This window comes from Podarcis erhardii (assembly GCF_964252035.2).
Source record: "Podarcis erhardii genome assembly, chromosome: 15".
Taxonomy (NCBI): domain Eukaryota; kingdom Metazoa; phylum Chordata; class Lepidosauria; order Squamata; family Lacertidae; genus Podarcis; species Podarcis erhardii.
In genome coordinates this window covers 11,652,585-11,931,776 of record NC_138505.1, presented here as the reverse complement: position 1 = coordinate 11,931,776, position 279,192 = coordinate 11,652,585, and the positions used below count along the sequence as shown (strand labels likewise).

The following is a 279,192-nucleotide window of genomic DNA, read 5'->3' as shown; positions in this document are numbered from 1 at the left end:
TCAACAACAACAACAATAATAATAATAATTTATTTATACCCCGCCGATCTGGCTGGGTTTCCCCAGCCACTCTGAGCGGCTTCCAACAAAAGATTAAAAATATATTAAAATATCAATAATTAAAAACCCCTAAACAGGGCTGCCTTCAGATGTCTTCTAAACAACAGATAGTTGTTAATTTCTTTGACATCTGATGGGAGGGTGTTGCACAGGATGAGTGCCACTACCGAGAAGGGACTAGACTAGTGTGTCGGACTAGGACCTTGGAGACCGGAGTTTGAATCTGCACTCAGCCCTCACTGAGGTGACCTTGGGTACCAAAAGAACACAGCCTGGTGTCAATAGGCAGGGAGTTCCAAAGCATAGCTGCTAAAAGATCAATTTCTTCCAAGTGTGGAAAACATATACGTGGCACCTTTACAGTGCCAGTTCCGCAGATCAAACAGTTGAGCGTGCATATATGAAGTAAGGTGATCCTGCTACTTAACTGGTCCCAAGCTGCTAGTAGTATTATATACTGATAGTAACACCTTGAACTTGGTCCTTAGCAGATGAGGAATCTGTGCAAATCTCTGAGCAGAGATATTATATGCAGGCAGGGTCCCACTCCTATCTGCAACCTCTGCAGCATGCTGCACTAACTGCAGCTTCTGGATGTATCGCAGAGGAAGCCTCGCATACGGTACATTACAGTAACTAACATTGAAGTCGCCAGTGCCTGAATTACAATGGTCATGCTCTCCTAGTCCAGGAATGGCTGTAATTGTCACACCAGTAGCAACTGGTAAAAGGTGCTTCTGGCCCTGAGGTTATCTGGGCCTCTAGTGACAATGCTAGATCCAGAGGCACACTCAGATTGCATACCCACGCTTTCAGGGGGAGTGCAACTCCGTCCAGGGAAGGCAATTGACCAGTTTCTCTGGCATGGCAACCACTCATCTAAGGTGTGTTTGCCTTCGCAGGATTCAAGCTCATCACATTCTTACTCGGGCATCTACCGTCAAAGGGGAGAGAGCTGTATCATTTTTTATGATGATGATGTTTTATTAGATTTGTAACCCACCTTTCGATTCAAAAATTCCCAGGACAGTAAACTACAGTCCATTAAAATACATCAATATATAAAAATCACAAAACCAAGAACATTATAAAACAGAAATTCCAACAGCAGAAAACATCAGTCATCCCCATAGCTTGAAGAAAAAGATACATCTTAACTTTACATCTATAAGCATTTAGTGTGCAGTGCAGACATCCAGGCGGTGCCACGGGAGAGAGAAACCTGCTTCACATTGTCTTACTGTAGGAAGAAGCCTTATACTGAATTAGGTCATTAGTCCATCTAGCTCAGTATTGCATACACTGACTGACAGTGGCTCTCCAGGGGTTTAGGTGGAGGGTATTCCCAGCCCTACCTGGAGATACCAGGAATTGAATATGGGACCTTCTGCATACAAAGCAGATGTTCCAGCAATGAGCTATGGCCTTTCCTCCAGACTACAGCTGCTGTTATTTCAGCAGCTTCCATTCCCACTTGCTTCTGGTGCCCACAGCACATCACTTGCTAGATGGCAGTGTGGGTGAAGCATATTTAAGGTAGTTGTGTCAGCAAGTTTAAGCATACCATGTGGACCTGGAGCTCTGCTAGAGCTATTTACCCTACTCTGGCACCCAGCTGAGCCCCTTAAGTTGCAGCAGATGCAACCTGGGAGTAGTGACACTTGGCATACTATAGATGTATATCCCTACTTGTTGGCTTATACCAATGGTCACTCTGGTCACTTCTCTCTATCCCACCCAAGACAGATCGTGCGCAGAGACAGTCTTTGCTTTGCTGAGGGATCTGGGGGAAAGCTGGATCCAGTAGTATTCATCTGAGTTTTGGAAAGCACGTAGAGCTGAAAGAGGAAGCAGGAAAGAGCATCATTCTTCCAACTTCCTCCTTCAGCTCTTTGTACATTTCAAAGGAGAAAAAGATAACCACCCTCTTGACAAGGGGGGCAAAGAGACTGAGTGTGGGCTCAGAGGCTTTGTGAGCTCGGAGGAAGATATGAAAATGCATCATTGCACCCATATGTACCATGCTGGAGACTCTTGGTTGATACTTTGGTTCCTTCGATGTTCCCTTTAGCATATACGAATATAGATATATATTAAGATCTGCTTCCGTTGTTTGACGTAACTTTGACACTGCGAAGCAGAAATGAACACTGAAGTAAAGTTTGTCAAGAAACTACCTCCGACGTGCTAATGGCAGAACTGGAGTGTGTGTTTGTGCGTATATCAGTCTGTGCGCCCTTTCCCTCACACCCTCAAGTCCCAACAGTTGCTAGGCATCATACTCCACCGTGGAGCGAGCCCATCCACGTTCCTGTTGCCTAGCCATCCGGCCTGGGCACACTGCGCCACAAAGTGGCCAAGAAAGGTGGGCAACGCAAGGCCCCACAGGCATCGTCTTCCGGACAGACAGCCTTGACGCACATCTTGGCCTCCTGGCCTCCCTCGGCACTGAGGAAGGGCTCGGTCACGTCGAAGCGGACACCACAGGCTTCCCTGCTCAACAGTGCACGTCGGTTCCCTTGGCGGGCTCGCAGGTACTGGCGTAGGGAGGGAGGGGTGGTGAGGAGGAGCCTGTAGGGAAGTGGCTGGCCTCCTCCTGGGGGCTGCTCCAGGTTCAGGAGGACAAAGGCTTTGGTGAGTCTCTCTCCCTTCTGGCAGCGGAGATGCAGCATCCAGCAAAATTCGTAGTCCTCACCTGTTAAAGAGAACAAAGGGGGGCCATTGTTAGCATCCCTCCAGAAAAATAGGCCTCAGCATCCTTTACCAGTTGAAGGAGGGTGTCAGTGACCATGAGGTGTTTCTGGGAACAACATTTACCCAGGTCTTTCAACCCGCCCTGTGCCTGTGATTGTAATTCGTGTGGTTGTACTTTGTTTTAAACGGTTTTGAATATTGAATTTTCAGTTTCGGTAACCTTCCCTGGTGTCTTCAGGTGAAGGGGTGGATATGAAATCAAATAAATGAACAGCAGCAGAGCCCTACTACATAGAACCATGTGGGTCATCTAGTCCAACCCCTTGCAATGCAGGAATCTTTTGCCCAATGTGGGACTTGAACCCATGACCCTGGATCAGACCAAAGTTTCATTGAGTCCAGCATCCTTTTCTCACAGTGGCCAACTGGATGCCCCAGTGGGAAGCAGGACTTGGGTGCAACAATGCTCTCGCTGCTAGCAAGTCCCAGCAGCTGGTATTCAGGGTCCTGCCGGATTAGGCCCCAATCTCACAGGTACGTTTGGGAAGCCCACTAGCAGGGCTTGAGTGCAATAATGTTTTCCCTGCTAGTGATTCCCATCAACTGGTAATCACGGGCAAATTGCCTGAAATCAGATTGCCAACACTTCTGTCCTCCCAGGCCTGAGTCCATCAGGGCAGTAGCTGTCAGTCAGAGGAGCAAACTAGCAAAGCCTCTTTAAGACAGGCCTGCAAACATATATTTTTAAAATAACCCACAAACCCTGCACAGTTCAATGGCTATATACAGTAGTTTGGACTTCCAGGTCCTTCATCTTAACAGTTGCTCTGTTTTTTTTGCAAAACAAGAAGGCAGCAAAAGTGGTAGAGCATCTGCTTTGCATGCAGAAGGTCCCAGGTTCAACCTGTATCACCTCCGGATAGTGCTGAGAGAGAACCCTGCCTAAAACTCTGGAGGTACTGCAGCCAGTCTGTGTAGACCGTACTGAGAAAGGCAGGCCAATGGTCTGATTCAGTATAAAGCATCTTCCTGTGTATTCTTGCTTTCAAAACAGTCCCCATGCACTACCTTGGCTATCCTTACAACAACCCTGTAAAGTAGGCCCATATTAGCTCCATATTGCATGTAGTGGGAAGGGTAAAGCCTACCTATGCCCCCCATCAGCACTTGCACCTGGACAGCAGATGGAGGAGGTACACAGACTGATCTCCATCTTCCTCTCTATGGCTGTGAACACACCATACATTTAAGGTACATTTAAAGCATTTGACATTCCCCCCCCCCAAGAATCCTGGGAACTGTAGTTTACACAATTCCTAGCACCCTTAACAAACTACTACTGTTCCCAGGGGAAGAGGAACCATGGTATTTAAATTACTGTACACGCAACTCCCCATTTACACAGGGGGTTACGTACCAAGGCACCGCACAATTAAGTGAAATTGCGTGTGTTGGGAACACCCTTGAAAGCCTGAAAACACCCTCAAAACCTTGCTCAAACACCAACTCTCCACAGGCCTCAACGGTCGGTGCAAAGGCTTCTGGGATTGCACTTGCAAAGGCTTATGGGATTGCTAGGCGCTGTTTTCATGCCATTTTCGTGCTCTTTCAGCAGCCATTCCCCCCCCCCCCTTTTGCATGCCACTTCCAGGTTATTGGCAATGTGCATGTGTGCGGTCGTGCACATATTGAACACACGCAAAATGGTTGTTGCCAGTGCTATTTTTCTAGAAAAAGAGGTGCTGGAACTCACCACAAACACCTCCCTCATTCTCTTAGAATGGCAATGGCGCCAACCGAGTTCTGGCAAGTTCCTACTAGGAAAAAAGCCCTGGTTGTCTCCTATAATTATTTACACCTTTGCATTTCAACATATAAATCAACACACACAAATATTATGGAAATCAGCAACCTTTTCCCCGCAATATATTTTTTCGGGGGGTGGGATGCAAAAGTAACCCCCCTGCCTCTTCCCCCGCCCTCCCTAAAGCACTCGGAGGCCTTGCAGCTCCTGTGACGCCCAGCAGCTGCAAGCGGAGCAGGGAAGCCACCCTGGGGTGGAGCCTGTGGAGCCCTCCCTGCTGCCGCTCGATTGGCTATGCAGCTGGGATTCCAAGGCAGGCATGGCAGCTTCGCTTTGGGTGGCCGTCCACCTCCCTTACCTTCCCTGCCTTCGTTGAGCTTCAAGGAGACGGAGCTCTTGGCGCCAACCATCCCAAGCATCGCCTGCGCAGCGCACTGCAGCATGCATGTGCTGAACCTGGGCGCCACGTGCGGCTCTCCCGACGGTGCTTCCGGGTTGTCTTCCTGAGGGCAGGGTGCGTCCGGGACCTCTGACTCAGGCACGTTGCCTGCCGTGCGGTTGGGAGCAGTTGCGGCAGCCAGTATCAGAGCCAAAGCCAGCCATTGATGACCCATCGCACGCTTCAGGGGGGCCGAGGCCTGCTGTGGGTCGGTGCCAGGACCAAGGTTCCCGCTGCCGAGAGACAGAGAGGAAGGGGGCAGGCTAACGAGGGGCTGGATCCGGCGGCATGCCTGGACTTGCTGCCGGAGGCTGTGTGGATTCCTTCGCCCCTGCGAAGCTGCTGGGTGGGTGCCCAGAATAACAACTGCCAAGGGACGCTTTTAGAAGAGGCCTTGGAATGCCAGAGGCCGGGGCGAGGTCTGGATTTGCCGCCGAAGCCTGAGCGGCTTCCTTTGCCCTGCTGATCTCTGGGACGGTGCCCAGAACAACAACTCGGGAGGCATGTTTCTTGATGAAGGCCTTGAGGAGCCAGACACGGTGATAAAGAATCGACCTTGCATGCAAAGAGGCAGAGGCGTCTGCCTGCAGCGCAGACTTAAACTGTGTGACTCATTCCTGATGGACACCAAATTCATTGAGAAGAGGGGGCTATCAGTATCTACCAGCCACAATGGTTGTGCTTTGCCCCACAGTAATACAGTAATACTTCTGAAAAACAGTTGCTGGGAACCACAGGAAGGGAAGAGCGCTCTTTCTTGTGCTTGGGTTTCCCACAGGCATAAGGTCAGTCGCTGTGAGAACGGGATGCTGGACTAGATGGGTCCTAGGCCTGATCCAGCAGGCTTTCCTCATGTTCTTAAGGGCTGGAAATGTCCCATGTGAAACCAAGCAGATTTCTGGCATGCATGTCAATCCCTGGCACATCCAGGTAGCGCTGTGAAATATTTCATGTCTGAAACTCAGGAGAGCTGCTGCCAGTCAGTGTAGTAAAACCAGAATAATTTCTGATCACTGAAGAATTGATTCTTTTGAATTCTGGTGCTGGAGGAGACTCTTGAGAGTCCCATGGACAAGAAGATCAAACCTCTCCATTCTGAAGGAAATCAGCCCTGAGTGCTTACTGGAAGGACAGATCCTGAAGCTGAGACTCCAATACTTTGGCCACCTCATGAGAAGAGAAGACTCCCTGGAAAAGACCCTGATGTTGGGAAAGATGGAGGGCACAAGGAGAAGGGGACAACAGAGGACAAGATGGTTGGACAGTGTTCTTGAAGCTACCAGCATGAGTTTGACCAAACTGCGGGAGGCAGTGGAAGACAGGAGCGTCTGGAGTGCTCTGGTCCATGGGGTCACGAAGAGTCAGATACTGTACGACTAAACAACAAAGCCGAAGCAGGGATGTCTGGCAAATGATTCTCACCACATCCCATTGCTACATACAGTGGTACCTCGGGTTTCAAACAATTTGGGTTACAGACTCCACTAGCCCAGTACCTCAGGTTAAGAACTTTACCTCAGGATGAGAACAGAAATCGCGTGGTTGTGGCGCGGGGCCCCAATAGCTAAAGTGGTACCTCAGGTTAAGAACAGTTTCAGGTTAAGAACGGACCTCCGGAACGAATTAAGTTCGTAACCAGAAGTACCACTGTAATTTGCAAGTCACAGCATCTGGCACCCAAAGCCAGCCAAGTGATTTTGTGAAAACCCCACAAAAACTCTCCCTTGCTCTGTCAGTAATAATACAATTAGCAACAAACAGTATATGATTTTTGTTGTTGTTGCTGCTGCCTTTTCACCCCAAATCTGCTGCAAGCCTTGCTGTTCATCCGCATGACTCAGTGGCAAAAAGGCAGAATAAACATCTTTCATGCGGTCCTTTTCAGCACAGAAAGGAGATAGGGAACCTCAACCCAGACGCAGACATGACGCCTTGGGACTCATTATCAGGTCTTATCCCTCCCCCAGTGGTACACGCTCTTCTCAAGCCACAACCCTCCCTGGCCCTGCTTCCCACCTTCCTGTTTTTGTTGGGCTGCAACGTGACCTCGAACTCTGATCATGCTTTCGCTTGGCTAGAAGGATAGTGTGTGTAGAAAGCTTATTTTGCAGACGTAAATTGCCAGAGACGGGCTGGACGCCAGGCGTGCCAACTCAAGGGGGCTGAGGTGTCTTCAGCCCCCTCAGTATTTGTTGGAAGGGGGCCAGGCCCCTCAGTGTTGAGGGAGCCAGTGTGGTAGTTTCAGCGGCTGGCTCCTCCAGAGTGCTCACACATACACCAGCCCCCCTTCAATCTTGGGAGGCAACTTGGCACTTCCGTTGGATGCAAAGGACTGGGGAACCCCTAAAGGAAGGCTCAGTGGCCAGAGGAAGAAGACTGAGAAGTGGTGTCAGGAGGCAATAGGGCTTAGTGAGCTGGGAGTCTGTGGCAGAAAGAAATCCAAGGGCAGAAGCTGAAGCAGGGGAGGGAGACCAAAAAGCAGAGATGAGTGTGGCCTGATACTGTCAATGACTCCATGAAATCAACTTGACATTTGTTGATACCCACTGGGCTGTGACAGCCACCAGAAAGAGCCTTCTAGCTAAGTAACTTCAGCAACTCAAAGGCTTATGTATCACCCAGCTACCAAATGCATCGTACAACACTGAGGCTAGAAGAAAAATTTCTCAAGGTCCATATAGTCCCTCGGGAAGGCCTCTTATTGGTTGAGAGAAGCAGAGGCCAACCAGAGTATTGAATATGGAAGCAAGGCAGCTGGTAAGCCTGATCTTTATGAATAGGATGTAGTACTTTTTTAAAAAACACCTTTTGATCCACAGGCAGTTTCACTGCAGTCCTCCCAACAAGAGCATGCCATATATCAGAAATAAGTCATAGAAAGGATGTGCACCAGTTTTACAGGGAAGTTTCACAGTAGCACCTTAGAGACCAACTAAGTTTGTTCTAGGTATAAGCTTTCGTGTACATCCACACTTCAGATACACTGAAATGGAAGTGATGCAGGCATGAATGATTTTCTGTCTCCCCAAAATGCCTTCCTGCCAGTTCATTTTTTGCTTACATCCTGATCTCAACAACATGCTAACAATTACTTGCTGTCCTTTGCAGGAACAGGTAGTGGGGAACATTCTTAGAAATGTCTCAAGAGGCTAAGGCTTGTCAACAAATATGGGTGTATGGAAACACAACTTGACAACTTATGAGCTCTCATCATCCACTGAATTGAGTGGCTTGACATTGTGAATTGGTGTTATTATTTATAGACGCAGTAGATGGCACTGTGTAGCTGTCCAGAGTTCCCTTGGCTTGTAGAAGGAAAAGAAACCTTTTACCAGATGTAACTGTATACCTAAGTATCAATTATCATACCCAGCTCTCCCTCCATCACGTTTGCAAAAGTGCCAATTTCAGAAAAATACATATGAAGAAACAAGGCAAGTTCTGCCATTTGCAGGTTACTGGAAGGGATACTGAAGAGTCCCATATATTGTGGTGTAAAGAAATATCCACTCAACTTTGCTACATACAACCCTTTACCCACGACTCAGGAAAAAAAACCACAAAAAGCAATGTGTCACACATATGTAATTTATTCAGTACTGCCCACAGCCACCATAAAGCAATAAGCTACATATGTTTTTCAGGAAACTGTCATTTTGCAGCTGTGTGATGTGTTCACATTGTATTGTAATGGCCATTGGCTACAAACAATAACATTGGATCGATTGCTTTAGCACTTGGGGTGGGGGGAATCAATCGAGAGCACCGGCAGCTTGTTGATCATCTTGAGAACAGTCTCCAGCAATTGTGCATGCCTGTGTATGAGAGGGAGCGGGGCAGGAGGGAGAAAGAAAACAAAGATAGCAAAGATGAGTTACTATAGGTGACAAAATCAAAACCATACACAACCACTGTGCTTGTCCTCCCACAAATCCCATCAGACAGCTCCTTCTGGAGTAGCGTTTCCTCTTCTCCGCTCTGCCAGCTCCAGTGGGTTCAACCTTTGCAGGTTCTGGAGCCAAGACAGATGGTAAGACATGTTGCCTTATCTCCTCATTGGGACTCCTCCCCATACCACTATACCAAAAGCTCATGTTCTGGGACTATGTAATACTCCAATCCTTCCCCTAACCCCCAGGAGTTGGAGAACCTGTAGCCTGTTCAAATGTTGCTCAACTGTAGCTCCCATCAACCCTGGTTCTCCCCCCACTTGCCTTACAGCAGCCAGTTTTTAAAACTCACCTGTTGGATGCAGAAGGCTGGGTGATGTGGTCTGGAAGGAATCAATGCTGCAGCGATATCACAACTAAGGAAGCTACCAGTTACTGGAGAGACCAGTAGGAGCCCCAATCTGAGTTCTTCTATTAAAAGGAAAAAACAGAGATGTTAAGTATAATGAAGTCAAAGAGCAACTGTCATCTCCCATCTCTTACACAAATGTCGCTGCCATGCTCCTAGGCTCAGAAGGAACCACTCAGTCACAGAAATCAGACTGGGGCGGTAACAATCTCATCACTGGAGCCAACTTGGGAAGAGGAGGGAGTGCCCCCCTCTCTCACCCCCCCAAAACTGTGGAGGGCAAGCACTTACCCTCTTTGCATCTGCTGCCAGTTCATGCAGACAATGCAGATGGATGGACCAGTGGTCTGGCAGCTAGCTTAGGAATGTAGTTGGCTTCAGGGAGTCATCTACAAGGAGAGGGGGAAACACACACAATCAGACCCAAGGCCCAAAAATCCTTAGTTTACCTAATTTGTTTCTTGGCAGTTTTTCAGCTGTTCAAACATTTTCATGGTTTTATAGATTATCAAAGTGAGCTAGTGAAACTCATCATTAAAACTGCAGGCAACTAACTGCTCAATCTTGCCTAACTTTTATGGGAGTCCTCTTTTTTATGCATACTGGAAAGTTACAGAGTGCAGGGCTTCTGGAATCCCCCAGAAAGCTGTAATCTGGACAGCCAGATATTCGAAGTCAATCCTATATAATTACATGGCTGTAAGCCCCACTGAACTTCCAAGCAGATATGAATAAAATTGTATTTTAAGCTTTTCACATATGCTACCATTTTACCTATCAGATAAACTTTACCTGCTAAATCTCCACCAGGAAGGGAGGGAGGACCCCCAATTCAGGTTCACCATTCTGCAAGAAAGACGGTTTTGCCATTTAGGGGAAAAAATCCAGAAGAAACAAATTGTCAAGCATGACCTCTAGTCCACAAGAAGGAATATTCAAATTTAAAGAAATCCCATCAGCTTAAAAACTGGAGCAAAACTGTAAGGGCTGGGACATTACTTAGCCAGGCAGTGAGGTGCAAGTTTTGATACAGCAACTACCACCGCCTCCAGCTTAGACACTCTCCCAACTGATGCTCAGATTCCGCTTCTCAACAGCAAAATTCAGCCGAACGAGATTCCAAGTGAGATCATCATGTCAGTGGGAACTGGGGGAGGGTGGGTGAATTGACTATTAGCAGATAAGATAAAAGAAAAATTAGCGCAATATGCAAACTCACTTTTCTTCCTTTGGAGACAGGAGGACAAGCAGTCCAGTCCACAAAGGCTGGCTCTCTGGAGTATGTCCTGCATTCTGAAGGAAAGAAAAGTAATCTATGTACATAAATACATACATATAAAAATGAACTTGATCTACAGCCCTTCCTCATCAGACCTAAGTCCCATCAGACAGTTCCTTCTGGAGCAGAGTTTCATCTTTCCCCTCTGCTGGCCCCAGTGGGTTCAACCTTTGCAGGTTCTGGCGCCAAAACAGAAGATAAGACGCAATAGGATTTCTTCATTGGGACCAGAGTGATGCTTTAGGTTTGAGATTCCTAGATCTTATTTTTGCTAGCATGTGGCTGTTCGATTTTGAGGGGAAAAACATACCTGTTGGAAGCACCGTCTTTTAAATTAAATGCTCCGTTCTGCTGTTAGAAAGAAACAGCAGATCCTGGAAAGCAAGAGAAAATGATTATTATTAAGTCCTGATTTGCAGCTATGACCATACAACCTCACACAAGTCCTGCTGAGCTCTTAAGCCTCAGAAAGGACCACTCAGTCACAAGAAATCAGACTGGGGCGGTAAAAGTCTCATCACTGGGGAGACAGCAGGTGCGAGTTGGGTGGCGATACAGAAGCAAGAGCAAAAATACACTAACCCAGAGGTTAGGAACATGTCAGGTCCTCCAGATGTGGCTCAACTACAACTCCCAAAATCCCTGCTAATGCTGGCCAGGGCTGATGGAAGCTGAGACTCTAACAACATCCCCACCCCTATATTAAACAGTGCATAAATTTAAAAATGAGCTGTAGCTCCAATACTCACTTTTTTTGGCCAGGGCCCTTGTACCTGTGTAGGACATAAGAACTTGTTCAGTAAAAGGAAGCTCAAGACAGAATGCATTTGCTATGCGGAGGAGCAGCAGTTTGATCAGGGCTTTGGTAACTCTATTGCCATGAGACTAAATGTCGTCCATCAACGTAGGTCATCATTTCAAACCAAACAGTCAAGCGCAAACAATTGAAACACACCCAGCGCACAAAGGTCTCACCTCCCCATCATTCAGATGCACTGGTCCTCAAACATACCTCTTAAGGGATTTCCACACAGCTGCTCCTCGTTCAGGAATATACACCCTGTAATTAAGGAAATCGGAAGCATTTTTTATTTTATTTTGTATACCCATTCATTCCTCCCTCAGCAAGCTGGAAGGTCTTGTGTTCTCAGACAGGAAGCTGACATCACTAGACATCAGATATATGCTTGTCAATTTTAACATCACTGAACACAGTAAGGCAGCAAAAAGGAGCTCAAAACAGCTGGTAGGGTGTGCTGGAAGCTTTCTATTTTTGAAGTACACCCAGAGGATTTGTCCAGAGAAATTCTGCCCCCTCCCACTAGAAATCTGCTACACTGGCTGCAACAAGACTACTTTGCTTCTCCTCAAATGGACTAGTTCCCCTTGCTCAGGATCTGAGAGCAAATCACCAAAAATTAGTGACTAGATAAACAGAAATATCTCAAGTTTAAGGAAAATGTTTTGGCTTCTACATTATCCAGCTGGTCATGTTATTCAATGAGCACTGTAGCCAAAGCGGCAGTTACAGAAGTGGTGGTGAATGGAGTGCTTTGTTTTTAATTACAGCTCCTTGATGTCCTCAATGCACTTTAAAAAATGGGGTTGGCAGACTTTATAAATATAAATAAAATACTTACATGTGGTACAGACACATAGCTGATGACTCTTGCAGCTGTAGAATGGGGGAATATGAAAATATATATATATCAAAAAATAAAATAAAAACCACACTGCCTTCAATCACTAATGCTGCTATACCAAAGGTGCGTATGAGGGCGAGATTCTACACAACTTGACCACATGGTCTTTGTGTCTTGGACACAGAACAATTTTGTCAGGGCACTTTGGCAAAATCTACTTCCATCTCCCACACCGATGCTCAGGGCTAGTGCTACTCAGAATCTGGTAAAGGTTTTCTCCACTGAAGCCTCAGAAAGAGAGAGTTCGTGGATTTCATCTCTGTAGCACTTGATGCCCTTGTAACAATGGCTAGAAAGGGCACCCAGGGAAGTTCTCTTTTTAACAGATTGAGCTATGCGGTACAGTTTAAAATATGATACCAAGTACAGCATTCTAAGGTCTTCAGAAAGAGCAAGTGGGCTTCATGGATCTGTTGGAACACATACACAGCCACCCAGCAAGAAATGAAGGATCATTGCAGAGTTTTATCCCAATCCTACTCTGCAACATGCTAGATCATGGTTAGAACTAGCTTCTAAAACATGGCATTCAAATAGAGTACACCTCATAGTACATTTTCAAGTTTTATGTTTGGACATCAATGTAAATACACAACATATTATATTTTAAAAACCTCCCATGTACCAAACGTCAATTGCCCAACAACTGCTCATCTTTCCAAGTATGTACAAAGAACAGCTTAAACACATTTGATTTCCACCTCACCTGGAAAGCACAGTTGCACATGATCTTGCAAATTCAGGTCTGGAGGGAGAAAAAGCCAACAGCTGATTATAAGCTAGACATTAAAAAGTGATATAATCTTAGAAAGTAGTAACTGACTATGGCAACCAGGAGTCCATTCTCAGAAACAGAAGGATGTCCTCACAGAACTTTTCAGTACAGGTCTGTGTAGTTTCATCAGAGAAAGACATTAAGTATACAGAGGGAGGGCTAGCCCCAGACATATCCCCCTTATGGCTGGGGAATTTATACCAAAACCATACTTGATCTCAAAAGCTTTTAAGCAAAGGCAGAGTGTGAGGGAATGCGCTCACTATGGATTTGATGTGGTGGGTTGGAGCAGATGGCTTACAATAATGCCAATTCTAGGGCCCCACCAATGCTATGCATCCTACCACTTTAAACAGTCATGGTTTTCCCCAGAGAATCCTGGGAACTGTAGTTTGTTAAGGGTGCTAAGAGTTGTTAGGTGACCCCTATTCCTCCTACAGAGCTACAATTCCTGAAGTGGTTTATCAATTAATCCCCAGAGTACTCAGTGAAGGGTAGCTCTGTGAGGGTGATTTGGGTTTCGATTTCCAGTGACCAACTTTAATCAGAAAGATCTACAGCAGACCCTTAAAAGTTATGGAGAAATGAAGCCCTAACCTATGCATTGTATCTCAAAAGCATATTGCACCAAGCTCAGATTTCTTTAACACAGCACAGAGCTACACCATGAAAAATCATTGGATTCCTAACAATTATTATTTTCTGAATAATAGATAATAAAATAACAGCACAGAAAGTAATAATAATAATAATCATCATCATCTTTATTACACAAGCTGGATCAGATCCATAATAAGAAGTTAGGCTTCTGTAAGCCTTCATCATATTTATGCTTCATGGCCTGTGTTGCATAAATCTGTAAAAATTAGTTTATAAACACTGTAGCCTGGGAGCCTTGTGGTCGATGAATGGAATATAAAACTTTTTTAAAAAAAATTATGGATAATGCAGCAATGCTTGATGGGCACACAGGCCCTTATTCACATTTTCTGATAGGCATCCAAGTCGGTAGCGTTTTTAAGCGTCCACAGGCACGTACAAAAGTCTACCTATTCCAGGTATCAGGAATCGCTGCGAGATATTTTATGAAAAGCAATTAAAAAATGAAATCAAATCAAGTATTGATTACACCCAGCCGTTAACTGGCAAATAAAGTAACCTTCATTTGTATTTCAGCCACCTCTTATATAGAACTGGCCGAATGCTTACTCAGAAGTCCCACAAGAGATCCAAGGGCCTTGCGCCCAATTAAGCGTTGCACGAGCTTGCAGGATCATACGCGGCCCGTCGACCACATCCTTTCTCAACAAAAACGCTCAAGGGGTACTCAATCTTCACACCTAAAGATGAGGGAAAGAGTGCAGAAGCCCTTTAGTGGGATTTTTAGGCCCGTAACCCTCCACAAATCGCGGATGGCACCGGATTAAAAAGCAATAACTCTCCCTCCTACGCCCTTTACCTACCTTGCCGCAGGACTGCCATAGATAGAGAAACAGTGCCCGCCCGCTGAAGACTTAAATACTCAGTAGCCGCAGAGCATGCCGGGAACTCTTCCCCGCCTTCCCTTTCTGCCCAATGGCCATCGCTTTTTACAAATTCGCCCGTTTAGCGCGTGCATCGAGACGGTTAGAACGCATGCGCCGTCTTTTACAACTGCTTGAAGACGACCGTGACCATAGAGATAGAAAGAGAGAGCTCTATGGCCTTCTTTCTATCCCTACGATAGCCAGTACTAGTTTCGAGAGATAATAGTATTACAGATTTTTCATACTCTGTCCCTGTCTGCACGACACAACTTCTGGAGCGGAGAATTAAGGGGCTTTTACCATGGAGATATGAAGGTATAGAACCGTGTTACTGCCCCTCCTCTTTAAAATGGTCAATGGCGGCCATCTTCATCTCCTTTTCAATTGATACCGGAAGTATAGCCTTTGTGTGTCGCTCTAATTTTTCAGATGACCTTATTGTCTCTAGGACATTTTACGAAAGGGCAGGGCGGGAAGAGGACTGCGCAAGCGCAATAGAAAAGCATCAAGCACGTGTAAAAGAAAGGACGCAGGGATTCCGTAGGCGCACTGGCCTCGATCAGCGGGGGGGGGGGGGGGGGCGAATGGAATGGAGCTGCACGTGTAGTACTAGTGATAACGAGAACGGCCCCGAGCATGCGCAGCATTCTAATTCTTCCCTTGCCCGGAGTACGTATACAAAGGATTTCCGAGCAAGTTTGCGATTCCTCCTCTTTTTGGTGTGCTGTTTCGCCCCAAACTCATCATCTGAAAACATTTTGCTTCCCCTGCAAAAATTATTGGGAAGCAAGTCAAAGCTTGCAGCAAGTTTCATACGACAAAGTAGAAATGTTTATGCAAATATGTTGCTAATGGCTGCCAGTCCAATCAGGTAAACTATCAAGAAATTGACCAAGTCAGGACAATTCAGAGTTTTTGAGATTAAACTGCTTATCACACAGCTGATGGGACAGTGGAAATAGAATCACCATCACAGTTTACTTGCGCAATTACAAATGGAACTGAATTAGATGCAGCCCTGACCCCCCCCCCCCAAAGGATCTGGCATTCTACCACTGAAAATCACTAGGAAATGAGTTTGGTCATAAAGGTGGTGACTTCCACAACTAGAACCTGACATGCTACATAAGTAAGTGTATTGGCTGGCAGTGGGCCAGTGGTGCAAAAGGCCCCAAATGGCCACCACCCAAGGCTCAGTGGGTTCACCGGAACTGCAGTTCTTAATTTGCAGATTGAACAGTTTGCATAAGGACTTTCAGACAGGACCTCTGTGCTGCTCTTTGACTCTTGCTCCAGGGGAGGAAAGCCGTTTCTACTGAAACAATTGTTAAAATGGAAGGGTCCCTATTTTAGCAGTTTTGTTGCCAACCCCTTCCCCCTCCCACACCAAGGTGGGAGCATGCCTCAGTGCAGCAAAGGAACCACCAGAGCACACCTTGATTTCCCAATTGTTTCCTTGAAGCTACATATGACATCAGGTAACAGGGACACAGGTGGCGCTGTGGGTTAAACCACACAGCCTAGGACTTGCAGCTCTGAAGATCGACGGTTCGAATCCCCGCGATGGGGTGAGCTCCCGTTGCTTGGTCCCTGCTCCTGCCAACCTAGCAGTTTGAAAGCACCTCAAAGTGCAAGTGGATAAATAGGTACTGCTCCGGCGGGAAGGTAAACGGCGTTTCCGTGTGCTGCTCTGGTTTGCCAGAAGCAGCTTAGTCATGCTGGCCACATGACCCGGAAGCTGTACGCCGGCTCCCTTGGCCAATAAAGCGAGATGAGCGCCGCAACCCCAGAGTCAGCTACGACTGGACCTAATGGTCAGGGGTCCCTTCACCTTTTATGACATCAGGTATGGGGTGGGTGGCCATGACTTGGGGAAAACAGCCTTGTGGGCCACTAGGGGATGTCTGCTGGGCTAAATTTGGTCTGCAGGCTAGCAGTTCCCCACCCTTGGCTACCAGGCTGTACAGACACAAACGAAGACACAGAGGTTAAATCTGTGCTCCTTGTCTTGTGACTTTGAGGCAGGATAAGAATAAATGAAACAAAGAATGAGAGACGTGGGAAAGGGTTTTGGCCATGTTTTCATATTCACATTGGCAGTAAGAAAAATATGCAAAAATAAATAAACACAAATCTGTAACTTTTCACAAATACGTAGCTTGATGCCCTCTCTCGGGGGACTCAGGCCTTGGTAACCAGGTGCTGCTCCACCATTTGGGGCAAAAAACCTTGCAGGAAGTGGAAGAACTCCTGGAAGACGGACGCTTGCTCAGGGTCTGTCGAGAATCTCAGGCTGATGCGTGTGTCTTGCTCGCGGGAAGTGCCACCCCTGCTGACCTGGGCACAAACTGTGAACTGGAAGAGAGGGTCTGTGGGCTTTGCTTCGCACTCCTGCTGGGAAATGGCCTCAGACACTTTTGCTTCCAGCTCCAAGGAGCTGGCCTTTTGGTGCTGGGTTTCGGGCGATGGCCCCTGGAGCTGCCGCCGGATGCGGCGACGGCCCAGCCACATGCGATGCCAGACGGCGCAGTTCCAGGTCATGCTCTCCTCACCAGGGAGCAAATCATCAACTCGCAGCCTTTTAGCGGGTAGAGAGACATTGCTCTCCCCCTTGTCTAGAGGACGCTTGGAGCCTACCGACAGCTGCTGAGTCTTTGCTTCTAACTCCTCCTCTTCCTGTTTCACCTCAGAGACTTCCTGCTCCTCCCCAAGCCCCTGGCCCACCTCCACACAGCTACATTTGAGCACGTCCCTTAAGACAAAGGCTACGCTAGCACAGACCTTCTGGAACCAAAGTAGGTGGAAGTCCCCGGCCTGGCCCAGAAGCTCATGGGCTTGAGTGGGCGGCACCGCCATTGTTAGGGGAAGGCCAATGACAAGGCTCTCAGCAACTGGAGCCTCGGTGGCGCCCGGCTGAAACAGGCGGACGAGCCCCCAGATCTTGCCCTTGCTGGACTTGCGCTGGTACTGCAGGCTGCGGCAGTACTTGGATGCGTTGCAACAGCAGCGCTGGAAGCGCAGCGCCGTCTTCTCGTTGACATTGGCGGCGACGTTGTGGCTCTGCTCAAAGGGGTCCTGGAGGTTGAAGGGCCCCAACTTGAGCTTGCTGCCCGCTTCAGAGGAGGACAGGAAGCTGGGCAGAGGCAGCGGACGGCCCTCCCACAGCGAGATCACGCAGCCAGTGAAGTCGTAATCCTCGAAGACGCGGAAGAACTCGGACAGGAGAGAGCCTGGAAAGTAAGAGGCCGGCAGCCAGTGAGCCACGGAGATGCGAGGGAGGTTTTGCACAAAGTACTACCAACAGCAATTCAGTGCTTCCATCACATAGGAAGCTCCCTTATACTAAGTCAAACCACTGGTCCCTCATGCACCAGTCTTGTCTACACTGACAGGCAGCAGTCAGTTTCAAAGCAGGGAATCTTATCCCAGCTCTACCAGGAATCTTTCTCCAGTCCTACCTGGAGATGCCTGGGATTCAACCTGGAACCTTCTGCAGTCAAAGCAGGTGCTTCACCACCAAGCTGCTCCCCTTCCCCTAAAAATGTTTCCAAATAAGTGTTTCCCAAACTTGGGTCTCCAGCTGCTTTTGGACTACAACTCCCATCATCCCTCACCACTGGTCTTGCTATCTAGGGATGATGGGAGTTGTAGTCCAAAAACAGCCGGAGACCTGAGTTTGGGAACCGCTGTTCTACATAAAGTGAAGATTTAAAAAGGGAGCTGCCTTATGCAGAGGCAGACCACCCGTTTAACTCAGTCCTGTCCACACGGACTGGCAGCAGGACTTTAGGGCACAAGACATTCCCAGCCCAACCTGGAGATTGAAGGGGGGGGGGGCTTCTTCTGCATGTAAAGCAGATACTGTCCCACTGAGCTATGGCCAATGTCCTAGACTCCCATCTGCACATTTAAAGGAGAATAACAGGAAAGTTTGCACTTTAATCTGGGTTTTAACCTCCTGAGAGCAACTCACAAAGATCTTCCTTGTTCCCGCTGGGCTCCAGCCGCGCAGAATCCTTGGGGAAGCTGCAGTCCCAGCCATCCACCACAGTGTGTTCCTCTTCCACTAGGGAGCAGAGGAGAGTGAGAACGCTCTTTCCAGAAGCATTGCCAGGAATATCACATTTGTGTGTGTGTGTATTCATTAATCTTTAGGTTTATTAATCTTTTACATTTCAAAAGACGAACAACAAAATGAACCCTGAACCCTCCCCTCCCCAGGTAAGTGTATTTCAGCATCGAATGAATCGCTGTCCTCATTTCAGGTGATTTCACCAGAACAGACAGGTCCAAAGACGTCTGTGTGTAGCCAGTGGCTGCAGGGACTGGGAATACCATTCAATATTTGCACCTTGCTTTTCCTCCCACAAGGAAGCCCAAAGTGGGTGTTAACAATTTGTACAACATAAATAACAACAAGGAGGGCAAAACCAGGATCTAGCTAAGTGATGAATAAAGCTGTACAGAACCCCAGCTTGCTTTCTTGGGGTGGGAGGGTAGGTACCTGAGAGTTCTTTCAAGTGAGCGACCGTAGGTAGGATGGGTGGGGTGCGTGTCTGCAGGAAGAAAAGCACCAGCAGGGTTAGGGCATAGTTATTGAGGAGGGGGCCTCCGCCAAATGGGTTCCCTGTCAGAAAGGAAAGGAGGCAGCTGTTAAGTGGAAATAAAGCTCTGGCTTCCCACTGCCACCAGACCCCTCCCTCCCTGGGCCACAGCCTGCAGAATCCGAAGCTTTATCGCAGGGATCACCAACGTGGCGCCCTTGGTTGCCAGAAACCCTCATGGTACCTATGAAAGGTCTCGGTAAATATACCTCTAAAAACCCAAAGTGCACAGTAGACATTTGCTCTTGTGGTTCAGTTCCTGTTTCCACTGGCTCAGCCAATCAACAGTGAACACGCCCCCTTAAACATACCTACATTTGATTGGCTCCTACCCCTCCCCTCCATTCTGAACAGGGGACAGATGCAGCAAGGGAGTGACTGGCACAGGCTCCCTTTCCTCACTGATGGGGTGGCTGGTTGTGGGGAGGCAGGGAATGCCCACATTATTTTGTACGCCTTCATCTCTCAGTCTGCTCTTTTAGATGTGGTGGCCATTCCATTCCATGGCAGCCATTTTGTAGCCGACACCCATGGCACATTTTTGTAGCTCCAAATGACGGCGATGATTAAATTTATTACCTGCCCTTCGCTAGCAGGTTACAACAATTTAAAATTCAGTATTTCAACAAACTACAGTCAAAGGAATAAAAGGGGTCCTAAAAACATACATCTCAGGTGTTTACACTGATGGGCGACAACCCTCCAGGGACCCAAGCAAGGAGTCTCTCCAAGCCCAAGCTAAAGATGCTGAAGATTGAACCAGAGACCTTCTGCATGCAAAGCAGATGCTCTACCACTGAGTTGCTATGGGCTGTCATCTCCATTCACAAGTTCTGTTGAGTCCCCTCCCCCCCTTGTTTCTCCACTTTACCTGCCAGCGCCTGCTGCTTTGCCCAATAGCGCACTACATAGACCAAAGGCCGCACTCGCTCGTCCATCTCGGTGCAAAGCTGCAGGAAGCGCGTGTTGCAGATGGCCAGCCTATCATGGAGAGAGAATCCAGATAAGAGGACAGTAAGTCAGGACCCTGACACAAGGCAGCTACCCTGCACCCCCTGAGCATACAGCTAAAATGGAAGTGGGAAAAGTGTCTCATTTGTAACATCAGACTCATTTTGAAAATATCAAGCACCAAAATGAGAGAGGAAATCAATGCCTAAGAAACAATTCCCTGAGACCTCGTGTACTTAAATGGTCGTGTTCGTAGTGCCACCACTGGGGGCTGCCTGACTGGCACTGATCTGTGACATGACCTTTTCAGTGGTGGCTCCCTGACTGTGCAATGTCCTCTCCAGCATTGTGTGCCTGTCTCCATCATTCTTAACTTTTATGAGGAATCTGAAAATGTTCCTGTTTATCAAGGCATTTGGTGGCTGAAGAATACTGTTCCTGGAAACCTTGAGATCATTGGAAGAAAGTCTATGTTTTACATTGTAATTGTGTTTTAGAACGTTTTATCTGTAACTAGTTTCAGTATGTTTTAATGTATTGTAGAATGCATTTGCTTTATTTTTGGTTTTTAAATCGTGTAACTTTTTGCCATCCTGGGCTCCTTAGGAGGAAAGGCAGGCTATAAATTCAATAAATTAATAAAATGGAAAGAACCTTTGGCCCTCCAGATGTTGCAAAACAAAGACGCCCCTTAGCCCTAGCAAGCATGGGCAACAGCCAGGGGTGATGGGAGCTGTGATTCAGCAACATCCAGGAGGGCCGAAGGTGTAATGCAACAATGCGAAATTTAATAAAGGGATTCACACACACAAACACACACACACAGCCCCCGTACTTGTTGTTTATGGAGATGTCACCACGCAGGCCCGATTCCTTGTGCCAAAACTTGACAACCGGCCGACGGGCAGTCAGCACGGCCTGGACATTGTGGACTCCCGGAACGCACTTCCGCATCATGGCGGCAACCAACTCCAGCACTTCAGGCACTGTGGCGGAAGCCAAGTCAATATCGCTCAGGATCGAGTCCTCCGAGCTCGAGTCCAGCTCCACGCTGGCTCCGTCCTCAGCCTGGAGGAGAAGGTGCATTTGGAACAAGCTGTTTTTATCCTGAATCAGAGTGTTTCTCTGTCTGGCCCAGTGCTGACTACTTTGACTGGCAGCATCTCTCCTGGGTTTCAGATCTCTCCCAGCACTTCATGTAGATTCTAGTGCGTTGCAGACCTCTTTTCAGTGTAGGAATCTGCCTTATACCAGGTTGGAGCAATGGAACGCCTAACTGCACTGTCCAAGTAGCAGTAGGTTTCAGACAGGCCATCTTTCCCAGCCTTGCCTGGAAATGCTGGGGATTAAACCTGGCACATGCACGCTACAATTCCCAGAGTTCCCCGATTGTTAAACCGCTCTAGAAACTGTAGCTCTGTGGGGGTAGAATGAGTATGTGTCTCCTAACCACTCTCAGCACCCTAAACAAACTACACTTCCCAGGATTCTTTGGGGGGAAGCCGTGACTGTTTAAAAGTAGGAGGCTACTGCTTTAAATGTATAGCAGACATGAGTGGAGAGAATGGAGACCTCTAGGCATTGCTAACTGGCCACTCCACCTTCTCCAGCCCTGCTCCACACCCTCCTCGAGTGCTTTTCCTTGGCTGGAATCTGTCAGTGAACAGTAAGCATGTGTCTAGGTTACCAGGATGGGGGGTGGAGAGAATTTTGTGCATGTAGCAACCTCTGACTTGTGAGTGCCTGCTGTACAAAGGCAAGAGAGTCACATCCATTAGTCCACCCACTTTTGCATGTGGCTCCTTGGAAGCTGTGAGAGCTAGTGCTCATTAGGACCGGCGGGGTGGGAAGAGAGGAAAACCAGCAGTAGGGGGAACCACAGCCAAGGATAGATGGAACCAAGAAGATCTGCTCTTGTCTCCATCCTCCTCCCTACAGCATTCTACAAAGGCAACACTTAGACTACGTGCCACCTCCTAGACTGGTTGGAAGTAAGGAAGTGGGTTGCGGCAAGAGTATTATTAGCCCAGAAATGGAAACAAGAAGAAATTCCGACGAAAGAAGAATGGCAGACGAAATTAATGGACTATGCAGAATGACAGGAAGGATTCGAAACCTGCGGGACCAGAGATTTACAGACGATTGGAAGAAGTAGATGAATTATTTGAAGAGCAACTGTAATCAACAAATTACACTAGTAGGACTACAAGAAGTTTTGTAAGGAGAAATATACAAAATGTTACAAAGTATAAAAGATAGAGATATTGGTTATGAGTTTGAAATGTAATAGGGAAGATAAGAAATGCATACTGAGAGATCAGATTGGAAAATTTTCAGACGGGATTGATGGAAGTCAAACATTTGAATAAGATGTAAAAGTATGTTTAATTACTGTTGAAAATGATATGTTAAAAAAACTAATAAAAAATTATATATATATATTTTTTAAAAAAGGAAGTAAGGAAGTGGGTAAGCAGGGGCCAGCTGAGGACAGGCCCTTATGGACTCCACTGATTCAGCTTAAAGCAACTTCCTATGCCATTGACCTCTGGAATTCTGAAATACACCGTCTCTGGACAGGGATCTTCCATTTGACATCATGGTGGTGAACAGTCAACTAACCTCAACTCCATCCGTTTGACAAGGTAGCAGCCATCACCCTCGGCTCATGGCAGCCGGATCCATGCAAGAATAACAGTAGCTACAACTAGGGCTGCTGATTAATGGAGGACGGCATCCCTACCACACCAGGAGCAGGAAATCTTTTTCAGTCTCAGGGCCAGATTCCTTTTTGGGCAGGCTTCCAAGGCCCACATGCCATGACCCACTGCCTGAAAGGTTGCCTAGCAGGAAAGGGGGCTGTCAGACTGAAAGGGTTTCCCACTCCTAGTCCAAGACAGACTGAAGGAGACATTTGTAACTCCATCTGCTGTTAATGTCCTCTGCTCTGGGTCTCACCTGTGGCCCGCTAGGTTGCTTGGCAGAGGCCTGGAAGTTTTTTGTCTTCTCGAGGTCCAGGAACAAATCCAGGTCGCAGCCAGAGACATCGAAGCCATTCACCGAGGAACCAAAGGGGAGAACAGCAGAACCTGGGCATGGAGAGGGGGTGAAAGGTCAAATGAAGATCCAAGGTTGGACCATCAGCAGAGGTCCAGGGCAGCAGCTTACCGGGGAAAAACTCCAGGAACACCTCCTGGAAGAGAGTGACCAGCAAGTCCCGCAAGCGTCGTTCGCTCTCGGAGAACTCAAAGAGCTGCACCATCAAAGACATCTGGGCATCCACCTAGAAACATAGGAACAAAGGAAGCTGCCTTATACCCAAGTCAGACTATTGGGGTCGTCTAGGCCTGTAGTGTCTACACTGACTGGCAGCAGCTGTTCAGGATTTCAGACAGGAGTCTGATTGCAGATGCCTGGGCTTGAACCTGGAAGTTCCTGCATGCAGATACTCCACCACAGAGCTATGGTTTCTGCCCTAAAAACAAAGGGATATTCCAGTCCCCATGATCCTAACTGAACAGCTGGTTTAAAACAGAGCACAGGAAATTGCCTCATACAGAATCAGACTATTACATCCATCTAGCTCTCTACTGTCTGCACTGGCCGGCAGCTCTGCAGGGTTTCAGACATGGAATCTTTCCCATGTCAGGGATTGAACCTGGGACCTTCTGCACACAAAGCAAATACTCTGCTGATGAGCTAAAGCCCTTTGCCCACCTGCAGGCGGGAGACCAATAGCAAGCCTTTGGGTTTAATACTTTTAAAGCTGTCGCTAGTCCTATCAAGCAACCACATCCGTTCAGTCTCCTCCAGCACTTGGGATCAGGAATAAGTTACAGACAGGGCAAGAAAAAGAAACCAGGGTTCACTCACGTTGTCAGCTTGGCACAACTTTTGTGCCAGCTTCTCGGGGCTCAGCTGTCCTTGTCTGGCTGACCCCTGCTTCCTGGGGGGCGTGTATTTGAAGTCCTTCTTCTCTCGAGGCTTGACACGCAGCTTCTGACCCCCCAGGCTGTGCTGGGGCTGTGCCAATACTTTCTCCAGCACTGTCTCATTCTGTAGCTCCACAATCGCATAGACTCCCTAGCAGCGCGTGAGGCAAGAGAAAAGAAAAGAATGTCAGTTTCTGGGTCATCTCACAATCCTCCTGCCCTGTCTAGAAAAAAGAAGCTATAATGCATGCTCAGCTTTAATAGATTAATGTCTTTAAAACAGAATGAACAGATCAAGAGAAACAACACCCTTTATTAGGATGAACAAGCACTTGAAATGCATGATGAAGGCTTTCTGACTTAACAAATACCGTATTTTCCCCTCTATAGGACGCACTTTTCCCCCTCCAAAAATGAAGGGGAAATGTGTGTGCATCCTATGGAGCGAATGCAGGCTTTGGGCAAATATCCGCAAGCCTGGGGAGCCCGGCGGGAGTTCCCGCTGGGCTCCCCAGGCTTGCGGATAGCAGCCTCCAAACCCGACCTGGTGTGGAGGCTGGCGGTGGGGAAAGCAGCGCTTCTCCCCACCACCAGCCCCACAAGCTCGGGGGACAGCGGGGAGGCAGAGCGCCGCCTTCCCGCTGTTCCCCGACCTGGTCTTTGGGGCTGGCGGTGGGGGAAAGCAGCCCCCCCCCGCCAGCCCCAAAGAGCAGGGCGAAAGGAACCCAAAGCCTCCAGAGCCCAGTGGGAACTCCCGCTGGGCTCCAGAGGCTTCGGGTGAACGCACCTTGAACGCACAGAATGCACCTTGACTTAGAGGGGGAGAACAAGAATTTTTTCCCCCTCCTGTTCTCCCCCTCCTATGGTCCGGTGCGTCCAATAGAGCGAAAAATACAGTAATTCTTCCTCCAGCTAGGTGGTCCAGAGGGCAGGAAATATTTCTGTGTATTGTCCTCCGACAAAAATGTCAGGGCAGTGTACAGCAATATAAAAACATTTCTAAAAGACCATTACAAGCAGAATAGAAGGATCATTAAAATGATTGTGAGCAACTCCCTAGGCCTGCTGCAGTTGGATTTTCCCCAATGGAATGTTATTTTGAAAACATGCAACCCACTCCTACGCGTGTTTACTCAGAAGTCCCACTGTGCTCAATGGAATTTACTGCCAATAAAGCTGCATGTGAAAAGCTTTTGAAGGTTAAGCCTCTCTAAGTCTTGGGAACAAAGGAGCTGGGAAATATTCAGGAAAGGGCAACCAAAATGGTCAAGAGGAGAGAGCAACTACCCTGTGATGAAAGGTTCCAGCATTTGGGGTTTTGTAGTTTCCAGAAAAAAGCAGGCAAGAGGTGAGGTGACAGAGGTGGAAAAAATTAGGCATGGCATGGAGAAAGCGGACAGAGAAAGGTTGTTCTCCCTCTCTCTTGGGAACATCCAATTAAGCTGAATATTAGAACATTCAGGACAGATAAAAGAAAGTTCTTCTTCACACAGTGCATTGTTCAGCTATGGAACTTGCTCCCAAAGAAGGCAGGGATGGTCACCAACTTGGATAGCTTTGAAAGAGGAGGAGACAAATTCATGGAGATAAAGGCTACCAATGGTTATTAGCCAGGATGGCTACACTCTGTGTCTCCACTGTCAGAGGAAGCAGGCTTCTGAATATCAGCTGCTGGGCTGATAGACAGGTTAATACAGTGGTACCTCGGGTTACATACGCTTCAGGTTACATACACTTCAGGTTACAGACTCCGCTAACCCAGAAATTGTGCTTCAGGTTAAGAACTTGCTTCAGGATGAGAACAGAAATCATGCCCCGGCGGTGCAGCAGCTGCAGGAGGCCCCATTAGCTAAAGTGGTGCTTCAGGTTAAGAACAGTTTCAGGTTAAGAACAGACCTCCGGAACGAATTAAGTACTTAACCCGAGGTACCACTGTACATTAGCAGGATTTTAGAAATACAGTGGTACCTCTGGATGCGAACGGGATCCGTTCCGGAGCCCCGTTCGCATCCTGAAGTGAACGCAACCCACAACTGTGCGGGTCTCGATTTGCCGCTTCCGCGCATGACATCATTTTGCGTATCTGCGCATGCGGCGAAACCCAGAAGTAATGCGCTCCTTTACTTCCAGGTCGCCGCAGAGCGCAACCCGAAAACGCTCAACCTGAAGCTACTTCAACCCGAGGTATAACTGTACTTGTAATGACATTATGAATAGACAATAAGTAATTTCAATGATTTTTCAATATAAAATGGAGATGTGGTATGATGCTAAACAATAGAACCAGGGAAGGGGCTAAGGGAAAGTCAACTTTTTTCTTTTTATGTTTGATTATGAAGATGTATTGTTGTTGTTTTTTATCTCTGTTATTTTTGGAAAATTAATAAAATATTTAAAAAATGATTATCAGCTGCTGGAAAGCACAGGAGGGCTCTTATGCTCAGGCCTTGCTTGCATGCTACCCAGAGGCATCTGGTGGGCCACTGTGTGAACAGGATGCTGAACTAGAGAGGCCACTGGCCTGATCCAGCAGGCTCTCCTTATGTTCTTAAGGTAAAGGTAAAGGGACCCCTGACCATTAGGTCCAGTCATGGCCGACTCTGGGGTCGCGGCGCTCATCTCGCTTTACTGGCCGAGGGAGCCGGCATACAGCTTCCAGGTCACGTGGCCAGCATGACTAAGCCGCTTCTGGCGAACCAGAGCAGCGCACGGAAACGCCATTTACCTTCCCGCCGGAGTGGTACCTATTTATCTACTTGCACTTTGATGTGCTTTTGAACTGCTAGGTTGGCAGGAGCAGGGACCGAGCAATGGGAGCTCACCCCTTCGCAGGGATTCAAACCGCCGACCTTCTGATCGGCAAGTCCTAGGCTCTGTGGTTTAACCCACAGCACCACCCGCGTCCCCCTTATGTTCTTATCTGTCTCATAAAGTTTATTTTCCTGCTCCCCTGCAAAGCTTATTCAACGGAGTGTGTTAAATATTGAAAGTGGTAGGAACCCAAAAGTAAAGTTAATACACTCTTGGATGGTATCATTCTCTGTGAAATGAACTGAAGGGAGAACTGAAACCATTTTAATATAGTGCTTTATGTCTCTTGCTGTATGTGCTCTTTCTTTTGCTCAGTGGCAAAGTATCTGCTTGGCATGCAAAGACCCCGGTTCAATCCCCAGCATCTCCAGGTAGGAATGAGAAATAACCCCCCTGAAGCCCTGGAGAGCTGCTGCCCATCAGAGTAAACAATACTGAGCTAGATGGACCCGCTGGTTCAGTTTAAGGCAGCTTCCTATCTTCCCAAGAAGCAGCTATCGAGGTTTTACTAATTTGATGCCAAAGGCTATACCTTATCCTTGTCCATTACCACATTGGCCACCTCCCCATAGGCCTGGAAATAATCACTCAGCTCAGAGGCTGGTGTCCCCTTCCGAAAACCACTGACAAACACACTGCGAAGCTCTTGGGCCTGCCGGACAGTGCGGAGGTTTTCCAAGCGCTGGTGTTTCTTCCCACGAAGGTGGTCATCCAGGCTGGGCTCTGCAGCAGAAAAACCAAGGCTTTTGTTTGCTTATTTTAATCAGCTTTTAATACTGCCCTTTTGACATGATGACCCCAGAGCAGTTTACATCAATAAACATTTAAAAGCAATACGATGCAAACCAAGTATAATAAAAACAGTTCCAGAACTCCAACACACTTACTCCAACACAGAACTCCAAAGATTCATTATATTGGTTTTAGAATGATTTTTGTAGTGATATGTTTGCCACCCTGGGCTCCTTTGGGAGGAAGGGCTGGATACAAGTTGAATAAATAAATGGTAATAATATAAAAGTATTTACATTCCGCCATCTGATGTAAACTATCAAGGCAGTCTACTATGATATATACAATACAAATACAGCAAAACATAAAATGCCATTAACACGCAAAATCATTGTTAAAATGCCTGTCTACTCTTAAAACTGAATAGGCTTATCAACATAAAACTACGTCTTCAAGAGGTGTTTGAAAGTCAAAAGTGAGCATGCCTGCCTAATCTCTGCCGGAGTTTTCCATCACATGGGACCAGCAACACTAAATGGCTGGTTTTTAGCTGAGGTGAGTCAGGCCTCTGTTACACAGGGCACCATTACAATGCTCCTGTGGATTATCTCAATGATCGAGCTGAGATATAAGACTCAGGGGGCCATTAAAGTAACTTGCCACTTAAAGTAACCTGAAACCTTCACTTTCAAATGAATCTGTTAACAAAACACGCACACACAAATAAAAATAGTTAACATCCATATGAAGCTGGGTGAAATCAGGGGATTTGGAGTTGGATAGCACCAATATGCAGATGTCACCCAAAACATCAAAATGACACACCTGACATAAAAATCACATAAAAGCCATTTTGAACCAGTGTCTGGTCACTGTAGTGGGCTGCACAAGGGCATTTCCCCAAAAACTACAGCCCACCTACCCTACTTCTGATGTCTTATGTGGCATCAGGTGTGAGGGAGGCAAAGGGGTGGTCTTCCATCACTTTGAAATCTGTTTGTAAGCTGTTTACATTGCAAAAATAAGGATTTATTTATATAAGGCACACTTGGTGCCTTCATTACATATTTTTAGGTGCCAGGTGAAAACATTCCTCTTCAACCAGGCCTCTGAGTGATACAACAATATATGACATTTAAATGTGCATGGGTGTCGTTGTTCTGCTATTATATTACTATGTTTTTATGTTGTAAACTGCCAGGTGATCTTCAGATGAAAGACAGTATATAAATTTAATAAATAAGAACATATCAATAGTCTTCCCCATCACTCAAAATTGGTATGGATAATGCTTTTCAATAACTGATTAAGGCCAAATTTGGAACGCCATGAGCGCTTTTGCCTCCCTGTTTTCTAGATGTCAACAGCTTGGAAAGTGTATACAGAGGAATATGAAACTGATTTTAACTGCATGGGGCCCTTTCGCAAAACCACTGTTCCATGGGCCTACTAAAGGGGGAAAGGTCAACTCAGCTGCTCTTGCAGAAGAAAAAATATACATATATATTCATTGCTTAAGAACACAAGGAAAGCAGTTTCTTTCCATGGTTTAGGACTCTTGTACGTTAGCTGCTGTTCGTAAGTAAGGCAAGATTGCCTCAAGTGTGTAACTTTACTTCTCAGGAGGCTCCAAAAATCCTGCAACAGGCGAAGTTTTCCTTCATCACAACTTCCTCATATCACCAAAACCTTCACTTCAGCTGAAAAGTTTTGAAATATACAGGAATTTCGCAAGGTGTGGGGAGAAGAGTAACCCGGCAGCAGGGGCTGAGCAACTGCAGCCCTTCAGACGTTGCTGGGCTCTTAATTCCCATCAGCGCTGGCCAAGATCTGGGAGCCTGAAGGGCCATCGATTCCCCATCTCTGCCCTCCTGCGCTTCCGAGACAGAACACTTAACTCGAGTCCAAGTTCAGCCTTGGAAGCATTTGAGCAAGAGAGAAGAGAGTGCCTCTGGCCACGTGCAGAGTTCCAGACCCAGTTCTCTCGTTTGGTGCGTGTGCATAGGGCAATATAAAACCTTTGTACACCCGCAGCACAGGCCCCCACCTCCCGACCTTCGGCCCCACTCACTATTGGCCACCGCCACATGGCAGAGGCGACACCGAAAGCCCCCGCGGGGCAGAGACTCCACATCTCCCAGCCCCGAATCCGCCATTCCGGCGCTCGCCACTCCCACCGCCAGCGGCCGGTTCTTCCAATAAATAGGTCCCCGGCGGTTCCCATGCTTGGCTCCGCAACTTCCGCCGGAAGAGCTCGGGTGTTACACGCTACTTCCCCAGCTCTGTGGTTCCGCCGGTCTAGGCGCAATTCTCTCTTCCTCCACGCGCCGTCGTTGCTCCTAGGGGTGCAGGGCAATTCGCTTGGAGAATCAACTTCCGGTGGCGATTCGGCGGTCGCCATATGCGTGGTAGAAGCCGCATGTGGCGTTACCGAGTTTATTCCTGCCAAAGGGATAGGGAGGAGTCCCCCCACCGATACGACTGTGGTTCTTCCCTCTCGCCCAAAAAAGGATGGAAGGAGGGTCCGCCTCGCCTACAGCTGAGATGGTGGAGGCGAACTTCTTCCATCGAGCTCTTCCATTTCTGCACTTACATAGCCCCCACAAAACTACCTCATATTAGATTCCTTACACATGTTATTCCCCTTCACATATTTGTGTATATATTGCTAAGTTTTGGCGGGGTAAATTGTATGCCTGAGCGCCATTCTAACTTCTGGATCCCGCAGGGCTTCAATTCCAGGAATAGCCAGGCTAGCTTCCAGGTGAGGTAATAGCCTTCTAAGTGTGGGCCATTAAGGTAACAAAGGAAGTAGCTCTGTGCCAGACACAAATGGGTGGGACCTCCCATTCCAACATCTCTCTGTCCTGGTAAGCAAGCATTTTCACAGTGCAATGACATCCCAAGCAAGCAAAAACGCCCAAGGAGGGTGCAGAGCAGGAGCTACTGAGGCTGGGGAAGGTTTGTGACTCAGGGATAGATAGGTAGCCGTGTTGGTCTGCCATGGTCAAAACAAAATAAAAAAATTCCTTCCAGTAGCACCTTAAAGACCAACTGAGTTAGTTCTAGGTATGAGCTATCTGAAGAAGTGTGCATGCACACGAAAGCTCATACCTAGAACTAACTCAGTTGGTCTTTAAGGTGCTACTGGAAGGAATTTTTTTATTTTGTTTTGACTGTGACTCAGGGAGACATCCCAAGGTGTACCTAGAGAAGTCCTTGGGTTCCCCCATCCTGGGTTACAAAGTAGCCGTAGTGCAGAAGGACAGTTAAAATAGGTATTGCCAGTTGGTCAGCAAAGGGTGATATGAAAGGTACCAACAGTGTGTTGTGAGGAATTGCCCAGTTTAAAAATGTTTTGAATAGTTGGCTGTTACCTGCTACCTGTGGGAACGCGGGTGGCACTGTGGTCTAAACCACAGAGCCTAGGGCTTGCCAATCAGAAGGTTGGCAGTTCAAATCCCCGCGACGGGGTGAGCTCCTGTTGCTCGGTCCCAGCTCCTGCTCACCTAGCAGTTCGAAAGCACGTCCAAGTGCAAGTAGATAAATAGATACCACTCCGGCAGGAAGGTAAACAGTTTTCCGTGCACTGCTCTGGTTCACCAGAAGCAGCTGTCATGCTGGCCACATGACCCAGAAGCTGTCTGCAGACAAACGCTGGCTCCCTCGGCCTATAGAGCGAGATGAGCGCACAACCCCAGAGTCGTTCGCGACTGGACCCAACGGTCAGAGGCACCTTTACCTTTTTACCTGCTACCTGCAGGCCTCTGGCATTGCTTGCTCATGGGTAATAGTTGGTGGTTCCTTTTACAGAAGTTGCAGAGGCCCGGATTTCATAGTGGGGCAGCTCTTTTGGGAAAGGGGCCATACCCTTTATAAGTTCCCGGCATTTAAAACGACTTGGAGCACAATGGCAGTTTCAAGCTGCACACCCACACCATTAAGGTAGCTTAGCCTCAGGCATGTGAGGGGTTCTCTGTCCTGGGCAAGTTAAGACAGAATTCTTGGTACTAGTGCCGCCGGGTCGCAAACAGGAAATTCAAGCCCTGGGAAGGCTGCAGAGGCCTTTACTCCCATTATTGCCTATACAAAGGTACCATTAACCTCCATTGCTCTGCTCACTTTTGCCTCTGCTGCTGCCCACCTTTGGTATATTCCTGCCACACCAGAAGGGAATCTGGCCCTTGCTGTGAATAAACCCACTGCCATCATAGATAACTGCAGGCAGTGTCCTGAATGCCAGTTACAGTGGTACCTCGGGTTAAGTACTTAATTCGTTCCGGAGGTCTGTACTTAACCTGAAACTGTTCTTAACCTAGAATCATAGAATCAGAGTTGGAAGAGACGACAAGGGCCATCGAGTCCAACCCCCTGCCAAGCAGGAAACACCATCAGAGCACTCCTGACATATGGTTGTCAAGCCTCTGCTTAAAGACCTCCAAAGAAGGAGACTCCACCACACTCCTTGGCAGCAAATTCCACTGTCAAACAGCTCTTACTGTCAGGAAGTTCTTCCTAATGTTTAGGTGGAATCTTCTTTCTTGTAGTTTGGAACCATTGCTCCGTGTCCGCTTCTCTGGAGCAGCAGAAAACAACCTTTCTCCCTGAAGCACCACTTTAGCTAATGGGGCCTCCCGCTGCTGCCGCGCCGCCGGAGCACGATTTCTAATAATAATAATAATAATAATAATAATAATAATAATAATAATAATAATAATAATTTTTATTTGTACCCCGCCCATCTGGCTGGGTTTCCCCAGCCACTCTGGGCGGCTTCCATAGAAACCAAAAATACACTAAAATATCACAGATTAAAAACTTCCCTGAACAGGGCTGCCTTAAGATGTCTTCTGAATGTCAGGTAGTTGTTTATCTCTTTGACATCTGCTAGAAGGGCGTTCCACAGGGCGGGCACCACTACCGAGAAGGCCCTTTGCCTGGTTCCCTGTAGCTTTGCTTCTCGCAATGAGGGAACCGCCAGAAGGCCCTTGGCGCTGGACCTCAGCGTCCGGGCAGAACGATGGGGGTGGAGACGCTCCTTCAGGTATACTGGGCCGAGGCCGTTTAGGGCTTTAAAGGTCAGCACCATCACTTTGAATTGTGCTCGGAAACGTACTGGGAGCCAATGTAGGTCTTTCAAGACCGGTGTTATGTGGTCTCGGCGGCCGAGAACTTCTGTTCTCAACCTGAAGTTCTTAACCTGAAGCACTATTTCTGGGTTAGCGGAGTCTGTAACCTGAAGCGTATGTAACCCAAGGTACCACTGTATTGGAAACTGCAGAACTCTTGCACTCGGGTCCCACTTGTGGGCTTCCCTTCGAGGCATTTGGTTGGCCACTGTGAGAACAGGATGCTGGACTAGATGGGCCATTTTGACTGATCCAGCAGTGCTCTTCTGATATTCTTACTGGCACCTACTTTTGTTTTAGCAACCTTCAATCCTCTCAGCTTTAATCCTCAAAGCTCCCATTGCCCTACAAGGTTGGTTCAGTGTGAGAGAAGAGAGAAAGTATGCAAAAGCTCATATTTCATTTTACTGTACTATAGTATGGAATACTGTATTTTATCGTATAAGAAATAAAATCAATAAAAATACAAAATAAAACTCCTAAGGCAGCTAGCACAGCACGTTACAGTTGCTACAAAAGGCGCAACAGTAACATTAGGTGGTCCACAGAGACCCTCAGCAATTTTCAAGTGGTTCGTGGGGGAAATAAGTTTAGAAATCCCTGCTCCAGATGATGTAGGCCCCTGAAAAGGAAAGGGGCCTCAGGGTCCCAGAATGTGGTTTAGTACAAAGCCCAAACGTGTAGGTTGCCAAACTTGTGACGATTCATGAGGGATTTGGGTTACTGTGTGACCAATCACAGCCAACTCCCCCTTCATTCTGAAACTTTCAAATCCTCACTCCAGAGACCAGTACAGTTATGAGTAGGAAACACGTGGGTTATGCTGGGTAAGAAAGCGGGGGCGGGAGATGGCGCAACCCCCTGGCTCTGCATGGCTTCCTCTTCCTCCAACACCGGCCCCATGCTGTGTCTCTTGATTTCCTCAAGATCTCACTCCCCCCCCCCTTCCATCGCTACAGCCTGTCTTCAGGAGGAAAGGTTCCCAATGTTCCTGAAAAGCCGCTGTGCATTTTATGCCTTTCGCAACCAGAACGGACTTAGTCTACGGGCATTTCTATAATCTGAATAGTTTAATCCCAGATGAGGACTGAGATGGGAGATTAGCAGAGAGCTGTAGGGCCTGTCAGAGAAGGGATTTGCCTTAGAAGACTGTCTGGGCTAAGAGCGGAAAGGCAGTGCCGTTTCCACCATCCTCTTGCATGAGATAACTGATTTTTTTTAGGGTCCACAACTACATGGCAGGGATGAAACTGGTAAAAGTGAGGACTTATTTCCATTGAAATGAAAAGTTAAACTGAGCCTCCAAGTGTTTTTGCAGTGTAGAAACCGGAGTCGTTACACTGGGAGGACAAGTCTCTGAAAAGCACAGGTGCTTTTTAACTGTGAACATACTGAGTCTATGAGAGCCTCCCTGATACTTTCTATCCTGTCCTCAGCAAGTACCGGTGGATAATTCAAGGACAAAAAGCTAATTCTCTCACTTTATCTGTGTGTCTTATCTAAGAAGTGAGTGATGTTCTCTTCCCTGCATCTGCAAAATTTAGAGGGGCCATTCCAGGTTTTCCTGCCTACCAGTTCCAGAAGGGAAAAAGGAGGGGGAGGGGCATAACCTATGTAGGTCCAGGCTATCCACTCTTAACACAAGGCAATAAAGTGAAACCCTTCGTCCCTGTAAGGAGCAACACACATGCACCAAGTTTTCCCCAAACAAGCTCCCTCACACGCAAAAGGGAAAAAAAGAGAGGAGAGGAAGGTGTGAAGAAAACAGCATTTATTTATTTTGTTGCTATAAGAACCAGTAAGAGGTTGACTTAAAAAAACCTGACTTTTTTTCCTCTCCAAACCATGTACAAAAAATGGGCTTGTCAAAGGCTTGAGGGGAGGGGCAAGAGTAGCCATGTTTACAGACAGCTGGGGCTGCCCCTCTTTTCCCAGATACATGGGTATTTGGGACCAGAGGGCATTTAAAAAAAAAAAAGGGGGGGGGAGACATAGAGACAAAAAAGAAGAAGGAAAAACAGCTGCAGGGGTGGAATGGAAGTCACTCTGAAAGGGGTTCTGTATTTCCCCAAGTCCATGCCATCCCTACAGTCTTCTCCACCCTGACCCCCAAACACACACACACAGAAGAGGGCACAACTTGCATTTACAGTGCTGCCATGGGGAGGGGAGGGAAGTGGTCAGCTTTGTGCGCAAGTCTGAATTGTTAGGGGAGGGTAAAAAAAGGAAGGGAAAACGTGGAAATTAAAAAATACATATATATATAAAAAGGGGGGAAATGAAGGGTGTCCAGTATCCAACTTTGCGGGGGGGGGGGGAGGGAAAGAGATGCCCCCCTCCCGCCTGCCCAATCCCAGCAAACGCTTGGCAACTGGAGCTCTGAAGTTCTCTCTGCCAGACAGGCCTTGGAGGCGGGAAAGGGGTGTTGGTGTCGGGTGAGATGGCTACAAGGATCCTAGAGGGGGCGCCAGAGAAGCGACAGCACTCAGTCTTCCAGGATGATGGGTTCGCTGGTGCTGGCAGGATGGGCTGGGGGTACGGGTACCAGAGGAGCTGCCACAGGCCGGAGGGGCAGCACCGACTTCACCTTGAGCGGCAGGTTGGGCCGGCGGGCAGCACGGCGCATCTCCAAGTGGCTCAGGGCCTTGCGGAGCGCCCTGGGGGAAGGAAAGCAGAAGGGGCGCAGGGCGTCAGGGGCACAAACACTGCAGAGCCTAACCAAAGAGGACAGGCCATATGTGGTCATGCAGCGCCTCAGAAGATGATGGAAGACGCAGTGAGCAGCCTGGCAGGGCAGCGCCAGAATCAACCCCTACACCTGGCCGGCCCAGTTTTTGTGGGGCCCATAAACAATATTTTGTTTCAACCCATCCCAGCACCTACTGCCGCTTGTATTTTTTAAACTCCCTTTCCCTCCAACTGCAGCTCTGGCCTGAGATTGGGATTGTCTCTAAACAGCATCAGACAGGGTTTATAAAACCTTGTTGCCAGTGCCAAAGCTACACAACTTGTAGCATCTGACATTTCTGGAAACAAAACCTTTTTTTTAAAAAAAAGGAAAAGATTGTGCCTTGGGCACAAACAATTATGAGGCATAGGTTGTTGCTTCTGTGACAGAAGCTGTGTATGATGGCTAGGAGGAACATACTTCCACATGCCTGGGTTTCTGAACTTCTTTGCATCCATTTTAAAATGTAGAAGGGCCATTTTCTAGACCTTGTTGGTGCAATGGGGAACAGCAGAAGCACACACTGGGGCCTCGTGCATAGTTCCTTCTGAGCTTTTGGCACCTGACACTCTTATCTAAAATCTCCAGAATTTAATGAAAACCCAAAAATATTGAACAAACAAATCAAGTAAAATCTACATTTCTTTGCACATTAATCACACCCTGTTTGTGGCAGAAAGGTGGAGGAGAGAGAGAATCTACTATTGTGCAACAACCTGACTAAAATTTCCCAGGTGAATTACAGGCTGGGTTGCTACCTCTTGCCCTAGGGCCCTTGACCGTCTGGAAGAGTGGAGCATCTCTCTGCGCCCAGAGTTCTTGCAGAAAAGAGGGGTGGTTAAGTGGGTAAATGTCCCAAGGACATTATGTAGCACACAGCAATAGCTGTCAGGACTTGCGGGGAGGGAAGGGAATTCCATTTTTTATTTGTTTGCTCCTGGTAAGAAAACTGGCACAAAACTCCATATCTGAGGCAGGGGCCCTGAACAGAAGAGGCCAGTACCAACCCTGTGCCAGAGAAGGGATAAGCTAAACACCCTGCCCACTGCGCCACCCTTTCCATCGCCTTCCTGCTCACCCCAACTGCGGTTTTTTTTTGGTTTTAAATCCCTTCCCCAGTACCTGGTGTCCTTGGTAGCCACAAAAACGACTGGGTTGGGGGCGTCGGCCGGGTTCAGCTTCTGACGCTTGATGGCAGGCTGAGTGCTCGACCTCATTCCGGAAGTCATGGGCCGCCCGTTGGCCGAGAAGGGGAGCCCGCCCCCTGCCACCTGCACCCAGTCGCACATAGAGCTATCAGCGAGAGGAAACCCCAAAGGCAGTGTCCACCTCTTGCTGGCTCCCGCCCTCCTCCTCCATCCTGAGTCAGTCTCACCCTGCCCCGAAATGGGAGGGGGAGTCTTATGCTGCCTGGCTGGGGGAAACTGGCTACCCATCCTCCCCACCAACTGCAGAGAGGAACTTAGAGAGAGAGAGAGAGAGAGAGAGAGAGAGAGAGAGAGAGAGATGTAGGCCCAGAAAGAACAAAGACCCCCCAGAAACAACATATCCCTTCTCTCCCAAAGAGAAAAAGAAAAAGGAGTTATGGGAAGTTTAAGTAGCATCAGCCACAGTGAACAATAACCATTTTGCAGTTTGTTTTTTAAAAATATTATTTACCTTTTCTGCCCCTTTTAGGGTTTCAAATGTGTGGGTCTCCCCCTCCCACAAGCACACAAAATAAACTTTCAGAACTGTAAGGTGGTACCCACCCAAGCTCCACTTAGAGAAGGCTCACTGATTTCAATGGAACCAATTTGGTTGTGTTCATTCATTTAAACAAGTGCACTCTGAGTGGGGTTAACATCGGATACAATCCTTTGACACTCTCTACTATGCCTGCTGCTATTACACCCCTTCTCCCTGCCCAAGGTCTCCATAACATCGCACTCAATCACACCCAAATGCTACCGCCGCCCTTCGATGCCCACCTTCCAGAGCCCAGCGGCACTCACACTCTCGTACGCCCGCTTGCCCACGATGCCAGCCAAGCCTCGGTTCGGGGTCAGCTGGTTTCTGTTGATGGGCGTCTTGGTGCCTCGGGGGGTTTTTGGTTTCAGGGGAGCCTGTGCAGCTGGAAGAACAAGAGCATTGTCTTAGGTGGGCAACTGCTGAAGAGAAACACAGGCTTTCCCCTAGTAGTCTTGCTTCCCATTTTTTGGAAGTATTTTTTTTATAAACATCTGTTGTTTTTGGAAGGAGAAACTAGCTTGTTTGGGCCAAAGCTTCCTCTCTCCCCTATTCCAAGACACCAGACCGACATAATAAGAACCTAAGAGCCTGGTTGCTGGATCAGGCCAATGGCCCATTTAGTCCAGCATCCTGCTTTCACAGTGGGCAACCAAATGCCCATAAGGAAGCCCACAAGCGGAAGCTGAGTGCAATAGCAACTCTCCCCACTTGCAATTCCCAGCAGCCAATATTCAGGGTTGTGGACTGGTCGGTGGGGGTGTAAGCAATTCCTTAAGCAATTCCCATGATTTGGAATTCACAGCAAGTCAGGATTGTCTGCAAATCATGGTTTGGAGGAAATCCCAGTTAATCCCAGTCATATTTTTGCTTGATTTGAACATCACAGCAAAACCATAGAAGGGAGAGGGGAATTCATACGTGAGAAAGGAGTGCACAAACCTGTGGCAATAACTGCGATTTGGAGATCAGGCCAACGTCAAGAGATATGAGACATAAGCCCGCCCCCTGTCTCCTTACCTAGCTCTTTGACAATGGTAGCCAGCGGAAGCCGCACCAGAGGGTGAATTTTGAGGGGCGTCTTTGCGGCCTTGGGAAGCCGGATAGAGCCTGGAGGGGAGAGCAAACAACAGGAATGAGATCTGCCAGCTCCTCTGTTGTTCCAAGCAGCCCTTCTCCACCACACACACAAAACATACACTCTGCCTTGATGGCATTGGCGTTGATGGGTGCGTATGGACGACGGGCAGCCCGACGCGGCTGCAGGATGTCCCGGCACATGCGGCGTGCAATGCGGGTCAGCTTGGTGGTCTGCAGCAGGAAGGTCTGCCGGTTCTTGGCTAGAAGCTTGGCCCGGTTGGCGCTGGTCGTGTAGGGAGAGAGGCTCTGGGCTTCTGGCCGAGACATGTGGCCCCGGGAGTGTGGCTCCTGGAAAACGGGAGAAGGGGGCAATATGGTGAGGTCCCCGCTCAGCTTGCAAAGTGGATGCCCCCGCCCCCAAAAGTAAAGGGAATAGGAAAGAACCAGCATGTGGCAAGATGCCAGCTACGTCAATGACAACATAACAAAAAGAGGCCAGCACTGTACCACCTGCCAATGTGGTATCAAAATCTAAAAAGCCAACCATTTGTTCCTGGGCAAAGCTGCTTTCATGAAGCGATAAGAACGATGTGGCCAGGAAATCCTATAAGCAAGGTCCCCTTCACTGTTAAATTTACTGCTGCTAGTAGCCATTACAGGTAGAACCCAGAAGAATATAGCAATTTTAGAGGCTTCGGTGAAGACAGCAAATGTTATACTTCAGGTTCAAATCAGGGACTAGCGATACTAGAGCAGGCTTTACCGTGACACTGCGGGCTGCTCCCTCGAGCTGTGTCGGGGTCTTCAGGCCCCCGTATTTCTTCCAGTAGATCCAACAGGAGGCACACAGGCGGCACTGCATGTTGGGGGGACCCCAAGCATACCACTGTGCTGACTGGGTGGCTGTGGGGCAAAAGGGAGGCAGAGCGGTCATGGACTCAGACAGGTGAAACCCTAGATCAGGGGTCTGCAACCCGCGGCTCTGGAGCTGCATGTGGCTCTTTTACACCTTTGCCATGGCTCCGGGGCGGATACTAGCGAGGGGAGGAGGCGCATTGTGCGCCCCGACACTCCCCACTGTGGCGGGCGCTGTACTGGCTGTGACGTCGCATGGGGCGGTGCGTGTGTTAGTCACGCACCATCCCGACATCACCTTCCCGCCCGCCTGCCCGCCCCATTGTAAGGGACATGTACGCTGGTCACTGCATTGAAAGGGGGCATGTACGCTGGTCACTGTTTTGAAGGGGAGTGAAGAACACACACACACACACACACACACACACACACACAAAAAGGTAACTTGTTAATTTAATGTTTATTTCTATGACGAGGAGTAATTCTGAGGGGTCAAACAAAGAAATAATTAAAAAAAGTGACAAAAAAGTTATTTTTCTAATGATGAGTTTTGCGGCTCCCTTTTTTTTTTCTTCGGAAACGGGTCCAAGTGGCTCTTTTTGTCTTAAAGGTTGCAGACCCCTGCCCTAGATCCTCTCTCTCTCCCCCCACCCCAGGTTCGGAGGCAAATAACTCAGGTGGGTGAGCCAACACAGAGCCCACCCACACTGGGTGAAACACTGCAACGCTGTTGTCAGAGTTACCACTGATGAACAGAAACCAATTTGCACTGTGCTTGTGCCATTTCCCTGTCCTCAGATATACAATGTGCCCCCCCCCCCGCAGGTACTCACTGTGACAGCTCTCGCAGGTCAGCCCCTTCTGGAAGCCAGCCCCGTTCATGCCAGGCTTGGAGCCCACAGAGATGATTTGGTTTGGATTGGGTTTTGTGCTGGGTGGTGTGGAAGGGATGGGGGAAGAAGACAAATGCTGTTAAAGAGGCCAGGCTGAACTCTGGACGCATCTGTCCCTGCTGGTCCCTGAGGTGGGTGGGGAATACTCACTAGGTGGGGATGTACACCTGCTTCAGCTTGCTGTCAGCTTCTGCTGCTTTCAACCTTTTCTGTAAGGAAAAGAAGAAAGTGGGAAGGTCAAGAAGTGCTGCCTTTCGCAGGGTCTCTGCCTGAGTCCCACGTTATCAAGGCCACTTGGTTGGGGGGGTGGTCCACAGGCAGGTGCAGCCTCTGGGCAAGGAACAGGACTCTCCCACCCTGGCCACGGTCCCTTCCCCCCTTGCTGCCAAACCCCAAAAGCTCTGCAGAAATCAGTTCACCCACTTGCTGGATGTATCGGTCCGTGGTTTTCCACATGTAGTAGAACTGCACAATGCTGGCAAGGGACTTCCACGGGAGCTGCAAGAAAGACAAGACTTCAAGGGAACGCACAGTTACTGGCCCAACCCACCAGTTTGGGGTGGGGGGTGGGGAGCCGGCATTTGACCCTGGGCAGCCCTCCAGTTGGTGGGGATGAATTACAGTTAGGGAAGCAGTTGGAATCTGGAAGAGAAGGAACTCTGCACACCAAGTTTTCTACCTTTCGGAGTCCACAGCTCCCTTGACCAACTACATTCTTTCTGCGGCTCCCCTTCAGCCTGCCTGTGGGCAGTCCAAGGTGGAGGCGAGGCTTGGGAACTACATTTCCTGTGAGGTGCGCTTCGTAGGTATTGCTATCCTTGCTTCTGCCACGCGTGGCCATTTCTATCAATCTTATACACACAATCTAATCTATCTATTAAAAGGAGGTAGGAAAGGAGAAGGGAGGGACAGAGGCTGGCACTGCCCATGGCTTCCCAAACCATCATCCAAGGCGTCTCAGGGTGCCACGGCACATCAGTACACAATACCAGTTTTACAAGCATCCCAAAGACTGAGTTCTGGGGCAAATTAGAAACTGGGTCTGTCTGCTTATCAGGAGAAATTGATTATGTCCCTTTTCCAAGAGTGGGGGAGAAGACACCCTTCCCAGTTTTGGGGGAAACGGAAAGGGAGGGGGTAAAAAGTAGAGCCACCGGAGACTCTGACAATTATTTTCCATCATAACCCCAACTCACAAAGTCCTGCCGGATGTCATTGAAATCTTTGCCATATTTCTCCAGGGCCTCCTCAAAGAGCATGGCTTCGGAAGCCGACCACTCCTCCATCTCGTCCCTGCACAGCACAGGACCTCCTTGGGGCACCAGTGTTGACATAGCCTTGGCCAGGTCGTAGCCATTCCGCTGCAATGTATCCATTGCATGGAACTGCCAAGACAGAAGGGGACAGAAGAGATAGAGAACAGGAGGCAGTTGTGCGACTTGGGATTGTGCAGTCTGCTGAATGTAGTATGGGGTCAGAACTTAGGTTTCCTCAGAATCTCAGACCCTCACATCAGCTCAAGGAAACTTAGCTGTAATAGTTAGACGCAAAGTTTGAATTGAGAAACCATGATTTGCAATCGGCTAGCAAACCAGACCATGGTTTGTTAAGCAGATTGTGCTATAGTTTGGTGCCATGTCTGAATCAACAAATCTGAATTGTAGCCACTGCTCTGCCTCTGGAGGCCTCTGCAGATTGCTGAGCAGATTGGGGCCGGGGCCAGGGAGCAGGCAAGCAGCCTTACAACCATGGCTTGCTCCTTCTAAGTAAGGAAGCTCAAAGATCAGTTGATTCCAGTGGTAAACTATGGTTAACATATGCTTTTGTGTGGTGTTTGAATTGAGCTCCTAGTCCTTATGGTTGCAAACACAAGCTTGAAAACAATGCTAGAGGGGTGTTTGAATATGGATCCAAATGTCAGTAGAAGACTTCCTTGTCTCTCACCTGTCTTAACTGAATAAATTATACCAAGCTGTTTTGTTTTTTGTTTAAACAGACAGTTTTGTGAAAATAAGTGAATTGGCATGGTTTTAAATTAGCATTTTGCAAATCTGTTGTATCCAACAGAGCAGACCTACTGTAATTGATGGATCCAAGTTAGTAATGCCTAGTAACTTCCATGGATCGGAGTAGAACTGACAATGGATTCAACCCTTGGCTCTTCCCGACCTAGGGCTTGGGTGCTGTTTTTTTACCTATACATAATATACAGCACTGCCCCACCCGTCATGCCCCACCCACAGCTATTGCCCTCCTCTCCCTCCTCGCCCCCTTACCAGCGTGATGTCACGGGAGGCGGCAGCTGCGCTCATGTGAAGGCTGGGCTGCCGGATGGAACTGCTGCAGTCAAGGGCGCGAGCGAAGGTGCCAACAGCCCTGGCATTGAAGGAAGAAAAAGGAGGGTTAATGACCCGCAGGAGCTGGAGCTAGACTGGCAAGAGGAGCCACAACACCCCCCAGCCGGATCTCACCGAGCCACCACAAGGAACTGGTCAATCTGCCGGTCAGTAAGAGGGTTGTCAGGGTCCCACACCTTCATTTCCATCTTCTGCTGGTTTCGATTGTCTGATTCTCCTGAGGGAGAATGAGAAAGGGGTTTGTCAATGCACAGACCACCATGATCCCACCAACTGAGGGAAGTATTTTTCTTTCTTTCTTTTTGCTCAGTGATCAAGGTGTGTGTGTGTGTGTGTGTGTTTTCCTTGCTCACCTTCCGCCAGCCGCTCTGGGATCTCTGCCTGATACTTGCAGCCAACCCGGATTTCACCCTGGTCAGCAAGAAGAGTCTTCTGAACTGGGTCGAAGACCAGCGAATAGAAAAAACAATCCTGGGAGGGACAAGGGACATGGCAAGTTAAAAGGAGGTACCCTTAAAACCCTCAGTCTCTTCAGTTTCTGGCGGTAGGAGGATGTCTTCACTCCTTCTGCAAAGCCTAAAGAGAACAGAAGTGGGGGGCTGCCTTCCCTACTGTTCTGTTTGATGGAGCTGAGGGATGATACTCTCTTATCCCAAGTCCAGAACGCTGGGACTCTGCAAGAAGCCACCTTTTTACAAGAAGATTCCTTTTTACGCAACCCGCCTTACCTCTTTATCCAGGTACTGGCTGAGGATGTCTGTCTCGTTGAGCAGCGTAACACTGCATTTCCCGCTGCAAAGAAAAACAGAACCTGCGTCTAGTCTAGCAGCTCTCTCAACTGTGTGTGTATGGTTGTTTGATTTTTTTATTAATAGTGTTATACAAATATAGTGATATATAACAATTGTCTCCAGCCCCTCCTCACCGTATGTGGGTAGCGGGCAGAGACTCAAACTGGCGTGAAAGGAAGAGTTCCCGGTGTTTTAGCTGGTGCCGCTGCTGTTCCGACACTGAAGGCTGTTTGGACTCTTCTTCAAATTCTCCTGTTTTGGGGTGAAAGAGGCAGAAGGTAACGGTGTTCACTTCCAGGAATTCCATCTCCCCCAGAAACTGCAAAATGTGGCTCCTTTGACTTAGCCAGCAATTATCCCAAATCAATATGGAGACTACTCAAAAGGTTAAAATCAAGTTTTTCAAAATACATAAAAACCGGATTGCTGGATCAAATCAAGGGCCCATCCAACCCAACACTCCGCTTCCAATGGCAACCAGTTAGACATATATGGAAACTCACATGCAGTGCAGAAATGCAATGGCCCCTCTCCTGTTTCTCTCTAATGTCTGAGAGCCAGGGTGTCAATAGTTAAGACACAGGACTTGGAGAGTGTGGGTTTTAATATTTGCTTGTCACAATGTTCATTGGGTGGCCTCTCGTTCCATCACACATTCACACCCAAAGCCTAAAATCACAGCACTGTTGTGAGTTTAAAATGGGGTTTGCATCCCTGAACTCCCTGGAGGAAGGCTTGGATCCAATGGTGATAAATTAAATTCAAACAGGTATACTGCCTTTGAACATGGAGGTTCTATTCTTAGTATCATCCTCCCTCTATGAGCACACCAGGCTGTAGAACAAAGAGAGAAAAGAGAAGCACTTCTGCCAAGAGACCAGCTGCCTTTAGCTCTCCCACAAAGTCACCTAGCAAGGGTGATGCCATCAGGCTACCCTACATTGTTTCCATCCCAGCTGGTTGTTTTAAGTACTACAGCTTTAAGAACTGGTCCTGAGCTTTCTTTCCACCCCTTGTTAGTCCCCATCCCTTGTTCCTTGTGTCTCATATCTTGCAGATAGTTACCCTGGAGGCAGAGATTGTCTTACTGACAACTGAACATCATCACAGGGCAGCTCACAACATAAAAATACAAAATGAGAACACAAAATACATAATAAAACAAAACAAAACTCCCTTCCGACAAACAATAATAAGCTATTCTAGGAACCTTTTCTGGTTGAAGAGCAAGGTAAAAAAAAAAAGAAAAAGTTTGTCTAATCCTCTTTTAAAAGCCACATTGGTTGTAGTCCACCACCACATCCTATGGCAGCGGCTTCCATCGTTTAATTAATTACACATTGCGTGAAAAGCCTTCTGTCTGCCCTGAATCGACTACCTCACTTTCATTGGGTGTTCCTGAGTTCTAATACTATGAGAAAGAGATAAATATTTTCCCTCCTCCACCTATAATGACCCCCGACCCAATTGATTCCCCCCCCTCCAAAAAACCCCAACTATTAAAGCACCTCAGATACTCCAACCTTTTGATCATTTCCCAGCATAGATCTAGCCATGTTTACTCAGGAGTCTATTGACTCCAATTGGGCTTACTCCCAAATTAAGCAGAATTAGGATAGCAACCCAAATTTTCCCTTTTTATTAAAAAAAAAGAAAAAAGAGCAGTGCCCTACTCGCTGCTGTCAGAGGGTCGTCATTTCCGCTCCCCTCTCCAGCAACACAGCATGTGCCTGCATGCCAGTTTCTCTCTCTGTCTACACACACACACACTCACTCAGCCACCCTCCTGGAAGCAGCCAAGAAGCAGCGTCCACCAAGAGGCGCATTGTTCTCCCAACCCCCTTCTGCTTCTCAGAACTTGGCAGAGTCCCAGGGAGGGACTTGAAGGATGCTTACTCCACCCTCCCCTCCCGCCCCTGCTTTTTGACTCAGGAAACCCTCTGCAAAGGAAAGGTGGGCCTGTGGATTAGAGGCAGCCTTGAACCAGCCCTCCTCCTCCTCCTCCTCCTCTGGCCTGATTGGACAGAGTCAAGGTCACAGCCCCTGCTCCAAGAGGCCAGGAAGCCCTAAGCAGTCATGCAAGCTCCTCCCACCCCATCCTACTTCTGTTAACCCTTCAGCAGCTGGCGACTGTGCCAGGATTCAGAGAAGGCTAGGCTTTACAAGGGCCAGAGGCAGATGTCACCTCCTGGCCTTCACCACCAGGATTCAGTTCCGCAAAGACCCTAAAGGCCCCTCTCCAACGGCAGAAAAGCATAAAGGTTCCAAACCTACATGCACCTTATTCTCCTATCGGACCCCTGCCAAAGTTTTTAAAAGAGTCAATGTGTTATGCAAACAGCCAGCAACTAACTGCTGCTCTGTATTTTGGATCTGTGAGCAAGCAGGTGGAGAGAAATAAAGACACCCTCCCCCAGGTCAATCTGCTTAAGTCTCCACTTCTGCCAGAATAGAAAGAAGCTTCCTAGGGCTCTCAGATACAACTGCTCTGGGAAAGAGGGTAGGGCAGCCTTTCACACACTCCTTTCTTGTTTTCTCTTTCTAGGCGGATTCCCTCCTCCTCTTGCTCCAGCCTGAGGGCAACAGCTCCCTATCCACCTCTGTGCCTCTCCTCTCCCCCACAACCTCCTCCAGCACAGCCGGTGTCACCAGAGAGTCTGCCAAAGGCCCATTCCCAGACACACAGCCCACGCGCTACCCAGCCCAACAGACCCGGTGCAACATCTCGCCCCCCCAACCCAAATATACTCTGCAGCTACTGGCTCTAAAGAATACGCAAAGCACACCAGGGACCCCACTACTCACGGGCATTGCTGTCGGCTAGGCTGTTGAGGCTACTGGATATATCACGCCGTCGAAACAGGCAGACCACTTTGGCCTCCACATTGCCATTGGCCGTCTGGGAGTAGAAGCAGAGGGGCAACGCTGTTTATTAGTGGGCAGGCAAAAGTGGCCTCAAGATCTTGTTCTTATTTATGTAAGGCATTTCTATACCACTTAATCATTAGCCAGTCTAAGTACATAAAAGTAAACACAGAGAATGAAAACTCGTCATAAACCTGAACATCAACACTACCTTAAAAATGCCCATTGGAATAAGGAAGTATTTGCCATGCACCTGAAGGGTGCCTATGTAACCTCAAGAGGAAGAAAGCTCCAGAGGCCCGAGACCACAAAACTTATGGCTTCTGAGTCATGGGGACTACCAGGATCCTTTTCAAGTGCCTCACCACACCCAGCAGCTTCCTACTTCACCCCCCATGTTCCCCCGGCTCCCAAATATCCTGGCTTCCTTGGCTACAATAGGTCCAGCACCCCCAAGGCATGCAGCCCAGCACCCCCCTACCCCATCTCTCTGCCTCCCACAACCAGTGCTGTCATTACCTTGTTGAGCTCCTCAATGCGGCGGACGAGGTAGGGGTTACTAGAGGAATTCTCAAAGTAGACATAATCTGTAAGAGGGGCAAAACAAAAGGCAATGAGGGAGTGGAAGCAGCAGCAGCTGGAAAGCAGGAACATATTCTCAGGAGACACTGGCTCCTGAAACAACAATGTAAGTGGATGTTTAAGGTTTTTTCCTCCTAGGGTGCTCTGTGGTCTTCCAGATGTTGCTGGATTCCACCTTTCATCAACACTAGCCAGCATGGCCTATGGTCAGGGATCGGAGGAACTGTAGTCTGGAGGGCCACAGATTCCCCAACCCTGCTTTAAATGCTTCATGGATATTATTTAAGCCAAGGCAGGTACACTTCAGGACTGTGGCTGTGTACACACCATACCTTTAAAGCACATTCTGATAACTGCAATTTATTCTGGGTGCTGGGAACTGTAGCTCTGTAATGGATAAACTACAGCTCACAGGATTATTATTTTGGGGGGGAGGTATGTGCTTTGAATGTGCATCAAAAGTAAGTTGTGCAAGCAACCTGTGCTGTTTTTTATTTACACGAGACCTTCAAAGTCCACCAATTAGAAACAGGTGCAAAGCACTGCCAGTGGAGGAGGCATTGGTAATGCTCATTCCTGGAAGTTGTAAGAAATGACCTCCTACAAGTCCTTTCACATGAAAATTTGCTCCTGGTTTCTCCCCAGGCTTTACTCATTTCAGAAGCCTATTTGAGGGAAGGTGGGGAGCTTTTTTTGTTGCTGGTTTTGTTAAATAATGAAGTGTCAAAGACCCTTGCTGAGCTACTGCAAATCATCCAGAAATCCATCAGGAGGTCTCAATCACCTTCTGTCTGTCCCTGATTGGACAGATCCTGATAGCCCCTCTGTAAAATAGGCCAGAAGGACTATTATCCCTGTTATGCTGTACAGATAAGGGTCTGAGGCTGGGGAGATTGTTTAATACTACCTGGCAAGTTCATGGCTGAGCTGAGATTTGAACTAAAGACTTCCCCATTTACAGCCCATGCTCTTGACACCTCCAGGAGTTGTCATAGATACACCTCAAGAATATATGAAAAGCCTGGCTGGATTACTTCAAAGGCCATTTGCGTAAAGTATCCCATTTCCCACAGCAGTCTACAAGAATGCTTCTAAGAAGTCTTCAAGCATGTCACAAAGGCAACCACCTTCCCTTGCAGACTGCCTTTGAACATGGGAGGTTCTGTTCATTCACCATAGCTAGTAGCCATTGCTCAAGCACATACAGTGGTACCTCGGGTTAAGTACTTAATTCATTCCGGAGGTCCGTTCTTAACCTGAAACTGTTCTTAACCTGAAGCACCACTTTAGCTAATGGGGCCTCCTGCTGCTGTCACGCTGCCGGAACACGATTTCTGTTCTCATCCTGAAGCAAAGTTCTTAACCCGAGGTACTATTTCTGGGTTAGTGGAGTCTGTAACCTGAAGTGTATGTAACCTGAAGCGTATGTAACCTGAGGTACCACTGTACTGCGTATAGGAATACTATATCCATCAAACCCATCAAAGTGCCTTAGGAAAAATATGAAGATTTATCTAATCTAGGTCAGCCCATCCCATTTTATCCAGGACAAAGACTATTCAGTACTTCTCCCCTCTGGCCCAGCCTCAAGACTTGCCACCCTGCAGCTCAGCCTCACCCTCCACAGCACCCTCTGTCCATTCCACCAGAAGTCCCACACTCAGAGCTGTGAACCTCCCACTTCTCTGCAGTTATGCTCTGTGTACCCCCATGGAATTTGACAGCAAGATGAAGAGTTCAACATAAGCATCTTTCATTTCCCAATTTATAAAGCAAGCAGAATTTGAACCTTTAAAAAGGTGAGCCTGAAAGCGCTGGGTGGGGGGAAAAGCCTACTGAAGCTGCAGAAACCAGAATTTTCTAATGGAGGTGTGGTGAAACTTTGGACTTCATATGTTGCAGAACTACAGCTCCTATCATTTCTGGCCATTGGTCATGCATGCTGGGGCTCATAGGCATTGTAATACAGCAACATCAGGAGGACTAAAGGTTCCTCACATCTATTCTAATAGTTAGGGAGGGACTGGGAACCTTTGGCTCTCCAATGATGCTGTTGGTCATTGAGAATTACAGTGGTACCTTGGAACTCGAATGGCTCCATTCTCAGATGTTTTGGCTCCTTGGAACTCAAACGTTTCAAAAGTCGAACAGTCTTCTGGAACGGATTACATCTGAGTTCCTTGGTACCACTGTATTGGATTTTGTAATCCAGCAGTTTTTGGAGGGACACTGGTTCACCAACCCTCATGAGGGAATGAGGCTTCAGTGCCCTGCTTCTCCCCATCATTAACAGAAGCACTACATGCAAATTTCCCTGATCTGCATACTTCTTACATGCTACAAAAGGCAGGCTGCCTCCACACAGAGTTATAGGGTGTTTGTTTTTTGTTAGGTGCAAATCATACCTATCAGTGGCTAAAGCCAGGGAAAGGCTAGAAACCATTCTGTCTAAAGTGTTTCACAACTATATTTGAATCTTTATGACAATCACATAAAAGCAAGCCAATATCACCACTATGGGAATGCTGAAGGTGAAAGCCATCGTGCAGAAGGCCGGCCAGCCACACAATATAAATATATATCATCTCTGATCTCCAGAGTAGCCAAGCCCCAAGCCCCAACCCAGGTGTGGTTGCCAGTCATTTGTCTGACATGTAAGAAAAGGTTTGGTTTTGCCTGCTGCGCTTCCGCAAGGCCTATTTCCACCACTACCAATAAGTTCTTTGTTTTCCTACCAGTACTAGCCACTATAAGCAATACAGTATATGAGTGACTCAGATTCAGCCCACATTAAACAGGAGGTGGTGGAGAAATTAAGAAAGGGGGGGGAGTCAGGCTTGGAGAGAGAGTCAGGTAACAATGGGAGGGCAAGCAAAGGGTGGATGGCAGCCAACCATTTGGCTGAAGTAGTTAAGTCTTCAGAGAAGGGGCCTAGAAGAGAGGGGAATTGTCACCAGGGAGAGGGAGGATATTCCAGGCCAAGGGAGCCGCAGGGTGGTTAAAGAGATAGATAAGAGTGGGAAGAGGTGACTAAGGGGCCCAACAGCTTGTGAACAGGAGAGTAGGAGGGAATGAGGGCAGCAGGTTTTAAATGCAAGAATGAGAAGCTTGAAGGTGAAAGGAAAAGAAAGGGAGACAGTTAAACATATGCCCATCCAGCCCCTTATTATCTAATCAGACTGCAAGTAGCATGTTTCTCTCTCTCTCCTGTGTGTGTACATGCACATGAGTGTGTATATGCCATGCTATTTTTCTAGAAAAAATAGGTGCTGGAGCTGACTATGAACTTCTCCCTTGTTCTCTTAGAATGGCAATGGCACCCACCTGAGACGTGCCAGAGCTGAGCTCCAGCTGAAAAAAAGCCCTGTGGGTATGTGTCTTTCCTAGCCTTGCTACCGGAGCTTTTTGAACCTGGGTCCTTCTGCAAGCAAGCTGTGCCCTCTATCATTGACCTATGGCCCTGTGAGGCTGGGAATTCTGGAGGCACTGATCATGGCAAGGGGAAGAGTGTTCTAAACTGACCAAAGATGAAAAACACTGGGTTGTTTCCAGCTAAGTTGTACTCAATGAAATAAATGAACCTTTGCTAGTCACTATGAAATTAAATAGGTCTACTCTGAGTAGGAATAACATTGGCTACAACCCTAGTTCAGCACCACAAACCCCAAGGAGATGCCTCCCGGAAGTCTGTAAGCAAGGCACCATAGAAATGGCTCTCTCCAGTTCTTTCCCCCCATCATCTATATTGCTTCTGACTATGGAGGTTCCAGCACCTCACAGACTCTTAAAACCAACTCTCTAGCATCCTGTTCTTAACTCCGCACACAAACCACTCTCCTTGCCTCCCCTGCCCCCCAGTCTGACAGGCCCAGACTTCTAACTAACCCCAGCTGAAATCCAACAAGACCCTTTGCTCAACTTCTAAGTTGTGCGGCCCCTAAGTGTATTATGCCCTTCCCCATCTGTTTCTTCACTCCCACTCTCTCCCAGAACCAACCACATCCTCCTCACACCTCCCTGTACAACTAACCAGATCTTGACATTTCTACCAATACTTAACACCCCCCCCCAATTTCCCACCAGTCTGGTCTTGTTTCACCCACCCACCCCAATCTTTTGGACCTCACTTCTCTACCACCACATCTGAGACTGAAAACAGCTCACCCTCTTCTCACTTGCTGCAGCCAACTGTTTAGCAGGGGAGAGAGGAAATTATCATGTTTCCCACCATACTTTAATTTTAGTGTCCCCCTCGCAAATTCTTTCACCCAAATTCCAAACTCAAACAAGGGTTGGCCAGACTCTTAAACCACCACCTCTCCTCAAGTTAAACCTTTTCCCAAAGGCTTTGAATTCTTAAGCCTACCCCATCCACCACATAAGTAGGAGAGTCCTCCAACGAACTCCTTCATGCCCCCAACTCCCCTGCCCAGCCCCATATCTTATCCCCAGTACCCCAACCTATTCTTTCACACTGACCTCCAATATGCACACATCCATGTGCATTCACACAAACAAACCCCTTGGGTTTCCAATCTTTGTGCTACTACTTCAAACTAGACCTCTTAACACCTTCCTCCCTATACCTCTTTAATATTCCCCAACCTTCATATTTCTATTTTTCGCCACCCTGCCCCACATGCACTTTTAAGTCCCACCACTACCACTATGCCTGCTACTTCTTAATTTTACCACTTCCAGTATTAGCCACCCCCCCCAAAAAAAAATCCTCCCTCCACTCAATTACCTTAAAACAAACTATTTCCAAATGCTATCCCACTATTTGGAACAAACCCTCTTGGTGCCCCCAGTATCCCAAACCTGTTCAGACCCAAGCGCCTCCATGTATTCCTCACCAACCTCAAACTACCCCAAACTATTTTATTCAACAACTCCCCTCCCTGCCCCTTAGGAAAACCCTTTGCCCCACAGCACCCCAATTTAAAGTCAGCCCACCCCCCAACCTCCTTCACTAACCCCTTTTCACTTTACCAAAACCACCTCCCTTCAAGTCTCCATCCCACTGCTTGGAACTACCCCCCCATTCATTTCACACACACCCAAACACCCCACATTTCTTTTGCATCCCCCTTATTTCTTCAAACCCTTTTACCCCCAAAACAAGGTAGTTCGGCCAGCCTCCTTGCGCCTCTCAGCAACCCCCCAGATCCACAACCCAGCCCCCACAACTAACTTTATAAACACACACACACAAAACTCCACCATACTCCCCATGGTGGTTTTTTTTTAACCCCCTCCTTCTCACATTACTGTACAAATAAACTTAGTCCCACTTCCTGGGTCCAGCCCCCCTCCCTTTAGCCCCCCTGCCCCCCTCAGTGAGACAAGGTCCCCTCCCCCAACTCCTCAATGCACCCCCGACACCCCCTCCCCCACCAGCCCTCTCTCTATCTTTAACCCCTGGTGCTGAACCCCTTTAGCCCCCCTCACCTATTAATTTCCCCTTCGTTCCCTGCCTCTCCCCCACATTCCCCCCTCCAGCCAGCAACCCCTCCTCCCCTCGTGTCTCGCCCCTCCCCCATTTTCCCCCCACAGGCAAAAAAAAAAAAAAGCCTCTCCCCCCGCCCCCCTCTCCTTCCTTACCGCCCACCCGGTACATATTGGCCGCCATGACGCCTGTGGGGCGCTTCGACTCCTCCCGGCCCGGCCCGCCGCGGCCCCCTCAGGAACTCCGGGCCCGGCCGCTCTTCATCGCCTCCCGCCGCCGTTGTCGTCTCCCTCTCACGCAGCGAGCGCCGGCGCCGGCCAAGCCTCAAGTCCTTCGGGAACCTCCGGAAAGCCCCCTCGGGAATCTTCGGAAACCCTCGGCTTTTTCCGGTTCTCGCTCGTCGAAAGAACACGCCTTTCCTTACAGCATCTCGGGCTTTTACGGAAAAGAGGTCGGAAAGAGACGGGGATTTCCCCGGCCAGTTTTCCCCCTCCCCCAATACTACCAACGGATGAATGAGGGCGACGTCTGCTGACCATACCCGGAAATGGACGAGGGCCACTCGTGTTTTCCCGGATAGCTTCGGGTCGTTCCGTAAAACAAACCTTTTCCCCCTTTAAGCGGGAGGGAGGACGGGTCTGGACTGCTTTTTAGTGGCAAGAGTTCAGAACGCTCCTTGGCGTCTTTACGTCACTTCGCAAATTAGGCGCAAGGCCGCGCCGCTCGGCTGTCTTCATTTTCGGTGTCAAGAGATTAACCCTTTCCTCGAAGCCCCTGCTCCTCCTCGAATGTGCTGGCGCTTCTTGCTACGCAGAACGCAAGAAACCTATTGGGTGGATGCCGAAGTGTTCTGACTAACTCGAAAGTGTGCCTACGTCCACGTCAGTTTGTCCATTTTATTTATTGCCCCTAGTATATGCAATATAAGGGATGCAGGTGGCGCTGTGGATTAAACCACAGAGCCTGTTGTTGTCGTTTAGTCGTTTAGTCATGTCCGCCTCTTCGTGACCCCCTGGACCAGAGCACGCCAGGCACTTCTGTCTTCTACTGCCTCCCGCAGTTTGGTCAGACTCATGCTGGTAGCTTCGAGAACACTGTCCAACCATCTCGTCCTCTGTCGTCCCCTTCTCCTTGTGCCCTCCATCTTTCCCAATATCAGGGTCTTTTCCAGGGAGTCTTCTCTTCTCATGAGGTGGCCAAAGTATTGGAGCCTCAGCTTCAGGATCTGTCCTTCCAGTGAGCACTCAGGGCTGATTTCCTTCAGAATGGAGAGGTTTGATCTTCTTGCAGTCCATGGGACTCTCAAGAGTCTCCTCCAGCACCATAATTCAAAAGCATCAATTCTTCGGCGATCAGCCTTCTTTATGGTCCAGCTCTCACTTCCATACATTACTACTGGGAAAACCATGGCTTTAACTATACGGACCTTTGTTGGCAAGGGGATGTCTCTGCTTTTTAATATGCTGTCTAGGTTTGCTATCGCCTTTCTCCCAAGGAGCAGGCGTCTTTTAATTTTGTGACTGCTGTCACCATCTGCAGTGATCATGGAGCCCAAGAAAGTAAAATCTCTTACTGCCTCCATTTCTTCCCCTTCTATTTGCCAGGAGGAGATGGGCCCAGTGGTGATGATCTTCGTTTTTTTGATGTTGAGCTTCAAACCATATTTTGCACTCTCCTCTTTCACCTTCAATAAAAGGTTCTTTAATTCCTCCTCACTTTCTGCCATCAAGGTTGTGTCATCTGCATATCTGAGGTTGTTGATATTTCTTCCAGCGATCTTAATTCCAGCTAGGGATTCAACCAGCCCAGCCTTTCACATGATGAATTCTGCATATAAGTTAAATAAGCAGGGAGACAATAGACAGCCTTGTCATACTCCTTTCCCAATTTTGAACCAATCAGTTGTTCCATATCCAGTTCTAACTGTAGCTTCTTGTCCCACATAGAGATTTCTCAGGAGACAGATGAGGTGATCAGGCACTCCCATTTCTTTAAGAACTTGCCATAGTTTGCTGTGGTCGACACAGTCAAAGGCTTTTGCATAGTCAATGAAGCAGAAGTAGATGTCTTTCTGGAACTCTCTAGCTTTCTCCATAATCCAGCGCATGTTTGAAATTTGGTCTCTGGTTCCTCTGCCTCTTCTAAATCCAGCTTGCACTTCTGGGAGTTCTTGGTCCACATACTGCTTAATCCTGCCTTGTAGAATTTTAAGCATAACCTTGCTAGCGTGTGAAATGAGTGCAATTGTGCGGTAGTTGGAGCATTCTTTGGCACTGCCTTTCTTTGGGATTGGGATGTAGACTGATCTTCTCCAATCCTCTGGCCACTGCTGAGGATTCCAAACTTGCTGGCATGTTGAGTGTAGCACCTTAACAGCATCATCTTTTAACATTTTAAATAGTTCAGCTGGAATACCATCACTTCCACTGGCCTTGTTATTTGCAGTGCTTTCTAAGGCCCATTTGACTTCACTCTCCAGGATGTCTGGCTCAAGGTCAGCAGCCACACTACCTGGGGTGTACGAGACATCCATATCTTTCTGGTATAATTCCTCTGTGTATTCTTGCCACCTCTTCTTGATGTCTTCTGCTTCTGTTAGGTCCTTACCACTTTTGTCCTTATGGTAATGGTAATCTTTGTACGAAATGTTCCTTTCATATTTCCAATTTTCTTGAACAGATCTCTGGTTCTTCCCATTTTGTTGTTTTCCTCTATTTCTTTGCATTGCTCATTTAAGAAGGCCTTCTTGTCTCTCCTTGCTATTCTTTGGAAATCTGCATTCAATTTCCTGTATCTTTCACTATCTCCCTCGCATTTTGCTTGCCTTCTCTCCCCCGCTATTTATAAGGCCTCGTTGGACAGCCACTTTGCTTTCTTGCATTTCTTTTTCATTGGGATGGTTTTAGTTGCTGCCTCCTGTATAATGTTGCGAGCCTCCACCCATAGTTCTTCAGGCACTCTGTCCAGCAAATCTAAATCCTTAAACCTGTTCCTCACTTCCACTGTGTATTCATAAGGGATTTGGTTTAGATTGTATCTTACCGGCCCAGTGGTTTTTCTTACTTTCTTCAGTTTAAGCTTGAATTTTGCTATAAGAAGCTGATGATCTGAGCCACAGTCAGCTCCAGGTCTTGTTTTTGCTGACTGTATAGAGCTTCTCCATCTTTGGCTGCAGAGAATATAATCAATCTGATTTCGATGTTGCCCATCTGGTGATGTCGATGTGTAGAGTCGTCTCTTGAGTTGTTGGAAAAGCGTGTTTGTGATGACCAGCTTGTTCTCTTCACAGAACTCTATTAGCCTTTGCCCTGCTTCGTTTTGATCTCCAAGGCCAAACTTGCCAGTTGTTCCTTTTATCTCTTGACTCCCTACTTTAGCATTCCAGTCCCCTATAATGAGAAGAACATCCTTCTTTGAGAGCCTAGGACTTGCCAATCAGAAGATCGGTGGTTTGAATCCCCACAACGGGGTGAGCTCCCGTTGCTCAGTCCCAGCTCCTGCCAACCTAGCAGTTCGAAAGCACATCAAAGTGCAAGTAGATAAATAGGTACCGCTCTGGCGGGAAGGTAAACGGCGTTTCCGTGCACTGCTCTGGTTTGCCAGAAGCGGCTTAGTCATGCTGGCCACATGGCCCGGAAGCTGTACGCCGGCTCCCTCGGCCAATAAAGCAAGATGAGCGCCACGACTGGACCTAATGGTCAGGGTCCCTTTACCTTTACCTTTATATGCAATATAATAATTCCACAACCAACCGTGGGCTACATACACACCATGTATTTGAGGCAGAGTTCTCTCCCCTCCACAAAAAAACCGTAGGAACTGTCATTTAGTAAGGCTGCTGGGACTCGCAGCTCTGTTAGGAATAAACTACAGTCCTCAGGTTTCTTTAGGAGGGGGCCGGATGTGTTTTAAATGTATGTTGTGCACAGTCCTATCTGCTCCCTCTTTATTTGTTGCTGCAGACTTATAAGCCCACCATGCCCTTAGTGATTTTCTATTCTCACAACAACCCTGTGAGGTACGACCGACTATTTTACAAATGTGAAGTACAGTAAGCCCTAGACTTAACACAGGGGTTACATTCCGGGGATCACGCCTAAAGCCAAAAATGCATATAGTCAAAACACATTGAGTGCAGTGGTGGGTGGCATTGCCAAAGTCTTTTTTCCTGGACCCCTTTCCACCCCCTTTCATTTATTTATTCTTAATTTCCAAGTGTATGAAGCTAAATGTACACAAGTTACATGCACACAAATTGCAGGCTTATTGCATATTCATATGCCACCAGTTATACAAAAGAACTTAGGGCTGCTAAAGATGTGCTAGGAGATAAAAGGTACCCCTGCCCGTATGGGCCAGACATGACCGACTCTGGGATTGCGTGCTCATCTCGCTTAAGAGGCCGGGAGCCAGAGCTGTCCGAAGACACTTCCGGGTCACGTGGCCAGCGTGACGAAGCTGCTCTGGTGAGCCAGCACCAGCGCAGCGCATGGAAATGTTGTTTACCCAGTGGCGTAGCGTGGGGGGTGCAGGGGGGGCCGGCCGTACCGGGCGCAACATCGGGGGGTTAGGGTTAGGGGTAGGGTTAGGGGGCGCAAATCCACGGGTTAGGGGGCGCAAATTACTTGCCTTGCCCCGGGTGCTGACAACCCACGCTACACCACTGCGTTTACCTTCCCGCTATAAAGCGGTACCTATTTATCTACTTGCACTTAGGGGTGCTTTCGAACTGCTAGGTGGGCAGGAGCTGGGACCGAACAATGGGAGCTCACCCCGCCGCGGGGATTCGAACCGCTGACCATACGATCGGCAAGTCCTAGGCACTGAAGTTTTACCCACAGCGCCACCTGCGTCCCCTGTGCTAGGAGATACTTGCTCCATTTACCTCTTAGATTTCAAAACAAAACAAAACAAGTAATCAAGGAGACTACAAAGGACCAGAGGAACTTGGTATGAGATGGCAAATCTCAACTCAGGGTTAATTAAAATATAAAGCCAGATCTTAGGTTAGAGAGGTTGGAGTGAGGAGTGATGTAATCGAGAAGAAAGTAGCAGGCAGAGCACGATGGCTGATGGCTGTTTGAATCCAGGGCTGTAGCTATGGGAGAAGCAAGACCCTATTGTGAACCCCTCCATTGTATATATGTGTAAATAAATCATCTGTCATTAAAACACCACAGTCTCCACTGTGCCTCATTTCCAAAAGGAAACATGGACCCTGGTTAAAGCGTACTTGGAAACCCTGGAATCTCGCACCGCTCAGAGACTGGGAAAGTGCAACAATAATAAGCAATACTGGTATCTTCCCCGTCTGTTTCAGAAACAACCCAACCATGTGCACACACAGAAACACACTTTTTTCAGCAAAGGAAACATTTCCTGCCCCTCTCTATTTCACAAACATTGAATTTGGCCCAGGCTTCTGTTACAGTTGCCACTTATGGGGCATATGGTCATTGTTCAACTACATGTAGATTTCAAAACTCAGCACTGAAGCTGCACTTAAAAAAAAAAAGTTATCTTTTCCCCTCACTCCCCTCTCCTATAAAAATATGTCCCAACACACAACTGGTGTCACTGGGAGTTGAAATATTATGCTGCAGGTTATCCTGTGTTGTTGGGTAACCATGGTTACCAGCTAGGCCGCAAATTCCTGCTGCAGTCCTTGTCCTTGCGCCCCCCTTCACCAAGTCCAGGGTGGAAAAAAAGACACGGAACAGCAGAACTCTGGATGCAAAGGTTTATTTCTCTGCGTTTCTCACAGTGTTAAGGCCCTTCGTTGCGCTTGCTATTTACACATCAGATCCAGCCCCTGCCAGAATCACTAGGAATGTAAACGAAGTACGGAAGGATGGCAGTAAGGGGAGGGGTGTGTGGATAGAGACATTTACCCATCTTCTCTGGACTTAACAGAATCCAGCGTCTTTCAGGCTTGAAAGGGGAACATCACTGAGGTTCAAAGGGAACATTCTCCAGAGAGTTCCCCAAATCTACACCCCTGTCCCCTCGCCACTCACAAGTAGTCCTTCTCTCCAAAAACTCCTGTCTGAGAGACAAGGAACAGATCTCTCTGCCTTCTCACACACAACAGGCTAGACATTTTCCTTCACGGTGCCAGTTCTCCTGAGCCTAGGACTGCTAGGTATCCTGGCTGATCCCACCCTTATGTTAATAAAGCAAATCACATTGTTAGCCAAAGGAAATTTAAGTTGGCAGGGAGAAGAGACTCCCGCCTTCCCACGGATCCATCAACCTGAGCACTCAGTCCACAAGAACGAGTCATGGGGATGGGAGGTCAGCCCCATCATCCTCTCTTGCAAGGCTTAGTCACCATACTGGGGTATGAGATTTTGCTTCTTCCCCTCCCGCTGGCTTCAGGTACTGACCCCAGCATCCTGGGAGGAGACCGAGGCAGAAGAGAGGGATTGGCTGCGGGCAAGGCTGCCACCCACCACTCGCCACTGGAAGATGCTAGTGTCTTTGCCCCCCATGGAGATAAGGTGGCCATCGTTGTGCGTGAAACGCACATTGGTGACGTGGCTCCCATGGCCGCCATAGACGTGACTTGGTGCCTGTGGAAAAGAAGAAAAGGTGGGTAAACGTTTTGAAAAGGTGGCATCGTCAAGGGGATGTTTAAGCACAGGAAAGCCAATGTGGTGCCCTCCAGATTTTGTTGTTGGACTGTGACTCCCATCAGCCCTAGCCAGCATGGGCAATGGTAAGGGATGATGGGAGTTGTAGTCCAACAACAGCTAGCATCTTTTGGCCGAGAAATACCCTTAAAGGTTAGCTGAGTGGCACAGATGCAGGAATGTGGCGAAAGCAGCCTTGCCTATGATCCATAAGAGACTGGATTAGGTTGGGAGAGCCTAGAGTCACCAGGATCCAGCCTACAGTGTGGGATAAGTTTGAAAGTACAGGTACCCTCTGAAGTCAAGGAAATCAACCCAAGCCTAGAATGGTGATCAGAAGACAGAACTCATGCCCTTATCCCCAGCCTAGCCCAGTTCAGAGCTGAATTAATCCTTGCCTATGAGCAACCTCTTCTCCCACCCCACCTCAAGTCAACTCCATTCTACCTTGGGCTTGGCGCAAGGGTACTGGAAGAGGTGCACCTTGCAGAAATCATCTGCAACAGCCACCACCCGCTCGTTGTGGGAGCGGCAAAGTGCGTTGATGTCGGTGCCATCCGATCCGTCAGGCCACACACCTGTGAGCAGATGGAAAGAGAGAGGGGGAAGTGAGATGTGATGAGTACTATGGAGAAGAAGATGAAATCAAGGCCAGAATCTTACAGGGAGGGGATGCAACTCTGTGGCAGAGAGCATGCAGATGGTCCCAGGATAAATCACCAGGTACAGTTGGGGAAGTTCCCTGCCTAAAACCCAGGACAGCTGCTGCCAGTCAGAGTACACAGTAATGAGCTAGATGGGCCAATGGCCTGACTATGTTTTCTACACACACACACACACACACACACACACCCCGCCGCCATGTGCTAGGTTAGCACATAGAACCCAGCAGGTTAGCTTCTCAACAAAACCAGTGGAGTAGGCTTGTTTTTCTTATCTCGCCTCCAAACTCACCAAAAACATGAAAGCCCAGCACGCAGGTATATGAGGCCCATTCACGGTCCTTGTTCTCAAAACGGTTCCTCAGCAGCTTGCAACCTCCAGCCACATCCCCTGAGAACCAGACATGCAAAAGTAAGGGTTAATTTTGCAGAGGATACCAGGCTGTTGCACTCCTAGGATCTTGATATATTCCGGTACGATTCAGTCACAGGCCGAGAGGGGGTTATTGTCTTCTGGGCAGCCCAGGACCTCCATAGACACTGCCTAGACTTGCACCCTGGGGAGGTCACTCCAGTGCTGCTAACGTAGCAGTCGTATGACTTCACCCTCAGAAGCGCACTCCTGAGACAGACAGATGGCAACAACAATTCAGGCACATACTGGCGTTTTCAGGTTGCACAGTTAAAGTCAAATGATAGACCTGTGCACCAAACCTGCCTGCTCCCACCTGCCCCAAAGAAAGCCAGACTTTTGCTATAAGGGATGAGGAAATGCACTAGAAAATGTGGAATAACACTTTTGGCAGCTCAACACTACACACTGAAAGTACACGCAATGCACATTTAAAGCACATTGTTGTTGTTTAGTCATTAACTAAATGACTCCAACTCTTGGAGTCTCCAACTCTTCATGACCCCATGGACCAGAGCATGCCAGGCACTCCTGTCTTCCACTGCCTCCTGCAGTGGACATGAGCTACTACTCATGTTAGTAGCTTCGAGAACACTGTCCAACTATCTTGTCCCCTTCTCCTTGTGCCCTCAATCTTTCCCAACATCAGAGTCTTTTCCAGGGAGTCTTCTCTTCTCATGAGGTGGCCAAAGTATTGGAGGCTCAGCTTCAGGATCTGTCCTTCCAGTGAGCACTCAGGGCTGATTTCCTTCAGAATGGATAGGTTTGATCTTCTTGCAGTCCATGGGACTCCTCTCAAGCACCAGAATTCAAAAGCATCAATTCTTCGGTGACCAGCCTTCTTCCTCTAAATAATCCTGGGAACTAAAGTTTTCCTCTTCACAGAACTACAATTCCCAGAACTCTTAATGAGCAACAGTTCCCAGAATTCTTGACTGGGGTGAGGTGGGGTGGGGTGACTCATGTACTTTAAATGTATGTTGGATATCCTTTAAATATATGGTGTCATCTAAGCTCCACACAAACTAATCACAGTGAATGCTCAATATACAGGTGGTCTGGAAGTGAACAGAGACCAGATCACCACATGAGAACAACTATCAGGTCTCAGAATTAACCAAAGGCTCAGGACCTTCCATTTCTCTGCCAGTTCAGGGACTTCTCACAAATTTCTCTTTCTCTAACCAATGGGCCTTACTGCAGAAATAAAACAGCAGCTCCACACCTTGGTAGCTAAAGGAATTACCACACAATGCACTGCAATGGCAGAAGATTTTTTTTTAAAGAGGTTTGTGATTTGCAAGTTGTCATCTCAGGGTTTTCACCTTGAGCAAACATGTAGCTTCCTTCCCCCTCCTGCTCAGACATGGAACTTACAGTACAGGATTTCATAGTCCCCGGAATTGGACATGATGAATTTCCCATCCTTGGACCAGTCCAAATGTGTGATGAAACTGGAGTGTCCCTGGGGTGTAGGGAGAGAAAATGTGCAGGTTAGGAAACATCTGGTCTGGTTTTGCTTACCAACGAACCAATCAATAATATGCTCACCGTGCAGCGGCCAAAACGGGTGTATTTATGCCCACTGTCCTCTACGCTGTAGATATAAATGAAATTGTCGTGGGAGCCAATGGCCAAGAACTCCCCATCTGCCAAAGAAGGTAAAAGCAAAGTTAGAGGCGGGGGGAGGACAGAGAAACAAATTTCCCAACAGGAAGGGCTGGGGTGGGGGCGAAGGCTCTGTGGCAGAGCATCTGCTTTGCATGCAGAAGGGTCCCAGATTCAATCCCTGGCATCTCCAACAACGGCTGGGAAAGGTCCCGTCTGAAACCCTGAAGAGCTGCTGCTAGTCAGTACAGTGGTACCTTGGGTTAAGTACTTAATTCGTTCCAGAGGTCTATTCTTAACCTGAAACTGTTCTTAACCTGAAGCACCACTTTAGCTAATGGGGCTTCCTGCTGCCGCCGTGCCGCCAGAGCACAATTTCTGTTCTCATCCTAAAGCAAAGTTCTTAACCTGAAGCGCTATTTCTGAGTTAGCAGAGTCTGTAACCTGAAGCGTCTGTAACTTGAAGCGTATGTAACCCGAGGTACCACTGTATATACAATACAAAGCTAGATGGACCCAGCAATCTGACTTGAGATGAGACAGCTTCCTATGTTCTTATTTAAATCAGCTGTCCAGCTAGAACCATGAGGACTGGCATCTGCCTTCATTTTTAGGGGAGGAATCTTTGCTCAGTGGTATGGCATCTGCCTTACATATAGAAGGTCCCAGATTGAATCCCTGGCATCTCCAGGTAGAGGAGATGATGATGATGATGATGATGATGATGATGATAATAATAATAATAATAATAATAATAATGTTATTTCTTATACCCCACCCATCTGACTGGGTTACCCCAGCCACCCTGAGTGGCTTCCAATAAAAGGTAAAGGAACAAAACCTCAAACATTAAATCTTCCGAAAACAAGGCTGCCTTCAGATGTCTGAAACCCTGGAGAGCTACTGCCAGTCCGTGCAAATGCATCTGAGCTAGATGGACCAATGGTATGGCTCAGTACAAGGCAGTTTCCTATGTGGAAACTTAGGAACCGGTGAAAAAGGAAGCAATGGCCTAACCTGGCGAATAGCGCACCACTGAGAGCTGCTCGTTCCCATCTATGTAGCTCGACAACACTTGTTGCGTCTCCGTGTCCAGCACCACCCATCTGTTGGAGGGAGAAAACAAGAGATTCTCTCAGCAGCCAGTGACCACACCAAAGGGCGCACTTCTTTTCTGGTGTGCAGGTGCACAGAAAGCTGAAATTTAACAGGACAAAGCTCCCCCACTAAGTGCATTCTGGCCAGAGGGAAGAAGTTTAACTTGTTGATTTTCTGCTTTTCACACAAGTGTTCTCAAGGCCAGAAAAGAAATTGGCAACCTTTACTAACGAAGCAGGGTTGCCCTTCCCAAGTGTGCAAAAGTTGAGGCGAGGGTGGGGTGGAACAAGTAGTTACCGTCCAGAGCTGAACCCGACTGTGACCACTTTCCCACTGGGATGGAAGTCAGCACAGAGCCCTGTCTCCTAGAGAAGAGAGAAAGAGGAACGACATGAGATTTATTGTAACTACTATCATGACATAGGGTGGCTAACTAGATACGGAGCTATTCATTCAGTGTGTTCAAAGCACAGAACTGCCCCAGTCAAGTGGAAAGAGGCTATGAAAGAGGATTAGACAAACTCCTGGAGGATAAGGCTATAAGTGGATATTAGCCATGTCAACTAAATTTCCCCTCTGCTGTCAGCGACATTATGCCTCTGAAGACCAATGTCTGGGAACCACAAGTGGAGGGAGAATGCTGTTGCACTAACATCCTGTTCATGGGCTTCCCCAGAGGCATTTCGTCAGCCACTGGAAGAACAGGATACTGGAGTAGATAGGCCGTTGGCCTGAACCAGCACGTTCATCTTACCGTATTTACTCAAGTCTACTCCTGCCATAAAGAAGGCTGATTGCCAAAGAATTGATGCTTTTGAATTCTGGTGCTGGAGGAGACTCTTGAAAGTCCCATGAACTGGAAGAAGATCAAACCTATCCATTCTTAAGGAAATCAGCCCTGAGTGCTCACTGGAAGGACAGATCCTAAAAGCTGAGACTCCAATACTTTGGCCACCTCATGAGAAGAGAAGACTCCCTGGAAAAGACCCTGATGTTGGGAAAGATGGAGGGCACAAGGAGAAGGGAACGACAGAGGACGAGACGCTTGGATAGTGTTCTCGAAGCTACCAGCATGAGTTTGACCAAACTGCGGGAGGCAGTGGAAGACAGGAGTGCTTGGCGTGCTCTGGTCCATGGGGTCACGAAGAGTCGGACACAACTAAATGACTAAACAACAACAACAATCGTGCCAACCTAGCAGTTCGAAAGCACGTAAAAGTGCAAGTAGATAAATAGGTACCACTCCGGCAGGAAGGTAAATGGCGTTTCTGTGCGCTGCTCTGGTTTGCCAGAAGCGGCTTAGTCATGCTGGCCACATGACCCGGAAGCTGTATGCCGGCTCCCTCGGCCAATAAAGCGAGATGAGCACCACAACCCCAGAGTTGTCCGCGACTGGACCTAACGGTCAGGGGTCCCTTTACCTTTAATGAGCCATCAAATCTAACATGCACCTCAGTTTTCAGAACCTTGAAACCAAAAAACCATATTTGCCAGCAAATGTAAATGTGCCATTGAATCTAATGTGTACCTTATTTTTTGCAATGTAATTTGGCCAAAAAAGGTGAACGTTAGATTCGAGTAAATACATTAAGTTCTTATGTGCGATTTTCATTGTATTTTTTTATTATTTCCGTTTCTAACCCTTACAATCCCAAAGCATGTTAGCCGATGGCTACTGAAATCTTAGAAGCCAGAGAGGGTTTTTTTGCTGAATGAAATTTCCAACAGGACAAGAATTTGCTTCTTTCATGTGTTTCGTGTCCGCTTTCTGTAGGATGATCATGCAGAAACAACACTTCTCGCCTACCCAGATGCCTGCAAGCTGGACGCGAGCACGACAGCACTCTGCCCACCTGTGATTCCCAGGAACTGGCATAATGCCTCTGACAGGGAAAATATAGACAACATGGCTAAACTGCTGTTGATAGCCTTGCCCTCCATGAATTTGTCTAATCCTCTTTTTAAAGCCATCCAAATTGATTCTCTGTGTCCACTGGCCCATTCCATGGAATGGTACCACATCAATGGCATTGCCGCCACCCCTGGGCCATGCCACACATTCCTCCTCTCCCGGGTCCAGTTACCTCCAGCGTGGTGCTCCAAGCCAGCGTGTGCTCCCCACTATCCCACATGCAGAGCTGCCTGTCATGGGCGCAAGTGACAAAAAGGTCCCGCGAAGGGTGAGTGCCCAGCCCCCACAGTTCGTCCGTGTGCCCCTGCAAAGGAAGAGCGTTGAGAAGCAGCTGGAGAAGGAAGGAGCAGCTGAGGAGGAGGAGGCCCTGCGACCAGACCAGACCCACCCCTTTACCTGGATTATGGGCCGGAAGCCCTCCACCAAGCTCCCCCGCAGCAGCGCATTGCGTGTGGTCCCTACCAGCAGCTCCCCTCCATCACCCTCGGCGATGGTGCGGACGGCACCAAACTGTTCCGGAATCTGATTGCCAAAGAAGCAGCAGGCATTATAAAGCTGGTCTGTGTGTAAAGTTTGATGGATTCACCCAAGGATGGATTAAAACCCTTTTTCAGTCTGAGGGCCGCATTTGCTTCTGGGCAAACTTCCGAGGGCCACATGCCCACTTGGAAATAATAATAATAATAATTTATTATTTGTACCCCGCCCATCTGGCTGGGTTTCCCTAGCCACTCTGGGCGGCTTCCATAGAAACCCAAAATACACTAAAATATCACAGATTAAAAACTTCCCTGAACAGGGCTGCCTTAAGATGTCTTCTGAATGTCAGGTAGTTATTTATCCCAAATTCAATGCTTCAAGTTACTTTGCCTTATTTCCTTTTGTTATTTTTAAAGATTAATAGCAGGCTTCCTCAGCCTCGGCTCTCCAGATGTTTTTGGCCTACAGCTCCCATGATCCCTAGCTAGCAGGACCAGTGGTCAGGAATGATGGGAATGATGGGCCCAAAACATCTGGAGGGCTGAGGTTGAGGGAGCCTGATTTATAGCAACTCACTTTTCTCCATCAGGGATGGGCTCGAAGCGGGTCAAACAAAACCAGAGGGAACCATCTGATGAAATTTTTAAAATTCATATGATTAAATTGGCAAATGTTTCTTTAATTGAGCAACAAGCCTTAACCATAAGGTGTATCCTCCCTTCCGGGTGCAAACCTACAGTGAGGGGCAAAAGCAGTTAAGAGGCTAACCCCAGATCCCCAAACACATTTTAGTAAAAGAAAAACCCACCCCAAAGACCCTACTGTTTCTGGTGGCTGGGGCAAAAAGGTGGGAGAATGTTTGAAGTACAGTGGTACCTCGGGTTACATACGCTTCAGGTTACAAACGCTTCAGGTTACAGACTCCGCTAACCCAGAAATAGTGCTTCAGGTTAAGAACTTTGCTTCAGGATGAGAACAGAAATCGGGCTCCGGTGGCATGGCGGCAGCGGGAGGCCCCATTAGCTAAAGTGGTGCTTCAGGTTAAGAACAGTTTCAGGTTAAGTACAGACCTCCAGAACGAATTAAGTACCGTATTTTTCGCTCTATAAGACGCACCAGACCACAAGACGCACCTGGTTTTGGGAGGCGGAAAACAAGGAAAAAAATATTCTGAATCTCAGAAGCCAGAACAGCAAGAGGGATCGCTGCGCAGTGAAAGCAGCAATCCCTCTTGCTGTTCTGGCTTCTGGGATAGCTGCGCAGCCTGCATTCGCTCCAAAAGACGCACACACGTTTCCCCTTACTTTTTAGGAGGGAAAAAGTGAGTCTTATAGAGCAAAAAATACGGTACTTAACCCGAGGTACCACTGTAGACTCAGGGCCGGGGTGAACAGAGCTCATTGCTTTGATGGGGATGCAAACGGCTTCTTCTTTAATCATCCGATGTGTCAGAAAGGATACTTTGTGTGGGTGGGTGTACCTTAGGCTGCAAGTGAAAATGTGTGAGGTGGCCATGCCCACTTTTAGCCACCCCTGGCACGCAGCCCCCAAAGAGTAGGCCAAGGGTGAATGTGGCCTCCTGGCCACATGAGGTTAGCCACCCCAAAGCTAAAGGATATGGTGGTTATTAACATACGCCAAGCAATCTCCAGGAGCTGCTGTGCAGATCCAGTCACCTCCCTTACCTCCACCTCCTGCAGCAGGGAGAGGCTGGGGCTCCACTGGACCAGGCGCCGGTCCTTGCCACCCCCACTGAGCACTGAGCCATCGCGGCACAGGCAGAGAGAGAAGATGCTGCCTTCGTGGGCTCGCGTTTGCTTGCTGATCTGGTACGTCTCTGTCAAGAGAGGTAAAAACACACCTGTGTCAAACCCTGGTTCAGTTTTGTATTCCCTTTCGGTGACATGACACGGGGATTAGTGTCATTTTCTCTGTTTGGATGCCTCTCCACAGGAACATAGGAAGGTGCCCTATTGTACAGTCAGACCACTGGTCCATCTTGTTCGCTGTATATCTATTTATATTATAGTACAGGCGACTCCCCACTTACACTGGGGTTACGTTCTGGTGCCCTGCACAAGTAAGTGAAAACTGCGTAATTGGGGAGCATGCTCCAAACACCTTTTAAATGCCTGCTCGGCCATTCCAGATTTAAAAATGCTGTACAGTGGTACCTCGGTTTTCGAGCGTCTCGGAAGCCAAACATTTCAGTTTTTGAAAGCCAAAAACCCAGAAGTAAATGCTTCCCTTTTCGAACGCTTTTTGGAAGTTGAACGGCTTCCGCTGCGTCCCCCCCCCCCCAATTTTCTCCATTGACTTTGCAGACCACCTTTTGCGCCTCGATTGTCAAACGTTTCGGATGTCGAACGGTCTTCTGGAACGGATTGCGTTTGACAACCAAAGTACCACTGTACCAAAAATATCCACAACTGGAATTGAAGCTCTGGACTGGCTGGAGACTGGAGGACACATGGAAAAGATGTTGCTCCTGCTGCGCTACCTCACGCATCAGCTGTTAGGCGGGGAAGGTGAGCAGCCTAAACAAAGCCCCACTGAGCCTCCAGTCTCTGCTCCACCTAACTGAAATCCTCTTCGGGCTCCAGGAAGCGTCTCTTTGCAAGTTACGAGGACTCTCCAGCTCTCTCCCTCCATTATTTCCCAGTACCACGCGTATACACACAAGTCGATAGCACACAAGTGGGAAGTCCCCTTATTCGTTTCTAAATCTGTGTCTGTCCACATCCCATAGCATTTGCAAATGTATGCAAATCAGCATATGATCAAGGAACCACCCTAGGAGACCATGGTCTGCTATTACCATTCACCTTTGCATACCTTTCGCCCCCTTTCCCAGCGTACGGATGTCAGCAGGCACCCTGGCCCAAGTCAGGATGTTGCCCTCCGAGTCTCCGGTCAGCACATCACTGTTGGTGTCGAACACAAAGCACTGGATGAACTTGGGTTTCTTGTATTTCTGGAAAGATCAGGAAGGGGAGATGCTGATACAACGATGGCTGAGAAGAGCCGGGCAAGGTTCATTCCTGTATCTCAAAGTTCCAGCAGGATGTTTATCAAAAAATATCTAAAATAATTAAATTGCCTCTTCAGGCTTCTCTATTAATGGTCATTACTGAATATATGGAATGACAGTATGAAAGCTTGTTTGCTCTGAATAACTTTCAAAACACATGTAAGCTGCAGCCAGGATTTCAATACCCAGTACAGTAATGGAAAATTTTGGGGGGAGGGGGGAATCTACATTTGTCTTTGTAGTACAAGAACTGACGGAGTTTGGCTATTGTGGGGGAAAAATAAACACATAAATTTTGTATCTTCAAAGGGATGGCGGATCCAGAATGCTTCTACACCATCTGGTGGGATTTTATTTATTATGCTTTGGACTTAGATGCCAAACATTCACTGTCTGCAGTACTGGATTTAGGGCAGTGTGTGCTGTCCCCCGCCCCCCCCACGGGGCGCCGAGCTGAGGGGGCACAAAATAATAATAAATAACTGGCGGAAATGACTGGCAGAATCCGAGACCAGGGAGAAGAGTCGGTGGAGGAAGATTGGAAGAAATTTAAAGACTATCTACAGAAACATTGTAAAATTAATGAATGTTAGAAGGATGCTGGAATGAAGTTATGTGGTTTTAGCAGAAATGTTATAAGGGTTTAGGAAAAAATAGACTGTTAATTGGTGAAAGGAGGGAAAGTAAAGTTACATTATATTATGATAAATTACAGAACAAAAAGTGGAAAAGATGGAAAGGATTTGCTGAAATAGTTAACTGAACTAGAATACAAAAAAGGGAGGTGTGAGGAGGTCAAAGAAACAAGCAAATGAAAGACAAGTTATGGGAAGATTAGCTGTGTTTTTTTTGTTTTTTTGTTTTTGTTTTTTCCCCTTCTTCTTCTTCTTCCTTATTGTGATGCGTTGTTTTGTTCTTGTTTGATATGGTGTTTTTACTCTTTCTTTTTGTAACCTTTAAAATTTTAATAAATATTATTTATAAAAAAAACCAAAATAATAATAAACAAAAAGGGTATTATTGTGAAAATAAGAAATATTTAGGTAGTGGGCAGTGCCAAATTTTGTCCTCGCTCAGGGCACTCTATTACCAAAGTCTGCTCCCGCCGTCCATGCCAGTTTGGGAAATATGTAGGCTTTGGTTTATACTGGTGTGTTACCATTTCTTTCTTTTTTTCCTTCTATCTGTATATGTTAACAATGTAATGCACTGCTACTGTGATTTTGGGTTGTTGAAAGAAAAAGAAGAGGAGGAAGAAGAAGAAGCTGTTCAAGCAGGAACTTGCACTTGCAATTCTGCCCAGGGTAAAACACTGAAGTTAGCAAATGATAGCATAGTGATCTGGGAATCTGTGCGAGGAGTTGCATGGGGAGAAGAAAAGAGAAAGATTAACTTGGACAAACAACTAACGCCAGGCAAGGCAGGGAAACAATGAGAGACTTTTGAGTAGCAAACATTGACTGGGACAGAATGAAATGTCAGCAGAGACATTGGTCTTGTAGCAGGAACCCCACCCCACCCCAATCATTCTGTTTGTATAAACTTCACACACACACACGCCACATTTCTGTTATAAATTCATAGAAAATCAACCATACATCGGATTTGCACTGTTCCATTTTTATTTTACTCCATATGACAAGAACTAACAAAGGGGGGTGACTTAGTCCTGGTCAGCCATAATCCCTTCACTGTCTCAGCACATCCACAGGAGCCCTGCCCATGCCAACCCTGATGATCCCAGACAGAAGACAATCAAGATCACAAAGAACTTGCATATGGGAGTGGATTCAACAAAGGACACTGATCAGATCTTCCCTCAGGGGGCAGGAAACTGCCAAGTCCCCTTTGTCTCCTGGAAGTGACTCAGGGGAAGGGGGGAAGGGAGGAACCAGCCAGGTGACAAGACACTCAGGTTACCACCAACTCCTCCCTCAGCCCCTCCTTTCTGTAATATATGCATGATGTTTCTGGGGGTGGGCTTGATCTAGAGGAGGGGAATTTCAAAAGTTTTTATAAGACCTTGCACACTATTCTTGGGGGTCTTTCCTCTCTCCTGCACGTGAGGGGAATACCCTGTTGCAACAGTTCAATAAAGGCCAAGCCTACAGGCTGCTGTTTTGCTCCAAGTTATCCTGGTTGGTGTCTTTGTTTTGTCCAAGGGAGCCCTCGGATTTTTCCTGTAACAGTCTCACACCACAGCCTGCCCCCCCCCCCGCCAAGAATCCCGGGAACTGTAGTTTGCCCCTCACAGAGCTGCAATTCCCAGCACCCTTAACCAATGACAGATCCCAGGATTTTTTGAGGGAAGCCATGTGATTTAAAAGTGAATTAAACATATAGTGTAGATATGACCATTAAGTTATCAAGACAGGGCTTAAGGCAGTTGAGGAAAACTCTGGTTGAAAAACGTAGCTAGTTAAAAAGGGTGTATCTGAGCATGTACTGGGTGTTTTCTGTCACTACGTTTAGCACTCGTCTTTTCACCAAGGAAGGAATTGGGGTAGACCATATAAGGCCTTGCATTCGGAAGCCTTCCCTCCCCACTTCTCCCTCCCCCAACTTTACCAACGACCCCTCGACACACACACACACACACACACACACAGAGAGAGAGAGAGAGAGCGAGAGAGAGCGAGAGAGAGAGATTGCCTCACCCCAAAGATTCCCTGCTTCTTTGTTAGGCTGTTTCCACTCCAGGTCCAGAAATAGACATGAGATTTCCCAGTGGTGATTATATTGCTGCTGTCTTGCGGGTTGAACTCCACCGTCAGGACAGATTCATTGGTACTCTGCGAGGTGCAATGGGGTGGATGGGTGGAGAGTGGAAGGAAGAAGGTATCAGGGTGATGTGGCCTCTCAGCACCACCAAAGATGCCCACAAGGATTATTCAAAGTGTTTTAAGTCTCCCAAAGTGCCTTAGTTGTGTGTGTAGGGAAGACCAACCCTCCAGGCAAGCAGATCACCACCTTATTGCTGCACCCCTGAAATGTTCTGAAGGAAAGGCACTTTTTTTACACTGTTATTTTAATGGGATTGTTTCATTGTGTACTTTGAATTATGGATGCTTATATTTTTATAAGTGGCTTTTAAGCTTTGGAAATCACTTCGAAGCTTATTTTGGCATTAAGCAGTAAATAAATAAATAATAATAATAATAATAATAATAATAATAATAATAATAATGGTGGTGGTGATGATTATGATGATGGAGATGATGTTATGAGGAGCCACCACCCAAAATATTAGTATTATTATCATTTTATTTTATTTTTTCTTTAGGTTGATACGGAAGGAGGGGGGGGGGGTACCTTTCCTCTCCACCTCCTCCTCCTCTGGAAAGCGGGCCCGAGGCGATGACCTCGACGGTGCCCAGTTCCTGAAACCCCCACACTGTCGCACAAGCACCACACTATACCCCTGCACCACACTCTACCCCTTGACCTTATGAAACAATATTCTTCCTCTTCCCGAGGATGGAACCCCACACCATGACTGCGCGACCATAGTTCGCCAAGCCGAGAAACCCAGAGAAGACCTAGATCACCTACCCTTAGAGAACCCAGACTTAATACTCTATACAGACGGTAGTTCAAAAGTTGTAGAAGGGGAAAGGAAAACAGGGTACGCTGTAGTCACGGACTTTGAAGTGGTAGAATCTAATCCGATAAACCCGCAATACAGTGCCCAAGCTGCAGAGTTAATAGCACTCATACGTGCCTGTGAAATCAGTGAAGGCAAGCGAACTACAATCTACACCGACAGTAAATACTGTTTCGGACTAGTCCATACAACTGGGCAGATATGGTTACAAAGAGGCTTCCTAACCGCTGCGGGTTCTAAAATTTCACACTCCGCCTTGGTAGAGAGACTACTGACTGCTATCCACCTACCTACCGCAATCGCAGTGGTCCATTGTAAGGCTCACACCCGTGGTAAAGACCCTATCTCGAGGGGTAACAGGCGAGCTGATAGAGCAGCCCAATCAGCCGCACTCCGCCCCCCTAACAACGAGTCAGAATTCCAAGCCTTACAAATCCCGCTCAACATAGATCCCACACAAATTTACAAAGAAGCCCCCGAAGAAGAAAAGACTCTCTGGCGCTCTGTGGGCGCAATCGAACAAAATGACGTTTGGGTTCTCCCTGATGGCAGAACTGTCCTTCCAAAGGCCTGGGTTCCAAAATTAGTGAGGGTCCTCCATCAACGTACACACTGGGGAAAAGGGAGACTGATAGAACATGTTAAAAGGTCCTGGACGTTCCCGGGGCCCCTTCAGGTCTGTCTAAGGGGTTTGAGCCTTCTAGGGTGGCATTTTATATTTCTCTGGTTAAAGAATTGATGTTTTCTGAGATGGCGTTCTGTATCTCTCTTGCTCGTGCTAAGGGGCTAGTGTTTTCTGCGGTAGCACTTTGTCCCTCCCTGGTTCTTGTTAGGGAGTTTAGGTTTTCTGAGGTGGCATTTTGCATCCCTCTGGTTCGTTGTCTGGTCATTATTTGGTTCGCTCCCCCCCGCGCTCCTTGTTCCCCTGTCTCTTCACTGCTATCGTTACCATCCTGGTCATTGCCCTGACCGTTGCTTGGGGCGGATGGAGCGGTTTGTCTGTAGTAGAAGGGAATGAGCGCTTGTTCCACAGAATCATCTATAGGGTGACCTTCGTAAGGGGGCGGCAGGGACGGCCTCCCATGATTTAAGATAGGCAGTTGGTAGGTCGTAGCTCCCTTTGTAACTTGGAGCAATCCTCTGACTGTTTCAAAGGCGGCTAGGTATTCTAGTTGACGGGGTTTTTCTTCTATCAAATAGTTTCTTAGGTATCTCAGGCGGCCTTCATTAAAAGAGCCACTTGTTGGCCAACGCAACTCGGGCTTCGCGGAGGCTGTTCCGGCCGGCCAGGTTTCCCTACATAGATCTTCTAATTTCTGCCTCGATAGCAAGTTGTGCCCGGGAATAGACTTCCAATAAGAGATGACAAACTCAAGAGGGGAGTCGGGGTCTCTCTGGGATTCAGATGGCTTCCTTGAAGCCATCCTCCCGGGGCGAGCCCGCTCTAGTTTGGAAGCTTGGGTACCCATTTTATCCACGCGTGTCTGGGTAAGGAAAGGAGAAGGGAGGTCGTTAGGGGTTGCTTAGGGGTAAGAGGATTTTCAATAAGGGGTTTTGAGAGCTCTTTCTACCTATTCCTTATTTCTTTCTTTCCTATTTTCAATTCCTGGGGTTCCTTTTCCACTCTGCCGAGTCCCGCCCAATCCTCCCTGGGCAATGCCTCCTGGCAACCTCCTACCTATCGTCAATCTCAGGAAGAAGGGGCCCTACTGAACGCCCGCGTAGTGCGGTGCCAGATCGGGTGGTCCCTTGATAGAGTTTCGAACGGAAAATCCCCCTTGCTTTCGGAAGCGGGCTCACGCACGATTCACGTGTTACGTGGCTCGACCGGTGCGGCTGGGATTGATACAGACAGCAAGACCCCTTCCTGCCCCCTCCGTAAGGGCGCTCGGGAAGTTCGGAAAAGAATTCCAGCCCCTTGCTCTCAACTAGGATGTCCGTTGCGGGGAGTCGGCTATCTTTTCAAGCCGGGTCTCTCCGTCTTATTTTCGGACCCTAATTGGTGCGGCTGGCTGGAGAGTTTGGGAGAAGAAGGAGATAGAGCTCAGAACCCCCCTTTTGGGTCGAGCGGTGGTCCACGTTACCTCTCGCCGAACGGACCAAGAGAAGAAGGGTGAGAGAGATCGATAGAGAAGAGGGCAGAGAATTCAGTTGCCAGGAGATTCCAACCCCCTTATCCACCAGTGCACTGGGTTTCTCTACTATACTCACGAGTCTTCAACGTTGATCCCGGGATCGATGAATATGCCGGCTGGATTCCTTTTGCTCCCCGGCTGAACCCCTGGGGCGTTTGATTACCGCCCGGAAGATGGCCGAGGGTCCTAAGGATCTTCCCAGGCAAATGGCCTGGTGCCGGCTGAAGACTTCGGGGCCCCCGGTCAGCAACACGGGAGAACCGCCTTGCCCCACGTTGGGCGCCAAATGTTACGGCAAAAATCCAGGTGCGGAATTACCCTTGCCACCCGGCTCGTCGGACGGAGTCCGCGGGTCCTAGCGGAGAAATGAGCTCAGCCGGAGACAGGAGCAATAAACGGAGATCCAAAGTTTATTGCGCAACAGGTTCAAAATGGCATTGAACCCCGATAATGGGGCGACATAAACTTTTAAAAGTTCCCTCCAAGTCCCAGAATACAGTGCAGAAGACGTCACGAATGCATCACAGAAAGGTGGGGTTACACAGATCAGCACTTCAGTACAGTGGGTGGGGGTTTACATAGATCAGCAGTTCAGTAATGTAGGGGTAGCATGGATCAGCAGTTCCGTAACGTAGAAGTAGCATGGATCAGCAGTTCCGTAACGTAGAAGTAGCATGGATCAGCAGTTCCGTAATGTAGGGGTAGCGGAAAGAAAGAAATATGCATAAACGTTTCCTGAGTACAGGTGATGGCAAGACAATGGCGGAGATATGCATCGCCCATCACCTGGCATTGCCCGGAGAAAGGGCTTGACGGAATGATTTGATCAGATTAGGGTCTTCCTGAGTACGTGACCTGCCGCTCAGGGGATTATGGCAGTGAGGCGGCAGCATGGAGTCCAGAGGGGAGAGAGTAGAATGATGTCAAAACGGATAAAATCGGAGCTTTGGCTGATTTTATATCATTTTCCGGAGGTTTCGGCCGCCTCGCCGGCCAAGTGTATATTGTATATTGGAAACGGAAACAAATGGATACATTGTAACCTGACTTTGACAGTTTTACGAGGTTGCTGGAGGTCGCTGGTTTCGGTTCCATTGTTCTCGCAGCGGGGAGCCGTCATCAGCTCGTCAGGAGGTTAAATGAAGCGTGCATTCCCCTGCAGCAGCTAGCCCAGAGAGCTCTTGCACGCCTCATTTAACCTCCTGACGAGCTGATGACGGCTCCCCGCTGCGAGAACAATGGAACCGAAACCAGCGACCTCCAGCAACCTCGTAAAACTGTCAAAGTCAGGTTACAATGTATCCATTTGTTTCCGTTTCCAATATACAATATACACTTGGCCGGCGAGGCGGCCGAAACCTCCGGAAAATGATATAAAATCAGCCAAAGCTCCGATTTTATCCGTTTTGACATCATTCTACTCTCTCCCCTCTGGACTCCATGCTGCCGCCTCACTGCCATAATCCCCTGAGCGGCAGGTCACGTACTCAGGAAGACCCTAATCTGATCAAATCATTCCGTCAAGCCCTTTCTCCGGGCAATGCCAGGTGATGGGCGATGCATATCTCCGCCATTGTCTTGCCATCACCTGTACTCAGGAAACGTTTATGCATATTTCTTTCTTTCCGCTACCCCTACATTACGGAACTGCTGATCCATGCTACTTCTACGTTACGGAACTGCTGATCCATGCTACTTCTACGTTACGGAACTGCTGATCCATGCTACCCCTACATTACTGAACTGCTGATCTATGTAAACCCCCACCCACTGTACTGAAGTGCTGATCTGTGTAACCCCACCTTTCTGTGATGCATTCGTGACGTCTTCTGCACTGTATTCTGGGACTTGGAGGGAACTTTTAAAAGTTTATGTCGCCCCATTATCGGGGTTCAATGCCATTTTGAACCTGTTGCGCAATAAACTTTGGATCTCCGTTTATTGCTCCTGTCTCCGGCTGAGCTCATTTCTCCGCTAGGACCCGCGGACTCCGTCCGACGAGCCGGGTGGCAAGGGTAATTCCGCACCTGGATTTTTGCCGTAACAGGTGGTGTCTCTGCCTCTGTAGAATGACCTCTCTGCTGAGGTGCATATTATCCTGACTCTTTCATATGCCAGCTAAAACCCTAATATTTTTGCTGGGCTTTCACGGTGTTTTTAACTACGCTGTTTATACAATTAGAATTATTTTAATGCTTTTGTTTCTTATGTATTATGATTATCCTTTGCGGGGGGGGGGGCGTGTAAGCTGCCGTTTGACAAAAACGCTTGGACTGGTGTAACAATCGTTAATACTGCAAAGTCAAATTCTACCCACTGCGTTTCAATCAGACGAGACAGCAAAGCCAGGCCTCTCCACACAGACAAGAGAGAGGGCCTTCTGGCTCTCCAGTTGTGGAAGCTCTCCACAGTAAGGCCCACCTGGTGCCTTTGCTGACACCTTTTCAGCACCAATTGACTACTCTTGATGAACCACAATGAGGCTGTTTGCTGTTACTCAGACCGTCAAACCTTCTATTGCTGCTGTTGGGGGTTGCCTTGCATATCTTTTTTATGAACTGAATGTATTTTTGTGTGCATGTTTTCTTATTACCATGTACAGTGGTACCTCGGGTTACGTACTTAATTCGTTCCGGAGGTCCGTTCTTAACCTGAAACTGTTCTTAACCTGAAGCACCACTTTAGCTAATGGGGGCCTCCCTCTGCTGCTGCCACGCGATTTCTGTTCTCATCCTGAAGCAAAGTTCTTAACCCGAGGCACTATTTCTGGGTTAGCTGAGTCTGTAACCTGAAGTGTATGTAACCCGAGGTAGTGTTACATACGCTTCAGGTTACATACACTTCAGGTTACAGACTCCGCTAACCCAGAAATAGTGCTTCAGGTTAAGAACTTTGCTTCAGGATGAGAACAGAAATCGCGCGGTGGCAGCGCGGCAGCAGCGGGAGGCCCCATTAGCTAAAGTGGTGCTTCAGGTTAAGAACAGTTTCAGGTTAAGAACGGACCTCCGGAACGAATTAAGTACGCAACCAGAGCTACCACTGTATTTTATTTTTTAACTTAACTTTATGCGTTTTAAAAATGTTGTGAGTTGCTTGGAGATCTTTTTGTGTAACAGGCAACAAAGAAGTTCAAATAACAATCACCACCACAGTACTCACCTTGATTTCAGCCTGCTTGGTGCCACGAGCACAATCCCAGACAGACAGCATGTGCTCATTGGACTCGTCTATCACACATAAGTATGCCCCCTCATCCTGGAGGGAGAGAGGAACACAGGAAGTTGCTTTACAGAGAGTTAGTACAGTATTGTCTACACTGATTGGCAGCAGCTCTCCAAAGGTCTCAGGCAGAGAGTCTTTCTCAGCCCTATCTAGAGATGCCAGGGATTGAACCTGGGACCTTCCGCATGCCAAGGGGATGCTCTACCACAGAGGTTCCCCAGCTGTGATCTGGGGACCACCAGTGGTCCATGAGCTTCATTCAATGGAGGGAGAACATAGCCATTGTAGGTAGTAGCATCCTACATGATCATAACACAAGGTTCCATTATGGCAGGCATAGGCAAACTCAGCCCTCCATGTTTTGGGACTACAACTCCCATCATGCCTAGCTAACAGGACCAGTGGTCAGGGATGATGGGAATTGTAGTCTCAAAACAGCTAGAGGGCCGTATTTGCCTATGCCTGCATTATTGTGTGAAGCAATTAGCTCACTGCTTGCTCTGGGACCTATGGGGTTAACTTATCAAACTTAAAAGTGGAATATATACGTAATTTTAAAAATGATATATAAGGATCAGTGCTCAAGAGAATGCATGTATAATAGTATTTAGTGTGGGATAACCAGTCTCATATAACCAACATGCTTAAGTCTAATTAATGCATGAAGTAAGTTGTCCTGCCAGGCTTAGCTACATCACATTGGGAGGAAATAGGTCTACCTGAGAAGCTCAGCATGTGAAGAAGGTTTGAAATGATTGCTCCAACTCAGACCGCATGGCTCTCACAAGCCAGTCTTGAGTTCCTATACTAATAATTTAGGAACTTTCACCATTTTGTAAATAAGCTAGGTTTTACTGTCTGTGCTCTGAAACACATGAACCTGACCTTTGAAGCGTTCATAAGTAAACCCATTTTTAACTTACCAAACGTGAGATTTTTTCTGTGCTTAGGGAAGTGTAAGACTTTGGAAATAAACTTTTGAAGGGACATTCTGGAACTCACTTTAAAGGGCACACATTTTAAAGGTCTAACATCCTGTATTTCCACAATTTGTTGCATATTTTGTGGTTTTAAACCTCTCTTGGGGTCCTCCCACCAAAGAGTACTTGCCCCAAACTTGGATCTTGGCATCCAAAAATTCTCCTTTTTATATACCTATTTTTTCTTTGAATCAGCATATAGGATGGAGAAGTTGTAACACTCACAGCCGTGGAGAAAGCAAGGGAACCAACTCCTCTCTCAAAGCTGCCCTGACCAATTTCTAGCAGGGTGTTAAGGTTGGACGAGTCCCAGATGTGAACAGAAGGTTGCAGAGGCTGTAAGTGGGAAGAGAAATAAGAAAGGTCAGCATCCCTGTGTAAAGAGGTAGAGCAAAAAGAGGTAGAGATCAAAACAAGCCAGTACTGTATATAGAAAGCACATTGCTAGTTTGCTAGTAGCAGAATATTAATTCAAATGGACTATCTATCACAGAGTAATTAATTTTAAAATGTTATTTTATAATAATATGAATATCTTCCTTTCCTCAAGTAACTCACACCTGCTTGGTTTTCGATTTGTGCATGCACACACACACACTTTATTAATGGGTTCCATTTGTTATTTACACCTCATAACGCTTTGTTTGCTGATTGAAGGAGTACATTACTTGTACTTTCACTGCTGTCAGTAGCCAGACCAATAGAAGATTTTGCCATTTAAGTGCATTCTGTTTTGATAGGTTATTGAATTCCATCTTTAATGTCTGTGTAACCAGGAAGTGGGGCAGTTAGGTAATTTTAGATTCTGGACTTAGCGTGGTCTGATTGGGAGGCAGGAAGAGATGTTTTTCAACCCTGCATCCCCCTAAAGTTTGTTTACAAAAATATTTATATACCACTGTATCATAACGCTGTATCTCAGCGGTTTACAGCAATGTAAAAATGTAAAACCAAACAATGAAATCATAACAAGCTAAGAACAAGTTAAAAGCACAAAGAAATTAAAAGCAAGTTGTTGAACTACAGTTCCTATCATCCCATAATCCCTGCTAGGGATTATGGGGAGTTGTAGTCCAACAACATCTGGGTGCCAAGGTTGAAGAACACTGGTTTGGGCAGCATTCTGCATTACTTCAAAATGTGAAACGCCACCAGTCCTATTGAGTTTGGGAGCATTCTGGCTCATTTCACTGAGTGGAGCCCTAAACCTCTCTGCCCCAAAGTCTGAAATCTGATGGCACCACTGCAGCCAATTAATCTTATCTCTGGACAAAAAGCTTGTAAGCCATGCAGCTGAAATGAGGGGGGAAATCACAGCCTTGGGTGCCTCCCAGATCTAGGGGTTTACCTTGCCATCCTTGTCCACACCAGCCATCTGCCCCGAAGCAACACGGACTTTGTCAGGATGCACTGCTAGGCTGGAGAAAGAACAGAATCAGAAGAGGAAAGGGCCCGATCCACCATCTGCTCCCAAGCTCAAAGTCACCTAACCCCATCGCTCCAGAGAAGGTGAAAACCGCTTTGCTCAGATTCTCCGCCCTCACCCTCAATGGACCAAAGCAACGCCAAAATTCAGCATGTTCCCCACCACCACCTCTTGCCTTTTGTTCTAAGTGATCTTTGCGGTGCCCCTGCACCACCCTCTTGGTTCAGCACCCAGTGCAGGCAAACCAGTCACACTCCCCTAATCTGCCTCTGCTGGATGATTTCAGTGAATGGGGTGCTGCCCCACCAAGCTCAGCCTGCTCTCAGCCACCGAGCCCTGCAAACTTGCCTGCCTGCCTTCTTACTTACTTACAACCAGGCCAGCGGGTGGCTGTGCCTGTTGGCTTTTCCCTCCTCCTGTCTCAGTGATGCAGGGAGGATGGTTGGCTCTGCCTGTCATTGGCTCTGTCCCTGCCTGTCATTTCTTTTGGCAAATAACAGTCTACCAGTACCATTGGACGCCAGCTGCCAATGGTGAGACTAGGTGTCTGTAGTGGAGTGCCTATTTCTTGCATCATGGGAGAGTGAGCACAAGTATTTGTCTGTATGTTTCCTGCGCCTGTCCCTGTGTTGTGGGTGTAAGGTAAAGGTAAAGGGACCCCTGACCATTAGGTCCAGCCATGACCAACCCTGGGGTTGCGGCGCTCATCTCGCTTTATTGGCCGAGGGAGCCAACGTACAGCTTCTGGATCATGGGGCCAGCATGACTAAGGCACTTCTGGTGAACCAGAGCAGCACACGGAAACGCCGTTTACCTTCCCGCTGGAGTGGTACCTATTTATCTACTTTCACTTTGAGGTGCTTTCGAACTGCTAGGTTGGCAGGAGCAGGGACTGAGCAACGGGAGCTCACCCCATTGCGGGGATTCGAACCGCTGACCTTCTGATTGGTAGTCCTAGGCTCTGTGGTTTAACCCACAGCGCCACCCACGTCCCTCATGTTGTGGGTGTACATACAGGTAATATACACAGGAGTATGGGAGCCGGTTGCGGGTCTGGGAAATGGCTCCCGCAACTCACCAGCGCACGCAGTCAGTGTGGCGCAGGTAGTGGCGTTGTGTGCGATGTTGCACATGATACAGCACAACCACACAGGCGATGAAGTAGACCAGCTCTCCTGACGTCAACACATAGAGGTTGGAGCGGCAGTCACGGCCTCGGTATCCATATCTGGGACGGGCGTCAAGGAGCAAAGAACCGACACAAATGCAAAACGGGGAGGACAAGGGAGACACGCCTGCCTGCTCTCTGTGTCACTGGGGACTCATCCGATGGCTCTGTCTTCTTTTGTGATAACACCCCTGTGAGGGAGGCCACTATTTCAGGGGCCCAAATGGTGGGACTCAAACCAGGGAGAACCGGGTGCTAGTCCCTACTCAGTTGCAAAGCTCAATGGGTGACTTTGGACTGGTTTGCTTAACTCTCAACCCAACCTGGGTAAAAGTGTGGGATCTGTGTATGCCAACCTGAGCTTCTTGGAGGAAGGCTGGGATAGTGATGACAATAATACAAACAAACATAGGAAGCTGCCTAATCCCATCAGACCATTGGTCTATATAGCTCAGTGTTGTCTACATTGACTGGCAGCAGATTTCCAAGGTTTCAGGCAGGAAGTTTTCCCCCCAGCTCTACCTTGAGATCCTGAGGACTGAACCTAGGACCTTCTCCATGCAAAGCAGATTTCTACCACTGATCTGCATTTCTTTCCCTCAACCTAGTCAGCTAGAAACAAAAAACAGAGAAGGTAGAAGCTAAGTGTAAATTTAAATAATAATCCTCCTCCTATGCCCTAGATCTGCATGCTTTAATTCAGAGATAGCCAACCTCATGTCCTCCACACATCATGGACTACAACTCCCATCATCCTTGACCATTGGCCATACTGGCTGAGGCTGATGGGAAACAGAGTCCAAAAAACCTGGAGGGCGCCATTTTGGCTACCTTTGGGGCACAGTCAGTGCTCCTCAGAGGCACTCCTCCAGGTGCCACTGCCATGTGGGGTAAGGCATAAAACACAGAGAGAAAGGGGGGAGGGGGGAATGAGCGTTATCTGTCTGCTTCTATTCCTCTCCATTCTTCCCGTCCATTCTTCTCAGTCTCTCATTTTCTCATTAGCCAGCCTGGTGCCATGCTGGCTGAGGCTCATGGGAAACAACACCCAAAGGGCACCAGGTTGGCTACCCCTCCCTGAGTGGGTTTCACCGGGGAAACAGTGTTATTCTGTGGTGGCTACTGTGCTTTAGGAAAGGCTGGGTTGGGAGGGTGGTGGAACAAGGAAGGAGGGCTCCTCCTTCCTGAAAGGATACACCCAGTCCAACTTCAGCTTCTCGGTCGGCAGCTCCATGCGCAGCTCCTCGTAGTTGAGGAAGTCGGAAGGGATGTACATGGTGATGGGGCGGCCACGCAGGAACATCTTCGTGGAACGTCCTTCTAAAGGGGCGGAAAAACAGAAGGAGGGAACAGGTGGGCATCAGCAGCTGGAGCAAAACAAATGCCAAACCCACCTTGGCCCAAGAAGTTAATCTGCATGTCTTCTGCTATGGAGGTCCTGCCCCTCAAACGACCAAGCATCACCCACTTTTCAGAGCTCCTGAAGCAACCAGAGAATCAAGTGATAAAACTTTGCCTAGGCTCCTATCTTAAGGATGAAGAACCTCAGGCCTAGGGGTCAAACACAACTATCCAGCCCTCCCTCAACACTCTTAACAAAACTACAGCTCCCAAGATTCTTTGGAGGATGTCATTACTGTTTAAAGTGCTGTCAAGAGTGCCTTAAATGTATGGTTTGGATGTGGCCTAACTCCACCACAGGCACCACCAGATGTTCTGTCTTCCATTACGAAGAGCCTGCTGCATCTGGCCAGTGACCCGTTCAGTCTAACATCCCGTTCTCACAGCAGCCAGCTATATATCCCTATGGGAAGCCTGCAAGCAGGAACTGAGCACAACAGCACTCTCCACTCCTGCAGTTTCCAGAAGCCACTACAGTCGAACAGAATCTGTTCCGGAAGTTCGTTTGACTTCCAAAATGTTTGGAAACCAATGCACGGCTTCCGATTGGTTGCAGGAAGCTCCTGCAGCCAATCGGAAGCCACCAAAGCCACACTGGACATTTGGGTTCCAAAGAACGTTCAAAAACCTGAACAATCACTTCCAGGTTTGCAGCAGCCAAAACGTTCGACTCACAAGTCGTTCATCAACCAAGGTACAACTGTATTCATAACTTGTTGGAGGAAAAGGCCACCAGTGACTACTAGCCATGATTGTAGCAATGCTTCTGGATACCAGTTGTGGAAGCTACAGGAAGGGAGAGTCCTCTTATGTTTGGGTTGTGTTTGAGGGTTTCCCAGATTTATCTTGGCAGCCACTATGACAACAGGATGCTGGACTAGATGGGCCATTGGCCTGATCCAGCAGGGTTATTTTTACGTTATTAGAAGCATACCCCCTCCAACAATTAGCCTTTGTAGTTAGCCTATCCTCTGGATTTTGCCTAATTGTATTTTAAAGTCAGCCAATCTGGTGACCATCTCTACTTCCTGAGGGACAAACTCAGGAGGATTTCCTTTTGTCTGTCCTGAACCTTCCAACCTTCAGCTTCATAAGACGCCCCCAAGTTCTGGTGTTAAGATAGAGGGAGAAAAACTCCTGCCTGCTTTCTTCTCCCAAACCCTCCAATGCAATCGTTTCCGAAGCCTCACCTTGGTGCATCCGTCGAGCACTCAGTGGCCCTATGCAGAGGGAGAGGAAGGAAGCATTAGGCATTTGTAGGAAAGAAGAAGGGGCTGCATCTTTGCCTGGAGCAGCCTTCACCAACCTGGTGCCCTCCAGAGGTTTTGGACTACGACTCCAACCCACCAAACAGCTTTATTGTCCCCTTCACTATCCTTGACTTTGAGAGCTCACCTGGACTTAGGGAGGGATCCTTTGTTCGGCTGCAAAGAGAAAACAAAACATTAAAGGGGCCGGTCAGGGTTTACATATGTGGTAGGTAACTTAGAAGGAAATGAACTGTGGAATAACCAGCGCTTTTTTTCAGCCAGAACTGAGTTCCAGCGCCTCTCAGGTGGGCGCCATTGCCATTCTAAGAGAACAAGGGAGGTGTTCATGGCGAATTCTAGCCCCCCTTTTTCTAGAAAAATAGCACTGGGAAGAACACTACCTCTGAGCATGCACACAATACCCTATTACTCCCCACAGAGCAAACATAACCAAATCCCACGTGGCAATATATGGTGTGTGTCTATGTTTATGTGTATTTGTGTGTGTTGTAGACAACAGATTAGCCAACATGCTGCTCTCTGGATATTTTGGACTACACCTCCCAATTATCCCCGATCAATGACCATGCAGGCTGATGTGAGTTGGAAACCAAAACACCCAGAGGGCACCATGTTGGCTATCCCTGGCTTATAGGGAGCAGCCAGAGTCACCAGAGATCATCTTCAGTAATACTCCTCCAGGTGCCCTGAAGTGTTAGTTAAGGTGGGCAGCAACCAGCAAGAGAGACAGAGTGCAAATCTGTCCATTTCCATTTCTCTCAGCATCTCATTTTTTCCCAGTCTTAAATTCAGTTCCCCACAATTCCACATCTATTTGCATTTTTAAAAAATCTTCCTGTAAATTCATCAGCATTTTAGTGCAAACATCTCCCAATACCTATTCCCCGTAATACAATGATATTTTTTTGTACTTTATTTTCACTAATATATGCATTTCTATGCACACACCATTTATTTCTATACAAATTACTGGGCTGGAAAACTGCATTGCAAAGTCTGGAGAAATTCAAATTTCAAAAGATAGCTGTGTTTTGGTTCATACCTTGTTTTGGGAAATGCAAATCAACTGGGTTTGCCTTTAAATGTGGACTGACTCAAATTCCTCCCCCCCCCCCATTCCGAAGTGGGAGGCAGAGTCTTTTTGGTGTTGGTGCTGTGGTTGTGGAATTCCCTCTCCAGAAAAGCCCACCTGCACCACAGTTATATTTCTTGCACCAGGCAAATATTTTAAAATGTATTCCCTCACCCCCTCCTTTAAGGTATTGAAGTTATATTTTATTAGTGTATTTTTTCTTTTTTGCAGACTGCCCCTGGGCATCTCCAAATAAACAATCCAGAGTGCAACCTTGGGGTGGCACTGTGCTTTTGAACATGCACAGAGTGCATGCTCCCTCACCCTCAGGGCAAATGCAACCAAATGCCACTCATGTCCCTAAATCAGAAAAATGGGGGTGATACATGGTATGTGCCTGAGTGTGCCTCACTTCTCAAAGCTGCTGGAGTGGTTGAAGAGGTTGGCTGAGGACGCAGCCTTCTTGGAGAGGCGCTGCTTCGTTTTGGAGGGTTTGTCGGAGGAGCTGTTTCTCCGCAGTCTGGGAAAAAAGAAAGGGGGAATAGGTAAGGTGCCGCACTATGATGTCGTATCCAACGTTAGTCCTATAGGGCTAGACTGTCGCTACTTTCAGGTGGGACTCAAGAACATATAGGAAAATTTAGGATGTGCAAATAGAACTGACTTGGAGCTCTTGCACAATAAATTCACTTCCCTGAAAGATCAGACTTTTTGCAATAAGAAAAGTGACAGGGAAATGCACTGGGAAGTGTGGGATGAAACGTCCCTTTGTGCAACATGATTGGTGCTCCCCACAAATAAATCAGAGTGGAATGTTCATCAAATAGCCAATTTTGTCCAATCTCCCTGCAAATAAATCGGAAAGAATCCTCAATAAACAGGTCAGCTGGAAGCGCCTCTACTCCAGGTAGGCCTATTGATATTAACAGACAAAACCTAACTCAGGTCCATTAATTTTGGTGGGTCTACTTAGAGTGCAGTTGTTCTACCTCTACTGTCAGAGCTAGTAGAGCTTTGAACACCATCTGCTGGGAATCACAAGTTTGTAGGGTTGTCCTTGTGCTCATGTCCTGCTTGTGGGCTTCCCTTTGTGTAAACAGGATGCTGGACTAGATGGGTCTCTGGCCTGATCCAGCAGGCAGACTCTTCTTACATTCTTATGGATGCAACTCAATCATTGTTTTTGTAGACCACTCAGAGATTTGCTTACAATCCAGTGGAACAGAAATTGTGTTAAATAAAATAAATAAGTAACAGAGATGCATCCCACAGTCAAAAACTCCCCTGTTGTCCTTTGCCTGCAAGAGCAGAAGTTGTTTCTCTTTGGTGTGAGTCTATTTTGCACCCACGGATATTGGCTGATTTGCTTCTCCTCAGGGTGCTGTAGGCCACTGAGAGGGAGCAACCCTGGTCATCCCCTTCTTCTAAGGAGAAGTGGCAGTAGCAGTAGAAGACAGGCTCTTTCTTCTGAGGAAGAGCTCTTCACAGCCCGAAGAAGAAGAAGAAGAAGAAGAAGAAGAAGAAGAAGAAGAAGAAGAAGCTGCCTTTGACCTTGTGGTGTGGGGGCAACGCTCTGCCCACAGCTGCAAATAGAGCCTGGTTTTTACCAAACCTTCAATTCAGCCAAGAGAGAAAGGGGCGGGCTCCTCTGAGCAAGCAGGAAAAGAAGCTCAGAATGGTAGAGGGGGAGAGAAAGGGGGAATCACAGGACAATAAGTGACCCAGAGACAGGGCCGACCTGAGACATTTCGCTGCCTGAGGTGAATGTGTGCATCCCCAAGTCAACACACACCAGACCCAAGGTTGGTCACGCGATTTTGGCATCTGAGGCAGAAAATCTCACGAACGACTCTCCTCTGACAGGAAATATGGAGCAATAAATAAATAACTAGCTCCCATTGTGTTTCCTTCATGATACCCAAAATCAACTGCCTGAGATGGCTGTCTATGGATAGCGCCAGCCCCAGTGTTTCCCTTTCTCCTAAATCAGGAACCCCCAGCTTGTGAGCCAGATTTGGCCCACCAGCCCTCCTGATTTGGCCCATGAGGAAGCTTTCCCCAACCACATTCAGCTGGTGTCAGGCGTGGAGCAGGTAGAGATGTGGCTGGAGAGCAGGAGAGAACCATGTTATCAGCGGGTGCATGGGAAGTTCAATCCTGAATGGTCTCCATTTCCCCCCAATCCCGTGGGTCAACTTTGGCAGGTGGGTGGGGCAACCCACCTGTCTGTCATCTGCTGTCAGTTAGTATGTCTGCTCCAACCTACTAAACTAAACCTCATCTCCACCCAGCCTTAAACCCAGGCATATGCATATAGGAAGCTATGGTCTCTGGCAGAAAGGCTCCATGTCTTAAACAACCTTTTTTCTCTTGAATCTGGGAATAGGACTCTGGAGTTTTGCTGATTTTTATTTATTTTTAAACACCCACAAGACTAAATCCAGAGCAATGATAACTTTATGAAACACTCGCCCCTCTTTCTGTTTCTCTCCCAGAAGAATCCAGCCCAGTTCCCTCAGCTTTCACACTTACAGCTCCTTCTTGCTGGACATCAAACTCTGCACAGCTGGGACTGGTGAGGCAGGGGTGCTGCTGCTGTTGCTGCTCCCCACTTCCAACGGAGGCTCAGGGGATGCTGGGAGCTGACCCAGCGACTGAGCTGGGGGTTGGGACTGCCCCACGCTGGAGACTTTGTCTCTGCTGTCTTCAGGGGGAGGCTCCCCGACATCTTGAGTTTCGTGGGGGCAAGTCCTAGGAGAGTGGCAACCAGTGCCTCGAGCCTGGGGTTCCTCCTGAACCTTTTGCTTTTCCTGAACATTTTGCAACTCCAAGGCAAATCCTGGGTCTCCTCCTCCCTCGGCCTGCAACCCAAAGGAGTTCTTAACAGGTTCCAGAGGGCCTCCACTGGCTAAGCCCTCTGTGAAGCCTGTCTGCCCAAGGGTGGAAGGGGCTTGGTCTGTCTGTCCTTGAACCACTGAGCTCTCCATCTGCTTAAGATGCCCGTTGCTTAGGTACTGGCTCTGCTTTGCCTCCAGCATGGAGGACTCCTCTGTTTGCGTCCCAACGCTGACCCTTGGTGAGCCCTGGGCCCTTTCAGCTGAAGGCACTGACTCCCTGTAGCCTCCAGGTTGCTGCGCAATAGTGGACCTGCAAACCAAAACACAACGTGAATTGTGGGATGCCAGATTGTTTCAGTCATCTTTGTAAACACCCTACACACCCCTTTAAAAAGTCAACATGTCAAATGTGTTTCAGAAAGCCAAGCTTTCCTCCCAGATGATGGAGTTATTATGCAATTACTGTGCGGTAACAGAGCCACTGGTGGTGTAGTGGTTAGGGTGCTGGGCTAGGACCTGGGAGACCAGGGTTCAAATCCCATCTTGGCCATGAAGCTCTCACTGGGTGACCTTGAACCAGTCCCTGCCTCTCAGTCTAACCAACCTCAAAGAATTACTGTGAGAATAAAATGGGAGGGGGAAGAGAGTTCCTTAGAGGTAAGTTGGGATATGAATGTAATAACAAATCAATAAAGTCAGCAGTAAGTGAAAGAAAACACTTCTGGGGGGGGGGGGAGAATGGTGTTATATTCTCTGTGACTAAATTCTGCAGCTTGAGGTGGTGAGAAAACAATAGAATTTCCCTCAAACAGAAGAGTAGTAGTTGTTGTTATTTAAATTTGTGAATCACTTTATCTTGCCCAAGGGAACCCAAAGCAACTTACAACCAAACAACATACTTAGTTAGCTACTCCATCACACAGTTCCACAAACAGTCATAAATTGACACAGCTCACAGTCAAATTCTTCTGGGGTTGTTTTTTTAAATCATTGAGTTTATTTTTCCTTGGATACATATTTTAAATCTATTTAATTGGTATATTGATTGTTAAATTCCACTTTGTCTGTTTTAATGTTCATGAAAAAATATGCTGAAATTCTGGTTTTACTATTAGTCATAATAATAAACATTCATTCATTCACTCCACCACACTTAGTTAACCACTATACAGCACTTCCTCTCCTTTTACTTCCACACTCTCAGGTACAGTACACAGAGCTAGAGCCAATGGCAGGTGGAGCCAACTCATCCTCCTTCCTGCCGAGTTATACAGTGAGTAACACTGAGACTGAAGAGGAGGAAACAGGCAGGGTCACCTTCCTAGGCTGGTTATCAGTAAGATGGCAGGCAGGTGGGAGCTGGCTGAGGGCTGGCAGGTTGGTGGGACAGGGCCCCATTCGCCCTAACAGACCAGCCTCCATGGTTTGGGAGTGAGCTGCAGATGGTCCCATAAGTGCAGTCTTTTCTGGGGCCTCAATTTCCCCCCCTCAAAGATCCCTTGGCAAGTACCTGAAAGAATCATTGGAGAAAGCAGCAGGCAGGCTCCAGAAGGCACCATTGTCTTGTGGAAGGAGTGCAGGATCTTTGGTATCTGACAGACCGGAATTTGCTGCAGTGAAAAAGGAATTTGAATTAAAGCAACCATTCCCATGAAGCAATCTGACGGCTGTAAGCAACCTGCCATGTGAGGACTGGGTCTGATTTTCACATGAAGTGGGGATTTCCACCTCCACTTTAAGCCCCTGCTCACCCAGGCACTTGTCACTCTACCTGGCTCACTTCTGGTATGTGACCTGAGGTGAAGGGAATAATTTTGTGCACCTAAGAGCAGGGAGGTACAGTTAGAAAGGTTCACCTCCCCTCACCTGTATATATGCACCTTTCTTCCGATTAAAAGCTACCATCTGCTTTGAGGGTCTTTCCTTTTTTTTAACAATCAAGCGGTATATACATTTTTATGAAACAAACCAACAAATAGATAGCTGCCCATCCTCACCTTCAAGCAGCTGTTGCCTAAGCAGAGGGATCTGCTGGTCGTAGAAGCTGAGCCTCCGCAAGGCGTCTGCCAACGCCGACTTCACCAGCGTCAGCTCCTCCTCTTGGCTCCGCAGTCGGGAATCGAGGTCAGTGAGCCAGGCCGGGTGGCACAGGATAGTGTTGCTACCCAGGAGGTTCTCACCTGCCAAAGGAGGGAGCTGTGATTAGATTTGAGAACCTGTGCTTTTAAAATGTAGGAGGGCAGGTTAAGGGGAACCTTTGGCCCTCTGGATGTTGCTGAACTACAACTCCCATCATTCCAGGGCACTGGCCATGCTTGCTGGGGCTGATGGGAGCTGTAGTTCAGCAACATCCAGAGGGCCAAAGGTTCCCCACACCCGTAACAGGGTTAGGCCACGTTAACCTCATCTATAATTGGGGATCTATCTAATAATGTATTGGGGAAGAGCTGTAGCTCAGTGGGAAAGCATCTGCTTTGCATGCGGAAGGTGCCAGGTTCAAATTCTGGCATCTCTAAGTCGGGCTGGGAATGTCCACTGCCTGAAACCCCGGAGACCCACTACCAGTCAGTGTTGGCAGTACTGAAAGAGATGGACCAACAGCCTGAGTCAGAGTTTACCTGTGTTCCTAAGGTATCATAAGCATTGCCTTGCTAGAAACTAGACCAAGCTCCATCTACTTTCACATACCATTTCTAAAACAACAACTAGACAGATGCATTTGGAAAGCTTATGAGCAGAGAAGGAAGGTTGCCCCTTTCCCCCATTGCTCGTCCTCAGCACCTGTTATGTAGGTACATACTGTCTCTGTGTCTGAAGGGTCCCATGTGGGCTAGCCACTTTTAGATGAATGCTGCATGGATTTATTTTGTATTTCTTTAAGTTAATTCTGCATTGTGCCAAAGAAAGGCTTTAGAAAAAACCAAAAACAAGTCTGTCCTGAACCCAGTGCCAAACCAGTTCCTCCAACTTCAGACTGTAACGTCCTCAGGGCAGAGAGCAGTTTACATTACTGTAAAAAACAAACACCAGGTACATTGGCAGCCCTACATCAGGAATATGGAAGCTTTTTGACCCTGAGAGCCACATTCCCTCCTGGGCAACCAAATGCCAGTGGCAGGCGAGGTCTGAGGCAAAAGTGGGTGGAATAGTGAATGTAAAATTTCCCTTTGTACACTAGGCTAGTTTCCACACCCACACCCACACACCCTCGATCCCCCATCTAGAGAAGCCTGAGGCATTATCAGAGTTCAAGGATACATTCCAGCCGGGGGGGGGGGGACGGGGGACTCAAGGTTGTGAAGCAGAGCCGGTGAGGGCTGTGGAGAGGTAGCCTGGCCAGTGAGAGTTTAGAGGGCCACGTGGAGAGGTCTGAAGGGCCACTTTCAGGCCCCAGATTCCCCTCTACTACATAAGTAAAGGTAAAGGGACCCCTGACCATTAGGTCCAGTCGTGGCCGACTCTGGGGCTCATCTCACTTTATTGGCCGAGGGAGCCAGCATACAGCTTCCGGGTCATGTGGCCAGCATGACTAAGCCGCTTCTGGCGAACCAGAGCAGCGCACGGAAACGCCGTTTACCTTCCCGTCGGAGCGGTACCTATTTATCTACTTGCACTTTGATGTGCTTTCGAACTGCTAGGTTGGCAGGAGCAGGGACTGAGCAATGGGAGCTCACCCCGTCGCAGGGATTTGAACCGCCGACCTTCTGATTGGCAAGTCTTAGGATCTGTGGTTTTGCCTACAGTGCCACCCGCGTCCCTCTCCTACATAGAGCACAATAATAGCAACATGCCCCCACATGAAAAAACCCCTAGGAGCAGCTTTTCTGTTTCAGCGCTGGAGATTGCAGCGTTCCTCCAAGCGATGGCTTTTGTGTAGCTCCAGAGTCCGTGTGTTCCTATACCAAGAAGAACTGGCCCTTATTTGCTGCATTTAAACACACACATGTTCTGCCAGAAGCCACAATGGTCACAAGTGTCTATAATTAACGCAGCAGGGGGAGATGGTTAAGGTTTCCCGCACAAGGCCCGTCCTGGGGTGCCACAGTTCACAGAGGGAGGGAGGCAGAGGAGAGGCCTGCTTGGTTCAAGCTAGGTCCTCTGGCCCACATTGTGCAGGCAGCAAGCCCAGTTCTTGCCTCATGCCCAGCCAGCCTTGTTTGTGCTGGCAGCGGAGGACAGTGGCAGTTGGGAGGAAACGACTCCCGCCTTAGACATTCCTGACGCCACCGTCAGCTCCACAACATGGTCCCCCTGCCCCCCTGGGTGCTCTAAGGATGTGTGGGAGACGCAGAGGACCAAGGGGGTCAAAATGGCTTAACCCTTTACTACCCTTTTCGCATAACCTATAAGAGGGTGGCTGGAGGAGGCCAAAGACCCACCTGGTTCAGCATCCTATTCTCACAGTAGCCAACTGAGAAGCTTACAAGCCAGACCCGAGTGCGAAAGTAACTCTTGGCACTTGCTGTTCTGAGCAACTGATATCCAGAGCTATATTGGCTCCTTAAGAGTATGTAGAACATAGCCATTGATAACCTTCCCCTCCAAGTTGGTAGACATCTCGCAGGAACAAATTCCACAGTTTAGCTATGTGTTATGTGAAGATGTACCTTAGTTTGTCTATCTGCATAAAGTAGAGAGGCCTGGCCACTTTCTCCAGGCCATCTACCAATTTGATACACCTTTATCTTGTCTCCCCCCCCCCTAATTACGCGCCTTTTCTCTGGACCTAAAAGCCTCCCCCCAAAAAACTAAAAAGCACATCTTTACAGAGGACAGCTCTCTAAAGTGACCTCTATTTGAGGGTTGTCCAGTCCAAGTCTGGTTTAAAGGTAAGGAACCACAAGAAGGGAGGTTAGGAGTGGCCTTGAAATTGCCAACCCACCGTTAGCTACGCAGCTCTTCAGTAGACTGAGCAGGCAGGCAAGTGCTATGTGTTTTTATTTAATTATTTCTCAATTTGCAGCTATACTTTTGCAAATTTTTGTCAACAAAGGCCTCCTTGACGGAAAAGGGCTAGGAAATATTTCCTGTCTGGGCTGAGACTTTGCCTCAGCAAACAACAAGCCCTGGCTTTGGTACATTCTTATTGTTGGGAGTAAAGCAATGACACTTGTAACTGTGGTAGCAGGAGTCAGAAAGGCAATGCGTTCTTCCCTTGCTGATTCCTTATTGAGCAGATTGCTTTTCTCTCAGGCTTTGGTTCCTTCCTGCTGCTTCTTCAGTGCTACTATTGGACTTTCATTTCGTACACCTCACAACTCTATAATGGCCATACATAAGCTTGTATTCAGAATGGCTTTGTTTGCCAGGACTAATAAACTGTAAGTTTCTTTTATTCTCTCAACCTTTTTCAGCCCAAGGGCCACATTTCCCCCATTAACAACCTTCCAGGGGCTGCATGCCTGTGGTGGGTGGTGCTAAAGGCAAAAGTGGGTGGAGCAATAGATGTGACTTCAACCATGGTTCATTCCAGCTGTGCAGAAGAGATTTCAATACACACACTCCCCTCTCTCCATCCAGGAAAGTAAGAGGCCTTGTTGCAGCTCAGTGACACATCCCATCTCGACAAAAGCGTAAACATAAGCCAATGGGGTGCTGTGGTTAGAATGTCAGATCAGGACTTGAGAGAGACCAGGGTTCAAACCTTACATTTGCCTTTCAACCTAACCTGGGTTGTTGTGCGGATAAAATGAGAAGGGAGAAAACCATGTATGACACATCAAACTTAGAGAAAAAGGGGGGCTATGGAAGGGGGGGGGACAAAGGCATTGATGGGGACTTCACAGGGATGATCCAGGCCAGGCGTCAGCAACCTTTTTCAGCTGTGGGCCGGTCCACCGTCCCTCAGACCTTGTGGTGGGCCGGACTATATTTTTGGGGGAGTAATGAATTCATTCCTATGCCCCACAAATAACCCAGAGATGCATTTTAAATAAAAGCACACATTCTACTCTCGTAAAAACACCAGGCAGGCCCCACAAATAACCCAGAGATGCACTTTAAATAAAAAGACACATTCTACTCATGTAAAAACACGCTGATTCCCAGACCATCCATGGGCCAGATTTAGAAGGCGATTGGGCCGCATCCAGCCCATGGGCCTTAGGTTGCCTACCCCTGATCCAGGCTATAGGAAAAGGACTGCAAGAGTGAGAAGGAAATTGCACATAGAGGATCTCGCTGTGCCCCAGATCTTGCCCTTATGGAGCAAGAGACTCTCAATGGCTCATAAATAGCTCGCACTGTATGGAAGTGGATGCAAATATAAAATAGTGCAGCATTCAGATTCCCCCCTCCCCTTTTTCTTCAAGGTACCAAACACACCAGCTGGAAGTTATACAAAGAAAACAGAGGGAGCTGGCAACCTTGCTGCATGCGACGAAGCAGGCCGAAGTGTTTTCCAGCCTGAGCCAACAAGGAAGACTTGCTGGGGTTATTTTCTTGTTGGATAAAGCACCCCCCTTGATGAAACCACATCGCCTCCTTCCTCTCTCTCTCAACTACCCCCCCCCCCCAAAGACTGAGAAGTGGGCGGTAAAGAAGGCCTCTGTCCAACAAAAAGAGGATGTGGAGAGGACTCAAATGAAGCCTGGATCTGAGAAGCTGGTACAAAAAAAAATAAAAATGGAGACTTATTTCGTCTCTGTGCTGAGGAACACAGAAATCAGATGGGCTTTAAAGATAAATAATAGCCCAAACAGGCTCCGCTTTGTTCAGATTTTCCTCCTCCGCACACTCATCCCCCCAAAACCTTTAAACAAAAAGGCACTTTTTCCCATGACCTTTTCAATTCACATCTCCCTCGCCCCCAGTATGGTCAACTTAAAGGGGGAAGGGATAGGGCAGGAGGGCCTTGCCTGCTCACTGAAATTTCAGACTAGACCAATGGTCAGTGTTAGAATGGGAAGTTTACATTCCAAGTTCAAATAATCATTCAGCCACATATTTTCCCGAATAGTGCCCTGTGGCATCTACAGCAGGAGTAGGGAAGTTTTTTTCAACACAAGGGCCACATTCTCTTCTAGGCAGCCTTCCGAGGGCCACTGCCAGCAGTGGGTGGAGCCAGAAGCAAAAGTAGGCGGAGCAATAAATGTTAAGTTTACCTTTGTACAATAGACTTGCTTCTGCACATACACACCCACTTTATCCTTCATTCAGGCAAGCATTATCAGAATTCAAGGGCACATTCCAACCACAAAAAATCCATTTGGGGTATGAAGCAAGGCCAGTGCAGGATGCTGCCTAAGTAGAGGATGTGCAGTCTGGGAGAGTTCCAAGGGCCAGATAGAGAGTTATTGAAATATACTCGGAGTCGCAAAGTGATTTCATGCTCTTTATTCAGCTCATAGTGGTGAGGAGGAATGAATGAATGTCCCCTCAAAGTATCTGCCTGATATACATTATTTACACAATGGGCTGCACATGATTGGCTAATTCCGGAATTGTACTGTAAACCAATCAGGTTGTGGATTCACTTCAATCTGGAGCATGATTGGGTGGTTCCTGCCAACCAATCATACTGCTGCATTGTTCTAGGACCAATCAGACTGCTGCATTCTGAATCCTATTGTTCTAGGACCAATCAGACTGCTGCCTTTTGGATCCTATTGTTCTAGGACCAATCAGACTGCTGCAGTTTGGATCCTATTCGACTCAGTACATAACAGTTATGAAGGGCCAAATTCAGCCCCTGAGCCTGATGATCCACCACCCCAGTCTACAGAATAAGGCCGAAGGTTCTTAATTCAAATTTCTGCTTCCTGGTCTCACCTTCTGACAGGGCCTGACTCTGAGGAATTCTACACCACACCTTCCCTGCTCCACGCCCAAAAACCAATAAAGAAATACTGGATTTCAGGAGTCTTATAGCCTTGCCCAGGCCCTGGTGTGCTGTGCGCATGGAATGCCAGAGCATCCTCCTACTCCCTCTTGGGCCTTTCAGTTTCCATTAGAAAAATCGCCCCCACACTCACACACGCCCTCCACCCTCCCCGCCAAACACGTTGGGTGACATTTTTGGGCAAGGTGCTCATCTCAGGAATTAAACCTTCGGGGACAGGCGCTTCCTAAGCCTCTCCTTGGCTTCAGAGGGGGTGGAGAAGAAAGCCAAGTCATTTTCAAATTGAAGCTGTCAGCTATATATATGCTTCCAGTCTCTGAAATGGCACAGCATCTTAGACTGGAAAGTATTTTATCTTGTGAACCGCCCTGAGATCTTCTGATGAAGGGTGGTATATAAATCTAATAAATAAGTACGTAAATACATAAATAAAATAAGTATCCATTATGCATTAAACACCAATGCTTCACAGGCCAAGCGACATAACCGAGTGTGCCCTTTTTAAAAAGCATCACTGATTAAAGGGGGGGGGGAATTTCCCCATGTGAAATTCTTTTGTGGCAAATGTAGTTTCCATAGATGTTAAACCACAACACTTTATGCATCAAGCAACATAACTGGGTGCCGCCACCCACCCACCCCCGCACTCCCAGCACCACAGATGCAAAAAAGTGTCCTCATTTTATTAATAAATTCATGTCCCACCTATCCACAATTCTGAAATTCTTATGTGGCAAACTTAAGTCTTTATATGTGTTAAACCACAATATTTCTTGTGCCAGGTGACATAACTGGGTGTCCATTTTTCCTAAGCACTGCAGATACCAATTTTTTTTTTAAAAACTCATTTTGAAATTCTTCTTCTTATTTTTTTGCAGTTGTAGCCTTCACAAGGCTGGGTTAGGCCTGACTGGGGTTTTCCCAGCTACTCATGTCTGGCTCAGTCACTTCTGGTTGCCGGGCTACATATGGAGAGAGGACGGGGGCGAAGACACCCACAGTTTACCCCAGCACCCAATTGGGGAGCAGAATGTGTGTGTGTGTGTGTGTGTGTGTGTGTGTGTAAGAGAGAGAGAGAGAGAAACAGTAAATTAATAAATGTGTCCGTCTGTTGTAGGTGAGAAGGATAAGACCCACCAAACTCTTATTTCCACTTCAAAGAAGACGACTTTAAATCGAGAACAGAATGAGGCAAAACCTCAAAGAGAGCATTGTCTATATTTCTCTTGAGAAAGAGCCCACAGAAGGGGCTTAGCCCCGTGGTAGAGCCTATGCTTGGCATGCAAAAGGTCCCAGGTTCAGTTCCTGGTATTCCCAAACAACAAATAGAGACAACACCCATCTGAAACCCCGGACAACCGGACTTCCGGGTTGGCGCCATCTCTGAATGGCGGACTCCCTCCGAGCTCCGGAGGGAGCCTGCTCGGCAGGGGCTGGGTCCTACCGCGCCGGCGACGCGGGGACCCTCAAAAACCATGGGCGCTGAAACCCATGGACATGGTGACTCAGCTGGCACCTTTTGCGCCCCACCGACCCGCGAAGGAGCCTTTTTAAAGGCTGCGGAACGGGTGACGGGGGGGTGGTGCTTTGAGTCCTCCGCTTCCCCTGCCGAGCGAAGCTGCATGCCATTCGACGGAGAGCGCTGACTTCTTCTATTGAAAATTTGGACTTAAAAGAATAACCCGTGAGTAATTGGAACCTGGACTAAAAAGGGGGATAATTTTTTTAAAAAAAATTCGGAGCGAGCGGGGGAGGCGCAAAAAGGAAGTCAGCCCCCCCCCGTCGTAGAGGAGTTAAAGTAAAGGATTTGACAACTAAGATCGAGCGCAACCCTATTTTGACAAGGTTACTAACTTCGCGATGGAAGATTATAAGACTGAGCTGGAGGAGAAAAGTGGAATTGAATTAAAAAGCACCCCCCACCCCGAATCCTGGGAGCGATTTGTGAGAGCGCCGGGAGAAGAGAAAGAGAGGTTTTGACAGCTGTCAAAGAGCTGTCAAAGCGGAAGAACAAAAATGAGAACTTTGTTACGAGGACTTTGCCGGTTACATTTGTTATAAATTGGATACAAATTGCTTAAAACAAGGAATAACAAGTTATTTTGACTGGTGGGCGTGATCTGGAAGGGAACTGAGTTATTGCAATCCACCTAGAGGAGCTGAGGGATATTACAAGTATTGTTGGCTTGGAACTTGAATAGAACTTTTTATCTCCTGGGAAACTGCAGGAATGGAACACTATTTTGTCTACAGAGGTCTACACACTAAAGGAGACAATAGATTTATCTATTGAAGAATGGAAGGGACTTGGCATAATGTTTTGTTCCTGAATAACAGAGCCTCTGCAGAGGAATTAGAAGCTTTTGGAATTAGAACATTTGTGCAGGAGAGCAGGGGGGAAAAAAGGAGGAGAGGGATTAACAAGAACAACAAGAACAACAAGAATTGGATAAAGTTGGAAGTGGGAACATTTGGGACATCCAGATTTGAAAAGTCTAAGAAATAAAATTGGAGTTTTTACTCCTAAATATAAAAATCTGGATGGAAGAAATGGGCCTTTTTGAGATAGACTCCTTCCAAGATTGGACATTCGAAATTAAAGATGACTGGTAAAGGACTATGGCCTAGATAGATGTGGGAGCTCCAGGAAGACATCAGACGTTGATGAACATTGGGAACGCAACCGGGAAAGGGGGGAGGGAAATTTGGAATCCAAAGGGTGTAAAATTATATTTGATTATCTTAATTATATTTTACAATTTTATTTTAATTAATTATATTTGATTATTTTAATCTGTATTGTATATTAAAGGAGGGAACGTGCGGAAGGGAACAGGTCGATTTTAGGGGATGGGAAAATATTTTTAAAACTGGGCTAATGATAATAAGTTCAAAATCTGGGATAATAATTTGCTGAATTCATTTGTAAGAATTGGAATACAAGAGGGGGAGGGGAGGGGAAGTCCTGGAAAGATGTTACTGAAAATAAGATTTTAAATTGGGATGTTTTGTTCTTTTTATTTTTTTTGTAATTGGAAATTTCTAATAAATATTATTTAAAAAAAATAAATGAAACCCCGGACAACCACTGCCAGTCAGTGTAGACAATACAGTGCTGGTGGACCAATGGATTGCCTCCAGATCAGATCCACACCATACATTTAATGGCTTCCCCCATAGAATTCTGGGAATTGAGCTATAATTCCCAGCACCCTTCACATACTATAGTTCACTTCCCAGGATTCTTTGTGGGAAGTCATGTACTTTAAATGTATGGTGTGGATGTGACCTCAGTATACGGTAGCGCCTGTGTTTCTTGAAACACTCTCAAATTTTTGTGATCTGCTACTGCTTCAATTATTTCTCTCATATAACTCTGGAAGTTGATTCAATCTACACAATTTTGCAGGTCGGGGGAGGCACGTTACTCAGTGAGTGAGGGGTCTGGTTTCCCCTGCTCCATTCCTCCAGTGCACATTTACAAAATGTACATTTGCACAATCCGAATTCAGATGAGGAACTGCAAGCAAGGAGGAACAAGAGAGTGGCAAACTGATTCTGGATAACTCAATCCAAAAGAAATAATTTGATCTTGCCGACTTGCTTTATGTTTGGCAGAGCAGGCCAAAAAAGAAGTAGGCCAAGGGGTGAAGGATGAGATGCAATCAGGAGACTGAGCCGCTCTGGATTTCACAACTCTGGCTGCAAGGCACAATGTTAGCAGGAAGTGTAGCTGTGCAAGGAGAATAGGGGTCTTCTAACAACACTCAGCATCCTTAATGAAAGATAGCTCCCACAATTCTTTGGAGGGAAGCCATTACTGTTCAAAGTGGTAGACTACTGTTTTAAATGTACAAGGCAGTTGTGTCTCAATACACTCAAACATAATTTCTCTTTTCCAGGAAAGTTTGGTTTTGAGCATGAAGTCTGCTCTCCACCAGTATGTCTGAACCAAAAGCAGGAACCTGTCCAGGAAGGCCCAATTTATGACACACCACTTGAAAGACCAGCCTGGGCAATATAACACACCTGGCGTTGGAAGCCGAAGAACAAGACTGCAATCTCATTATACTGGCAAAAGGAGGGGCTAGTTTTCGGATTCAGCTGCGGCTAAATTAGGTGTTATATAGTGTATTTCAGGTGTTCAGAGCTCTTTGTTCATGTTGGTAAAGTAATACCCTGCAAGCGACAGCCTTTGAAAGTCGGCCTGTATTATCTCTATAGTTTTGCCTAATTACACCTAGTAGTGAGACACTGAGGCAAGATTTGAATGAGGGACTTTCCTGGTCACACTATTAACTACGTACTCTGCTAAACTACGCAGAACATTATTATTTCTAACCCAGTTGGGTTGATATTTTTTTTATAAAGCTTCCCACCATTGGGGGAACTTATATGTTCCCTGTTGAATCACAGCTGGTTGCAAAGGATTCTGGGATATGTTCTATGAGTCTGCTCATTTCACATGGGGCACTATCCTAGATATTTAGGCCTCATCAAAACTGTTTCTTCTGAACTGATAATGCCTCTTGCTCACACCAAATACTACTCTGTAGCTGCACATCTGATGGGTAGCAATGACAGATAAGCCAGGAAATATTGTGCACCGTTGACTAATCTTCTCAATGATAAGCTTCTGAGGAACCCCAGTGAAAAACTGCCGCTCGAAATTACAGTCACAAATGAATATCTCTTAATACATATTAGTTAGCGCTTATCACCCCTCTAGTCTCCCTGTTTTGTTCTCAGCAAATGGTCTGGGTAGTTAAAGGGTGGCAATCAAAAAAAGCTTTGTGTCTTTGCTTAGCCATGAAGCAAACTGGGTGGTCTTGCTCAAGTCTTTTTCTCTAAGCCTAACCTACCTCTCAGGGTTGTTGTGCAGGATAATATGACAAGCAGCAGACCTGAGCTCTTCGTAGGACAGGGAGGGATATGAATATGATTAAACAAGTAATACTTGCTTTTGTAAAAGGGTTGCCCACTCCAGGCCCTAAACACAGGGTGGGCTTTTATGTCTCACTCAACAAATAAAGATGAAACAGATAGGATTACACACTATAAACCCCTAAAAGAATCCTGGGAACTCACAGAGCTACAATTCCCAGCACACTTAACAAACTACAGTTCTCAATATTTATTGAGGTGGGTTTTGCTTTAAATGCTTGGGGGGGGGGGGCAAGCGATGAACTCAATTGGTGGCTCCTGATTTCGTAAAATGTAGAAGCTCCGCCCCACATCCACACTGGTCATGTCCTGCTCTACTGACTCTGACTCCAGATGTTGCAATATGTGGCTTCCTCTAAGCCTCAGGACTAATGAGAAGTATGTCAGGGTGTGAGTGAATTTGTTTATATGCAAAAATGTATCCCAAGCAGGGAACGAATCCCTACAGGTTCTTTGCCTAGGAACAGAAGGAAGAAAAAACCACTGTAGATTTGCAGGGATAAAGATTCTATCGTGCACAAACTTGGGGGGAAATTTTGGTGTTATTTAGAAGGCATTATAAATATTGACGCTATTTAGCTTTAGAAGGGAGGGGGCAGCCTGTCATTCTAGCAAAGGGGAGTGTGCACGTGTACACATTGCTGCTTAATAAACAACAAAACACTGGGGGAGAAGTGGAAGGGGTAGTGTGTTTTTTTGTGTGTGTGTGTGTGTGTGTGTGTGTGTGTGTGTGTGTGTGTGGCAAAGCTTGGTGCCAACTCCAAATACTGCTAAACTCCAACTCCCATCAGTCCCCACTAGCATGGCCAATTTAGCAACATCTGGAGGGTCACAGTTTCCCTGTACCCTGTTCTAGACCAATCTTGTCCCAAGCTACCAGGGATCACATATTAAATGCACTGACAGAAGTGTATAGCAGAGATGGGGAGCCCATGGCCTTACAAACGCTGTTGGACTTCCGTTCCCATCAGCCCCAGCCAGCATGGCCAATGATCAGGGGTAGATGGGAGCTGTAGTCCAGCAACCATAGGTACCACAGCGGGCAGAGTCTTCCAACACACTGACTGTAGACCTGTGGAAATCCACATCCACAAGACATTTGCACATGCTTCTCAGATTAAAGAAGGAAAAAAAAACACATGGGCAAACCTCATATGCACAATGCTCTTGCACACAGGCTGCATGTTATTTCCAGTGTGGAAACTCTGCTCACAGAATCTCACACACATATACATACACAACACTTTTCTCCTCCTATGTTGACGTAGTATATTTATACAGGGACACACACACAAACCTCTTGCTTCCCCCGGGGAGAGATTCACACAGTGCGTACTTCCCAAACCCTTCCCACCAAACCAACCCACATTTCCTCTGCAACCATACACTGCATGCACTAGGCACACAACTCTCTCTCACCCTATGCCTCCGAGCTCCTTAACAGCAACAAAATCTGCCCTTGCTCAACAGCACAATGCCCCCTGAACCTTTGCACATCTGCAAACCACCTTCTAGTGGTTTTAAGGTACTTGGAAAGGAGTAATAATTGCAAGTTAGGGGAGCTGGATTCTTTGCTTGTTTATTCCATAAAAGCAGCAGAGCAGGCTTAATAATAATAATAATAATAATAATAATAATAATAATAATAATAATAATAATATCAAATCCACTGTGTTATGGGGTCTACCACTCAGTAAGCGCGTTCAGCTTTAACTCCCAAGTGAGCATGCCTAAATTTATAAGCTGAACGACTCGATCCTTCGTTTGTTTACTCCGATGTAAGGCTTGCTGTGTCCCTTTTAAATTCTCCAGGACGTTGAACGCGGGTTGCAGCTTCACCCACGTGTTTGTTTGTTTTTACGCCACAAGAATCCGCGTTTGTGTTGTGGGGCGCGGGGCGGAGGCGATCTCCAGTCCTCTGCGCTCCCAACCCGACCTCATCCGGGAGTGGGGGGAAGCAAGGATGTCGCGGGGAGAGATCGCGCTGCGCCCGTTTCAACCCGCTTGGCAACCTCGCCCCGCTTCTGTTGCCCCACCTCTCTCCAGCGCCCCCTCGCGTCAGGGCGCGAGGCAACTCTCCTCCGCGCTCCTGTTCCCCAAGTTCCCCCCGACGGGGAGGAAAGGGAGGGCGTCGGGTCTTTGCACGGGGCAAAACAAAAATAAAATCAGAATAAATCACAAGCTCACCGTTGGGGCTGCGCTCCGGGTAGCCGTCCATGCTGGTGGCCGAGCAGCGCCGCGCCGCGCTTCCATGCGCTCTCCAGCCGGCGATCGCGGGTTTGTCGGTCCCCCTCCTCGCCCCGCGAATGAGCCAGGGGATGAAGGAGCCAGAAAGGTCCCGGGGACTTGCGGGAAGCGGCGAGCGGAGGCGGCGGCGGCAGAAGCAGGAGAAGCGCCCGCCCTGTCCCGATCGCGCTGCTGGGGCCGGGCTCCCCCCACCCCCAGGAAGCAAGAAGGGCGGTATGTCATTTCCCTTGCAGGGAGAGGAGAAAAAACACACAAGTCTTGCATCGCGCTGTCTTCGCTCGCGCCCAGCTGGGGGTTTTGGGGTTTTTTATTTTTTTAAAAAAGTTAGTTTCTCAAGTGCTCGGCTGGGCCCACAGGAAAGAACCGGCCAGCGGGGAGATGAAGGAGCGACGGGACCCCGGCGCTCTGCTGGAGCAAATTGGAAAGAGGGGAGAGGGGGCAGCGGGGGGAGATATTCGCTGGAGGTTCTCCAATTGATCGAAAAGAGTTGGGAAAGTCCTCCTAAGCCGTGATTTCTCCATGGAGAACGGAAGGGGCTGTGGAAGACAGGCAGGCAGGCAGGCAAGATGGTCATAGAATCATAGGATTGTAGAATTGGAAGGGACCACATGGGACAAGGGTTAATCTAGTTCAACCCCCTGCAATGCAGAAATGTTTCACCCCAGGTGGGGCTCGAACCCACGACCCTGAGGCATAGCTGTCAACTTTCAGATTTGAAAATAAGGGATCAGCAGCCTCACCTGTCCCGGAGACAGTCTATGGGATATCTAACAATCCAGGATAGCAGTGGGAAACGGCACTGAAATAAGGGAATTTCCTGCAAAAAGAAAAAAGAAAAAAAGGGGGGGAAAGGGAAGGTTGACAGCTATGCCCTAAGGATCAAGAGCAGGGGTAGGCAACCTAAGGCCCGGCGGCCGGATGCGGTCCAATCGCCTTCTCAATCCGGCCTGCAGACAATCTCGGAATCAGCATGTTTTTACATGAATAGAATGTGTCCTTTTATTTAAAATGCATCTCTGGGTTATTTGTGGGGCATATGAATTCATTCATCATCCCCCCCCTCAATATAGTCCAGCCCACCACATGGTCTGAGGGACGGTGGACTGGCCCACGGCTGAAAAAGGTTGCTGACCCCTGTTCAAGAGCCTCATGCTCAGATGATTACATTGATCATTTTTGTTTAGTTAATAACATTTGCATACCTCTTGACTAATTAAAAACAACAGTGTTAAGTTGTGGGTGAACATATGCTACAGGCACAACCAATGCTCGGGCCATCTCGAATACCTCAGACCCACAGAGGCTGAGGAAAAGGCCCCGCTTATGCTCCTGTGATACTTCTGTCAGCTCATTGGCTTGGAGATAGCAGTCGAACCGAGCGAGTCCCATGATTCAGAGGCTGGCGCAAACGGCGGTAGAGGCACAAGTGAAGCCATGGTTCCAATGCCGATTTGGAGGCGATGAATGGAACACCGTGCTCTAGCCAGAACGGTCAGCTCTGAATTGGTTCTGTTCAGTGATTTCGCTCGGTGTTTCAGCTCAGTGATTCAGCTCCGCTCAGAGGGTGGCTGCATCTGGCTGTGGCTCTGTTGTCCATCCATCCACCCCATCCTCGTCGCCAGTGTTAAGTTGTGGGTGAACATATCAGACGACACAGCGATTCTTCAAACAGCTCTTGTTTATTTACAGGCCAGAACAGAACTGAACTGAAGGGTCCAGCCAGCCTGCTTATATAGAGCTCCACTAGAATGCAACAGTAACCATTTTCCGTAACTATCCAATCACTGAATGTCACTTTTGATCCCTTATTTGCATATGTGGACCTGAACTACCTACAGTATCCCCCTGCTGGCCCAGGGTGAGAACTTCAGTACATAGCAAACAGCAACTGAAAGCAATTGGGTTTATATCACACCTCTCTGAGGAGCTCAAGCTGGCATATGAGCTTCTCCTCTTTATCCCTGCAACAACCCTGTGAGGTAGGCTAGGCTGAGAGGCTGTGACTGTCCCCCCTCACTGGGTTGCACAGTGACATTCACGGCTGAGTGGGGATTTGAACGCTGGTCACCCAGATCCTAGTCCAGTGCTCTAACCACTACATCACACTTACCCAGGGAGGGGGGAGCCTATGTCACCACCTCTTCAGTTTCTATCAGCCCTAACCATTGGCCATGCTGGCTGGGGCAGATAGGAGTTGGAGTCTGTGCTGGCTCTTCATACCTGAGCTATTAAGAGTCCTTGCTGCTGGTCAGAGCACAGGTTAGTGCGGACCAATGGGGTGGCAGGCAGGGAGCCCACCAGTAGGTGGCGCCAGAGCCAATGACAGGAAGAGCCAACTCAATCTCTCTCTCTTTTTTGTCCCCCTCCTCCTCCTCCTCCTCCTCCTCTCTGCTGATTTTAACAAAAGCGAAACTGAGGAGGAAGCTGGCAAGCAGTGCCACCCCCTGGACTCTCTGTAAATAAGAGGCCAGAGAGGTCGGGGCTGGCAGTATAAATAATAACAGTTGCTGGGAATCGAAGGCGGGCACTGTGGTTGGCTACTGTGAGAACAGGATGCTGACCTTGTTGGGCCATTGATCCAGCAGCCAGGCCCTTTGTATGTTCTTAGGAGGCACCCTGCCAACCCCAACATGCCAGACTCCTTACGTACATCCATCCCAGGGGTTAGCACTGCTTATCAGTGTTCCGGATAAGCACTGATGTTCTTCCTCCTTAATCTCAGTGTTGTCCTTGTAGAGTTCAACAGGGGAAAGGATGGGGAGAAACCTTGAGTCAGTTTTCTCTGCTTATCATTAGCTCCACCTCCACTTAGAGTTTGGGTTCCTTTGCCATCTGCTCTACCAGTCGCATTGGGCACAAGCCATCACTGAAGGGGGTGCGGGGGGGGGGGGAGAGAGAGCCGAAATAGATGGAAGGAGGGCAGGAGACTTGCATGGCTCCCAGTACATTTCCAAGCACAATTCAAAGTGTTGGTGTTGACCTTTAAAGCCCTAAACAGCCTCGGCCCAGTATACCTGAAGGAGCGTTTCCACGCCCATCGTTCTGCCCGGATGCTGAGGTCCAGCATCGAGGGCCTTCTGGCTGTTCCCTCACCGCGAGAAGCAAAGCTACAGGAACCAGGCAGGGGGCCTTCTCGGTAGTGGCGCCCGCCCTGTGGAATGCCCTCCCACCAGATGTCAAAGAGATAAACAACTACCTGACATTTAAAAGACATCTGAAGGCAGCCCTGTTCAGGGAAGTTTTTAATGTGTGACATTTTAATGTATTTTTAATCTTTGTTGGAAGCCACCCAGAGTGGCTGAGGAAACCCAGCCGGATGAGCGGAGTACAAATAAATTATTATTATTATTATTATTATTATTATTATTATTATTGAATCAGTTCAGACCCTTGGTAAGAGTGATCTGGCCCTTGCGCAGGCAAAAAAGAGAAGCAGGTGTCAGAAAGAGAAATTCCTGGGCCGAGCATGTGCTCAGAGGCACCCTGCTCCTTATTTCTGGGTTGCTGCCAGCACTGCCCCTCAACCATTATTTTGCACCCAGCTCTGATTGGCAGACCTTGGGTTCTGTTCAGTGGTGGCTGGTGCCCATTGGGACTGGTTGGGCTGAAGGGAGGGAGCCCACCAGTAGGTGGCGCCAGATCCAATGGCAGGCAGAGCCAACCAATTCTAGCTTTGTCCTCCACCTCCTCCCTGACAAGTTCTGTCAGGCAACAACTCTGATGGAGGGAGCTGTCAGTTGCTGCCATCCCCTAGGCAGCTGGTAAATCAGAAGGCAGGCAAGTGGAGGCAGTCTGTAGGAAGACTACAGATTGGTGGGGCAGCACTTCCTTAGCTTGACTGGAACAGCTTTCACTGGCTCTATTTTGTTGATCCTGCAAGCCTGAAGTCTGCCCATTCTCTGAATTTGTGGGCCTCAGCAAATCATAAACTGCCTACCCTCAGAAGAAGGATTTCCCCACCATCACCTCTGTCCTCAAATTAAGCCCATGAAATAGATGACCAGGCATGCCTATAGCTTGCCCTAGCTCCTTTGGCCAAGCAAAGCAGCTTTTGCTTTATTTTCTTCAGCCCATAAAGCTGGAAACTGATTCTGAGCTGGGGAACGTGAGGACTGGAGACTCTTGCATTCTCTCTCTCTTGATTTAGCCATATAGATACAGTGGTACCTCGGGTTACATATGCTTCAGGTTACAGACTCCGCTAACCCAGAAATAATACCTCAGGTTAAAAACTTTGCTTCAGGATGAGAACAGAAATCGTGCAGCGGCAGCAGGAGGCCCCATTAGCTAAAGTGGTGCTTCAGGTTAAGAACAGTTTCAGGTTAAGAATGGACCTCCAGAACGGATTAAGTACTTAACCCGAGGTACCACTGTACATATTACAAATACATGTACATATTGCATATACAAAGGAGGGGGGAAAACATACAAAAAATGAAAAAAGAAAGGAAAAATGAAATTGTTAAAAATGAAAAAACCCCAAACGTTTTCAAATATACATCTTTATAGGGAATACAAGGCTCTTTGCATTGTCAAGCAAGTCACAGAGGAGGAAGTGTCTGGTGAAAGCTTTATATAGATAAGCGACTTCTGTTGGCTCCTGGCCCTGGCTGGTGGTTTCGATTTTTTCAGCCTGGAAAATCAGAAGCTGTTGAAGGAACTTATTCTTCCAGCAGGACAGGATGTGTGCACGTCCAACTCCCAACACCACTTGCACTCCAGATCTGAGCGGCCAGTGAACAAGGTGGAGTCAGTGGGGGGCCCAATCTCTCCTCCAAAGGTATTGCTGACCTTTGGGCCGAGTTGGATCAATTGCCCAGAGGGAATTGCTGCTTCGTGTCGTCCCTCTTGTGAGGTTCGACAAAAGAAGAGTCCTTCAGGATCAAGCCCAAGGCCCGGCTAGTACAGCATATTGTTCACACAGTGGCCAACCAAATGCTGATGGGAAACCAGCAAACAGGACCTGAACGCAGCGGCAATGTTAGAGCGGGTTTTTCACTGGTGGCAGATGACAGAAACTGGGACACCATGAGACTGGTGTAAAACCAAACCAAAATAAAGGTTTTATTTCAAAACAACAAACAGCACAGCTTGTTGGGTGTTTTTCCTGCAGGCAGAGTTCAAACTGCAGCTTTTCTCCTTTTGTAGCCATGGCCCAATCAGCCCAGAGCTCACAGAAACTGTTCTTAAAGGTACAAACATCTTTACTGTTTCTGTGCAGAATGATTCCCCACTTGTGATTCCCAGTAACTGGTATTCAGAGGCAGTTTGCTTCCCGACAGTAGAGGGAGAATCTGACCATATAGACTTGTAGCCATCGATATCCCTCTCCTCCATTAATTTCTCCCGTCCTCTTTTAAAGCCACGCAAGTTGGTGGCCATCACTGCCACCAGTGGGGAGCAAGCAAGTTCCACAGTTTAACTAAGTGCTGTGTAAAGAAGCCCTTCCTTCTGTCTGCCCTGAATCTTCCAATAGGTGGGCGACCATGTGTTGAGATTCCTGCATTGCAGCGGGTTCGACTAGATGACCCTCGGGGTGCCTTCCTACTCTACAATTCCACAGTTCTATGATTCAGCTTCATTGGATAGCCCCAGGTTCTAGAATGATGAGAAAGGGAGCAAAAACATCTTCCTATGCACTTCCCCCCACCGTGCATAACCTTATACAGCTCTATCGTGTCCTCCCTTACTTGCCTCTCCTCCAAACTTTAAAACTCCCAAATGTCGTAACCTTTCTTCATAGAGGGATTTCGTGGTACAGTGGTACCTCGGGTTAAGTACTTAATTCATTCAGGAGGTCCGTACTTAACCTGAAACTGTTCTTAACCTGAAGCACCACTTTAGCTAATGGGGCCTCCTGCTGCTGCCGCGCCGCCGGAGCCCGTTTTCTGTTCCAATCCTAAAGCTAAGTTCTTAACCTGAAGCACTATTTCTGGGTTAGCGGAGTCTATAACCTGAAGTGTATGTAACCTGAAGCGTATGTAACCCGAGGTACCACTGTAGATGGAGCCCTTTGGGACTGATGGGGCAGAATGCTGGCAGACCAACAGTAGGCCGGGCAAAAGGCAATAATAGGCGGCAGGGCTGGAATAACTAAAATAGGCACGTGCTTAAGGCATCTAGGGAAGGGGAGCACCACAGACATTTTCCATTGCCGGTAATGGTCACAAATTGATCAGCTGAGTGTTCATTTTCTCAGCTGAAGAATATTAAAAATCCCAACAGAACAACTATGCAGCAAGGCAGGCTGGACGCCTCATCTCTACTAAGTACAGAAGCAGATGTGTTACGTAAGATTAGTTTCGAGGATCTGATCAAGGACTTTGCAATTAGAAAAAGTAGGAGATTCCTCCCCCCCAAAAAATATAAAGGGGAAGAATACAAGAATAAACATTATTTTCCATCTTACTGTAGGTTCTGTTTCATTTTGAATACAATTTTATTTTACAGTTTATTATTGTTTCTACAGTGGTACCTCGGGTTACAGATGCTTCAGGTTACAGGCGCTTCAGGTTACAGACTCCGCTAACCCAGAAATAGTACCTCGGGTTAAGAACTTTACCTCAGGATGAGAACAGAAATTGTGCACAGGCAGCAGTGGGAGGCCCCATTAGCTAAAGTGGTACCTCAGGTTAAGAACAGTTTCAGGTTAAGAATGGACCTCCAGAATGAATTAAGTTCTTAACCCGAGGTACCACTGTATTTTGAATTAGAAATACATGGGGGAACCAAAATATTTTAAGTGCTTAGGGTATCTAAAGGTATTGATCTGGCCCTGATAGGTGGAGCCTTCTTGCTGAGTTCTGCAAGGGTCAATACTGACACTAAGGAGGAGGAAGCTGACGGGCCAGGCCACCTTCTGGACTGGTTGCACGGGAGAAGGCAATCAGGTGGGGTCTGGCTGAGGTTGGTGGCAGCACAACATTTGCCCTAATGCACCTGCCTTCACCGGGAAAATTGCTACCAGCTCCTTGATCATTTTTTTCAACGGTTCCCAGAACATACAGCTTGGCAAGAGGCACATGTTGAACCCAGCGAACGCTGACCACAGCTATTGAATCAGCTTCTTGGGCAATACTTTAAGCTACTGGAAACTAGTTCCTGAGACGTTGGCTGCAATTTTTAAAAAAGCTGAAATGGATTTGTCTTGAGGCTCACGTCTGACCGGAAGACACGCCCTCTTCCTTGGAAGCCCTGATTGCCTCTCCTAGAAGTTGGGAGGGAAGGTGTAGTTCTGCAGCGATGAAGGAAACGCCGTCTGGTGTGGAAAACAGGGCGTCAGTGACACCAGGCTTGTCTCTTGTCCCCAAGGTGTTCAATATGGTCAAGCCACAGAGTTTCATACTTCCACCAAGTATAGCCAGCTAGAACAGATTTGAGTGTGAATTTTTGCCTTGATACTGGGAGGCAGGTTTGTAAATGCATGGGATTTTATAGCTCAAGAATTGGGAGTCTTTGTTCGTAAATGCATGGGATTTACAGGTTTGTAAATGCATGGGGTGCTCTGGTCCATTGGGTCACGAAGAGTTGGACATGACTAAACAACAACTACAAATGCATGGGATTTTATAGATCAAGAATTGGGAGTCCTTTTTAGCTCAGGGGCCGCATTCCCTTCCAAGGGCCATGTGTTGATGGTGGGTGGGGCAAGAGGTGAAAGCAGACAGAGCAATGAATGTTATTTTTTGTACTCTTGTAAAAAAAGTGGTTTCTACGCACTCTCCTCTCTGCCCTGGGAAACTCATCATTCAAGGGCATATTCCAGTTAGGAGAAAACACGCAGGCAGGGAGTGAAGCAGGGTCAGTAGGCTGTGTGGCCCAGAGTCTCCTGAGGGCCAGGCAGAGGGGCTTGGGGGGCGACATTTCGCCACCAGGCTTGAGATTCCCACCCGTTACAGATGCTTAGGTATGAACGGGGTATGGGAGAGCCATTTCAGAAACTAATCTGGCTTGGATGTGAAGCACTGTACAAGCATTGCCAAAGTATGCAGGCGGGGGGGAAAAGATCCCCTGGCGTCTGCTGCAATCAGTTCGCAAACAAAAAAAAGCAGATTTAACTGTGAAGTTTGACTAAGATGCCAGAAAGGTGAAGGAAGGGACAAGAGGAAACACAGGGTTGCATGTCCGCAGTGGTTTCTTAATTCTTCGGAGACTCTCAGCTTCATTTTTTTAAAATCACCTTGTGTGGGTGATGCTTGCTGAAATCTCCCCAAAACAGGAAGTTCCCATGGAGCTCAATGTGACTTACTTCGGAATAGACACACACATAGGCTTGCACTGTGAATAATATTCCCAGTAGCTCGTAGCAAGTCACCAGCGCCTGCCTAAGCTTTGTCCTCCTCTCCAAGAGTGGAAAACAAAAAACACCCAAGACATTACAAGAAGCAAGTATGCACATTTGACATATTTGCATGATTTGGGCAAGTTGCAGAATTCACTTTGTACTGGTGCAGGATTTGGCATGCCTGAGCACAGAATTTAAGGTTTGTGTGTTTGTGTGTGTAGAACACACCACCTTAGGAGAGGCAGGAGAGACCAAAGGGGCAGGGGTAGCTGGAGACATTGTCCACAGTGGAGATGGAAGCTATGGAGACCCCACAAAGCAGCCTTCAGCAGCTGGGACACCTTTCAGATGTTTCGGACTCGCAACTCCCATCTCAGCCCTGATGGGCATTGTAGTCCAAAACATCCAGACGGCACCCAGCTGCTGAAGACCACAATAACAGGAGGTCAGTCAACAGAGCAGGGATGGGGAACTTGTCAGGCCCTCCTGATGTGGCTAGACTACATATCCCATCAGCCTTGCCCCTGACCAATAGTCATACTGGCTGATGGGAGCTGGAGTCCAAGAACCCCTGGAGGACCACCCTGCATTACACAGGGGTCAATCAAGGCGTCTTAAGGCAGGCTGAGGTACAAATGAGAGGAAGCAGTGGAAGTCAACATGTTTATTGAGCGGTCAGCATGCAAGTTGCTGGAACAGCCACCAACACATGCAAACTGGGGTGGACACAGCGCAGAAACACTCAAGAGCTCATGGGGAACAGGAACCAGCCCCTCCCCAGGATCAGGCCCTGGCTTGGCAAGGGCTGCTGTCCTTCCTAGAAAGAAGGGGTGGTGGTGGGGGACCTGTGGGGCCTCCTGATGTTGTTGCACTTCGGCCCCCATCAGTCCTAGAGGGCCAACTGCATCAGGGAGCTGGAGACCAGCAATGTCCAGAAGGCCATAGGTTCCCCCATCCCTGATTCAAAGAAAAATGATATGATTGGGGGAAGAACACATCAGCAGGAGAGACACAGGAATCCTTATCTTTGCTTCCAGCTTTTCCCAACTTTTCTTCTGAAGAATTGCAGTAAGGGCTACTACAGGCTTAACCTCCTTGCACCCTTTTCCTTCCCACAGACAGGCATAAGCAGGTGCCGATATATGTGCATAAAATACAAATTCACAATACAAATGTGAATCTTGTAATTTCCATACACATAATCTGTAAATGCTTCCATATTCACATTTAAAGATCCATTACTTCTGACATGATTTCATTGTCACTTGGATTCTTGAGACTTTATATTTGGGGATCCTCTTTCCTCTGTTTTTGCTCGTGTGGCTCAGGAACTTACAGTAGTACTGTGATTGCTCCCTTATGCAACTGGTTTTATTAAGTAGAAGATAAATGGCTAAAATGGGGTTCCCCCCCCCCAAAGGAATGAACTTTTGGATTTCACTTGGGTCCCCTTCCCAACACCAATCAATGTCATTCAAGCACTCTTGTTACAGGAGAGAGCAGTCAGACTATAAGACAAATGTTGCCAGGGAGGAGGGAACAAAGCATTTGGCGGGGGGGGGGGGGCGGGGCGGTCAGAGCAACCAGCAGGGGAAAGCAAAGGGGGCTTTTTCACCAGTAGGAAGCTGCAGCATTCAATGAAGAAATGTTTTTAAAGAGGGAGGGCACCGAAATAGAAGACATTTCCCCAGCAGTAGGAAGGCAAGGGGGCGGGGGATAGCAGCAGTTGTGAATCAAGTCTCTTCTCACTGGAGACAGAGTGTTCCTTCCATGCTGGGGGTCAAGAACAGGGAGCTCATTCTTAATAAATAAAAAGAGTTCCGGGGCATCACATGTCCGTGGATGGGCAGGGGAGTGGCAGTCAAAGACTTCAGCATCTGCGACCAATCGAGTTTGGCCGAGTCCTTCTAGCTCCTCCCACGCCCCACGGAGGCACTGCCACTGTCTCAGTGGCCAAACGGGGCCCAGTCACACCTCGATGCTGGGGTCGGAGCCCAGGCCCTGCTTTTGCAACAACTCCTCTTGTTTCATCTTGGGCTTCTCGGTCCGGGTGTGCCAGACGAGCACCTGCAAGATCAAAAGAGGTGTTTCTGTTTCAATTTCTCTACTACTGGTGCCCGAGTTCGCTTGTGTTTTCCTCTTCCCACCCCACCCCTTTTACTTTTCAAACATGTACTGTTTCGGGGGCAAACATACAAAGGTTTTCCACTCACAGCGGCTACCACCGTCAACCATTATGTGAGGAAGGGCAGTAGGACCATCTGCCCTTGGGGGCGACTGTACCAACGGTGCTAAATTGCTTCTCAACATCTCAAAAAGGAACTTCTCAATGGGAATCTGACTGTCATCAGGCCTGCCTTGTCTGAGACAAACCACCTTAAAATAGCTGCTGCAAACTTCCTGCTGCTTGAGGAAGTGAAACCATGTATTAACGAGTGTCGTGCACACACACTCTCCCCTTGCCCTGGTCATCTGCTAAAACACCAATCAGGATTCACGGCAGGTGTCCTCCAGATATTTTGGACACCAACTCCCATCAGTTGGAGACAGCACAGTTTTGTGTCGGCGGGAGCTGATGGAAGTTGCAGTCCAGGAGTGGGGAGTCTGTGGTCTTCTGTACGTTGAAGGACTCCAACTTCCATCAACCCCAGCCAGCATGGCTAATGATAAATAGCTGGTGGGACCTGTAGTCTCCATGTCCCAAGCAATCAGGGATCACATTATTAAATGCACTTACAGAGGTTTAACTCAGAGATAGGGAACTCATGGTCCTCCAGCTGTTGTTTTACTCCAATTCCCATCAGCCCCAGCCAGCGTGGCCAGTTATCAGGGCTGGTGGGGTTGTAGTCCAGCAACATCTAGAGGGTCACAGGTTCCCCATCCCTGTGGTGGTCAGAAATATTGTCAGGTCCGAAAAAGTTGCTGTATGTAGGGGAATCTGTAGGGGACTCAATAGAATCATAGAATTGGAAGGGACCCTGAGGCTCATCTAATCCAACCCGCTACAATGCAGAAATCTCAACACATGGTCCCCCATCCAATTTGAAACCATGCCAGACCCTGCCTAGCTTTACAAATGTGCCAGCAGTTTTACTGATGTCTGCCAACCTGCTCACCTTGGTGCAGTTGTCAGCCTTGGGCTCCAGCTCCTCAATCGACACCAGTGACTGCAGCAGGCTGCTCTCCAGGTAGCCGCGCTCGGCCAGCAAGTCAAAGTGAGCTTCCCGATTGGCCAGGAGCAGATCGAGGGCCACGGCAAAGCCGGCCATGTCCATGGGGAAGGGCCGGTTGGGCTTCCAGGCCGTGTAGAAACCCACCACTTTGCCATTCTCCACCAGGGGGCGCTCAAAGCGGAGGCCTCCCACCAGGCCGACGGGCCACACCGAGACGCGCTTGGTGGAGCGGATCTGGTTGGGGACAGGGTGGAGCAAAGAAGGGGAGAGAGTTTGATAAAACTGCTTTTAGAATGCTTCCATTTTCTGGAACGCTTTCTTTAAAAACTGTGGCTGTGTTTGCAGCCCTGGGTGGGATATAAATTGAACGACAACACCACCACCTTCTGGAGACCAACGCTGCTTGGTTGCAGCTCTTTGTTTAACAACCTGTTTATTCCCATCTCTTGTGGTAACCTGGAACCTCTCCCCAACAAAGCACCCCAACAATTCTGCACATGCTAGTTTGCCACACTACCTTAGATGTGTCTACTTAGAATTCAGTGTGGGCTTCTCGCATGTAAGTCACATAAGTTAGGACTGTTGCCTTAGTATGTAAGGAGTAATTCCTTCTGTTGAACCCCCCTCCCCGTCCCCGCTGTCAGCTATGAGGCTTGCTACATAGGCACCTATGTCTGTAGAAACTGACACAACTGCAGAATAGATAGCGGAGTATCCATTTACTCCCATGGAATCCCACCCAAACCCCAAGCTTTGTTAAATCCTTGGGAATACGGGAGCTAACTCTTAGGGTCCAAGGTCCCGATTCAACTTGGCACCCCTGCCTGGGAAGAGGGCTTGATTGTAAAACCACTCTGAAAATTATAGCTTGGTAAAGGGGAATAGGGACCTCGTAGCAATTAAAAAAAAAACCCAATGAATGACACCTCCCAGGATTCTTCAGGGGAAACCATGACTATTTAAAGTGGAGCTATGCTGCTTTAAATGTACAGTACAGATGGGGGCTAAGTCAGAACCGGTGGAAGATTTGTATTGTTAGTATTATCTGACAATGCTTCTTTCGCCTCCTCCCCATTATATTTGTTAAAATAAAAGGTTTTGTTTTTCAGAAGAAGAAGAAGAATATGGAACATATTCTGGAATCTAGGAGAACTGCAACCCCCCCCCCAAATCTGTTGCACCCCTTCCTCCCAGCACTGACTTCGTCAAAGAGGCGCAAGCTGTAGGTGTTGTCATCGTCCGCAAAGTACACCACCGCCTTCTTGCCCAGCTCGTGGTTCTCCCGCAGCCACTGCAGCGCCAGGTTCCGCTGCTCCACCCCCCGGGGCTTCAGCCAGTTGGGGTCGCTCTCCTTGCGCTTGTGCTCCTTGGGCGTTTCGGTGTGCAGGTGCGTGAAGCGCAGGTGGCTCTGAGCCAGCAGCTCCGAGACCAGCTGCGTCTTGGCCGGCGCGTCCTCGACCACGATCCAGTGCAGGTTCTTCACGTGCAGGAGGGTCTGCGACAGGCGCACCAGCTCCGCCTTCTGGACCAGCCTGGGGAAGAGGAGGCCAGAGAGAAGGAAGCAAGCGAGAAATCGGGGAGACAGATTTAGAGGGGCTCTAGCCACAGCTTTGGTAGCAGAGTGTGCAGAAGGTCTCAGGTTCAAGCCCCAGCATCTCCAAGCAGGCCAAAGAATGTCCCTTGTCAGAAACCCCTGAAGAATCACTGCTAATGGTCCGACTTTGTATAAGGCAGCTTCTTGGGTTTCTATTTCACAGATTCTGTGTTTGTGGCCAATATCTGGTGGAAGACGTTATTCACTATCTATTCATCTGTCCTTTATACAGTGATTGAAGAAAGATTTCTGGAAGAAACGGCTTAGTTTATTTGGAGCGACACAAACTGCTTTGGGACACATAAAGTGGCTCTTGGATTAGAAAGGGAGAATTAGATAATGTTGCTATAAATTGTTTTGGAGACTGGGAGGTTTAATCTGAAGTTGGGTGAACTGGTGGTACTTCTGATTCTTCTTTCCTTTATACTATCAATGTTTGTTATTTGTTTCATAGAGCCATAGAGTTGGAGGGGGCCACAAGGACCATTTGGTCCAACCCCCTGCAACACAGGAATCTTCTGTTATCACTACATATGTATTTTGGTACATTATAATGTAATTGCCATGGGCTTTGGACAGCACAATAAGCTTATTGGATATGGTCCTATTTAAATCAGACTGCTATTGAGAACCACAAAGATGGGAACCTCTGTTTATTTTTAGGGGAAAGGCCGTAACTCAGTTTTAGAGCCCCTGCTCTGCCTGCTAAAGGTTACTGGTTTGATCTCTAGTATCTCCAGGCAGGGCCAGGAGAGACCCCTGCCTGAAAGCCAGGAGATCTACTGCCATGTAGAGATGGATGAACCAGTAGTCTGACTTGGTATATGGTAGCTGTCAGGAGCTCGTCCTACACTCGAGTAGGACCCTGGCAGAGACACATGTTCTCTCCCTCCTGGTCGTTCGTTCAGGAGCTTCAGAAGCTTTCTTCTGCCCAAACATCACAGCGACCGATGCCAATAGACATCGGCACACTTAGTCTGTGCAGTTCGCGTGACAGACCTCAGCAACTCAGCATTTTGGCTAATCTACTTTATTGACATATAAACACACACGGAGCACTGCAACATGGCTCCCAAAGGACAATAGTGTTCACAGAACACAGTAACACAAACATCCTGTCTCCGTCACTTCCCACTCTGTGGAGTCATGTGATACACAGCAATCCCATGACTGCAATCATGGAGCAGGAATTCTAACAGTAGCTTACCGTGTCTTAAGGGAAGAGCTCTACCTCAGTGTCAGAGCATCTGTTTTACATACAGATGGTCCCAAGTTCAACCTCAGCTTCTACAGGTAGGGCTAGACATAGACTCCTGTATGAAAGCCTGCAGTCGCTGTCAGTCGAAGTGTAGACAATGCTGAGCTAGATGGGACCCGAGGGTCTGGCTCACTCTAAGGCAGTTTCCTATGCCCCTGCGTCTCCTCTGATCAGCAGCACCTCTCTCACAGTCCTTCCTTCCCAGGATCCTTCTTCACGCAAGTCATGCCCTCAGCTGCTGAACTATGACCCAGAACCGACACTGCCCCCTACCCCCAAGGATCTGGCACCTTACCTAGCGTAGGTGGGCGTGACGGCATAAATGACTGGCAAAGCTTGTTCTGCTGGCTCTGGGACTTTTTCCCGCGCCTGGAGCCTCTTCAGCTCATTCTGCAACTGGGACAGCTTTTTCTCCTTGGCATGAATGAGGTCGCTGGCTGACTTCAGGTGCTGGGTGCAGTCGCAGGGCTGTCCTGAGGTCAGAGGGAGGAACATCAACACACAACTGCTGCAATAATATCCATATATGTATACACTGTATTGGCCTGAATATAAGCCTCACTCCCCCCCCCCAATGCCAACCGTTAAAAGTTAAAGTGTGGCTTAAATTCGCGACCTTACAAAAATGGGCTTTTATGATATCGCTGCTGAAACAGAAATATAGTAAAATGGAACAATAAAATGTTTTATTGCTGATTTGTGAGCTTGAGACTGTTCATTTGCCATTTACGGGTGTGAGTGCCTGCAGAATTGTAGCAATTGAATAGCGATTTGCAATTGTACGGTAACTTTTGCGGGCTTGAAAAATCAAAGGCTTAAATTGGCTCGGAGTTACAATTCTACCAACCACAGCAATTTTCAGCCTGTAACCCAATTTTAAAGGAGCAGCTTATATTTGGGTATTGTCTCTCCCCCCCCTTGAATTTTAAAGGTGTGGCTTATTTGTGGGTGCGGCTTATATTCGGGCCAATACAGTATATATAAGAATTCTTGGAACTGTAAATAGCCCCTCACAGAGCTACAATTCCCAGAATCCTTAACAAGTTCCCAGGAGAAGAAGGGGAAGGAAGCCGTATGGTGTGGATATAGCCCTGAACAATGTAAGGTAGGGTGGAGGCAAAGGGTTACATTCTAAATCAGAAGTGGGGGACCTATGGCTCTCCAGATGATAATGTTGGACTTTAACTCCCACGAGCTCGACAGCATGGCCAATGGTCAGGGATGATGGGAGTTGTAGTTCAGCAGCACTTGGAGATTACCTACCCTATCCTAGACACATGTCCCAACCAATCAGGAATCACATAACAAATGCACTTCCAGATGTGTAAAGTTGGGAGTCCAGCAGTATCTGGAGGGCCCAGAAGGGTATACCTCTTTGCAGTAGAGCCTTGTCAAATTTTCTATATTCTCCTGCGGGCCATCATAAGACTATGATTGAATACAGACTTTGCTGTTTTAACATTGAGTCAGGTATTGTTTACCCAGCATTGCTAAATATCTAGCTTTATAGAAGAGTTCTGAGAACTCAAAAGTTTGCTCATAATTTGATTGGTAATAAATAAAGGTATTGCCTGCTAATAGATATTGGAAAGTCCATTAAATAAATACAGCAGGATACCTCCATCCCTCCTTTGCTACTCACCCAGTTGCAGCAGTGCATACATCAGGCCGATCACCGACACCAGGAAATAGATGACAAACACGTTTTTTAATTTCACCTTCATGGCAGGGCCTGCAGAGATGAGACCAAACAAAGATCAACACACGGCTCTGTAGGGAAAAATTAAGATACCACCCACATCATACATTTAAAGCACTCTTACGCCACTTTAATAGGCAGGGCTTCCCCCAAAGAATCCTCAGTACTGTAATTTGCTAACGGTGCTGACATCACAGAGTTAGTTTCCAGCACCCTTAACACACTGCAGGATTCTTCATGACAGTTAAATTGTTGGTGTAAATATGTACACAGAAGGACACCGCACTTGCCACCCTAGCTGCTGCAGTCTACACTAGTTGCAGCTTCCAGGGCAGCCCCACGTTGAGCACATTACAGCAATCAAGACTTGAGGCTACCGTAGGAGCCGCGCAGCCTTTAAAGAGGGCACCGCTCTTGGGGGCTTTTCCCCGAGAAGGGACTGATGCGGCCAGTCAGTCCCTTCTCCCTCCTGGGGGAAAGCCCGCAAGAGTGCACAAAGCTTGTGTGCGGCTCTGGGGGGCTTTTCCCGCCTGCCTCCCCCCTGCATTCGCTCCATAGGACGCACACACATTTTCCCTTGCTATTTAGGAGGGGAAAAGTGCGTCTATGGTGCGAAAAATACAGTAATTGTCAGAAAGCAGCAGACAAACAACCACCCTTCTAAAACAGTAGGCACTGTCACACAATAATGCACTTACCACACTCTGGACTCACCTGGTCAGCCCTCTCGGGCCAGCTCAAGGAAACCACAACAAACAAGGATTGAAAGGGCATGTGTTTAGCCAAATGATTCAATGTACTTTGTCCACATCCTCAGGCCTCAAAAGCTGAATCTGATCCCATAAAGCCAGACTAGACAGTGCACTGGGCACTTCAACTGGACTTGTCATAACCATGCCATCTAAGTAATGCAAAAATAAGAGATTTTTTTTTAAAAAAGTTAACAAGATTAAAAAAAAACACCATAAACACCTCTAAGCAGTTTACATAAAATATAAAGGGTTGCATGCAGTGTTAGTCCTGCCCAGAGTAGGCCCACTGAAATTAATTAAACTAAAAACTATTGTTTTTAGTAGGTCTGCTGTGGGTAAAACATTGTTGGATACAACACAAAATACACATTAAGTTATCCACAGCATCTGATGATAAAAACAATTTATCCTAATTTATTTTCAAAAGAAAAGTAGCAGTTAAAAAATACATACTTTATAAAATAAAAATATGTCTTGATATGCATCCCAGATTAACATGTCTGCATAGGCTTGCTTAAACAAAAACGATTTTAGCAAGTGCCAAAAGCAGTACAGTGAAGGTGCCTGCTTAATATCATGGGGCAGGGAGTTCCAAAGTGTAGTTTTTATCCTCAAAGTGCCTAGCAAATCTATCTCAGCAGCCTGATTGCCTGCCTGTTTCACTGCCTACAGCTCCTGGGAATGCCAAGGAGCAGTGCGGGCTCTACAGTATCAGGAGCGATCATGTTTGGACCCTCACATCTCATCATTCTTCAGAGACCAGGGTTGCCAGCTCTGTCTAGCTGTCCAAAAACCCCTAAGAGCATTCAAGAATCCATCAAATCCCATGACAGTCTCTAGGGATAGAGCATCTTAATGGGTTTCCCATCTCTGTAGGGAGGAAATGTTGCCCAAACCTTTACCAGGAAACCAACGACAAGCCTGCAAGCTACGTAAACGCCTCTGGAGTTGCGGAGATGGCATCTGAGCACATACAGAGTGCCTCTACGTCTCTATCACGCACACTCCTGGGACGAGAGAGCAAGGGCTTGCTGGCTTGTGGGAGGCAAGCACTCCGAAGCCCCTGCAACCTCTTATTTTAGGAACTCCGAAGCCCGGGTGAGATCTCTCTCCTTCTTGCCATGCTAAAGCCCCTGCCCTTCCCCTTGCAGTTACTGGGCAACCTTCAGCACTGCAGCATCATGGAGGCTCTGGGCACCCCTGGAAGCAGAGCCTCTCCATCTCCTCCTAGGAGCGCAGCCTCCACCCCCCGTCTCCCCTCTCCCGGCATGGGAAGGGAGACGGTGTGACACCGTTGCTATGGCGACGGAGCAAAGGCCGGGCTCACCACGCTTCTGTTACTGCCCCCCGAGGCGAAGGAGGGAGAAGGGTCAGGGGGACTAGGGTCCTCAGCTGCTCAAAGCCCCCTTCCTCGTATCCGGGGTCCCCACGGAGTTCCCCGCGCCGGCCAACACAGCACTTCCGGTCCAGCCGCGTTTACCGTCCTTCAGAGGTCCCTTCTCGTGAAGGGTCCCCCGGTGCAGCTATTCCCCGTCTGGCCCGTTCCCCCCCCCCCCCGCCTCCTGATTGCTTCATGCCTTTTCTTCTGAAATGTTGAAATACGTTGAAATGTTTCCCCTAGGTTCGACTGCACTCCGTTTTGTTCTCTTCTGCTGCGCTTTTAGCTGTTTCGTTTCCAGATAGGGTGACCGCGTGTCTTACTTTGCAGAGGACAGTCCTCTGTTTGAAGGGCTGTCAAGAGGACAATGGACCCCTCACAGAGCTTCAGCTCCCAGCACCTTTAAATATATAGTGTGGATGTGATCCAAATCCAGATTAAAGAGAATGCACCCAATGAAGGGAGAGGGCTTGAACCTGTGCATCCAGTTAGCAGCGCTACTTGGGACAGTGGGTGGAGCAGGTACAGAAGTCACCTGGTCACAGTGTAATAAAAATTTTAAGGTTTTATATATATAATAAATGTTCATAAATGTACCAACCAAGAACGTACATAGATATATGGACCACAGGTCTGGAGCAGCACAAGAAGACTGAAACCATTTTGACCATAGCTGTCAACATTTCCTGTTTTTTAAGGGAAATTACCTTATTCCAAATAGGATTCCTCACAAGAAAAGGGAAAAGTTGACAGCTATGATTTTGACACCCAAACTGACCAAATGTTTTCTCTGCAAGGAGGGAGGGGGTGAGGGAGCCTTCCCATTGTCTCAGGAATTGGGTAATCACCATCTCAAAGCAAAGGCCAAACTACCAGGAAAGGCAATCAGATAAGGCATTATCAGATAACCTGGCAGACAGGAAAAACAACATTCAAATTTCTGTTGTAGACCGCCTTTGCTGTGATGTAGGTACAATGTTTGTGGGGGGTGGTCTTGAGCTCCAGGGCAGGGAATTTAAAATGTCTATATAACGGCAGGCACACCTTGGTTCTGGGTCCTCCTCTCTCCTGTGGGTGAGGGGAGCACCCTGTTGCAACAGCTTTAATAAAGATCAGTCTTACTAGCTGCTTTGCTTCTCAATATTCTCTGGTTGGTCTCTGTTATTTTCTCCTACCAATGGAGAACCTACAAAGGACTCTATAAAGGGTTCTTGTATACCCCATAAGGGAATAAGGGCAGATGTTGTTTTCTTGCTCCCCATACATTTCTATTTAAATTAGAGCAAAATGTTTATCTAAATTGGCCATTTTTATACAAACCGGTGTCCTTGTTTGGGGGGTGGAGCAGAGAGGTGCCATGCTTAAATCTGTTGCAGTAAAAACAGCACACAAGGTCTTGCACCTTAAAGATTTAGCAAATTTATTATGGTGTTACATTTGTGGACCAGGTAACACTTTCTCAGATCAAACACTCACTTTCTTATTCCTTTTTTCTTTCCCATTCATACATTTATACCCCACCATTTTATCCAAGCTCAAAGTAGCATACAGGATTCTCTCCATACTTATTTAATCCCAACTGCCCTATGAAGTAAGTTATGGTTGAGAGGCTGTGACTGGCCCAAGGCCACCAAGCAAGAGGTCCCTGACCAACTGGTGATTTGAACCCTGGTCTCTCCAGTCATAGTCTGACAATCTAACCACTACACTACATAAGCTTTTGGCAGGTGTTTTATTGTCACGTAGTTATGGGGAGACCCAATACGATGTAAAGGTGGATGCCCACTGGGTGCAGACTTTGCCCATGCAAATTCAACAGAGAAAACAAGAAAGGTTCTATGGGACAGGAATTGTAGCCATTGTTGTTGTTTAGTCATTTAGTTGTGTCCGACTCTTCGTGACCCCATGGACCAGAGCACGCCAGGCACTCCTGTCTTTCACTGCCTTCCAGTTTGGTCAAACTCATGCTGGTAGCTTCCAGAACACTGTCCAACCATCTTGTCTTCTGTTGTCCCCTTCTTGTGCCCTCAACCTTTCCCAACATCAGGGTCTTTTCCAGGGAGTCTTCTCTTCTCATGAGGTGGCCAAAGTATTGGAGCCTCAGCTTCAGGATGTGTCCTTCCAGTGAGCACTCAGGGCTGATTTCCTTAAGAATGGAGAGGTTTGATCTTCTTGCAGTTCATGGGACTCTCAAGAGTCTCCTCCAGCACCATAATTCAAAAGCATCAATTCTTTGGTGATCAGCCTTCTTTATGGTCCAGCTCTCACTTCCATACATCACTACTGGGAAAACCAAAGCTTTAACTTATCCCACATGGTCTAAGACAGGGAACATGTCATCCTCTACATGCCAGAGTCCACTCCCATCAGCCCCACCTAGCATGGTGAACAGAAGAGATGTAGCTCAGTGACAGAGAATCTGCCTTGAATGCAGAAGGTTCCAGGTTCAATCTCTGGCATCTCCAGGCATGGCTAGGAGAGACCCTGCTGAAAGCCAGGATATGCAATACTGAGCTAGATGGTCCAAAATGGTCTGGATGAGAGGGCAGCTTCCTAGGCACCAGGAATTATGGGAGTTGGGAGTCCAATAGTATCTGAAAGTGCACAATGTTTCCTTCCTTGCTATAAGAAACTGGTCCAAATGGCCACAGTTTCCTGGCCACCACCCTCGAAAAGGGGAGGAAATCCAAACACAGCTCAATACAGTGGTACCTCGGGTTACATACGCTTCAGGTTACAGACTCCACTAACCCAGAAATAGTACCTCGGGTTAAGAACTTTGCTTCAGGATGAGAACAGAAATTCTGCAGCGGAGGCGCAGCGGCAGCGGGAGGCCCATTAGCTAAAGTGGTGCTTCAGGTTAAGAACAGTTTCAGGTTAAGAACAGACCTCCAGAACGAATTAAGTTCTTAACCCGAGGTACCACTGTATTCCTTTTTTAAAAGTTTTATATGTGCTACTATTATGAGGCTTTCCTCTTTTTCTTTGCTCTCATGGTCTCCTGACTCGAATACACTATGCATCCATAGTCCTCTGACATTGTCATGAATAATCTATGGCAGCTATCAAAAGAAGAAAAAAACCAAAATGTTTATTTTTAATGGTTTTTTTATTGTCCATCTTTTATCAAAACACCCAGTCAGTGAAAGCTTTATACCTGCAGATGAAATCACAATCAAGAAAGCATGGGAGGAGAGGAAGTGTGTGTGTGTGTGTGTGTGTGTGTGTGTGTGTGTGTGTGTGTTAAAGAAGGGATTTTGACTATTTTTTAAAAAAGAAAAGAAAAAAGACTCGCTCTGGGCCTTTTGCCTGCAAATGCACGAGGGAGAACCAGCCAGGACCAGGAATGTTAATCCACGTACACACACAAGACGGCCAAGGCCAAACGCAAGCCAGGCAGCCTAGCCTGAGAGGGGGCAGGAGCAGTGAGAGCTGGAAGCAGGAGCGGGAGAGATGGAAGGCATAGCGAGAAGAGTAAAAAAGAAAAAAATCCTGTCCGTCCTACTCCACCCCGAGGAGGATGGGCCCCTCTCCTCACTTTCTGGCAGGAAAGGGGCCTGATTTCTTAGCAGCTTCTTTCCCCGCCCACCTGCCACTCTTGTTTTTTCCTTTCCAGATCTCTGTGCAGGACAACCCCCCCCCCCCCGCTCCACATTCGCTTTGGCTTGCTCTCATAACCCAGGGCCTGGTTTTCTAACTGAACCGCAGCATGCCTCCCCTTTCCCTTCACATGATCTGTCTCATCTACCCTCCCCCAAGAAATTATATAAATAGAAGTGCCAGTGATTCACTGACACCAAGATAACCCCCATCCCCACTCCGGAAAGAAATAGAAATCCCTTCTAACTCACAGTACTAAGGATTTTTTTTGGGGGGGGGGAGAGAAATAAGAAAGTATTAGGACTGGTGGGTAGAAGAGAGCGTGGGGAGAGAATGGCCACGATCTAGTTCAGGTGTGGGGAACCTGATGCTGCTGAACTACCATTTCCATCAGCCATAGCATGACCAATGACCAGGGATGATGGGAGCTGTGGTTCAGCAATGTCTCAAGGGCCAAAGGTTCCCCACAAGTGAGCTAGCTGTACATGTTGCCCTGCTGTTTGTGGCGAGTGGCGGAATGGGGCAGGGAACAACGAAAGAGGGAGTTCTCCATACATTCACCTGTTGGCAAGGAAAAGGTTAGAAGGCAACCCCTGCCAAGGTCACTCGTTTTGTGGTCAGTAACTGGAGCCAGGAATTGTTTGGGCAGGAGAGAGATGAAGAGGGAAGTGGAGATGGATGGGAAACGGAGGAGACCAAATCAATTCTCCCTCCCCTCTGGAAAGGCCCAGCCCCTCAAAATGGTTGGTCCCAATATTGCAACTCCAGGGAGTGGGGTGGCGTGGGAAGGGAAGAGATCTTTCTTAGCCACCCCCCCCCCGACAGAGGGGAAACCAGAGTCTCAACCAACTCCAACCCAGAGATTCTTCATTCTACAGCAAATATTGCTAAAGTTAATCTATGGAACCACACGCAGGGGGAAAGAAAGAGTCCAAGCCAGGATCGGAAGGGAAGGGGTGGAAGCGATCGCCGCCCCCGCCCCCTCCCAAGACATGCCTGAGTGGTACAGGATGTTGGACTTGAGCCCCTGCAGGGTGGGGAGCGCCTAGCCTTCCCTTCCCACATGACCGTGAAAGGGGAGGCACCACAGAACTCCCCAACACTGCTTGAGTGTTTCCTTAGCCCTCTTGTCCAGCTGAATCCCTCTGCCCGCCCGCCCACCCTCCCGCCCAGCTCGTGGCATTATCGCAGGGAAATGCTCCAGTCTGCCCCAATGTTGACTGCAGGTTTCCGGATGGTTAAGACGGATGTTTCAGCCTCGTGTGTGAAATCCAGGCGAGATTCTGCAACATCTTTTAGGATTTGGGGGGGGGGGGAGAGAGAAAGAGAGATGAGGTGAGCACAGCTGAGAAAAAAAAGTACCGTCCTTTCCCAATAGAGAACAGTTTGAAGTCGGGTTTAGCTCAAGGATGGGGAATCTGTGACCCTCCAGGTGTTGCTGAACTACAGCTCCCATCAGCCTCAGCCAGCAGGGCCAATGATAATGGATTCTGGGAGTTGTAGTCCAGCGACATCTGGAGGGCCGAAGATCCCCCATTGCTGTATAGCTTAGCTGAAAGTGCTCCGTAGATTAGATTAAAATTAATACACTGCTTTTCCCATTCCCAAAATTCTCACAGTGCACACAGAACAGTTCAGTTCATAGGAAACACTTGCTCAAGTTTTATGGATAGCAGGGGGAAGCATTAATTTTTTTGCTGTTGGGGGGTATTCACTGCCTGCCACAACAACTTCTCCCAGCAGATGTTGGCCCCCTCCTTTTCCTCCTAAGAAAGCCCCACTATGACCCAGCTCAGATGGCCATATTTCAGCTTACTGAAATGAGGCACAATTTGTCTATCCTGCCCAGGTACCTAAGGCAGAGGGGAGTCTTGCCTCATCAACTGGATTCCTACTTCCTTCTATAACTGGAGGCACGCAGGACCAAGCCTGGGCCTTCTCCATGTTAAACGTGTTCTTCCACTCAGCTACCGCCCTCCAAAAAGAACATGGAGATGCCAGTGGATCGAGCCCAGAACCTTTCCAATCACTCACCGTTCTGTTTGAGGAATACTGCCGCTGGCTTCCCGGCTCCCAGGATCACCACCCGTTCAATCCAGGCCGGAGTTTCAAAGCTGCCCTTCGGGTCTGCGGAGCTGGAAGACAAGAGAAAACAAAGGCAGGGAAAGCGGAGTTAGAAGGCAGGGAAGTGATACTGTAGTCTCAAAGTCTACTTAAAAGGCAACAAAGATGGCACCTAAATCCCACCCCCAAAACATAACATTTTCACCCGACTTACAATAAAGCAAGGCAGGTTACAATAAAGCAATAGAAGATTTACACACCTGAATAACAAAATGACGACACTGAAATGCTAAAACCGCAGCCGTAAATAAAACATATCAAAAACAGCACCAGCAAATAACCGTCCCAGAAGCATCAATTAAATAAATAATTCTGAAACTACATTAAAATAGGCAATTCTGGTCTTTGTATTACAAAGGTGGTCAGACCCTTGACGTCTGGGCTATACTGTTCCAAACTTTAGGTGGAGGTGTTGGTGATTGAATGACCACCAGTTACAGAAAAAAACCTTGCCTGTAGAAACCTAGCATGTCAGGGCTGGGCAGGACTGCTCTTCCTTGGCACGTTAACTTTCCGTGAGTGGGGAGAGGAGCCTTTAATCCTGCCAACTGCCCCACCTGCAATCTGAATTGCAATCACAGGCAGACCACCTCAGTCAGAAGTAGCAGCACCAACCAGGCAGGATAAATGGTCTGGGGTGGGGATTTTGTGGGAAAGAGGAGGGAGGCCCAGTACCTTGCCGTCAACGTGTTGCCAGAGAAACTGAAGCGGCGATGGAGGTACTGCCCCTTTGTCTCGAAGTTGAATGTGTGCCCGTCGTCAACAAAAAGCTCTCCTTGCGCTGTGCCCTGTAAAGGGAAGTGGGGGGGGGGTTGACACAGAAAGCAAGGAGGTCCTGCTAGTTAAATCCTGTACCAGGTGGGTTCTGGGAGAGAGTGGAGCTACCATGGTCAAGACACGCTTTGTGCAGCCTCTTCCTCTTCACTGCTGCCACTCTCCCAGATTTTTCATTCTCTCCCCATCAGGGCAGTGGTGTGGAATGGATTTAAGTGATAGGTAAACCTCTGCAGTCTGAGGAGCCCTGTTCCCTTCTGGGCGCCACATACCAGTGGTGGGTGGAGCCAGAGGCAAAGATGGTAAAGTATAGCACTGTAGACTAGTTCCCTACACACACTGCTCCTTTCCTCCTTCCAGGAAAATGAGAGTCCAAGGACGCATCCCAGCTAGGCAGAAATGCACAAGGGATGCTAGCTAGGGATGATGGGAGTTGTAGTTCAAAAACAACTGCAGAGCCAAGTTTGGGAAAGCCTGCTGTAGAGCATCTCTCCCACAACCCTGCCCCACTTTGCTCCTTCCCACCTCACCTGGGGGCCCAGGGCCACATAGAGTGTGTAAGGGTCATTGTACATGCAGTCCGAAGATCGCCGGACCCGCTCCTTCCGAGCCACGATGCTGCCGCCACGCTGGTACACAGGAATCTGCAGAGAAGCGATGAGGATCATAGGAAGCTGCCTATACTGAATCAGACGGCTGGTCCCTCTAGTTCAGTCTGCACTGGCTGGCAGCAGCTCTCCAGGGTTTCAGGCAGGGATCTCTCCATCTCTTTCTCCCAGCCCCACCTGGAGAGGCTAGGGAATGATCCTGGGACCAGATGCTCTACCACTGCGAGCAACACTCAAGTTGCGCTGCTTCCTACATCCTTGGGACATCTACCGTATCCCTCCCAGCTCCTCGTTTATTTTTTACAAAGCTGCTGTTAAATATGCATTGTGTTTCAGAGTTGAACTTGAGAGCAGTAGTTAATATTGTGGGTTGTGGCAAATGTTAGTTCTGAATAAGACCCAATGAGATCAATGGACAGGACTAACATCGAGCCATTAATTTCTACTCTGGGCAGAAATGAATTGGATGCAGCCTTCTGTAATAGGATGAGCATTTTAAAGACTATATTGTTTTAAATGTTGTGGTCTTAAATATAATTATTATTATTTTTTTGCTTAGACAAGCCTATCCAGATGTTGACATGTGTTTTAATCTGGGTTTTTAGCTCACTGTTGATTTTAATTACTCGATGAGTGTTCAAAATAGTTGTTTCTAGCTGTTTTTTAACTGATAATTGTATTGTTCTATTCTTCTTGCAAGCCACTTTGGGGTGAAATGGAACAAATAAAATAAACAACAACTATAACTTGCATTATGAGACTTGTATTTTTCAGGGGGTTAAGTTGTAGAGTTTGCTACTGTGTTGACACTATTCTACATTGTTCATGATATATTCTATACTATTCTGTATAAATAAGTATTGTGTATTAGGAATGACTATGTACTACTGATTGCTATCCGCCTGGTTTAATTTTTTGCAGCATAGTGCTATCATGCTATGTATGTTACTATTTTGTAAACCACTGTGTGACCTTTTGAAAGAAGGAGGTAAAGAAATGTCTTTATTGTATTTTTGGTGCTTTTTTACAACACTTAAAAAAACAACACCCTAGTCTGTATCTGCACTGGATTTGAATTATTTCCAATACAGTCATATCTTGGATCCCGAATACCTTGGTACTTGGACGTTTTGACTCCTGAACACGGCAAACCCAGAAGTGAGTGTTCCGGTTTGCAAATGTTCTTGGAACCCAAATGTCCGGCGGGGTTTCTGTGGCTTCTGATTGGCTGCTGGAGCTTCCTGCAGCCAATCAGAAGCCGTGCTTTGGTTTCTGCACGTTTGGGAAGTCGAACAGACTTCCGGAATGGATTCCATTTGACTTCCAAGGTACGACTGTATATAAAACTGGTGTTGCTGTTTTTTTTTAAAAAAGTTGGTGTTACTGAGATGCAAGCCAATGCTAGCCCTACTCAGAGGAAACTCACGGAGGTCCATTAATTTCAGTGAGTCTACGCTGAGTACAACACAGCTTGCGGCAACCCACTATTGCTAATGGCTTTGAGAGGTTTCGTAGAAAGAGATTCATGAATGGAATTCAAATATACAATCCTAAGTGGTGGTTCCAAGGGGGGGGGGTGAAAGACAAAAGCCTACAGGGGCCAGGTAAGCAAGGCTTCCATGCCCTGTCTTGGTTCTCTTTCTCCCTCCAGGAACTGCCCCCCCCATCAACCCTCTCCCCCCTTTTGACTTACGCTGCTCATGGTGACTGCTAAATAATGTGTTTGGGGCGCATGAAGTTTCTGGTGAGTGTGGACATCATACCAAACCTGCATAGTGGAAAAAGGCACGTTAGAGACATAGCTGTCAACTTACAGCAGCCTCGAAAATAAGGCATCAGCAGCCAAAATAAGGGATTTTCCAGGCACAGGTATGTTCAGCTTCTGAGCCCCTCCAAGCCAAAGGCAGAAAGCCCAGCCAGCAGCCAAACGAAGCCTCAAGCGTTGGTTCCCACAGCGCAGCAACCCAGCAAAGGGGATGCAGCAAGGAAAACCACCGTCACCTCTCCGCTGGGAAGCGCTGAGCAAAGGCGAGTCCCCATGCAATGCTGCCAATGTGATTAGCACAAGGCATGCAAGCTCCACCCCCCAGTCGTTCTTAGACTCCTTATTGGGCGAGCAACGCAGCCAAGCAACACAGTTGGAGCCTCCCTCCTCCCTGACCGGCAGGGAGGGAGGGAGAGAAGCTGCTTCCTTTGAAACCCGGGAAATTTAAGGGACATCATCAATAAGGGACAGCAGCGGGACACGACGCTGGGATAAGGGACTTTCCCGCCAAATAAGGGACGGTTGACAGCTATGGTTAGAGAGGACTATGGACATCCATAGGACTTGTCACTCAAAACTCCAAACAGAATCCAGGGAGTGCTGGGGAGCGTCAGGTTTAATTTAAAACAGGGCTGGCCGATCTTGTGCTTTCTTCAGTTGGGGGCTGCAGCCCCTCATAGGCAATATGTGGGGCCCCATGCCAGCAGTAGATGGGTCTAGAGCCTAAAGTGGGCAAGACCACTCCTTCTGCCTATGTCTGTCTCTCTGCCATTCCCTTTCCTTTCTCTCTCCCTTTGCCACCCCTTCTCTGTCTCCTCTTTCTCTCTCTGGGTCATCGCAGCCTTCATTTCCTTAGCGCTGGACACAGGTAATGCCAAGGAACTGCCAGAGTTGCTCACTCTCTATGCTATACACTCTGACAAAGGAGCGCCGACTCTCCTTCTCCCACCCCATCACGCCTCATTTCCACTCTGCCAGCCTCACTTACCTCTCCTTTGCCAGGCAAGTAGACCTGCACACCTCGGGCCCCCTGTGCCGTGACTGGGTGAACCAGCAAGGCATCGCCTGCAAAGGGAAGAAAACAGAATAAAAGCATGAGACCCAGAAACTTGCATTAACTGCTCCTCTTGTAATCTGCCTCTGAATTAGGAACATTAGAGGAGCCCTGTTGGACCAGATCAAAGGACCATCTAGTTCACTATTCTGTTCCCACAGTGGTCCGCCACATGCCAAATAGAAGCCCACAAGCAGGACCTGAGTGCAACAGCAACTGGTATTCTGCTTCTGATACTACAGACAAAATAGAGCCACTGACAACCTTATCCTCCAATATTTTGTCTAATCCCCTTTTTGAGCTGCTAGCCTTTACTACATTTTTTTTAATATATATATTAACAAAACTGTAACAATTGTGAAAACTTGGAAAAAGTCAATGCTTATAATCTCAAGAATAGGTAAGATGGCTGCTGGCAGCAGCTAGGATATAGAAGACTTTGCAGGGCCTGCAAATATCCCCATGGTACAAAAATGTATAGAACCTGGTGATCACAGAAAAGATAACTCAAGGAAATGTGCCCCTAACTTCTCAGTTGAAATGCTCAAGAACCAAAATGGCTATTGGAAGTTAAAATGCAAAGATTCTTGCCAGAAAACAGGAAGTGAAGCAACATCAACCCTGGGATTCACCACACTCACCAAGCAGATACTGGTCATCAATGGCATATGTTGTAGCGTCCTGGGGAAATTCCACCCAAAGAGGTCTGTGGAGGGGGAAAACAGAGTTGTGATAGCAGCAGAGACACAGCAGTGGGGAAAGCACCATCTGCCATAGCAGCTGATTTCACACATCACACCAAGCCAGGCTTGAGGAAACGTAACTATTGGTTTGGTGCAATGTGTGAATGGATAAACCCTGGTTTGCAGCTGGCTAGAAATCTGAAAAAAATAATAATAATCTAGGGCTTCAGGCATCACTCAGATTAGATTTCATGCCATTTCTGAGGTTCTGGTCTGCTTTCAGCTTTCCATTGCTCAAAGCTGTCATTCCTTTCAGGCAGAGGTCTCTGGAGGTGGAGCAGCTGTTCCACAGCTAGTAACCTGGGGCAAGGCTTTCAGGGTTGCTGCCCCTGCTTTGTGTAACAGCACCTCTGCTGGACCACCTACCTATATAGCCAGTCTACGAGAAGGTAGCTGAAGTCACCCTTTGCTAAAATGGAGAGACCCCCTCACACCATTTCGCTCACCTCATTACAGGCTGGCCAGTACGGTAGCTGTGGTAGAAGAGGGTGTACCAAAAGGGCAGGAGGGCATAGCGCTGGCGAACAGCGTCCCGGATCAGGGCCTTGTTCTCTTCGCCAAAGAGCCAGGGCTCCCGGCGGGTGGTGTCCATGTGGGCATGCGCCCGGAAGAAAGGCTGGTAGGCTCCTGCTTGGTACCAGCGCACCAGCAGCTCCGGCTCGGGGTTTTTGAAGAAGCCACCCACGTCAGCTGGAGGAGGGAAGGCAGGAGAAAGATCGAGACTTTTAATATCCTTTAAGAATCCAAGAGTGGCCCAGTTCAGCTGGAACCAAGGGTCAAAGTAGTCTGGCATTCTGCTTCTAACAAGCCAACGAGAGCCAGGATGGTTAAGGGAGAGATGGGGAACTTGCAAGCCTATCATAAGTTGGACACATCTGACCAAAACAAAAACTTGAGCAGGATGCAAAGCAAATCAAGGGGTGTGGCCTAGTAAAAGGGTGTGGCCTGGGGAGAGTCATGAGGGCTGAATTCAGCTGAGGCCTCCCACAAGTTGTGGTTGTGTCCACAAGTAACATCAAAGCGCGTGGATGAGCCTCCCGTGGCAGCAAATCAAATGTTGGCCTCATGTGACCCCCCCCCTCCTGTGCAGCTGGCAAGATGACTTCTGCTGAATTCAGTTTCACTTCCAATGAACCTCAGCTTAGTGGCTTTTACAATTTTCAAGTCGCGGTTTCCAGCAAACCATTTGGCTTGTTCAGCTACAAACCATTGTTTCCTGTAAAGCATGACTCCCGGTTTGTATGTAATACCAAGCTGAGATTCTAACTTGGTGTATGTCCTCTTCCTTGCCACGTAGGGGGAAGAGATGGGGGCGTGAGGAGTCTGATGCTTCCCGCAGACTTATGGAGGCTCATCCATGCAGAATTAAACCACAGTTTAGCGTTATATGGTAAGTAGGCCAAATGTCTAGAGCATTCGGAAGCCATATTAACGATTACGAAGCCACGGACCAGCTTCTCCAACACGGGGTATCTGAACCTGGCAGGATTTACCTCCGCAGAAAGAGATGCCCACAAGAGCCAGGCTTAGACACATGGGGATGGAGATCTTTAAGTGGTCCCACTCCGCTGCGTTGTCACCTGTCCACACAGCCCCTACAGAGGGTGACAACAAGAAGGTGCAATAGCGAACAACCTGTGCACAGATCATCTCTTAGCCTGTGTCCTCACCTAGGCTCTGAAACTCCCTCCCCAGGAAGGCCGGCTTTGTCAACTCCTTGATGACAGCCTTTAGAGCACAAGAGGCTAACCTGTGACCCTGACCTGCTGGACTCGCATCACCCCTCACCGCAGGCCATACTGGCAGGGGCTGATGGGAGTTGGGGTCCAACGACATTTGGAAGGTCAAAGGTGTCCTCAGCTCTGCCTTGGAAGTCTGCCTATAATCTGGATGCCTGCCCTCTCCACGCACACCGCAGGCTCCTTAAGGAGCTTTCAGCTTAATAGTCTTTACTGAATTGGTATAACCTCTGCGGCAGAGTTTACATGGCAGACTGGTTCTTTTTTATTTTAATGTTGTGCCATGTTCTTTAAACTACCTTGACAGCTGGGAAGCAGGTGGCGCTGTGGGTTAAACCACAGAGCCTAGGACTTGCCGATCAGAAGGTTGGCGGTTCAAATCCCCACGACGGGGTAAGCTCCCGTTGCTCGGTCCCTGCTCCTGCCCACCTAGCAGTTCGAAAGCACGTCAAGTGCAAGTAGATAAATAGGTAACACTCTGGTGGGAAGGTAAACGGCGTTTCCGTGCGCTGCTCTGGTTTGCCAGAAGCGGCTTAGTCATGCTGGCCACATGACCCGGAAGCTGTATGCCGGCTCCCTTGGCCAATAAAGTGAGATGAGCGCCGCAATCCCAGAGTCGGCCACGACTGGACCTAATGGTCAGAGGTCCCTTTACCTTTACCTGCAGCAGAGTTTACATGGCAAACTGGTTCTTTTTTATTTTAATGTTGTGCCATGTTCTTTAAACTACCTTGACAGCTGGGTCGTGAGTTCGAGCAAAATATTCCTGCAATGGAGGGGGTTGGACCAGATGACTCTTGAGGTCTCTTCCAATTCTACAGTTCTATGATTCTCTGTCTTATTTATTTGTTAAATATATCCCACCTTTCTTCCTACAGGTCTGCTGCACAGTAAGCCATATTGTACAGGGCCAGTCCATCAGTCCAGGTAGCTCAGGATGGTCTCCAATGGCTGGAAGAAGCTCTCCAGGGTTTCAGGCGGGGAGTCTTTCCCAGCCCAACCTGAAGGTGCCACGGGGGACCGAACCTGGGACCTTCTGCATGCAAAGCAGGTGCTCTGTCACTGAGCAATGCCTCCTCCCTCCTCATGCACCACTAACCGTAGCGTTGTGAGCCCGCAAAGAAGCCGCGAGTCAACACAAACGGACGCTCCAAGCCTCCCGACCGTTTCACCTGCCCCTCTGCTGTTGCCATTTGCTGCCGGCAGTGGGGGAAAAAAAGAAGTGTTATGGGGACACTTCAAACTGTGATCAAACTTAACACCCGAACCCAAGCCCAGAAACCTTGCAGCCCATGCCTCCCTCATCAAACAGAATATGGCACATGTATATATATTATGATTCTGACGGAACGCAGGACCAAGCGCAGAATGTGGTTCTAGGTGCAGAATTCTGCTTTGTGGTTGTTGTTTTTTTTAAAAAAATAAAGCAAGCTTCTAGCCCTCATGGCTCTACATGCTTGGATTCCTGCGAGGGGCTGTTGAAATCTGAGAAGCTTGGCTCACCGCCTTGCCCCTCCTCGTGACTAACAAAAGTGTGCAGAACTGTAATCAATCGTTTTTATGTAGAAGAAGAATTGCACCAATCTGTGCGGGGAATGCAACAACCTAATTGGTCATAATTTATCCAACTCTTAAATTTTAGAAGTTATGATTTGTCTGTCTCCCATCCAGAGTACTGATCAGATTCATGCCTGCTTAGTTTCCTCAAATGTGCTCTAGCAGTTAGAACTTAGACCATAGAGACCTTGGATTGACTCTCCCTCAGCCACAAAGCTTACTAGGTGACCTCATTCATTCACTATCCCACCTATCCTCTAGGAGCTCAAGGTGACATCCATGGTTCTCCTCCCCATTTTGTCTTCACAACACCCTCTGAGGTAGGTCAGGTTGAGAGACAGTGTCTAGCCCAAGGCTGCCCAAGAGCTTCACAGCTGAGTGGGGATTAGGGGGTCTCCCAGGTCCTGTGCCTGAGAAGCCTGTGCCACCCCCTACCCACCAAAATAATAATAATAATAATAATAATAATAATAATAATAATAATAATAATTTATTTATACTCTGCCCATCTGGCTGGTTTCCCCAGCCACTCTGGGTGGCTTCCAGCAGAATATTAAAATACAATGATTCATCAAATGTTAAAAGCTTCCCTAAACAGGGCTGCCTTCAGATGTCTTCTAAAAGTCAGATAGATCTTTATTCACATCTGATGGGAGGGCATTCTACAGGGCGGGCGCCACTACTGAGAAGGCTCTCTGCCTGGTAGACTTCAATTCCCATCAACCCTGATCACTGGCCATGGGAATAAGAAATACGTCTGCAAGCATCCAGCGATCTTTCCTGCAGATCCTGATCTACTTCCCAGCCCACTTGAGTTCCTTGGAAGACCAAACGAGAGAGATGTTCCAAACCAGCCTTCACCAACCCAGTTCCCTCCAGATGCTTTGGACTACAATTCCCATCAACCCCAGCCACCCTGGAGGGGAGCAAGCTAGCAAAAGCTGTTTCATTCGTAAACAGACCGGTCATGTCGTGGACTTCAGCTTTTCTTGGCCCAGAAAGGGGGAGTAGGAGAGGAAGGCAGCGCTCACCACATAGAATGCATACAGGTTGTGAATGTCACGGTGCTCCCAGCCCCCTTGGTGCACGGCGTCCTTGTGCATCGTCACTTCGGGGCCGTTGAAGACGGAGGGCTCGTTCATGTCGTTCCAGGTATAGAGGTTTTCCATGGAGCCCTGAAGCCGAAGGAGAGGGAAAGCCAATTGGCGGGGAGGGCCCAGGAAGGGCTATCTGCGCCAAAACTGAAGCCTGAGCCTGCTTAATAATAATGATAATAATTTTTATTTATACCCCGCCCTCCCCAGCCAAGGCCGGGCTCAGGGCGGCTAACAAGCAATAATAAAAACAAATTGAATGAATACAACTTAAAAACAAAATTAAAATATTTAAACCTCATCGCAGGAGGAGAAAGGAAAAGAGAAAAAAAAGAGGGGGAGGGAATCAAATTGGCTCCAAGCCAAAGGCCAGGCGGAACAACTCCGTCTTCCAGGCCCTGCGGAAAGAAATCAGATCCTGCAGGGCCCTGGTCTCATGAGGCAGAGCGTTCCACCAGGCCGGAGCCAGAGTTGAAAAGGCCCTGGCTAAAGAGGTGAACCACCTGCCTACCTCATAGTGGTCGTAGCCAAACATGCTGGACCACCAGGCACGCATCTCTGGGTTGGTGAAATCCGGGTAGCCTGCTGAGCCTGGGCAGAAGGAGGCAAAAAGTTAGGCCAGACCCTTCCGTTTTGATTTAACAAATATTCAACACATGATAGTTCTTTTTTTTAAAAAAAGCAGAATAAAATGATGTGTTTTTAGTTTATTGCTGGTTTTTTAAAATGTTTTGTTTTTACTACGAATCTTGCTGCTTTATTCTTTTCTGTAAACCACTTTCATTGAGGTTATCTATAGTCAAGCATATAAAAGTAATGGTAAACAGTATGTATTGTGCACTATAAACAATTAAATAATCAATACAGTGCAATATATTAAGAAACACAAATCAGTAAAATTGTTGTTATAGAACTGCTGGTAGACGTATGCATATTTCTGAGTGGTTTGCTTGTCAAGATCTCCTAAGATTTACTTAATAGCTTAAATATTATATAGCATATATAGATTTTAAAATTGCCACTGAATAGTCAGTTACAGTGGTACCTTGGTTCTCAAACTTAATCCATTCTGGGAGTCGGTTCGACTCCCGAAACCATTCGAAAACCAAGGCGTGGCTTCTGATTGGCTGCAGGAGCTTCCTGCACTAAAGTGGAAGCTGCATTGGACGTTCGGATTCCAAAAAACGTTCGCAAACCAAAGTACTTACTTCTTGGTTTGTGGAGTTTGGGAGCCGATTTGTTCAGGGGCCAAGCCGTTCGAGTACCAAGGTACCACTGTATTTACAAAATTAAATATTGGCCATAATCCAGCCACATTTCGGTGTGTGTAAATTATATTTAAAAATGCATACAATCTATTCCAGGGCTAGTCAATGTGGTGCCTGCCCTGCAGAAGTTTTTGGATCCAGCTCCCATCAGCCCCAGCCAGTGTGGCAAACCGAGAGGAATGATGGGAGTTGTAGTTCAGCAACATCAGGAGGGCCACTTGTGATGTATTCCTTCTCCTGAGATTGCTAGTTTTAGGTTTCTTTAAATATTGTGTTACTAGAGTCCAACCATTTATAGCTTCTCTAAATCTTTCTTTGTCTCTAAGCATAGCTGTTCATTTTACAATATTTAGTTGTTCCCTCAGCTTCCTTAAGTAAACCTACTTTATTTGATTTCCTATTGTCTTTGCAGCTTTTCCCATGGGAAATTCTGATGGCTGCTATAAATGTATAACGAAAGCTGAGAATCCGCTGCCCTTTCATGGCACTCAGGGGTTTGCCACTCAAGAGGGCTGGCCCACATGACTGCCAGTCGGGGCTGGCCCCAAATGCCAGGGGTACAGCAAAACAAGTCTCCTGCCTCACCAACCGAATTCGCTTTCCTCACCTGGCCAACACCAGCCCTCGTAGTCACTGCCGTCCTTTGTCTTGACATAAAAGTCCCGGGAGCGAATCTCGTTGTGGATCCGATAAGCACTGTCCACTTTGATGTGCGGGTCCACAATGCTCACCATCTGAGTTGAGAAAAACCAGGGGGGTCAGGGATTAAAGTGGTTGGGCCTAGAACTGCCCCCTGCCTTGAGAAAGACCAAATTCGAATTGTTTGTCTTCCTCTGCATCATTTATTCTGGGTTTGCAAGTGACAGGGGAGACTGCTATGCAGAGCACTGAAGCTGGATGGGTCTCAAACCCTCGGTAAACTAGGGACCTCCCCTGCAGGTTCTGGAGGACTGAGCGGGTGATACCAATACAGTGGTACCAGTACTTAATTCATTCCGGAGGTCTGTTCTTAACCCGAAACTGTTCTTAACCTGAAGCACCACTTTAGCTAATGGGGCCTCCTGCTGCTACCGTGCCGCCGGAGCACAATTTCTGTTCTCATCCTGAAGCAAAGTTCTTAAGCCGAGGTAATATTTTTGGGTTAGCAGAGTCTGTAACCTGAAGCATCTGTAACCCGAGGTACCACTGTAGTGGGTCCGAAGGTCAATAATGTGGTGTCTGCATGTGCTGCAGAGGGAAGTGAGGGGCAGATGTGGTTTGTCAGTCTGGGAAGGTATCCCATCTAGGAGAAGGAAAACTCTGATCCTAAGCCTCTACTGCAGGATATCTTTGGGAGAAGAAAAGGCTAAGGCGTAAACCCTACAGAAATCAGGAGTGGAGTCCCTAAAACGGCGGGATGACGCCTTGTACGCCTCCCTCCAGCAACTCCTGCAGAGTGTATTGCCCTGCTTTCCTTTGGACCACACCAGAGAGGCCAAGAGGAGGGTCTTGTCTTCTGGGCAGCCCAGGACCTCCCTACACCCTGTCCAGGCTTGTGCCCCAGGGAGGTCAGTTCTAAGTTGCTAACACAGCTGTTTGAATTCACCCCTGGAGGCACACTCCATTGTCTCTCTGGACAGATGGATGCTAACAAGAAGGCAGGGGTGGTGAAGCATTTTCAGCACTAGGACTGCATTCCCTTCTGGGTAACCCTCTGAGGGCCACATGCCAGTGGAGGGCCAGATCAGATGCAAAAATGGGCGGAGCAACAGTACTCAAGCACCCCTCCCTATCCCCCATCCAGGAAAGGAAGATGATCAGAACTGCAGGCCACATGCCAGCCAGCCACACAAAAATATCTGCAGCGCAAAGCAGGGCCACTGAGGAGTGTGGCCTGGGGAGAGAGTCCCAGGGGCCAGATAGAGAGGCCTGGAGGGCCACATTGTTGCCGGAGGTTCCCACCCAGGCTCTAGGCCCATGGTTACATGTCATTAATGTCTGGCACATGTCAGATGATTGTGGGGTGTGCGGAAGCTCCAAGGTCCCTGCAGGGAAACTTAAGAGCTAGGGTAAAGGGAGCCCTGACCGTTAGGCCCAGTCGTGACCGACTCTGGGGTTGCGGCGCTCATCTCGCTTTCTTGGCGAAGGGAGCCGGCGTACAGCTTCCGGGTCATGTGGCCAGCATGACTAAGCTGCTTCTGGCGAACCAGAGCAGCGCACGGAAACGCCGCTTACCTTCCCGCCGGAGCAGTACCTATTTATTTACTTGCACTTTGACGTGCTTTTAAACTGCCAGGTTGGCAGGAGCAGGGACCGAGCGACGGGAGCTTACCCCGTTGCGGGGATTCGAACCGCCGACCTTCTGATCAGCAAGCCCTAGGCTCTGTGGTTTAACCCACAGCGCCACCTGCGTCCCAGAACTAGGGACGTATCCTCAAACCTCACCTTGCGCCTCTTGGCTGCCAGGCCCTGAAGCATTTCCCGGGGGCGGGGGAACTTGTTGGGATCCCAGGTGAAATAGCGCTTGCCGTCAGCGTGCTCAATGTCCAGCCAGATGACGTCGTACGGAATGTCGTGCTCGTCAAAGCCGTTGTCCACTGTGCTGACGTCCTCCTCGTCGTTGTAGTTCCAGCGGCTCTGGTGATAGGCCAGGGCAAAGAGCGGAGGAAGGGCCTGGGTTCCTGAGAGAAAGGAAGGTCAGCCGAGGACACCTGCCCGTCTTCATCCCCGCAGAGGGAGGGGGCAGAGAATGCTGCCTTAAAGCAAGTCAGACTGCTGGGCCTACTTTGTCCTGGAGCCTCCAACTAAGTCTAACTCAAAGCAAACCCCTTGAAAGCAATGGACTTAGGGACAGAAAATTAGTCTGGACTGCAGCTAGAGCAATCGTTACATTTGGAAAAAATATGAGAGCCCCTACTTTGGAGGAACAGAACAGTAAAGTTTGGGATATTGAATCTATGGTTGAATTGCATCGGAAATTTTTTAGTGTTTGGCATTTTATTAAGTTTTTCTATGTGCTGGAAGCTGCCCAGATTGGCTGGGTAAAACCCAGCTGGATGAGCAGGGTGTAAGCAATAAAATTATTGTTCTTATAAAATTAATAAATATAGTAAGGGTCATAGAGGAGAGACAGACATGCTTTTTGTGGGGAAAATGGAGCCTTATTAAGAGAATGCTAGTCTACGTATACTGTTAGGAAGTTTATGAAAATAGTCATTTGATTGTAGCAGAAGCTTAATGATATTTACATACTTGTATATCTGTTTGGGGGTCTTCTGTTTATTGGATGAACTCAAAATTTATTTCATTAAAGTAATTTTTTTAAAAAAAGAACTTCATCATGGCCATTGACTTCAGTCTACTCTTAGGATTAGTATGGTAAGAAGGAAATAGATAATCCCTGCCATTGTTTAAAGCCAGTTTCCTCCAGAAGCAGAGTAAACAATCTCTGTCCCACTCACCTGTGAGGGATGCATACTGTCGGAAGATGTCAGTGGGCGTAGGCCCCAGCAAGAGAAACACATCTATGATCCCGCTCTCAGACATCCAGCGAACATCCGTCTGCGGAGTTTCGCCTCCTCCTTGCATGTAATCCAACATCTTCCCAAACAGAGTCTGCGAAAGAGTTTGGGGATGACAAACAGGGCCGTCTTTAGCAGATGGGGCGCCGCGGTGCAAATATCCACCCAGCGCCCCCAAATTACCATGGACAGTTTTGGGGTGGCCGTAGCTGTGCACTGCAAGCCATGGGGGGGGCAACTCTCCCCCATGCTGCTGCGGGAGAGCGATCCTTGCAGAGGCTTGGGAGGGAAGCTGCACGCCTGCCAGCCTTATGGTTGGCGGGGCACAGCTGGTGGGTGTGCAGGGAAAGGGGAGGCTGCCGGCAAAGCTGCGCAGCTCTCCCACTTGCTGGGGCGCCCGAGAGGCGGGCGCCCTGGTGCAACACACCACTAAGCCCTATGGGAAAGACGGCTCTGGTGACAAACTATTCAATCAGCTCAGGTGGAATAACAAACCATAGTTTGGCTTTACATAAACAAGCTTTCATGCATTGCCTTGTCTTCCTCTTCTGCAGCAGGCCACTTTGCAATGACAACCTGAACCAGGTCAGCCCCTGGCATCCACCTGCCTCTGCCCCCTTCTTCCTGGGTCTGGGAGAGCCAAGTGCACTTGACATCCGAGTATTGTGGGTAATCAGAATGGCTTGCATTGGGTGTGTATGTGTGTGCTTGATGAAAGGCACTTTGCCAGGGGAGCTTACACACAAATTTCAGTTCTGTGTTTTAAAGGATGTAAAATAGCCACTCTTCCAATAAGGATCGCTTTCAAGCTACCAGCAACAGGGGGAAGATTGCCAAAGGTGTTGTGCTTCATCCCCTTTTCAACTGCCACTGAAATACACATGGGCAGGGAGGCAAATGAAATGTTCATCCTAGCTAGCTATTGTGGACATTGCACGGGTGATAGATTAAGAGCTGGCAGCTCTGTTCCTTCGAAGCCGGCAGGACTGAAACTGGGGGAGGCTCCTCTCACTATAGAGATGCCAGTTCTGAAGCAAAGTGGAAAAGACCAACTAATAATGGAAGAAGAAACTGAAGAAGAAACTATGGCCACATCCGTACTAGTCATTCAAAGCACTACGATACCACTTTAAGCATTATGGCTTCCCCCAAATAATCCTGGGAACTGGTAAAGGGAGCAGAGAGTTGTTAGGAGACTTCTATTCCCCTCACAGAGCTACATTTCCCAGATTGGTTTAACAATCAATCCATCTTCCCTGGGAATTTTGGGAATTACACTACAGCTCTGTAAGGGGAACAGGAGTCTTCTAGCAACTCTCGGCACCCTTAGCAAACTACAGTTCCCAGGATTCTTTGGGGGAAGCCGTGACCGTCAAAGGGGTATCACAGTGCTTTTAATGTACAGTGCAGATGTTGCCTATAGTTTGCATTATAGCTGGATGAGGAATAAGTCGATAGACCTCAATTTGCTTTGGGTCTCATGCAGGTGCGTGTGATGTGTCTCAGCTAGGGAGGACATAAGAGGAGTCCTGCTGGACCAGGCCAAAGGCCCATCTAGTCCAGCATCCCTGTTCTCATAGTGGCCAAACAGATGTAGATCTCTGGGAAGCTGCAAGTCTGCGTGACAATAACTCTCCCCATCTGTGATTCCGAGCAATTAGTATTTGGAGGAATACTATGGCCAACAGTGGAGGAAAAATATAGCCATCTCCTTGTCCTAGAACTGTAGAGTTGGAAGGTACAGCGAGGGTCATCTAGTCCAACTCCCTGCAACGCAGGAATGAAAACATGTTTTACACAAGGAGTAAAAGGGGTGATGCGCCCTTGGAGGAACAGTACCTTGCCTGCTGTATTGGAGGTGACGTCCACCCAAGTCTCCGCCGCGTTGAGCCAAAAGATGCCCAGAGTGCGCTGGGGATTATGGGCCAGGAGAACAGGAACAGAGCCATAGAGAGCCATGGGGTTATAAAGTTCGTATTGGAAGACATCCAGGTTATAGAGGCGGTATGGGTCCCCTCCCCTGCCAAGGATTTGGCAATTAGAAACAGTAGGGGGAAATGCAGGGAGAATCCAATGGAGCGGCTGCCTCCCTGATACTCGTGACACCATTTGGGGTGCCTAGGAAAGCAGCACACCCCCCACCCCCCAATCTCTAGGGCACACACATACAACCCTCCTGCAACTGCTTAAGCTCCATCGGGGGGGGGGGCGTGTGCGTGCGCAGGGTAGCCCAACACCATTGCTATTAACACTGTCAGGCCCCAGGCTTACTCAGTGGTTCGCAACCGGAGGTAGTCTGCGTGTTCTGGGATCCCATACACGTTCTCCACACCCGGGAACGAAAAATCTAGCCCCACGGATGTTGGACCTGCAGAAAGAGAGAGAAAGAGAGAGAGTGAGAAGGGGGGGGGGCTAGGAAGAAGGCAAGTGGAGCAGCATTAAGGTGTCTTACACTTCAATACCAAAGCAGGGTTTGGCAGCACTGGCAACAAACCATGGTTTGCAAGAGGCTACTAAACCAGGATCTGAAACCATGGCCCATTAACCCAAGTGGGCAGTAACAAAATGCTTCTGGGATTGCCTTCCTTAACAGGACTTTACCATTGGGCTTGCTGTCCGTGTGTGTCTTGAATGTTTCCTCCCAAGATCCTGGCTCTTCTTCTGTCTCACTAGCCCCTTTGGGTGCTTCCTCACCCTGTGAGAACAACACAAAGGAAATTCAAGCCACCATTTCAAGTCGATGTGCTTCACGCAAACCACAGTTATTGTTAACTGCTTCTCAGTCTTGGAATCCAACAAACTGTGGTTAAGCAAAACTGGAACTGGAAGCTTCAGATTTCCTCCGAGCAGGGCTGGGGGAAGAGTGAGTGAGCCCAAGAGGCTCATTCACTTCATTAAAAACCATGGCTTGGCATGACTATGGTTCACTTCACAGTCATTATGGTTCAGCATTCAGCTCCCTTATTCCCTGCAGAGCAGGGGTGAAGAATCTGATGTCGGTGAGCACAGCTCCCATCACCCTTTGGCCATGGTTGCTGGGGCTTTGTGCTGGAGCCCCCCCCCCCCCCATCATCAGGAGGCCTACAGGTTCCTCACTGCTACTGCAGGTGAACACTTTTCCCACCCTGTGCTCACCTGCTCGGTTTTCTCTGTAGACTCCTGTTCTGCTGACGAAGGGGCATCTGAGGCTTCAGCAGCCCCCTCCCCATCTGATGCAGGTTCCTTTGGTGGTTCTCTGGAAGAAAATAAGGGAGGGGGAGAAAGGAAGGCTCAGCCCTAGAATCCCCACCTACCCCATGACCCCATCCAGGCAGCTTGAAAGGAAAAGGAAACCAAAATCCCAACTTTGTCCTAGCCCAAATGAAATGCTGGAACCATTAGTCCACTACAAGCAGCACAGCACACACCAATTCACAGCCCAGCCAGTTAGCAGGGGAAGGGGAAGTGTGGGCAGCTGTGGGGCAGAGAACAGTGCAAACCAGGCTCTGGTTCCCTCAGCTCCAAACCCATTGGGCTCTTGGAAATGGTTGGCAATCCCATTCTGGACTTGCCGCTTTTCGTCCTGCGCCTAAAGAAGGAGGGGGTGTTGCAGTTGTGCGTCTAAGTCAGGCACAGGCAAACTCGGCCCTCCAGATGTTTTGAAACTACAATTCCCATCATCCCTGACCACTGGTCCTGTTAGCCAGGGATGATGGGAGTTGTAGTCCCAAAACATCTGGGGGGCCGAGTTTGCCTATGCCTGCTCTAGGCTTATTTGCAAGGGTGGTTTTCTCATTAGAAATGTTATTTCTTCATCTGCACATCTAACAAGCAGCTGATGAAAACCCAGACGGCCAAACAACTAAACCGGGCAGGTCTAATGCATGTCAGTTCAGAAGCAAGCCCAGTGGTGTTCAGTGAGTTTGAACTTCAAGATGCAAGTGTGCCTGGGGTTGTGGCCTCAGAGGTCTTACAGTGGAGCGGCTGCCCCAGGAATTACTATCCTTACCCCATAAAGAACAGAGAAGAGGGATATTGAATGTGTTCTTGGCACATTTGGTTTGCGTGGGGCAACAGCTAGATAGCACATAAACAAGATGGCACCCTAAACAAGCACAGCTGGCTCCTTGAACAATCAGAGCACTTGCTCACTCAGATATCCTCCGAAATGCATGTGGGTTCATCAGCAGATGTGCCAAGGGGTCCCCCTGGGCAGGTAAGCAGTATGGAATGCATTCCAAGGTGCTGCAAAATTTGGAAAACTACACTCACTTCTCAGAGAGAGTGGAACTGCCCGCTACATGTATGTGTGTGTGTGTGTATGTGAAGGTCTTCACAAGCCTGAGAATCTGTGGCCCACCTACTGTGGTCCAATGGTCAGGGATGATGGGAGTTGTTGTCCAGCAGCATCTAGAAGGCCAATGGTTCCCCTCAGACTGGGGCACATCAACTTTTTAATGCCTGGGGGCACATTTGGAATTTTGAGTGAGGGTCTTCCGCCAGCCACTTCCCTCTCCCCCCTGCCCTCCACAAGACAGAAAGAGAAAAGCACACATACGGACCTTGTTTTTCCGAGAGATCTGGGTAAAAGTCACATATAGCGGAATTAATCTAAGACTTAAAAAAGCCCATGGAGCTGAAACAGGACATCTTTCTTCCAACTTCCAGTTTCAACTCTATGTACTTCTTAAGGGAGAAAAGAATCTAAGGAAGGCTCTTCTCATGTATTGGATCACTGTCACCAAGCCATACATAACACCCCTGATGCACAGTGTGTGAGTTTAAAGGAAATCCTGCAGGGCAATGGGTTTGGAAGTACGCAAGCTCTCATCTAGGACTAAACATGGTCTACACAGAAATAGAGAAAGGAGACAGCAGCAAGCAGCCCGTCAGCGTGTCCTTCTGGCAAGGACTTAAAAGCGTGAGCTCCCTCTCCGATATGAAATAATTTCTATTAGTAGCAACCTCCCAAGACCAACCAGCACAGAGAATAACCAAAAGAGGCAATAAAAAGTCCAACATTTCTGCAACTAGAAATGCATTATACGCAATGAGCGGCCAAATGGGTCTTGGTCTCCTACACTGGCACACGTTGCTTCAAAAGACAAACATTCAGGAATTTCACTTCATTTGTTTTCTTTGCTTCTTTTTGCGAGACCATAAGAAACATATCAGCAGGTTGGATCTGACATCAAGGCTGGTCTCTTAGGCTTATCACAGCCTGCAAATGGCGGATACGATCGCAATACTTTCTCCACATGTTACATGGCAGTAAACCAGAGATGAGGAAGCTTTTGCCCACCGGATGCTGCTAGACTACGGCTTCCATCGTCCCTGACCATTGGCTATGCTGCCGGGGCTGATGGAGCCTGAGAACATTTGTTGAACTACAACTCCCAGCATCTCTAACAATTGGCCATGGTGGCTAGGGCTGATGGGAGTTGGAGTCTAACAACAACTGGAGGGCCACAGGGTCTCCACCCCTGCCCAGCATCGCCACCCAGCGTACTCTAAAGACGTGGCAACCAGATATGGCACTCTTAAAACAGTCCTTTAACTGCATGATGTACAGAGAGAAGAATATTGCAGGACCTTTAAGCAGTGGCAGACAATGAGGCTCCTTCCAGAGATTGCTGGACTGCAACTCCCATTATCCCTGATTGGTGGCCATGCTAGCTGAGCTGGAGTCTCAATAGGCTAACCCTGACACAAGACTAATAAATTTAGGCTACAATCCCATACTCACTTACCTGGGAGTAAACCTCACTGAGTTTAGGGACACGTTTATCTCTGAATATTGCACTTATCACGGCAGATGTTTTTGCGGAAAGAGACATGAAACTGTGCCACAATAAGCATGTAAGCCAGCGATTCCCAAACTTGGGTCTCCAGCTGTTTTTGAACTACAATCCCCATCATTCCTGAGCTAGGGATGGTGGGAGTTGTAGGCCAAAAACAACTGGAGACCCAAGTTTGGGAAACACTGGCGTAAGCCTTTAAGGAGGGGTGGGCAACCTGTGGCCCTCCAGATGCTGTTGGACTCCAATTCCCACCAGCCCCCAGTCAGCATGGTCAATGATCGGGGGAAATGGGAGTAGTCGTCCAGCACCATTAGGAAGGCCACTGATGTTCCCCACCCCTGCTTTAAGGTGCCACAATATTTCTTTGGTATGCATTTGTATCATATCTGGATATCTATTTGCCTCATTTGCAGACTACCTTTGTGTTTCTGCTTAAAGAGCAAGCAAACAAAATGTGTGAAAGAGTCGGGGAAATTACTTAACACCCTGGGACAGTGTTAGAAATCATAGGCAACAAGGACAAAAGGACATGATCCAGCCAAAGTGAAGCATGCTTTGATGTCTTTATGCCTAGAACTTCATCTCTCTGAGCATGGGCATGTGTGAGCAAGGGCCATAGCTCAGTGGCAGAGCATCTGCCTGGCATGCGGAAGGTGCCAGGTTCAGTCCCCAGCATCTCCAGTTAGGGCTGGGAATGTCCCTTGCCTGGAGGTATTGAGCTGGAGGTAGGGCAGCTTCCTCTTCCTTTTTATTCAAATCCTGTTCAAAATCCCATTCACCCCAAGGCTATTGGCTCATCCTCCCAGTCCTCATTCCTAACCCAAACCCAGGATTTTGCCCAAACCCTTTCCCTCCCATTTGTTGTAATTCTCCACTGTCTAAAGATTTTAGGCTGCCTATGTCAGGAGTGAGGAAACTTTAGCCTTCCAGATGTTGCTCAACTGCAACTCCCATCAGCCCTAGCAAGTCAGTAATGATGGGAGTTGTAGTTCAGCAACATCTGGAAAGCCACAGGTTCCCCACACCTCCCTATGTACTGCTGTTAAGATGCCATGTACACGGATGGGGTGGTAACAACAATGATAATAATATAATTTCAGGAAAAACAGAATAAACCTAAGCATTGGGTTTCAACTTTACTATGTTGAAAGTAAAACGACTTAACTCTGGCTAGGTCACACCCAGACTTTTTACTTTTATTTTTAACAAGGACACTTTGATTTGGCTGCTGCCAGCACTGAGTTGCAACAAATTCAACTTCATAAACTTACTCAAGGCAAGGTTTGCGGGAATCAGGACAGTCAAATGCGTTCATGCACACCTTGGAAACAGAGCTAAAGGCTGCCGCACACCTCTCAAGGATTTGAGAGGGCAGCAACTAACCACAGGGATCCCCAAATACGGCACAGGTAAAGGTGGGCAGGGAATGGCAGAGCCACTGTCTAGGCGGCGGCAGGGGTGGGTGGGGAAGGTTTTAGAAACAGTAGCAGAAGCTGCAGATTTACCTAGAGAAAAGGTTCTTGATCCTATCCCAAATGCTAACGACCGTGCTACTAACTTTATCCGAGAAACTGGGGGGGCCGAGCGGGAGGGGGAGGCACAAACCAACAAAAACAGAAAACACAACGAGAGTCAGTGCAAGGAATCCCAGAGACGTAGAGACACATCCCTCCAGCCAGCCCCCCAACCACCCCTGAAAATGGCCCTGCTCTCCCCTCCAGGACAACCGGGGCTGGGGAGCAGGATAGGGAAAAGGGGGGAGGGTGGGTAAACTGAGACCCCCTTGCCCCCCCTTGTACAGAAAGCCTGCTGCTTTCCCTAGCACAGTCTTCCCCCAACCTGGTGTCCTCCAGACACTTTGAACTTCAGTTCCCATCAGACCCAGCCAGGCCAGCTGAGGCTGATGGGATCTGGAGTCCCAACAGCAGAGGAAGCAGGTTTCCTAGCCTTGAAGAGATGTGCCTGTGACATGCTCTCGCTCTAGAGAATGAATCACAGGGCTGGAAGAGATCTTGGAGATGGCGTAGTTCAGCCTCCAGGATCTCACTGCAGCACAGCTCACCCAGATGTTGCTGGACTACAATTCCCATCACCACTGACCACTGGGCTGTGCCTGGTGGGAGCCATAGTCCAACACCACCCAGAGAGCACCAAGTCGGGAAGGCTGATCTAAGCTATACCCCTCCCTCTTCTCCAACATCCTGGATGATAGAAACTTCTGGCCTTGTGTCCCAAAGAGAGGGTGTGAAACCCATACAAAGAGGCCTTTGCTCGCTAGCCCAGCCCCAAATGGAGGCTGAAACATCACTACAGTGACACCCGCTGGTGGGAGGCTGGAGATGAAAAGCACCACAGAGCCCCATCTTCTTACCAGGTCTTGCCTGGTGGCACTTCCCAATGAGAAAGCAGGGTTAAAAACACATCCAGAAAGGCTTCTGGCACAGGGCCCTTTTGCAGACACCTGTGAAGCACTTCCATAGCTCACTGGGAGCACCCCTTGCTCCTCCTGGAAGGGTTGTTTAGCTGCATTGCAGAGGGTCTCTTTGGGTCCCGCCCAACTCCACAAATTATTATTCTATGAAACAGGCCGTCCTCGCTTTCCACAAATCAGGACTCCTGCCTCATACCGAATATCCTCCCCACCCCATTCTGGAATGGGAAGGGTAGACCCATAAAGGATGTGAACTGGAAGAGGAGGCAGACGTCTTCTTTCTACACCCCATTTCCCCAGGTCAGCCGCTTTTCCTAGAGGACTTGAAAGCAGCAGGCTCACACCTATCAGGTACACCCCAAACTTGTCCATTGACAGATCCCCTTTCCCTTGCTTGTTTGCTTGAGCTTTTTCGTTTGAGGAAGACAGAAGCTGCCTAGAAGCCAGGAACAGCATTCCCCTCCCTCTCCCCTGTGCCGACGGGCCCCGGTACTCACGAGTCCTTCCGCTGCCGCAGGTGCTCAAAGACAAGCAGCCCCCGGGAGTTGACGCTCAGCACCAGCTCCCGCCCTTCCAGCAAGTCCATGCGGAAGGGCTTGGCCGTCAGAATCAGCTTGTGGTTCCCCTCGCCCAGGGACAGCTCCACGCTGTTATCGTCCCGGCCTGTGACAGATAATCTTTGGTGGGAGGCGGGGGTGGGAGGATTAAGGGGAGAGAACAGAGCGGGTGGCATGAAGAAAGGGAAGTGTCCAAAGGGAGGGCAGGAAGATATCCTCATGGCTACATGCGAGATCCTGGGCGCTATTGTATAAACTAGGGCTGGGCGATATATTGCTGTATCGTCCAAACCCGGTTTTAAGTTCATAACATGATCTTTGACCTAGCAATGCACCGCAAATCATGATATGTGTGATTCGCATAGCAAATATTATTTTTTGCTATGCAAAAATCACAATGTGGGAAAAACCATAAAGCCAACCAATGCCTCTACATAGCTCCATCCTTATTTCTGACGTTGTGACATATCAGTATATCGCGATGCTTAGCTGGTGATATATCGCAATGTCGAAAATCAGTTATCACCCAGCCCTACTATAGACTGCTGCTACTTTGTGGTGGGAATCAACCAGGCCCCAACAAGATCTTGCTGGATCTTTCGGCACAGAAAGGAAGGGGAGATGCTGTTTCTCTCCCCCACCCCAGGGGGAAGGGTTCCCTTTAAAGCAGGGAACCTTTTCAAGTGTGAGGGACACATTCCCTTCCAGACAACCTTCTGGAGGCCCTACGCAAGTGGTGGGTGGGGCTTGAGGGGGAAAGTGGGTGGGGCAACAAATACAAATTGCCCATCCCACCCTAGGCCTGAGGTTCCCTGCCCCTACACTAAACCGCTGTGCCTTCTCCTCACAACCCACGGTGAGCTAGGATGCATAAATGACCCTCCATCTGCGTACCTGGTAGTGGGCGGGTCCTGGACTAACACATCTGGTACCTCATAGCGGGGCTTGAGCGGGTTCAACTCATTGATCCGGATCCGAGTCATGTTCCCTTTCAAGCCGTAGAGCTCGAGGAGGAGAGGGACCTGGAGGCAGAGAGCAGGGTCAAGTCCTGTCTTTTTCCAGAGGTGGGAGCATCTGTGGCCCTCCAGATGTTTCTGGAGTACAGCTCCCATTGTACCCGAGTGCTGGCCATTCTGGCTGGGGCTGGTGGAGTCCAATGACATATGGAGGGCCCCCAGGTTCCCTGTCCCTGGTTTACACTGAGGCTCCAGCCCCAAAGCTGAGACTGCTGCCTGATACATGTATGTTTACAAGTGTGGCCGATGTTTGGCTGGCAGCAGCTCTCCAAAAATTCAGATAAGGGCCTTTCCAGCCTTGCAAATGGAGGTTGTTTTAGTGAAGAGCTGAGGGGGATTGAAATTGTGAGCTTCTCTACACCAGCCATCTACTCTTCCACTGAGCTACACAGATGTAGGATATCTGCCTTATAAAAAGGTAAAGGGACCCCTGACCAGTCCAGTCATGATCGACTCTGGGGTTGCAGCGCTCATCTCACTTTATTGGCCGAGGGAGCCAGCGTTTGTCCGCAGACAGCTTCCGGGTCAATATTTTGCTCGAACTCACGACCCAGCTGTCAAGGTAGTTTAAAGAACATGGCACAACATTAAAATAGAAAAGAACCAGTTTGCCATGTAAACTCTGCTGCAGGTAAAGGTAAAGGGACCCCTGACCATTAGGTCCAGTCATGGCCGACTGGGGTTGCGGCGCTCATCTCGCTTTATTGGCCGAGGGAGCTGGCATACAGCTTCCGGGTCATGTGGCCAGCATGACTAAGCCGCTTCTGGCAAACCAGAGCAGCGCACGGAAACACTGTTTACCTTCCCACCAGAGTGTTACCTATTTATCTACTTGCACTTGACGTGCTTTCGAACTGCTAGGTGGGCAGGAGCTGGGACCGAGCAACGGGAGCTTACCCCGTCGTGGGGATTTGAACCGCCAACCTTCTGATCGGCAAATCCTAGGCTCTGTGGTTTAACCCACAGCGCCACCCGCGTCCCCTTATACCAGGTCATAAATTTGGCACTGTAGTCAAGAACTCTCTCCTCCAGGGCAGCAATTATCCAAGGTCTCTCTTGCAGATGCCCTCCAACCAGTGTTGAAAATTAGCTAGGTACCAGGCGTGTTTTGCAAATTACATGGGTCCCATCGCGACCACATGGAGATCCCTGGACGCCAGGTTGGTGACTGACATCTCCATCTGGCTGGCCGCTTCAGCTTTCTTAAGCAGGTAAGCAGAAGAGCTTATTTACTGCATTTACATCCTACCTTTTTCTCCAAAGAGTGCATGGTTCATCCCATTCCTCAGTTAATCCCTACAAGGACCCTGTGAGGTAGGTCAAGATAATGTGACTGGCCCAAGGTCACCCATAGAGCTTCATGACTGAGTGGGGATTTGAACCCCGATTTCCCAGGTCCTAGTCCAACACTCTAAGCACTACATCACCCTGGCTACCTAGGGTTTCAACTCATCAATTCACCTTGTTTGCTTCATTGATGAGCTGGATCTTCATGGAATCCTGGCTGAGCTGCAACGACTCCAGCAGCGCTCTGTAGGGTGAACTCCCAGCTTCCACGTTCCTCTGGCGCCTAGGGAGAGGAAACCATGGTTACTGGAGGCAAATGATCAGGGCCACCTTTTACTATCTCCCCCTCCCATTTTAGGAAGCTTGTTTGTTTCTGTACTCGTAGCCACAAGAGGAAACTTCATGGCACAGGGAAAGGACCGCATCCCCTCCTCAGGGAACAGGAATCCTGTTGAGGAAATGAGTGCCAGCCCTTTTTCCTCAGCCAGGACAAACATTTAAACTTTTTTCTTTAAAAAAAAAATGTTTCTAAGCTGCTTTTATTAATATTGTTTTAATGCTGCTATTTTTCACTCTGGGCTCCTTTGGAGCAATACAATGAAGAAATAAATAACAAGAACATCAGACAAGCACTGCTCATCAAGTCCAGCATCCTGTTTCCACACTGGTCAGCCAGATACCTCGGTGGGAAGCCTGTTGACGACAACAGTAAATGATTTCCAGGAACTGCTGTTCAGAGGCACACTCTGGCCGGTGGGGAGAGTCAGAATTAAGGCTACCAGTGGCTGGCTGATGCTTTTATTGTAAGACAATAAGAGCCTCCTGGATCAGGCCGGAGGCCTACCTGGTCCTGTATCCTGTTCTTATACCTCGGGTTAAATATGCTTCAGGTTGAGCGTTTTCGTGTTGCGCTCTGCGGTGACCCGGAAGTAATGGAACGCGTTACTTCCGGGTTTTGCCGCTTGCGCAGACGCTAAAAATGATGTCACGCACATGCACGGAAGCGGCGAATTGCGACCCGCAAACGCACGGGTTGCGTCCGCTTCAAGATGCGAATGGGGTTCCGGAACGGATCCCATTCGCATCCAGAGGTACCACTGTACTGGTCAAACAGTAAGGGAAGACCACAAGCAGGACCTGAGTGCAACAGCAACGTTCTCCCCACTCGAGAGTCCTCCTCTGACAGCAGAGATAAGACACCCAACTTACTTGCAAAAAGAGCTCTGGTCGCATGTCTTGAAGTTGCTTCTGTCCACAGCAGTGACAACAGCCAGGGAAAGAGCTAGCCAAGCAAGAGCTGCCATCTCGAGTCTATTGAGAAGGAAGACATTATTCCATGCAACACGTTGTTAACTTGCAGACTCCCCACCACCAGTTGTACTTGAGGGCTGCTGGCTCACAGAGACAGCAAGTGCGTTTTGATGTAAACGGCCCCGGATTTATCTCCAGGCAGAGGTAGGGCAGACTCCCTGCCTGAAACCCTGGAGTGCTGCTGCCAGTAAGTGCAGACAATACTGAGCTAGATGGACCAGGGTCTCACTCAAGGTGCCTGCTCCAGGCCAGCTAGCATTAACCAACAAGGTTCATCCTACAACTACCTGGATTGTGCTCAAAAGGGATGTTTAAGGCCCAGATGCCACCTGGAATTCCTACACCAGCCTAACCCAAGCAGCACAGACACAGAATGCCTTTTCAAAGCTAAGATCCCACTGACACAAGCTGCTCAATTGCTTCAATGAAAAAGGGAAACGAGAATGGGAATGGTCTCCAGAAGATAGATAGAATAATGGAGTCATAGAATTGTAGAGTTGGAAGGGACCATGAGGGTCATCAAGTACAACGTACATCAAGCAATGCAGGAATCTTTTGCCCAATGTGTGGCTCAAACCCTTGGCTCTGACATTAAGAGAATCATACTCTAGCATTAAACAACATCCTTTGGTGGGGGGTAATCAGGACTGCTGAGACCATCTGCATGCAAAGCGGATGCTCTACCACGGAACTACAGCCCTTCCCCACAGTGTTTAAAAAACACAGGTCCTGGGCAAGCTCTCAACTGAAAGATGGCTTCTGGATTGCCTTATCTCATCTGTAGTGTAGTAATGATGAAAAGAAAGATCACCAGATAGGAACACAGAAAACCGCTTTACACCAAAGCAGACCATTGCTCCATCTAGCTCACTGCTGTCTACACTGGCATCGTTTCTCCAGGGTCTCAGACAACAGGCTTTGCCAGCCTGACCTAGATGTACTGGGGATCGAAGCTAGGATCTGTAGAGCACTAAACATGTGCCTGATCTACGCAACATGATTTTTTTTTTTGATGCAGGAGATTTATAAATCACATATTTTTTACAAACCTCTTTACATGGTGTACAACTAAAACTATAGATGAACAACAGCTGAAATCTACTAACCAATTAGAAATGCACAAAACCATTATGATTAAAACGCAGAATAAAAGAGTAAAATGTAGGTAACCAAATTATATGTCTGGGCAGGCATGCAAAAATGCACTCACACACAAATCAGCATTGGCAGAACATCAACAAGGGGTTCTGGCTCCTAATTATTTAACAACAGCAACAAGAAAAAGCTTTTCTCTCTCCCAAAATTAGGCAGTTAGAATCCCACATATGCAGCTCATTCAAGGGGATTTGTACTTGTACACACACAGTGTTTTGTGAAGGATGTAGAGGATCATAACTCTTGAAGGTTCTCCCAACAACTCTCAGCACCCTTAACAAACTACAGTTCCCAGGATTCTTGAGCAGGAAACAGGGAGTCATGACTATTAAAAAGGCATGAGAGTGCTTTCAATGTATAGAGTAGATGCGACTGTAAAACCTGCCAACACCTGTTCTTGAAGCTCAGACTCAATCATAGCAAGAATGCCAAGATGTGATCCAGCCATCTGCTGTGTATTCAGTGATCAGGAAGCAGCTTCTAGAGACAAAACTATGGGCACAGGAAGAGTGCAAAGGGCAAACAGAGCTCTCCACTTCCACTGCTGGTGTGAAGGTCAGTGCCTGTTTCCACACATTCTGCATCTGAATGATCAAAGGCTGAAAAGCAGGAGCCATGTGCTAATAGCAGGATCAGCACACTGGGCTGACCAAGACCTCACATGCAAAAGCACTAAGTTCTGAAGGCAGTTTCAGTAAAAAGATAAAAAGAAAAACTGCCCCTTTATTTTTTGGTTCCTCATCTTTTTCAAAACATAAGTTTCTTGAGGCAGGGATCTGTCCGTTTTGGTGGTTCACATTATTTTGAAAAGTATTTTGAAGCACAGACAAGAACAAAACTAAGGGAAATAATCACAACCATGCCACGGTTCAATCACAAGAACTACAATTGGGATGGGTATTAGGGAACATAGGAAACCATCTTGTATAGAATCAAACTATTGGTCCACCTAGCTCAGTCTTGTCTAAGCTGACTGGCAACAGCTCTCCAGGGTTTTAGGCAGGGGTCTCTTCCACCTCTATCTAAAGATTTTGGGGACTGAACCTGGGACCTTCTGCATGCGAAGCAGATGTTCTACCACTGAGCTGTGAACACAACACAGGTACATAGGAAGCTGCTTTGTACTGAGTTGGCAGAATGGTCCATCTAGCCCAGCGTTCTTGACACTGACTGCCAGTGGCATCTCCAATCAGATGCTCTACAGCACAGACCCAAAAATGTGCAGATCAGTGTTCGCAACTGCACAGAACACAGTCCACAGTACAAATCATTTTCATAGTTTTCTGTAAATCTCAGCAAAAGAAAGTTTCCAGTCCTCAAGAACATACAAAATAAATGTAATTGAATATGAAATGGTCAACAAGCAAAAAAGGTCAGTGCTGTGCTTCTTAATAACTGGTACAGAGCACGGCGGACTAGCCAATGGGCTACAAAGGACAGCTGGATCAAGTCAAAGGCCCATCTAGTCCAAGATCCTGTTCTCGCATCCAAACCAGATCCCTAGAGGAATCTTGCAAACTAGGTTTGAAATCAAAGCCCAAGCTTGGTTTTGCTCAGGTGGTTTTGGACTAGTGTCCCCTGAACTCAGTCTGCCAGAATGGAAATATTGGATTATCTGCTTCATAACAAAAAATAATTGTGGAGATGAATGAGAGAAAGGTCGCACCCACACCACACACTGGGAGGCCTAGCTACACCGCAAAATATCCAGAGAAGTGCAGTTGGTTAAGGGCGCTGGGAACTGTAGATCCCTGACAGGGTAAATTAGTTCCCAGGCTTCTTTGCACTGGGTGTTTTAAATGCATCGTGTGCGCACAGCACAGGTAGACAGGCGTGCAGGCAGGTGGCTGCATCGTAAGGGGTCTGCAAGCCTTAGAAGGGGCTTATGGGGGGTGCAGAGATGGAAAGGGGTCCTGCAAGGGCTTCGGGGACCGTGGGCTGGCTGGGGGAGCAGGGGCTGGCGCTGCGGGGCAAGGAGCAGCACGCGCACCTGTGGGGCGCCCTGCGGGAAGGAGGTCAATTCCAGCAGCGACGTGGAAGCACAATGGGGGCGGGGAGACCATGTGGGGTTGGAGGGCGGGAATAAGGCGACTGTGGGAAGGGAGCGGGGGCTGAAGGGAAGCCCCGGAAGTTAAAGGGTCATTCAGGAGGAATGAAGAGTTGGTGGTCTTCGGTGGGGCGGGAGGGAGGGAAGCCATTCTGAAAACAGCCCTCCCCCCACGCCCTACCCCGCAAAGCCGCCACCCCACAAGTGAACCTCGCTCTCACCTCCCTACTGCTGCCGCCGCCGCCATCTTGGATCCCGCTTCACTCCCCCCTCCCGCCGAGGGTTATCAGCCCCACCCCGTCCCCACCGAGGCTTCTGATTGGATCCCGCGGCATGAGCCCGCCCCTTCGCTTCCCGAATCGCCCGGCCGGCCGCTCCGCCGCGGGTCCCTCCCACTCGCTGTTGCATTATTCATGAGCGGGCTTTCCCGGCGCGTGCGTACACGGGAGGCCGCTAAGGCACGGCAGCAAAGGCACGTTTCCCGAGAGCGGGGGTTGGGGGCAGGAAGCGCTCGGACGCCTGGGTCCCGTTCTGGGAAATCATGATGATACGAAGCTTCGGTGCCTGGATCCTATTGTAAGATGGGACACTCGAACGCCTGTGTCCCGTCCTTGGGGAATGAACGTCAGGGATCCGATTCTGAGAAAGGAGTCTTGTACTGGTCCTGGCCCCTTTCTGAAATCTTAGAAAGTGAGCAGTAGGATGTGTTAAAGACCAACTAAGTTAGTTCTAGGTATGAGCTTTCGTGTGCATGCACACGAAAGCTCATACCTAGAACTAACTTAGTTGGTCTTTAAGGTGCTACTGGAAGGATTTTTTTTAATTTTTTTATTTTGTCTTGACTATGGCAGACCAACACGGCTACCTATCTGTAAGTAGGATGTGTGTTCGTCTAGCCAAAACCGCGAAGCCACCTGTCCCCCCACGCAATGCCCCAAACTATTTTTCTTTTGAGGGCTTATACTACACTCTCTTCATTTGGGGCTGTATATATCCTCTTTCATTTCAACACACATCTCTCTTTGAATGATTTAAATATTTTTTAAAAAAGTTAATTCCTACCCCTTTAACAGTCGTGGCTTCTCCGCCCCCGAACCCTGGAAACTGCAGTTTACCCTTAGGAGCTACAATTCCCAGCACACTTAAACTTCAGTTCCCATTCGTCTATACGAATGACATGACAAAGCCATTTTTCACCTTTTCACCCCTTGCTTTTTCCTGTAAGACCTATTGCAGTCGTTAAGAGTCGTCAACAGGCTCATCACAGCTATCTGCCAATCACCCATTCCCACCACCCTTCTGAGTAATACCCCTCCCCACCTTCTCACTATATAGAAGGGTCTGGAAACTTCTGTTTCAGTGTATCTGAAGAAGTGTGCATGCACACGAAAGCTCATACCAAGAACTGACTTAGTTGGTCTTTAAGGTGCTACTGGAAGGAATTTGTTTTGTTTCAGTTCCCATTATTATTCAAGGGAAGCCATGTGGCTTAACTGTAGTGTGGATATGGCAACAGTCAACAGTTAACAAGATCAGGTAGCTGGTGATGGCAAGAGGAGCATAGCTCAACAGCAGATCATCTGCTTCACATGCAGAAAGTCCCAATAATTCAATAGTGTCTCCATGTAGGGCTAAGAATTTACCCCGAATTAAACCCTACAGAGCTGCGGCCAATAAGTTTGACATGGTAAAAGCCACACTGAATGCTATGCTATCAAGAAAGGCAGTGTGGTGTAGTGATTAGAGTTAATGTGACCTTGTGGCCTTCCAGGTGCTCTGGAACTGCAACTTCCCTGTTGCCTGTGCTGCCTGGGGCTGATGAGAGCTAAAGCCCAATGACAGATGGAGGGCAACACATCCCTGGGTAAGAAGAAGAAGAAGAGTTTGGATTTGATATCCCGCCTTTCACTCCCTTTAAGGAGTCTCAAAGTGGCTAACATTCTCCTTTCCCTTCCTCCCCCACAACAAACACTCTGTGAGGTGAGTGGGGCTGAGAGACTTCAGAGAAGTGTGACTAGCCCAAGGTCACCCAGCAGCTGCTTGTGGAGGAGGGGAGACGCGAACCCGGTTCCCCAGATTACGTGTCTATCGCTCTTAACCACTACACCACACTGGCTCTCACAAGAATGGGTAAGAATGTCTTAAGAAGGTAAGACACACCCGCTGGATCAGGCCATTGACCCATCTAGTCCAGCATCCTGTTCTCACAGTGGCCAACCAGAAGCCTGTGTAGAACCTGAAAGCAGGACATGAGCACAGCAGCACTCTGTCCACCTGCAAGGCATCTGATCAGTCACTGTGAACAGGAGGCTGGACTTCGATGAGACAATGGCCTGATGCAGCAGGGTTCTTATATGTTTGTATGTATGTATGTATATCTACTGGGACACGGGTGGCGCTGTGGGTTAAACCACAGAGCCTAGGGCTTGCCAATCAGAAGGTTGGCGGCTCGAATCCCCGCAACGGGGTAAGCTCCCGTTACTCGGTCCCTGCTCCTGCCAACCTAGCAGTTCGAAAGCACGTCAAAGTGCAAGTAGATAAATAGGTACCACTCCGGCGGGAAGGTAAATGCCATTTCCATGTGCTGCTCCGGTTCACCAGAAGCGGCTTAGTCATGCTGGCCACATGACCCGGAAGCTGTACACCGGCTCCCTCGGCCAATAAAGCGAGATGAGCGCTGCAACCCCAGTGTCGGTCACGACTGGACCTAATAATCAGGGGTCCATTTACCTTTATGTATATCTACTACATATTTTGGACAGTTCTTTGTTGTTATGGACTGGTTGGACACAAAGGAATGGCAGGAGAAACCAGATGGAGAAGCACCAAGGGGAGAAGGCTCAGAACTTGGGGAGTGGTGGTGGGATAACAATGAGTAGTAGTCCAAGGGAGAAGACTGGAAAGAGAAGGTAACAGGACCTAGTGAGCTGGAGAGTCTGTGTCAGAGAGAAGTCTGGAATCAGAGGCAGAAGCTGAAGCAGGAGGGTGGGAGGAGAGAGGTCAAGGGTGTCTCCCACTCCTGCTGCGACAAGCTCTCTTCCCTGCCTCCCAGAACTAGAAGACGCATGAAAAGGGTGGAGAAAGGATTGGTGAAGCGTTGTCGCAGTCGCCAATTGCTTGGGGAAAACCCTGGAGAGGAGGGGACGTAGGCAGCTGTGGGGAGGCGGGGACCTTTAGTCTCAGCAACTGCTTCATGGAGGCAAGATCTACTGGAGATTAGTCGCTCATTAGGCCTGACTCTCCTGTGCAGATGTGTTTTTGCTAATAAAGAGTTAACTCCAACTCGCAGAGTGTGATTTACTGCTGGCTCACTCTGCATTTCGAACACCTCTTAAAATACCATAACCAAACTGTGCACAATGCTTCCCGAGATCAAGGAACAAGTTTTTGTCTGTGTTTGGACGGGTTTTTAAAATCAAGATGGCAGACTGAACCTTTTGAAACAGCACTGATTCTAACCGCAGATCACAAAAGTGCACTGATCTTCTTTGGCTTCCTAAACCCCTGAACAAACCCAGGTGGAAGGCCGCTGGTGTTCTTTCATTGGCTGGAATTTGTCATTTAATTATTATGATTATTTTTTACAAATTAAAAAGAATTTGCATGAACACTATTTCTGGACAAAGTGCCAGTGCTGTGTGAGGTGCTCTTTGTATGCCAAGCCAGCTGCAGAGTCATATAAGCTCCTTTTCCTTTTTTAAAAAAGAAATTGAAATTTGCTCAATCACATTGTTGCAACTGCTTATTTCGCCATCCAGATGGAAACTCTCTTAACCCTCTGTCTCTAACTGAAAAAAGCAAAGGGACAAAAGTTCCTTCTTCACTTTATTATTTAGAAAACGGTTTAACCCATCACCTCCCACAAAAACCACCCAACTGGGCTGTGATGATGCAAAAGCAGACAGGCCAGCAACCCTCCAGCCCTGCTGAAAATGACTGACAGCAAGAACCCCATGCTACACACGACCTCTTTCTAGCACTTGAATCATCCCTGAAAAGGAAAGTAGCAATTGCCCAGACGGCATTTAGGCACAAGGAGGTCAAGCAGGACTCTTGTCACACACAAGCGGTGCTCTGGTACCAATAGGGGGACATCTCTCTTTGGACTGGCTCTATAGATCAGTGCTCAAGTACACACGGATAAATTTAGGTAAGTTCTGGCACTATGGTCAGTTGTTCCCACACAACAGCATCAGAAACCTTCTGGAGAAGAGCCCTCAGTTTTGTAGCTGGCCACATCTGTTTATGCAAAGCGTTGTATCCAAGTGCTACTCAGAGAAGGCCCACTGAAATCAAAGTTTCAATGAATAGGACTTAGCTGGCTACAACCCCATGTGGCAAACCCCCATCACCAGGAATTGTAGTAGGGGGCAATCAATGGCCAGCTCAGAGCCACTTTAAGCAGCAGCCAAACAGGCAAATGGCTTCACCTGCCCAAATCCTTACTTTAGTGAAGCAGTCTGGGGAAAACACTCTCACGTCAAGCAAGGCAGTACTGACTGGGCCCTCCTTGTGTTGAAGCATTTGCATTTTGGGCCCACAGAAGAACTCTGCATAACCCAGAAACATGAAAGTCTTCCAGGTTATGCAGAGCTCTTCAGGAGGGCAAAATTTCACCAGCTCTGTGTAACTAGAAATATTTGCACAGTCTTATACCCACTCACCAACTGAGCAGCCCAGTAAGTGATTATTAATCTATTTGTTCTTTATTACGGGGAAATGGGTTTGGGGTTTTTTGCAAGGAGGGGTGGTTTGCACCAGAATTTATTCACCAAATTTCCCCTCCTTGCCCCCTTCCCATTCTTGTGCATTTAGGAATGTGTACCTGCTCAGTGACTGTAACCTCCGTGGGATTCTTAACAGATTTCCAGATCATAGCAAGACATTGAGAAACCAGCCATATACGACCATAGGAAGTGATCTAACAGATCTGGAAAAACAAGATAGAGAAATGCAAAAGCTTCAGGCATTCTGCCCTCAGGCTACCTGGATATGGCTATGTCAACTGACACTGACAGCCATATCACATGACACACAGCAGAGTATACAAGACTGTGTCCATACTGGTACCGTCTGGCTTGAACCGAGGCCTCTGACCCTCTCAAGTGCCAGGTCATCCTGACAACTTCTCTACTTGCTGCAGGTTGTGTTTTTGAAGCAACATCTCATTACTTACAACTGCATTTTCAGCTCACACTTCGTAGGTCCTTCTGCAAACTAAGCTGCCAACACCAGCTGGGGTGGCATCGCATCAAAGCGGAGGATAGAGATGAGGCCTGGGAAAGAAGGACCTTCTGTTCCTTCTTTCTCATGACAACCCCCAACTGCTGCATACCTGGACAAGTCATATGACAGTTTTCCCTTTGCTTACAATCAAAAGCAGAGTTTTAAAAAGGCAGGAAGGCAGGATGTTCCCTCCCCTGACAGTGGCAGGCAGGATGACCAATCCCACAGGGCAAAAGCACCAAAAGGGGCGCTAGATCTGGAAGCGCCCCGAGAGCAGCCCCAGCCGGTCAATGTTTTTATGCAGGACGCTGTGCAGAACGCAAAGGTATTTGCCAATGTCGGTGTCTCTGCTGAAGTCCCGGAAGAAGAGCCCTGTGCCAGCGTTGAAGGTGAACTTCTGCGGCAGTGGGCTGTTGTCGCGCATGTAGTCCCAGACGCTGAGGAGCAAGAGGTGGACCTCAAAGGGTGCCAGCTGGTCAAAAATCTCATGCATGTTGCTGAGCACGGGCGGGAGCAGGTGGCCCTCGCCCATGCAGGCCACCAGGGCGCAGGAGGCCTGCAGGTGCCAGGGAGAGCTGGTGGTGTCGTTCTCCCGCGAAGCCTCCCAGTGCGCCATCAGAGTCGCCAGGAGGCCGCGGAGAAGCACTGAGCAGTAACAGAGGGCCGGTCTCCCCGCCGCCACCAGGCTAAGCAGCTGGAAGAGCAGGGGGTTGTCGCGGAAAGCCCTCCCGATCTGGATGTCCCGCTCCACTGTGTTGCGGGTGTGCTCCTCTGGAGGCCACGCCAACTCGCTGTTGGTGATGTCAGGGCAGACGGTCTCCACCAGCACCACCGCTACTGTCTTCGCTGCCTCGGGGCTGACAGCAGCGTGCTGGGAGGGCTCTGGGCCGCAGCGCTCAGCTCCGCAGCACCTCAGCAGCAACCCCAGGAAGGTCTGGACGTTGTGGGAGACCTCCTCTGGCTCTCGTTGGTAGGGGGCGTGGGGCGGCTTCAGGCCCCTCCCAATCACGCCGGCATGGAACACAGACCACACACTCCCCGAGAAGTTCACCGCGGCCATAAATCGCCGGTTGATATCCAGCAGGGAGACCTTGGTGCCTTCCAGGGCGGCTGGGTCATTCCCGACTGCAGGAGGCTCGGGCAGCCCACCAAAGAGCTCGGCGTTCCCTGGGTGCAGGGCCCCCTCCACCAGGTACTGAAGTATGGCCTTGCCAGCGGTGGGCGAAGCCCCGTTGAGGCAGCAGAGGAGGCGGCTTCCGTAGCTGATGCCCGTGGGGCACTTGCAGCGCAGCACCAGGAAGAAATGGTGGACGGCCGAGCGGATGAGGAAAAGGAGGTGAGCCGGCCGGATGGCCTTTGGCATGGGGCAGACGGAGAGCAGCAAGGCCGCCACCTGGGCCACCTCCGGGTTGCAGTGCAGCAGCAGCTGCCCGAAGTCATAGAGGTGCGCCGCGACAGCCTCACCCAGCTGGTGGCCCATGGAGGCGGGGCCCTCGCTCTCCCTCTGCATGATCAAGGCCAGGTTCTGGAAGAGCTGAGCCATGTGCTGCTCCGAGAGGCCGCCAGCATGGATCTGGCACACGCACTTCTTCACGGTGGCTGGCAGCAGGTCGCTCATGCAAGAGCTGAGTACGGCGTAGAGCTGAGTGGCCAGGCTGAGCTCCTCCGGGCTCTTGGCCAGCGTCAGCAAAAAGAAGAGGGCCTCGCTGGCGCAGCTGGGGGTGCAGTAGACGGAGAGGAGGACCAGCAGCTGGTGCTGCCAGAGGAACCGCTTCCTCTCCAGCCGCAGCGTCTCCACGCACAGCTCCCGCACGTGGCCCTTCAGCTCGTCCAGGAAAGGCACCGGCCGCGGAGGGGCCTCTGCCAAGCTGGCCGAGCCCCGGTTGTACACCAGTTTCTGGAGGTTGAGCAGCAGCAGCTGGATGACACGGTCGCAAGCCTCCCGCACGCTGTCGTGGACGGCCAGGCCTGGGGTGGTGATGACAGAAGCCGGCATGGCTGTGTTGATGAGGAACTGCAGGGTGCGGTAAGCTCCTCCCGACGTCTGGCAGATGAGGTGCACCACGATGCTGACCATGTTCTCCAGATCCTCCCGAGGGAGCGAGGCGAAGTGCTGGTGCAGCTGGTTGAGCACGCCTGGCTTGAGGGAGTCCACCAGCTCGGCCGAGATGGTGCCCAGCAGAGTGGGAGACATGACGGCCAGCTGGAGCAAGAAGGGCACGGTGGCCTTCTGCTGTTGGTCCCGCGTGGGTCCTAGGCTCCCATGGAACATCCTTAGCAGCTCCTGCTTGATGCTCTCAGAGTGGCGGGAGGCCAAGTGGCCCAGGATGCCCACCACCGAGGCGATCTTGGGGACCCTCTTATCTGCCGCTGTGGCGCTAGGGAAGAGGAGGAGGTCAGCCGAAGCTGTGCCGTGCATGCAGAAGTCCTTCAGCCCGCAGGAGAGCACGCGGTTGATGATCGTGTTGGGGAAGGACGAGCCGATGTGGGCCACCACCCAGTCGAAGTGCGGAGAGTGCTGGACCGAGGTGTCCAGCAGGGCATCCACGCAAGCGTCCGGGCAGGTGCTGATCATGGAGGAGAGGCACTGCGTGTAGATCTCCATCAGCGTCCGAGTCGCCTTGCAGGACATCCACAGCTGCAGCAGCTCATTGAGGCTGCTGGCATGGGGCACACCATGCCGGCCAGCATACTTGCTGCTCAGCTGTCCCATCAGGTCGATGGACCAGGCCGAGACCAAGCCTGCCCACGCCTTGGGGTTCATGCGGACGAACTCGGACAGCACGGCCTGGATCTCTTGCACCACGTCGTCCAGGTTGGGACCCTGGGAGCGGATGGAGCCCAGCCCACCCTCGCTGCTCTCCAGCTCCAGCAAGTAGGTGCACACGTACTCATCAAAGACACCCCGGAGGTGGTCCAGGACGGCGCTGCGAGCAGGCGGCAGACTGCGCAGCAGTAGGATGGCACATCGGGCATGCTCCTTCAGGGTGAGTTTGTTGCCGTGCAAAGGGTCTACACCGCTAAGGAAGGCCTTGATTTCCTGGGCCAGCTCTTGCGAACTGCAGGAGGCAAAGGAAAAAGAAGGAAATGTAGCATCAATCCTGGGTCAACGTTCCTAAACAAAACTGTTTTAAAGTGGTATGATACTGCTTTAAATGTGTAGTGCAGGTGGGGCCTTAATTTGCTTGCAAGGGCTTACTCCAGGCATAGGCAAACTAAGCCCTCCAGATGTTTTGAGACTACAATTCCCATCATCCCTGACCACTGGTCCTGTTAGCTAGGGATAATGGGAGTTGTAATCCCAAAACATCTGGAGGGCCAAGTTTGCCTATGCCTGGCTTACTCTATTACCATCTCACAGCAGAAACTAGGTTTATCACCATGGGTTCCCACAGAGGCATTTCTCTCCCTTTTCAATTCCCACCCCCCACATCCAGCTTGGAAAAGTGTTCTGTTTAATTCATAAGCTCACAGTCCACTTTATGAACGATGGCTGGTGTTAATGATTTTTAAAATTTGCTTTAAAATGTGATTTGCTAAATATCTGAACTTTATGCATGTGTCTTTTCACAAGAAAAACATGACCGGATTAGGGGAAAGTTGTCCAGTGGTGAGAGCTATTCTGTAATTATTAGGCCCGAGTCTGATCCAGCATGTTAACATAGGAAGCTCCCTTATACCAAGTCAGATCCTTTCTCCATCTAGCTCAGTATTGGTTACACTGACTGGCAGTAGCTCCAGGGCTTCAGGCAGTTCTTCTCAGCCCTGCCTGGAGATGCTACTGGGTACAGAACCTAGTACTTTCTGAGCTCAAAGCAGATGCTTTGCCTCCAGTCCTATTTCCCATCCCAAGGCACCCTATCTGTCACTTCTGAATTTCCCAACAAGCCTTATAGACTTGCAGAGTTGGAAGGGACCCCACGGGTCATCTAGTCCAACCCCCGTTGCTGTGCACAATAGTAGCAGCAACTTCACCCAAAATGCACATAAATGGTACATATGTTCAAAGATGAGGGGACTGGGTGGTGCCAGCGTAAAGGAGATGTCCTAGTCCCTTACAGGTGGCAGGGAGGAGAGAGAAGAGGTAAGAGAATCAGTACCTGAGCGATGGAGAAGCAGCTGCTGGTTTGGGGCTGGGGGTGGACCCCGGATGCCCTGCCACCCCTGGGGGATCGCACAGAGCAGACATACCGCCCAGGGGGAGAAAAGCTGCAGAAGAACCAGTCCCTTTGTCCCCCCTACTTCCCTTCTGCGCCTGCACACGGTTGAGCGGCGTTGAGGGAAGCATACAAACAGCGCACAGAAAGGGCCCCCTTGGAAAATAGTTCCGTGCAGGCCTGCCGTCCCTTCAGATTAGTGTTCCACTTTCCGTTATAAAGCTTGGCACCCATGGAAGGCAAGCACTGTGTCACTCTTTGCTTTAGCCGGAGGAGCGTTCCTCAATTGCCTTGACTTGCCAATTGCCAGTCAGAATGGTTTTTTGCTTCTTTTACAGGGCAGTTGCCAAAACTGAGGTGTATGCGTCGCCTGTTAAAAAAAGAAGAAAATTTGTTGCACCTTAGAAGCCCAACAGGTTTTTTTAATAGCATGATCTGTTTTTAGTATTATCATTAATCATTTCATCATCATGAAAGTGCATGACACATTCTCACCCTCCACCCCCTGGGTTTATACCAGTCCTTTCAGATTTCTGTACAAATACAAGGGAAAACAAAAGACCAAGTACAGTAATCAATTGAGGAGGAAGGAAAAGAAGAAGGCAGCAGAGTAACAAAACATATCCCTGACCTCAAGGGCCTTACAAGCTAAAAACGGAGAAACAAATGGTGTAGGAATATACATTTCGTTGATTTACACTTCTTAAAAACATTTCTGAAAATCAAAAGGTGTGGGGGCAACTTTTCACCCTGGCTTTGGGCCTGTAATTTGAAAGGTGTCATTATGACTTCTTTTAGAGAAGGGGTAGTCAACCTTTTTATACCTACCGCCCACTAATGCATCTTTCTTGATGGTAAAATTTCCTTGCTGCCCACCAGTGCTCGTCAAATGAGATATTGGATTATCTGTCTCATAATAAAAAATAATTGCAGAGATGGATCACATCCACACTATACATTTAGAGTACACAGCTCTCCCCAAAGAATTGTGGGGGGAGGTTGGACTAGATGACCAATTGAATTGCAAGGAGTGAAACTAGATGACTGTCAGGGTCCCTTCCAACTCTACAATTCTGTGATTCTAAGAATCCAGGGAAGTGCAGTTGGTTAAGGGTGCTGGGAACTGTAGATCCCTGACAGGGTAAATTAGTTCCCAGGCTTCTTTGCACAGGGTGTTTTAAATGCATCGTGTGCGCACAGCACAGGTAGACAGGCGTGCAGGCAGGTGGCTGCATCGTAAGGGGTCTGCAAGCCTTAGAAGGGGCTTATGGGGGGTGCAGAAATGGAAAGGGGTCCTGCAAGGGCTTCGGGGACCGTGGGCTGGCTGGGGGAGCAGGGGCTGGCGCTGCGGGGCAAGGAGCAGCACGCGCACCTGTGGGGCGCCCTGCGGGAAGGAGGTCAATTCCAGCAGCGACGTGGAAGCACAATGGGGGCGGGGAGACCATGTGGGGTTGGAGGGCGGGAATAAGGCGACTGTGGGAAGGGAGCGGGGGCTGAAGGGAAGCCCCGGAAGTTAAAGGGTCATTCAGGAGGAATGAAGAGTTGGTGGTCTTCGGTGGGGCGGGAGGGAAGCCATTCTGAAAACAGCCCTCCCCCCACGCCCTACCCCGCAAAGCCGCCACCCCACAAGTGAGCCCCGCTCTCACCTCTCCGCGGCTACCGCCGCCATCTTGGAACCCGCTTGACTCCCCAGTCTAGCAGAGCGCTACCACCACCGAGGCTTCTGATTGGATCCCGCGGCATGAGCCCGCCCCTTCGCTTCTCGAATCGCCCGGCCGGCAGCTCCGCCGCGGGTCCCTCCCACTCGCTGTTGCATTATTCATTACCCTGTTAACCTTTCAGGTGCCACAAGACCCCTTTGGAGTTGTTGTTTTTATTTGACACACAGTACAAGTTCACAGGGACTTACTCCCGTGATTTGAGAGGGTTCCATTCTATTGATATGTCAACTAAGCGCCAGCACTTGGGCTGGTGGCAATCAATTCACATAAGCAGCTCCCAATTTGGTAAACAGTTGCTACACTCCCTCCTTTTCTAAACTAAGGTAAACTAAACTAAACATCTCCTAACACCCAACTGGTCCTCGAATTGCCTCCATCTATGGGGTAGGGAGATGCCCTTTTATTAACACCTTAAAAAGGTAAAGGGACCCCTGATCATTAGGTCCAGTCGTGGCCGACTCTGGGGTTGCGGCGCTCATCTTGCTTTATTGGCTGAGGGAGCCAGCGTACATCTTCCGGGTCATGTGGCCAGCATGACTAAGCCACTTCTGGCGAACCAGAGCAGTGCACGAAAACGCCATTTACCTTCCCGCCAGAGTGGTACCTATTTATCTACTTGCACTTTGCTGTGCCTTTGAACGTGCTTTTGAACTGCTAGGTTGGCAGGAGCAGGGACCGAGCAACGGGAGCTTACCCCGTCGCAGGGATTCGAACCGCTGACCTTCTGATCAGCAAGTCCTAGGCTCTATGGTTTAACCCACAGCGCCACCCGCGTCCCGTTTTCTAAACAACTGTATAGTAAATTATAGATTTCAGATTTCCTTTATTTTTCATCCAGAACACCACCTTTCGATAACCCAGAAACATGTTCCCCACCACCACTATAAACACACAAAGAACAAGGAAGAAATTAGAAGCCAGGACACAGAACTGGTTTTCTGCTATTTTATTGGGACAATATTTCAACCCTGGAACATCTGCCAAAAATTGTACCCCCGAATTAGGCTTGGGCGAAAAGCTTTCTATATTGGTGCCAAACGAAGACTGCTTTCCACCCTTTCCAGTTATTGTACTGGAGGGTGAGAGATATTTGAGCAGAAAATGTCCCTCCTCAGCTGCAGTCTCCATTAAGTACACACACTCCCCAAAATGTTTACCCCCAACAAGCCCCAGAGCTTGGGGGGGGGATGACAGAAGAAGAGTGAAAGTCTGCATGTGTGCACAGTATCCAAGGTATACATTTCACCAGCTCACTTTTGTTTTGACACCCCACCCAACATCAACATGCAATCCTCAGAGAGAGAAAAATGTTCCTCACCGTTACTTTTAGTTTAGGGATGGGGAAATTGGGCCCCTCTAGAAGTTGTTGGACCTCAACTCCCACCAGCCCCCATCTAGATGGCCAAAGGCCAGGGGATGATGGGAGCTGTAGTTCAGCAATATCTGGAGAGCCAAAGGAGCTAGACAGTTGCAGCCTGTCCAGCAAACCTCTCAAGACTATGTGTGTGTTTTAACGGAAATCTAGCCATATCAAAGTCCATGGGGTTAAAGAGCTTCCAAGCCCAATCCTTATGCAGCCATGGACCTTGCTGCTAACCCCAGAGTTCTGCCAACAGGCAATGAAAGAGAGTGCAGAGACTGAGCTTTAAGACTGCAAAGGAAGATCTGAGCTCCCTGGTTCTGCTGCAGGCTCCACTTCTGCCACTTCTGCCATCTCTACATCTGGGCCAGCTGTTTCCCCCCCATTCTTCTTCTTCTTCTGCCGCTTGCCACTTTTATTTTGATCTGTAGAAAGGTCAACTGCAATAAGGAGAGAGAAGAGGAACTTTTAAAAAAGTAGCTCAGTGGTACAGCAACTGCCATTACAGTGGCATTACATACGCTTCAGGTTACAGACTCTGCTAACCCAGAAATAGTAGCTCGGGTTAAGAACTTTGCTTCAGGATGAGAACAGAAATCGTGCTCCGGCGGCGCGGCGGCAGCAGGAGGCCCCATTAGCTAAAGTGGTGCTTCAGGTTAAGAACAGTTTCAGGTTAAGAATGGACCTCCAGAACAAATTAAGTACTTAACCCGAGGTACCACTGTATAGCAATTTCAAAATGGGATAAAACACAAACCCCAGTTTCTAAAAGCTGTAATTTCTAAAAAGAATAAAACTATCCATAAACAGACAATCAATTTTCATACATGACCTCCTTGAACAAAACATGTATTCAATGGGTACCCAAAAAACATGACATCAAGCGTCCACCTGATTTCAGCCAATCATTTATATCCAGAGGGCTGGAACTGCAACACTAAAAGCTAAGTACGCCTGTGAGAACGAGGTACTCCTCTGCGCAGTCCCCATTTGAGCAGCAACATTGCCTGCTCTCTGGATCAACAAAGGTAGGAGTGGAGGAACCGTGGCCTTCTAGTTGTTACTGGACTGCCACTCCAATCACCCACGACTGTTGGCCATACTTGTTGGGGCTGATGGAGACTGGAACCCCATTCCTATTTTACACCTCTGTCGGTGCCTTTCATATGTAATCCCAGATTGTCTGGAACATGTGTCAAGGACTGGGGTGCAAAGTCTGTGGCACTCTGGATGTCGCTAGTCTCCAACTCCCATCACCTCTGATGTTTTGGGCCGTGATATCTAGTACTGATGGGAGTTGGGGGGGCAATGAGATCCCTGTTAAAAGCAGGCTTCATATATTCATAACTAATCAGGCTGTAGCAGAGAACCAATTTTACACATCCCACAAAACCAAATCCTGACTAAAGCTCTTCTTTGATAGCACCACTTCAGAGTGTAGGTGGGGCTCCCATCTGCCTTACCCTCACCCCCTGGAAACAAAACATAATAATTCCTGCATGCAGAAAACCAGCATGCCCAGAAAGTGGACTCATCTTAATCCTTTTCTACTATACAGGGACAGGGTCATTCAAATATGCAAGCACCCCTTCCAGAACCTACAGTGGCAAAATCCAAGAAAAATCCCACCCATTACATCTGCTGAATGCATAAAATGGTCCATGGCCCGTAAGCGTTTCAGTATTTAAAATACTGATTTAAGGCTTCCCTGCTTAACAGACCAGAGTAGGAGGTGGGGGAGAACTGAAGGACTGACCCTAAAAAATGCGTACCCTGCATTTCTGTCTTCTCCTTTGTGGCATGGCGGATTTGCTTCAGCAGTTTCCTTTTCTTTTTCCCAGAGAGAGTAATGTTCGCTCGGGAGCTAGAACTGGAGAGGGAAATAGCAGGGAGGTGGTGATGTGCAAAGAGGATAACTTTCAGTTTTTAAACCATGCATTGCTGGGTTGCAATGTGCTTTAAAATGCATGGCACAGATGTGACCCCCAGCCAAATAATAATAATAACAACAATATAATAATAATAATAACAACAACAACAATATTATTATTATTATTATTATTATTATTATTATTATTATTATTTATACCCCGCCCTCCACAGCCAAGGCCGGGCTCAGGGCGGCTAACAAGCAATAATAAAAACAAGTTGAATGAATACAACTTAAAAACAAGATTAAAATACAACATTAAAATATTGAAACATTAAAATATTAAAATGCAGCCTCATCACAGAAGGAGAAAGGAAAAGAAAAAAGAAAGAGGGGGAGGGAATCAAATTGGCTCCAAGCCAAAGGCCAGGCGGAACAACTCTGTCTTACAGGCCCTGCGGAAAGAAATCAGATCCTGCAGGGCCCTGGTCTCATGAGGCAGAGCGTTCCACCAGGCCGGAGCCAGAGTTGAAAAGGCCCTGGCTCTGGTTGAAGCTAATCTTACTTCCTTAGGGCCCGGGACCACTAGAGTGTTGCTATTTATGGACCTTGAGGCTCTCCGTGGGGCATACCGGGAGAGGCGGTCCCGTAGGGTCCTAGGCCACGAAGGGCTTTAAAGGTCAAAACCAGCACCTTAAATCTTTCCCTGTACTCCACCGGGAGCCAGTGCAGCTGGAAAAGCACTGGGTGAATATGCTCCCATGACAGGGACCCCGTGAGGAGCCTCACTGCAGCATTCTTCACTCGCTGGAGTTTCTGGGACAGCTTCAAAGGCAGCCCCGTGTAGAGCGAATGACAGTAGTCAAGCCTGGAGGTGACCATCGCATGGATCACTGTGGCCAGGTCAGGGCGGGAAAGGGAACCCTTTCCACTTTTCTTGCAAGTATGACAGAAAAAAGCCAAGCAATCCAGCTTACACTCTCCCCACTTTTCTAGATTCTAGTCCCCATGCCCACCTCAAGGCTGGGAGCAGGACTAGGCACTATTTTCCTCCAAATTATCCTAATGACCACACTCTGATTTCTTCTTTGGTTTCTCAGTGGGTGAACTCTCCCAGAGCTTCCAAGGCAAAGAATAACTCACCAACGTTTCTTTAGGTGATGAATGGTGATGAGCCCCTCATCCACCACAGCACCTACAATCCGGTGCTTCTTCCTCTTCTGCTTGCTAAGGACGCGGCGCCTTTTGAAAAGGTTTTTCTGTAGCTCCTAAAATAGAGAGAAGCCACTTTGAGACACACAAGTCACCATCTCAATAACATCCAAGTAGCCACTTGGCCTCCATGAATTTGCCTGATCTTTAGTTGGCGGTCAAATTTCAGGTGTATGCTGTTTCTGTTTTGAACTGTTTTTAATGTATTTAGTCCTACAAGCAGGGTGTTTTTTTTCTTACCAGAGAAGCATTCAAGAATAGGACATCCACACCAACCTATGACTACAATTCAATGTTAGATCCACACAGGGCAGCAGAACAAAAGGGGATATTATTATTATTATTATATTATTATTATTATTATTATTATTATTATTATTATTATTATTATTATTTATACCCCACCCATCTGGCTGGGTTTCCCCAGCCACTCTGGTCGGCTTCCAACAAAACACTAAAATACAGTAACCTATTAAATGCAGTATAATAGATTATACTACAATACTTGAGACTGACGGTTGAGGGTATTTTTAAAAGCTCAGCTTCAACAACCATCCTCACAAGTAAAAAGCTAGCACACAAGGAAGAAGGATGGCATTCAGTTTATCTTCCCTGTGCATTAGTTTTCAAAAGGCAGGAAATCTGAAACTAGGCAAGCTTTCAAAAAAGACATCACCCACCAAATGCTGCTCAGTCTACTACCTTACAACTCTTCCCATTTCATATGCTGCTTTTTTAAAGGGAGGGCCTGGAAGACCAGGCTTCAAACTCCTACTCTGCCATGAAACTCACTGGGGCCAGTCAGTCTCTCAGCCTAAGCTACCTCACAGGGTGGTTGTGAGGAAGGGAATCACGTATAGCACCTTAAGCTCCTTGGAGTACTATATATATATATATATATATAGTATATACATTTGCATCCCATATATATATGGGATGCAAATGTGATAAGCAAACAAACCAGAGATAGGGGAGCCTGTGGCCCTCTAAACCCCTGCTGAACTAGAACTCCCACAATCGCCAATCGCTAGGCATACTAGCTGGTGCTGACGGGAGGTGGCGTCCAACAAGATCAGAGAGGCCGCGGGCTCTCCATCCAGTCTAGACTAATGCTAGACATTATTAGCCCCATTGGGAAAAACATCAAAAAATAAGAGCCATAAAACGGAACAAAACAAAAGCCCGGAACAAGATGCGGGAGGGGAGAGAAAAACTCAATTACCGTCCGGGGCCGGTTGATTTTTCCAGTGGCTCCCATGCTTCACCCACGTGACGCCCTTCTCGCCTACTTCCTTATACTGCCCTGTGAAGTTTAACTTCCGGGTAGGAGACGCATAGCGAGAACCTCCGCTAGAAGGACCGCCCCCTCCTCAAGGCCACGCCCCTCATTCTTTGAAACAGCCAATCAGGGCAGGAGTTGTGTGTGGGCTCCTCACTATTTCCCCCTCCTCCTGTACTACTTCTTTTTTAAAAATGACCACGAGGTGGCGCCCGAGAGCTCCGGGCTGAAATATAAATTGAGGAGGAGGAGGAGGAGGATCCCTCTTTCTTTTCTGCAAGGGAGGTGAGTGGAAGGGAGGCCGGGAGCCTGCCTGGGTGTCGTTGGCCTACAGAGGCTGGGGGTCAAATGGGATCCGCAGGGGCATTTGGGTCGGCTTTGTGCAGGTGGCCTGATCCTATTTCCTATTTGCTAGGCTGCGGGAGCTTGTATAGGGCCGGTGCAGGGGAGCCACGTGGCGGTTCTGGAGGCCTGCGCGCCTTAACGCGCCTCCATGTTGTCCATCCTCGCTTCCCCCGCGCTGCCTCTCGTGCCTCCCGCTTGCTCCTCGGCTCGCCCTGCGCGCCATAGCAGGGATCATAAGTCCCGCCGGAATTCAGCCATCGAGCCTTCCCGTCTCCTCCTCCCTCTGAGTAAACAAGCACCGGGGAAAGTTGTTTAATGAGCAGGTCGGGGGTCCGCCGGTGGATCTCTTTATACATAATTTTTATTCGTGATATACAATCATAACATTGTTATCCACTTTATCTTTCTGGCTCTTCAGAGCCCGTCGACTTCCTTTCCTCCCGCCTCATGTCTTTCAAAGTCAACCTTTATATTTCCTTTTATACATTTTCTAGTTCTAATTTACGAAAAGGCATTCAAGTTTTAATTAAAATAAAAAGGGAGAAGGGTTCTCATTACAAGTCTTAAGTCAACCCTGCTAGTAATGTTAATTGCTTACAGTAATCTTTCAAACATTGTATAAATTTACTCCAGTCCTTTTGCAATACTTGATCTCGCTGGTTTTGGATTTTTCCTGCTGCCAGTGGATCTCCAGGCTGCTTGGAATAGACCACCAAGGATTTGTGTTGTGGTTTTTTTACAGTTGTGAGTTCCCCCCGCCCTTCCTCTAAAACTGGGCTGCGGGAAGGAAGGAAGCCTGTGGGGTGGGAGGGAAATGGGGATGGATTTTCAGTCTATTAGAATACAGTGGTACCTCTGCATGCAAACGGGATCCGTTCTGGAGCCCCGTTCGCCTCCTGAAGCGAACGCAACCCGCGTCTGTGGGCGTCAAGATCATTCCATTTTTTTAACAGGGCTTTCAACATAAGCTGCAGAATGTGCTTCATTTACCATAGATGCCACACGGACAATCACGTGTCCCTCTGTTAGGTGCTGTTGGGAAAGTTAATGGTCATATACTGTAACATTGTATTCAGTAACTTATTTCACAACTGTTTTTTGTAGGTGTTGCACCGTCTACGTGTCAAAATGCCAAAAAGAAAATGTAAATTTTCTGTTAAGCTACAGAAGAAGTATACCTGTTTTAGAAGAGGTAGAGATGATTTCGAAGGTGAATGCATGATATGTAAACCAGGTACGTTTGTTTCTGTGGCATGTAAAGGAGGACTCAACTTGCAATCACATGTGGACTCCGAAAAACACAAAAGAGCAATTCAGGGAGAAGCTTCTTTCTTAACAGACTTTTTCATAAAACCAGGTAGCAATTTGGAAGATGAAGTAACTGCAGCAGAGGGAACTTTTGCTTTTCACACTGTTAAGCACCACAACAATTATAACATGATGGTGTGCACATCAGGCCCACTGAGGACCACGTTCCCAGATTATGATATTGCAAGGATATTTTCAAGTGCAAAAACCAAGACGGAGGCAATTGTAAATTCTGTCTTGGCACCTGATTGTTTAGAAAATGTTTTGAAAAGCATTGAAGAAAATGAAGTAGATTTTTGCGGAGTTTCTACTGGCGGGAGTGACCATGGTTCGGTACATGTGTTTCCGATAGTTATTCAATATTTTGACTGGAAAAGTGGTGGTTTGCAGTCCAAAATAATTGAAATGCAAAGCCAGCCCAACGAGAGTGCAGATACAATCTCATCATATGTGAAGGAAACTCTTGATAGTAAAGGACTATTAAAGAAATGTATAGCGTTCACAGGTGACAACTGCAACACAATGTTTGGAGGGATGCCATGGGATTCAGAAGGAAGAAATGTGTTTGCAAAGTTGAAGAATGAGCTAGATGACAAAACTTTGATTGGTGTGGGATGTCCAGCACACATTTTGAATAACTGTATACAGCAGGCAGCAGAAACGTTGGACGTCGATATTGAGGGCATCCTTTTCAGGATATACCAGTACTTTCATATCTATAGAGTCCGAACGGAGCAGTTAAAGGAGTACTGTGAATTTGTGGACATTGAATACAAACAGCTGCTATCGCATAGCAAGACAAGGTGGTTGTCATTATTTCCAAGCATCACTAGACTCATTCACCTGTTTCCAGCTGTCAAGGCATTTTTCCTCTCACAGAATAAACCACCAACAGTGTTAAAAAACTTTTTTGAACATGAGTTCAGTGAGGTTTATTTATTGCACTTGCAGTCTCTCATGAGTATCTTTCACTCAAATATTTTAGAACTCGAAAGGGAAAATAATTCAGTTGTAGAAGTTCTGAAAGTTCTGCTTTGTGTTCATAACATGCTTACTGAACGTAAGAGCAACAACTTTATGTGCCTCAAAGTTAAGAGCCTCCTAGCAGAAAAGCGTAAGCGTGGTCTTAGTGTGGAGTGTGACAAATTCTGTGCAGAAGTAAATAGCTTATACGACAGCTGCATAGAATATCTGGAAAAATGGATGGAGCCCCTGAAGGAGTTTTCATGCTTCATGTGGATGTCTCTTAGTGAGTCACTAGAGTGGGACAAGGTAGAATCTTCCATGAAATTTCTCCTGGACAGGCATGTGTCCATAGATTATGGGAAGTGCTTTGATCAATTCTTCAACCTCAGGAAGTTTGTAAATCGATACAAAGGTGATGATGAGTTCAATAATCTACAGGCACATCAGAAGTGGGCCAAGTACTTTAAGACTTCCAAAAACATGTGCCAGTCAGAACTCCTGAAAATTGCACAGGTTTTTTTTGCTATTGCACCACATAATGCGAATGTGGAATGTATCTTCTCTCTGATGCAAAGTCAGTGGAGCAAAGAAAGAGGCAACTTGCCCTTTGAATCACTGCGAAGTATATTGCTAGTACAATATAATTATGAGCACTTTACTTGCAAGGAATTTCATGCCTATCTCTTAAGCAATAAGCAGTTGTTGAACAAGATCAGATCTACAGAGAAATATGCTTAGGCCAGACAGTGTCAGAAAGAAGAAGAAAGTGCATCTGAAAGGTATTAGTTTATATTTGTACCGATACATGAGTGTACATTATTATTTTGTTGTTGAAAGTTAAGAGCATTACTACTAGCAATATATCACAGCTTCTATAGCCTACGTGTAAGGTAAAGGGACCCCTGACCATTAGGTCCAGTCGTGACCGACTCTGGGGTTGTGGCACACATCTCGCTTTGTTGGCCGAGGGAGCCGGCGTACAGCTTCTGAGTCATGTGGCCAGCATGACTAAGCTGCTTCTGGCAAACCAGAGCAGCGCACAGAAACGCCGTTTACCTTCCCACCGGAGCGGTACCTATTTATCTACTTGCACTCTGACGTGCTTTCGAACTGCTAGGTTGGCAGGAGCTACGTATAGTAGGGGTATTTAAAATTAGAGCTGTCATAGTGATCCATAGTCAAAAGTAGAAGTCTGCAAATGTGTCCCCTTTTTTGTTCTTAAAAATATGACAACCCTACTTTATTAGCACTTCACGTTATGAGAACGCTGCTTTCAAGCATTTCACATGGTGCATCTAGCTATAAAGAAAGATACGGGGAACCTCTAGCCCTCTAGATCTTGCTGAACTTCAACTCCCATCCGCACCAGCAAGCGTGACTAGGGATTATGGGAGATGAAGTTCAGCAAGATCTGGAGAGCCACCTGTTTCTACTTTTTGTTAGGACTGCATCTCCCATCAGGCCCCAGGCCAATATTGTCATAGATTATAGGAGTTGCGAAGCAGCATTGGCTACTCTTGATCTCTTCCTATGGCATATAAAGAGGGGGTTTTGCTTACTGCTTAACTGTGTAGCTGCTACAATGGTGGTGGGGGTTCCCCTCAGTGCAGCTCCTCCTTTTCTTGGCAGGCCCGGGTCCCCCAATGCCCGGCTCTGTAATGTCCGGAGGTACAGGAATGCCCACCCAGTGTTCTGTCTTCGGTGCCAGCGGCTTTGCCATCTGCTGGTTCTATCCTCAAGCACTGGGACAAAAGACATGTTGGATCAGGTACAAGCTCTATACCTGTCAAGGCTCTAGCACAGCCATCTCCAACATGGTGCCCATTCAGACAAGGAACAACTACAACCCCTTCTCAGCCCTGGCCTTTGGCCATCCTGGTTAGAGCCGGTGGAAATTGGGGAGGGGCACCTGTGGAACAGCTAGAGCAGGCATAGGCAAACCCTGTCCTCCAAATGTTTTGGGACTACGACTCCCATTATCCCTAGCTAACAGGACCAGTGGTCAGGGATGATGGGAATTGTAGTCCCCAAACATCTGGAGGGTCAAGTTTACCTATGCCTGAGCTAGAGCCTGTAGAGAGGGGGCTGTTTTGTGTGTTGGGAAAAACCCTTAAGCATATTTTCTCCTCCTTCTCCACAGGGCTTTTTAAGACTTCTGCAGAGATATGGAACTGAAGGCGCAAGACTATTCAAGCTGCTAAAGGCTACTGTAGAAGAGGGCAATGGTGCCCAAGGTTCTTAAAGGCTGGGCCCCAGAATCTGGAGAGGAGGTTCAGCAGGCCAGGTGCCAGCACACAGTCCTACTGGGCACTGACTATAGGCCCCAGGAATTAGAAGAGTCCCTAGTTCCCTTAATTGGCTTGACCTGCCATGCCATTTCTCAGAGCCTGGAAGTGGCAGAGAAGCCCTTGATGCTGATGGTGCCAAAAATACGAGAGGGAAGGGGGGCGTGGTGAGGCTGCTGCCACAAAGAGAGAGGCACAGACCCAGTGGGGTGGGGTGTCCAGTTACAGGGAGGTGGATATTGGCAGTAGGGGCAGCAGCTAGTCTGCAGAGGGCCCCTGGGAATCCAGGTTCAAATGATGCTGGATATAAATACAATTGTGTAGCTGGCTTTGTCCTGGCATAGGTTTTACACAGCAGCCAAAATCTAATTCAAGCGTTAATGTTGAACTCCTTGGTTTTTCATGCACGGAACTAGGCTTTGATGGGATGCTGCCACTAGCCCCTCAGCTAGCGCTGTAGATTGTAGGTTACCTTGTTAGTGGCTCGCCTGGCACCCACACTGTATTCCTCAGTGGCAAGTATGGCAGTCTTAAAAGTTCCCCCAGGACTTGTAATTGTGCTAAATTCAGCATTTTAGGCTGTCTCTGTTGTAAACTTTTCTCTCTGATTTTTTTGCTATCTTACACTGTTGTCTTCCATGAAGTATTTGCTGATGGGCATGTTTGTGCGTTATATATGTTTATAATAAATGTGGCTGAAAACTACCCTCTGGACTCTCAGTGTGGCACTATAAACTGGGTGGGAAACCTTGTCCAACTCGAGGGCAATTTCCCTTCTACAACCTTCCAGGGGCCACAAACCATTGGTGGGGCGCGGCCACAGGCAAAAGTGGTTGGAGCAATTGATAAAAATGTTAAGTTTGTACGGTAGGTCAGTTTCTATGCACACTCCTCTTAGCTCCAGGCAAGTAAGAGGCATTATTAGCCTTCAAGGACATGTTCTAGGTCACATGGAAAACCATTGGGTGGCGGGGGGGAGCAGTGCCCAATGATGGGAAGGGCAACCACAATGATCAAGTGTTTCCCAGCCTTTGGTCTCCAGCTGGTTTTTTTGGACTACAACCATCCCTGACCACTGGTGTTGCTAGCTAGGAGACCCAAGGTTGGGAAACTTCTCTAGAATATGTGGACAGCCAATGAAGCTGAATGATGTAGGTGGTGAAGAAAAAGCCGCTGTGCGCTCCTCGTTTGGGCCTCAAAAATCTCTTGGAGGTGTTCAGCACCTATCACGATATTGTGAGTTTTGGCAGACACAGCCCTAAGTATGCTGATGGTGTTTTATCAGCAGGCTCGAGAACGAACTTGCTCATTTAGATACCTGGGTGTACATTGGTACCTCAGGTTACAAACACTTTGGGTTACAGACTCCGCTAACCCAGAAGTAGTACCTCGGGTTAAGAACTTTACCTCAGGGTGAGAACAAAAATTCGTGCCAGCGGCAGCGGGAGGCCCCATTAACTGAAGTACCTCAGATTAAGAACGGTCCTCCAGAACAAATAAAGTTCGTAACCAGAGGTACCGCTGTACTGTCTTGGGTCATATGGCGGCAGTGAAAGTCAAAGCACAGAAAAGCATTGGGGCATTGATGCGGAATTTTTGTCAACCGTAAGGGAGAGGGCAGCTGATTACTACCAAATATCTTCAGGGAAGGTTTAAAGCGCTTACCCAAATGCTCTATGGTGTTGAAAACTCAGGTTCTGATTCAAAGTCCATTAAAGTTTTGGAAACTGCAGTATATTTCACACACACCCCACTAGCAATACTCTACTATCAGAAGTAACAGCAGCTCTTATTCATACAGAATACAGATGGTGAACAATTAAAGGCAAGAGTGGACTGAGCTCAGCTAAAGTATATATTTTTTTAATTTGCCACTATGCCTACTGAGAGTTTTCCTGCACTGTGCTATATGGAACTGGACGGTAACAAGTTTGAAAAACCGCTTGTCAAGATGTTTTAGACCAGGCATGTCCAACAGGTAGATCGTGATCTACCAGTACATCACTGGACATCCGTGGTAGATCAGTGGTTCCCTGCAAAGAAGCTGAACAACTTTGGCTCTCCTAAAAGAAACTCAACATTTTTGCCCTGCACCCCCCAAAAATGGGACTTCCCTCTCTAAAAAAGCTCAACAACTGACCTGAACCCCAAAAAACAGGGCTTTCCTTCCTACAAAATGCTCAACAACTTTTGACACGAACCCCCCAAAAGGGAGGTAGATCACTGCCAGTTTATAACTCTTGTGAGTAGATCACAGTCTCTTGGGAGTTGGCCACCCCTGTTTTAGACTATTATTAACCAGATTTTTGCCTTGGTATCCACTCAAGAACACAGCATTTTAGAGCTAGTTACCTGACCAAACTTACCAGCTTCCTTTAGAAATGTCTTTATTGAATTAGGCATCACTTTATAAACACAACTGCAGTCTTTGATGACCAGTGTTGTCCCCCTAGGCAGACAGCCTTGGTATTTGTGCCCAACGTTAGGTGGAAGACATCACTTGTTTGTTAGCCTGTTCCTCATCTAGAGACCCAAGAGGTCACTTTCTGAAACCATTGTTGACGCAAGCAAGCAGGTACACCCTGACAGAAATGGTCTAGTTTCTTTTTAATGAGGACGATAGTTTTGTCACACACAGAGTGGCTCCCTATGCACTGGCTTCAAAAAAGGAAAGAAAAGTGGGGGAAAGGAGGAGGAATAATAATAATAATAATAATAATAATAATAATAATAATAATAATAATTTATTTCTACCCTGCCCATCTGGCTGGGTTTCCCCAGCCACTGTGGGCGGCTTTCAACAGAACATTAGAAGAAGAAGAAGAGTTTGGATTTGATATCCCGCCTTTCACTCCCCTTCAGGAGTCTCAAAGCGGCTAACATTTGTTAGAAACAGAACATTAGATAAAATAGCTATGAATCCTCTCAAATCATGGATGTTGGCTCATATTGGGGATGTAAGCTCTGTACTGTCTTATTTTATTGGTACTGTTGCTGTGGGTTTGTCATTGCTTTGGGCTAGAATGATAAACTTCTATATAAAAAACCTAAGTCTTAAGCTATTTTACCACCCCCATGCCTTTCCATTGCTTTTATGGGCTCACACAAACTACATCCTTCCAACCCTGTCTCAAATATATTTGCTATTTAATTGTGCTTGAAGCATAATGAGTTAATTTGAAGGCGGATATATCTCCAATTTTTAAATTAAAGAAAACAAATATAAATGAAAAGGTGTTCTTAATAATTCGGGACACTTGTGCATTTCACGCTGAAATCAAAGTTGAAAGGGTAAAAGCAAGTAAATCTGGTGAACTTAAAAGGATCTGGATGCACCGATAAATTGTTCCTAAGGCTACGTGTCACCAGATAGATTATCGGCAGTTATTAAGTGCTGGAAATTCCTTTTACAGCTTTTCAAGCTAGAAGCTCTCAATAGAACAGGAAACTATCAAAGGGATAGATTTGGAACCTCTGCCGGCACGCAATGAATTAATAGTTTCACAGTGCCTGCTGGGTAAATGGGAGGGTCTATGCAGATTTTGCACCAATCGCCATCGGAGTAACCAGGCAGAATGCTGAGAAATTGACAAGATCGAAAGAATAATCTAGTTTTGAGGTTAAATTGTCGATCTAGAGGGTGCTGAGTTGGAAAACAGGTAGAAATGTTGTCAGAGTGTATTTTGTGGAATTGGAAACGGTGCTGATTCTGATGGGGCGGTGAGAGTTTTGCGGCGCCATGTACCCACCATCACCTCAAAAGGCATCGGGAAAGGAGTCCTGCTTAATTTTTGTTTCCTTGGGTATCGCTTCTCGGCCTTTTGGCTAAGATCAAGTGTAGTATCTGTTCTTATCAGTTTAATATCTGATATGTCCTCTATTTGAGGACTATATATTAAATGGATTTTTGGAGCTGGGAGATGGAATAGGGGCTTGCTCCGTCCACTCCATGCATCGACCTGGTATTGCAGTACCTCCAGGAACGGTGCACCTCCCTCTGGGGGGAATATTACTGGTGCAAAAAAATAGATAAAAGTTGTTTGGAGTGTGGAATGTGTTTTGACTATTACCAAGCTTATGCTGTACAAAGGTTTTTGAGAACCAAAACACAGGAGCACTTTACACTTATTCTGAAAGTTTTAGAGTTGTCTAACCGAACAACCTTTGCGTGGCGAGTTCCCGCCCCCCACCAGGATAAAGTGAGGGCTAGCTGGCGAAAAGAGGGAGAGCCCCCTCCGCGCCGGCCCTAAATAGGGCAAGTCACGCCTCCCAGCCGACCAGCTGATTGGCTGGCGGGGGGGGGGGCAGGCCCGACGGGGATTCCCCTGCTCTCGGTGGGGTGGGCGTGAAGCCCGCAACCCCACCTCCTGGGGCAGGCCCGGAAGTGGCTTTGCAAAAATGCATATATTTGGAGAAAACAAATGAAGTGATGAAAATGACACACACAAGTGCATTAGTTGTACCTCGGGTTACAAACACTGCAGGTTGCGTGTTTTCAGGTTGCAGACGCACCAGGTTTCGGTGCTTGTGCACACACAGAAGCACAAAATGATGTATGGTCCATGCGCAGAAGCGCCAGATCACATCACGTGCATGCTGCGAACACTGCAGGTTCCAAACGTGCCTCCCGCACAGATCACATTCGCAACCAGAGGTATGACTGTATTAAAAATAGTTTGCCTGCAAAAATGTGTACTTTAGTCAAAACTACATACAAAAAAGCCCTGCATCAGCCTGGGGTTCCAGTGCCTCCAGGAACATGGCACCTAATTTTCTGCTGGTTCAGAAAAAATAAAAAATTAAAACAAGTAGCATAATGTTCTGCTTCAGAATGTTCTAGTTCCAAATTCTAACCAGCCAGGCTCTCTTTCCAAAATATTCCAATCACCTCCCCACCCATCCGCTCAGCATTCCATGGCCACTGACTTTACTTAGTCACCATTGTTTTCCTCCCTAAAAATATATATATTTGTTGTACTTTCCAAACTGTCCTGCCTGCTTATATCTCCAGGGAGGGTGCCATTTTGACTACATAAGGCCTGGCATTTCAATGAACAGGTTAAGAAATATGCAGCAGATTTTAGGAACTCCCCCCAACACTGCCGTCCAATAAATTAGAGATTTAAGAAGGCATCAATTTCTGTCCTTATTCCTGCTCCTCACAAGCAGCACTGATTCCTTTCTGCTGCAGTTTGCTTTCCATTAAGAGTCAAGTTATCTGTCTAGCTGTCTGCTGTGGCAGAATTTTACACAATGAATTACAGTATGATTATGTTATTTTACAATGCTTGTTTCATTGCAAAGGCCATTCATTTCCATGCAAAGGTAATGCCATGCAAATGCGGACATTGGTTCTCATTTGCCCGTTTAAGGGAATGGCTGCTGCCCCACCAACCACAATCTGTCCTCAGCCAGCCCCCTTCTGCCTGCCTCCCTAGGGAACAAGGGAGGGCGCTGCCTGCAAGCTTCCTTTTCCTTAGAGTAATAATAATAATAATAATAATAATAATAATAATAATAATAGTTTTTATTTATACCCCGCCCTCCCCAGCCAAGGCTGGGCTCAGGGTGGCTAACAAGCAATAATAAAAACAAGTTGAATGAATACAACTTAAAAACAAGATTAAAATACAACATTAAAATATTGAAACCTTTAAATATTAAAATGCAGCCTCATCACAGGAGGAGAAAGGAAAAGAAAAAAGAAAGAGGGGGAGGGAATCAAATTGGCTCCAAGCCAAAGGCCAGGCGGAACAACTCTGTCTTACAGGCCCTGCGGAAAGAAGTCAGATCCTGCAGGGCCCTGGTCTCATGAGGCAGAGCGTTCCACCAGGCCGGGGCCAGTGTTGAAAAGGCTCTGGTTGAAGCTAATCTAACTTCCTTAGGGCCTGGGACCTCCAGGGTGTTGCTATTTATGGACCTTGAGGCTCTCCGTGGGGCATACCGGGAGAGGCGGTCCCGTAGGTACGAGGGTCCTAGGCCATGAAGGGCTTAAACCAGCACCTTAAACCTGACCCAATACTCCACCAGGAGCCAGTGCAGCTGGAAAAGCACTGGGTGAATATGCTCCCATGGCAGAGACCCCGTGAGGAGCCTTGCTGCAGCATTCTGCACCCGCTGGAGTTTCTGGGACAGCTTCAAGGGCAGCCCCACGTAGAGCGAATTACAGTAGTCAAGCCTGGAGGTGACCATCGCATGGATCACTGTGGCCAGGTCGGGGCGGGAAAGGTAAGGGACCAACTGCTTGATGCAGCAAAGGTGGAAAAATGTCGCAGACTTGTCTTTGCAGAACTCAGCAGGGAAGAGGCGGCGGAGGAGGAGAGCAAGGGAGAATTATCTGGCCCCACCTCTGTCATTCTGGTTCCACTTCCTGCCTGGGCTCCCTGCATTTTCCGCTTCAGTCCCAATGCAAACCAGGCACCACGCCCTGGAACCTGCAGTTCGTTAAAGTTGCTTGGAATAAGGGAAATATTTATTCTGCAACTCTGCTTTGCTTGGCTTGACAGCTGAGTTTTTGCAGGATGCTCTCAAGGGGAACAGGAAGTTAGGAACGGGAGACCTGTACTGGCACGCAATGAGTAAACAGTTACAAGGCGCCTGACGTGTAAATGGGCGGGTCTATGCAGATTTAGCACCAATCGCCATCGGAGTAACCAGGCAGAATGCTGAGAAATTGACAAGATCGAAAGAATAATCTAGTTTTGAGGTTAAATTGTCGATCTAGAGGGTGCTGAGTTGGGAAACAGGTAGAAATGTTGTCAGAGTGTATTTTGTGGAATTGGAAACGGTGCTGATTCTGACGGGGCGGTGAGAACTTTGCGGCGCCAAGTACCCACCATCACCTCAAAAGCTATCGGAAGAGGAGACCCGCTTAATTTTTGTTTCCTTGGGTATCGCTTCTCGGCCTTTTGGCTAAGATCAAGTGTAGTATCTGTTCTTATCAGTTTAATATCTGATATGTCCTCTATTTGAGGACTATATATTAAATGGATTTTTGGAGCTGGGAGATGGAATAGGGGCTTGCTCCGTCCACTCCATGCATCGACCTGGTATTGCAGTACCTCCAGGAACGGTGCACCTCCCTCTGGGGGGAATATTGCTGGTGCGAAAAATAGAACTTCAATTCATTGTTGTTTTATGCTCAGCTGTGGTTCAGCTTTCCCCCTCAAAATATGCTTTTTTCTCAATGCTGTGTGTAAGCTCGGTTTAATTTCGTATGTCTCAAGAAAATACACCCGTTAATATATTTCTTTACTCTTAAGGGTTGGAAGGAATCTGCGGGGGTCATCTAGTCCAACTGCCTCCAATGCAGGACTCGTTTGCCCAAGGGGGGCGGCGGCTCTTGAACTCACAATCCTGAAGCTGAGTCTCTTGCTATTCGACCCCATAATAATGTTTGAAGCTTTGGGAATTAGATCCTATATGGAGCTTAAAAGTGAACCGTCTCTGCAACGTAGACGTGCCACATAACACCCATTCTGCATTTTTAATAACTCAAGTCTCTTAGGGTGGCAGCACAAGTACCCTTTGGAACTCCCTGCCGATTGATACCATGCCTTCACTTTACTCTTTCCCCTGCCGGCTAAAAACATATTTGTTCCTGCAAGCGTGGGCAAGTTTCTATACAGTCGATGCGAGTTTTAATCTATTTTTAATCGGATGTTATTTTAACGTTTCAAAAGTCTTGAACAGCAGACCTCTTTGAGGGGCGTTGCGATGTATAAATTTTATGAGTTAAAATAAATAAATTGGAGGAAGAATCGCAACAGCACCGCAGCCCCATAAACACTAACAACAAGCAACCTTAGCAAAACCCGGACAGCAAACAAAGCAATACAAACCCACCCAATTAGCAGATAACGACAACCTCATCAACCCCCTTCCCTAGTGCACATCGGTGGGTCCATGCTCCCTCCAAGCTTTATTCAACATTTCTCCTCCCACGTGCGCAGAGCAGTAGCGAAACACATCGGGGAAACGGTGGCAAAAGTTGGACCTGCTTTTGCAAGTTGACCCAGATGCCGCTTGTTTCTTCTTGCTGCTGGGGCTACAGATGCTGTTTTGCAGAGATCGGCCACTTCCTCCTTGTGATCTCCTTAGCTCCTCCTTCCCCCTTCCTCCCGCCCCACTGAAGATGGCAGCAGCAACAGCAGCGAGCTGGCTGAAAGGTCCTCGGGGTGTTTTCAGGGCGCTGGTGCGCTCCTCGCTTTCTTCTGCCTCTTCCTCTTCCTCTTCCTCTTGGTCAGGTGGGTGCCTCTCACGCCAAGGAGAAAAAGGGAGGGCAGGGAGCTTTTGCACAATTGAGGTTTGCAAAAAGGCTCCTTTCAAAGGATCTGAGCATTCATCCTGATCTGCTTGCATCAAAGCTTAGGCGGCGGCTGGGCTCTGGATTTGGAGATTTATTAGATGGCGTTGCCTGTTCAAATAAATGCAAACGCGCCATACATCTGAAGCGCACGTGCTCCTCAAAGATTTCTGGGAGCTGTAGTTCGTTAAAGGGGTGCCAGGAATTGTAGCGCTGTAAGGGGTAAGCTGCAGTTTCCCAGGGTTCTTTGAGGGAAGGTGAGCACTTTAAATGTATACACAACCACAGATCGAGGGCACCCCAAACAGGAATGCTCTGCTGTTTGTCTGCATTTTTTTACGTGTGTGTACACACTCATATGCACATAAAAAAGGTAAAGGGACCCCTGACCATTAGGTACAGTCATGGCCGACTCTGGGGTTGCGGCGCTCATCTCGCTTTATTGGCCGAGGGAGCCGGCGTACAGCTTCCAGGTCATGTGGCCAGCAGGACTAAGCCACTTCTGGCCAACCAGAGCAGCGCACAGAAACACCGTTTACCTTCCCGCCGGAGCGGTACCTATTTATCTACTTGCACTTTGACGTGCTTTCGAACTGCTAGGTGGGCAAGAGCAGGGACCGAGCAACGGGAGCTCACCCCGTCGCGGGGATTCGAACCACTGACCTTCTGATCGGCAAGTCTTAGGCTCTGTGGTTTAACCCACAGCGCCGCCCACATGCACATACACACACACAATTGGTCTGAGAGCATCAGGTGCAGAAGCTAAGCAGTTTTGTGCTTCATCAGTCCTTGGATGAGAGATCATGCCATGTAAGAGCAGGATTTAAGTATAAGTGATCATTTCCCCCCAAAAACAATTTTTTAAAAAGAATATAGCCAATCTTTTTTCCCTCCTCCTCCAATGGAGTATGTGCATTGACAAATCTCACAGTCTGCCTTGAGCATGCTGATTCCTTCTTCTTGATTCTTGTTGATCCCATTTTTGCTGCATTTCAGTTGGCACACAACACCTGTGTTCATGATTGGAGGGAATAATAGAGGGTTGGACTAGATGTTCCTCAGGGTCCCTCCCCACTCTGATTCCAACTTTTGAATTATACTTTGGGAAAATGGCTACCCCAAAGGAGTCCCACAGAAGGGCAAAATCCGCCCTCCCAACATCCTGTCTGATGCTTACGCATGATGATTTGTGCTTATCATGACTGTGTCGGGGCAATTGCATGCAATCCCGCTTTCAATACAGTTTGAGCCTGCAAAAGTCCTGGGGCAGCCACACTGCTTCATCCCAAATTGGCGCATAACGCTGCAACCTTCTCCTTGAATCCTGTAACTTTTTTATATCACAAATCTTCTGGTTTATTTTTGTCCTGCAATGATGGTGATGATGATTTTCTTGAATTACAAAACAAATGAGAACGTAACAAACACGATTAGGGAATGTACATCAAATAATAAATGTCTTGCTTTTGTGATGGGGGTTGGACTAGATGACCCTTGGGGTCCCTTCCAACTTTACAATTCTGTGATTCTAAGTCACAAAAAAGGGCTGGTTAATGCCAAGGGAGTAAACCACCTTGGATTTAACTTTTGAGTAAATGTGTGCTTAGGACTGCGCTCTGGAGAATACCCTGCGTGTTTAGTTTTATTTTATTTTTTTAACTTTTAATTTTCAATGCAAAATTACAACAAAAATAACAAACACTGAATCAAAAATAAAACAGTACAAACAGGAAAAAAAAACACAAGAGAAAAAAGAACACAAGAAAAACACAAGAAAACAAAAAAACCCACACATCTACAAATAAAACCGTATTGTCATTCTAATCATTATGTACATATACACATATTGACTTCCTTCCTTTGTTCTAAGACCTCAAATTTTTTACTCTTTCTAAATTGTTGTGTCTAATGTAGATTACCTCTATCTTTATACTTTTTTGCACCATTTTTCTCTTTCTTTAACCCTGCAAAGCTTCGTTCATTACATACCGGTATGTGTTTAGTTTTAAATTTTTGTGGGGTCAGAGAAAGGCAAGGCGAGCTGAGGTCCAGCAAATATGTGGCCTCGCAGTTGACACGCGGCCCCTTCTGCCTCCATCCATCTTCCAGATGATCTCCTTCGGCAAATGGACCGGCGTGACGCCTGGGACCGCTTCTACACCGCTAAGGAGAAAGGAGCTTCGCGTCCTGGCCACTTTGACTGGTTCTTTTCCTACGAAGATGTCTCGGGGTTCCTGCTTTCCTTCCTTCAGAGCTCGCCAGCCGGCCGGACCCGAATACTAGACGTCGGCTGCGGCACATCCGCTTTAAGTCTGGGGCTTTTTCGAGACTCGCCCCGGCAACTTCACATCTCGTGTTTGGATTTCTCCCCTCCAGCCATTGACTCCCTGCAACAGCTGGTAAGGGAGAGCCCCCCACCGGGGCACCCTCTTTCCGAACTGCACTGCTACCTGGCCGATGCCACTGCCTTGACCAGCACCTTCGAGGAGGGATCGTTCCACCTCATACTCGACAAGGGAACCTGTGATACGCTGCTGCGATGCCCCCAGGGCCCAGGCAGAGCCAAGACGTTGGTGTCAGAGTGCCTGAGGGTGCTGAGGCCCACGGGGAACCTGCTTCAGTTTTCCGATGAGGATCCGGATGCCAGGGTGCCGTTTTTGGAACAAGCAGGAGGGGTGAAAGTTACCGTGAAGGAAATCACGCATATCGGTGGCATCTGTTACTATGCTTACATACTAAGCCCAGACTCTTCAGGGACCAGTGGAGCTGTCAAATAGAAGAGGGACCGAAAAATTCTATCCTATGGGGTGAAGTAAAACCTTCGAGGCCAGCTGGAGTTTAGAAATTGGGTGCTAGCTAATGCTCTTCAAGCAATCGATCGTGTAGTGTGGCAGCATCTGCTCTCTGGAACTCCCTGCCACTTGATCTTAGGCAGGCGCCTGTGTTGTGCTGTTTTTGACGTCTGCTAAAAACTTTTCTGTGTAGGCAAGCCTACCCAGGGAAGAAAGCGCTAGAGGCAGAAAACAACAGGAATGGCAAATGGAAATGAAAATGAGCCGGTTTGAGATTTATTCTCATTTATTACATTTCTCACCCACCCTTCACCATCAGGTTCCAGGGCAACAGTTTAAAAATACGTTATTTTAAAATAAGTTAAAACAGATGACAGTCAAGAGAATAGAATGGTTTCTAAGATATACATACCAGTATATCTGAGGTGTCAAAGAGGTTAATCTTCGGCATATGACAAAAATTACATAACGCAGGTGCCATACGCAGCTCTGTGGGGAGGAATTCCACAATAGAGGGGCTGCCACGGAGAATGCCATCACCCAGACCTCCACCACCCCAAATTTGTGAGGGTGGTGGAACTACCAACAGGGCCCCCTCTGCCAATCCTAACACTCGAGAGGCAGCCATTGAGATACCGGTTATTTGGGGCCTAAGTGATTGAGAACTCCAGACCTTAACCCGGCTGCTGCACTTTGGACCATTTGAAGTTTCCAAATTATCTTCAAGGGCAGCCCCGCATTCAGTGTGTTGCAGTAATCCAGCTGGAAGTTACCAGAGTGCGGAATACAGTGGCCAAGCCATTTCTGTCCAAAAGCTGGCGAACCAGCTGAAGCTCAAAATAAGCATCTGAGGCTTCAGTGACAGGGCTGGATCCAGGAGGTACCCTCAAGCTACAGACCTTCTCCTTCCAGCTGCATGTATATAGATTTAGCCGCAGGCAAAAAACCAAGGATGGAGAACCCCTTTCAATTTGAGGGCCACGTTCTCTTTTAGACAGCCCTTTGGGGGCCTTGGGGGAAAGCAGGTGTGTCTGAGGAGCGGAGGTGACTGGAAAGAGTCCCAAGGGCCAGACAGAGTTTTGGCTTGAGATGTGAAGGCCCTGGGGGGGGGATGTTTCTTTAAAAAATATTATTATTCTATTTTTTTCCTCCTAAGCCTTCACATTTCTAGACCTAGAGAATCACATTTGCCTCTCCCGCCCCAGTTTAAGCCAAGAGCTAAATGGAAAAGGAGGTGGCACCGTGTAGGAATTGTGGGAAGGAGCTTCAGGCCTAATCCTCCGCTGACAGACGCTCATCCCGGTTGATAGAATGACGCTGAAGTCACCATTGCCATGTTTGTCTTCAGGCCCCTTTGCCTGGGAAAGTGGGAAGTGACAGAGACAGGATGTCTGTGTTACTGTGTTCTGTGAAGTGGGACTAATGTCCTTTTTCTCTTTGCTGTCTGATGCTAGAGAGAGAGAGAGAGGGAGCCATGTTGCAGTGCTCCATGTGTGTTTATATGTAAATAAAGTAGATTAGCCAAAATGCTGAGTTGCTGAGGTCTGTTACGCAAGCTGCGAAGACTCTGCAGATCCCTAAGTGTGCCGATGTCTGTTGGCAGCGGTCGCTGTGATGTTCGGGCTGAAGAAAGCTTTTGAAGCTCCCGAACGATCGACCAGGAGGGAGAGAACATGCCAGTCGGGCATGTGTCTCTGTGAGGGTCCTACTCGAGTGTAGGACGAGCTCCTGACATCTGCTACCCCTCCGAGAGACGCCTCAAAACAAAACAGCAGGATGCCACTTTTGCTTCTTTCCAAGGGGATGCCCCAGAGTCCCTTTCCAAGACATTGCCAAGTCATGATTAGACGTGGGTGGCGTTGGGAAGGTGCCGTATCTGTCTATCCGTCTCGGGGAAACATTGGGCAGAATGTTACAGAAGCACCTCCTCCACGTCGCTGTCGAAAGATGACAATCCTTGGGAAACAAGAAAACGGGAAGAGGGGAGGAGGTTACAGGGGGACCTGGGACCTGGATAACCTGAAAATCTATCGCAAAGGATTCTGGGCTGTATTCACTCAGTAAAGTGTGGCATACTAGGGTGCTATTTTTCTAGAAAAAAGGGGTGCCAGAACTCACCATGAACGTCTCCTATTATTATTATTATTATTATTATTATTATTATTATTATTATGCCACCCTTCATCAAAAGATCTGAGGGCGGTTCACAAGAATAAAAATACAAGCTAAAACATAAGTAAATAATTAAACCAAAACAACAAAAATAACTCTACAGTGGTACCTCGGGTTAAGTACTTAATTCGTTCTGGAGGTCTGTTCTTAACCTGAAACTGTTCTTAACCTGAAGCACCACTTTAGCTAATGGGGCCTCTTGCTGCTGCCGCGCCGCCAGAGCACGATTTCTGTTCTCATCCTAAAGCAAAGTTCTTAACCTGGGGTAATATTTCTGGGTTAGCGGAGTCTGTAACCAGAAACGTCTGTAACCTGAAGTGTATGTAACCCGAGGTACCACTGTAATGGCGCCCACCTGAGAGGTGCCAGAACTGAGTTCCAGCAATTTCTGGCTGAAAAAAGCCCCACCCACAGACCCAAGTTGAGATTTGGGGGGTGGGCACTAGTAGGACTCACCTGCCCCCAAGTCCTCCTCGCCATCAGCAAAGAGCTCGTCTTGCTCCGCCTCCTCCAGCAACGTGAAGTCGGGGGGCCACCGCAGCTCCCCGCTTTCCACATCACCCCCTTCGATGGGTTCCACTACAATGGAGGGCAGGCGAGCCTTCCCTGACCACGTCTCCACATAACGCTCCTCTTCATACAGCCTCCGGGAGGCTGGCCCCTTGAAGACGCTCTCACACAGTTCCTCACATGGCGATTCTGGGCACTGGCCCCCGCAAGGGGCTGCCCGGACGCACATCTCCTCGCAGGGCAGCTCAAGGGGGTCCCTGGACATCTCCTCGTAGGTCTCGCCAGGGAGGTCACAGCTCCGGAAGGGATCTGCCCCCAGGCCCTGGGGAGGGCTTAGGAAGAGCTGGAGAGAGAAGTGCAGAAGAAGTTTTAACCCAAATCAAAGAACTGAAGGCCTGTTCACACATGGGTGCCTGCGCTGAGCAACGGAAGGGGAAAGGATCGTGTCTGCCTGCTAATTCCTTCCTAGCCGCAGGAAAGGAAAGGGGCAAGAACAAAAAGAGGAGAGCAGGGGCTGACTTTAATCGCCCAGTTAAAACAGATGGTAGCCTTGGGATGCAGTAGGATTGAGAGGCTCCACCCACAAGGACACTCAAAACACCCTCTTTAACCGCACGCTCTCCCGTGCAGCAACACGACTCACATGCCTCCACACACACATACCAAAATATGCCCGATACAGGAACCCCAGCAGCCTCCTCTCTGCAGCCTTCCCTCCTCCGTGACGCTCGATCTGATTTTTGCCCCTGCACTCGGACCAGTCGGCTCCAGGAACCACACATTCACTCAATAACACGCACAGACATTTCCCCTTACTTTTTAGGAGAAAAAATATGCGTGTTATAGAGCGAAAAATACAGTATTTTATTTTTGGATTCAGAACTTTGAGAGAGGCTGGGTGCTGGGCACCCTGTGTTTAATTAAAGTGCAGGATTTCCCCCCCTAAGAACCCTGGGAACTGTAGTTTGGCAAGGGTGTGGGGAATAATAGGGGCAAAACTGCAACTTCCAGAATTCTCTGGGGGAAGTCACATGCTTTAAATGTGTGGTGTGCATGCAGCCGTGGTGGGCTTTACAAGTTACAGGGGGGTAGATTTCAAGCAGCTTATGAACGGTCAGAGCAAGTTTGACAATGGAGCCAATACCCTAAAGCAGGGGTAGACAAACTAAGGCCCAGGGGCCGGCCTAGTCGCCTTCTCAATCCAGCACACGGACGGTCCCGAAATCAGCATGTTTTTACATGAGGAGAATGTGCTTTTATTTAAAATGCATCTCTGGGTTATTTGTGGGGCATAGGAATTCGTTCATCCCCCCCCAAAAAAAATATAGTCCTGCCCCTCACAGGGTCTGAGGGACAGTGGACTGGCCCCCTGCTGAAAAAGTTTGCTGACCCCCCTGCCCTAGAGGAATGGGTGGGTTCTCCCTTCCTCCAGCGGAAGCCGGACAACCACCTGCTGGGCTGCTCTAGCTCAGCTGTGGGGAATCTGTAGCCTTCTAGATGTTGTTGGACTACAACTCCCTTCACCTCTGACCATTGGACATGCTGGCAAGGGGCCGATGGGAGTTGGAGTCCAAAAACCTCACTGGACTCCAACTCCCATCATCCCTGACCACCAGCTATGCCAGCTGTGGCTTAGCTGACCTCCAACTTTACAATTCTGCAGTTAGTAAATTGTGATAAGGTTTATGTTGCTCACGTCATCTTCAGTTTGCCATTTCCTTTTCTGGTAAATAAAAGTCTTCCGATAACTAAAACTTGTTTGGGGGGGGGGGAGACTCCAATTGCAGTAGACAAAGCAGCTGAGCTCACACACAGAGACTGCTTTGAGCTAGCAGTTCAACTCCTGCAAAGCTTGCATTCGGATGTCCCAGTTGCCAAGACCCTAGTGAACAGGAAACGTCAATGAGGAAATTCACTGGCTTTCTGATTCGTGCTTTAGACGCTGGATGAGAAGGATAAGGGAAGTTGCTCAACTTGCACAGGAGGGAATTCTATTATCTGAAGATGGAGATGGACAGCAGCTCAAAAGAGTGTTCCCGTCTTACCTGGGTGTTCAAACAAGGCGCTTGGTGGGAGCTGTCCTCCCTGGCTGAGATCCACTGCATCTCCTGATCAGTGTTCGGACCAGGCTCACCAGTCATGGCAGGATCCAGACCTCCTGTAGACATCTGGCACGCAGCACACGTTTCGCCCGGGGTGTCAGGGCCCTCACAGCCCCTCATCATTTCAGTCATGACTGCATCTGGGAGCAGGCTCTCGAGAGCGATCCAGAGAGACTCAGGACCCTTCCAGCTTTTGAGGCCCCTATCCGAAACAAAAAATAAAAATGAATACACACGAAAGCAAAACAAGATCTGAGGGGACACAGTCACCACAGCCTAATCTTGTGTCATCAGAACCAACAGTTTTACAAGCATTTGAAACTCTTTTAATACGACAAGAATTATGGCAGCAGTCCTTTGTCAAGGGTGCAGAGATGTTGGGAAACCCCTCACAGAACTACAGTTCCCAAAGAGGTATAACAATCAATATCTTTTCACGGGGAACTTGTAGTTCTGTGGGAGGAAGAGAGAGGTCTCTGAGTAACTTCCAGCAACCTTAACACATACCCTCCAACATTAATCTGATAAAAAATAGGGATGACTGAAGGAAAAGCAGCACATTCTGAGATCAAATCAGAAACCAGAATGGCTTCTGAAAATCCACAACTGTCCCTGGAAAACAGGGACACTTGGAGGGTCTGTAATAACAAACAATGGCTCCCCCCCCCTTTTTTTTTTGAGGGGGAAGCCATGATTGTTTCATGTTTTGCTTTGAATGTGTGGTGTGCGTGCGGCCTCAGAATCGTGTCCCTCTCTAATAGCGGAGAGCTCAGGGTGCGGCCGCTTAAGAAGGATTAGGGTCTGAGTGCCCTGACTCTGGCCTGGGATCTCATGGAAGCGCTAAAGCGCTTTGTCCTCGTGGCCAGATAATCCTTCAGCCATAAGATAGGCCCACATATCCCATCACTGCGTGTGGAGCAAAGGGTCTGTGGTGACGTGACCCTGGCTGCATAGGCAGCCTGCTCCCTCCCTCTGAGAAGAGCAGGCCCATGTGGAACATGCTGCGTGAAGGGGTTGTTATAGGAATTCTAAGGTCAGAGAGAGAGAGAGAGAGAAAATGTTCATAAATGTACAAGGCAAACACACATGCATAAGTATAGTGTCTGAAATAGTACAGGAGAGTGTGATAGGAATTTTGAGGTCTTAGATATATGTTAAATGTTCATAAGTGTACCAACCAAGCACGTACATAGATCAGCACAGGAAGACCGACCTGAAACCATTTTGATTCCCAAACTGACCAAATGTTTTCTCTGCAAGGTCAAAGGAAAATGGAAAAGCCTCCCCATTGTCTTTTCCTTCACAAATCCTGTCTTAAGGGCACATTTGGCTCAGGAACTAAGTGTTTATCATTACAAAAGAATGGCTAGGCTCCCCAGGCAATCCAATCAAGTGACCATTAAACAGGTAACCTGGCAGACAGGAGGTAAACAAAGCACTCAGATTTCTGCTGTAGACCGCCCTTTCTGTGATGTAGGTATGATGTATGGGGGGGTCTTGAGCTACACCCCTTCTGTGATGTATGTATGATGTTTCTGGGGGTGGTCTTGATCTACAGGGTGGCAGTTTCAAAAGTCTATATAAGGGCTCGCACACCTTTGTTCTGGGTTCCTTCTCCCTCCTGCGTGTGGTGAGTGAGGACCCTGTTGCAACAGATCAATAAAGATCAGGCTTACTAGCTACTTTGCTTTTCAATATTCTCTGGTTGGCCTCTGTTATTTTCTCCTACCAATAGGGAACCTACGTAAGGACTCTATATGGGTCCTTGGATACCCCATAAGGGAAATTGGGCAGAGTTTTGTTTACAACAAGAGCAATCCTGAAACCATTTTGACTCTCCCAAATTGACCTCAGATATTTCTCTGCAAGGAGGAAGGAAATGGGAAAAGCTTTCCAATTGTCTTTGGACTGTAGGGGCTTACACCTCCCTGTAAATACAGTCTGGCAAGTATCTGATTCAGGAAGTATTTACCATCTCCAAGGAATGGCCAGGCTACCCAGAAAAGGCAACCAGATAACGCATTATCAGGTATCCTGGCAGACAGGAGAGAAGCAACACACTCACATTTTTGCTGGGGACCACCTCTTTCTGTGATGTATGTATGATATTTTGGGGGGTGGTCTTGAGCTACAGGGTGGGCAATTTCAAAAGTCCATATAAGAGCTTGCACAGCAATGTTCCAGGTTCCTCTTCTCCCTCCCTGCATGGGGGGAGTTGGGGACCCTGTTGCGCCAGTTTAATAGAGATCAGGCTTATTAGCTGCTTTGCTTCTCAATATTCTCTGGTTGGCCTCTTGTTATTTTCTCCTACCGACAGAGAACCTACAGGCTCCTGGGTATCCCATAAGGGAAAAAGGAGCAGTTTTTTCTTATAACAGGGTGCTATTGTGGCAAAAATATTCCAGCTGGGGGAGCCTTCTCTCCCTGGAACTGAAATATTATCCTCCTCCGAAGCATGGCAGACTCATTAAATGCAGAGTCTTATAACTCCTGAAGCAACCCTAAACTCTAAGGGATTTGCAGCAATGTCAAAGTTGGGCTGGTCAGAATCTGAGGTCACATCTTCACCACGTGTTGAAAACGCTCCTATACTGCTTTAAGCAGTCGTGGCTTCCCCTGAAGGATCCTGGGAACTGTCATTTGCGAAGGGGTGCTGAGAGGAGACCCCTCACAGAGCTATAGTTCCCAGCACCCGTAACAAGCTACAACTCCCGAGATTATTAGAGGGAAGGCACAAAGTGGTAGAGATGTGATTTAAATGGAGAGTGTGGATGTGAGCGCTCTCAAGAGAAGCTGTTTGGGAACTTTGCCACATTAAAAAGCAAACAAACAAACAAACAAACATTTTTCTTGACATGCAGAAATTAAAAAGGTGAAGCTCCTCCTCCCCACCTCAAATATTTTGTCTCTACCCTGAATAAAAGCTTCACTCTTCTTAAAAATATTTCTGGTGCACAAGGCACAGAGGGGAAAGTTGCAATTGCAGAATGTGTAGTATACCATACTGAAGTCCTCATTTACTAGCATGTTGAAATTGGGTCTGGGAATTAACAGGTAGCTGGTGTAACTAAAGAGGCTACACATTCCTTGCCAGAACTGACCCTTCAACCTATTTATCTATGGTTGATATGTCAGTGTAGACAATAACTGAGTTAGATGGACTGAGCTAAAAGGGAGTTTCACATTTTCCTATATTTTATTTTCAACACCTGCTAAAAGCATTCATCTTTGAAGAAGCCTTTCCCAGTCTGCACCTATACTGGCTCCCCCCCCCTCCTGTATTTCTTAATTGTTTATTACTTCTTGGTTGCCACCCTGGGCCTGGATATAAACTTAATAAAATGAAATAAATCAGCTCTGCCTTCAGAACTATGAGGAACCATGGAATCTTACTTTATTTGGGAGGGGGGAACCATGGTTCAGTGGTTCCCTGTTTTGCATGCAGAAGGCCCCTGATCATAGCTGTCAACTTACAGATTTGAAAATAAGGGACCAGCAGCCTTGAAAATAAGGGATCAGCAGTCAAAATAAGGGATCAACAATTACTTTGATAAAATACATATTTTGTTGTGTGCAAATGGCTTTAGATACCTATTAGGTCCATAAATTACCATATAGCATATATTCAACACAAAAAACAGCAACAATTTGTTATTGACAAAGGACAGCTGGACATAGAAAGGGCCCCATTACCTTCAGTAGCTTATTTAAGAGACATCATCAATAAGGGACAGCAGCGGGACACGGCGCTGGGATAAGGGACTGTCCCGCCAAATAAGGGACGCTTGACAGCTATGCCCAGGTTGGGCTGGGAAGAAGAGATTCCTCTCTGAAACCCTGAAGAGCTGCTGCCAGTCAGTGCAGGCAATACTGAGCTAGATGGACCGACAGCCTGACTCAGCCTAAGGTAACTTCCTCTGTTCCTATAGGAACTCCTCGAAAACAAGGCAGGTTCAGTTGGGAATCCACCAAGAGGAACTCTCCACTCCTCCCCTTTAGTTTCTCACCTTTTCCTGGAAATCGGTCCAGTGGGATCTTGGGTGGATCCTCTTCCAGTTCCCAAGGCTCACCTTCTTCCTGCAGAAGTGGAAATATCCTCTTCCTTGTCTGGTGGAATTGGTGGGACAAAGAGGGTGTTCGCTTCCCCAGGCTCTGGACAGAATAACAGAGCAATGGGGGGGGGGAGGAGAAGGAGGGGCTTCGAGATCCAGGGGGTGAGGTCACCCCAGGACACTGGCCATCCATCTCTATTCCCTGGATATTAATCGCCCTCTGAGATCATGGAAACTCAAAGCACAGCTAATGAGCTCAAGGCAGAGATTGTCACAGGGCTAGTGCGAAGGGTGGGGAAGGCCTTACTTAAAGCAGACAGTGGTGCCTGTCCGTTGTGTGTGCCTCATTGCAAATATCAAGGTGTACGTGGGTTGCCAACTGATGGGACAAACCCAGCTGGGTCTGCACCTCTGCTTTTAATAGAGGCTTGACCCTCAAGTGAGACTTCTGGGTTTTTAAATAATAATAATAATAATAATAATAATACATTTTCGTATCTAACCTTTCTGATGCATGTGCATCGCTGAAGGAGGCATCCATTGATTTAAAAAAGGCAACCTCACAATAAAGTCCCAGCATCAGTAAATTACAGTGGTACCTCAGGTTACAGACGCTTCAGGTTACAGACTCCACTAAACCAGAAATAGTACCTCAGGTTAAGAACTTTGCTTCAGGATGAGAACAGAAATCGTGTAGTGGCGGTAGCGGGAGGCCCCATAAGCTAAAGTGGTAACTCAGGTTAAGAACAATTTCAGGTTAAGAACGTACCTTAAGTTCTTAACCCGAGGTACCACTGTACTGTGGTACGAGAGATGAAAAACGATATTCAAATCAGAATGTTGTCCACCCAGGCAGCAAGGCAAGAGCAAACTCTGGGGCTTCTATTTAAACAGCACGGAGATGAGTGTGCTAGTCTGCTGACGCATGCAAGCCAACATCTCTAACAGCACAGGAGCAGGGGCTGGTAAACAATATGGCACCTGAAGGATTGCCCCTCAAGGGGCAATCAACATTTAACAGCATTATCCAGCTTCAGTTCATCCAGGCAACAACCTCACATCTCCTATCATGTGATCCATTTTTGTGAAGCATCCTCTGAGATTAAAAGGGCTCATCCACTCATAAATTTACTGTGGATATTAAGTTACTTGTGTCTGGCTTCCCAGCATCCTCAGTCAAGTCCCCCGCCCTCCAATTAATTTGGATTTCCCAGATCTGATGATAATCCAATTAAGGGGAGAAGGGAACCCATCATTGGCTGTGTGCACATTGTCATAAACTCTGGCTCCAATGTGCTCCCAACACCGGCATTTGAAGCCTCACACTCATCTGTATCCTGTAGTCTATCTAGAAATTCTGCTGTTTGATGCATTTCCCCACAAACCACCTGCCACCCAGTTTAAAAAGTGCAAGCTGAGATGTGTACTGTTTAGGCACATGACGGCACACATGTGCAGAAGATGTCTTCCTTGAATAGGAATTCTGTGGGAGGTGGGGTTTGCCAGTTCGGGGAAACAAATCAGGTAAGCAGTATCAGGTGAAGACACTGTTCCCCTCTCTGGTGTGTACAGGAATGCAGAAATTTGACTTGAAACACAGCGTGAGAGATGGGGCCTTTCAGTGTGTAAAGGTAAAGGTAAAGGGACCCCTGATCATTAGGTCCAGTTGTGGCCGACTCTGGGGTTGCGGCGCTCATCTCGCTTTACTGGCCAAGGGAGCTGGCGTACAGCTTCCGAGTCATGTGGCCAGCAGGACTAAGCCGCTTCTGGCGAACCAGAGCAGCGCACGGAAACGCCGTTCAATGTGTACATAGCCACAAAATCACATTCCCCGACTTTGGATACACTGAAGTACATTGTGATATCATACTGTTGTTTTTTTAACGCACAAGGTGATATTTCATCGGACAAGCCAATAGTGAGGTGTAGGGTTGCCACATTTTTTAGGTTGCTTCTTTGTTTTTAACCGGCCCCACCCCTGGTCTTTTATAAGCAACTTATCTCCCAGAAATTGAAGCGGTGAAGAAGATAACTTTCTCTCCATGCCAGAGTGTTCCAGGCTAAAACCACCTTATAACAATGGTTCTCAAACTTTTTTCTTGGGTGGGAATAAAAATGTGCTCGTGCCACACCAATTTTTTAATTGATAATAAATACGTTGGACAACACAGCTATGATTGTCTTCAGTATCACTTGATGTTTTTGCTCTCGTTTTGAAAAGATATCTATCCACATTCTGCAAATAAAAATAATTATTTTGATACTATACGACGCTGAAATGTTTAAAGGTTTCTTTGATTGTCCTTCAATCTTCCCACAACACTTACCACCCTCTCCTGCCACACCAGTGTTGCATGCCACACCCTTGGAGTACCACTGCCTTACTAGATTGCCAAGGGAATCCTTTTACCTTTCCCCATTTTTGCTTAAGGTTGCCGTGGAACAAAGAGCCACGGCAACCTTAAGGGGTGATATGATAGCCATGTTCAAATATATAAAAGGATGTCACATAGAGGAGGGAGAAAGGTTGTTTTCTGCTGCTCCAGAGAAGCGGACATGGAGCAATGGTTCCAAACTACAAGAAAGAAGATTCCACCTAAACATTAGGAAGAACTTCCTGACAGCAAGAGCTGTTCGACAGTGGAATTTGCTGCCAAGGAGTGTGGTGGAGTCTCCTCCTTTGGAGGTCTTTAAGCAGAGGCTTGACAACCATATGTCAGGAGTGCTCTGATGGTGTTTCCTGCTTGGCAGGGGGTTGGACTCGATGGCCCTTGTGGTCTCTTCCAACTCTAGGATTCTATGATTCTATTAGCACTCTGTTCTGCATAGAGGGCAGGACAAAGAAACAGCCCTTTCCCACTTGCTGACCCCTTTGCCTGCAACTACCTCCTGGAACACCTATGTACATGACAGTCGTTCCTTCTTTCCAAGCTCCGTCATGTATCCCACCTTCCCCTCAAGCCTTGGCATATGAACCTTTTACCTTTACACCATTAAACCACATTTGAAACATGTTCTTTCCTTCAAAGAATTCTGGGCACTGTCATTTACCTCTCACAGACTTACTATTCCCATCAACCCTGAACAAACCACAATGCCCAAAATTATTCAAAAGGAAACATTGCTTTGAATGTGCTTCAGAGCTATAGTGTGTAGAGAGTCTCGGAAAGGCATTGCTGGTCAATACGGAGTTAGATGGCCCAATAGTCTGACTCCAAATAAGGCAGCTTCTGATGTTCTTATTTATTCTAAAATAATTACTAGCTTAAGGTAAAGGTAAAGGGACCCCTGACCATTAGGTCCAGTCGTGACCGACTCTGGGGTTGCGGCGCTCATCTCGCTTTATTGGCCGAGGGAGCCGGCGTGCAGCTTCCGGGTCATGTGGCCAGCATGACGAAGCTGCTTCTGGCAAACCAGAGCAGCACACGGAAACGCCGTTTACCTTCCCGCCAGAGTAGTACCTATTTATCTACTTGCACTTTGACGTGCTTTCGAACATTGGCAGGAGCAGGGACCGAGCAACAGGAGCTCACCCGTCGCGGGGATTCGAACTGCCAACCTTCCTAGGCTCTGTGGTTTAACCCACAGCGCTACCCGCATCCCTTAATACTACCCTATTACTGATATTATTATTGTGTAACAGTTTTCTGTAAGGCAACAAAAAGGCATTGAAAGTGGAAATTCAAATGCTTAGAATATACAAAATGCTTCCAGCAAAAATCCTAAACAGTAGGTTGTACCAGGGCTAGCTCTACTCAAGAGTTGACCCGCTGGAATTAATGGACATGATTAACTGAAGTCCATGAATCTCAGTGGGCATGCAGAATTTAATTGAATGCAAGCTAATCTTAGCCAGAACCCAACTTCCCATTCAAGGAACATAGGGAGTGCCTCACACTGAGTCAGGCCATTGGTCCATCTAGCTCAGGATTGTCTAGACAGGGAAACAGACTCCCACGAGACCAGGTGGACTCTCCTTCCTGTATTGCAGGGGGTTGGACTAGATGACCCTCAGGGCCCCATGCAATTCTCTGATTCTAGACTGACTGGCAGCGGTTCTCCAGGGCTTCAGATCTGGAGATTCTGGGGCTTGAAGCTGCGACCTGCTGCATGCAAGGTAGATGCACTTTACTTATTTCTATTGTCAATTACTCATTCCTAAAATAATATGAACTTCAGAGCATGGGAAGTCACCCAAAAATATATAATTTGGCATAAAATTTGGTCTTCTTGGTTGTATTATAATTTGGAATGTATTTAATGTGGTTTTTGTTGGATTGTTAAATTGGAAAACTCAATAAATATTATATAAAATAATGAACACGAGGATAATCTCATTCGGCTCTTTGGTCATTTTGAGACATTAAGATCCTTTGCGGGAAGAATCTGTGAGCTCTTTCTGGAATGTCCAATACTGTATACGGTTTCCAACGCACCATAAAACCATCTCTTTGGCATCTTTTTACCAGTGATGTGAGATGGGATTCCCCTCCTCCTGTGCTTTATTTTTCCAGAGGAAAAGAAACCCGTCACATAAGGTAACTAGTAGCAATCAACAGATGCCAATTGCCGATAAATATCAGGCAGGCTTGGCAGTTTCAGAGCGTTTAGCTTAGTTTGCTAAATAGGATTGCAAGGAGCATGCGGTAAATTGAGCACTCTTAAGGGAAACCTTCGCCCATCTGGTGTCCTCCAGATACTTTGGACTACAATTCCCATCAGCTTCGCTTTTCTTTCAGAGTAACACAGAAAAAAGAAGAGGAAGCTGCCTGCTACTTCCATCTACCGGCCCTTCTAGCTCAATACTGCCTACACTGACTGGCAGCGGCTCTTCAGGGTTTCAGGCAAGGAGCTTCTTTCAGAGATGCCATTGGGGACTGAACCTTGTGCATTGCAACACAGATGCTCTGTCACCGAGCTATGGCATTTTCAGGGCAATTTTTAAAACCAATTTTAAAAACCAAATCCGAAATAATTCTTCTAACACAAATGAAGACCCGAGTTAGAAAGAGCAAGACTCCGGAGTTCGCTAATAGAAATATGGGATAGGTATAAAAACCTCCTGGAACCAAAAGTTCCACACTGGTTATCTCCGTTAGAGGTTATGAGTGTAAAGAAAATCAATATGAGAGATAAATGGATTACATATGGGGAACTGATAATTAAAGAAGGAGGAAAATGGAAACTAAAACCATATGAACAAGTTAGAGAATATGTTTACGATTGGTTGCATTACTTTCAGGTAAATGAAATGTTTAAAAAAGATATCAAAGAAAGTGGTTATGAAGAAAAAGACTCAAAATTTCAAACAGATATTATAAATAACGATTGTAAAATTCTGTCAAAAATGTATAGGATGTTGTTGGAATGGTATACGAAAGATGAAGAAGTCAAATCGGTAATGATACAATGGGCCAGAGATTTGGGTTATAATATACAATTTGATGATTGGGAAAAATTATGGAAGGAGAATTTAAAATTTACTGCATGTACGGTGTTAAAAGAAAATGTTATGAAAATGTTTTATAGATGGTATATTACACCGGTAAAATTAGCTAAAATGTATAAGACATGTAACAAGTGTTGGAAATGTAAGGAAAAAGAAGGAACGTTCTACCATATGTGGTGGGACTGTAAAAAAGTGAAAAGTTTCTGGGAGATGATATATAATGAATAGAAAAAGATGTTAAAATATACATTTGTAAAGAAACCAGAAGCTTTCCTTTTAGGAATTACAGGGAAGGAAATAAGAAGAAAGGACTGTAAACTCTTCCAATATGCAGTTACAGCAGCAAGAATCTTATTGGCCCAGAAATGGAAACAAGAGGAAATACCGACGATAGAAGAATGGAGAATGAAACTGACGGATTATGCAGAGTTGGACAAATTAACTGGGAAAATCAGATATCTTCGAGACCAAAAGTTTATCAAAGACTCGGGGAAATTTGCAGATTATCTGAAAAGCATATGTGATGTGCAAACAACGCTAGTGGGGTTTCAAGAAGCACTGTGAATTCTTGTAGCACCCTGCTTGTGGTTAACGCTTAGCTGGAATGAAATATTCAATGCAGCAATAGAGAAATTAAAATAATAATTTATTTGTCAGACAAATAAATGATAGGCACAGTGGTATATGGTTACCAAAGCTCTGCCCCTTCCAGCCCTGATGGCCAGCACTTATATTTCCTCAGCCCAGCCCCCTTGCTCCTCCTTTGGCTGCCTCTGTCCAATCAGCCTGGTTGAAATTCCTATTGGCTGTTTGCTAGAACCAATCATAAAAGATACACCCATTTCCTATTACCTTTTATGGGAGACAAAGAGCTATATTTCCTTCTATCCATAAATGGCAGACAAGCAGCCATATATCTTACATTTGCCTCGACAAGGCACCTTAATTACCAGATCACCTTTTGCCCCTGTTGCCCCTGCATTCCAAAACAAATGGCTAAAACAAATGGCTCGTGGTATTAAATTCTATCTAAACAGAGATCTTGGGTTCACATTCTCACACACCATCAATGAAACAAAAATCTAACATAAGAATCTAACATTTCTTACTTTCTAAATCCTTTGCCTAATTACATTAAGCCAACAAATCTCATACATAACATAGATAGCTTTTTAGAAGAAAAGGCCTTTGCAAAGTAAAAAAGGAACTCAGTAAAAACAGCTTCAAAAGAAGCCTCTTCAGTTTACACACCTCCCTTTCCCAGCCAGCTGCTTTTCCCATTAGCTCTTCCCAAAATTTATTGCCCTTTAACTCTCTCAGTATACCTTAAACCTTAGGAAAATATGGCTAGGGTCTAATGGGAGGCACATGGTATTGTTTTCTGTTAAACAATAAATCTTACTATTTACCAACTCTTAATTAGTGTTTTTGCAGCTTGATTGTATTCTGTAGGGTCAGTGTAACATTTGCTCCCAGCCTGTAATTCCCTTTTAGAAACTTGTCTCCTGCTACTGCTATAAATCAGAGGGGCCTTTGTTCAGGAGAGCAAGAAGATAAACAACTGCCAAAGTACATAGCCAGCTGGTTTCTGCCTGGCATGAAACATACAAACATTTGCAAATATATCTTTAAGCTCATTTTAAAATACAGGCCTTGATCAGATGCCTCATTCTAAGATGTATTGTTAAAAAGAAATAGAAGTGGGAGGGAAGTCTAATGGCAATACAAAATATTGGGAATGCGTTATTGAGAGATTGATATGGATGATTGTCAGAGAAGCTAAAGGAAGTCCAAAAAGAGACAATTTGTTAAAATTTGGATAAAATCGTATATTTGTGCTGAAAACTAATAAAAATTATTCTAAAAAATAAAAAAGGAAAATGTAACTTGAAAAAAGAGACATTGCGCATACCTTTGTAAACCAAGAAAACTTTAATAAAATATTAAAAAAAGAAAGAAAGAGCAAGACTCCCTTCCCTCTTTCGCGCTTCTTTAACATCTCCATAACTCTCTCCTTTTCTTATCTCTAGGTTGCGGCGGGGACACTCTAGCTCAGACACACCTCTGCTCGCTAGGTGGTGCGCCACCTTTTTTCTTCCCCTCGCCCTTCCAGGGAGGCCGGTCCTTCCTGCTTGTTTTTTGGGGAGTCTTTTTGGAGCGGTGGGGTGTCGTTTGCTTCCATGGAGACTGCCTACCGCGTAGCAAAGGGGATCTTGTTCGTGGCGGGGTTCACGGGCGCAGGACTTGTGCTTTGGGCCGTGGTCGCGCCGGACGAAGCGCGCAGAAAGGAGATGGCGAAGGTGGGCGAAAGCTCCAGTCTCCGGGGTTTGCGGTGGAGGTCAGAGGAAGCGACGGTACACTTGTGGGGAGCCCGGGCTCAGCCCGTGGCGTTTCCGGCTAAAGGTAGCAGCTGACGAGAAAGAGACCCCAGAAATCCTGAGAGAGCTGCTGCCAGTCAGAGTAGAGTATACTGGCCCCAATGGGCACATGTAATCCTCCCGTGTCTGTCTCTGTAGCCATAGCTGAAACTCTCCAGCAGGTTGACATCACCTTTGAAGGCACCTCTCCTGGATCTTCTAAACATCTTTATTTCTTCCTCCAGGAGTTTGCTGATGCCACCCCACAGGTGTTGTCTGAGCGGCAAAAACATAACGCCATGGTAATGGAGATCCTGAAAGAGGCATCAAAGACCGATGAGAATGTGGCTCACAAGCCGTGGCCCTGGAAAAAATAGCAGTGAAGCAAAAAGAGTCTGTGCTGGCTGGACTCTATTCTAAACTGAGAACTTTGCAGAAGCTGGATCTAGGAGGACTTTACTGGCTCTTCAATGGAGAGATTCTTCCGTTTTGTCTTCTTGCTGTAAGGCTTGCTTTGGTGTAAACATTGAGTGATAAAATTTCCTTTGTAAATCACAGTGACATCTGTGCTTATTTAAGGGTTTGTTGTAAACTAGCAACAACAAAAAAAGAAGTTTGTAGTTACGATAGTAATATGTGTGTAGAGAGACGGGGGGCTTATATTTTGCCAAGTTGTCTGTACAATGGCAATATACACTTTACAGCCATAGCTGGATACCTCAGCCCCAGGGGCCAAGTGCAGACCTTCAGGCCTCCCTATCTGATCTCAGAACTTTCTTCAAGTTGCACCTCTCACCTGCTTTGTGCCCCAGAAGTGTTTGCCTGGCTGGAATGCAGCCTTGGATTCTGATCCTGTGTCTTGTTTGCCTGGGTGGAGGGTACAGAGGTAATTGTGTAGAAACTAGACCACTGTACCAAGGTAACATTCATTGTCGTGCCTACTTTGGCCTTTGGCTTTGCCTACCACTGGCATGTGGTCCTCAGAAAGTTGCCCAGAAAGGAACGTGGTCCTCTTGTGCTGAAAAAGGCTTCCTTCCCCTGTCTTCTGTGACCTCTTATCACTTGAGGTTCAGGCCACCCACTGCCAGGCATGGAATGGTAGGTTGGGCCTTCACAGCAGTGACATTGCCATGAACAGTACTTAGGGAACCTGTGCGCTGCTGAAAGTTGTTGGACTCCCATAATCCATAGTTCTTTCAGTATGCTGATCAGGGCTGATGGAAGTTTGAGTTTGTCCTCACCTGGAGAAACAGGTTCCTCAACCCTGACTTAAATGTTTCCCCATTAGACTGAATGACAGCTATTCATTGGCATGAGTGGAAAAAAATGAGAAACCTTATGAAGACCATTTGGGTGCAGTCTGTGGTGGCTGCTGCCCCTTGGAACTGCTGGGGCAGAAGACAGGGAGCCCATCAGGAGCTGGAATCATCTAATTCTAGTACTGTCCCCATCTTCCTCCTGGTTGAGTTTTACAAGTAGCAACACTGACACAAAGGAGTAGGAATCTGATAGGCAGGGCTGCCTCCTGGACTGGTTGCATATCAGAAGGCAGGCAAGTGACGGCTAGCTGTGGGATGACGCATTGACAGGGCAGTGCCCCGTATGGTTTCGCATTGAATGGGGGACCTCTTGCTGAGATTCCTGCATTGCAAGAGGGTTGGGACTAGATGACACTTGGAGTTTTCCCACTCTATGATTTGCCCCAGTAGGTCTGCCTAAGCATGGTCTAAACCTGCTCTCTGTGAAGCCCACCCATCAGAATCAAACCTGCTCCTATCACCACAGCCTACATAAGCCCCTTTCCCTTGCAAAAGCCTTATCCTCAGTTCTGTTATTCCACTGAAGAATATTGGAAAGCTGGCTTTTATACAGATGGAGAAGTGGACAAATAGCTGGACGTAATTTACTTGATGTTCCCTAACTAATATCTCCTGGAGGGAGGAAATTCCCCCTTCCTCTCCTCTTGAGATTTGCCTCCACCTGCAAACGCTGAAGGGAGCCAGCATGACAATGGGGGAACCAATCGATGGGGGAGTTGTTGGCATGCCGGACGCCCATTGCAGTGCACGCCGCCCTTTCTGCTTCCACCGAGACGAGGGACAGGAAGCAGAGCGGCTTCTGGGCGCAAGCCGCTTCCGGCGCGGTGTCCTGGGCGCCGCCATCTTCCCGCCTCCGCAGGAAAGCCGAGGCATGTCTTCCAGCGTCGAGCGCGTCGCTTCCTCACCGGAGCAGAAACGGTCCTTTTTCTGGTCCTGCTTCAGCTGCCGCGCCCTGAGCGGGGGGGCACTGATCGCCTCCTCCTTGTTCGTCTATTCGGGGCCCCTCCGGATTATGAGCCACAGGATCCCCCCCAGCATGGGCAACATCGCCCAGATGACCTTCGCCGTCTGTAAGTGGGGGGGGGGGGGCGCAGAGAGGGGCGGGAGCCCAATTCCGGGCGGGGGGGGGGGCTGCGGCTCACCAGGGCCGGATTTAGGCTTGATGAGGCCCTAAGCTACTGAAGGTAATGGGGCCCTTTCTATGTCCAGCTGTCCTTTGTCAACAACAAATTGTCGCTGTTTTTTGTGTTGAATATATGCTCATACCCTTAGTCTGTGCTGCCTGATCATCAGTCTGCAAGCAGTCTTTAATATTAGATAACAGGTACAACAGCCTGACTTACATTCAACTGTGTTGCACTGCAGTCTGCAGCTGCATGCGACATGCGACATGCAACCAGTCCATGCAGAATGTAGGCACCCTATATAGAAATGAGCAAACCAGTGATATTTTAGGGAGCAGGCTGGCAGGCGCGGCCCATGACTTACATCATAGGAGCCTACACAACACAAAACACTGTTGCTGTATGTAGGTTTTATTTTATTTGTTTTTTATCATATATTTTGGAAATGTACATCAGTTTTTTTCTCCTTTAATTTTTTGGGGGCTTCCAAGCGAGTGGGGCCCTAAGCTATAGCTTGTTTAGCTTATACGTAAATCTGGCACTGGGCTCAGCGCCGAGATCGACATTTGGGTGAAGTCACCTCTGAGCATATGCAGAGGGTGTTTGCCCTCACCATAGTGAAGGTAAATGCATCTGCCCTTCTGAGCCGGTGGGTGTGGATTTCAGACCTTACCCTGCCAGTCCCAGGGGACATCATTTCTTGTTCAGAGGTTGATCTATGCTCAGAGGTGCACCTTATTTTCTAGGGTGACCCCCCCCAAGTTGTACTTGGGAAAGTAGGTTCAGTGGGAGTGCTAATATCTCTCCTAGTTTTAGTCCAAATCATTCAACATATATGGGGCAGGAAATCTGCTCTTAAATCAGATCGACTAGCAATCATTTCTCTTCCCTCGTCTTGTGGGGTATTGGCAAAGTCTGTTTCGAAGTCAGCTCTGCCACTGGCACCCTTTGTTTCTTCCTGCTGTTTGTGGCATACATCCTTGGATGACAAGATCAAGGGGGGGGACCTCAGGACCAGGGGGCCAAATGGGCCCCTCTCTCTGGCCCTTGGAACTCTTCCTCGGGCCACACCCCTCACATGCTTTTCTTTTTCTCCCTTCCAGGTCTCTTCTGTTGGGGTGTCACTGTGTGGGTAAACCCAGTTGGAAGCTACAAGAAAGATGAGTGAATAGCAATACCCCATTACTGGATGCACATCATCTTTTTCCGGATCTGGCAGCAGTTCAAACCGTAGCCAGTAAAAGACTAATGGAGGGAAATACCCTGGATTTGTTTGTGATGTCCGTGGCAAGCTGGTTTATATGCCAAGAAGACACTGTGCACCCTCTGCAGAGACTTTAGCATATCATGCTTTCCTTACAACGGAGATTGTCAGTAGAAGCTGTGATGTATGTCATAGCTGGGAGAAGAGAAAATCTGCTTCCTCCTGCATTAAAAAAACACCCCTAAGCACCATGTATTCAATGTAAATATTTAACTGCATTTGTTTTAATTAAATCAAGCTCTGTTTCTGCATCGGGGCTATAGTTTCACTTAGGGGTCCCCCTCCATGTTTTTAATCTTAATTGCAGCAGCATGAAAAGAGAAGTGGAAAGAAGAGGTTCCTTGCTCCCTCACACAACACAATTTGTGAAAGAGGTCAGGGAGGGCCACTGGCTTCAATAGGGGATTTAAAAGGACGCAAAACTACCATAGTTTTCGCTCTATAAGACGCACCAGACCATAAGACGGACCCAGTTTTTGGAGGAGGAAAACAAGAAAAAAAAAATTATGAATCCCAGAAGCCAGAACAGCAAGAGGGATTGCTGTCTAGTGAAAGCAGCGATCCATCTTGCTGTTCTGGCTTCTGGGATAGCTGCGCAGCCTGCATTCGCTCCATAAGACACACAAACATTTCCCCTTACTTTTTAGGAGGGAAAAAGTGAGTCATAGAGCAAAAAATACGGTAATTTAGAAATTATTGAGTGCTGTTAAAAGAGGCTGCTGCAGTTGCAAGAGACACCAATTCCTACAATTGCACAACATGACTCATCTAAAAGAGCAGCTCAAATACCAACCATCCAGGACCCTGATGGAAGGTTTGTCCAATTGGCAGTGACCCCCATAAGCAGCATGGCCTTCTCAGTGATGGCTCCTCATTTGTGTAATCCCCACTCCCCATTGAGATGCATCCGTATTCCTCATTATGAACATATGCTGCCAGTTGAGTCATGGCATCTGTCCTCTGTAAGGGCACTCAGGGTGGCTAAATGTCTAACACTAACAGATGCCATGACTCAACTGGCATGAGAAGGTGACCAGGAAATTCTCTGATACCTGGACTCTTTGTACAGATCTATTCTGAGCGCTGGGTTGGTCTGGGCCACCAGCTTTCCTCCCTCTGCTTGTACCCACATAACATGTCGTCTTTGTTATGATTTGGTTTGCACTGTCTGCATTTTTCTTTCTTTTTAGAAAGTTCAGTTTTTTAAAACCCCCTATTAAATACATCAAAGTCCCTGGAGTAGAGAGACAAGGCAGCAGGATAGCAGCCTTTTCCTGGATGAGAGCCCCAGGCACTGCCCTCCCAGTGCCCTCCCACTTAGCAAATGGGATAAAAGAATTCTTGCAAGAAACAAGGAAAGAGAGAATAGGTTTTATTCATGGTGTGTGTGTGGCATGAAGAGAGGAAGTCAAGTTGCAACCTTGCCCCTCCCTCCCCGACAGGAGGGGAAGCCCAACACTTTTCTCCATCGCATCCAACCCCACCCCGATCGTCGCCATTGATTCGGAATCCCACCCCAAGACATGGTGGTGCTTTGGAGTCTCTGTGGGCAGAGTTGGTTAGGAAAACCAGGAGGGGCTGGGATGTGCGCTCCCCCCAGAGACAGAGCACATGGGTCAGGTGAGAGTCACCTCCAGCAGCAAGGGAAGGAGGGGGCTGAGAGAGCGAGGAGGAGAGCCACTTCAGCTGTTGCCTTTCTTCGCTACGATCAACACAGCAGAAGGCACCAAACCTACAGAGGAGACACAGAGAGAGGCAGAGAGTGGGAGTTAATGGGAAAAACTTGCATCCAGTAGTTAGCCGGGCAAATGTGGTGTTAGAACTTTGGGTCAAAGCAAAACAGTCTATGTACAGTGGTACCTCAGGTTAAGTACTTAATTCGTTCTGGAGGTCCGTTCTTAACCTGAAACTGTTCTTAACCTGAAGCACCACTTTAGCTAATGGGGCCTCCTGCTGTCACTGCGCCGCTGGAGCACAATTTCTGTTCTCATCCTGAAGCAAAGTTCTTAACCCGAGGTACTATTTCTGGGTTAGTGGAGTCTGTAACCTGAAGCGTCTGTAACCCGAGGTACCACTGTACTGTTCTGATGAAGTTTGGAACTGGCTCCCTAGAACTGGGCCAGGCAACAGTCAGGGATGATGAAATGTGTGTGTTCCAATTGCGTCGGGGGGAAAACTGGGCCTCCAGATATTGGTGGACTGCAACTCCCATCCTGAGCATTGGGCCATGCTGGCAGAGGCTGATGGGAGCTGGAGTTCAGCAGCTTCTGGGTTGATTTGATGTATTTCTAGGCTGCTTTTCATTCAAATGGATCTCAAAACGGCTTACCAACAATACGTAATAACGTAATGTAGCGTGAATCGTATGAAATAATTAACAAATCCTCAATAAAACAATTGCAATCTATAAAACGCTATTAACAAAATGAACTAAAAAAACCCCTAACCATCACATTTACAGCAAAAGTCGTATCATACGATCAACAAACCAATATGGCACTTAGAATCTATAAAACAATATTAACAAAACAGCAACTAAAAAAATTAGGTTACCAGTTCCTCTGGTGCAGGCTCTCTCTGTTCTTAGATGTAGCATAAAATGGGCCAGCTTCCAACAGACAGCGCTGCTGCTTTGGCCTAGGATGAGTGGGGAACCTGGTGTTGCGGGGGGGGGGGCTCATCTCTCCTGCTCACCTGTCACTCACCTGACTTGGGGTGATGTTTGTCAGGACTTCAGGGTTTGCAAAGCGCTTTACACAGCGCACAACTAATCCACAAGCTTGAAGTCAAAACGTGTGAGCTGATAGGCAGTGATTTCAAGCCTGCTTTCTGCAGGGACTGGCTGCGCAACTGAGCTCCCCACGCACAGCCAGACCGGCTGCATCTCTACCTGACGTCACATAAGGTACAGTGGTACCTCGGGTTACATACGCTTCAGGCCACAGACTCCACCTCGGGTTAAGAACTTTGCTTCAGGATGAGAACAGAAATCGTGCTCCGGTGGCAGTGGGAGGCCCCATTAGCTAAAGTGGTGCTTCAGGTTATGAACAGTCCTCCGGAATGAATTAAGTACTTAACCCGAGGTACCACTGTATTAGGAGCGGGACGTAGCTTGGTGGGTATTGTAGGCCAAACTGGGAGCTGTGCTGGGACAAACTGGGCTCGTGACCCAGAGGTTCCCAGCCCCTGCCCGAGAATTCCTCTGTTCTCCACGGAGTAGCAGGAGGGAAACAGTCCAAGCAACCCTCACCCCCTTCCCTCTTCCTGCCCCAGCAAGCTCAGACTCACCCAGCTCCTGCAGGGGCTTCTCCATGTCCTCTTCAGTGAAGACACGTCGCGGGAAGCTGGTGAGGAGGTGGAAAGGCTCGTCACCATTGTCCTTGCGGTTCAGCTCCACGTAGAGCCGGACGGCGGCCAGCTGCTCTTTGGCTCGAAACGTTTGGGTGAGCGACGTGCCGTCCAGCAGTCTCACCTGAGGAAAAGAGAGGGGGAGAGGATCTGAAATGGTGCATGATTGTCGCATCCTTGAACATGAATAAGCTTTGGGGCTTGTGGGCTGTCCTCCCTCTCCTTCCAGCACGGCCACGAGGAGAAGATGGGAAAACGTACGTTTTTGGCTAGCTGCAGTTTAGTGTTACATCGGAACCCTAAACTGTGGCTAATCTTAACTGCAGCCATTGGGATGACAATGCACATGTAATTTTAAGTTGTGTTGTTTTTTTACTAAAGACCCTCATTCAGAACTCGGAGATTACTTATCTGCCAAAGGTTTTAACCATGCAATGGTAATTGCTTATTTCTTTCATAATTAAGAATGCGAAGGTTTAAGGATTGTCAGTGCTTTATGTGGTTCATATGCTTCCTGTACACACTCTTGATAATCCTTAACCACAGGGTAGATGATGATGATGATCATCATCATCATCATTCCTATTTTTTTGCAAATGTGGGGATGGAGATCAGGGGGCCTGCCCTGCCTACAGCTATCTCAAGTGACACCACCACAAAGTCCAGAAAATTATCAGGGAGCCACAGAAGCTGCATTTCCTGAGTCAGACTCTTGGTCCATCTAGCTCAGTACTGTCTACACTGACTGGCAGCAGCTTTGCCGGGTTTCAGAAGGGAGTGGTTCCCCCAGCCCTACCGGGAGATGCCAGGAATTGAACCTGGTGCCTTCTGCATGTGAAGTATACTGAGTTGCAGTCAGGAAGTCAACATCTGGAGCCTTGCCTCTGCCATGAAAATACTAGATGGCCTTACTAGGCGAGCCCTCAATCTCAGTCCCCCACCACCAGCCCATCTGCAATGTGGTGAATAATAATATCTTGCAGGGTTGTTGTGTAAGGATTACAGCTAGATAATGCACTGAAGCACTTGAAAGCACTACAGAAACACTAAGAAGTATTACCATTATTTTGGAAAAAGTAGGTTCGTATTCCCATTATCCTTTGTGTGGATCCCAGGGAATATTCCTTCTTTAAGGATCAAAGAATAGGATGTATAGATTTAGTATTATCTAACTAGGCTGTCCTTTTCGGTTGTGCATCCTGGGCAAAGAGCTTGAACTGCTGTTTGCATTTTCTGTTAATTGCATTTTGACATGGTTCTACTTCTGTATTTATTTTAAGATGAATAAAATTAAAGGGGGACGGGTGAAAGGAGGCTCATAGCAGGGACCAGTTTGGAACTGCAGTCTCCTCCAGTTTGCATGGCTGGACCGCTGATAACCTGGCACGGTCTACTTCTGCTTGCATCAGGCAGGGAAGATTTCAAGGAGTCTTTTACGGCAGGAATGCAAAAGGTTAAGGCCGGCCACCACATGGCTGTATATTGCAAGCAGAGTGGCTTTGGCTTATGGTATGTGCAAGAAACAGATGGGAACAAGCAGCTCTCTACACACAAACACAGACACACAGCCTGCCCCACAGTCAGTTACCTGTATCCTGCATTGATCATACTCTCGCTTGACAGGGGGTTCCTGGCTGGGTGACGAGGGAACCGGTGTGGGTGCCGATTGCTCAGGCAGGGTGGAGCCTTGGGAAGAGCTGCTGCAGCCGCCACCAAACTGAATTGAAAAGGAGAGGTGGGTCAGTGGACAAAAGACAGCCGCCCAGCAGCACCCTGATGTATGTTCTCAGGGCAGGCTTGCACTCTAGGGGCAGAAAGCCCTGTTCACAAAATAATAATAATAATAATAATAATAATAATAATAATAATAATAATAATTTATTTATTTATTTATTTATTTCCCGCCCTCCCCAGCCGAAGCCGGGCTCAGAGCGGCTAACAACAATAAAAGTAACACAATTTACATAAAATCACAATCAATTGATTGAAATGCATTCTAAAACCAATTCATTCTAAAATCAATTCAAAATCAAATGAATGGCAACCATTGGGCTAGAGTTCTGTGAGGATTACAGAAGGAGGGGGTCAGACTGTGCCCTGGCTAAAGGCCTGGTGGAACAGCTCTGTCTTGCAGGCCCTGCGGAAAGATGTCAAGTCCCGCAGGGCCCTAGTCTCTTGTGACAGAGCGTTCCACCAGACCGGGGCCACAGCTGAAAAAGCCCTGGCACTGGTCGAGGCCAGCCTAACCTCCCTGTGGCCCAGGATTTCCAAGATGTTTTTATTTGAAGACCATAAGGTCCTTCATGGGACATACTAGGAGAGGCGATCCCGCAGGTACGAGGGTCCTAGGCCGTATAGGGCTTTAAAGGTTAAAACCAGCACCTTGTACCTGATCCTGTACTCCACTGGGAGCCAGTGCAGCTGGTATAGCACCGGGTGAATATGATCTCGCAGCAAAGACCCCAAGCTGAAAAGTGTGCAGAGCCGGGCGAACAAGATGATCAAGGGTCTGGAAACCAAGCCTTATGGGGAACAGTTGAGGGAGGTGGGCATTGTTTAGCCCGGAGAAGAGGAGATCCGAGAGCCATCTTTAGCTATTTAAAAGGCTGTCACATAGAAGATGGTGCTCTGGGGGGGATTTGAAATCAATGGATTCAAATGACAAGAAAGGAGATTCCGACTAAACATCTAGAAGAAATTTCTGGCAGCAAGAGCTCTTTGATGGTGGAACGGACTCCCATGAGAGGCGGTGGTCTCTTCTTCATTTTAAGCAGAGGGATGGCCATCTGTCAAGTCTGTAGTGGCGACTGCTTCATTGCAAGGGGTTGGACTAGGTTGTAATTACTATTACCATTTCTTAAATTTGACATCACCCTTCATCCGAGGGTCACAGAGTGGTTTACAATAGAAAAACACCAAAGTACATACCATAAAGGTAAAGGGACCCCTGACCATTAGGTCCAGTCGTGACCGACTCTGGGATTGTGGCGCTCGTCCCACTTTATTGGCCAAGGGAGCCGGCGTACAGCTTCCGGGTCATGTGGCCAGCATGACTAAGCCGCTTCTGGCAAACCAGAGCAGCGCACGGAAACACTGTTTACCTTCCCGCCGGAAGGTATTTATCCACTTGCACTGTGAGGTGCTTTCGAACTGCTAGGTTGGCAGGAGCAGGGACCGAGCAACAGGAGCTCACCCCATTGCGGGGATTCGAACTGCCGACCCTCTGTGGTTTAACAAACCATAGCATGAACAAAAGGAATTCCCACCCCCTGTTTAAAAGGCCATAGAATGTTTAATTAGTCAAAACCCTGGGAGAAGAGGAATGTTTTTGCTGATGCTTAAAGATATGTAACGAAGGCACCCAGGGAGCCTGCCCAGGGAGGGCGTTCCACAAGCGGGGAGCCACCACAGAAAAGGCCCGTTCTCGTGTTGCCGCCCTTCAGACTGTTTGTGTAGGAGGCATATGAAAAAGGCCTCGGGTGATAAACGCAGGGTCTGTTATATGACTCTTGGAGTCCCTTCCAACTCTACGATTTAAGTTTAACAACACTGGCGGGTTTACCCAGCAGGCAGGGCCTTGGCCTAAGAGCTTGGGCAAACAAGCAGGAGACCTTGCAATGCATTTGTTGCTGGCTTCCACTGTTTTGCACAGAAGGTGGGAGTTGGCCTTTCTGAAAGTTCTCTCCCGTAACATCCCTCCTACAAATACTCCATTAAAATGGATGTAGTGCTGAAATACGGATAGCCAGGTGCTGTTTATCGACTCCCAGCTCCAATGAGCCCTGGGCCACATGGTCAACGGTCAGCGCTGATAGCAAATGGGAGCCCAATAATGTTTGGAGGGCCGTTTCTCCAAGTCTTGGATTCGTGCTATGTGAATCAGCCTCAGCTCACTCGCTCTCCTGTCCTTTTTCTCCCTCTGGGTCAGCCATGAGGAGATTGGAATTATTGTATTTTAATATTTTGTTGGAAGCCGCCCAGAGCGGCGGGGAAAACCCAGCCAGATGAGCAGGGTATTTATTTTTATTTTTATTATTATTATTATTAGAGGGAAACAGAACAGACTGGAGACCCACATCTGTTACCTTGATTATTCCTTTCGATTTTTAATTCTTTTTATTTCCACCTGTGGGACCCACATCTCTCGTGGAAGGAAGCCACGAGCAAAACTATGACTCTCAGAGCACATCCCTTCCCCAGCCTCTGGTGTTTCCTTACCTTCTTGGCTCTCTCGGCCTTGTCACGCTCTATCTTCTCTCGCACCCGCTGCCTGGAAAGGAGAAGAGGATTGACTTTCATCATTCAAAATCGTGGAACCCCCCTTCGGTGGCAGGAGAAGAAGGGGGATCTCTTTTTGGATTGCTTAAACCTGCAGAAGTGAGTTTAAAGTAAAGTAACTTTCCACCGTCCTGATCCTGGAGCGGAGTGTCAGGACTGACGTTTGAAGCCCATTGACCAGAGACGAATGTTTTTGATAGATAGCTAAAAGAAAAGTACCATAGGGATTCCATTGTTTCCCTTCGCATTTCAAAGGAACAAATATTGACTGAATATCTTAAAAAAAGAAACTTTGTTGCTATTGCTCTTAAAAGAAAGAAGAAACAGACGTTTTCCCCCTAGAGGGAGACTGTGAAATTGTAACCAACTTCAGGAGCTTGCATCTGTTACAGATTACAATCGTGGGAAAGGACTTGTGACCTTGTAGGACAATGTCTTCAGAAGCGCGGTTGGGCGCTCTCTGTAAAATAAATGCCCTATTGGACCAGTTAGGTCAGAAGATAGATATGATGACTAATGCGGTCAGAAATTTTGAACAGGCAATAGGAAAGTACACGGAGCCTACCCAGGAACTAAAACAGGAGTGCCAGAAATGGAGGGAGTTGCGGCCCTGCAGGATTATGAGCCTTTGGAGTTGATAAATGAATTTGGAAAAAACCAGGTTTGGAAAGATAAAGTTTGGTTTGGAAATGGGGGGTTGGATTGTCCCTCCCATGCAGGAATATTTGGACTCTCTGAGTCTAGTAATGGGCCGCCAGATGTTTGGAGCGGTGGGGGCTCTTAATTTTGGAGGGAATCTGAAACAGGTGTTTAAACATCATATGGAGTTTTGTCTGGACTATGGAAATGGGGCTGATCTGCTGAAAAGGGTCAAAAACATTACTAAGCTGGAGTTCCCACGAGTGAAAGGAAAACATGAAGAAGAATCGCGGGGGGGGGGGGCATGGAAGAGACTTGAGGGCCTCAGACATAAGGGCACCAGGTTAATGCGCTAGATTAATGGGACAAAAAGGACTGACAAAATCCGGGACCAGGAGGAAGGGACGCTGGATGAAGATTGGACTGCTTTACACTCTTTTTTTTTCTTTTGTCATTAGGACTGTCTTAAAATAATTGATGAATGTTAGAAAAATGTTGAAATGGAACTACTTGGCTCTAGTAAAAATGTTTTAAAGAATTAGGTTAATGATATGGCTATGAGAAGTTCATAAAAATATGATTTAAGTTTTAAGTTTTAAGGCCTGTTATAAGACAAGATGAAAATAGATTAAGATAATGTAAGAAAATGTAAGGACAAAATATTGTGAACTATGGAAAGGATTTGCTGTGACAATTATCAACCAGGATACAAGAAAGGGGAGGAGGAGGAGGTGAAAGAAAGAAGGTAATGAAAGTTAAAAATCTGAGAATGATGGATGTATGTTTTTTTCCTTCTTTTTTATTGTATTTGTTTTCATATGTTTTTCCCCCCTTTTTCTGCATTTTGTAAACTTATGTTTTTGTAAAATTTCAATAAATATTATAAAAAAAAGGAAAGGAGAAGAGTTTTCATGTTGGGGGGGAGGGGAGCAAGGGAGGCTGCAACTCGATCACAAGAGAGCACCATTTGAGAGCAGTCTTGGTGTCAAGAATGGGGTTATCCCAGTGGCAAAAAGGAAAATGCTTTGTACAGAGTCAAGACCTAGCTCAGTATTCACCTGCAGCAACACTGCGGGGATTCAGGGTGTGGTCTTCCACAACCCTTAACTGGAGAAGCCCAGGCTTGAACCTGGGACCTTGTGCATGCAAAGCAGAGCTCTAACCACTGAGCTTCATGCCCCTTGCCCCGGCTCTCATGAAAGAAGCTGGAAAACTTTCAAGGCTACAAACCTGAGAAAGGTTAGAAAGGTCAGGTGTGACCTGGGAAGGATTTTCAAGTATACTAGGGAGGTAGGAATTTCTTTGCTCCACATCCTGTCCCACTAACAGCATTTGCCACCTGCAGGTGTGGGAAACCTCTGGCCCTCCACAGGCTGCTGGGCCACAACTCCCACCAGCCCCAGAAAGCATGGCCAATGGCCAGGGACAATGGGAAGTAAAGTCCAGCAACGTCCGTGGGGGGCACAGTTTCCCCACAGCTGCCCTATGGCAAGAACCTCCACCAGCACCCCACAAGTTCCACTCCACAACCTGACTCCACGTCGCAACTCCCCTTCCCCAAAACATCTTCCAGCAAAACTTCGACTAGAAAGTGCAGATTCAGTGAAACAACAGCCGTTTGCCCATTTGCCACCAAAAGGCAGTCTGGGTGGTGGAAAAGTGCTAAATTCCACTCTTACGTACATATACCTAGAATCGTGTCCTTTCCTTTGTAGAGTTTGGAAAAATCTGGACACTCAGCCCCAGGCACACAGTGTGTGTGTGTGTGTGTGTGTGTGAGAGAGAGAGAGAGAGAGAGAGAGAGAGAGAGAGAGAGAGAGAGACAGACAGACAGACCACTTGCTCTAAACCCAGGTTTCCCAAACTTGGGCCTTCAGCTGTTTTTAGACTCCAACTCCCATCGACAATGATGGCAACTGGAATCCAACAAAAAGCTCGGCTGGCAGAGCAGGAAACTCTTAATCTCAGGGTTGTGGGTTCCAGCCCCACCTTGGGCAAAAGATTCCTGCATTGGAGGGGAATGGACTAGATGGCCCTTGTGGCCCTTCCAACTCCAATGATTCTGTGAAAAGGCAGCGTGGTATAGTGGTTACGGTGAAAGCCAGGGTTCGAAACCCCATCAAGCCAAGAAGCTCTGCGGGTGACCTTGGGCAAAACACTCTTTCTCTGTATCTCTGAACCAAACCTAAAACAGAGAGGGTGAGAAACATGCAGACCACCATGAGCTCCTTGGAGAAAAGGTGGGATAGAAAGGAAGTGGGAAGCAGCACCTGGAGAGCACCAGGTTGGGGAAGCCTGCCCTGGGCAGTTCTTTATTACAACTGCAGCCTTCTTCCCAATTACTTGTGAGTAAGCTTCGCGGGTGGTGCTGTGGGTTAAACCACAGAGCCTAGGACTTGCCAATCAGAAGGTCGGCGGTTCGAATCCCCGCAACGGGTGAGCTCCTGTTGCTCGGTCCCTGCTCCTGCCAACCTAGCAGTTCGAAAGCACGTCAAATTGCAAGTAGATAAATAGGTACCACTCTGGCGGGAAGGTAAACGGTGTTTCTGCGTGCTGCTCTCATTCGCCAGAAGCGGCTTAGTCATGCTGGCCACATGACCCGGAAGCTGTACGCTGGCTCCCTCGGCCAATAAAGCAAGATGAGCACCGCAACCCCAGAGTCAGCCACAACTGGACCTAATGGTCAGGGGTCCCTTTACCTTTACAAGCTTCAGTAAAATCAAGGGGACTTATTTTGAGTTAGGCAAGTGTAGGACTGTGCCGTAGAAGTATTTTGTTATCCTGCCTTCCCAGTGAAAGGAAGGCTCAACACAGTTCACAGCAACACGTTAAAATTAATATTAAAATGCAAGGCGTGTTATGTTGGCTGGTTACGAGCCGGTGAAAGAGGGAGGGAGGGAGCAGGTGAAATGAATCCATTATCATGTCACAGGCAGGTTAAAATATCTCTGGCATTTCCAGGTAGGGCTGGGGGAGAGACAGACAGACAGATAGACAAAGGGATTCCGTGCCTGAAACTCTGGAGAGCTGCTGCCAGCCACTGCCAACAATATTGAGCTAGCTAAGTGTTTCCCAAACTTGGGTCTCCAGCTGCTTTTGGACTGCAGCTCCCATCATCCCTGACCACTGGCCCTGCTAGCTAAGGATGATGGGAACTGTAGTCCAAATTCAGCCAGAGGTCAAAGTTTGGGAAGCACTGAGCTAGATGGACCAATGGCCTGACTCGACAGAGAAGCAACTTCCTATATTTGCAGCTCTTTTGCTTTGATTCGGGAAGGCGTTAAAAGCACCCACAGACCATGAGAGGTCTGCTGCTGTTCTCCACTCTATAGGAGCAGCCCCCTCCCCACTTCCAGCCCCCCTCCGGGCCCCCACTGCCACCCCCACAGGCTCTCACTTGGCCAACTTCTCCTCCAGCTTCTCTTTGCGCCTCTCCTCGGCCAGCTTCTTCATCTCGTCTTCCTGCAGCTTCTGGCGGATGAGGGAGAGCTCCTGGCCTTGCTTCCGGCGCTGCTTCTCCCGCTCAATGCTCTCCCGCTTCTCTCGCTCCTCCCGCTCTCGCTGCTTCTGAGTGATCAGCTCCATCATCCTGAAAGCACATGGGCAAATTCCCCAGGAGATCTCGTAAGCCACACAGGGGCATTGCCGTAAACAAGAGAGGGTGGAGTTGGAAGGTGCCCCGTTCACCTCGCGGCATAATTATGCAAAGACGCCTTACCTAACCATCCCTGACAACCAGTGATTCTGGCTGGGGATGCTGGAAGTCCAATACCACATAGGGACCCAAGTTCCACATAAAGTGGGGGGAGAAACATGCAGGCTTGCATGATTAGCCTAATCATATTCTAGTCGCAGAATCCGGGTTTTCAGGTCGCAGAATTTAAAGGCGCCAGAATTACGATTACCTCTTTGTCTGCTCCCGCTTCTCTTCTTCGCTCAGGGGGCGTCGGTTATCTTCCTCCGCCAGCTCCTCTAACGTGGGATCTATGGGGAGATAAACCTGTTATGTTGCTACCCTCTGGGCTTGGAAGAACCCAAGGAGACAAGCAAGGAAATTCCTATATTTGAGGATGAGCAGAAAAAGAAAAAAGGAAAAGGAAAATTAACATAAGAACATAACAAGAGCCTGTTCACTGGATTATTATTATTATTATTAGTAGTAGTAGTAGTAGTAGTAGTAGTAAAGGTAAAGGTAAAGGTAAAGGTAAAGGGACCCCTGACCATTAGGTCCAGTCGTAACCGACTCTGGGGTTGTGGTGCTCATCTCGCTTTATTGGCCGAGGGAGCCAGCATACAGCTTCCGGGTCATGTGGCCAGCATGACTAAGCTGCTTCTGGCGAACCAGAGCAGCGCACAGAAAGGCCGTTTACCTTCCCGCTGGAGCAGTACCTATTTATCTACTTGCACTTTGATGTGCTTTCAAACTGCTAGGTGGGCAGGAGCAGGGACCGAGCAACGGGAGCTCACCCGTTGCGGAGATTCGAACCGTCGACCTTCTGATTGGCAAGTCCTAGGCTCTGTGGTTTAACCCACCGCGCCACCCCACGTCCCTAGTAGTAGTAGTAGCAGCAGTATACCCTATACCCCTAGATCTCAGGGCAGTTCACAACATAAAGGTCAAAGGATCTGAGTGCAACAGTAATTTTCTCCAGCTGTGATTCCCTGAAGCTGTTGCTTCTGGCATTGGAGAATGAAGCACTGGGATCCTTATCCTGCATAAATCCGTTTAACCCCCTTTTAAAGCCATCCGAGTGGCTGACCCTGAAGAAGGGATCCTCAGGGTCCCCTCCAACTCTATGATTCTACTAGATTTAACCATACGCTGTTTGGGAAGAAGGACTTTATTTTGTCCGTTCCCACACTGTACTTCCAGAGTTCTAGAACAGGCACCCCCAAACTCGGCCCTCCAGATGTTTTGGGACTACAACTCCCACCATCCCTAGCTAACAGGACCAGTGGTCAGGGATGATGGGAATTGTAGTCCCAAAACATCTGGAGGGCCGAGTTTGGGGATGCCTGTTCTAGAATGATGAGAGAGGGAGAAAAGCCAGAGCCAAGAATGTTAAGGAAGAAGGCTGACAAAGAAGCAGCAATGGAAACATTCAGATTTTGGTTTGCGGCTTTTAGCATAGATCTTTCTTGGACAAATCTAACTGACCAAGCAAGGCTCTCTGGAGGCAGGATTCCAGAACAGGGGTGGGCCAGCATGCTGTTACTGAACTATTAAGTCCCATCAGCCCCAGCCTGGGATGGGATGATGTGAGTTGCTGTCCAACATCTGGAGGGTGAGATGTTGGCTATTCCTGTTCTAGAACCTCTGGAAAAGCTGCCCTCAGTGGAAAGAGATGGAGGTTCGAAGGAGCTCAATTCTGGCTGGATGGAACAATTTCCAATCTCCCCCTCCTCTCCCAGGTGATAGTAAGAACTAGGCCAGGCACAGGACCCCCCCCCCATGAGGTTCCCTCCCACCTCAAGTTCCCCAGATTTGCTCTGACCTGATCCACTTTGCACTGACTCCGGCGTCCTTCCCTCGGGGGGCTCCTCTGTGCTCAGAACGTGGCCTTGAGGGGGCACGTAAGGCTCATCCAGGTCGGGATCATTTTCGTGCTCCATGAGCCTGGGAGTTAAGAGAGAGGCACCATTCAGGTGAAGACTGGTAAAAAGAGGGCTGCAAAGGTCTGCAGGAGGGAAGAAGGGAGCCCATACTCACCAATCCATCGCTGATTCAATGCCCTGGTTCCCTGTTAGCGCTAGGGCCTTCTCTCTGGGGAAAAAGGAGAAGGACGAGGCAGTGAACTACATATGAACACAGGGCTATTCTACATTTTTTTGTGCCTTTCTGAGAAGTGCTGGAAGCACAGGGCACTCATAACCCCAGCCCAATTTCCCCTTCATCTAGGGTGGGATGCGGGTTGCGGGACAACAAAAGGGTTCGCTGCAACAATTAAGTAAAGTCCACAAAGGAAGCTGCCATATACAGAGTCAGATCATTGGTCCACCTAGCGCAATGCTGTCTGCACTGACTGGCAGCTGCTCTATACTATGATTTCAGGCATGGAATGTCCCCCAGCCCGACCTGGAGATGGTGGGGATTGAACCAGGGACCTTCTGCAGGCCAGGTAGACGCTGTAGCCCTTCCCAAATACTAACACAGAAAGCTGTCTTCTACTGAGTCAGACCACTGAGATAATACTGCCCACACTGACTGGCAGCACCAATGCTCTACCACTGAGCTACAGCTTTACGTAAAGGCTGATTTTCAATTAAGGCCAATGGCCATGGTCTAGTACTGCTTGTCTGAACACACATATACACTGGGAGCATATACATATACACATATATAAAGGTAAAGGGAACCCTGACCATTAGGTCCAGTCGTGACTGACTTTTGGGTTGCGGCGCTCATCTCGCTTTACTGGCCGAGGGAGCCAGCGTACAGCTTCCAGGTCATGTGGCCAGCATGACTAAGCCACTTCTGGCGAACCAGAGCAGCACACGGAAACACCATTTACCTTCCCACCAGAGCGGTACCTATGTATCTACTTGCACTTTTGTGCTTTTGAACTGCTAGGTTGGCAGGAGCAGGGACCGAGCAATGGGAGCTCACCCCGTCGCAGGGATTCAAACCGCCGACCTTCTGATTGGCAAGACCCAGGCTCTGTGGTTTAACTCACAGCGCCACCCACGTCCCATATATACCTGCAAGCTAACACACATGTACACTGGGAGCAGGGAAGGGGCCTTGCACAGATCCAGTTTTCTTCTTTCTAGGCCTTCTGGGCAATAGATGTGGGACCAGAAGGGCTGGCCTTGCCATTTAACCCTCACATGCCTCCCACCCTTCCCCAGGGACAGACACCTACGCTCTGTTCTGGGGGAAGCCCATCTCAATGAGGCTCTCCAGAGCTGTAGCCTCCATGTTGCTGTGCTGGGCTGCCACCACCGCCAGCAAACTCTGCAAAAGAAACAGGAGGAGTCCGGAAATTTGTGTTAGTTCCTTTAACAGCAACAGCGAAAGGAAGAGGTTAGCAAAGGGAAATAACATTCCGGGAGCCAGAATTTTTAAATATAAGAACGTAAGGAAAGCCTGCTGGATCCGTCCACCCTCCACCGTTCGCGCAGTGGCCAGCCAAATGTCTGTGGGAAACTGGCAAGCAGTTTCTCCTGTGGTTTCTAGCAACAGGTATTCAGAAGCATGCTGCCTGTGACCACGGAGGCAGAGCCCTGAGCAATCTGTACAACAGAACAATCTGTGCCACCCAGCAAACATTTGTCCCAAGATTTCTGGAATAAAGCTACAGTCAAAAGTTATCTTCGAAGTCAAAAGTTATCACGCTGCACTGGCACAGTGATAATACATGGAATCCTCATTTGTTTGTCATACTTTTTGATACTTTATTGTATGCCAGTTTGGGAGGTGTTTTTTGTCTGCTTGCCAAGAATGGCTTAAAAGCCACACACAGAGAGAATTGCTGGTCACGATTTTGTCGTGTTAATACAACTCCGCCACCATTCTGTTTCCAGAATGTGTCCTGTTTTCTTTTGCGCTCTCTGTAGTTAAGAGAGAGCAAACCTCCCAACCTTGGAGAGGACTATCAGATCAGTGTGTGCAGCCAAGGCCTTGAGTGCCTGAACGCCACCCACACTCTTGCCTTTAACAGCTGCCTGTTAAGGTAGAAAAAAACGAGAAAGGGAAAAGTCCGTCTATCATTGCATTTCCACTCCAGGGGAGGTTTTGCTGGTTCATTTCTACACAGTCAAACTTCGGTTCTCGAACGGCTCCGCTTTCGAATGTTTCAGCTTCCGAACACCGAAGACCCGGAAATAAATGCTCCAGTTTTCGGAACTCGAACGTCCGACGTGGCTTCCGCTTGAGTGCAAGAAGCTTTTGCAAACCAATTGGAAGACGCGCCTTGATTGTCGAATGTTTCAGAAGTCAAATGGTCTTCCGGAACAGATTACGTTCGACAACCGAGGTTTGACTGTATCTGAGGACATGGTTAGCCAATGCGGTGACCTCCAGATGTTGTTGGACTACAACTCCCATCAACCCCAGAAAAAAGGGAGTTGGAGTCGAACAGCATTTGAAGGTCACCACATGGGCCAATCCTGTCTTAAGCTGTTGGTAAAAGCTACAGTAAGACTTGCCAGGGGTGGGGGATGAAGGAACTAGCCTCTCCACCCTGAGATGACTCTAACTTAGGAGCCAGTGGGATATAGCAGTTAGACTGAAAGACTAGGGCTGGGAAGACCCAAGTTCGAATTCCTATTCAACCATTAAGTCAACTGTGTAACTCTAAGGTCAGGCGTTCTATCCCACAGGCTCAGAGCAGCTTATAGCAGTTTTTCTAAGCATCAATAATTCTAGCAGTTTTTGGACTAGCTGGGCCTTCTTGACCATTAGACCCGCTATTAGTCCACTCAATCCACTGGAGCCTGTCTTCACATGCAGGTGAAGTCCCTAACTCACTGAGGGTTTGAGACCGCTGTCACATGCTGACAGCTTCTGGGAGCCACAGGTCAGAGCTGAGTCTGGGGAAGGAAGGTGGAAAATTACCCCAGAAGGAGCATGATGTGTCCACCCTCACAATATTGTTTAAGAAGCCTGCTGAATACATTTAAAATTATTATTATCATTATTATAGCAAACCTACCCAAAGACACAAATTTAGTTACCTAGATTCGCTTTCAAAATTTTACTGACCTCATCAGTGTTTCAGTTTTTTCTAATTATTGGTGGTGACTGTTTCTGTTTCAAAATAGTTCTGTGGATTTTATCTGCGCTTTCAATTTACGCCTCTTATAAATCTTTGCAAATAAATAAAATGCATGTATTATTTACGAATCCCCAGGGGAAGGACCTATGGGGTTTAAATTCGTCCCATAAACACCCACCCAACCATTTCTTACGCTTAACGGCCCCAGCTTTCCTCCCCTCCATAGATCTTAAAGGGTTAAATGTAAGCCCCCCCAAAAAGGTATTTAGAGCAAATGACCTGGAAAGGGGGAGGAGCCAAAGGCGAGGCTGTCAAAGGGGGGGTGTCAAGGCGGGGCCCTTCCCTGTTTCTTAAAGGGACCGCATATTTGGGGAATGGGGGGAGAACCCCGCAGGGCAGGCTGCGCCAGGTGGGGAGGGGGCCTGTACGAGCGAGCCCCCTTCCCCCTACTGCCGTTTCCCAGGGGGCGGGAGAAGGAGCGCCCCCCCCCCCGCCTTTCACCTGCGCTCCGAGGTTCCGGCGCTCTCGCTCTCTCTTCCCAGGCGGCAGCGGCGGCGGCAGCAAAAGCGCACCGGAAGCGGCGGGTCTGTCGCGCGGCCGCTGTTTGGCTCACGTGGGCAGGTTGCCGGAATGCGCGAAGGCGGCCGCCGAGGGACAGAAAGGGTGCGCGGTCGGTAGGGTTGGCTGAGAGCTTCGCCTTAAAGGGGCAGGAAACGGTCAAATCTGTGCCGAAGCGATTTTATCTCCTATTACACGCATACACATATATACACACATGTACGTATGTATGTATCCCTCCCCAAGGCCACCACACACCTGTGTTCTCTTTCAATTCATTTAATCAATTTATTTATTACTGCATTTATTGATTTATTTTTCTTTACAATTTCATTATGTTATCATACCTTTTCCCTCATTTATTCTTCCCCTCGTTCTTTCTACCTTTTATTTATTTTCCATTCCTTCTGCCTGCCCTTTTTTGAATTCTCTCTCTTATAGTCTTTTTTCTTTCACTTCTCTCTCTTATTATTCTTTCTCTCTTCTCTTACGTTTATTTAGTTCAGTTTTCCTATCTTTTGTTTCTTTTTTATTTTCATTCTTTTATTTTTCATTCATTATTTCTTCTTTCACACTTTCACTTTTCAGCCTTCCATTTTTCTCTTTCTCTTTCTCATTTGCTCTCTTTTTCTTTTCCTCCCATTCTTTCTCTTCTGTTTTCTTTCTGTCATATCCCTTTTTTCACATTTTCTCTTTCACTTGCTCATTCATTCATTCATTCACTGGCTGCAAGGGTTGGGAACCTCTGGCATGCAGGCCGGATTTGACCCTGCACAGATCCCAATTTGGCGCAGGGGGGTCCATTTCCCCCAGCCTATACCCACTTGCCCATACCTGACACTGCATGAGACTTCAGGTGTGTGGCAGGACCAGTTGTGCAGCTGGGTTTCATGTGGGGAGCTCCATCATGCAGCTGATCCCAGAAGAAAGCAGCTTTGCCAGCCCTATGCTGGGTGCTTTACTGACCATAGGGCTGGCAAAGCCTCTTCTGCGGTTCCCAAGAGCTGCACAAGGGACTTTTGTCAGGTGAGCAGGATAACATGCCCATCAGTCACCTGACATAAGGATGCCAGGTGATTGGCAGGTTGGTCAGAGTCCTGCCAGGCAAAAACACCCAAGGAGGGTTTGATGCAGGGACGGTGAGGGTTGCAGTCAGACCCAAGGTCCCCTAAGACCATCAGAAAAGCTCTGCTGGGTCCAGGCCCAGACGGGGGGGGGGGGCATATGGGCCACTTGGCCTAGGCCTCCGACTCCAAAGGGGGCCTCGGTCAGCATATTCACAATCGCATACTCACTGGGGCGAACGCACTATTGTACATCTATATTTTCCATTTTGTCTTTATATGCAGATACAGTTCAAGCCTTGAAATAAAATTATTTGTCAGCATAACTTTTGTGAAAATTATTTATATACTTACTTATTTATAAGACTTCAGTTATCCCCAGGGTAAAAAAGGGGGGGCACATTATCTACCTGGCCCGGGCCTCTGCCTGGCTCTGCAAGGCCCTGGCTGGGTCCAGCATCCTGTTTTCACAGTGATCAGCCAGACCCCCAGATTCCCCGGTGTTAAGTACTGAGTTGAATAGGATCCAAAATGCAGCAGTCTGATTGGTCCTAGAACAATAGGATTCAGAATGCAGCAGTCTGATTGGTCCTAGAACAATGCAGCAGTATGATTGGTCGGCAGGAACCACCCAATCCAGCTCCAGATAGAAGTGAATCCACAATCTAACCTAGAAGTTAGCAGAGCAAAGATGACAGAAGTTAGGCTATACCTGTCCAGACAGGGGCGCAACTGGGCCACCAGCCAAAGCTGACGGAAGGCACTCCGGGCCACTGAGGCCACCTGAGCCTCAAGCGACTGCAAAGGATCCACAAGTACCTCCAAGATGCATAGCCACTTCTTCAGAGGGAGTGTAACTCCCTCAAGAGCAGGCAACCCTCCCATCCATCCGGTCTAGAGCACCTCTCACTAACAGTCCCTCAGCCTTGTCTGGATGGAGCTCCAGTTTCCTGGCTCTCATCCAGTCCATTACCAAGGCAAGACAACGGTTCAGCAGTCTACACAAAGCTCAGCCAGGCTGGCAAATGCATTTCTCTGCCCCCACCCCACAGAAGCTGGTGGCGACTGGCATTTGCTAAGCCGTTTTTTTGGCTGCAGAGCAGTCATGGGGATGGGAGCTGTTGGGGAATATTCTGCAAGATCTCACATACACCAGAACTGTGACCTCGCGAGCCCTCGCGTTTTACCCTAGTAGGGTTTGTTGGGGGGGTGGGGAATCTCTGCAACTCTCCTCCCTCCTATTGTGGCAGGGGGAGAATCACATGCATCATTATGACCTGGTTTCTGCAGCTGGTGGAAGCCTGGGCAGAAGGCCAAAGGCAAGAGAGAGTGTGTATGAAAGAGAGAGGGAGCTGCCTCTTTAAAGGACCCCTGGAATCCAAGGGGCAGTGTGCACTGGTCTCCGAGTGCAAAACTTTATTCAAGTGTAAAGCACACACACAGCAAGAGAGCGAGAAACTGGGAACAGATTGCAGGGCAGAGGCCAGGCCTGGGTCTCTGGCCAAAGGGGGCCAGCAAAAGGAGAAACCGGGCAACATCTAAGATTGGGAGAGAGCGTGCACCAGGGGCTGCAGGGGTGGCGGAAGGAGGAATAAGCAGGTCCAGAACTGGGCGAGGGGCTGGAGCCAACAGAACGATTCGGAAGAGGTGGGCATCAAGGCAAAGAAGAGGACACAGGTTGGAGGAGATCGGAGGCCGGAGTGACAGCTGACTGGGAGTAGAAGGCAGAGATGGGAGCCCAGCCAAGAAATAAATCCTGGATGGGTGAGGGCTCCTCGCCTCTGTGGGCAGTGGTGGGCTCCACAGGTTGGCCTGTCGGCCATTTCTGCCTCTCCGCCTGCCTCTTCCTGGTAGAGTTGGTGGCCAGCCGGGTGACCGGCTCACTGCTCCTGCTTTCCTGCGCATTCCACACCCTGGGAGGTGCGCTGGCTCTTGCTGTGGCCTTGACCGATGCCTGGCTGGCGACCGGAGGACACCCCAGTCGGAGGAATACCTTCGGGTGGGTGCGAGCCCGCATTGCGGGCACCCTGGCCAGCGCCGTCTTCCTGAGTGCCTTGTGCCTTGCGCTCCTGCCCGAGGCGCTCCGCAGGGTGGCTGATCCACACGTCACACAGCATGCGTTGGTTCTGATGGGGATCGGGGCCGTGGGGATCCCGATCCACCTTGCCAGGGTGGGACTGCATGGCCAGCAGCCCCAAGACCCGGGCACCAGGCCGTGCTGCAGCAGGAGGAGGGTGACCAAAGGAGACAGCTGTGCCCAGGAGATGGAAGGTGAGTTCGTGCGAAGGAGTGACTGGGGAGCATTGGGCGGAGGGCAGGCAGCCCAATGGAAGGCAGAATCAGGGCCAGTAACAGATGGAGTCAAGAGCCCGCATTCTCTTCCCTGCTGAGTTCTACAACGACAACATTCAGACTGAGAAGGAGGAAGCTGGCAGGTTGTGGCACCCTCTGGGTTGGTTGTAAGAAATTAAGACGGGCAGGTATGGCTGGTAGGGGGCAGACTGAGGTGGGTGGGGCAGTGCCCCAATTGCCCTAATGAATCAGCCTGTACTGTGAGTGAGGGGGGCAGGGAAGGAGAGTAGGAAGAAACGAATGGACTGTCTCATGTATAGGCAATGTGGTGCCCTCTGCATGTTCTTGGACTCCAACTCCCATCATCCCTGACTGTTGGCTATGCTGGTTGGGGCTGATGGGAGCTGGAGTCCAGCGATCTGTGTAAGGCACCATGTTGGCTACACTCGGGCTATCAAATCCTGGGGTGGAGAACCTCCAAATGTGTCTTGGACTTCAGCTCCCATCAGCCCCAGCCAGCATCGCCACTGACCTGGGGGCAATGGGAATTGGAGTCCAACAGCATCTGGAGGGCCACAGGTTCCAATCCAGTAGTTCGAAAATTGGAAACCTTAAGGAAAATAACAAGGTTAATGCTCTAAAGACGTTTCTGATGACGGCTGAAGAGGCAAGCTGTGCTTATTAGGGGAAATGGCTTGCCTCTTCCGCAGTAGAGGTACCTGCAGTGAAGGAAAGGGCTGATCAGCACAGCCAGCCAGGATAGCCAAATGGTACCTCCATATTCAGAGGCAATCTGCTCTCAACTGCTGTGGAGAAATAACAAGGGAAGGTTATTGGCTTCTCAGAGGCTTCAGGCAGTTGTTTTTTTTGGAACAGTGCTGGCTCAGATAGACCTTGGATCTGATCTAGCAGGACAAATCTTACCTTCTTTGCTCCCCCAGTTCTCCTTTCTGTGATGTACATCTGGGGATGGCAGAAAAATTAGATTCCTCTTGCATTTTAATGAAAACCGACCCTATTTGCCCTTCTCGAATCAAGACACTAACACCTATCCATAGAAATTTGCACTTCTCACGGTTATGCACTGGACTTCTTCACACCATTGTGCACAAAAATATATTCAGTTAAAGTGTGCATAAAAATGAATATGTTAATGACTCAATCTTAGGGTCATGGGTTTGAACCCCATGTTGGGTGAAAGATTTCTGCATTGCAGGGGATTGGATTAGATGACCCTCATGGTCCCTTCCAACTCTACAGTTCTACGATTCTAAACTTGGAAATATTTGAAACGGAGAGAATCTGAAGCTGAGAAGCTCATCCACCTCTAAACTCCCACATAAGGAAATGTCTCAGGCCCTTCCTGAGGGCTAGATTAACCATTAAGCAAAATAATCACCTGCTTGGGGCATCAAGGGAAGCAGGTCACCACAGAACATTTCCATTGCCAGATTTTTTAACATTAATGGCCACCAATTGCTCAGCTCAGTTGAAACTGAGCTATGCAACAAGGCAGTACTTCTCTATGAAGTACAGAAGCAAACCTGTTACCTAAGGTTAGTTTTGAGGATCTGATCAAAGACTTGGCAATGTGTTCAAATAAAGCGGAAGCATACAAAAATGAACAAAACAAATTCCTTCCAGTAGCACCTTAAAGACCAACTAAGTCAGTTCTTGGTATGAGCTTTCGTGTGCATGCACACTTCTTCAGATACACTGAAACAGAAGTCACCAGACCCTTCTATATAGTGAGAAGGTGGGGAGGGGTATTACTCAGAAGGGTGGTGGGAATGGGTGATTGGCCGATAGCTGTGATGAGCCTGTTGACGACTCTTAACGACTGCAATAGGTCTTACAGGAAAAAGCAAGGGGTGAAAAGGTGAAAAATGGCTTTGTCATGTATAATGAGATAAGAATCCAAGGTCTTTGTTCAGACCAGGTTTCTCCATGGTTTTAAGTTTGGTGATAAGTTGTAATTCAGCAGCTTCTCTTTCCAGTCTATTTCTGAAATTCCTTTGTAGTAAAACAGCTACTTTGAGATCTTGTATAGAATGTCCTGGGAGATTGAAGTGTTCTCCTACTGGTTTCTCTGTCTTGTGATTCCTGATGTCCGATTTATGTCCGTTTATTCTTTGGCGTAAGGTCTGGCCTGTTTGTCCAATATAGAGAGCTGAAGGACACTGTTGGCATTTTATGGCATACACAATGTTAGACGATGAGCAATTAAATAGTCCCGAGATGGTATGTGTGATGTTGTTGGGGCCAGTAATGGTGTTGTCCGGGTGTATGTGGCAGCAAAGTTGGCATCTGGGTTTATTGCAGGCTCTGGTGCCAGTGTCCGTGTTAGGTCTGGTTGTAGTATTATTGTGGGTTAGGAGTTGTTTAAGACTGGGTGGCTGTCTGTAGGCAATGAAAGGTCTTCCTCCCAGAGCTTGAGAAAGAGAACTGTCATTGTCCAGGAGAGGTTGCAGATCTCTGATGATGCGTTGTACTGTTTTAACTTGGGAGCTGTATGTGATGACTAGAGGTGTTCTGTTATTTTCTTTTTTGGGTCTGTCTTGCAGCAAGTTCTCTCTGGGTATCAGTCTGGCTCTGTTGATCTGTTGTCTAACTTCATCTGTTGGGTATTTTAGTTCTAAAAAGGTTTGCTGTAGATCTCTTAGGTGAGAGTCTCTGTCTGTAGAATTGGAACAGATGCGGCTGTAACGTAGTGCCTGGCTATATACAATGGACTGTTTGGTATGTTTGGGATGGTAGCTAGAGGCATGTAGATATGTTTGTCGGTCAGTTGGTTTACGGTATAAGGTGGTGTCTATGTGCCCATCCTGTATTTTTATAGTAGTGTCCAAAAAATGTATTTCTTGCATAGATTGATTCATTGTTAGGTTGATTGTGGGGTGAAAATCATTGAATTTCTGGTGGAAGGTGTTCAGGGTCTGTTGACCATGTGTCCAGATGATAAAAATATCGTCAATGTATCGCAGGTACAAGAGAGGTTTGAGTGGGTAGGAGTTTAGGAAACGTTGTTCTAAATCTGCCATGAAGATGTTGGCATACTGTGGGGCCATGCGGGTGCCCATTGCTGTGCCGCTGATCTGAAGGAACAGGTCATCACCGAATTTGAAGTTGTTGTGGGTAAGGACAAATTGGCAGAGTTTGGTGGCAAAGTCCGCTGTGGTTTTATCTGAAATGGTGTTCCTTATAGCTTGTAAACCATCGTTGTGTGGGATGTTGGTATACAGAGATTCCACATCCATAGTAGCTAGTATAGTATTGTTGGGAAGATTATTTAAAGATTGTATTTTCCTCAGAAAATCTGTGGTGTCACGTACATAGCTGGGAGCACTGATGGCATATGGTTTCAGAACAGAGTCCATATAACCGGAGACACCCACTGTAATAGTGCCAATACCTGAAATGATGGGGCGTCCTGGATTGCCTGGTTTGTGTATTTTAGGTAGAAGATAGAAAGTTCCTGGTCGCGGTTCTGTTACAGTGGGTGTCTCCGGTTATATGGACTCTGAATTACAGAGCTGCTGAATTACAACTTATCACCAAACTTAAAACCATGGAGAAACCTGGTCTGAACAAAGACCTTGGATTCTTATCTCATTATACATGACAAAGCCATTTTTCACCTTTTCACCCCTTGCTTTTTCCTGTAAGACCTATTGCAGTCGTTAAGAGTCGTCAACAGGCTCATCACAGCTATCGGCCAATCACCCATTCCCACCACCCTTCTGAGTAATACCCCTCCCCACCTTCTCACTATATAGAAGGGTCTGGTGACTTCTGTTTCAGTGTATCTGAAGAAGTGTGCATGCACACGAAAGCTCATACCAAGAACTGACTTAGTTGGTCTTTAAGGTGCTACTGGAAGGAATTTGTTTTGTTTTGACTATGGCAGACCAACACGGCTACCTATCTGTAACAAAAATGAACATTATTTTCCATCTTACTGTGGGTTTCATTTCATTTCGAAAAATTTAAAAAAGGGGTTATTATTGTTTATATTTCGAATTAGATATATATGGGGGCGCCAAAATATTTTAAGTGCTTAGGGCCTCTAAAGGTCTTACAGTGGTACCTCGGGTTAAGTACTTAATTCATTCCGGAGGTCCGTACTTAATCTGAAACTGTTCTTAACCTGAGGTACCACTTTAGCTAATGGGGCCTCCTGCTGCCGCCACGCTGCCGGAGCACGATTTCTGTTCTCATCCTGCAGCAAAGTTCTTAACCTGAAGCACTATTTCTGGGTTAGTGGAGTCTGTAACCTGAAGCGTCTGTAACCTGAAGCGTATGTAACCTGAGGTACCACTGTAATTTGGTCCTGCCTGTCCCTTCTCTAAGCTTCTGGTTCTTTTTCCTCATCTACAGATCTGCTGGGCAATGGCTCCTCGGCCAACGGGCAGCCCTGGATGGAGGAGGACAGGGAGGCCAGTCCCATGCCACCCTCAGAAAAATTGGGGCAGTGGACAACGCTTTGCCTTGGTTGGGTGGTCGCCTGCCTGGGCCCTGCGGCTGTCCTTCTGTACTCTCTCATGTTCCACCTGCTGTGGCCTCCTTGCCTGGGCAACGCAGCCTGCCTCAGCCACTGCCCCAGGTCAACTTGTTGGGCCTGGCATACTGCGGAGGCACTGCAGTGGGGACGTGCCCCTTGCTGGCTGCTCTACCTGGACCCTGGGCTCGCCGTGGCTGTGTCGGTGGCCCTGCTGTGCTTGGCTTGGCCAGCGCTGCACAGCTCCGCTCTGGTCCTCATGCAGGCCGCACCGGAAGAACTGGACCTGAGGCTGCTGGAGCTGCAACTGCAGGCCACGGAAGGCGTGGTGGCCGTGCGGGACCTCCGCGTCTGGCAGCTTGACGGGCCCAGCAGCTTAGTGGGCACGGCCCACGTGCACTGTCGGGACGTGGCCACGTGCGAGGCCGTGATGGACAGGGTCCAGCGGGTGTTCTGCGAGCATGGCGTTCACGCCGCCACGGTTCAACCAGATCTCAGCGTTTGTCCGGGTGGCGGGTGGTGCGAGGGGGCGCCACGAAAGAGGTGCCTGGCCCCGTGCCCTGCCACGGTCATGGAATATGAGACCACGGTGTGAGCTGAACAGATGCACCACTTGGGGGGTGGGTGGGTGGGAGACGAGTGTGGGGTTAGGGGAAGAGTACCTCATAAATTTCCATTTTTATCTGCTACAGACGTCCTGCTTTCTAGCTAGGTGATGTTACGGGTGTCCGCAGTAATACCGTATTTTTTGCTCTATAAGACTCACTTTTTCCCTCCAAAAAAGTAAGGGGAAATGTGTTTGCGTCTTATGGAGCGAATGCAGGCTGCGCAGCTATCCCAGAAGCCAGAACAGCAAGAGGGATTGCTGCTTTCACTACGTAGCGATCCCTCTTGCTGTTCTGGCTTCTGAGATTCAGAATATTTTTTTTCTTGTTTTCCTCCTCCAAAAACTAGGTGCGTCTTGTGGTCTGGTGCGTCTTATACAGCAAAAAATACAGTAAATTGGTGGAGGCGCGGGGGAGATTTGTGACTTGTAACCGCAGGTTGTTGACTGGACTATTTGCAGCCTTTGTGCGACTGGGACACATGCACTGTTACATGGTACTGAAGAGAAGCAATGAGAAATAATGGTGGGCTGTGCCTCTTGGTGATTTAGTGTTTAATATATATCTCCGAACAAACTTCTAACAAATTGCTTGATTTGTGCATTTAACAATAGCAAAGGGAGGCACCAGAAAGGCACAGCAGCTTCAATTTCATAGAGAATCATAGAATTCTAGAATTGGAAGGGAGCCCCCCCCCAAAGGATCATCTAGGCCAATCCCTTGCAATGCAGGTGCCACAACTAAATAGCCATCAATCTCAGTTTAAAAACCTGCAACAAAGAAGAGTCTACCACCTTCCAAGATAGTCTCTTCCACTGCCAAACATCATCCATGTCCTTTGAACAATGAGTGGGCGCGATGCTGAGGTTCCTGGGAATCTCAGCATTCTTTCTTTTAGATGCTAGTTTCTAGTCCTCATGATACAATTTGCAAAGTGAATTATGCAAATCAAGAGAAGTCCACCAGATATGAATGAAATATTTATATAGGCCACAGAATCCTCCTTTATTGCATGCAGAATCATGGGCATTAGTTTCAGAGGTAGGGTCTACAGTAGTACTTCGGGTTAAGAACTTAATTTGTTCTGGACGTCCGTTCTTAACCTGAAACTGTTCTTAACCTGAGGTACCACTTTAGCTAATGGGGCCTCCCGCGGTGCAATTTCTGTTCTCATCCTGAAACAAAGTTCTTAATCCGAGGTACTATTTCTGGGTTAGCGGAGTCTGTAACCTGAAGCGTCTGTAACCCAAGGTACCACTGTAATCCAAGGAGGGATGGGGGGGGGGATTTGATTCAGTTCACATTTAAAGGCAAATGTACCTAATTTGCACTTTCTGAAATAATCTGAAAACTGAAACACAGCAGTCCTTTGAAACCCACGCCTCAATGGATTTTGCAATGCAGTAAAGTGAGCATTAAAAATGCATTTGTTTGCGGAAATAACATGGAGGAAATGCTTTGCAAAATCTGCACTAAAATGCTGATGACGTTATAAAAATGTTCACAAACCAAAGTGGAAATGTGGATAACTGAATTCACGACTGGAAAAATGAGAAACTAAGATAAACCAAAACTCACAGATTTCTTCATCCCTATGATTTAGTTGGATACCCCCCCAAGGGCCCTTCACCCCACTTCCCGCCTTCGTGTGCCGAGTTCTGGTGCCACTATCTCTGCTATATTGTAAACTGCAAACAGGGCAAATAGGAGAAAAAAAATGTGGGACTGATGTTTCTAATACCTGATTCCCAGGATTGCAGCAGGGATGATTTCCTCCCCACTCCCCACTCCTCACCCCACACCCTGATAAAGCAAAGAATAATACAATCCTATAGATTTTCCAATTTTTATTATTAATATTATTGCCAGCTAGGTGGGGGATCCTAGTTGAGGAGGGCAGGGGGTTATCAAGGATCGCCCAAGGTCACGCCACCTTTTCGGACGATCCCGGCATAATCTGCTCTCCAACGGCACCTTCACTTCCTGAAGGAAGAAGGAAAGTGGATCAGCAGGACACCCACCCAGGAAAGGGGTACTCAGGGAGGGATGTAGGAGAAATTTGAATCAGCTTGCAGATCTACGGAATTCACACTTCCCGGAACAATAAAGGTAAAGGGGTAAAGTAACCCCTGGCCATTAGGTCCAGTCGTGTCCGACTATGGGGTTGCGGCGCTCATCTCACTTTATTGGCTGAGGGAGCTGGCGTACAGCTTCCGGGTCATGTGGCCAGCATGACTAAGCCGCTTCTGGCGAACCAGAGCAGCACACGGAAACACCGTTTGCCTTCCTGCCGGAGCGGTTCCTATTTATCTACTTGCACTTTGACGTTCTTTCAACCTGCTAGGTTGGCAGGAGCTGGAACCGAGCAAAGGGAGCTCACCCCATCACGGGGATTCAAACTGCCGACCTTCTGATCGGCAAGTCCTAGGCTCTGTGGTTTAACCCACAGAGTCACCTGCGTCCCTTCCTGGAACAATATGTGAATTAAAGCACAGCCACCTTTAAAAAATTCCGCATTTTGCAGTGCAGTTCTCCAGCCAAGTAATGTGAAAACACCAGGGTAACGTGTGCATAAAGATGCATGTATCGGTGAATAGAAAAGGCACAAATGCAGTGCATCAGGGGAAATAGCTTTGCAAAAATGTGCACTGCATCCAAAAGAATGCAAATTAAGAGGAATTCACACGAAGATGCTGGTGAATTTTCAAGAGGGCGTTTAAAAAAACAAAATAGCAAACTGATGTGGAAATGTGGAGAACCAAACTTAGGAAAAGTGAGAAATTCAGAATGGCAGGTTTGGCCAGCCTAGTAGTCACAACTCGATGTTGCAGAGTTTTGGGGGGGGGGGCAGAAGTTGTTCCACAGTTGTGGCAAGTGCAAGGTGTGGTTGGCACAAGCCATTTGGCCGTCCTAGAACAGCCATCACTTCAATGAGGAGGCCAGGAGGCCCCACCCGCCATTACTTTCTCTGCTTCTGGAGGGGTTTCCCCGCCCTTAAAAGCAGAAGGAAAGAGTGAGAGGCTGGACTGAGACAAAGGAGGCAGCAAAGTGTATACTGGATGGCGGCTGAGTGACAGGTCCCTCCTTTGCAGCTAATCTAAGGGAACAGCTGTGTGGCATAAGATGCCCTCTCATCTTTGCCTACTAAACTACTGGATCTGATCTGATGGCGGAAGATAAGGCTATCTACGGTGGCGTAGCGTGGGGGGGGGGGGGCCCACAGGGGCGGTTGCCCTGGGTGCAAAATTTGTTAGGTAAAGGTAAAGGGACCCCTGACCATTAGGTCCAGTCGTGACCAACTCTGAGGTTGTCGTGCTCATCTCACTTTATTGGCCAAGGGAGCCGGCGTACAGCTTCCAGGTCATGTGGCCAGCATGACTAAGCCACCTTTGGCGAACCAGAGCAGCACATGGAAACGCTGTTTACCTTCCCACTGGAGCGGTACCTATTTATCTGCTTGCACTTTGATGTGCTTTTGAACTGCTAGGTTGGCAGGAGCAGGGACCGAGCAACGGGAGCTCACCCCGTCGCAGGGATTCGAACTGCCGACCTTCTGATTGGCAAGCCCTAGGCTCTGTGGTTTAACCCACAGCGCCACCCGCTTCCCATGCAAAATTTGTTAGGGGTGCAGAATTTCAACACCAGGTACTGCCTCGGTACAGCTCTGCACTTCCATTGCTGGACTCTGTTTAAAACAGCTTCTCCATGCGAACCAAGAAGTGACCTCTCCAGACAACAAAATAACTTCTTTTTTTTATCTCTGCGGCTGTGACGCAGAGGCCATTAGTAAGTTCAATGCACATGCATATTCTGTATGGGCACTGGCAGCCCACGCTACGCCACTGCCTATCAATCACTAGCTGTGTTGACTATTATCCCTCCACTGTCAAGAGGCACTCGGCCTCTGAATGTCAGGTGCTGGACACTACAAAAGGGGAGAGTGTTCTTGTGCTGCGGTCTTGTTCCCATTGGGGCACCTGGCTGGCCACTGCGAGAACAAGATGATGGATTAGATGAGTCAGCAGGACTCTTCTTATGCTGTTATGGAGAGTGGGGAAAGAGTGCTGGAGAAGTTGCAAGAGTTTAGCAGGAAGTTTCAAGGCATGGGCAGACTGGAAGCATGTCCACCCCAAAATCTTTGTAGAACAAACAAGTACAGTACTGAAACTGGGGTTGTGTATGACAGCCCCGACACCATCATGAGCACAAATAATCATGAATGGACATTAAGAAGGATGTCAGGCGGAACCCTAAATTGGTCAATAAATTTCAAGCAAAGTGCAAAGAACTGCTACTGCCATTTAACCAAGTGGCAGAGTTTTAATGTTTGGATTCCCTCCTGTATGAGTGAAAAATAGGAGTATCAGTTAGGGGTGTGACCTGGAGAGAAGTGGTGTGCCTGGGGAGGGGTCAACCAGAGATGCCTGGTCTGAGGTTTCTCATCCCTTCTCTAAAACGGGGTGGGGTGAACCCTGGGCCTGCGAGCCTAATTTGGCCTCCCCAAGCAAATATTTTTGCCCATCACTTCAAGACTCTACCAGTCCCCCAGCACCCCAATACCTGGTCGTCTTGATGAATGCGGGCCTCCCTGGAATGGGGGCTTCGTCGTTCCCTGATTCTTGCTCCTGCAGCATTTGTTCCAACGTTAACACTTGTCCCGATGCCGGATTTGATGCTGACTGCTGTTCTAGCTCCTGCAGTGTTTGTTCCACTGTGAATGATCTTTCCGATGCCGGATTTGATGCTGACTGCTGTTCTAGCTCCTGCAGCGTTTGTTCCACTGTGAATGATCTTTCCGATGCCGGATTTGACGCTGACTGCTGTTTTTGCACCTGTAGCATTTGTCCCACCGTTAACAGTTGTTCCGATGCCGGCTTTGATGCTGATTGATGTTCTTGCACCTCCAACATCCGTTGCACCGTTAACTGTGGCTTTGGTGCTGCTGGTCGCCCTTTCTGCACCTGCAGCATCCGTTCCACCGATGATGGTTGTCCGAACTCCGGCTTCAGTGCTGATCAGCCTTTTTGCACCTCCGGCATTCGTTCCACCATTAATGGTGGTGCAAATGCCGCCTTTGCTGCTGTTCATCCTTTTGGCATATCCAGCATGCGTTCCAGCGTTGACTCTTCTACAAACAGCGGTCTTGGTGCTGATCAGGCTTTTGGCATCTCTGGCATCCGCTCCACCATTAATGATTGTCCAAATGCCGCCTTTGGTGCTGATCAGCCTTTTGGCACATTCAGAGAGCGATCCAGCGTTAACTGTTGTACAAGCGGCGGTCTTGGTGCTAATCAGCCTTTTGGCATCTCCGGTATCCATTCCACCGTTGACGGTTGTCCGCACTCCGACTTCAGTGCTGATCAGCCCTTTTGCACCTCCGGCATCCATTCCACCACTGACTGTTGTACGAACGGCGGTCTTGGTGCTGATCAGCCTTTTGGCATCTCCGGCATCCGTTCCACCGTTAATGGTTGCCCAAATGCCGGCCCCGGTGCTGATCAGCCTTTTTGCACCTGTTTCACCGTTGGCGGTTGTTCCGACTTCGGCTTCGGTACTGATCGCCGTTCTTGCACCTGCACCAGTGTTGACGGTTGATGGTCTGAAGTCCGCTGCAATGATGGATTGGTTTCTGATTTGCCCATCCCTTGGCTTTCTGTTGACGACTGCGCCCCGATTGCAAACGATTCCAATTCTTTTGTGGGATTCCATTTGCTCTTGGTCTTCAGGTTCGCTCTGAGGCCAGTGCAGATATTTTTCACCTTATCATTGGTGTCCACGAACCCATCGCCATTCTTAAAGGGAGGGGAAGGGAGACGCATTACTAGTCCCTCTCTTGACTTCTGCAGAACAGTCCCGCAGGGCAAGGCTTCACAGTGGTTAGAGCAGAAGGGAGGGAGACCCAGTGGCCCTCTGGGTGTTGTTGGACTTCAGCTCCCATCAGCCTCAGTCAGCAGAACCTGATGGAAGTCAATGTCTAGCAACATCTGGAGGGCTGCAGGTTCCCCCATCCTTCAGCTGCAGTGTTATAATGTGATGACTGCAGAGACCTGGGTCCAGTGCCCTGCTCAATGGGTGACACTGAGTCAGGCATTTCCACTTAGACTAACCTGCCTCACAGGGGTGTTGCAAGGATGAAAGGGGGATCATGTACCACAGTCTGAGCAACTGGGGACAAAGGCTTCTGTCCCATGCTAGTCCTACTCAGCATAGACATATTGACGTTAATGAACCGGTTGGCCTTAGGTCCATTCATTTCAATTGGCTTTCTCTGAGCAGGACTAGCATCAGATAATGCAACCCAAAGAGTGGTTAGGAAAGTTTTTGATTTTGATTTTGATTTTTTTTTAATGTCCAGAAGAGTAAAAACCGGAACGAATGGATGCAGCATGGAAAGTGATCCCTCCTTCCTATAGTTTTCTTTGTGTTGGGGTACAGCTATCAGTTCTCAGGAGCACATCACTACCAGTCACATGAACCAATCAGATTAGCAAGATGCAGCTAAACCACACAGCAGCTCCTCTCCCACAATTTCAGTTCCTCTGCAAACTGAATTAAGATGTGCACTTTTCTAAGGGTGTCGTCAGGGGGTGTCCCAGAGGGCTTTCCTGCCCCTCCCTCATTTTAAAAACTTTATATATTTAAAGTATTTTTACTTTGCTTGCAGAGCAACCAGCCACTGTGCAAAGTGCAGTCCTAGTGGAAACCTGGTCACCTGCTGTTTACATTTGCTCAGAGGAACCCTATGTATTTTTGCAATTAGTAGTGTGGGCTTGGTGCCTTAAATGTCTAGCAACATCTCTACACTTTCTGAACCTGGGTTGTTGTAAAGCTCAGGTCTGAGGACTTGCATATAAATCCTGAGTTACCAGAATTCACCCTAGCTCTCCCAAGTTTTGCCCCTAGACTCCACCAGGAAGCCAATATTTATTTATTTTTAATCACAAGCTAATAGAAAACCAATTGGTTCCATGTTTTGTTGATGTTTACTATGGAGTCAGATTGACAAATTGAGCGAAACTCCTAAAGAAACTGAGCCAGTCTCTCACACATGAAACCACCTGCTAGATCCAAGAGGAGTGCCTCCCTAAACCATTGCACTTTGCCAAATCTGAGCTGCTGGATTTTGTTTTTTTATCATGGTGTTTGATATATCATTGTGTGTGTGTGTGTGTATATGCACATTGCCCAGATATTGGGTGGGTGGGTGTATCTAACATAAAAATTAAATTGTTTAAATAACAAGAAATAGTAATGATAAATTCAGATTATAGGTAGAAAAAAGAAGAAGAGTACAGGTTGGCATTTTCATGATGAGAGCATCACCTAGATGCTGTGAAATACCTCTATACAAGAGCAGCAATGATTCCGACAACAACCGCCCATCTGGAAGTGGTACCTGGAAAAACTCTTTTTTTATTTGGGCTTTTTCAAACATTGGGAGAGGGTATGGGCACTAGGGGGCACCTCAGCTCTAAGTGTTCAGCTACCTCATAGAAATGTAGAAGGCAGGCAGAACATCCCAGCTGGCAACTCTGGAAGGGAGCAGGAGTCATATGGTCATATGTCATGGGTGCTTCTGATTCCTGCATTGCAAGGCGGTGGACTAAATGACCCTCAGGGTCCCTTCCAACTCTACGATTCTATGAATCTATGATTCAGCCAAGGGAAGGGACCCCCAGTTTTGCACAGCAAGCCAGCAAATTACGTGGCGGGGGGGTACATTCCGGGGATCGTGCCTAAAGCCAAAAACCATACTGTCAAAACATATTGGGTTCAAAGGTGGGTGGGATTGCCAAGTCATTTTTTCCTGGAATCCCCCACTTTCTGCCCTTTCTTAGTTTTTTTATTTTTTGCTACACACACACAAAGATGAAGGCACACAAGTTAAATGTGTGTAAGTTGTGGGTTTACTGTATACTGATTCCTTGCAGGGGCGAACAAAGGCATTGTGACACCTGGGTTGGGGTGTCGCTGTGTAGGGCGCATGTGCGGTGTTGGCATGTACGACACATGTGCCGTACGTAGTGACATCGCACATGAGCTGTACATAGCGGTTTGCCGGCAGCCCCACTCCAGGGCCATGTGCCGGGATTCTCTACATGCGGCTGTAGCAGCAACAGAGGGATCCCACTGTCATCCGTACAGCACTCGAGCAGCGCCGGCAGCAAACCGCTATGTACAGCGCATGTGTGGCATCATTACGTACAGCACATGCATGCGACGCCGCACATGTGCTGTACACAGCGGTTTGCCGCCGGCGCTGGGATCCTCTGCTGGCAGCTGCAGCCACGAACGGAGGATCCTCACATGCGGCTGCAGCGGCACGATGGCTGCTTGCGCTGCTGCAAGCCCCCGGGGGTGCCTTCTTGTCACCCCCCCCCAGACATGGCACCCAGGGCCACCCCCCCCCCCCGTTGCGACACCACTGATTCCTCGGTGTACCACTGTCTTAGGTTGTAGGCTTTTGCGACTTATGGCAGAATCAAACCCATATGCTGTCAGAACTCCAGAAATGTGCTATGTGGATGTGTTAGTACGGCTGCGTACAAAGCATTTGTTTGTTAATGCACATTTCTTGCCCTGCCCAATAATCCTGCGAACTGTAGTTTATCCCTCACAGAGCTATGAATCTCTGGATCTATAATCTATGTTAAATATGTATTCTATAGTTATCCTCCTTTTTAATGTTTAATTTGAAATCTTTAAGATAATATTTTAGTTTTGTGTTATGTTGCTTTGATTGTATACTCCGTGGGCAGGCAAACTAAGGCCCAGGGGCTGAATCCGGCCCAATCGCCTTCTAAATCTGGCCCGCAGACAGTCCGGGAATCAGCATGTTTTTACGTGCGTAGAATGTGTGCTTTTATTTAAAATGCATCTCTGGGTTATTTGTGAGGCTTGCCTGGTGTTTTTACATGAGTAGAATGTGTGCTTTTATTTAAAATGCATCTCTGGGTTATTTGTGGGGCATAGGAATTCATTCATTCCCCCCCCCCAAAAAATATAGTCCACTGCGCCCCCCCCCCCCAAGGTCTGAGGGACAGTGGACTGGCCCCCTGCTGAAAAAGTTTGCAGACCCCTGGTATACTCTATATTTGACTTTCTTCAGATTGTTTTATTTATGTTTTATTGATTTAATATGCTGCAAACCCCTTTGAGGTTTTCCTTAAAAATATAAAGCAGTATAGAAATTTTAAAATTATATTATATTATATTATATTATATTATATTATATTATATTATATTATATTATATTATATTATATTATATTATATTATATTATATTATATTATATTATATTATATTATATTATATTATATTATTATATATAACAAACTACGGTTCCCGGGATTCTTAGGGGGAAGCTTTAAATGTACGGTGTGTACCAGGTGCATGTGCAAAATCAGAGAGTCCATTTTGGTGGTACTCACCGTCTTCGAGTGCAAAACCTGACCGGATGCTGGGAGAACGACCTCAAAGGCACCTTGACCAGCAACTTCCCCAACCTGGAGAGGAAAGAGGAAAAGAAAGAGGAGAAACTGGGAGGAAGGCTTTGGGCCTGTCACTCTCCCTCAGTCTAATCAACTACACAGAGTCATTATGAGAATAAAATTGGGTGTGCACTTGCGCCCACGACTCCCTCTCCCCCTAAGGGTTGTTGTACACTTAAAATGGGGTGGGGTGAGGCCAGTCACTGTCTCGGGTTAACCTACTGCACAGGGTCACTGTGAGCATGTAATGGGGCAAACCTTGGACCTGTCACTCACACTCAGCCTATCCTACCTCACAGGGTCGTTGTGAGGGTCACAGTGCATGTGGGGAAACAATGCCATCCTGGGCACCTTGGGGGAAAGGGCGTGACATAAATGGAGTAATAAACATTCCTGTGCTCACACCGAAGATCACTATTCATGGTCACACCAACACCATACATTGAAGGCACAATTATAAAGCACTTGGCTTCCCCCAGAACTTCAGGGAACTTCATGGGAACTTCAGATTCTTTAAGGGTGCTGGGAATTGTAGCTCCACAAACCTTTTGGGGAAGCCACGTACAGAATTTTAAATGTATGTTGTGTAGGGCATCGCAACGCATCCCAGCTCCCTCCTATCCCCCAGGTGTTGTCTCCTGGTCCCGCCCGCAGAGGCACGTCACTTACAATTTCCAGCATGTTCGGGAAGCATTTTTCCAGGAGCTTTTTAATCTGCAAGAACTAGAGAGATGAATCACAGAAGAATGTAGTCAGCTCTTTTTTCTTTCTTTCAAAGCAAGGCGGCAGGCGGAGGTCTAATCCCACATCCCACATTGATTTTAGAATGCTGTGTTATTTTACCGTTGTTAGCCGCTCTGAGCCCAGCTTCGGCTGGGGAGGGCGGGATATAAATAAAATCTTATTTTTATTATTATTATCCTGTTGGGGAAGCAGCACTATGTGCCCTACCCCTCCTCACCGCACCTCTCAACATTGGGGTTTAGAAAGGAGGGGTATTTTAAGAACATAAAAGCCTGGCTGCAGGTTCAGTCCAAATGCTCATCTGTTCTCACAGTGGCCAGCTCAATGGGAAGGGAGCCCACAAGCAGGACCTGAGTATGATAGCAACTTTCCCCTAACTTTTTGGTACTCAGAGCCCTGCAGGATCAGGCCAAATCGGGATCAGGCTGGGTCAGTGCTATGTACTACTGAGTTAATAGGATCCAAAATGTAGCAGTCTGATTGGTCCTAGAACAATAAGATCCAAAATGCAGCAGTCTGATTGGTCCTAGAACAATAGGATTCAGAATGCAGCAGTCTGATTGGTCCTAGAACAATGCAGCAGTGTGATTGGTCTGCAGGAGCCACCCAAACTGGCTCCAGATGGAAGTGAATCCACAACCTGATTGGCCTACAGGAGAATTCCGGAATTAGCCAATCACGTGCAGCCCATTGTGTAAATAATGTATATAAAGCAGATACTTTGAGGGGACTTTCATTCCTCCTCACCACTATGAGCTGAATAAAGAGCATGAAATCCACTCTCGACTCTGAGTATATTTCAGTCAGATTCTCACAATGGCCCGCTAGATGCCTCAGGGAAGCCTGCAAGCAGGACCTGAGTAGAACAGCAGCTCTCCCCTGTTTGTAATTCCCAGAAACTGGTATTCAGAGAATCACAAGATTTGAAGGGGACTAAGGAAACACAAAGGGCATGAATTGGGGGATTCAGTAGTGGTGGGGTGCTCAGGGCAGAATAAGTGTGTGAGGGGGTAATATTTGGGAGGAGGAACAGCTCTCCTGCAAGGGACACTTACCCGACTTTTGTACCCTCATTCGGCTCTAAAAGAAAACAAAAGAAAAAACAAATGGTCTGTTTGTAAAGTTGCCAACGTTTTATGATTCTGTCTATTTTATTACCAGCAGCCTCATACCCAGATTGGCTGAGGAATTCTAGGAAACCAAAAGAACCAGCACGGTTTTGAAATAAGTGCAGATTTGAAAAGTTCCATCTGCAATCTTGATTCAAAATGGTGCCCAACTGTATTACAACACGGACGGAAACTTGCGCCTTGATCTTAGGAGCCGCATTATGCAAAATTGAGTTAAAATATATTTTCACCAAAGACGACAACTTTCCAAAATATGCAGTATTATTGCACACCACCCCAGTCTCCTGAGTGGTTTGAGGGGTTCCAGGGTTTGGTTTCTTTGGAATGAGGGACAGCGGAGGCTGTGGTGTCTTTAGTATTTATGGTTTATTTACACTTCTATACCACCTGAGCCTATGATGGAGGGGTTCACAGCATTATTAACACCCCAAGAGGATCTTGTTTCTCTTATAGCTAAAGTCATGGATACAAAGAGAAACCAAGCATGCCTCTCTTTCTCTCTGGGTTATTCCTCTACCTAGCTTCTACGCTCACAAACCTCTCAGGCCTTTTGTTTTATTAACTTCCAGGCAATTGAGGGGGGGGGTATCCTTTCGCCTTCTGGCACAGAGCCACTTCCTTTGTTACCTTAAGGACCTATACTTAGGGAGTCATTATAGCCCTTGCCTGTCTAATTCAGCAGTTTGAATCATTCCTTTTGATCTAAGAATTAGAAGGGGCTCAAGCATACAGTCTACCTCCCCCAAACTCACAACAGTATAGACTACATTTATATCCATGGGTATCTGAGGGGGGGGGGAGGAATGAGAGGCAGTTGGGGTCCCCCTTCCCGATATACCATAATCTCCACATTCACAGATTTCTTTTATAGTACATTTTCAGCATTTGTAGAACCTGAGCTACAGGGCAAAATGTACAGGCACAACTTGTTTTGTGATAAATTATCCTGCTCCTCCCACAAAAAAAGTTTAGTACTTTATTTTAACCCACTCCCCCCAAAAATTGCAGGCGGGCGCCCAAGTTGATACCCCACATTTCCTCCAAAGGGCTAAAGTACATGGTCCTCCCCGCTCCCCCATTTTATCCTCACAACACCCCTGTGAGGTAGGTTGGGCTGAGAGACAGCCATTGGCCCTCAAGGACCCTGAGTGAGCTGCACAACTGAGCGGGGATTTGAACCGTGGTCTCGGGGTCCTTGCCCAACCACTCTTGCCACACCACCACGCTCGCTGTATAGTGGCGGTGGGTAACAGAGGAGCACATCCTCTTGCGGTTAGACCCGAGGACTGACCGATCGATGCACACTTCCCCGCCTCACCAGTAAATGATCTTCACTTTGAGCAACCCGGGTGCAGATACGGCTGCAGGTTTCTGCTGTTTGCTCCCCATCTGCCTGGATGGGGATAAATGAAGCAAGAGCCTTAAATTGGTGCTTGGAGGTCTTGTGCCAAACTGGGAGGACCTCCCTGAGAGTTTTGGTCAAGGGGGCTAAAAGGGCTTGGGGGGGATCCGCGAGAGCGTTAGAAGATGGCGGCACCGGAGACCCTCCCAGGCCTCAGAATTCACGTTCCTAAGCAACCTTCTTGACTGTTCTCTCTGTCCACACACACGACAAAGGCCACATTGATGCCATGCATTTAAAGCGCTAGGATACTGCTTTAGACAATCGTGGCTCCCCCCCCCCCCCAATAATTATTGATTCAGGGAGCTCTAGTTTGTTAAGGGTGCAGCAAGTTGTTAGGAAACCCCGATTACCCTCACAGGGCTATCATTTCCAGAGTTCCCTGATGGTCAAACCACTCTGGGAAATTTCAGCTCTGTGAGGGGAATATCTGTTAAGTATAATTGGTTTAATTGACAATGGTTAAATGTGCACTGGCGAAAAGCTTTAACATGGGGATTTTCCATAGGGGCTATGTTAGAAGAGCACTCTCTGGTTGTTGTTGTTCTCTAGCTAGCTAACAGTGTGAGTGAGCAACCTTAGGTCAGACGATTAAGGTACTGAATTACAAATCGCCATTTTGGTTCTTTTAGACTCTGCGGAGTAAAAATGTGTAAGATTCTTCTGAAGTAAACAGCTTCTCTTCTCTTCTCTTCTCTTCTCTTCTCTTCTCTTCTCTTCTCTTCTCTTCTCTTCTCTGTAAACAGCTCCAGGCTAATGGGGGCTGGAACAGGGTGATGTTATGATCTCAGTCCTGTTTAAATAGGGCTGCCATGTGCCGTCGGAAATGGTGTCCAGGCGGAAATTGTTGAAATGTCTGGGAAAATCCGGACATATGGCAACCCATGTTGGAATGCGTAGATTTTGATGAATGTCCTCAAAAACTACCTTCCTCCCCCCTGCCCAATGTTGAAAGAAAGAAAAAAAGCTGAACAACTTTTGTATCTGGATTTTCACTTTTAGACATGTGATAACCCTCATTTAAAGTTATTTCTGAAAATACGCTCTGCCTGTGCTGGATATGCATAAGATATGGAGCTATATGGCTATATCATTTACTGGTTTTTGTTATGTAAGTAAACTTTGAATAATATTTTCATGGCTCTGGTCAATGCTTCATTCCAAAAGGACTCCGTTTTCACGCATCCAGTTGCTTCAAACTGCACAATATTAATATACAGTGGTACCTCGGGTTAAGTACTTAATTTGTTCTGGAGGTCCATTCTTAACCTGAAACTGTTATTAACCTGAAGCACCACTTTAGCTAATGGGGCCTCCTGCTGCCGCCACACCGCCGGAGCACGATTTCTGTTCTCATCCTGAAGCAAAGTTATTAACCCGAGGTATTATTTCTGGCTTAGCGGAGTCTGTAACCTGAAGCGTATGTAATCTGAAGCGTATGTGTAGTGACATGGGGTTTGTGATTTCAGCTCTCTTGACATAATATGCTGGAGACAGTTCTCTAGTAACACTTCTTTATTAAAAGCAACAAGACTGAAACTTGAGGAGGGGAGAGCTACATTTATAGGGACAGGGAACTAGCTAGAAAGGATACATTTTGGAGGGAACAATATCAGGCAATCACAGTCCTGCCTTTTGGAGGCAACCAATAAGACAGAGGATCCAAATACAGCAGCTTAAATGAACCAATAGTAGCTGTACCCTCTGGAACCAAAAGGCAGTTACTTTACCCTAATGCAAATACAGACAATAATAATACAGATATAAAATCTTTTGACTCAATACACAACACCCCTCCCCCCCTAGTGAGCACAGCAGACGTAATCTCTCAGGTACTGTGGGGTCCTACAACTTCTACTTGATCTCCTGACAACAGGTGTTGCCGGTTCTGGATTGGGTGTCACCTGTGGTAGGGGGCTGCTATAGGGGTTTTGTCAGGAACAGATGGAGTCCCAGACATCTCAGGGTCCCCTACCTGTACCTCATCATCCTGAGGACTAGCAGACCCTGGTTCAATTGCTGAAGCCCCTGATGATTGCACCTCTGGGCCATTTTCACTCTGGTCTTGCAGCTCTGCGTCGTTAGCCAGGGATGAATTATCAGACTCCTCCCTGCTGAGCGCCCGGCGCCTCAGCTGATCTATATGTCTCTTCCAAACTTGCCCATTTTCCAAGGTCACATAATAGGACACAGGTCCACTAGCCCGGGTGACCACACCAGCCACCCACCGCGAACCTCGTGAATAGTTCCTCACCCAGACCAGATCTTCAGGGGCGAAATACCTTGTTGTGTCAGTCTCAGCCTGGGGGTTTGCTCTTGAATTACGGTTTGGCATTTTATCCGGGTGGACATAATCCATCACCGTTACCAATCTTCTACCCAAGAGCAGCTCAGCTGGTGACTTGCCCGTCGCAGTACATGGCGTCGCATGCTGCAAAAATAACATTCGCGCGATGCGAGCTGACCAGTTACCCTCCATTAAGCGCGCAATGGATTCTTTGGCTGTTCTTACCATGCGCTCCGCCTGCCCATTGGAGGATGGGTGAAAGGGCACGGATGTGACCCCTCTTATGAAGTTATCAGCCAAGAATGCCTTGAATTCTTGGGATACAAAAGTTGCCCCATTATCTGATACAATGGTCTCAGGTAACCCGTGGGTTGCAAACAGCTGCCTCAACACCTTGATTACGGCAGCTGATGCCATGCTAGGGACCATCACCACTTCTAACCATTTGGAATATGCATCGACGATAACCAAAAAGACCTTCCCCTGGAATGGCCCAGCAAAATCTAAGTGCAGCCGGCTCCAGGGAGATCTGGGCTGCTCCCACCAGTGAACTGGTGCTCTGGCCACTTCTGGCCGCACCTCTTGGCATGCCTTGCATGTTCGTACCCATTGCTCTATGTTCTGGTCCATTCCAGGCCACCACACATAACAGCGGGCTAGCGACTTCATCCTGACCATTCCCGGGTGTCCCATGTGAAGCGTCTCAAGAACCCTGTTTCTCAGTGGTGCTGGGATGATCACCCTATCTCCCCACAGGAGACAACCCTTATGCATGGATAACTCGTGCTGCCTTGTCGCATAAGGCCTGAATTTGTCTTCATGCGGACCACCTGGCCACCCCCTCCCCACCCAAGTGAGCACACGGGAGAGAACAGCATCTTTCCTCGTTTTCTCAGCAATATCAGTAGCCGTTACAGGAGCCCCCGGAAGTGTTTCCAGCATCATTATGTGCTCCGCTGGAGCAGGATCCTCATTGCTCCCGCCAGGAAGGGGCAATCGACTCAGCGCATCAGCGTGGCACAACCGCTTCCCCGGCACATGGGTCAAGGTGTACTGGAACCTGTTCAGGAATATAGACCAACGCAACATTCTGGGGGAGAGAATTTGTGGCGTTTGTTTGTTCGGGTTGAACAACCCCAACAGTGGTTTGTGGTCCGTTTCAATGGAGAAGTGACGACCGTACACATAATCATTGAACTTTTTGATTCCTGCCACAATTGCAAGTGCCTCTTTGTCAATTTGAGCATAGTTGCGCTCCGTGGGCGACAACGTACAGGAATAGAAAGAGATGGGCTTTTCCGACCCATCCGGTTCCCTATGACTCAGCACCGCCCCCAGGCCGTATTGAGAGGCATCACATGCCAGGACCAGCGGCTTCGATTCATCATAATGAGCAAGGACGCTCTTGCTACTCAGCATTCTTCGCAAGGAGTCAAAAGCCTTCTGCTGCTCCTGCCCCCATCGCCACACATTCTTTTTCTGCAACAGTCTATGTAATGGTTCAGCTACCGAAGCTTTCTGGGGTAAGAACGAATGATAAAAGTTAATAAGTCCCAGGAATGACTGCAACTCCGTCTTGTTCTGTGGTCGTGGTGCCTCGATGATGGCCTTAACCTTAGCATCTGTGGGGTGGATGCCTGATGCATCAATTTTAAACCCCAAGAATTCCACAGTTGGCACCCCAAAACTGCATTTTTCCTTTTTTAGTTGCAACCCCACCTCCTTGAACTTGAGCAACACTGCACGGACACGCACAACCAGTTCCTGTGGGTCTTTTCCAGCAATCAAAACGTCATCAAAAAATGGCAAGACCCCCGGCAGACCTCTTAACAGGCGTTCCATGAGCCCTTGAAAAATCCCTGGGGCCACACAAACTCCAAATTGTAATCTGTTAACTCTGAACGCCCCTTTATGTGTGACAATAGTCTGTGCTTCCGCTGATTGTGGGGTTACTGGCAGCTGTTGGTAAGCTTGTGGCAGGTCAAGTTTGGCGAACACCTTGCCCCCAGCCAGTTTAGCCAACAGATGTGATACGACTGGAATGGGGTATGAATTTCCCCTGAGTGCCTTATTGATAGTACATTTGTAATCAGCACAGATCCTAACTTCCCCATTTGCTTTAAGGGGCGTGACGATTGGAGTCTCCCACTTAGCGGAGTCCACGGGTGAGAGAACTCCCTGCTTGACCAATTTATCCAGCTCTGCTTCGATCTTGGGTTGCAGTGCAAATGGCACTCGCCTTGGTTTGAGTCGGATTGGGGCCACCCCAGGGTCCAATTCGAAGTCAACTGGGGGCCCTTTATAACAACCCAGTTTTCCATTAAAGAGACCAGCAAATTCTTTGTATAATGCCTCGCTCATCTCGGGGCAGGTTTGGATTGAATTAAGCCCTGATATACTCTGTCCCAGGGCGGGAAACCAGTCAGTGCCCAAGAGACTGGGGCGACTGCCCTTCGCAATCACCAGTTTGAGTACCGCCTGTTTGTCCCAGAACTGTACTCTCACGGCACACATTCCCATGACATGGATGCGGCCCGCTGAGTATGACTGCAAGGTTGCCGGGAAGGGCTCCAGAGGGGGCAACTTACCCCTGGGGAAGAATGTCCTCGCGGTCTGGTCCGACACGATAGTGAATCCAGATCCGGAGTCCACCTCCATGTCGCACAGCTGACCCTCAATCTTCACCTTGACGTGTGCCTTACCTTGCGCTGGAAACTGCACGACCCTCCCATTGATCTCCGTTACGTAGTTGCAGTCCTTTAGAACATGGTTTGCTGTGGCCGATCTGCGATGCTCCAGTCTAGGTGCTCCTGTCGCTCCCAACACCGCCGATCTACAGACCCTGGCGATGTGACCTGTCTTTCCGCACGTCCGGCACATAGCATCCTGGAAACGACAACTCTTCCGCTCATGGTTTCCGCCACAACCAGGGCACCTGCCTCGGTGATCTTTGTGCACTGTGCAGGCCTGACGCACTGACTCGACCCCACGAACTGGGCTCTGGCTCGGAGTAGCCTCTAGCTCGTCCATGGCATGCGCAACTTCTATCTGTGGCTTAGGGGCCCTGCGACTGGCATCAGGCTCCTCTCTTTCATAATTCTCCGTGGCGGTAGCCTCCTTCAAGGCTGAAGCAAGGGTAACCTCTTCTTTAGCCACGATGCGTCTTCTGGCTTTCTTGCTGCTCAGACCACCGACAAACCGATCCAGGAGAGTCTCTTCCAGATCTTGGAAGTCGCAGTGCTGAGCGAGCTTCCGCAGTTCAGCTAGAAATGCAGATACAGACTCCCCAGCACGCTGCTGCCTCTTATGAAACTCCATCCGCCGGGCCATCTTGGTCTCAGTAGGCGCTAAATGGCTTGTTAGGCAGGCAAGAATATCTTTGAGAGATGTCTCACTTAGCTTCGCTGGGGCAAGCAATGCCTTGGCCAGCTTGAAGGTCTCAGGCCCACAGTAGCTCAGGAATGTGGCCCTTCTTTTGCTGGCATCGGTGATCCCTTGAGCCACTGCGAAGAACTCGAAGCGTTCGACGTAGTCTTCCCACGTGTGGGGCTCTGATGGCTGGAAGGGCTCCAATACCCTTGGACTCTCCATTGTCCTGTGGGCAGGGTCGTCTTCTCAGCTGGCCAGTGAGTCTTGTTCTTAGCTACAATCCGGACTCTGAGGCAGGGCTGCGTTTAACCGCTCCTCAGCATTCCGGATCCCACCTTCATTGCCAGTTGTAGTGACGTGGGGTTTGTGATTTCAGCTCTCTTGACATAATATGCTGGAGACAGTTTTCTAGTAACACTTCTTTATTAAAAGCAACAAGACTGAAACTTGAGGAGGGGAGAGCTACATTTATAGGGACAGGGAACTAGCTAGAAAGGATACATTTTGGAGGGAACAATATCAGGCAATCACAGTCCTGCCTTTTGGAGGCAACCAATAAGACAGAGGATCCAAATACAGCAGCTTAAATGAACCAATAGTAGCTGTACCCTCTGGAACCAAAAGGCAGTTACTTTACCCTAATGCAAATACAGACAATAATAATACAGATATAAAATCCTTTGACTCAATACACAACAGTATGTAACCCCTGTATGCAATTATCTCTTTCTCTCTGGCCCTTGGGAGTCTCCCCAGTTCATTCACCACACTGGCTTAACTTCACTCCCCACTTAAATTTTTTTTCCTGGCTGGAACTCTAACAATGCCTCTTGCTTGCCTGGGTAGATGATAGAGGAGGGTGTGTGAATAAGGGCTTGTCCACACTTCTGCATGTCCCTTCTAGGCATGATGGGTCTGAGCAGCTTTCCATTTGGCCCGCCTCTTTCCCCAGGAAAACCCACTGTTTATCTCTCAATCATAACAAACGTCAATCCGTTTGTTCTGATTTAAGTGCAAATTTGGAAGAGCCTTATGTGTGTAGAAACTAGCCTACTCTGCAAAGGTAAAAATTACAATAGTTGCTCTGCCCATGTTTGTCTCTGGCTCCCTCAGCTGCACAACAGGTTACAACAATGTCCACATTTCAATTCTAGGAAATGCTGGACAGCATTCAGGGAAGGGTTGGATAGAGACAGGGCACCAGAATTTTAAGGCTGCATATACGCCATAGTGCTACAACTGCCTTAAAAACAACCATTTCCATAATTTTGGGGGTGTTTGTGTGCTTTAAATGTACTTCAAGCAAGCAGCACAGCCTGTCTACTCAGTCTGATTTACACAGAAAGGGTGTGGTAGAAATTTCATACCCCTTTTTGGCTGCCAGGGGGATGGAAAAGGACAAACTAATGAAGTTTTAGCAACAGCCATAAGTTCTGACTCCTTCCCAGACTGTCTGAGTTGCAGAACAAGACACTCAAATGGAATCTTGTTTGTAAAAGCTCCAGCACTTGACGTTCATAATTTTAATGAAGGGCGTATAAACATCCGTCCATCTGAGGTGGGTGAGATTGGCTTGGCTTCAGTCAATCCTGAAGAAATATGTGCCTGGGGCCCCAATGTGATGGTCGCCAAAGCCCCTCTGGCTTTTTGACCAAGGAAAATAGGTACCGAACAGAAGCTTCCTTCATAGACGGGTAACGAGTGAACAAGGAACTTCTGTAAGAGGCGATGGCGGAACCCACTGAAAGAATTTTTGGAATGTCACTTTCCTTCACACTAGACTTTCTAGGTCGTTCCAGATTAGAACATCATCGCAATTCTTCATGTATTTATAATCTGAATTTCCACAAAAACGTATCAAGGTGGTAGGTAGCATATTAGAATAAAATCAGGGGGCTGGTAGGAATCCCATAAAACACCATTAAAAAAATCAAAATGAGAAAATGCATATTTTATAAAATATATAGTGGTACCTCGGGTTAAGAACTTAATTCGTTCTGGAGGTCTGTTCTTAACCTGAAATTGTTCTTAACCTGAAGCACCACTTTAGCTAATGGGGCCTCCTGCTGCCGCTGCACGATTTCTGTTCTCATCCTGAAGCAAAGTTCTTAACCCGAGGTACTATTTATGGGTTAGCGGAGTCTGTAACCTGAAGCGTATGTAACCCAAGGTACCACTGTTGTGTTGTACTAGCAGTATTCTCCCCAGAAGGAAGGCGCAGATGGGACACATCAGCCAGGGCAGGTAGCCCATCTAGGAAAAGAAAAACTCTTGATACTAAACCTCTGCTGCCTTGTGGGATGACTTTGGGAAAAATAAAAGGCTAAGGAAAAAACCCTACAAAATCTGGAGTGGAGTCCCCAAGACAGTAGGGTGGCACCTTCTGGCAACTCCTGCAGCCAAGCTGGTGCCAAACTGGACCCTGGATAGGCACCTGGAATCTCACACCATGCAGAGATTGGGATAGAGTGCGACATTGGCGCCTCCTTAGCATCTCAGAGAGAAGGGTGCTTCTTGATGTGCTAGTCTTCTATGTGCAGGGATGTCAATCCATAATTTGAACTGCCCCCTGCAGACCAAGGCGACATAGCCCAGTCACAGCTTTATTGCCCCAGTGAGAGAACGAAGCTAATTCAGACTTGATATCTTGGTAGCAAACACACACAAGCTAAACAGAGTTTGTTTTGAGTCCGGGAGAGGACGGAGAATCAAAGCGGCTTTGTATGCCACCTGCTTGTGGCTTGCTTGCCCAACTGGCAATGGTTTCTGCATTCCTTGATCCTCCAGTGCTAACATTGCCAGGCTAAAAATAAGAGCGTAATGCGGACCGCAAGGCAGTTAAGTGCAAATATAGAATGTGTATGTGGAATTAGAAAAAGCGGTCTTTATTTGCATGTTATTGGGACGAAATTGCCACTCTGGCGGGGGAAATGGGGACATTCCAGGGTAAAATCAGAAACCAGGATGGCTTTTGTTATTCTGGGATTCTCCCTGGATATTTGGGACACTTGAAGGCTATGCTACTGGCATTTAGAAGCATTAGGTAAAGGTAAAGGGACCCCTGACCATTAGGTCCAGTCGTGACCGACTCGGGTTGCGGCGCTCATCTCGCTTTATTGGCTAAGGGAGCCGGCGTCCAGCTTCTGGGTCATGTGGCCAGCATGACTAAGCCGCTTCTGGTGTACCAGAGCAGCACATGGAAATGCCGTTTACCTTCCCGCTGGAGCGGTACCTATTTATCTACTTGCACTTTGACGTGCTTTTGAACTGCTAGGTGGGCAGGAGCAGGGACCGAGCAACGGGAGTTCACCCCGTCACAGGGATTCGAACCGCCAACCTTCTGATCGGCAAGTCCTAGGCTCTGTGGTTTAACCCACAGCGCCACCAGCGTCCCTTTTAGAAGCATTACAAGATCCTATTAATCTGGGGTCCTCTTACTCGTGCAGCTGATTGGGGCACTGGGCTTCCACCCCCACAGCCTGTGCTGACTTTGAGGGTTGCCGTACTTTGAAGAGTAAAAACCAGGATGCCCCAAACTTGTTGAGCTGTTTTTTTGAAGTCCCAGACATATGGCATAGATACAACACTCTCAGTTCCAGGGGTTGTTTTGAAAAATTCTCTTCAATGCAGAAATAAATAGTCATTTATCCCTTTTGATCGAGTCATCTTCCAATTCATGTTTCCATGTGATCAAGGAAAAATCCCAAATCTGTTTACGGATGGCAAGCTGCACTTGGGAATTAGACTTTTACATTCCTGCCAAACAGCTGTCTTCCTAATTTTACTGGAAGTCTCAGCTGGATGGAAGGGGAAAAAACTCGATATGAAAGAAGCAAGGAAAAGAAAACAAAACTCCCTATGAATGGAGCATGGGAATGCTCTTCTGATGCCAACAAACCAATTGAGACGCCTCCAAGTGAATTTGCTCAATGAAGCCTTTTTTAAAAAAGGCAAACACACAAACAGATTTGCTTTATGAAGAGGATTGATTTCCAAAATGGTGGCTTCTTATCCCTCACATCTCAGAACAGGGGGAAGTTGAACTATACACACTGTGTGAAGTACTTTCTTTTGTCTTTTGCCTGTCCTGAATTTAATTCCACCCCAACCAGGAATTAACTGGCTGGCCTGGGCCTAGTTGCTGTCCCACAGCGCAACCTGCCTCACAGGGTTGTCAGTGGGAGGTTAAAAGGAGAGGAAGAATCAGCATGTGGGCTACCTCCACAGCTCTGGAGGAAAGGGAGGATAAAAATGTAATAAAGAATTATCTCTTAAGTCCTGCTGCAAATAAGGCTTGGCTGGGGCGGCCGATGCGTAAGGGCTAAAATAACATTATGGCCGACTTGCAATTAGATGTTGAGAGGAACTGTGTGGGGTACGCACACAATCATCTTTGAATCAGTTATGTACTGAAGTTCTCACCCTGGGCCAGCAGGGGGATACTGTAGATAGTTTTCCCTCAGGTCCACATATGCAAATAAGGGATTGAAAGTGTGATGGCCTGGGATTCCGATTCAGAGGCTGAACCAGAGGAATCCCAGCCTGCACAGGAGTCCCCGCCTCCAGGGCCGGCTGAACTGGGGCAAGGCCTAGATTCTGAGGAGCCTGCACCTGTGTCAGATCCTCAGGAGCAGGCACCAGGTGAAACCCTTCTGGCCCCAGAGGGGCTTGAGGACTCAGTGGCTACAGGTGAGCCTCCTCCGGGGCCCAGTAACCCTTCGGCCTCTCCTGAACTACAGAGGCTTAGGGCAGAGAGGCGAAGGGAACTGGTTTCTCCCAGGAGGAGTGCTCGCCTTAAGGCCAGAGGAGGCGGGGCTCCTGGGGGCCGGGACCGCCCCTGGCCTTAGAAGAAGATAAAGGTCAGTCAGCCCGGTCCCAGGCTGCGGGAGCAACGTCGTTGTTGCCTTCAGACCTTCCAGTGTTCCTGTTCCCTGCTCGGCCTCCTGTTCCTGACCTTCCAGCGTTCCTGTTCCCTGCCCGGCCTCCTGCTTCTGATCTTCCAGCGTTCCTGTTCCCTGCCCGGCCTCCTGCTTCTGATCTTCCAGTGTTCCTGTTCCCCGCCCGGCTCCCTGTTTCGGACCTCGCCTCTCATCTCGTGAACTCTGACTACGATCACGGTACCTTTTCCCCGGGACCAGCACAGAAAGTGACGTTCAGTGATTGGATAGTTACAGAAAGTTGCTACAGTTGCGTTGTAAAGGTAAAGGTGAAGGTGAAGGTGAAGGGACCCCTGACCATTAGGTCCAGTCGTGACAGACTCTGGGGTTGCAGCGCTCATCTCGCTTTCTTGGCCCGAGGGAGCTGGCGTACAGCTTCCAAGTCATGTGTCCAGAATGACTAAGCCGCCTCTGGCGAACCAGAGCAGCACACAGAAACTCCATTTACCTTCCTGCCGGAGCAATACCTATTTATCCACTTGCACTTTGACGTACTTTCGAACTGCTAGGTTGACAGGAGCAGGGACCGAGCAACGGGAGCTCACCCCGTCACGGGAATTTGAACCGCCGACCTTCTGATTGGCAAGCTCTAGGCTCTGTGGTTTAACCCACAGCGCCACCTGTGTCCCTCAGTTGCGTTGTACTGGAGCTCTATATAAGCAGGCTGGCTGAACCCTTCAGTTCAGTTCTGTTCTGGCCTGTGAATAAATAAGAGCTATTTGAAGAATCGCTGTGTCGTCTGATATGTTCACCCACAACTTAACAGAATCAGCTGCAGGTAAGGATGGGACAAAAACTGGATTAGTTTTTAAAGGCTAACTTACTAGATTCACACTGATCTGAAACAATTTGTGAACTGAAACACAACCCTCCATCAAAATTCACAGCTCTCTGAATTGCATAATGCAGTTCTCCAGCTAACGAAAGTGTAAAAAGATGCATGTATTGGGATAAAGTGTGCATTGAAATGCAAAAGAATACTTGGTCAAACTTTGGAACTCACTTCCACAGGAGGAAGTTATGGCCACCAACTTAGAATGGCTTTAAATGAGGATTCAACAAATTCATGGCTACTAGTCATGATAGCTGTTATGTACTGAAGTTCTCGCCCTGGGCCAGCATGGGGATACCGTAGATGGTTTTCCCTCAGGTCCACATATGCAAATAAGGGATTGAAAGTGACGTTCAGTGATTGGATAGTTACAGAAAATGGTTACTGTTGCATTCTAGTGGAGCTCTATATAAGCAGGCTGGCTGAACCCTTCAGTTCTGTTCTGTTCTGGCCTGTGAATAAACAAGAGCTGTTTGAAGAATTGCTGTGTCGTCTGATATGTTCACCAACAACTTAACAATAGCTATGCTCTGCTTCCTTGGCTGGGCGTGGTAATGCTTCTCAATACCAGTTTCTGGAAATCACAGGGTGGGGGTGGGGATAATGTTCTTGCACTCAGGTCCTGTTTGAGGGCTTTGCACAGGCACCTGGTTGGCCACTGTGAGAAAGGATGCTGAACTAGAATTGCCATTGGCCTGGTCCAACAGGTGGCTCTTATGTTCTTAAGATTGCTTTGCAAAAGAAAATGTGTATATTAGAGTTTAGGAGAAGAAGAGTTTGGATTTGATATCCCGCTTTATCACTACCCAAAGGAGTCTCAAAGCGGCTAACATTCTCCTTTCCCTTCCTCCCCCACAACAAACACTCTCTGAGGTGAGCGGGGCTGAGAGACTTCAAAGAAGTGTGACTGGCCCAAGGTCACCCAGCAGCTGCATGTGGAGGAGCGGAGACCTGAACCCGGTTCACCAGATTACAAGACTACCGCTCTTAACCACTACACCACACTGGCTCTCAAATATTAGACAAAATTGCATATAAAAACAATGTATATTAGGAAAAACTGCACTGAAATGCTAATGAATATTCACAAGGAATTATTAGAAAACAAATTCGCAAACAGATGTCAAAAGATTGTCAAAAGGAGAAACCATAACTGTCAACTCTGTCCATCCCTAGCTACGGGAGTCTTTAATTTTGATAGGGAAAAGTGGAACATGGCCAGCATTAATTTAACTGTCTCCCATTTCTCTGCTTGTTGCTGCTGCTCTAATGAAAATCAGAGCCCCTCAGTTGATTGAAGTCAACATTTTTAAAAAATTACATAACTCTGATGATGGATTCCCGGTGTTGTACATGTGTGAGAGAAAAACTTTTGAGTGTTTCATGAATGTGTACTCATCTGGGATCTAAATCAAGGCCTGGTGGGTTTCTGCGCATGAATGGCGCACATGTTTGTGAGCGTGCTCAAACCCAATGCAGTATGACCTCGTGTGTTGAGTCCTAGACTGTTTATGTCTCAAAAAACAACCTCCCCACTCACCCCACCTTCCCAAGGCTATAAACACTTCCTACACAGTCCCGCTCTCCAGAATTTGCGGGTGGGGGTAGGGGAACAACATAATCCAAGTTTTAAAAAGAGACATATGATTCACTCTTGTCCCTGGCATAGAGCAACAAAGGAGGAGGAAACATTCAGGAAAAGCATAAACAGACAAGGATTTACAAGGGAGAGGGTTTATGTGTTCAGCCAGAACACTGCCCCGGGTGGTGTTCGCAACCTAAAATACTTTGGACTTGTAGAACGCTGAGAGGGCTTGTCCACACTTCTGCTTCTCCGAGTGCTTTCCCCCTTGTCCTGTGCATTCGGGGCACAATTTTGAGCAGTTTTGCCTTTTCTCCGGCTGGAAAACCTGTTCCTTAGCAATAAATTGGAACAACAACAGTTCATTACTTGTACCCCTCCCATCTGACTGGGTTGCCCCAGCCACCCTGGGTGGCGTGCAACAGAATATAAAATAATATACAATACACTAGACATTAAAAGCTTCCCAATACTGGGAAAATCCAATTGCCGTTTGCTCCAATTCAGCACTAAACTGCAGGTTTTCTCCGCAGGAAAGAGATTTTAAGTCAAACTAATACATGCAGGAGTTAAAACCATAGAGTAAGCTGTCCTGCCGGACTTACCTTGGGAGGAACCAGGTAACCAGGCCTTCTACCCAAGAAGCTCAGCATGTAAAGAGGCCTGAGATGGTTGTTCCAAGCTCAGACTGCATGGCTCTAACAAGCCATTATTGTGTTCTATCTATACCAATAGAACTTTCAACACTGAAACTAAGCCAAGTTGTATCGCCTGCGTTTTCTGACTGATGTATAGAAGGGCACATGAACCTGACCTTTGAAGAGTTTGTAAGTAAACCATTTTTAACTTACCAACCTTGTATTTTTCTATGATGGGGTGGACTATTTTGGAACTCACAATGGCATATTATAAAAGGTCTAACAACTGATATTCCCATGCTTTCCTTTGCTGCATATTTTGTGATTTTAGCTAATTGATGGGGTTCTCTCATCAAATAGTTATTTTCCCAAACCTGGATCTTGGCATCCAGGTAATTCTCCTTTTGTATTCCCTTTCCTCCCTTTGCCACCCACACCTAGTAAGTGCTCTTGGTTGAATGTAAAAAAATGGTTTGCTTAATGCTGTTCCTTCTATGCTATCTTTCTATGGGCAGGAGTTTCGACCAGACAGCCTGTCAAAAAGAGGACTGTCTTCTGTAAAGGAGGAAACAGGTTCACCCACAGGTAGATGGGCTGATGAAAACACTACCATGGACCCCTATGAGTGACTCTCCAATGCCCTGATGCTGAGCAAATACATCTCCAGCCAGGGTAGGAAAAGGACTCCCCAAACCCTTCTTTAGCTCTTCTTCCAGAAATATCTTCAGCTTTCAAATGCCTTGGCCCAAGTTTGCATAACAAAGTGGATAATGAACAGACCTGACTAGGTTTTTTATTTAATCTCTTATTTCAGAACTATCTTCCATCTCTTCAGTCAGTAGATCCAAACATAGTGGCTCCAGTTTACATTACAAAGTGGATAAGGAGCAGACCTGGCCTAGCCTATTTGCTTCACAAAGAAACTAATCTGACCATTAACGGTCTCTTTTTCTACCTAATTAAGTCTTAAAGCTTATAACCCTCAAGTGTTTTTGCCTGACTGGGATGTCTTCAAACTCTGATAGTGCTTCTTCCTTGCCTGACTGGAGAGGTGTGTGTACAAACTGGCCTACGGTAAATGGGTATATTTTAGGTTTGTTGACCAATCCACTTTTGCCTCTGGCATTGCCCACCACAGACATGTGCCCCCAGGAAAGGAATGTGGCCTCTAGGAATAAAAAGGTTCTCCACCCCTGCCCAAAATGGTTTGGGGCAGTGCTATTTTTCTGGAAAAAGAGGCGCCGGATCTCTCCATGAACACCTCCCTTGTTCTCTTAAAATGGCAATCAGTGGCGTAGCGTGGGTTGTCAGCACCCGGGGCAAGGCAAGTAATTTGTGCCCCCTAACCCATGGATTTGCGCCCCCTAATCCGTGGATTTGCGCCCCCTAACCCTAACCCCCAGATGTTGCACCCGGTGCGGCCGGCCCCCCCTGCACCCCCCACGCTACGCCACTGATGGCAATGGCAACCACCTGAGAGGTGCCAGAACTGAGTTCCGTCTGGTCAGTTCTGACTGAAGAAAGCCCTGGTTTGGGGTCAGGTTGTTCACACCAACCTGGCCTCTACCTTACAATCCACATCAGGCGCCCTGCTTGTGGGTCTGGCCTGTCTGTGACAGCAAGTTGGTGCCAAAGAATCCCGTAGGAACGACAATTCCCAACACCCATAACCAACTACAGTTCCCAGGATGCTTTGTGCAGGGGGGATGTGCTCTAAGTGTGTGGTGTGTGCGCAGTCACAAGGTTTCCCCCGCTGACTGAAGGTGGTGTTGAAACCAACAATGAATGTGATTGTGCTGCGCAACCATTTGCTGGCCGTTGCTCTGCCTGAGTGTGCCGGCACACGCAGATGTGACTGATCCGTCCGAAGGGGAACTTGTTGCGTATGTTTTCATGCCAACCATTTCCTGCCAACAAGAAGCAGGAATTTCACAAAGATATGTTGCCTTGTTTACATCACCTTCGATGCCCGGGTCAAAGAGGGCATTACTGACGATGGTGTGAAGAAATTAAACCTCATCTAAGCATCCATGCAAATTTACTTCTTATTTACAGAGGTCTGCATTAAGACATCTAAAGGAACACAGGAAGCTGTCTTATACTGAGTCAGACCATTGGCTCCCTATTCCACTCACAGATGTATAGTTCCAGTTTAACCGTTAATCCCTCTCCCCAAGGAACTGTGAGAATTGTAGGTCTGTGAGGGGATTAGGGACCTCTTATCAACTCTCAGCACCCTTAACCAACGACAATTCCCAGGATTATTTGGGGGGAAACATAACTATTTAAAGTGGTATGAAGCAGGGTGCAGATGGGGTCCAAAACTCTTCCCCGCTAATTCCTCTCACAGGACTACAATTCCCAGAGTTCCCCGGAAGAGGTATGGACTGTTAAACCACTTGGGGAATTGTAGCTCAGTGAGAGAAACAGGGGTCTCCTAAACGCTCTCAGCACCCTTAACAAACTACAGTTCCCAGGATTTTATTGGGGGGGGGGGAGCCATGGAAGTTGTATAATACTGCTTTAAACGCATGGTGCAGATGGGGCCAAGTTTGACTCAGAACCCAAGACAGGACAGGGCTCACTCTGGGAAGACTTTCTCACATCTGCTTTTTGAGGTAGGCAGGCATCCAAGAGATGCTCAGGGAGGGAAAGTCCCCACCTCCTCAACCCTACCATATTCCCAGAGGCCTATGGGTACATGTTGTCCCAGCTCGGCCAAGAGACAGGCACTCCCAAATTCCCACTGTTCCCATGCCTTCCTTCAGCAACGCACATCTGGAAAACACTGAGTTTTCCAGGAGACAGCTCAAAAGCCTGTGAACACTGCCAAGGACAGCCGCCAACGGAAACGCAAGTCCTGATGCAACGACACGTGTGTGTGTCAGGAAAGAGTCAACCACGTTCCAGTGACTCTGCTTTCTTCAATTTGGTGCCCTCCAGATGGTTTGGACTACAACTCACCAGGCTGGCTCTGCCTGATGGGAGTTGTAGTTCCAAAACATCGAAAGGGATGGGCTGCCAAAACTCATCTCAGGTGCTCTGGAAAGAAGAGATAAATAAGGAACGAAGGCATTCCAGGAAATGACGGTTCAGGATTTTACTCTACTCCGATTCTTCCGGCGACAATCAACTAACACCAATGTGCAGTTATGAGAATATCTGGCTTGGAGTGGGCATCAAAAGAGCAAATCTGCCATTTTGTTTTTTTCTCATTTTTCTAATTTTAAATTCAGTTATCCCCATTTCAATATCAGTTTGTACTCATTAAAATTGATCAGCATTTTAGTCTAATTCCTCCTAATGCACACATGCTGGTGTGCAATTGTGTCTAATATAACCATTTGTGTAAATCAATTTCCTCTAATACAATGCATTTGTAATGCTTCCCCCCCTACAGATGTATGCATTTTAGGCACGCTTCAATCTAGCATAAGCATTTTTCTACACATGACTTGGAGAACTGCTCAGCAAAATTCAGAGAAGTACAAATTTCAAACAACAGGACTGTTTTTGAGCTTTGTTTTGGGAAAGTTGCAAATTAGGTAGGAACATAGGAAACTCCTATATACTGAGTTAGACCAGTGTCCCATCTAGCTCAGTATTGCTTACAATGACTGGCAGCAGCTCTCCAGGATTTCATGCCAGGAGTATTTCCCAACCCTAACTGGAGACGCCAGGGATTGAACCTGGGACCTTCTACCCACCAAGCGGAAGCTCTGTCCACTGAGCTGTGTCTCTTCCCAGAGGTAGATTCGCCTATAAAGGTGAACTGAATCAAATTTCTCCCCCACCACTAGTTGTAGATATCTCTGAAGTTCTGTACCTCTAATGTTGTTTTATTTTTTTAAAAAAACCTCTGATAATAAATACATAAATAAACATAGATTCTCGCAACATCTTAAAAGACCGTCTTCACATCCCTCCCAAGAGCAGCCATCCTTTTCAAGAGAAGAAAGAATTGGGAATGACAATTTGGCAGGATCTGAATACATGGCTACTTCTTGAGCTGACTGAACTGGTCCATGGGGCTTTGAGTGGGCACTTGGGGAGAGTTAAGAGTGACGATGACACAAGTTCTTTGCAGTCCCCTCCCCAAAGGTGGTATTTAGAGTGCAGGGTTGAGCCAAGACATTTTGCTGGAGAAGAAACAGTATGTTGTAGGATGGTGATGAGGAACTTCAGGCTCGGAGTATGAATTGGCCCTCCAACTCTCTCTCTCTGGCCTTTGGAAGTATCCCCAGGCCACACCCCCTCTCCCCAGGCCACACCCTTCACTGGCCCTGCGTCCAATCCACATACAGAATCAGATTGGACTCAACGTTGAGCATTAGTTCAGCACTGGTGACAATGGAACAGTGTTGTTCATGAATGGCCCTTTCCTGTCCTCTAACATTTTGCTGCTGCTTCTTAATTGCCTGAATCCGCTGCCTCATTCTGCCTAATGGCAAGTCCAGCCCTGGTAGACCACTGTTCAAAATGGTGGTCCAGGTCAGATCTCTCTGTGTACCCTCTCTCAGGCCATGAAAGATCAGGGGAGTGGACTGGTTCAAATTCCCCAACGCTGAGAGTTCAGAATCGCTCCCTTTCCGCCCCAGAGGCAGCAGGAAAAGAGCTGGGCGAAGGTCCACGAAAACGACAGAGCCTTTGAAGAAAACAGTTGCCATCTCTGTGTAGACAGCATGGATGGCACCAGTGTTATTTTTCTGAGAAAAAGAGGTGCCAGAACTCACCATGAATGCCTCACTTGATCTCTTATAATGGCAATGGCGCCCACCTGAGAGGTACCAGAACTGAGTTCCGGTGAGTTCCGGCTGAAAAGAAGGCCTGGATAACACAAAATCGCTGCCCCTTCCACCCTGGAGGCAGCAACAAACACAGCATTTTAAAAGCAATGGCGTCAAGTGAAGCTGCCCCAAAGAAACAGAGCCTCGAACTCTGAAGCAACAGAGATGCCATCTTGCCAATAGATGCCAACACCCTGCTCAGAGCTGCTCCTCACTGCGGAAAGAGATGTTTGCCGCTCCGTCCAGGCCTGGCTCAGCGTCGAGGATGTTGTCCATCGACCCGCGGTGAGGATGCTTTCTCCTGTTGCGGACGCAGAAATGCCAGGCCAAGGCGGAGATGACCACTAGGATGAGGGTGGCGGCCAGCCCCGCAGCTATGTAGGCGTAGGGCATTTGGTGGGCAGGAGTCCGGATGAGGCGGCACGGCCCGTGCTGCCGGGTGCCATCGTCCGTCGGGCTGGATCCGGCCCGGTTGGATGCCACGATGCAGAACAGGTACTCGTGATCTGGCAACAACCCTGAGACAGCCGCCAAGCGGAAAGTGTTGTTGAGGGCCGGGCCGGAGAGGAAGTCCCCGCCGACTTGCTGATAGTGCAAGCGATATTCCTGGACTGTGGAAGAAGGCGCACACCAGTGCATGCTCGCTCCCACCTCGCTCGTGTGGACCGTCTGCAGGCGGGGCGGCTCGGGGGGCACATCTGGGCCGGTGACCCCCGGGCACAAGCACCCGCTAGCCCTACTCAGCTCCGCGCAGGGCACTTGGAGGTGCTGGCAGGGATTGTATTTGCAAAGGTGATGGGGCGGCTGCGGGAGGCCGGGCGTCTGGGGCTCTGAGGTCAGAGGGTAGTCGTAATCGTCGTAATGTTGATCGTCAGGATAATCCAGAGAAGGTTTGACTGGAGCAGGCGGTGAGGTCCTGTCTTTGCTCACCGCTGGGGCGTTGCTCCCTGAGGGATGGGGGAAGAGGGGGGTCTCTTTCAGGGGCACGGGCAAAGGGTGCCCCATGCTTGTTGGTGATGCCTGGGGGCAGAGGGTCAGGATCCAGGCTGCTACCAGAAACAGCCCTGGGATTTCCATGGCTCCTGGTAACAGATGGAAGAGAAGGGGGAAACAGGGGTGTTTTTATTTATTTTAATAACAATAATAATAAAAATTATTTATATGCTGCCCTCCTCAGCCGAAGCCGGGCTCAGAGCAGCTAACAACAGTAAAAGTAACACAGTTTACATAAAATCACAATCAATTAATTGAAATACATTCTAAAATCAATTCATTCTAAAATCAATTCAGAATCAAATTAATGGCAACCATTGGGCTGGAGTTCTATGAGAATTACCAAAGGACTATTGGTCTATTTTTTTCTAATCATTTTTTTCAACATATAACAATGTCACACAGATAAATAATGAAATATCCCACCATAACTCAGAAGCTGGTGTTTATGCAATACATAAACAACCAAATACTTATCCCAAGCTACTGTTTGTACAGAAGGCCATAAGCAGTTTAAGTTAATCAAAAGTACGGTAATCGTTTTTTAGAGCTGTTTTTAAATGGGAAGCTGCCTTATAGAATCATAGAATCAACACAGAGTTGGAAGAGACCACAAGGGTCATCTAGTCCAACCCCCTGAAATGCAGGAATCTTTTGCCCAGTGTGGGGCTTGAACCCACAACCCTGAGATTAAGATGCTCTGAGGTATCACAAACCCAATTTACAAAGCCCTTCCCAACTTGGGTCCAGACTATCACAGAGACCATATATCTCTGCCCAAACACTAGATACTTGAGGGAGTCTCGGTTAGTGGTGTACCACGGTTCAGAGACATGGCTCGTAACTACCAGAAGTGGTGTGTTCAAAATTGTGGGTCGAATTCTGTGGAACTACCCTCCTGACTGAGATAAGAACCCAGCCTATTCCCTGCTGAACTGCAGGTGCTTGACAATCACTTTCCAATTTCAGCATTTTAAGGTTCTTCTCCATTTCTAGGGTTTATTTTAATTGTTCTTATTCTTTGTACAGTGTTATTTAAAAAGTATGCACACTGCTTATAAATTATAAATATGAAGTTGTACAGTGGTACCTCGGGTTAAGTACTTAATTCGTTCTGGAGGTCCGTTCTTAACCTGAAACTGTTCTTAACCTGAAGCACCACTTTAGCTAATGGGGGCTCCTGCTGCCGCCGCACCGCTGGAGCACGATTTCTGTTCTCATCCTGAAGCAAAGTTCTTAATCCGAGGTAATATTTCTGGGTTAGCGGAGTCTGTAACCTGAAGCGTATGTAACCTGAAGCCTCTGTAACTCGAGGTACTACTGTATATAAATACAGGTCTAAAATAAAATACCCCCCCTTGCATCTTTCTGTGTCAGCCCATATGGTGAAACATTCAGAATTCCTAAACCACCAGATCTGACACTACGCATTACTATTTTGAATGAGGTGACCGCTTGTGCGTAGCCAGATTTATGCATGCTTGTGGCTGGATTCAAGGTCTGAATCAGAAGTGGTAACCCACAGGATGAGGAAACCTGTGACCCTCCAGATGTTGGCTGCATATACACCATACCTTTAAAGGACCTCACAAAAAGAATTATGGGAATTGTAGTTTACCCCCATAGAGCTACATTTCCCAGCACCCTTAACAAACTACTGTTCCCAGAATTATTATTATTATTTTGAGGGGGTGGGGAATGTGTTTTGCATATATTTTAAATGCACAGTGCATTCACAGCCTAAGTTGGGGGGGGGATGAGTGAGACGAGGGCACTGCTCTCCCTTTGCAAACGCTGAGGTGCTGGATCAGACCAAGGGTGTATTCTAGTCGAGCGCCCTGTACCCAGAAGCGACCTGCAAGACGTGAAGGCAACAGGCCTCATCTGATCTGCCTCTGCTGATTTTGGAAGTAGAGTTCTCCTGAACCGGAGGGTCCATCACTGCCTCCTACAGGATCTAGAGCAAGGAGACGGGGAACTCAGGCCTGGAGTCCAAATGTTCCCATCCAGGTCTCTCTGCCAGATTCCTCAGGACCCTCTCCAGGCAACATCCCTCCTGAGGCTGCACATACCCCATACATATAAGGAATGCCTCAAATAATCCTGGGAACTATAGTATGTTGAGGAACTGTATATCTGTGCGGGCTGAACTACAGTTCTCAGGATTCTTGTGGCGTGGTAGTACATGTACCCGTATTTTTTGCTCTATAAGACGCACCAGACCACAAGACGCACCTAGTTTTTGGAGGAGGAAAACAAGAAAAAAAATATTCTGAATCTCAGAAGCCAGAACAGCAAGAGGGATGGCTGCGCAGTGAAAGCAGCAATCCCTCTTGCTGTTCTGGCTTCTGTGATAGCTGCGCAGCCTGCATTCGCTCCATAAGATGCACACACATTTCCCCTCCACTTTTTAGGAGGGAAAAAGTGAGTCTTATAGAGCAAAAAATACGGTGTATATATCCTGAGCTGGACCCTTCAACAGCCTTCCTTAAGTGTTTCTACCAAGCTGGAATGTGCTCTTGGACTTTGACCATAGCTTTTCCTTGCCCAGATAGAGCATGTGTATAAAACAGATTACTATACAAACATAAAAGTTACCTTTCTTCCTATGTCGACTCTTTACTTCTGGCCCTTCCCGCTGCTAGTATGCGCCACCCCTCCCAAGATGGGAATGTGACACCCCCCCCCAAACAAGCACCCCTGCTTTACCCCAAGAGGAACGCAATTTAAGAGGCGAGGAGGAGGAGGATATTGTGCCTCAAGGGGGCAAATTCACTCACCTGGATGGCGGATGTCTGCCTTTGGTTGCTAGGCAACAGGCTGCCGGGAAGGGTCTCTGCAACAAGTTATTACCCAAAGGATGCAAGGTAGCAGGAACCCCCCTCGATGAAAGAACGATGGAGCTGTTTCCAGGAATAACAGGACCCACCAGGCAAGGGACAAAAGCCTGTGGTGCTGAAATGTGGTGTGTGTGTGTGTATCAAAAGCTGGCTGTTTGGGGGGGTTGGGGGCACAATAATTGCCGCCTCAGAGCTGAGGAGCAATTTGTGGTATCTGTGGAAATGATAAGCAAGAGCTCCTTGCGCTGGCCTGCCGGGAACTAGCAAAGTGGTAGCCTCTTGCGAAGCCCAAAACCCAAACTTTTATATCCTCCTCGTGGGATGATCTCATCGCCCCCCCCCCCTTCACAACCTCTTCCTCCCCCCCAACCTCCTTTACAGCTGGGCCCTGCCAGTGGGAATGAGTACAAGGCAGCTAATGGGCGTGGAAAATGCTTTGGCTTGACGGACCCCCCTGGCAGGTGCCTGGAAAGAAAACAAATAGTGCCTTATAAGGGCTATTCACTTCCTTCTTGGAAATCCCTCCTCTGGGTAAGAGAGGGAATAAATAAGAGTTGAGGAGAGAGAGAGAGAGAGAGAGAGAGAGAGGGAGAGAGAGAGAGAGAGAAAAAATGTAAAAAAGACCTGACAGCAGACAGGGAAGGGTGTGTGTGTGTATGCTGTGTCACGATCCCAAGGGGGGGGGGGGAACTATTATTACATGGGCAAACTGATTCAGGATGCTCATCCCAGACAGAGGGAGAGGCATTTTTCCTGCTCCCAGGCCAGCTCTGCCCTGCCTGGAGCCATACACTCACCCAGGTCTCAGCCACTCATTGGAGCATCAGCACAGACAAAAGACACTTTCCAGGGATCATCTTACACCCAAAGCGGTGCCAAAAAAATGTGATTTACAGTGCAGTGGGGGGGGGGAACCTTCCAGATGTTGTTAGAATCCAACTCCCAGCCAATGGTAAGGAACGATGAAAGTGGAAGGTCACAGGTTTCCCACCCCTCACTTATATTATCATATTTGCTTGCTTTCTTCATCTTCCGTTCTCATCATCTTTTTCTTTACCGCTGGGCTTTCTTCCCATCTTGCAAGCCGAAGGACTGAGGCCAAGGACAGCAAGGCTCAAGAAGAGACCACACATGGAGACCAATAGGAAATAAGCATGTTACCTCCTCCATAAAAAAGGCCTCTTACGGTTTTATGAGCCACAAGGGAGGCAGATGTTCAGCAGGTGAAGCCACATAGCATCCCCCATGTCAAGAGAAGCTTATTCTGTTGAATTTATGGCCTGTGCAAAGCTATTTTGATGTATTTTTCATCTTTGTTGGAAGCCGTCCAGAGTGGATGGGGAAACCCAGCCAGATGGGCGGGGTACAAATAATAAATTATTATTATTATACTATTAAAGACATGGAAGGTGTGTGTGTGTGTGTGTGTGTGTGTGTGTGTGTAGAGAGAGAGAGAGAGAGAGAGTGGGGGGGGGGGAGAGAATGAGTGAGTTAATGAGTAAGAGAGAGAACATTAAAAAGCAGCGCTGGGACGCCCAGCGTGAAGTGTCTCCGGTCCACACCGGCCAACAGGAAAATATCTAAGAGCCAAAAATCCTGCATTCTCTCGTTTATTAATGAGGTCATTCCAAGAGCAGAAAAATTGAATAGGAAAATAAAATAAAGACAATGCATTTATTGAATCTTAAGTAATATTGTACGAAACAATTGTGCTTCAGAGGTGCTGCTTGATGTACCCATCCGTGTTTTAAAACAACTTATTGTTTTACTTTTATTTTCCTAATCGACAACAGACAGAAAATCCCCCCCTCTGTTGACTGAAGTTTCGATAACCCGCACTTGTCTTCCCTCATGAGCAGGCAAAGATCTATGACTGACGCCGACGTACGCAAAAAACTTCACCTTCTTTATTTTACCACAGAGTATAATTCCCATTTTAGAGGTGGGAGAACTGAGGCCACACAGACTTAACTGCATTTGAAATCCTGGTGGACAGGGATTAAAATAAAGGAGATACACAACTTTCTGAAGAATACAAAATATGTCTTCTTAGATTCCCTCCATCACTTCCCAGAATGAGGTGTCCCCTTGTATACCTCATGCTGCCTTTCAGAGCCCCACTGTGCAGAGTTTTGACGTAAGATAGTGATGTTAATTTACTTATTCCGTATATCCCACCCTTCCTCCAGAATGAGCCCAGGTTGGCTCATGCATCCATAATGAGGAAAAAAATATATATTTTAAAGCCTTCTCAGAAACAGTTAAAAACATATTCTTAACCAATGATCTCAGATTAAAGTTTTAAGGAATACTTCAGGCTCTTTTGGACCAGCTCAAAGCCCTTTCTTGGTGGGCTTCTGTGGTAGCAACAGCTCTCCACACTGCAGATTGGAGACAGATCCAGCAACCAACGTAGAAGAAAAAGGAGGGTCCAGGCTGTGTGCCGGCAGTGGGCTCTTTGGGGACCCCAGGAGTTCCTTCCCACAAAACCAGCAAGAGGTGACGGCTCTCTTCTCCAATTCCCTAGTATAGGTAAAGGGACCCCTGACCATTAGGTCCAGTTGTGGCCGACTCTGAGGTTGTGGCGCTCATCTCGCTTTATTGGCCAAGGGAGCCGGCATACAGCTTCCGGGTCATGTGGCCAGCATGACGAGCCAGAGCAGCACACGGAAATGCCATTTACCTTCCCGCCGGAGCGGTACCTATTTATCTACTTGCACTTTGACGTGCTTTCAAACTGCTAGGTTGGCAGGAGCAGGGACCAAGCAATGGGAGCTCAACCCATCGTGGGGATTCGAACCGCCGACCTTCTGATTGGCAAGTCCTAGGCTCTGATTTAACCCACAGCGCCACCCACGTCCCTCTCCAATTCCCTAGTGTGGCAATAATTCTCCTAAAGGCAACCTCACTTTTCAGCTAATATTCCACTTCCTCTCAGATCATCACCAGCTGCACGTAAAGCTGCTCAGGACATGACCCTGGCCAACTCCTGGCAACAGCAAAGCAGAGCTCTTTGCTACTCCCTCAGCTCCTCTGCAAGGAAACTCAGCAAACAGGCTGTGCAAGGAGGTCGCCCTTAGAACTTCCTAAACGAGCTTAACTTTGGAACTGTTTTGCAGTTGCCACGTGGCAAGGATTTTACTACGATTTCCTCCTTTTCTTCCTCAGTTGCCCAAACAAGACAACACGAAAACTAGGCCAGAAACCTCCAAAGGTTTGCATTCAATGCTTTCAGCATTTGTAGAAACAGAAGACATTTTCCGGGACGAATGAAGCATTTAGAGAACTACCATATTTTTACACTGCCATTTATTTATTTTTTAAAAAAGCTACTTTTTGTCATGATTCTGTTGCGATCTGAAAAGCAGTTTGCCCTTTGGGTTAAAATGGGTTGCTCTGCTGATGGAGGAAAGGGTACTCTGTACATGCTCAGAGGCATGCAGCCCGTGTCAGACTTTGCAAAAGCAGACAACCATATTCAAAACACAGGTTGAAAGCTTTTGCAATTTTAAGGAACAGTGAATTGCAGGGGCTGCCAGTCCATTAATACATTGATCATTTGCCTTAACTAACTGGGAACACGTTTATTCGGCTGCTTTCAGATACTGTAAACTTCCATAGAATCATAGAGACAAGATGTCAAACTGTTCTTATATGCAACAACAGTGACAAAAGTACTGTTAGCCCAGAAATGGAAGCAAGAAGAAATTCCGACGAAAGAAGAAAGGCAGACGAAATTAATGGACTACGGAGAATTGGACAAAATGACAGGAAGGATTCAATTCTGCGGGACCAGAGATTTACAGAAGCTTGGAAGAAGTAGATGAATTATTTGAAGAGCAACTGTAATCAACAAATTACGCTAGTAGGAACTACAAGAAGTTTTGTAAGGAGAAATATACGAAGTGTTACAAAGTAGAAAAAGATAGAGATATTGGTTATGAGTTTGAAATGTAATAGGGAAGATAAGAAATGCATACTAAGAGATTAGATTGGAAAATTTTCAGACAGGACTGATGGAAGTCAAAAAAATTGAATAAGATGTAAAAGTATGTTTAATTACTGTTGAAAATGATATGTTAAAAAACTAATAAAAATTTATATAAAAAGAATTTTTTTTTGTAGAGGTGGGAGGGACTCCAAGGGTCATCTAATCCAACCCCCTGCAATCCAGGAATCTCAACTAAAGCATACATAACGGGTGACCATCCAACCTCTGCTTGAAAACCTCCAATGAAGGAGAGTCCATCACCTTTCAAGGGAGTCTGTTCCACTGTCAAACAGCTCTTACCACCAGTAAGTTCTATGTGATATTTAATTGGTATTTACTTTCTTGCAACTTGAAGCCATTGGTTCGACTCCTACCTTCCAGAGCAGGAGAAAACAAGCTTGCTCCCTCTTTCAAGTGACAGCCCTTTAGATATTTGAGGATGGCTATCATATCTCCTCACATTACAGCTCTTATAAAATACAGTGGTACCTCAGGTTACATACGCTTCAGGTTACAGACTCCGCTAACCCAGAAATAGTACCTCGGGTTAAGAACTTTGCTTCAGGATGAGAACAGAAATCGTGCTCCGGCGGCGCAACAGCAGCAGGAGGCCCCATTAGCTAAAGTGGTGCTTCAGGTTACGAACAGTTAAGTACTTAACCCGAGGTACCACTGTAAAGAAATTTTAATATCCCAACATTTCAAATTATTTTATTCCCAGCTGATACAGCTCCTCTCAAAAGATCTCCTTTGCAAAAAAATTAAAAAAACAAAAACAAAACAGGGTTGGGGATAGGGAAAAATATATTTTTAAAAACAGGAGGAAAAGAAACACAAGCTTAATTAACGAATGTTGCCCAGACATTGTAAGGACGAGCAAGTGGGACCGACTGCACATTAAGGGAATGCTAATTAAATTTCAGTTGGAAGAACTGGGGCACAGGGTATGACTGAGACGTTGCTTTTCAAAATCCGCTTTTGTCTAAATTTGTGCTGAGTCATTATCATGAGTCTCTGACTAAGCAAGGGGACTGCATTCCTGGGCAAAAGCTCTTTCCAGCAAAAAATAAAAAGGGGGGGGGGAGAGAGTATGAATTAATTCTGAAAACAACCCACATGATTAAACTTGGAAGAGCTCAGTGGAATTCAGAATTGCTCATACACTACGTGCCAGATTCTATACCATGGAATAGCAAAATTCCAGCCTTACAAAAAATCCTCAGGGTGAGTGGTGCTAAATTCCGCTCATCTTGCATAATTTAAGAATGAGTGGCGTGTGTGTTTCTGGTACACAGCTTGCTCAGAGTATTTTCTCCACATACAACCCGATAAGCCGAGGTTTTGGTTGGCAAATTGTGGGAGAAAAGGTGGAGGAGCGGAACGGAAGAAGACTGTCTGGCAATCGAGGATGAGACACAAGGTGGACCTCATGACACATGGCCAATGCACGATGGGAGGTTTCCATTTAGAAAATTTGCACCTAAGGTGGCGGCAAAGGCGAATCATTTCTTAATTTATTTTTAATGCAAATTTATTTGAAGGAAAGAAAATGAAGAAGGAAAAACCTCTCAACTGAACAATACAGACATGTCCCCACTTACCTGTGATTGGCTTGTGCGTGACTACATATACCTGCAGTAAAAAAGGTAAAGGGACCCCTGACAATTAGGTTCAGTCATGACCGACTCTGGGGTTGCGGCGCTCATCTTGCTTTATTGGCTAAGGGAGCCGGCATTTGTCCGCAGACAGCTTCCGGGTCATGTGGCCAGCATGACCAAGTTGCTTCTGGCGAACCAGAGCAGCGCACGGAAACACCGTTTACCTTCCCGCCGGAGCGGTACCTATTTATCCACTTGCACTTTGATGTGCCTTCGAACTGCTAGGTTGGCAGGAGCAGGGACCGAGCAACGGGCCCGTCACAGGGATTCAAACCACCGACCTTCTGATCGGCAAGTCCTAGGCTCTGTGGTTTAACCCACAGCGCCACCCGTGTCCCTATACCTGCAGTACTAGAAAATAAATAATTCTATTCAAACCTGGAAATGGCGGGAGAGAGCAGGAGTTTTCTCGTGGCTCATGAGGAGACCCTCCCCGGAACCCAAAGAGGATGTCAGTGAGGGCAGAGGAAGCTTTGAAGAGACTTGGGCTTTGTTTAGGCTGCTCAGACACCCCGCCTAGCAGCTGATTTGCAGGGTAACGCAGCAGCTGTCATGCAGCCGGCCCCAAGCTTCAATTCTAGTTGTGAATATTTTTGGATACAGTCTTTTTGGGTCTGGATTGGCGGGAGAGCGGCAGAGAGGGTGTTTAAAAGATGCTCCCCATGCACACATTTTTTCACTTACACATGGCAGGCCCCCCCAGAATGTAAGTGGGAGGGATGAAATCCCCAAAAAGGATGTTACTTTTTTTCTGTATGCCACAACAGCTGTGAGAATATTACTAGTGAAGAACTGAAAGAAACAATATTTACCAACTATCGAAGAATGGCAGATGAAGATGATGGACTATATGGAACCTGCTGAACTGACTGGGAGACTCCGAGACCAGAGAGAAGAGATGGTGGAAGAAGATTGGAAGAAGTTTAAAGAATATATGAAAAAATATGTTTACATTTAAATCTTAGAACAGCTTTGGAAGTGGATATAGGCTGTAGGGTTAGAAGTAGAAGATAGTGTATTTCAAAATAGTATTATTTGTAAGTGATAAAATGTGAAGATTTTTATGGTAAAAGTAAACGTGATAAAAAATGGTTAAAAATTATGATATATGTAAAATGAAAATCAGATGGGGGGACTTGGGGAAGCCCACCTAACAATGTTTAGAAAAAATAAGGATAAGACAAGAATTTGTTTGTGTTGGGTTTTTTTCTGTTTGTGTTGTTTAGTTGTGTTATAAAATGAATAAATTCTTTGGGGGGAAAACCAAAACAGAATGTAAGTGGGAGACACCTGTACACTGGATCATCCAGGATCCTGCCCAGGCTGGAAGTCTCTCTTAGTGAGCACATGGGCTCGCAAAATCCATTTTTGTTGTCCTGTCATGAATCCCTGCTCCACTTAATCTAAAAGTATACGTGAACATGCACAAATATCAAGGATTTCACCAATACAAAATTGATACAGGCATGTGGGCCAGAGGCAGGGTGGGGACTCCTTTAAACTTCTCCGTTGAGGGGTGGGCGGCTGCCCTCCCTTCAGAGAAGTGCCAGGTGGAAGGATGTATCGCCAGATCGCGATGTTTGGCTGGTGATACATTGCAATGTTGAAAACCTGACACCGCCCAGCCCTGCTTTCTATGTAATCATCTGCCTTGGTAAAGGTAAAGGGACCCCTGACCATTAGGTCCAGTTGTGGCCGACTCTGGGGTTGCGGTGCTCATCTCGCTTTATTGGCCGAGGGAGCCAGCATACAGCTTTCGAATTGCTAGGTTGGCAGTTCTGCCTTGAGTGAGGAGCAAATGCTCACCTAATTTCCAGCAGATTTGAAAGGGGATTGGACTGGTCACAGTTACTGAGGAAAACTGGATTTCTTTTTCAGCAACAACTGGAGGGCTGTGGGTTTCCCCACTCCTGCTTCAAACTATGGGGCCTACCCCAAAAAAAGTATTTCATCCCCTATCCCGCCCACGTTTCCAAAGCAATCCAGGAGGGACAGACAGGTACCACCGCAACAAACTCAAGTTTCAGCAAAGCATTTCGTACAGCCCTGCGCGACACCACTGAGCTTAGTTAGGAGTGCCAGCAAAGCACCATGGGAGTTTGGCAAACAACATGTGACCTAGGTTAGTCCTCGCTGCAAGCAAGCAGTGCGCGTGCCCTGCACTACGAGGTGAACACACCCTTCCAGCTGGCGTGTGGAGCAATAAGGGTCATCCCCACTACCACTGGGCTGGAATTTGAGGCGAGAGTTACTAGCTGTGTTTGGAATGCAGACAAGCCCTCCTTCGCAGCCAAGACGGGCCAGATGAACATTGGATCTTTGCAAACTGAAAGACGTCAGATTGGGTGGGACCCTCCTCTGGCTGCAACGATTATCGGAAAACCCTATTAATTGAGAAAGTGGCAGCTCAAACAGCCAAAGGAACATGAGTGTTGGGCCAAGGCAACTTCCTGGGTGCACTTCATGCAGGGTGGTGGTGGTGAAGACCATCAACAAGGCAATCCAGATTCTGCATCAGGAAAAAGGAGACATTCCTCTATAAACCCGTGCAGACAGAAGTGCCTTGCCTCTCAGCCTGCGTGATTTATTCTGGAAACTGAATGTGCAACCCCTACAGGTGTGCCGAGTTGTGTCCGACACTGGGGGCCCCTCGATGTGCATGCACGATGCCACACGTGCGATACACACCCCAGTCCAGGCAGGCAGACTTGGCCCACCCACTCACCCCCCGCCAGCCCTTTTGAAAAGGGATGCACAGTCAAAGATGCTTCACCCTGTGCATCCCTGGTAGAGAGCGCCTTCTGGAAAAGCTTTCTGGTGTTCCTCAAAGGTATGTGTGGGACAAAAAAGCTTTGCCCCATGGGAGGTGGCGCACGCAGAGGACGTTCTTCCCTCTCTGCTTGTCCCAGCCCGTCCGGCTTCCAGGCACTGGCAGTGGCAGGGGATGGCAGTCCCCTCAATTTGGGGGTGTGTGTGTCTCAGCCCCCTGCACACCAATATTGAGGGGGCCGAAGCTTTTTTCACCCCCAACGCTCGGCGCGCCCCTGAACCCCTATCCCAGTGGAAGCCAAGGTAGTATACTCTGATGTTGACCGCAACTCCAGAACTATTTAAAGTGGGATGATACTACTCTAAATACATAGTGGAGAAAGGGCCTAAGGGCTCGTCGACTCTTCTGTTTGTGCTGCAGAATCGAGGCATTGGGTGCATGATCTGAGCAGGTATTTGTTCAACCCTGTGGTTTTCCTACTGAATCAGAACAAACGTTGATCTGCGGAAAACCTGACTGACGTCCGAATCAGTGGTAAACAGCAAGTTTTCCCAGGAAAAGCGCTGGGACAAAATTAATAAATCGTAGAATTAAAAAAAGGTAAAGGACCCCTGGACGGTTAAGTCCAGTCAAAGGCGACTATGGGGTTGCGGCGCTCATCTCGCTTTCAGGCCAAAGGAGCTGGTGTTTGTCCACAGACAGCTTTCCAGATCATGTAGCCAGCATGGCTAAGCCGCTACTGGCACACGGACGACTGTGACAAGTGCCAGAGCGCATGGAAACACCGTTTACCTTCCCGCCGCAGCGGTATCTAGTTATCTACTTGCGCTGGCGTGCTTTTGAACTGCTAGGTTGGCAGGAGCTGGGACCGAGCAACGGGAGCTCACTCTGTCGCGGGGATTCGAACTGCCGACCTTCCGATCGGCGAGCCCAAGAGGCTCAGTGGTTTAGACCATAGCGCCACCCACATC

General features: G+C 47.8%; 16 protein-coding genes and 3 long non-coding RNA genes across 33 annotated transcripts; 6 read left to right on the top strand and 13 right to left on the bottom strand.

The window, feature by feature from the left end:
* Positions 1-1,023: 1,023 nt before the first annotated feature.
* On the bottom strand, positions 1,024-5,711 carry LOC309330794 (uncharacterized protein). Its single transcript, XM_081842645.1, has 2 exons — positions 4,917-5,711; positions 1,024-2,755 (listed from the first exon to the last, which is right to left on the bottom strand). The coding sequence occupies exons 1-2, from the start codon at positions 5,170-5,172 to the stop codon at positions 2,379-2,381; spliced, it is 633 nt and encodes a 210-aa protein (XP_081698771.1). The 5' UTR covers positions 5,173-5,711; the 3' UTR covers positions 1,024-2,378.
* A 2,892-nt stretch (positions 5,712-8,603) lies between these two features.
* LOC309330105 lies at positions 8,604-14,531 on the bottom strand. Of its 2 annotated transcripts, XR_014151264.1 has the most exons (11): positions 14,517-14,531; positions 12,985-13,023; positions 12,216-12,250; positions 11,588-11,635; positions 11,325-11,348; positions 10,886-10,949; positions 10,516-10,589; positions 10,089-10,142; positions 9,588-9,685; positions 9,240-9,358; positions 8,607-8,812 (listed from the first exon to the last, which is right to left on the bottom strand). It is a non-coding gene; the product is annotated as an uncharacterized lncRNA (long non-coding RNA). The 2 variants fall into 2 exon arrangements; XR_014151263.1 differs by having other exon boundaries at positions 8,604-8,812; positions 10,886-11,348.
* Positions 14,532-16,633: 2,102 nt separating this feature from the next.
* Positions 16,634-29,834, bottom strand: TUT1 (terminal uridylyl transferase 1, U6 snRNA-specific). Of its 2 annotated transcripts, none has more exons than XM_081840950.1 (10): positions 29,681-29,834; positions 27,410-27,600; positions 24,008-24,217; positions 23,303-23,417; positions 23,093-23,223; positions 20,970-21,202; positions 20,055-20,164; positions 19,084-19,206; positions 18,553-18,645; positions 16,634-17,809 (listed from the first exon to the last, which is right to left on the bottom strand). In XM_081840950.1, exons 1-10 carry the CDS (start codon positions 29,763-29,765, stop codon positions 16,761-16,763), a joined length of 2,340 nt encoding a protein of 779 aa, XP_081697076.1. In that variant the 5' UTR covers positions 29,766-29,834; the 3' UTR covers positions 16,634-16,760. The 2 variants fall into 2 exon arrangements, with proteins under 2 accessions (XP_081697076.1, XP_081697077.1); XM_081840951.1 differs by lacking the exon at positions 29,681-29,834 and adding an exon at positions 28,532-28,987.
* A 4,658-nt stretch (positions 29,835-34,492) lies between these two features.
* On the bottom strand, positions 34,493-52,389 carry MTA2 (metastasis associated 1 family member 2). 3 transcript variants are annotated; one of them, XM_081840983.1, is made up of 18 exons: positions 52,222-52,389; positions 46,555-46,622; positions 45,976-46,069; positions 43,305-43,422; positions 43,108-43,171; positions 42,733-42,850; positions 42,494-42,596; positions 42,299-42,398; positions 41,219-41,407; positions 40,446-40,520; positions 40,173-40,231; positions 39,963-40,060; positions 39,038-39,177; positions 38,394-38,622; positions 38,215-38,304; positions 37,437-37,579; positions 36,589-36,737; positions 34,493-35,395 (listed from the first exon to the last, which is right to left on the bottom strand). In XM_081840983.1, the coding sequence occupies exons 1-18, from the start codon at positions 52,247-52,249 to the stop codon at positions 35,224-35,226; spliced, it is 2,037 nt and encodes a 678-aa protein (XP_081697109.1). In that variant the 5' UTR covers positions 52,250-52,389; the 3' UTR covers positions 34,493-35,223. The 3 variants fall into 3 exon arrangements, with proteins under 3 accessions (XP_081697109.1, XP_081697110.1, XP_081697111.1); XM_081840984.1 differs by having other exon boundaries at positions 37,461-37,579; XM_081840985.1 differs by lacking the exon at positions 36,589-36,737 and having other exon boundaries at positions 37,461-37,579.
* A 5,403-nt stretch (positions 52,390-57,792) lies between these two features.
* Positions 57,793-102,137, bottom strand: EML3 (EMAP like 3). The gene is made up of 24 exons (XM_081840891.1): positions 101,989-102,137; positions 89,015-89,197; positions 88,528-88,627; positions 86,713-87,327; positions 84,593-84,700; positions 83,233-83,261; positions 83,028-83,057; positions 81,633-81,756; positions 80,347-80,496; positions 79,191-79,260; positions 78,068-78,178; positions 76,800-76,895; positions 70,559-70,693; positions 67,706-67,844; positions 66,556-66,707; positions 64,787-64,912; positions 64,563-64,694; positions 62,776-62,843; positions 62,398-62,486; positions 61,324-61,421; positions 61,150-61,237; positions 59,653-59,751; positions 59,146-59,276; positions 57,793-58,638 (listed from the first exon to the last, which is right to left on the bottom strand). The coding sequence occupies exons 1-24, from the start codon at positions 102,017-102,019 to the stop codon at positions 58,441-58,443; spliced, it is 3,102 nt and encodes a 1,033-aa protein (XP_081697017.1). The 5' UTR covers positions 102,020-102,137; the 3' UTR covers positions 57,793-58,440.
* On the top strand, positions 91,398-99,822 carry LOC309330161. Its single transcript, XR_014151328.1, has 3 exons — positions 91,398-91,846; positions 92,211-92,338; positions 98,760-99,822. It is a non-coding gene; the product is annotated as an uncharacterized lncRNA (long non-coding RNA).
* An 8,844-nt stretch (positions 102,138-110,981) lies between the features above and the next one.
* B3GAT3 (beta-1,3-glucuronyltransferase 3) lies at positions 110,982-120,339 on the bottom strand. 4 transcript variants are annotated; one of them, XM_081841258.1, is made up of 8 exons: positions 120,136-120,339; positions 119,705-119,815; positions 118,755-118,957; positions 118,000-118,089; positions 116,653-116,830; positions 114,707-115,037; positions 113,449-113,739; positions 110,982-112,399 (listed from the first exon to the last, which is right to left on the bottom strand). In XM_081841258.1, exons 3-8 carry the CDS (start codon positions 118,828-118,830, stop codon positions 112,301-112,303), a joined length of 1,065 nt encoding a protein of 354 aa, XP_081697384.1. In that variant the 5' UTR covers positions 118,831-118,957; positions 119,705-119,815; positions 120,136-120,339; the 3' UTR covers positions 110,982-112,300. The 4 variants fall into 4 exon arrangements, with proteins under 4 accessions (XP_081697384.1, XP_081697386.1, XP_081697383.1 ...); XM_081841260.1 differs by having other exon boundaries at positions 118,771-118,957; positions 120,136-120,332; XM_081841257.1 differs by lacking the exon at positions 119,705-119,815 and having other exon boundaries at positions 120,136-120,336.
* Positions 120,340-123,276: 2,937 nt separating this feature from the next.
* GANAB (glucosidase II alpha subunit) lies at positions 123,277-155,867 on the bottom strand. 2 transcript variants are annotated; one of them, XM_081840897.1, is made up of 25 exons: positions 155,818-155,867; positions 152,293-152,394; positions 151,258-151,366; positions 149,675-149,802; positions 148,721-148,900; positions 147,298-147,363; positions 143,148-143,247; positions 142,614-142,707; positions 142,284-142,380; positions 141,852-142,032; positions 139,953-140,106; positions 138,937-139,172; positions 137,120-137,246; positions 135,756-135,835; positions 135,182-135,325; positions 133,693-133,789; positions 132,348-132,449; positions 131,301-131,544; positions 130,753-130,817; positions 130,046-130,122; positions 128,986-129,060; positions 127,215-127,328; positions 126,586-126,698; positions 125,821-125,921; positions 123,277-125,078 (listed from the first exon to the last, which is right to left on the bottom strand). In XM_081840897.1, exons 1-25 carry the CDS (start codon positions 155,841-155,843, stop codon positions 124,969-124,971), a joined length of 2,922 nt encoding a protein of 973 aa, XP_081697023.1. In that variant the 5' UTR covers positions 155,844-155,867; the 3' UTR covers positions 123,277-124,968. The 2 variants fall into 2 exon arrangements, with proteins under 2 accessions (XP_081697023.1, XP_081697024.1); XM_081840898.1 differs by lacking the exon at positions 147,298-147,363.
* A 3,541-nt stretch (positions 155,868-159,408) lies between these two features.
* Positions 159,409-166,712, bottom strand: INTS5 (integrator complex subunit 5). The gene is made up of 3 exons (XM_081840895.1): positions 166,626-166,712; positions 164,923-165,349; positions 159,409-163,881 (listed from the first exon to the last, which is right to left on the bottom strand). The coding sequence occupies exons 2-3, from the start codon at positions 165,108-165,110 to the stop codon at positions 161,073-161,075; spliced, it is 2,997 nt and encodes a 998-aa protein (XP_081697021.1). The 5' UTR covers positions 165,111-165,349; positions 166,626-166,712; the 3' UTR covers positions 159,409-161,072.
* Positions 166,713-167,631: 919 nt separating this feature from the next.
* LOC309330097 (uncharacterized protein C11orf98) lies at positions 167,632-172,509 on the bottom strand. The gene is made up of 4 exons (XM_081841528.1): positions 172,365-172,509; positions 171,074-171,198; positions 169,833-169,930; positions 167,632-168,500 (listed from the first exon to the last, which is right to left on the bottom strand). Exons 1-4 carry the CDS (start codon positions 172,398-172,400, stop codon positions 168,346-168,348), a joined length of 414 nt encoding a protein of 137 aa, XP_081697654.1. The 5' UTR covers positions 172,401-172,509; the 3' UTR covers positions 167,632-168,345.
* A 635-nt stretch (positions 172,510-173,144) lies between these two features.
* Positions 173,145-178,030, top strand: LOC309330815. The gene is made up of 2 exons (XR_014151603.1): positions 173,145-174,000; positions 177,181-178,030. It is a non-coding gene; the product is annotated as an uncharacterized lncRNA (long non-coding RNA).
* Positions 178,031-185,424: 7,394 nt separating this feature from the next.
* Positions 185,425-188,695, top strand: CSKMT (citrate synthase lysine methyltransferase). 2 transcript variants are annotated; one of them, XM_081841358.1, is made up of 2 exons: positions 185,425-185,571; positions 187,740-188,695. In XM_081841358.1, exons 1-2 carry the CDS (start codon positions 185,460-185,462, stop codon positions 188,405-188,407), a joined length of 780 nt encoding a protein of 259 aa, XP_081697484.1. In that variant the 5' UTR covers positions 185,425-185,459; the 3' UTR covers positions 188,408-188,695. The 2 variants fall into 2 exon arrangements, with proteins under 2 accessions (XP_081697484.1, XP_081697485.1); XM_081841359.1 differs by lacking the exon at positions 185,425-185,571 and adding an exon at positions 185,583-185,852.
* A 131-nt stretch (positions 188,696-188,826) lies between these two features.
* On the bottom strand, positions 188,827-191,395 carry LOC309330064 (uncharacterized protein). Its single transcript, XM_081841480.1, has 2 exons — positions 191,051-191,395; positions 188,827-190,378 (listed from the first exon to the last, which is right to left on the bottom strand). Exons 1-2 carry the CDS (start codon positions 191,367-191,369, stop codon positions 190,335-190,337), a joined length of 363 nt encoding a protein of 120 aa, XP_081697606.1. The 5' UTR covers positions 191,370-191,395; the 3' UTR covers positions 188,827-190,334.
* Positions 191,396-204,796: 13,401 nt separating this feature from the next.
* UQCC3 (ubiquinol-cytochrome c reductase complex assembly factor 3) lies at positions 204,797-205,619 on the top strand. Its single transcript, XM_081841509.1, has 2 exons — positions 204,797-205,007; positions 205,310-205,619. Exons 1-2 carry the CDS (start codon positions 204,888-204,890, stop codon positions 205,439-205,441), a joined length of 252 nt encoding a protein of 83 aa, XP_081697635.1. The 5' UTR covers positions 204,797-204,887; the 3' UTR covers positions 205,442-205,619.
* Positions 205,620-207,107: 1,488 nt separating this feature from the next.
* On the top strand, positions 207,108-209,022 carry DMAC1 (distal membrane arm assembly component 1; the record flags this gene model as incomplete). Its single annotated transcript, XM_081840770.1, has 2 exons — positions 207,108-207,453; positions 208,611-209,022. The coding sequence occupies 2 exons, from the start codon at positions 207,108-207,110 to the stop codon at positions 208,673-208,675; spliced, it is 411 nt and encodes a 136-aa protein (XP_081696896.1). The 3' UTR covers positions 208,676-209,022.
* Positions 209,023-210,128: 1,106 nt separating this feature from the next.
* UBXN1 (UBX domain protein 1) lies at positions 210,129-226,362 on the bottom strand. The gene is made up of 10 exons (XM_081841330.1): positions 226,255-226,362; positions 223,900-223,991; positions 222,747-222,800; positions 222,532-222,653; positions 220,942-221,020; positions 220,434-220,625; positions 216,338-216,389; positions 213,708-213,836; positions 212,060-212,243; positions 210,129-210,503 (listed from the first exon to the last, which is right to left on the bottom strand). Exons 2-10 carry the CDS (start codon positions 223,953-223,955, stop codon positions 210,454-210,456), a joined length of 918 nt encoding a protein of 305 aa, XP_081697456.1. The 5' UTR covers positions 223,956-223,991; positions 226,255-226,362; the 3' UTR covers positions 210,129-210,453.
* A 1,753-nt stretch (positions 226,363-228,115) lies between these two features.
* On the top strand, positions 228,116-234,778 carry LOC309329918 (proton-coupled zinc antiporter SLC30A1-like). Its single transcript, XM_081841149.1, has 2 exons — positions 228,116-229,646; positions 234,045-234,778. The coding sequence occupies exons 1-2, from the start codon at positions 229,106-229,108 to the stop codon at positions 234,758-234,760; spliced, it is 1,257 nt and encodes a 418-aa protein (XP_081697275.1). The 5' UTR covers positions 228,116-229,105; the 3' UTR covers positions 234,761-234,778.
* A 1,828-nt stretch (positions 234,779-236,606) lies between these two features.
* LOC309329915 (uncharacterized protein) lies at positions 236,607-247,709 on the bottom strand. Of its 5 annotated transcripts, XM_081841146.1 has the most exons (8): positions 247,454-247,708; positions 246,061-246,085; positions 244,931-244,984; positions 244,202-244,276; positions 239,707-240,562; positions 239,603-239,649; positions 239,331-239,533; positions 236,607-236,753 (listed from the first exon to the last, which is right to left on the bottom strand). In XM_081841146.1, the coding sequence occupies exons 5-8, from the start codon at positions 240,477-240,479 to the stop codon at positions 236,640-236,642; spliced, it is 1,137 nt and encodes a 378-aa protein (XP_081697272.1). In that variant the 5' UTR covers positions 240,480-240,562; positions 244,202-244,276; positions 244,931-244,984; positions 246,061-246,085; positions 247,454-247,708; the 3' UTR covers positions 236,607-236,639. The 5 variants fall into 5 exon arrangements, with proteins under 5 accessions (XP_081697272.1, XP_081697271.1, XP_081697270.1 ...); XM_081841145.1 differs by having other exon boundaries at positions 239,603-240,562; positions 247,454-247,709; XM_081841144.1 differs by lacking the exon at positions 239,603-239,649 and having other exon boundaries at positions 239,331-239,602; positions 239,672-240,562.
* A 16,558-nt stretch (positions 247,710-264,267) lies between these two features.
* On the bottom strand, positions 264,268-270,137 carry LRRN4CL (LRRN4 C-terminal like). 2 transcript variants are annotated; one of them, XR_014151246.1, is made up of 3 exons: positions 269,743-270,137; positions 264,858-267,051; positions 264,268-264,811 (listed from the first exon to the last, which is right to left on the bottom strand). XR_014151246.1 is itself a non-coding variant. In XM_081841352.1 (2 exons), exon 2 carries the CDS (start codon positions 267,044-267,046, stop codon positions 266,168-266,170), a length of 879 nt encoding a protein of 292 aa, XP_081697478.1. In that variant the 5' UTR covers positions 267,047-267,051; positions 269,743-270,137; the 3' UTR covers positions 264,268-266,167. The 2 variants fall into 2 exon arrangements, 1 of the variants encoding a protein (XP_081697478.1); XM_081841352.1 differs by having other exon boundaries at positions 264,268-267,051.
* Between the last annotated feature and the right edge of the window lie 9,055 nt (positions 270,138-279,192).

Excerpts from the sequence above, each read along its gene's own strand:
- CSKMT (XM_081841358.1), top strand. The coding sequence starts at position 185,460 with ATGGCAGCAGCAACAGCAGCGAGCTGGCTGAAAGGTCCTCGGGGTGTT. Across the intron at positions 185,572-187,739 it reads TTCCTCTTCCTCTTGGTCAG|ATGATCTCCTTCGGCAAATG; the intron begins GTGGGTGCCTCT and ends TCCATCTTCCAG.
- MTA2 (XM_081840983.1), bottom strand. The coding sequence starts at position 52,249 with ATGGCGGCCAATATGTACCGGGTGGGCG. Across the intron at positions 46,070-46,554 it reads GCATTGAGGAGCTCAACAAG|ACGGCCAATGGCAATGTGGA; the intron begins GTAATGACAGCA and ends TTCTACTCCCAG. Across the intron at positions 40,232-40,445 it reads CGGACCGATACATCCAGCAA|AAAAGGTTGAAAGCAGCAGA; the intron begins GTGGGTGAACTG and ends TTTTCCTTACAG.
- LOC309330794 (XM_081842645.1), bottom strand. The coding sequence starts at position 5,172 with ATGGGTCATCAATGGCTGGCTTTGGCTCTGATACTGGCTGCCGCAACT. Across the intron at positions 2,756-4,916 it reads GCTCAACGAAGGCAGGGAAG|GTGAGGACTACGAATTTTGC; the intron begins GTAAGGGAGGTG and ends TCTCTTTAACAG.
- LOC309329915 (XM_081841142.1), bottom strand. The coding sequence starts at position 240,479 with ATGGAATCCCACAAAAGAATTGGAATCGTTTGCAATCGGGGCGCAGTC. Across the intron at positions 236,754-239,330 it reads GCATTCATCAAGACGACCAG|GAAGTGAAGGTGCCGTTGGA; the intron begins GTATTGGGGTGC and ends TTCTTCCTTCAG.
- INTS5 (XM_081840895.1), bottom strand. The coding sequence starts at position 165,110 with ATGCTTCCCTCAACGCCGCTCAACCGTGTGCAGGCGCAGAAGGGAAGT. Across the intron at positions 163,882-164,922 it reads GCTGCTTCTCCATCGCTCAG|TTCGCAAGAGCTGGCCCAGG; the intron begins GTACTGATTCTC and ends TGCCTCCTGCAG.
- GANAB (XM_081840897.1), bottom strand. The coding sequence starts at position 155,843 with ATGGCGGCGGCGGCAGCAGTAGGGAG. Across the intron at positions 142,381-142,613 it reads CACGGACAGCAAGCCCAATG|GTCCAACATCCGTGGGGCTA; the intron begins GTAAAGTCCTGT and ends CTCTTTCTGCAG. Across the intron at positions 135,326-135,755 it reads TTGGCTACGACCACTATGAG|GGCTCCATGGAAAACCTCTA; the intron begins GTAGGCAGGTGG and ends CTTCGGCTTCAG.
- LOC309329918 (XM_081841149.1), top strand. The coding sequence starts at position 229,106 with ATGGGAGCCCAGCCAAGAAATAAATCCTGGATGGGTGAGGGCTCCTCG. Across the intron at positions 229,647-234,044 it reads CTGTGCCCAGGAGATGGAAG|ATCTGCTGGGCAATGGCTCC; the intron begins GTGAGTTCGTGC and ends CCTCATCTACAG.
- LOC309330064 (XM_081841480.1), bottom strand. The coding sequence starts at position 191,369 with ATGTCCAGGGACCCCCTTGAGCTGCCCTGCGAGGAGATGTGCGTCCGG. Across the intron at positions 190,379-191,050 it reads CGAGGAGGACTTGGGGGCAG|GATTGTCATCTTTCGACAGC; the intron begins GTGAGTCCTACT and ends TTGTTTCCCAAG.
- TUT1 (XM_081840950.1), bottom strand. The coding sequence starts at position 29,765 with ATGGCGGATTCGGGGCTGGGAGATGTGGAGTCTCTGCCCCGCGGGGGC. Across the intron at positions 23,224-23,302 it reads GTTCCTGGAGTTTTTCCCCG|GTTCTGCTGTTCTCCCCTTT; the intron begins GTAAGCTGCTGC and ends CTCCATGCCCAG. Across the intron at positions 17,810-18,552 it reads CGGGAACAAGGAAGATCTTT|GCTCTCTCCTGTCCGAGTTC; the intron begins GTGAGTTGCTCT and ends CTTACTTTCCAG.
- UQCC3 (XM_081841509.1), top strand. The coding sequence starts at position 204,888 with ATGGAGACTGCCTACCGCGTAGCAAAGGGGATCTTGTTCGTGGCGGGG. Across the intron at positions 205,008-205,309 it reads GCAGAAAGGAGATGGCGAAG|GAGTTTGCTGATGCCACCCC; the intron begins GTGGGCGAAAGC and ends TTCTTCCTCCAG.
- B3GAT3 (XM_081841258.1), bottom strand. The coding sequence starts at position 118,830 with ATGCCCTTTCAATCCTTGTTTGTTGTGGTTTCCTTGAGCTGGCCCGAG. Across the intron at positions 118,090-118,754 it reads CCAGGTGAGTCCAGAGTGTG|GCCCTGCCATGAAGGTGAAA; the intron begins GTAAGTGCATTA and ends TCATCTCTGCAG. Across the intron at positions 113,740-114,706 it reads GCTTGCGCCTCTTTGACGAA|ATCCGCTCCACCAAGCGCGT; the intron begins GTCAGTGCTGGG and ends GTCCCCAACCAG.
- EML3 (XM_081840891.1), bottom strand. The coding sequence starts at position 102,019 with ATGGACGGCTACCCGGAGCGCAGCCCCAACG. Across the intron at positions 80,497-81,632 it reads AAGCTGAAGTTGGACTGGGT|ATATGGATACCGAGGCCGTG; the intron begins GTATCCTTTCAG and ends CGCCCGTCCCAG. Across the intron at positions 62,844-64,562 it reads CTTGGAGCACCACGCTGGAG|GAGACAGGGCTCTGTGCTGA; the intron begins GTAACTGGACCC and ends TCTCTTCTCTAG.
- LOC309330097 (XM_081841528.1), bottom strand. The coding sequence starts at position 172,400 with ATGGGAGCCACTGGAAAAATCAACCGGCCCCGGACG. Across the intron at positions 171,199-172,364 it reads AAATCAACCGGCCCCGGACG|GAGCTACAGAAAAACCTTTT; the intron begins GTAATTGAGTTT and ends TCTCTATTTTAG. Across the intron at positions 169,931-171,073 it reads CATCACCTAAAGAAACGTTG|TTCTAGCTCCCGAGCGAACA; the intron begins GTGAGTTATTCT and ends TTCCCTCTCCAG.
- LRRN4CL (XM_081841352.1), bottom strand. The coding sequence starts at position 267,046 with ATGGAAATCCCAGGGCTGTTTCTGGTAGCAGCCTGGATCCTGACCCTC.
- UBXN1 (XM_081841330.1), bottom strand. The coding sequence starts at position 223,955 with ATGGAGGCTACAGCTCTGGAGAGCCTCATTGAGATGGGCTTCCCCCAG. Across the intron at positions 221,021-222,531 it reads GTCAGTGCAAAGTGGATCAG|ATCCCACGTTAGAGGAGCTG; the intron begins GTCAGAGCAAAT and ends ATCTCCCCATAG. Across the intron at positions 210,504-212,059 it reads GAAGCCCCTGCAGGAGCTGG|GTTTGGTGCCTTCTGCTGTG; the intron begins GTGAGTCTGAGC and ends TCTCCTCTGTAG.